This window comes from Ambystoma mexicanum, chromosome 5q, assembly GCF_040938575.1.
Source record: "Ambystoma mexicanum isolate Mex_15411 chromosome 5q, UKY_AmexF1_1, whole genome shotgun sequence".
In the NCBI taxonomy this organism is placed as follows: domain Eukaryota; kingdom Metazoa; phylum Chordata; class Amphibia; order Caudata; family Ambystomatidae; genus Ambystoma; species Ambystoma mexicanum.
The window spans coordinates 1,236,769,819-1,237,058,176 of NC_090933.1; positions in this window are offsets into that span (position 1 = coordinate 1,236,769,819).

Sequence of the window (288,358 nt, forward strand, 5' to 3'; positions counted from 1 at the left end):
CGACCATGCTAACACCCACCCAGCCGTATTCTTGTAAGATAACCCCTTACCCGTGACACATACTACCAATGGATATCTGACCTAGTCATATGTGTGTGTTGCCACTGTATATGCACAGTCCATTTCCATTGCTAACACAACAATGCCAATTGAATGCATTGTGGTCTGTTTTGGTTGAGTTGTGAGTGCAGGTTCACATTGATTGTGCCATGTGACAGCAACTGCACCCATCCCCCGCACCCCACGGATCAGCCCTAAGTTCACTTACCGGGTTCATAGACAATGACACATGCCATGTACAGTTATGATTTCCTGTGCCTAGTTGCATTTTCCCAAGAACACTGTACAGCCAGTGCCAACATGGAATGACCAAATAAATCACAGGTACCCTTTCTCTCAGTCCCATGCAGGTGATGCCGGGTATCCCCTGATGGCAGGCACATGACCCCCATCAGGCAACCATACAACAGGCACAAAGAGGCCTACAACCATGCACATGTAAGCATGTGCGTCACCATCGAGCAGACATATGGCCTGTAGACCTGTGGTACAGGAGTTCTCAGCACAAACTGGCTAATGAGGAGTGTGCCGAACGTACCATGTGTACACATGTCCAGTCTGACCTATAAATCTTATTGCCAAATTTGGTAGGAATCCGTTTAATGGTTCAAATAAGTTGAAAAGAACACCCCTTTTCACTTTCTTAAACATGATAGTGCCTCCACCTACTTTGTTTTAACCAGTCCGACAGGTGCTTCTAGTACATTTAAATCTTTTTTATATACATTTGTGAACTGTGAGGGTGCAGCAGTGAGAAATCGACACAAAGGTGCATCTTTCTAGCTATAAAAATGTACTTCAACAAAATAGGGGTTGGGGAGAGGCCTCACTATCCGTAACGCTAAGAGGGGTTTTCCTGCCTCAACATGAAGCTTAAATGGCACTGTCAAGTCCAACATAAAATGTCCACCGTCGTGCCAAAACCCTAACTCTAACCCTCACACTAACAACTCATTATAAAGTGCAAAGTACTTGTCTTCTCAATGAGCCATCCACAGTTCTCTTCAAGGACATAAAACAAAGTTCCAAATTGGTGCGAAACATTAAAAGTCCCAAAAGGGCCAGGAGAATGTCTCCATTCTCTTGGGTTCTCACCATGTTCTTCAGCACTGATATGATATGATATGGCATTTATAATGCGCCTATACACAAGTGTTTCAAGGGGCGATGAGGCAAGGGAGGGGAATCAGAGGGAAGACAGAAAGCCAGGTGACATTGAGATCGTTCAAGTGCATTTGGGGGGGAAGGGGGAAACTGCAGGGGGAAAGGGGAGGGGGCAGTGCAGTAGATAGGATAACAGTAAAATAAATAAAGACAATAAATATAGGTGCGGGTAGCTGGTGGCAATTGCAGGGGTAAGAGCAGACTTCAGGGGTCAAGTGACAGTAGGGGCTGAAGGTATATAGAAACAGTCCCAAGTGCAAGGGTTGCCAGGGGGCAGTGCAGGTGTGCAACGAGCGGGGAGGGGACCTGGGTCTGAGATCAGAGGGTAGCCAGGTAACCAGTGCCAATTCAGGTTCAGGCAGGAGATCAGCAGGGGAGAGGAAGAGAGAAAGTAGAAGCAAAGAGGAAGGTCTTGAGGTGCTTCCGGAACCAGAGATGGTTCTCTGCAGGTTTCAGAGAGGCAGGGAGGCTGTTCCAGAGGGAGGCCCCAGCAGAAGAAAGAGATCTACCATCAACTTGCTGCTTGGATAAGCGTCTGACTCTGAGGGAGTTGGAGGCGGATGAGCGAAGAGCTCGAGAAGGAAAATATTTAGGAAGAGAGAGTTGAAGGTATTAAGGTCCCAGGCCCCAGAAGGCCTTGTGGACAATGCAGATGGTTTTGAATTTAATCCTCGCCGCCAGTGGGAGCAAAGAGATTTCAGTCCTGGAGAGATACGATCCCTGGGTTTGAGGCCTAGGACAAGTCTCACAGTCCTTTTTTTGGATGAGTTGCAGAGTTGCAGAGTAGAGGCAGGCAGAGTTTGAAAGAGGCTGTTGCAGTAGTCCAGCCTAGAGAGAACCAGAGATCTGGAGATCGTGAGCTTCTGGGGGAAGGAGAGGAAAGAAAGAATCCCTCTGTAGAGGTGCAGCTGGTAGTGTGACTTCTTAGAGACGTCAGAGATGTGAGGAGAGAAGGAAAGTGTGGAGTCGAAGATGACCCCGAGGTTGTTAGCTTCACAGGTGGGAGCAGGAAGAGGACCAAGAGTGGCCGGCCAGAAAGGGACAGAAAAAGAGGGAGTCGGTGTGCCAATGAGGAGAAACTCAGTCTTAATGGCATTAAGGCAGAGATCATTGGTGGCACACCACTCCTGGATAGCAGACAGACTGCAGAGATTAGAGAAGGAGAAGAGCCGGTGGAAGGGAGCCTGAAAATTGGTTAGGTGTCATCCGCATAGCACTGAAAGTCGGGCAGAGAGTGGCAATGCAGTGGGCAAGAAGTGCCAGGTATTGGTTGAACAACCAGGGAGAGAGGTTAGACCCCTGGGGAACACCACAGGTAGAGTAGAGACAGAGGAGAGGAAGGACCCTAGTTGGATCTGGGAGGGTCGATCAGAGAGGAAGGAGGTCAGCCAAGCCAGGGCCTGACCGGTGATACCCAGGTTATCACAGAGACGGTTGAGCAGGATGCCATGGTTGACCGTGTCAAAGGCAGAAGAGAGATCAATTAAGATGAGGGCACAGGGGTGTTAGAATCAAGGTTGGAGAGCAGGTCTTTGTGGATGTTCAGGAGAGCAGTTTCCATGCTTCTGGCAGTTCTGAAGCCAGACTGATGGTCATGGATGCAACCAACAGATTCAGTGTGAAGATTAAGTTGGGAGATGGCCAGCTTTTCCAGGAGTTTGCTTAGGAAAGGAGTGATGGAGATTGGACGTTTGCTAGCCGGGCAGGCAGAGTCAGCAGAGGGTTTCGTAAGAAGAGGGTGTACAAGGGAGTGCTTCAGGAGGGAGGGGAAGACTCCAGTGGCGAAGGAGGGGTTGCAGAAATCAGCCAAAGCAGGAGCCAGAGTGTCAATGTGCCCCTTAATGGTTTTGGACGAATAGGGGTGAACCTGTTTTGATGAGACTTTCATAGGTCGAACTTGTCTAGAAACCTCGTCAGAGGAGAACAGGGGAAAGGCAGAGCAGGAGGGAGGAGAGGTGATTGCAGAAGTGTCATAGGAAGAGCATGCAGTAGAGGGAGGAGAGGGAGAGGAAGAGAGAGAGGACAGGATATCCTGAGTTTTAGAGATGAAATGAGAAGCCAGGGCCGTTCAGAGCGCCTGCTGGGAGGGGACAGGAGAGGTAGAGACTGCAGTAGGATTGGCCACTGGCATTTACCCAGTTTTACTGGGTAAATGCTTCCCTTCATCTGACCTCGCTTTAATTTTCTTACAGTGCCAAGGGAATGTCTCCCTTCTCTTGGCCAGACACAATATTTACAAATCCCAGGGGAATTACTTAATGGCCCTGGTTCCCTTTCAACTTCCTCAAGTGCCAAGAGAATGCCTCCCTTCTCTTAGCTTACCACAATGTTCCAAAGTGCCAAGCTAATGCCTCACTTCTTTTGCTTTACCACAATGTTCCAAAGTGCCAAGAGAATTGCTCCTTTCTCTTGGCTTATCACAATGTTCTAAAGTGCAAGGAAAATGCCTCCCTTCTCTTGGCTTGCTCCGAAGTTCGCAAATGTAGTTTCCACAATGTTCCCAAATCCCAGGGGTTGACTCCCTTCCCTGGGTTTCTCTTTCCTTGCACAGTCTATTGGGTTCAGTTTTCTCCCAGGTACTGTGACTACAAAGATGAATAACGATTTGGCTTTCCTGCATGGGTGTGTGTAGTTTCTATGGTTCTCTTCTTAGGTAGACTGTGTGATCTCTCCTGCCAGGTACCACCTATTAGGTAGGATTGGTTTACTCTCTTGCCAAGCACTACCATATATAATCATGGATGCAAATGTCTCTTCAATATCACTCACAGGGATCCTAGGTTCGGGGTATTTCTCCCCCTTCTCTGCTTTCTATCACTTCTTCTCACTTGGACGGTCCTAGGCCCTAGGTTCTGGGTATTTCTCCCTGTGCTCTGCTTGCTACCACTTCTTCCTACTTTCAAAATCTCTCTACCCCTTTGCATAGCTGTATTCATGGTCTGGAATGGCTTTTGCTTTTGGGACGCTTATGCCATCAGCCGCAGGACTCGTGGTGCTCGGGGAGGCTTTGTTTGTTCAGCGGCAGCTCCACTGCACCAACTGTCCTTCTGGAAGCTATTGTGCTTCCCAAGCCTCAGGACCTCCTGTCGCCTTTGTCTGCCAGACCACCGTCCTTGCCACTGTCTCCGTAACTTCCAGCTTCTTCTTGGCTGTCTCGGCTTTCTCCCCATCTCCTGCATGCACAGTACCTCCCCTCTCGACTCCTCCAGGGAGGACTGACCTTGGTTAGTAGGCCTTCTTCTCTTTTTATTCTATCACCGATTTTTGCTATCTTAGAAGATCTGGTCCGCTCACTTGGTTCTGCGGGGTGATGTTTAGCACTCTGTGCATATTCTTCGTCTCAGTACATCATGATCACTGTCTAATAGATCATGGATGTTCTTCTTGGTCTCAGCATTGTATTGGTAATCACATGGGGAGTCTCCCTTCTTCCTCATTATAGCACTTGTTGGGGGAGGACGATCTACTTGACCCAAGTACATAGAGATGTAAGGAACTACAGGACTCTGAATATGGTGAGAAGATACAGGAGCTGAGACAGAGGTAAGGGTATACCACATCTCTCCTATGATGTCATTCGTCATCCCATGAGGATTCCTGTAGTCCACCACCCCCAGGGGGACTTAAGGACTGTGGCCGCTTCACCCTGGCCACAGGAGAAGGGTTCTCCCCCATGTGAGAAGGGACGGCATCCAAGGATTCATCACAGAGCCCACACATTTTGAACTCTTCCATAGAGATGAACAGCCCTTTCTTTAATTTCAGACCCTCATGAATAACATGGTATAATAAAGATAAATCAAGCAAACTATATATATGGATCCAAATCAGCGATTACTGCTGACCCCAAAACAAATAACAAAGTTGTGAGTCAGCTAGGAAACTGTAAAGTGCCATTCCAAGGGAAAGGCAATATTAATGAGGCGATATGAAGCGAGGCAGCGGGCCGACCCTGTTGATAACTGCCTGCAGTCGAGTTTAATATCACCATTAGCACCTGTGTTGTTTTCGACACGGGTGCTAAAGGTGTTTTTGCTTTCTTTTTAAAAAAGAACGAAACCTACCTTTACTGCGTGGCCCGACACGGCGCTTTGCTGTCATCCAGTCAGTGCATTTTCAATGATGACCGGACTGTGCTGCAAAAGTATGTTTCTTTTTTTATGAATTAAAAAACCAGCACACTCTTAGCACCTATGTAGGAAACGTACCTTTGCAGAACAGCCGACGCCGCGCAGTGCTGTCGTCCAGACAGTCCGTTTTCAATGTTGTTGACTGCCTGGACGACAACAATGCGTGGCACCGGACAACCCTGCAAAGGTAAGTTTCTTTTTTTATGATTAAAATAAAACAGCACACTCTTAGCACCGGTGTAGGAAACTATCCGTGTGTTAAGAGGTGAGGAGCTTGGAGGAGCGGGGAAGGGAAGTGTGTTATGTTAGTGCCACAGCCCCAATGTCTTATTTGCCCTCTGTAGCCAGCTGAAGGCTGCTCAGAACACGGGCTTGTACCCTACAGTTGAGCCTGTGTCCCGAGCATCATGATCGGCAAGCACCCCCACCCAGGGTACTAAATGGGGGTAAATCCTGAAAGCTGAAACTAAAACCTTCAGGGCAAATAAGACATTGGTGCTGTGGCACTAACATAACTGTTGTGGGGGCTGCCCCGGATCACTGGGCAGCCCCCATACTCATGTCGGGGTACCCGACGGGGTCAGTTGGGCGGCGATCACGCCGCGGATCATCACCCCACGGCGCTCCAGGTCACTGGAGCTCACACAGAGCTGGGGTAACCCAGCACACGATGGCCCTGGCGCTGGGGGCACCGAGTCCAGGGTCATCCCCAATCGCCATGGTCACATGGCACTCAGACGGTGGAGGTCGGCGTTGCCCAGCAGGGGCACCGGCCTCGTGGTGGGCCCGGTCCTTGGGCCTGCGCCATGCAGTGTTGCGCCAGGCAGGCGCACAACAAGAACCACACCGGAGTCAATGCATGGTGTGACTGACGAGCCGGAAGCGGCTCACTTCTTTTATTATGTTGGTCACGTGGCTAGGCCACGTGACCCATTACAACATCCTGGGAGCTACCATGCTCCCAGGAGGGGTTACCATGCAACAATAACCATCCCTCTACCTCATAAATCCACCAGTGGTCAGGGTATTAATATGAAACCTCTGCTAGGTCGTCAGGAAGAACAGAACGGATTGCACCTTTTCACCAATGGAAAACTGTCTGCATTTTGTGCTCCAAGGGAATAAACAGTGTGAAAACACCTACAAAGACGCGCTCAATATTGTCTGAATGGATATCATTCGTGCCACCCTATCTATTTTGAGCACCTGTATATGCTCCACAAACCTAACAAAAGTGCAATGAGTGGTGCTCACCACTATTAACTGAGCACGTATATGGTGCCCATGAAATAAAAACACCATTACACTTTCCCAACAGCACATGGTATATGAAATCAGGAGAGTCACTGCAGGACCAGAGGGCATAACACAGAGAGTGGGACCAGTCACACTTAGGAGTGGCTCTTCCAGTTAACTGGAGTAGACATCAAGGAAGCAAATATGGGCAACCAGCCTGAATGGCGCATACATGTATACCGCTATATAAACTTGTAGTTTACTTGAACAACCTAATAAAATGCCAAAGGCAAACCTCACCACATATTGGCTGCAAATTTATTCAGGAAAATTGATAGCCTGTGACACCACTCGTCCACACTCTCCTAATCTGTGCTTCGCCAGGGATATGCTTCATCCATTACTGGAGCATTCTCCCTATTGAAGGGTCATTCTGACTGACAGCCAGCCATCCAGATTTCAGATTGATAACATCTGTGGTTGTATGTTATGGGACTCACCTCCCTCTGCGAAGTCCAAACCTGTTAGATGAACTGTCAACAAGTGTCACTCTGGATTGGTTTCACCACCTAATAGTCGACATAAACCGTTCCTCGTTGAATAATGCTATAGAGAGGAGAATTGCCCCCTACAAGAAAGAGAGAGTGTTGCCATTAGGCTTAAAAATCTTTGATTTCCTCCCATTAATCTGAAGCCCCGGGGTGATCATGTCTGCAAGATATCTAGCAACATTTGCAAATCCTGAGGAATTCTCCTTAGTAACCCGACTCATCGGTCAATGTCTGATGTCTCTAAGAAGTCACATTGCCAGCTGCACTTCTTCAGAGGTATTCTTCCTTTTCTCTCCTTCCGCCAGAAGCTCACTGTCTCCAGAGCCCTGGTTCTCTCTAGGCTGGACTACTGTAACAGCCTCCCTCTTTCTAAATCTGCCTGCCTCTACTCTCCACCCTCTGCGACTAATCCAAAACAGGACTGCAAGACTTGTCCTTGGCCTAAAGCCCAGGGATATTATCTCTCCGGGACTGAAATCTATGCACTGGCTCTCAGTGGCTGCGAGGATTAAGTTCAAAACCCTCTGCATTGTCCACAAGGCCTTCTGGGGCCTCAATACCTTCAACTCTCTCTTCCTAAATATCTTCCTTCTCAAGCTCTTCGCTCATCCTCCTCCAACTCCCTCATGGGTCAGTCGCTTCTCCAAGCAACAAATTGGTGGTAGATCTCTTTCTTCGGCTGGGGCTTCCCTCTGGAACAGCCTCCCTGCCTCTCTGAAACTTGAGGAGAACCATCTCCGGTTCCGGAAGCACATCAAGACCTTTCTCTTTGCTTCTGCTTTCTCTCCACCTCTCCCCTGCTGATCTCCTGGCCGAAACTGCACTGGTTACCTGGCTACTCTCTGATCTTGGGCCCAGGTCCCCTCCCAGCCAGTTTCACTCCTGTACTGTCTCCCCCCAGCAACCCTTGCAATTGGGACTGTTTCTGTATCCCTACAGCCTCCTAACAGCACTTGAAACCCAATGTCTGCACTTTCCCTTGCACTTGCCACCAGCTTGCTGCACTTTTATTCATTGTCTTTATTTATTTTACTCTTATCCTATATACAGCACTGCCCCCTCCCCATTTCCCCCTCCTGCATTTTTCCCTCCCCCGACCCCTGCACGTGCCTGATCGCAATGTCACCTGGCTTATAAGATCGTTGTCTCTGTCGTCCCTCTGTTCCCCCTCCCTTGCCTCATTGCGCCTTGAAACACTTTTGTATATGCGCCTTATAAATGCCATATCATATCATATTATGTTAAAGAGGGAATGTGCCAGGATGCGACATTTGAGATGCATGCCCTTCCTTTTAAATGTTCTTCTAACGAGTTGCTATATACTTTTAAAAAAACAGGGAAGCCATGGTGGAGTCCCCTAGAAGGTTGAAAGGTTGGGATGGATTATAAATGTACCCTCGCTGTTGTCCTAGTATGTGTTCTGCTTAGGATTCCCAAGATAGCTGAGGGGACCTCAAAGTGTGCCAAGGTGGACCAAAGCCTATCCTGATCAACAACATCCACTGCAGATTTGAGGACTATTAATCCTGAATACTGTGTTGATTTCATGACCACCACATGTTTATTAATAACAAGGTGTAAGTTAGGGGCCTGATCCTAACCCATAACTGAAGCCACAATGGTTCTCACACATGATAGAATAGTCCCTGAGCCATTTAAAGAGCTGAACATAAGTCAGTTTACCATATACTAGATGCTGAGTCCAATAGCTTTATGAGCCTTCACTTAATCTGTCACCTTTCTTAAAAATAGGAACGATGACAGACATCTTTAACATATCCACATACGTTTGCATGTGTGTTGTGTGAGCGTGTGTGTGTGTGTGTGAGCACACACACACACATACACACACACACACACACTCTCACATTGGCCTCGTGGGAGTTTTGAAACAACAAAATTAAATGTGCAATTTTAATATATAATTTGTAAATAATAATTTACAAATGTAAAATAAATGTTGGAAAGTTTACTAAGAAATATTTGTACAAATATCCATTGTTTCTTCATACAATTTCAACCAGCAGGTTAACACTCAGTTGTTGCATCCCACTGCAATGAGGTGGCATCTCAATGAAGAGGTAACCCCCTCTATGAATGTGACTGGAGTAAAGTTCTATTCAGAGATGAGTACCCACTATCAACGACAAAGAAGTCTGGAGGCTAACTCCTGGGAGGCCTGTCTAAATCCTGGGAGGCCTGGCTGACTCCTGGGAGGCCTGCCTAACTCCTGGGAGGCCTGGCTGACTCCTGGGAGGCCTGTCTAACTCCTGGGAGGCCTGGCTGACTCCTGGGAGGCCTGGCTAACTCCTGGGCGGCCTGGCTGTCTCTTACTCCTGGGAGGCCTGGCTGACTCCTGGGACGCCTGGCTGACTCCTGGGAGGCCTGGCTGACTCCTGGGAGGCATGGCTGACTCCTGGGAGGCCTAGCTGACTCCTGGGACGCCTAGCTGATTCCTGGGAGGCCTGGCTGATTCTAACTCCTGGGAGGCCTGGCTGACTCCTGGGAGGCATGGCTGACTCCTGGGAGGCGTGGCTGACTAACTCCTGGGAGGCCTGGCTGACTCCTGGGAGGCGTGGCTGACTAACTCCTGGGAGGCCTGACTGACTCCTGGGAGGCCTGGCGAACTCCTGGGAGACCTGGCTGACTCCTGGGAGGCCTGGCTAACTCCTGGGAGGCCTGGCTGACTCCTGGGAGGCGTGGCTGACTCTAACTCCTGGGAGGCCTGGCTGACTCCTGGGAGGCATGGCTGACTCTAACTCCTGTGAGGCCTGACTGACTCCTGGGAGGCCTGGCTAACTCCTGGGAGGCCTGGATGACTCCTGGGAGGACTGGTTGCCTGGAGGTCTGGTTGTAAAGCACTGATAGGGAAAGCTAATGCTGGGGCCGCGTTGACCACTGCCGGCTTCCCTATTCCTTGGGGTGAAATGGATCTGAGATTTGAGTTTAAATCTGTAAATCTGGCAGATTTTATCCTTCATTTCAAAACTGATCTGCTAAATCCTCATTAGGAGATTCTCACGATTATAGTTGGGGGTGCCCTTTGATTGTGCCTAGCTGTGTCCCAATAGCCATGCTTTTAAGGCGATAGATGAATGTGTGTGAGGTGATTCACTTATTATGTAATCTCTTCATTCCAGCAATACATGCTGTGGCTCCTGGGGTAAACACATGTTATTTGTGCATCTTGCATTTAATGGTTCTAAGCAAAAAACCTTGAATGGCCACCATCTAATTCTTTTGAATGAAAACATTGAAATCCTAACTGAAAGAAGTGCTATATATACATTTGTCAATGACTGCAAGTGGAGTTTTGATATTGAATGGTAAAATAAATTCAAAATAATCTGTCATGTAATTGCTTTCAAGCATATATGGTCACTGAACTTCTTGGATGCAGTTTATACCTCAAGCCTTTCTGAACTAAGGGCCTGATTCATAGAAGGGTTTTATAATGACAGTACCCCACAGGGAAACGCTCTGTGAATCAGGCCCTAAATGTTTAAATGAGATGGATGCGGTAGAGGGGGTTAACCACAGTTATGATGTGATAAATGATATTTTATTTATATTGCGCTCATACACAAGTGGATCAGAGCGGGAAAGTTTGTTCTTACCTTCACCTAACCCCTTCCCACTAATATTGTTCTTGACAGTCTTACCACTTAATTCAGCCTATGGCTGATTTTTTAAGATTTTTTCTTTTTAATTCGAGATTTTGATGTTTCTATTTTTTTAATTCGATCAGATTGATTGTTGAAGGTTGCCTCCTGGAACACATGTGACCATAGCTACTTTACTGGTAGTAAAGGATCTATTTCAAGCCATCAGGAATGGGATATAATCTTGCTGCAGGAGATGTGGCTTATGAAACCAATACTTAAGAGGGCTTCATGTTGTTCCAGTCACTGGCAAAGAAGGGTCACAGTGGTCGTCCATTTGGGGGACTGCTAATGGGAATTAAGCAGAACTTCCCAGTGGTGAGTGTAACGGAGATAATGAATACCCCCAATGTACTGGCAATTGGGGTTTGTATGACCAGGGCGAGGGGGCTCGCAGTGTCTAGGAAAATACCTATGGAAATGTTGCTGATTAACATCTATGTGCCCCCGACTATAGTGGCCCTAGACGTTATTCATGAAAGTATGGATTGCACATGTGAAGGGTGGCTAATGTCTGCAGCTCATGAGTTTGTACCTTTGGGTGGAGATTGAATGCTGGCTGTAGACACACTGCCAGTGGGGATGCCTATGGATATGTACACCCCATTAGTACCATGACTAAGAAATGAGGGAACCCTAAGGGGACAAAATGGGTGTCCTTCTTAAAAGAATGGGGCCTAATAATGTGAAATGGCCGAATATATGGCGACACACCTGGACAGTGTACCTGACAGATGAATACAAAATCATCCACTTTGGATTACTTATTTGCCAATAACATCTGTGCAGAAAACGTTAAATCCCTTGAGATACGGAGTACAGATTTTAGCGATCATTCCCTGTTGGTTTTTCAACCTGAGCGAGTACATGGTTGGGGCTCAATGTAAATCCAGCAGGGAACAGACTAGGTTGGACTTTTAGGAATGTTGATAAGATATCTAAAGCGTCCAACAGACTTATAAAGTATGAGTCTCAGTCCTTTGGGGCCGAGGATGTAAATAGTATGAGGGAGAGGCTGCAGGTGCTTGTGTGGGAAGCTGGGGTACTCCCCTCACAAGCATATAGAAGCCAATAGTGCCCAACCTGGTCGGGTGTTCGATATTGAAATCAGAGATGCAAAGAGACAGATGCAATGTAATATCTGAGGATCTAAACTCGTAGGGGGCACGCAGGGAGAGGTGGATGCCAGGCTACAGAGGATCAAAACCACCACAGGAACTGACTCATCAGACGGAGGACCTCTGGAACAATGACACAGTGGCAAAAGAAGTTTACTACCTTATGTAGCAGGGATTCCCAACAAATTTGGCAGTTGCTGGTAACAGTCATGGGGGACTCTAAACAACAATCTATTAACACTATCCCCGCAGATTAATGGATCAAATGTGACCAACAATCTACAGTTCAGTGGGTAATAAAGGGGGAGGTTGTTGTCCCCTGAAAATTAGCTCTGAGGAAATATACACAGCTATTGGTAAACTAAAGGGTTCTAGAGCCCCTGGGCCAAATGCTTTGCCAAACACAGTCCTAAAGGGAAACCCTGCGGCATGGTCTAAGATTCTGGAGATGTTGTGCAGCGGAGTCTGTGGTGTGGTGCCCGATTCATGGCAACAGGCCATTTATCTCCCTGTGTACAATAAAGGTAAGAGAGACCAGAAAATTACACACTCTTCTCTCTCCTCGATTTGACGGGGAAGTTATTTGCTACCTTTGTCCTGACTTCCATGCAAAATTGGGTCATGAGTTGTAACATCTTGCATCCGACACAAACTGGCTTCAGACCAGGGTCCAGTACCACACATAACATCAGGACCATTGATAAACTTATGCAGGAGGCCGCGATGAGGGGAAATCCAGCGCTGTACCTCATTTTTGTAGATTCTAGTGCGGCCTTCGACACAAATAACCGGGCGACCCTGTGTCAAAAACTGATAACCCTGGGATGCGCTAGCTGCATGCTGTCTATCCTTGTTGCATTACACACTAACACAGGAGCGCATGTACGATTGGACGAGGCTGGCTCATTATCTCCTAGGGTAAATATCAACGGGGGGGTCAAGCAGGGTTGTAACCTGGTCTCCCTTTTGTTTAACCTGTTTTTATCGGACCTCCCACATGCAGTAATCTCGGAGAGGGGCTATTCGATCCAGATAGGAGATAACCGTATGGCCAGCATTTTGTACGCAGACGACCTGGTCTTTTTGGACCGTACAATAGTGGGTATTGGGGGAAAATTCAAGGCAATCATTGAATATGTGCAGAAGAACGATCTCGCCATCAATATGAAGAAGACACAAATGATGGTAATCTCTGGGGGAAAATTAGATTGGGTGAGACTAGAGTCAGATTTAGGACCCATTGAATATGTGTCTACACCTATCTGGGTGTGGAGTTGTCAGCTACAGATCGGTACGATAATTTCATTGAACTAAAAAGGTGTAAAGCCCGACAGCTGGCCTACGACATAAAGCAGTTTACCAAACATACTGCAGGGTCATCAATCGAAGGCACCGTTAAACTCTATAAGCAAAGCTTTGTCCCAACAATTGTATATGACCTGGGGGCACTAGCCATGGGTGATTTTGGATGGCTAGATGCCCTGGAAGGGTTTTTACTGGAGGTATATTTTAACCCTACACCCGTCCACCCCCATGGCTTACTTGAAGCTTGAGTTGGGGTTGCTTTCCCTGAGATTCCAGTTAATGACACGTATGGGCCTCCTGTACATAAAATCAAGATCTAAGCCCAAATGCCCCCTATTAGGGAGACTGGGAAATTGTACTGAAAGCACGCCTCTTGTTAAAACAAGAACCAATCAGTTCATGATGAGTGTTTCCTCTTTATTGATTGGAAGCCTGACTTTGAGCGTGGCACCAGTTTTTACACGGTAAAAACCATATTCAAGAAGAAAATGTCCCTACATGACTGGATAGGCAGTTATAACTATCTGGAAAAGTTTTAAAATTACACATACGTGCTGGCGGTTACACATAACTACCTGCAACCCAGCGTTATCTATTAAATTGTCCTAGTCCACGCGTTTGTAGCTTTATACTACGATTGAGAGTAAACCATCTCCCTCTCCTCGCGATACAGGGGGCCTATTTAAAAATCCCAACAGAGATGCAAACCTGCCGTATGTGTAAAGAGCGGGTAAAGTTGGAAACACCCCCACCATATCTTCACACAGTGTGTGAAACTGGGGCCAGACTACATGTGCTCATTGGGACAGTTTGTTAGCCAGTACGATGCTATTAAAACTGACCATTTTTGAACTATTGCCTGAACACAGATTCAGACGTAATACATATAGCGTTGTTTGGGCTATGGTCGCAGATTAATTCTTATTTTTCTACCTAAATACTGGACTGGCTACGGCTACAGACACTATTGGCCCTAAATACTTTCTCGATCCACAAGGCCAGCGATTAATAATCGAAATAACAGAACTACGCATGAATGTATGTGATAATCTTTCTTAAAACTGGGAAACATCTAGGCCACATGACCGACCTACTGAGTATTAGAAAACCCGATTGATTGCTAAAACAAACAGTCAACGCAATGAGTTTGTAAAGCCAGTGAATTGTGAATGGCATTGTAGTTAAATGGAAATTAAATAATTGATTAATCAACCAATCGAAATGAAATGGAATGAAATGATCTGGAATGCCACTAGGCAATTATTATTTTAAAGTGAAATAATAATGATGATTTTATTTTAATTTTATTATTACTACTGTTATCATTTGTGTTATTGTAAAGTATTGTATTATTGTGTTGTAGATGTGTCATTACATGTATTTGTAAAAGTTCATTTATGAGCTAAAAACAAATAAATTAAATTAAATAAATGTTTACTTTTTGTCCATTGTGTGTTTTTCATTCTATATTTTCACTAGTTTACTGTTTTAATATATGGACGGGCTTCACGAGATGTTCTTTCTTAGATGGGCTTAGAAGTGGGACTAACAGCAGTTCCAGTGCGAGTTGCCCCTAGGATGGCAGTTAAAGTGTGCATTTAGAATGCCACACCAATTTAGACGAAGAACGACGTGCAGTGCCTCTAAATGCGCTTTGCACCTTTTGCACCAAACAGCACTTCATGTGTTATGGTAATTGGGCATCCTATTTTATACCTGCCACACAGGAGCCACCATTGCCTGCATGGAGTAAGTGTGGGAAAGGTATGGAAACATGGGAACGCACCATAGATATGTGATCTGAGCAATTGCATTCCGCCACACTCCTCATACCATGGCATTAGCCTGGTCTTTCTGAGGTGGTGCACAAGTGCCACCTATGAGCCACAGCTAAAAATGGTGGAAACGGAGCTGAAGTGCATTCCTGAGAAATCAACGAAAATACCTCAACCACCAGTACTCCAAAACAGCATGTCAATCAGGGCTTAGTCACGTAAGCAAAGACACTTTAATGACACGATCAAACGTCATAGAAAGGCCATTATCCTCTCCACATATACTGGCGGGCACAGGCGCTCTGAGCAGAACGCTGATGAGGAATATGCTTGCAATGACGATTGCCACCTGGATGTGCTCTCCTAGTGGGCATAGTGCCAGTGCTTCATTTACCAGGGCTGAGCCCTGATACCTTTTCCTCAACACCATCGCCACATATACTGGCGGGCACAGGAACTCTGAGCAGAACGCTGATGGGGAATATGCTTGCAATGACGATTGCCGCCTGACGTGCTGTCATGACCCTTGCCCCTGGCCCTCACTGGCCAGTCAGCCTTCCAGTTAGGGCCAGGTCAAAGAACTTAAAACCTCATCCAAGACTCTTTGGCGCCAGGCTCATAACCATCATGAAGACCAACATTAGAATGGGACTATTTACTTGGGATTGTTTAACTTGGGGGGGTTCAGCCAACATGGAGACGCACACATAGCTCAGTTACAAGGAACTGAACTATACGGTCTAGTCTTTTGGGTGTGGCAGGCCTGGGCCTACTTTACCTGGACTACTTTGGGTGTGGCAGGCCTGGGACTATTTTACCTGGACTACTTTACCTGAGACTATTTAAAACGCACCCAAACAGAACATGCTTTGCGTTACTCTGCTGTGGGCAGCATAACGCTCACCGTGTCCAGTACTTTGATGCCAGCTTACCTGAAACCAAGGACCTGCAGAGAGAGAAAGAACACTACGAAACTTACCTGGAACAGTATCCTGTCTTCAATCCATTGCCGACTTCAGTTCCACTCACCTGAAGGTACGAACTCCATCATCCGGCACCGCATGCATCCTGGAATACCATAACCTGGAAAGAGGAGAAAGAAAGACAGCATTAGTAAGCGTTTAATCATGATTCCTCCCAAATGAAGAGAGCCACACAATTCTTACCTGGGTAGTCATCTCCTAGTCAGTATCATTGCTGGAACATTAGGGCGCTCAGCCAGGAACATCGCAACCTGCAAGGAGAGAAAAGAAACAGGTTAGCAATATAAAAGGCGAAACAGTGCTGCGCATCGCGTATTACTCATCGGACAGCATCACGCACACCGCGCTTTTGCCTACCGGCCCATGCTCATCTTCAAACTGCATGACAACACCAAAATAGCTTTCCATACCTAAAAGGAAAGAAGCTAGACATTATTATTCGAACTAAGAGGAACATAAGAACTGCATATAAAGACTGTAAAGCAGCAAACCTACAGAGTCGGAGCAGGCCTGGAAGAAACCAGGCAAGAAACCAACTTTTATTATTTATTTGTTTTGGTTTTAAATGAAAAACCTTTACAAAACCTCAGTAATACAAACAAAACAAGAATAGGCAGATGCAAACATAAATTAAGAAAAAGAAAAAGAAAAGATGCCAAAGAAAACCAGGGGCTACAAAGCTAAGACTGAACGTGACCCTCATTTTGCTCATACAATTGGCAAGTGTCTTTTGAATTTGAAAGTATGGAACATTTTTCCAAAACTTTTACTATTGTAGCTGTGAGCATAAAAAACCAACGCTCTTAGGAGGGATTTGATTGTTACTAAGGATTGTACCGACGAAATAAGTAGACAATTGCTCCAATCACAGGCAGGACAGATCCCATTGCCTGGTAACATGCCGCCAGCACCTTTACCAACTTCTTCCACCAATCCAGTACAAATAACCCTTCCTGGGGCAGTTGCTTTAGCTCCACCTGAACGATTTACAGGGGACCCCAAGAAGTACGCAACGTTCATGAACCAGTATCATCTTCATTTCCTTTGCAGACCTGGGGCTTTTCCTAATGACGAAGCGCAGGTTGGTTTTTGTCTTGTCATATCTGAGAGGCAGTGCTGCGGATTGGTCGGTACCATTGGTAAGTCAGGATAACCCATTGTTACATGTCTTTGGGGGTTTCCAGATGGAAGGAAAAACTCTTTGCTCATCATTCCCAAGGCCAAGCATTATACAACAAACTTTTGTCACTTCGTCAAGGAAGTCAAGACTTGCTTACATATATAGGAACATTTAACTGACTAGTCGTTGAAGCTGGGTGGCTTGAGGAAAAAAGGACCACACTATTTCATCGGGGTCTACGAGGGGAACTAAAGGATGTCCTTGCTCAAGTGGTTAACCCACCTAAAGGCTGTGGCGAATTCATCAACCTTGTGGTGCAATTAGATCACAGATTGCAAGACCGAAAAGTGGACCGGATAAGGTTAGATAGTCGAGCTGTGTATGTCCGGTCAAAGGATAATGTCCACGTACATTGTAAAACACGGTAGAACCCATGCAAAACAGAGGTGTACGGCCCCCTTTAACTAAAACTGAAAGAGGCAAGAGAAGGCAACAGCAATTATGCTTATTTTGCGGAAAATCAGGCCACTTCCTCAAAGAATGTCCAGTGAAACCACCAAGGAGAACTGTTGGAGCCACAGAGAAGGAAGATAATAGCAAAGAGTCCGAAAACTACCAACCCGGGGAAGCATAGAGGTTCACTTGTCGAGCGAGAAGGATGAGCCATAGACCTCACACTTTACATTACCAGTAATTTTGATCAATCACCAACAACCGTCTCAGATGCATGCTGTCGAAGCATACATAGACAGTGGAGCAGTTGGGAATTATGTAAAGCAAGATCTGGCAGTCGACTACTGAAAACGATACTACTGTTGATGGGACAGAAATAGCTTCCGGACCAGTAACCCAATGCACAGCAGCACTAACCCTACTGTGCCAGGATGGACACTAAGAATCTATTGCATTCGATCTCATCAAAGCTCCTCAGTTTTGACTAATCTTAGGGATGCCATGGTTGGTAGCTCACAACCCTCTAATAGATTGGCATGCCAAGAAGTTGGCCTTTTCAGATGATTGTGCTCACATCTGTTATTACCAAGAAAAGGGGAAAACAGACTTATGTACATCTGCTACTCCCAGTATGGCGGTGATTGTACTAGGTGTGACTAGTACTCTACCAAATTAATACCAAGATTTTCAAGACGTGTTCCAGAAAGAACAAGCCAATACTCTACCACCGCACAGACCCTACGATTGTCAGATCGACCTCATACCTGGTGCGCAAATTCCTTTTGGTCGAATCTATGCACTTACTGAACCAGAAAACCTCCATTTGAAATCTTATATTGATCAGTACCTGGCAAATGGATTTATCCGCCCATCTAAATCACCGGCAGCTAGTCCCTTATTCTTCGTACCAAAGAAGGAAGGAGATTTGAGGACTTGCATCGACTATCACGCATTAAACCAGATCACAGTAAAAAACTGTTATCCACTGCCCCTTATTCCTGAATTATTGGATCATAACTGATCATCAAAACCTGCAATACCTAAAAACAGCAAAGGCTCAATCATCCCGTCAACTGCGGTGGGCTCTTTTCTTCGCTGAATATGACTATGTGATCACCTACCGGCCAGGAGTCCGAAACGGAAAGGCTGACGCCTTGTCCCGCATGGGTGTTGATGAAAAGGTATACATAACTCCAGATCCAGTAGCCATCATTCCAAAGGCAAACTCCTGGGTCTTATGACAACATTGACACAGGGTGAACTCCAAAACAAGATCCAACTCTTAATGGATCCCACTTTCTCACAAGAGTGGTGTACTCAAGGAGAACATTACACCATTAAAGACCAGTTACCATATTTTAGGAACTGTCTATACTTGCCAAGTAAAGATTTACAAGAGCAGGTTATTTTGGGTTATCACGACTCCCTGATTGAAGGTCATCCTGGAATTGCAAAAACTCTAGCTAAAGTAAAACAAAACTATTGGTGGCCCACATGGCGTAAAGACATCATACAATACATCCGATCTCTCTGCCAGCCTTTGACCTGGTTGATCACAGCTTACTTGTGTCTAGGCTCGGAGAGGTCGCCAACTGTTCCACGACAGCATCCAGATGGATAGCCTCCTTTTTAGGCCCCAGAATGGTTAGGGTATGTGTAGGTAATAATCACTCCTCCCCATTTCTCAGATTTGTGGAGTTCCACAGGGCTCCTGTTTGTCGCCTCTACTTTTTAATCTATATATCCGCCCCCTTCTCGATCTTTTGAGTAAACTGGGCGTTCAATATACAAATTACACTGACGACACGCATGTTGTGATACAACTGAGTGGTTTATACAGCAAAGACACTGAAATCATTAACAACATATATAAAGCCATTCAGGACTGGATGGCCTGCAACTCATTGGGCCTCATTCCGAGTATGGCGGTAAGGGATAGCGGCCACCGGTAACGAGACCGGTTTCGGTAATCCCTTACCGCCATACTCCGAGTTCCCTTTGCGCCCTTGCCCTTAACGCCTGCTTTGAGCAGGTGTTAAAGTCGAGGGCGCAAAGGGGCATCCAAGCCAATAACAGTGACCGTAATGAACGGTCACCGTTATTTGCATCTTCCCCATTCCCATTGAGCCCTATGGGGGCTCATTTGGGAATGGGGAAGAGCCTTGGTGAATGGGGAATTACCGCCCCACCAACCTTGGAATGGGGCGGTAATTCCGCCATCCACCAAGGCGCTGCCGGTCCGGGTACGGCGTCAACCAAGGCGTTAATAGCGCCATTGGTTAGCGCCGTACTCGGAATGAGGCCCATTGGCTTTAAATGACAAAAAGACCAAGCTCCTGCCTTTGACACGGTCAACCATGGCATCCTGCTCAACCGTCTCTGTGATAACCTGGGTATCACCGGTCAGGCCCTGGCTTGGCTGACCTCCTTCCTCGCTGATCGACCCTCCCAGATCCAACTTAGTGTCTTCCAAAAGCACTCGGACTAAACTTGACTCTAACTACGCCAGTTTTCTTATCGCGGATAACGTTATCACTGTCCAAAAGAAAGTGAAGACCCTAGGAGTTGTTCTGGATGAAGAGCTATCCATGAAATCTCATGTCTCTAGCATAAGGTCCAGCTGTGGACTAATTAACAAGCAAATAGGATATATCCACCCATTTATCACAGAAAAAAACTGTGCCCTTCTATCTTCAGCACTGATAAATTCTCGATTAGATTACTGCAATAGTCTTCTATCTGGTACTACAGCCATGAACGTCCAGTCCTTAAAGGTGACCCAGAACAATGCTGTGCGCACTATATTCAACCAATCTCGCCGCACCCACATCACCACTTCACCGGCTCCCAGTAAAACATCGTATTACACATAAGGTGTTGACCACTACGCACAAATGCCTGAGCCTTAGCAACCCCATATATTTGTCTGATTGCATTAGCATTAAGTCTAATGAGAGGAACCTTCGCTCATCCACAGCCGTTGTTCTCAAACACCTCAGATTTAGGACAGCTAAGTTTGGGGGTACTACCCTGGATGTACAGAGACCCCTTCTCTGGAACGCACTACCAGCTCGGAAACGGCAGATCCAAAGCTACACTGCGTTCAAAACAGGCCATAAAAACTCACTTTTTTAAACCTAGAACCACGCTTCTTTCTACCCTGTCCTTTGTTTGTCTTTGTTCTTTGTGTGCGGCCTGAGGCCCACGGGCATGTGGCACGTTACAAAAATTAAAATAAATAAATAAATAAATAAATAAATATGGGCCGATACGCACTGATATTAACGATGCATATGGTGATACATTCCTGCATGAAATGTATATCACTTTACAGTGATACCATAATCATATTGTTCGTAGTGTACTCAGAAACAATGCTATGTGATGCCACTTCCTGTTTTGTCGAGAGGTGAAAGGTCATGTTCCATCAGTTCCCGTGATGTCACTTCAGTGTGGGGTCAAATGACATCACTTCCTGTGATGTCATCACTGGTCAAGGGCTGTGTGATGTCACTCCCGCTACCCCTGGCATTTTGGTGAAATGAAGTCCCTGTGCACTATAAAAATAAAATGTACAATTTTTCAATTTACTGAAGAATATCCTTTTTGTGTTTTATTAAAGTATGCATTATTTTCTTTAGACAGTCAGACAGTGTGGAATCCAGGCCCTAGCCACAGAAGCAGCCTGCATTCTATGCATCTTATTTTTTTCACAGCTGCCAACAAGTCAGCAAGCTTATAATGGAGGGCCCAGTATTTTCTAGCCACCCGCTGCCTCCAACGCCTATGGTAGATCTCCACAGTGGCAACCTATTTTGGGTTGCAGCGGCAAAGCCCAACCGGCTCATTAGAGATGATGGCTGCGCCACCTGCTGCAGAATCGAGATGGACAAGTACACTAATGAAAATGAACAGATTATCATATCTGCCTTGGAACACTTGTGTACAGGCGTGTTATAAATTACTTATATCATATCATAACATACTATTTGTGTCTTGAAATCAGGCAGCGACTGTTTAACTGCTTCTTTAAGTACATCATTATCATTTTCCTCTGAGTCTGTAGGTGACGGATGGAACATGCTGACCGTCTAGCCACAGAAACTCCAGCAAGCATGCTTTCTTCCTGTAGCAATTCGATGGACACCTACAGACCAAATCCTTTTTGAGCTGATGAACTTGCATGTCAAACATCGCGGTTAAGATCTTCAGATGTAGGTGGACACTCAGCACAGGCACTCCTCCTAGGAAGTCACCTTTTCCCCCTGGTGTTGCCCCTCTGGTGCTGCTGCTGGCTGGTGACTTTCCTGTTGTTGTCCTCTCTGTGGCGGGTGCCCATCTGCCCCGCTTATGGCACTGGCGAATGTGCAGTCGCATGCAAGCATTTGTTGAAGACTCGGTGGTCTGCATTCGCCTATGTTTCAGCGGACTCCATGCTGGCTGCATACGACCAGAGAAAGGGGCAGTGCCCGGCTTAACTAGGCACTGCATGTGCATGCCAAGTGCCCCGGCCTGCAGAGAAACAGCAGAGCCGGAGTAATTTGTGCCACATATATCCCAGACAAGGACACATATGCATATGCATGTCGATCTACCCACAGTACTAGCTGCTAGTTGCCCCTGGTATTGGGGCTGCCTCCCTGCTGCCGCACCACATTCACAAGCCACCCAAACTGCCACCTGTTAGTCCAGTAGCAGGGCTGCACAGGGCAGTATCCAGCATTGCAGGAGTGGGTGAGGGTGCCACGAAAAAAGTCCTGCTACTTTTCCCCCCAAATACAGTGCGTGCGATTCCATACAGTATCATTCCCCCCCTCCCAATCAACATTTTTGGTAACATCGGTGGCAGATGGCGTAACACATACACATAACAAAATAAAAACAACTGCAGGACCATTACAGATGCAGGAAACCCATCTATTAGAGCTCTGTGGGGCAACATATGTGCAGACCTCCTAATTTGCATATGGATGGCACTAACTGAAGTGACTTCACAGAAAAGGACATTGCAAGGAGCCTCATCAGCCTTTGATAACTGGAGGCACCCTGGAAGTGAATTTAGAATAATTTGCCATAAGTAAGCCAAGGGGCAAATAACCTTGTGGTGCAAAATACTTACATTGCACTATTATGAATGGAGCAACTCTGTAGTCATTAGGCTTTTTTATAATAGCATGATATATCAACCTAAGCTATGAAGTGAATCACTTATGGAGCTGCAGGCAAGACAGAGTGCGATTAAATAATTTGCCCAAAATCACACGCTTTGGTTAAACGGTGAAACCGGTGACAATTTATGTATTCATTTATTTATTCACATTTATAGAGCGCTCAGCAGCCCGGAGGAATCGTGGCGCTGTTACAGACAGAACGCTTGGTTACATAGTACAGTGCATATTTACAAATTGAAAATCAAAAGAAAGCGCAGAACAGGGAGGGGGGAAGTGGAAATGTGGAACAGAGGGTAGAAGTGTTTTAGTTGAAGAGTGTGCTTTTTAGCATTTTCCGGAAGCCTGGGAGGGAGGTCTCAACTCTGAGAGCAGTGGGTAGAGTATTCCAGAGTTTAGGGGCTATGTTTGGGAATCCAATCCCACCTGCTTTGGCCCTATTAATGTGGGGGATATGTAGTTGGTTAGAGTAGCAGGTTATTGTGAGGAGGTAGTTCTTGAAATGGTCTCTGATAGGTAGGATGGGGCTGTGAGGGTTAAAAACCTATGCGTGATTGTGAGGATTTTGAAGGTTATACACTCTCTTACGGGAAGCCAGTGTGCTGCCTGCCTAGCGTGTGTGATGTGGTCTCTTTTGGGAATGCTCAGAGCAGCTCTTAGGGCATTATTTTGTGTGATTTGGAGTCTTTTTATATTTTTTGCCGAAGTGCCAGCTAGGAGGGCGTTGCAATAGTCTAGTTTAGCCCCAATGGTGGCTCTAGCTGTTGATAGACAGTTTGGTTTGGACAGGTAGGGTTTTACTGCGTTAAGGGGTTTGGTGTTGTGAGCGGATGCCGGCGCGATGGCACCGACCTGCCTACTCATAGCTAGTGTGGAGTATATGTAGACCCCTAAAGTCTTTACTGAGGAGGATACATGGATGATGGTATTATCTATGCTGAAGTTACAGTATTGGTTGTCGAGTCTGGCTAGCGTAGCTTTAGGTCCGAGAATGATGATCACGGTCTTGTCTCCATTAAGAAAAAGGCCATTAGCCACCATCCAGGCTTGGATAGTGGCGTATATTATGTGCAGGGATTCAGTGTCTTGGTCATAGGAGCCGGAGAGTGGTAGGAGTACTTGTGTATCGTCAGCATAATTTGTGTATGTTATGTCCAATGCATCCAGTTTATCGAAGAGTGGTTTTGTAAACAGGTTGTAGAGCATGGGAGCTGTGCAGGAGCCCTGAGGGACTCCAGAGTGAATGGTTGTGGGCGCTGCAATCGCTTAGTTAGAGAAGACCTTCATAGCTCTGCATATCAGCAACAATGTAATCCAAGAGAAGGCTTCTTTGGAGAAATTAGCTGCATGGGTGAGATGTGATGTGAGGATCTTGTGATCCACACGATCAAAGGCAGCCGAGAGATCCAGGACTAAGGGGAGTGCTGGCTTGCCTTTGTCCATGGTTTGTGTGATTTGATGGTTAAGGTCTACCAAGGCTATTTCTGTGCCATGGCCTTTAAGGAATCCTGATTGCCTTTTCCCTATGATAGCGTTAGATTTAAGAAAGTGTTGAATCTGGTTTTGGGCCCCTTTATCCAAGATTTTTAAGAGAAACGGGAAGGTGGTTATGGGCTGGTAGTTATTGGTCGAGACAGGGTCTAAGAGTAGGTTATTTTACCCAAGATTCTTTGAGGCATGCTGGAACGGTGCCCATTTTGAAAGATGCATTAATGAAGGCTGTTAGGAAAGGGGCAAGGGACACAGCACATTCTTTGATGATATTAGGTGGACAGATGTCACTTTTGCACATGCAGGGTTTGAGGTGTTGGAGGAGATTGATAACTTCTATTTCTGTGACATAACGGAAGGAGAATAGCTAGTCGTTGGAGATCGTGGAGTCGGGGACTGGCTGTGGAGGCAGGTGTTGGTGAGGTAGGGCTTTGTAATGCTCCTTAATTTTATTTTGGAGTAGATCCATTTTGCTGAGCATTGCAGTTTGTAAGCTTGAACACCAAGCTTCATCTTTAATCATCTCATCCGGGCTAGTTGGAGGGGTGATGAGTTCATTAGAAATAGCGAAAATTTCCTTGGTTTGGGAATTGGCTTTAGCGATCCGTGAGTTGAAGGAGTTTGATTTAGCATTTGTAATGGCTTCCTTGTATTGGAAGGAAATCTGTTTGAAGCTTTCCTTGGCCAGGTCACTTGGGTTGGCTTGCCAATTATTTAGTGCCTCTCGTTTGCTCGTACGTAGAGCCTGTAATTGCTCCATGAACCAAGAGTTAGATTACAGAGAATTTTTCTCTTTTTTGCATTCGATTGGGGCTATGGCGTCAATAGCTTTAGTGAGGGTGTCCGTGTAAATGATAGCCAAGGCGTTTGGGTCACTAGAGAAGGGGGACGAAAGTTCAGGGACTTGAAGGAAGGGACAAAGGTTTTCCTTATTATGTTTTTTTTCGGAGCTTCTTACCTGGGCTGGAGGCTTATGTGTGAGGGCTTTGGTGGCTGAGACAGTGGAGATAGTGAATTGAATACAGTTATGGTCAGTCCATGAGTAAGCAACGTTGGATGTGATGGTGGAGGAGCAGTTATGATCGGCAACCCAATCCAGGGTGCAGCCTTTGCCGTGGGTTGGGCTAGAGACTTTCTGTGTGAAACCTATCTCATTAAGTTCTTTGTCTAGGGCAGTGGCAGCTTTATCTTTAGGATCTTTGAGACCTAAATTCAAGTCCCCAAGAAGAATGGTTTTAGTGGAACTTTTGATATTTTCGCTAAGTAGGTGGATGAGGCGTCCTTGGAAGTCTAAAGGTAGGTCCGGTGGCTGATATATGATGTGTATGTTAATGGTGCAGTTGGGGGACACGGATAATTTGGCAGATATGATGTCAGCATTGCCATTGCACAGGTGATTATTCAGTCTCAGGGATAGAGCATCTTTAGTGATTAGAGTTACTCCACCTCCTAGCCGAAGTGGTCTATCCTGTCTGAGGATGGAGTATCCAGGAGGTAGGGCTAGTGCAATGGCTGGGCCAGATGCCTCGTGCAGCCAGGTTTCCGTGATAGCAAGTAGGTCAATGCTAGTAAGGAGATCATTGATTTCAAGGGCGTGAACAGGGAGGGAGCGGACATTTAGCAATGCACATTTGAGGGGGTGTGGTGGTGTACCTTTCTTAGCCAGGGGGCGGGGCTGTGGTAGGAATAGTAGTGCACATTTTGGTGGTAAAGGTGGCTGTGGCGGCAGATAGAAAGGGGGGGTGATTCCAATGAAGAGATGCCAGTGTGATCAGAGGTGTGTGTGGGAGACGAGCGAGTGCCCAGCCTGAGGTTCCTTATAGCTGTGAGTGTGGGAAGGCTGAGGTGTTGTAGAGGTAAGGTGTGGCCTTGATTCTCATAAGTCTAGCGGCTGGGTAGGATGGATGAGACAGGAGGGATGAGACAGTCACTGTTGAGACAGGGAGGTGCCTGAGGGGGGGTCATGTGTGTAAGAGAGGCAAGTATTGAGTAGAAGACGGAGGTGGTGCTACAATGCAGAGACAGAGCCCGGGAGGGGAGGGTGGGTTTATTGATAATTAGCAATGGTAGGGCTATGTGGATGAGGGTGAGGAGAGCGGTCACTGTGGCAGCATGTTCAGTGGTGGTCAGTGTGCAAACAGTTGCAGTTGCAGCATGCAGATGTGATAGCAGTGGCAGGTACAGTAGCAGTGGGCTGGATGCACAGTTGGTGCAGTTACAATAGCAGTAGGCAGATACAGTATAGTAAGCAGTCAGAGTAGCAAAGGGGAACTGCACTAACTGTGCGGTCACTAAATTGGTAGGCAGGTACAGTATTAATGGCAATCACATTAGCAGTGGGGAGGTGCACTCGCAGCGCAGCGCAGTCACAATATTGGTGGGAAAATGCAAAAATAATGGAAATCACAGTAGCAGTGGGGAGGTGCACTCTCAACGCAGTCACAATACTGGTGGGCAAATGCAATAATAATGGCAATCGTAATGACAGTATGCCCATGCATTTGTGGTACGCTTACTCGATAGTATGCAGATGGCCAATGGCAGATTACGATAGAAGTATGCACCGCATTAATCGTGGGTAGTTATAGTCCCAGATGGCAGAGTCTACCCCTATAGTATAGACAAGGGGTATTGGGGCATTAGCAGCATCAGATGTAAGGAGGCCATGCCGGCAAGGTTGTACGCAGAGTCAGAGTGATTGTTAGCGTAAGTCTGTGCTGAGTGCGCGGGGAGTTCGGTATACTGCAGTGTATCCAAACAGGTTGACAAAGCAAGATAGTTACAGTTGAACGCCTCTGCGGCACAGCATTATGTGGTGGCTGACATCCGTGGAGAGCATAAGGGGAGTCATGCTGGTGGGAATGCAGTGCGAGAGAGGGGTTACCAAGTAGGACGTAGATTGTGAGAGTTGCATACCCTTCTAACTTGCAGGCTAGTGCAGCGATCCCTTGAAGGGCATAGTCTGTGGCCCCACGGCCCATGTACGGCATGGACAGGCACGCACAGGTGTTGGCCTTTACATTCGTCCCTTCTCAGTAACAGCAACTTAGCACATCTTCCCAGGTTTAGTTGATATATTTATATATTCATATATATACACCATGCTCAGCACCCTATTGTCCGGCCAGCAGGAGACCTTTCCCACTCAACACTCTCATGTTGGTGCTGAAACGGGAGTGTGTCCTGCTGCTAAATGTCCCGGTCTGGCTCTTAAAGAGCCACTGGGTGGGCAAACTGTCCACCAACCCCCTGCCTCCCTTCTCAGTACGCCACTGGGGCTGCGCCAGTGTCACAGAGACTGGCTGGAGCAGTGTCAGGCATGAGCAGCACGAGCGCCCAATGGCTGTCATTGTTATTCATGACAATTGATAATTAGCACTGCATCCCCAAATGACAATGAAGTGGCCTGGGACAAAGAAGCAGGGCTTTTATTGCTTGTTGTGTGTCTACGACTGACTCCAAGTTTAATTAATAAAGTTGATAAGCACCCACTCATAACGTGAGTCAGAGATAATAAGCGACAGTGCTGAGGAAAAGGGATCAGGGCTCAGCCCTGGTAAATGAAGCACTGGCACTATGCCCACTAGGAGAGCATGTCCAGACGTCAATTATCATTGCACGCATATTCCCCATCAGCGTTCTGTTCAGAGTTCATGTGCCCACCAGTATATGTGATGATGGTGTTGAGGAAAAGGTATCAGGGCTCAGACTTGGTAAATGAAGCACTGGTATTATGCATACTAGGAGAGCACGTCTTACGCTCACCTGGTATCCACGGGCATGCCACCTAGCCCTGGTTGGATGATTTACACTCTCGAACCCTCTCCCGGTCCCTTGGTAAGGTCTCTGGTTAAAGATGGGTCTGCAATATAGGAGAGCTGGATTCAACACAAGATTGTCTTGATGTTTTCCTACCTCCCTTGGCCTCAACTCCTTCCTCCCCCTTGGGCCCTCTCCTCACCTTAATATTGTAAAAGGTGGATTCTCCATACTGCTCCTCATGGGAGGGGCGTGTAGATGTGGGGGGCGGGCAGAGACCAAGTTACTTCACTGGTGCAAGCTCCCCTGCGGGAATCCAGGCCTGCTGCGACTCCGTAGGTTTGCTGCTTTACAGTCTTTATATGCAGTTCTTATGGTCCTCTTAGTTCGAATAATAATGTCTACCGTCTTTCCTTTTAGGTATGGAAAGGTATTTTGGTGTTGTCATGCAGTTTGAAGATGAGCATGGGCCGGTAGGCAAAAGCGCGGTGTGCGCGATGCTGTCCGGTGAGTAATGCGCGATGTGCGGCGCTGTTTGCCTTTTATATTGCTAACCTGTGTCTTTTCTCTCCTTGCAGGTTGCGATGTTCCTCGCCGACCGCCGTAATGTTCCAGCAATGATACTGACCAGGAGATGACTACCCAGGTAAGAATTGTGTGGCTTTCTTCATTTGGGAGAAAACGTGAGTAAACACTTACTAATGCTGTCTTTCTTTCTCCTCTTTCCAGGTTATGGTATTCCAGGATGCATGCGGTGCCGGATGATGGAGTTTGTACCTTCAGGTGAGTGGAACTGAAGTCGGCAATGGATTGAAGACAGGATACTGTTCCAGGTAAGTTTCGTAGTGTTCTTTCTCTCTCTGCAGGTCCTTGGTTTCAGGTAAACTGGCATCAAAGAACTGGACACGGTGAGCATTACGCTGCCCACAGTAGAATAACGCAAAGCATGTTCTGCTGTTTGGGTGCGGTTTAAATAGTCTCAGGTAAAGTAGTCCAGGTAAAATAGTCCCAGGCCTGCCACACCCAAAGTAGTCCAGGTAAAGTAGTCCTAGGTCTGCCACACCCAAAAGACTAGACCGCATAGCTCAGTTCCTTGTCACTGAGCTATGTGGGTGCCTCCATGTTGGCTGAACTCCCCCCAAGTTAAATAATCCCAAGTAAATAGTCCCATTCTAATGTTGGTCTTCATGACGGTTATGAGCCTGGCGCCAAAGGTGCCAGGACTGACTCCAAGAGAGTCTTGGATGAGGTTATAAGGCCTTCGACCTGGCCCTAACTGGAAGGCTAACTTGCCAGTGAGGGCCAGGGGCAAGGGCCATGACAGCACTCCCCCCCCAAAGCCCCTCTCATGGTGGCACTTCTGCCTGCCTGGTCCTGGTGGGGCTGGGTAATTCTGAAGGAACTTTTTAATTAAGTGAGGTGCATGGATGTATTCACTAGGTTGCCATGATCTGTCTTGAGGGCCGTATCCCTTCCAATCAACTAAGTAGTATAGTTTGGATCTGGTGTATTTTGAGTCTAGGATATTCATTATTTCACGTTCTGGTTCTCCGTCAACTAATACTGGTTTTGGTGGTGTTGTAACCCGAGTACCAGGTTTTACCGGTTTCAGGAGTGATATGTGAAACACAGGATGAATCTGCATAGTGGGTGGTAGGGCTAATTTAACTGCCACTGGATTTATTATGGATTCAATAGAATAAGGTCCCAGATATCGGGAATGAGCAGAGCGGCTTGGTTTTTGTCTGCTATACCAGCCAGGGTAGATTTAAGATCAAGCATGGCCGTCTCGGTTCCATGACGAGCTCTATAACCGACTGCCGGGTGCCGAGGATTTTATGTTCCTCGACGTGAGCCTGTAACTGCAAATATGCCAGTTTGTCTAATATCTTAAGGATAAAAGGCACGTTTGTTATGGGCCAATAGTTGTCATTATTGGTGGGATCCAGGTTTTCTTTCTTTAATAATGGTGTTATCCATGCAGATTTCAGCAGGTCCGGTACTAGACCTTCATCAAAGGATAGATTTATCAGTTTGGTAATCCAAGGAACCAAAGTGTCAGTGGACTCCTTAAAGATACTTGTCGGACAGTCATCATCAGGACAAGAGGTGGCCTTGAGGTCTTGTATGACCTTGGAGACTTCTTTTTCAGTGTAGTGAGTGAAGGAAAAAAGAGGGATTGTGCTTTCCACTTTATTAGGGGAGATTTTTCCAGAAGGAGTTGGCTCTGGCACTACTTTGCCGAGGGCTTTCTTGATTTTCTCCTTATGTGAATCGATTTCAGCTAGGAATGCGTTATGGATGTTCTGACACCACTTATCATCTTTGATGATGTTATTAGCTGTCGGAGGATGGTCTTGAAACTCTGCTAGGATTTTAAATAGCTCACCAACATTGGATTGTGCGTTCACGATCCTATTGTTGTAGTGTGTGGCTTTTGCCTCTATAATAAGTTTTTTATAGGTTGCTATGGATTTTCTGTAGTTAGCTAGGGTGTTGTCGTTTGGATCCTTCCTCCAGGCTCTTTCGAGAGCTCTTTTTGTTTGTCTGGCGTTGATAATGTCGTCAGAGAACCAGGTGTTCTTTATGGTTTCAGTCTTAATGGTCTTCATTTTCATCGGGGCGAGGTCGTTTACTGCTTCTTTTATATTAAGTAGTAAGTGGTTGACTAATTCAGATGGGTCATCAAAGCTAGAAATGGGTTGAAGCTTGGATGACAGCTGTGTGGTGAATTTAGAGGCTGTGAGGTTTTTTAAATTGCGGGTCATCTTTTTTATGCGCTGGCGTCTGTTAAGTTTGGGGGGACTGGAAGGCAATGTAATTTTTGCCTGAATGAGAAAGTGGTCAGACCATATGCATGGAGTCACCAGAATGTCAGAGATGTTTGTATTTTGTGATATGAGCCAGTCGAGGGTGTGCCCACTTTTTTGCATGGCCAAAAGAGGTAACAGTGTCCATGAGGCTGGTCCCTACTTTATCACGTTGGTCATTAGCCCAGTGATTGAAGTCGCCCATAATAATGACAGGGCACTTGGTGGCACAGATTTGAGCTAGTAGATCACCGAGCTGCTCTTCAAAGAGAGGCATTTCTCTAGGTGGTCGATAAATTGTGAGTGTGTTGAGAGTTGTGTGTGGGGAAGTTTTTATTTTCACCCATATTGAATCACATCCATCTGGGGAACTATGAGGGATTTCATGGCATTCGAGACTGGACTTGCACATCAGTGCAATCCCACCACCTTTGCGGTCAGCTCTGAAGAGTGTATAATCGTCGGGTGTGGAAAGTGTAGCTTGAGTGGGCAGGTTTGGATTCAGCCAGGTTTTGGTTATTCCAAGGAAATCTGGTTTGTGGTCGTTGACAAGGTCATTGATTTCAACACCATGTTTGTGTAATGATCATGTATTGAGTAACGAGAGGGATAATACTAGCCGTGGTGCAATATTGGCACCTTTCATGTTATTATAGCGTGTTGTTTTGTCTAGGCACATAATGGTGGCCGAGAGAGAGTGCGTATAAAGCGTACTTGTGGAAGAGAAACAAAGTCCTGTCTAGCAGGAGCAAAACCCAGCAAACCGGCGAGCTGCGGCGTGACCGGTGAAGTCCGGCGTGACCCAGAAATTATTACCCAAGGCCAAATCATAATGATGTGTTATAATATAGCACATACCCTTAAGCCCTTCATATAGAACAAATATACATACAATATCACCCAACCTGTATTGGTACTCATTTATCAACCTCAGCAGGCTGAGTTGGCCATGCTGGGAGTCGAACCTCCACATCACACACACATTGCAGCAGCCAGCGCTCAACCCACTGAGCTATCTTACTGGCTAAAGCTATCAGAAAACCAGCCACTCCAGAAACAAAGAGCCACATGCTGCTGGCTACTGCCCACGAGATTCAATCTGAGATTTGTTTCTTCTTTTTTTAAGGGGTAGCAAGGGAGGCCACAGGGGTAGCAAGGAAGACCTCTAAATGACGTGCATGATAGATGCTTTTGATGATTTTAACTAGTACCCATATCTTTGTAAGACATATATTACCAGTATGTGTCATTCATAACTGCAGGTAATTAAAAAAGGCAGCAACGTTCCCTTTATTAACTAGTGCATAATTATGAATGATGCAATGGCTGTTTGCATAGCACGCAGCTTGGAAAAGAAGGCTCTTATCCAGGCAGATAAATCTGGATTTCAGAGGCGTTGCTAGGGGGGGTTGAGGGGACTATAGGCCCGGGTCTTTTGGTTGCAGCCCCGGAAAGAAGCTATGGGGCTACAACCAAAAGGCTAGCTAGCCCCCAGTCCTGACAGTCCCAAAATTAGCGTATCCAGACCTAACAACACCCCTGCTGGATTTAGTCCTGGCCGGCACTGGAAACTCAGGGTGCCTTGTATGCATGCATGTGTTTTTATATAATCAAACAATCAATCAATTACTTTATTGCGGCGTAAACCATGACATTTACACATGCAGCAAATACATTTAATAATTCTAAAAACATGTTCGCACAGTTGATAAAATCAATTAGCCAAATTATTCATGGTATACAATACGTGATACTAACAAAAGTTGAAAACACATCTCCAAATAAAGACAAATTTTGTTAAAGAGATTAGTTAAAATGGTTATATATGATTTTACCCACTGACATTACAGAGTAGTACATGTCATCGTGGTCAAAACACTGAAAAACACGGATTTTACATTTTATTTTTTAGTTGGGGTGCCCCCCTCCTACCCACCCCAACTTCATCCTCACCCATTTGAACCCCTTACCCCACTAACCTTTATATATTTATGTAATGCTCGCCGTGTTTTTCGGTGTTATAGTCCGTGGTGAAATGGACCACTCTGTAATGTTTTAGATGAATTGACTGGGCACCGTTAACATGTAATCAGTTGAAAGAAAAAAATTCCATATGCATTGCTAACTCATAGAGATCAGTTCAAATCAGCAAGAGGGAACGCGTTCCCCATTGTAGTGCTCCTCAGCCAATCCCTATACACATACTTGGCGACGCAGCAAAGCACACCCAGCCTATTGGATCCTTCACAGAAGGCCATTGCTACCTCTGCTTGTCTGATACCAGCATGTTTGTATATAATGTGAGTCTGGCTGGGGGGTGTGGGGGGTAACCGTGCACTGATAACATATTGGGTGTACTTCCAAGGGATGGCGTAGCGGGTGGGGGTGTTGAGAGTGTAGAGTAGGCTAGGGGGCAGTTCTCGCGAGATATGGGCTAGGTCCTTGGCACAGCTAGTGATTTCAAAGGTAAAGGGACCACCAGCCAAGCCCCCGCCTTTAGTGAATAATTCAGTTTTTCAAATCTCTCTCTGGTATCAAAGCTATACGTGTCCTCTCTATTCAGGAAACTATGCATGCAATACATTACTGCCATTTACTTTTTTCATACATGAGTTTGCAAATTTGTATGAAGCCAAGACCAGCAAAATGTATACTACGGCTTCTTAAAAAAAATATACAAATAGTACGAGCACTTCAAATAAGATACTCATAACAGCGATAACAGTAAAAGCAATGGGAATAGTAATTATACGGATAATAGTAATGCTCTGTCTGTGTAGCCCCTTCCAAAATGACTGCTTTCAAGCCACCAGAATTATCCGCCTGGAAGCCTTACCTAGCTGGATACCCAGAGCTGCCGCCAGCATCACCGCCACGTGCGCCTTCATCTTCGAAAGAATGCTGTTGACTGTGGCCACCTCCCCGTGCTCTAGGAGTTTATAAGGCCCCCTGTCTTATTTCCCGTCTATAATTAGCAGGAGGAGCATTTAAAAAGATGCATCCAGGTTAATCAGAAACATAAATCAGGCAGTTTCCGCCACCCAGGTATTTTTTTTATAAAGGATAGGATACGCCCTAACCCAGCGCCGAAACGGCGCCCTCTCTGCGTCAAAGCCAGGACTCCTTTGCGTCAAGGCCAAAAGCAGATGTAGAGTAACAGGTTTGTTGTGACACCACTTTCTGTTTCATAAAGCACAGATTGCAGGTGTAACATTTGCTAGGTGTTTCATTTTGTTCATGCCATGCCAAAGGCAGATTTGGTGCACTCACGCCCAAGTCAACACGCCAGAGACAGCTCCAGCCTCAGTAGAAAAGTGTGGTATACATGCGTTCTCCCAGCCCCATCCTGCCTTCCCAGTCCTGTTGTCATGCGCAGTGGTGCTGGTGACGTGGTTGGACGGAGACTGGAGCAGTGTTTTCCTACACTGCGCATTCCCACCACCGGCCCCTGTCTTGCTTCCTAAAGGCAGATATTGACATGCATGCCCCCATTGAAGCCCGCCAACATATTCCTAGTCCCACTTGACATGGCACACAACAGGGCCCTCCCTATACCTCTGTGGTTGCAGTGTCTTCCAGAAGGAGCTGCCCACAATGAGGTTATAAGCAGAGCACATGATGGTCACTGGCCACCCTGTCTGTGCCACACAGAGGCGTTGCGGGAGGGGGATGAGGGGGCTATAGCCCCTGGTCTTTTGGATGTAGCCCAGATAGAAGCTCAGGTGGTCCAACCAAAATGTTAGCTAGCCCCGAGTCCCAACAGTCCAGACATTAGCTTAGCACCTGATCTTTTCCAGATTTAGCAACACCCCTGGCTGCCACATGTTGTTGTGATGTGGGCAGCAGGAGAAAGAGCTCTGCAGCACATCCATCCAATGAACAGGATCGCTGGTTTCCTTCTCTGTCCATGACATCATGAACAGCAAGAGGGCCTCAAAGTTAACCAATGTTATTGTGGTGTTGTGCCTCTCCAAACACCACGTGATGAGAGGGGGAGCCACGTAGTGTGATAAAGGGGAGGAGGAAAGAATATAAAGGGGCAGTGTGAACCTGACAGTCAATACGATTGTGTGTGCAACTGTCTGAGGATGGTGGCGGGCTGTTAAGCAAAGTTTAAAGCCAGCTATACATAACAGGAACGGTATAAAACCCGGACCAGGCCGAAACGGTACCCTAATATATAAAACGGCAGCAAAACTCACCTGAAAATGATGCAAACATACATGAAGAACATTTTGGAAATGGGGAAGGTTGAACAATGGGCCTCATTACGACCCAGGCGCTAATGGGTTAACGGCGCCGTAAAAGGCTGCGGCGCCGTTAACCTATTAGCGCCTAATTACGAGGTCCCTTTGCGGGACCCGACCTTAACGGCTGGTTTTACCAGCCGTTAAAGTAGGGACCCGCAAAGGGACCTTGGTGCTAAGTACGGTGCCGCAATTTGCGGCACCGTACTTAGCGCCTTCCCCATTCCCATTGAGCCCTATGGGGCAAAAATGGGAATGGGGATGGGCCATGGCGGCATGGGGAATTACCGCCCCGACAACCTTGTAATGGGGTGGTAATTCCCCATTCCGCCATGGCGGACACCGGCATGGATGGTTCTAATAGCACCATGGTCCTACGCCTGGGTCATAATGAGGCCCAATGTGTTGTTATTAACCCATTAATGCCCAAAATCTACATTTTCGTACGAAAGTGACCGGAACGGGCAAGAACGCTGCCCTAATAAATAAAACGGCAGCAAAACTCACCTGAAAATGATGCAAACATACATGAAGAACATTTTGGAAATGGGGAAGGTTGAACAATGTGCTGTCATTAACCCATTACTGCTCAAAATCTACATTTTCACACGAAAAAGTACCCGGAACGGGCTGGAACGCTACCCTAATATATAAAACAGCAGCAAAACTCACTAGAAAATGAGGCAACCCACATGAAGAACATTTTGGAAATGCGGAAGGTTGAACAATGTGCTGTCATTAACTCATTGCTGCCCTAAATCTACATGTTCACACGAAAAAGTACCCAGAACGGGCCAGAATGCTACTCTAATATATAAAACGGCAGCAAAACTCACCTGAAAATGATGCAAACACACAGTGGTTTTGTTTGGTTGAGGTGTGTAGTCGGCAGTTGTTCCGAGGGGTGTGGAGCCGGTCCTCTGTGTGAGTTCCTGCTGTTTCGTCAACAGTGTGAATGGTGACGTATTTTAGATTGTGATGTTTTTCTAGCATTTCATTGGTAGGACGGTTGAGGGGATTTTATTTATTTTAATTTTATTTATTTATTTATTTAAATATGGTGCCGAAGGCCCGCAGGCATTGATTGGGGCTCCAGGTAACATCAACACCAAAAGACATACAGAAAGACGGGACAGAAGTCAGGAAGGTTGGATCATGTCAAAGGGAGCATTCCTTAAAAAGAAAGGTTTGTAGTTGTCGTCGGAATCTTGTATTGTTTTGTTCTTGTCTCAAGTTCAGGGAGAGAGAATTTCAAAGTTTGCCTGAGAGGACTGGGAAGGATTATCCCTGTCTGTTAGCCCACTGGACGCTTGAGATGGTTTGAGTGGCAGGTTTCTGTGTTCTGAGCAAGTTTTATAGTGACTGAATATTGGACCTGTCATGGGTCACTTGGAGATGGTTGTTTTTTGGGATTGTTCTTTTCTCTCTCTGTTCCTTTCCCTTACTCTTGTTGGTTTTACGGTGGGTGATGTGTTATGTCTTACTTTCTCCCCTGTTCCTGTGCTGTGACCCAGGGTGGTGTCGAAAGCTTGTAGAAAGCTTGCCTGTGGAATGTTGAGAGAGTGTTTGTGTGTGTGTGATCTTTGGGGGGCAGTTGGAAGTGGGCTGCTGGATTGAGTGGGTGCCGGTGGATGTCTCCTATGCCTTTCTGTACTTGAAGATCCTTTTGTACTTACCTGCTACCTAATATCCTAGAAACTTGTATGTAAGTAAAGAAGATACCTGCCCCTGCCTGGCCTCCCTGTGTCATCACTGAAGTACCCAATTAACATAATGCAAAAGAGGTGAAACATTTCAACTCTTATATCAAATACTACTGTAACAGTGGTAACAGTGCAGAAGTAGTCTATGTATGTTGTGCCAAAACCCAACCTATCTCCCATGAGGCCAGGGAGATGAGGCCGCTACCCGATAGTCCCCATGTGGGTGTTACTCAGCGGGTGGATTACATGGGGAGGGAAACCCCTCATGGGACCAGTGACGATCCACTTGGGAGAACGCAGTATTTCCCTCCTTCACTTCTGTCCTCTATTTCCCTTCACCCAACTCAGTTCCCACTTTCCTTATTTTCTGTTTAGACCATTCTGGTCCCCCATACCTTTGTATATTACAGTGGAGTGAAATGTATAATTCACACGAATGGGATGAAGGAGACTCACCCTAGCTTAATGCAAAGGATTACTGAGACGAAGGAGGAAAAATCCCATAGTGGAACCAACACACACGGTACAGTTGTCAAGAAGCAATCCCAAGCATAAAAAGGGAAGAAGTACTCAATGGTCTGTTGAATCTGCCCTGGAGGAGCAAGGAACAAGATGCTTGTTCTATGCCAGAGAATACAAAGGCTAAGAGCTGTGATGCAGAGGTGTGTAGCAAGGAGAGAGAGGTCCAAGCAAGGCAGACCTGGCCAGAGGCAGGGAGAAAGGAAGCCAAACCACCAAAAGCAGACCGAGAACGAAGACACAGGCAGCTGGAGACCCAAGTAAGAATCCGGAGCTGTGGAACCGCGGGAAAGAGAATGCCAAACACAGCTGCAGCAGGCAAACTCTGCTCTGCCACCTGATGAGATTGGAGACCACCAGGACGATTACCAAAGGAAGGGAAAGGGCTGGGCTGGTGGTGAGGGCATTAAGGGAGCTATATCAGCTGAAAACCCATGCAGGCATATCCCAAAGAGCAAACAGGGATGCAAGTGGTACTATATTTGATACAAACTTTGTAAATCATGCAAAGATATTCCGAAGAGCACAAGGAGATACCAATGGCATTATACGTGATATAGATTTGAGAAATCATGCAAATACATCCTAGAGAGTACAAAGGATTGAAAGAACTATGAGAATGTGGTAAAGCAAGGATGTCATCCTAAAGATTTCAAAAGGATAAAAGAGAGGATGCTCAGACAAATGCCAACCTCAAGAAAATGCCTATTTGTGATAGTTTCTGGCAGGAGAGTATACCAGGTCTGTCCGAGTGTTTGGTATGGTTTTTGGGTTGTTGGGTTGTTTGGGTTGTTGGGCTCAGCCATATAGGTATTTAAGAGGGGTATTTAACAGTGACCGTCTAATGAAAGGAACAGATTAAAAGGGGATAGGGAGGTGCAGTTTAGCAATGTCAGTCCTTTAACAGTCGGGGTACGAAAGGGTCTGTGGGCGCACAGGAAGGGTTGGCAGAGCAGACAATGGGAAGTGTGGAAAAAATCTGAGTGAATGGGGGATGAGAATGTGGGATAGTGTAGAGAAGGTACTGAGGGGGGGAGTGAAAGGAGGCTAGTGGGATCAGGGATTTTTAAGCCTTTTGCAGTGAGAGACGAAAGAATGAAGAGTGGTTGGGGGGTAAAGGGTAAAAACTGATGGTCCTGAATAGTTTGTGACAGTAAAAAGGGAGAGAAGAGATGAGGTTGGTGTAGCAGTGTGATGTGACAGAGTGCAGGATGTAACAGAGTATGGGGAGTGATTCCTTGTAAGCGACAAGAAGAACTTGGGAAAGGATTTTACAGCAGCGATGGATGTCCATATAGTGTGATGAATCAGTAGTGATTCCCCTCAGAATCTTGATCTGGGACTCTTCTTCTGTGGCCAGGGGAAGGCATATGCTTCCTAATCCCAACCCTGGGGGTGGTGCTCTGCGGGAGGTTCACATGGGGTGGGAACAGGCCAGGAGGAAGGAGAAACTCCCTTGTTTAATTTTCCCTGAAACCCCAATCTTGGAATGGCTTATTGTAAGGTAGAAGAAGTTAGGAAAACTAACTTGGTTGGCAGGGACTTCAAGTCCCATAATTCCTTCAGTACTGGGACGAGGAAGAGGGATGCAGAGGAATATTTCTGTGGGAGCAGTCAGCTAATTAGTGTAAACGACCTACACCTGAGGGAGACTGAGAGGAAGAGGGAGAACATGAACAGCAGGAGTAGCAGGAGAGGAGAAAGCAGTGCGCGCTGCAGAGGAAAGTGAAACTGGCGCGAGAGAAGACGCCGGAACCATTGTGCAACCAAGAGCGGTCTCAAGTCCTGAGAGGGTCTTTGCCTCGAGCTTTTCCTGTTGCAGAGGTTGTGCAGTGGGAAGCTTAAGAACGGGACGCTTGCCCATTGAAGGCTTGTTGTGCAGAGCTTGTGCAGCAGGAAGAGGAAGTAGCGAGGGAAGTGTACCCTCGTTAAAGGCTTTAGGTGGCTGGGTTGCACCTGAGCCTCTGCCGAGCAGAGGAAGCTCCAATTTCGAGTGGCATGAGCAGAGGTGGACCAGAAGAGGCTGTTTGCCTGACCGCGAGGAGCCACAATGACAGAAGACCTGCGCACACCAAGCGGAGCTAGATCGAACAATTTACCTTGTGAGTTCACAGCTTCCTAGTGACTCCGGAGCACTCTGACGCTATCCACGGCAGGCAGTTTCACTCACGTGTGAGTGAGAGAAGCAGTGATTACAATTCTAAATACTGAACTGTATGAAACCAACAAATGTTTGACTTACTAAACCAAAGTGACTGCAAGCAAGCATGTGAGTTGGTGGAAGGGCCAAACCCCAGTGGCAAAGCTTTAGTCCAAACAAAAGCATACAAACAATACCAAGCCAAAAGTATTAAAAAACCCAGCAATACCAATACAACAACCATTGTTCACTAAACCTTGTGAAGTTGTTGTTCTTAGTTGGAAGTTACCACTGAAGCACACTTTGTTCTTTTGTGAAGTATTAGACGGGCAGGCGAGTAAACCTGTGTGGCAAGTTGCTGAAGTAGAAGGCCTGGCATGACTGAAAACCAGGTAGTAGTTGATGAGAGTGCTAAACTGTGGTTCTAATAAAGAACTATTTAAATCTGTTCTTACTCCGGGAGGATTTGGAACACACTATTTCTTTTAAAATCAAAGGTATGCAATGGAATCGAATAGAATAGAATAGATGGAATGGAATAGATTTTGTAAAGCGCAACATTTCCCTGAGGGCGTCTTTGTGCTCCCTACAGAGCAGTGAAAGAAGCCTAGAAAAGAAACAAGAACAGCCGCAGCCACTAAGAAAGCGCGGCCACCAATGCAGCTATACCTGACCAATAGAACAGTCAGCAAGCAAGCGTTAGCTGATCGCAGAGCTCAGCTTGGGATGTAGGGCGAGAAGTTTGCCATGAGGTATTCCACTCCCTGACCAAAGAAAGCTTGGTGGACAAGGCAAAAGGCCTTGAATTGAATACGTTTGGGGGGGCATGGCCAGCGAGCAAACGATGAGGACGTGAATCCTCTGTGCTCACGGGGCCACAAGCTGAATCCTGTCAAAATCCTGTATATTATGAAGATAATTTCCTGAAATAAGCACCTATTAGCAGCGGAACACCACTGCGACAGTACGCTGTGGTGTGGACCCTAACTGGAGTGCAAACAAGGAGATATTCGGTGTGAAACAAGGAGGTACTCGGCGGCGTGTGCTAGCCAAAATGGCCAACAGATGGAAGAAGCGGGCAAGAACGACATGACGGGACCAGGGCCACTTGTGATGCAGATGGGCGAGACTGTGATCCTGCAAGAATAGGAGATAGAACGTATGTGAGTGGAAGTAACATCCCTCGACCTCCGGAGACACATAACCCACGGCAGCGGAAAGAAGCAGAGACACTGCGGTCTCTAGAGGTGCTGCACAACGCTCACTGAAAGCGCTAACAGGGGCTGACCCTGGCACCGACTTTAGCCAGACTGAAACGAGGAGCGGGACCCACACGTCGGCTGGATGGCAGCAAAACTTTGAGCCTGCTCAGAGAGAACCCTGGCAAGAGCAGTGAAGTAGCGGGTAACCTGATGCCCGAGTAAGTGGTCTGCCTGAGTCCAACAGCAACAGCCGAGAACACTGACAGAGCGGCACCACCCGGCGCTGTGCCACAGCACATGGTCTGAAACAACCGGTGGAGCGGAGGATACGCGTAACAGAGGCACTCCAGGAAAGTCAGACCACGCATTGCATTCTTCCCACCGCCCTCTCTCCCCCTCCACCGGGCACCCGATCGATGAGCAGGAGGCACTAACGGGTTGAGCCAACAGGCCAAGAGGACATATCCCAGCGGCGAGCTACCTAGATCGGTTGCTCTTGGTAAACTGGCCCACCGACTACCACAAGAGGTGAAATAGCTTGCAATATCAGAAACTCGCCAGTGACATCTACAGTGGAAAAGGCGGCAAAGACAGAACAAGATCACAGAGACATCGGTCCTGGAGGACAGAAAGTGTTCCAACCATGCTGAACACCCAATAGACTCCAGCACCAGAGACCTACAGGCTTGGTGGAACTACGCGGAAACACAGAAAACATGGCAACCTTAAGAGCAGCATAGCGGCGAGACCTGGAGGTAAGCAGTCAGCATTGACAAAACGCTCAGTGTGGCACCAGGGTGTTGAAACTATGAGCATTAAGATGGCAATGTAAGATCTGTGAGGCTGAGCTGCGATTGGGGACTATATATAACTGACATTGGATACGAACAGCGGTACTCAAATATAACCCTGAGAAAGCGTGATGTACTACAACATAAGCTGATTGCCTGACTGAACGGAATCCAGAACACGCCCGGGTTGTGTCCTGCCTACAACCACGTCTCCCCTGTCCTGATCAGGACAAACAGAAGCCCCCTGACCACTTACACGTGGAACTGTCTACCCACAAGCAAAGTGCGAGTACATCACAAGCAATTCCCCGATTGCTGCACATGAGACGGGGTGCGTGGGCGCACATGAGTCACCCAGGACTGCTTTCTATACAGAACTAGCAGCGAATACAGATAGTCCCCCCTCAACAGATCCAAGGGTAAAACAACTTGGGAGCACAAGCTCAGCGCTCTCAGCGCTTGACACCATGACAATGTGAGAGTATGTGGATACACCCAACGGCCCGGCAGATTCATAGAAGTACCCAATAATGATTAGAAGCAGTAGTTTGAGAGACTGTGTGGTCAACCTGCATATCAGCAAGATCTGACTGTGGCAAAATCCCACGCTGGAATCAAGACTGGTTGCAAAGCCCATATGTATCTCAGTACAACGGTGCCGCACCCACGGTAAACGTAGCAGTACACTGCAAATACCTCACACATACAGTACTGATGCGTGGTGGGCAGACCAGCTCCAGAATCAGAAGATAAAAAAAGGTTAGTGTACAACAAGCGGGACAGACACGCTGCAACCACTGATTAGCCTAGCATGGGTAAAGACACAGTCGAAAAAGTTACCACACAGAGCAAAATGGAGCAATACACAACGCCCACCCCAAACCCTCCACTGGAACACGCTAAATCCAGTGATGCGCAAGGTACAGAAGACAACATTTCCCTCAAAGATGTAATGAACGACATAGCGGCTCACGAACCTCCATGGAGAAAGAAATGGACGGCATAAGTGGAGAGGTTTCCCTACTACGCCATGATCTGCAGAAACGTACCTCCCGTACGGGATAGACTGAAACCTGCATATCGGAAACAGAGGACGGTCTACGAGCTGTGCGTCAACAAATGACCAGAGTACTGGAACGCCTCAAAACACTGGAGGAGCGAGTGGAGGAAGGGGAAGGGAGATTCAGACGTAACAATATCCGGATACTTGGACTGCCCAAAAAGACAGAAGGCCCGAGTATGGAACTATTCCTTGAGCAATGGCTATCGGATCTGTTTGCCCCAAGGCCTTCTCAAAATTATTTTCCATTGAAAGAGCCCATCGAGTGCCAACTGGCAGACAAATTCATGTAGCGCCCCCATGCACAGTGATGGCCAAACTACTGAATTAAAGGGATCAGGACGCTGTGCTTCAGATGGCCAGAACCAAGGGATCCATGACATATAATGGCTCCAGGTTTGCATTCTTTCCGGACTTCACCAGAGAGGTCCAAAAGGAAAGGCAATCTTTTTATCCACTTAAAAAGCTCCTATTCCCTGCACAACTGAAAATATACCATAATGGTATGACTGTACACTTTACGGAACCCAGGGAGGCGTGGAATTGGGCAGAGCGACACCTGGAAGGAGACTGGAGGCCGCAAAGAAGCAATGAGAATGGCAGGGATAGACCACGACCAGATATAGCACCAACTGAGAGACCACCGCAAGAACTGCAAGAGATGCCTCATGTGGACGATAATTAGTGAAAAAATTGTGCATTACTAACTTATCCTGTTTCCGTGAAGGCTGGCTGCCCACTGTAAGACGACCCATATTAATTGAGCTTAATTGAGTTAGCTAACCACAATTGTGAGGGGTGAAAGAAAGAGGATTCCTCAAGAAAAGTGGAGAGTAGTGGACAGACCACGGATTCAAGAAGTTTCTTCAGGAAAGGTAAAAGAGAGATACGACGGAAGTTAGAATGGATCAGTCGATCCAACAAGGGTTTCCTTAACAGTGGGATCACAGTGGCCAGTGTAAGGCAGGCCAGGATCACTCCCACAGAGAGGGATGTATTAACTGCTCTGTCAACAAATGAGCAATGTGAGGAAGGATATCATTAATAAGATGAAGAGGAATAGGATCAAGCGGGGATGATGACCTGAGCTTAGAAGCAGCCGGCGGAGGCTCACATGGCTCAATATCATTTGCTGCTATTTTAAAGTTAGCTGTTAGTACCATTTGCTGCTATTTTAAAGTTAGCTATTAGTACCATTTGCTGCTTTTTGACATTGGCTGCGCCCAGTGACTACCCTGTGCTACCCCCATCCTGCCTTTCCCCATCCTGTCCCCACCCCAACCCTCCTCCGCTACTCTCTCTTTTCTTCCCCCTCCTCCACGACACCTATGGCACTCTTTGTCTCTCCTATTTTTTCTAACAGTTTCTCCATTGACTATACTACCCTTCTCACTAAGTCTGGTAGGAAGAAGTTCAAAAAGGAGGTATACACGCATTTTGCCGACCTATTTTTGGTCGTGGTACTTTTCATTGCCAGATTTTATATCGCCAGAAATCCCGTTTTTATATTTTCTTATTTTGGGGGGTGTTTTGTTGGGGTTTGGGTATTATTATAATAGTAAGGAGGGGTCTGGGGGGGGGGGGGTGAACCCACCCATAATAAAAAAAAACCAAAAACAGGGTTTCTGGCGATGTAAAATCCGGCGATGAAAAGTACCACGACCAAAAATAGGTCGGCAAAATCACGTAGAATCCAAAAAGGATATCTTGGCCTCTAACCCTGGTCTCCCTATAGCTGACACCTACTCCAGCGCTTCCTCCAGACAGACCCTCACCAACATCCTCTTTGTCTTTCCTTCGCCAGACCTTTGGACTCTTTATATGGTCTCTGTACTCTCCTCCTTCTCTTCCTCACCCATTAATAGTGGCACCCGCTGGGAGGCACTCCTGGACTCCTTCCACTCCTCTAAGGTAATCATTAATGTCTACTTTAATGGCACTGTCATGGTCCAAGGCCCTCTGGCCAATCTGCTCCTCTTTGATAGACGCTTCCCACACCTCATCAATTTCCTTTCTTCTCCTGCTGTCCCATCTATCCCTTCATCAGCTTCCTTGCCCCCCCTCTGCATCCTCCTTGGCTACCTTGCCCTCTCCTCCTTTCTCTTCTGCAACCTCAGGCTCCTTCTACACCTCTGCAGTGCGTACCTCTGATTTGTACCCCTCCGCGGAAGTAATTCAAGGATGGCAACCTTCTCCATATTGCCACTCTAAACACTCGCTCAGCTGTCAAACACTCCTCTGACATCTACCGGCTCCTGGAAGAACCTGACCTAGATGTCCACGGTCTCACCGAGACATGGTTCACGACCTGCTCTGTCACAAGCTTTGACACTCTTCCCCACCCCGATGGCTGTAAGATCCTCTCTGCACCCAGATCCAACCGTTCTGGAGGGGGTGTAGCCTTAAACTTCTCGGAGTGGATTCCTGCCTCTGTCATTCCTATGCAGGCTTACTCCTCTTTCAAATGGGTATCCAGGCATTGTTTTGAATATATAGTTTGAAATGCCAAAGTTTCGCAAACAAAATGCATCGAAAAAATGCATTTCTTTTGGTAAAGTTTTTTTTAAACTAACATTTACTAAGGGGTACAAAAACAGGGGGTGAGGGGGATCCCCCCATTAAAAAAAAAGAAATGCATTTTTTTGATGCATTTTTAAAAAAATCATTGCCATTCGAAACTTTGCCATTCGAAACAATCACTAGAACCCTTCAAATGCCTTGTCTGAGGCATTCTCTATCTCCTGGCCACTCTCTTACCATGGGTAATATCTATCAGCCACCTGGTCAAATCACCCTCTTCCTCTCTGAGTGGGTGGACCTCACCTCCTCCCTCCTGGCCTCAACCACTCAACTCCTCCTTCTTGGAGACTTCAACATCCATCTGGATGCTTCCTGTCCCTCCTCTGGACTCTTTCGCAACCTCTGTGACTCTCTCTCTTTCTATTCTCCCCTCTGGCCCAACTCACTCTGCTGGGCACATTCTGGATGCTCTGATCTCTTCAGACTTCCCCCTCTCTATCCCTCTGACCACTCATCTCTCCTGGAGTGATCACTCTCTCCTTTCCTCCCATCTCTCCCTCTCTACCCATCAGGGCAAGCCAACTCCAACACTGCCATGTACCTTCTCGGTCATCCAACCCATGAAGTGTGTGGCAGTTGAGGCTTTCACTTCCACTTTCTCTCCTCCTCCTCCTCCTCTGGCTGACTCACATCCCGACACAGCCCTTTCCATGCTCTACTCTTCTATCTCTGATACTCTTGATGTTCTTGCCCCTGTCATGAACATCCGCTTGAAGCCCAAAACCAAGTGCAACTCTTGGTATGACTCTGACCTAGTTACCCTTAAACGCAAGTGTAGGGTGGCTGAGAGGAAATGGTGGGCTTCTTGTGCATCCTCTGACAAACTGGCCTGCGCCTGCTTCAAAGGCAATACCAGCTCCTTGTCCTCGCTAAGAAGGGAGCCCAGCCAAGTTGTTAGATGCTGCATCATTGCGGCATCTAACAACTTGGCTGTACTCTTTAAAATCTGCAAGGAGCTGGCCAGCCCTGCTGCAGTCTCTACCTATCCTGTCAACTCCCAGGCCATCTGAGTGGCCTTTGCCTTTCATTTCATCTCAAAAACCCAGGACATCCTGTTCAACCTCTTGTCCTATCCTCCTCCTCCCGCTTTTCTCTCTGCTACCTTTGGCCCCCCTGCAGCCACCTCTCCTCCCTCTTTCTAATTTTTTCCTTTGTTCTCCCTTGACGAGATTTCCAGAAAGTCCAATATATGAAAGTATCGTCAAAACAGGTTATTTCCTGTTCATCCAAAACCATCAAGGACCACATCAACAACCTTGCTTCTGCTCTGGCCGACGTCTGCAACCACGCCTTCGCCTCTGGAGCCTTTCCCTCCCCTCTGAAGCACTCTCTTGTGCACTCTCTTCTCAAGAAACCCATAGCTGACCCCTCTTGCCCGGCTAACTATCTCCCGATCTCTATCACTCCTTTCCTGGGCAAACTCCTGGAAAAGCTGGCCATCTCCCAGCTTAATCTTCACTCTGATTCTGTTGGTTGTCTCCATGGCCATCAGTCTGGCTTCAGAGCTTTCAGAAACATGGAAAGTGTTCACCTGAACATCCGTGTAGACCTGCTCTCCAACCTTCATTCTAATATCCCATCTGTCCTCATTCTACTTTCTTCTGCCTTTCACACGGTCAACCATGTCATCCTGCTCAATCGCCTCTGTGATAAGTTTGGTATCACTGATCAGGCCCTGGCCTGGCTGACCCCCTTTCTCCCCAACCGACCCTTCTAGGTCAACTTGGGCCCTTCCTTTCCTCTATCTCACTTCCTACCTGTGGTGTTCCCCAGGGGTCTAATCCCTCTCCTTGGCTTTTCAACCAATACCTGGCACCGCTCGCCCACTGGATTGCTGCTCTCTGCTCAAACTTTCAGTGCTATGCGGAAGACATCCAACGTGTTTTCAGGCTCCACTCTGCCACCTCTACTCCCTCTCTCATCTCTGACTGTGTGTCTGAAGTCCAGGTGTGGTGTGCCACCAACGACCTCTGCCTTAATGCCAGTAAGACAGAGATCCTCCTCATCGACACACCTGCACCTTCCTTTCCTGTCACTCTGTGGCTATCCTTCCTGGGCCCTCTTTCCAGAGCTTTGGTTCTCTCTAGGCTGGACTATTGCAACCGCCTCTTTCTAAATCTGCCTGCAACCACTCTGCGCCCTCTGTAGCTCATCCAGAACAGATCCTTGGCCTCAAGCCCTGCGATCCTATCTCTCCAGCCCTGAAATGTTTTCATTGGCTCCCAGTGTCTGCAAGGATTAAATTCAAGACCCTTTGCATTGTCCACACGGCTTTCTGATGCCTGGTTCCGCAATACCTTGAACTCTCCCTCCGTAAATACATTCCTACTTGAGCTATTCACTCCTTCACCTCCAACTCCCTCAGGGTCAGTCGCTTCTCCAAGCAACGAATCGGGGGTAGATCCCTTTCCTCTCCTGGGGCATCCATCTGCAACAGCCTCCCTGTCTCACTGAAACTTGACGAGAGCCATCTTCGGTTCAGGAAGCGCCTCAAGACCTTCCTTTTTGCTTCTGCCTTTGCTATTCCTCTCCCCTGCTAAACTGTCTGCTTTGGCACCCGGCACCTGGTTACCCTCTGATATCGGGCCCAGATCACTGCCCTCCCAGCCACACAACTGCACTGCCTCCTGACAACCCTTGCACTTGGGTCTGTATCTGCTACCCTACAGTCACCTTCGAGCACTTATAATACACCTGTTGTTTACACCTCATTTTCGCACTTACCACCTGCTGGCCGCACTACCTGTTGTTGTTTTATCTCGTGTTCAGCACTTTCCACTCCTCCACTGCCCCTCACACTTCCCCCTCCCTCTCCCCTGCACTTGAACGTTCTTAATGTCACTTTGCCTAGTAAGATTGTTGTTCTGTCCTCCCTTGTTTCCCCTCCCTTGCCTTGTTGCGCTCTGAAACACTTGTGTATGGGCGCAATACAAATAAAATATCCTATCATATAAATATCAGCCTCAGAATGAAGGTGAGTAACAGCAATATTCGACTGAATAGAAATTATAGACACTTATATATGTTAGGGTAGCGTTCCGGCCGGTTTCCAGGTACTTTTTCGTGATAAAATGTAGATTTTGGACAGTAATGGGTTAATGACAGCATATTGGTGCACCTTTCTCATTTCAAAATGTTCTTCATGTGTGTTTGCATCATTTTCAAGTGAGTTTTGCAGTAATTTTATTTCTGAGGCTTGTGGAATCTGCTTAGATCACATGCTGTGCATAGGCCGACATCTAGTGGAAGCTGCGGAGTATTACAGTTTGTTTTTCGAAACTCGAAAATGGGCGTCGACACAGGCGTGCCAGTAATACTATCCCTAGTGTGACGTCCACTGTACCCAAGATCCCTCACGCGTCTGGGATCCTCAGATTGTTTTTTTCCACCATACTGGTCGGAAGCATCTTGCGGAGTCCCCTGGCCTTAGCCATACTTTTGCTAATTATAAAAGTTTAAAATTATTTACTGACAGCCTTCCCCACCCCAACGTCGACCCTCGACACTCGACGACGGCTGGAGAAGACATCGACCGTCGGCTGCTGCACGACGGATCTGGGCCTCGGAAGGCCGCTGGCCTCGGCCCGGCAAGTAGGGAGAGTGGGGGGTGGTACATACTCTTCACTCTTGGTATATAGGTACACCTTATATATTTCCTACACTTACCAGCCCGCTGCCTCAAGGTGCCTATGGAGGGTACCCCTTTCCAATTCTGCCCCAAGTGCAACCGCAAATACCCTTGGGTCGACAGGCACGCCACGTGCAATCTCTGCTTGCCGAGGGACCACCCCGAAGCGAACTGCAGAGCGTGTAGTAGGTTTAAGCCTAAGACACTTAAGGACCGTTCGACAAAGCGTTGGGCCCACCACGCCAGGCAGGCGGCCATGGCAGCGGAGGGCGCCTTCAGCGATGGCAGCGACGCCGTACTTTCGGACGGCGAGGGCATTACGGTGTCGAAAGACTGCCGAGCGCAGGTCCCCGACCTCGGAAGGTTGTCCGGCAGGGCGGCTATGGGGAAGACCCCCGGCGACGCAAGCGCTACACACCCTACACACACTAAGCACACTAAGTCCAACCGAACCTCGACGACGTCGACTTCTCGGAAAGAGGCACAGATAGAACGGTCCGACTCGGTGTCCTCTGGGCGCTCTCGATCGAGATCGCCTCATGACGCAAGGCAATCATCCACTCTTGCCAAGAGTGCCTCGCTCCCTAGATTAACAGAAGTTCGATCGTCGGAAGACGAAGACGACTTCCACCCCCAGGCCGCGATCCAGGAGACCGAGGCCGCAGTTAACACCAGCGAGGCCCCACGCTCGAAACAAAAAACCTCTCCTGACCCTCGACGCCAGGCGTCGAAAGTCCCTGGGGCCTCCAAGGGGCAGGGAAAACATTTTTCCACGCACGGGGAGGGGGGGAAACAGCGGAAAGCACAGCCTTCCACTCCTGTAAGACCATCCTTCCACCCTAAGCAGACAGACAAACATAAATCTACTGGGACATCAACATCCAGCAAGGGTACCCTTGATAAGTCCTCTAAGTTGCCTACTAAAGTCATACCCTGTTCCAAAGAATGGTCCAGTGAAGACATAGACAGGGTCATGTCAAGGATGTCTTCCTTAGCTGATTTTTATGACAAAAACCCAGAACATTTCCTTTCGTATGACCCTCAAGGGGCCACACCCTCAGGCTCCTCTGATCCTATCCCCCTAAGTAAAAAGGCCCGGTTCGAAAGACCTGAACCCTTCGAGGTGCAGCCTTACTCTACTCCATACTCTACTCCACACCCCAGATACCAAGGACAGCCTTTCCCTGAAGGGGACCAGGAGTTTACAATTATGGAGGAACAAACCGGGACTGAATACTATGCGGATGATGAGGACCTGGAGGAGGTAGAAGATGAGCAGGAAATTTACAGAGTAGATTCCCCTGTAGAGAGCGAAGCCCCAGTTAACGACTCGCCAGTTGATAACCAGCCCCTTCTTAATGAAGTTCTCGCTCGCGCAGCAGAACATTTTCACATCGACACCCACGGTGTACAGGAGGAAAGGGACTTCGCAGAAGAGTTGGTGGGAGAGAGGAGGCCGGTCGCTCAGACCATCCCTATCCTTAAATCCATCCAACGTAGAATAGATCCATCCCTGGTGAATCCTAACCTCACCAGAGCCGTCAACCCCAGAGTCGAAAAACTTTTTCGGGCAGCCCAGTCTGACCCTCTTTATATAAGAGGACATCTTAAACCAGACTCCCTAGTGGTTACCAACACTCGGAAGAGGGCTAGGACACCCTTATCGTCGTCAGAAGCTCCTCCCGACAAGGAAAGCAAAAGACTGTACGGGTTTGGCAGGAAGGTAGCCTCAACGTCCGCCTACCAAGCAAGGATTGCAAACTCCACCACCCTGTTGGCAAGTTACAACTGCCATCAATGGGAAGAGGTCGCGGCGCTCATAGCCTCTGCTCCTGAACCGTTAAAGGGCCAGTTGGCTCGGATCTCGGCAGAAGGGAGAGCCGTGTCTGGTTGCATATTAAAAGCAACTTTCGACGCCGCGGACAACGCAGGAAGATTGATAGCAGAGGGTACTGTTATCAAGAGACATGCGTGGTTACGGCAGTCGGGGTTCAAAACAGAAACCCAGGCTTCATTAATAGACAAGCCGGTGGAACCCGATCTATTGTTTGGGAAAGCGGTCGAAGACGCACTTAAAAATGCCAAGGACGAGTACGAGACTCTCAAATCCCTTGGCCAGCTTACCAACAAACCCCCTAACCAGAGGGGGAACAGTAATTTTCGTCGCCCACGCGGCCAAAATTCACAAAGAGGCAACTATGCCCAAGGACAGGGTACACAATGGAACAGCAACCAGCAGTCTACCCAAAGTTACGGCAGGGGTAACAAGAGAGGTCGTGGAAGAGGCAGAGGCAGCCCCAACAAGGGAGGTGGCACGCCTCCACCAAAGCAGTGACGCTCAGTTCAGGGTCCCTTCTCACGCAACCCCAGTAGGGGGACGCATTTCCAACTTCACCCAGGCTTGGGAAGGGATCACCTCAGACAGATGGGTGCTGTCAACAGTGTCCACAGGATATTGTATAGAATTACTGCAGCGTCCCCGGAACCACCCTCCACGACAAAGAATACACTCCTTAGAACATCAGAAGATCCTTCTCGAGGAGATCGCCATTCTGCTAGAAAAGGACGCGATAGAACTCGTCCCAGGACACCAGGTAAACAAGGGTATCTATTCAACTTACTTCCTTGTGCCAAAGAAAGATTTGACAATGCGCCCAGTATTGGACTTATGGCCTGCCAACAAGTATGTCAAGCCCCAAAAATTCCGTATGACCACGCTACAAGAGGTAATCCCCCTACTAAAAAAGGGGAATTACATGGCAACCTTGGATATGAAAGATGCTTATTTTCATATTTCCATGCTCCCAGCGCACAGAAAATACTTGCGCTTCAAGGTGGACAGTCGCCACTACCAATTCAAGGTACTGCCCTTCGGGATAGCTTCAGCACCAAGGGTATTCACCAAGGTACTGGCGGTGGCAGCTGCACACCTACGCAGGGAGGCAATCCCAGTGTACCCTTATCTGGATGACTGGCTCATAACGGGGGAAACCCCAGGAATTTGCAGGTCAAACATTCAGAGGACTATCGACCTCCTCCACGAATTAGGCTTCTCTATCAATGAGAAGAAGTCAAGTCTGGTGCCAAGCACCTCAAAACAGTTCCTAGGAGCAATCCTAGATACTCAAAAAGGGTTGATCTTCCCTTCGGAAGAGAGAATTCGGAATATACTACTGCAAATTCCACATTATCAGTCAGGTCAACAAATAACGGTACGCAATGCGGTTACTGGGCATGATGGCGTCATGCATTTACCTGGTCCCCCACGCGCGTCTGCGCATGCGTCCCATGCAAGAATGGTTGGCGAAACAGTGGTCTCAGGCAAGTGGTCAGTGGGACGATCTAGTGGTCGTTTCGCCAACACTCGTACAGAGCTTACACTGGTGGACAAGAGAGAATCTCGCAAAGGGAAAACCCTTTTACGATCCCGAAGTACAGGCAGTGGTGACTACAGATGCATGCCTGACTGGGTGGGGAGCTCACCATCTCCACCACACAGCTCAGGGTCTCTGGTCTCACTCAGTTGCCAAGAACCACATCAACCTGCTAGAGCTTCTGGCAGTATTCCGAGCGCTTCGGGCGTTCGAGCCCCATCTGCTAAACTTGTCGGTGCAGATCCGGACGGACAGCACGACAGCCATGTTCTATCTGAACAAACAAGGAGGGACTCGTTCGCCAAATCTGTCCAAGCTTGCCCAGAAAATCTGGATATGGGCACTCAGACGGAACATCATCCTGTCATCACAACATGTTCCAGGGGAGCTCAATTCCCTAGCGGATGCCCTAAGCAGAAACTCCCTCCCAGAAGAACACGAATGGGTCCTTCACAGAGATATCGTAGAAGATCTCTTCTCTCAGTGGGGTTTCCCCACTATAGACCTATTCGCCACAAGCGAAAACAAACAATGCCCAGGATTTGCATCCAGGTTCCCCCAGCCAGACTCCCAAGGGAGCGCCCTGTGGATGAACTGGTCAGGGATGTTTGCGTACGCTTTTCCACCAACTCCTCTCATCAGGAAGGTGGTGTACAAGATGAACAAGGAATCGATGACGCTCATCCTAGTTGCTCCCATGTGGGCAAGACAACCATGGTTTCCACACCTACGCAGGATGGCGGTGTGCGAGCCCATCAAACTCCCAGCCTGGTACAACCTACTGTCCCAGCAACAAGGTCAAACAGTGCACCAGGAACCCAACTCAATGAACCTGGCAGCATGGCTCCTGAGGTCATAGAGTTTGGGCATCTCAATTTACCACAAAGGTGTATGGACATCCTAAAAGAATCCAGGAAACCAAACACAAGGCACTGTTACTTTGACAAGTGGAAGAGATTCGTTATTTGGTGCCAGAATAAACAAATCAACCCAGTTGATTGCACTCCTTCCAACGTTGTAACATACATGCTCCACCTGCTGGACGCAGGTTTGGTTTTTAACTCTCTGAAAGTACACCTGGCAGCCCTCTCGGCTTACACCACATCCCATAACAAAGTATCGTGGTGGAAAGTACCAGTAGTTAAAGCCTTCATGGAAGGAGTAAAGAGACTTCACCCTCCTATTTCGAACCCACCGCCAGGATGGGACCTCAATGTGGTGCTAGCTAAGCTCATGGGCCCCCCTTTCGAACCCATGCATAAAAGTAGTCTCAAACACCTGACTTATAAAACGGCCTTCTTAGTAGCCATTACCTCTATAAGAAGGGTCAGTGAAATTCAGGCTCTGTCAGTGCAGGATCCTTTCTTTACTATCCACAAAGACAAACTGGTTTTACGCACACACCCTAGGTTCTCACCTAAATTTATATCTAAATTCCATGTAAACCAATCCATCGAGCTTCCGGCTTTCTTCCAGAACCCGCAAAGCTCAGCTGAGGTGAAACTACACACCCTTGATGTGCGTAGGGCGGTCCTCTACTATGTAAATAAAACCAGACCGCTAAGGAAAACAGATCAACTGTTTGTCTCCGTAGCTACAGGCAGAGAGGGGGATCGCGTCTCTAAAGGCGCGATCTCGAAGTGGATTATCAACTGTATACAGCTGTGTTACTCTCTTTCTGAAAAAACTCTGCCTTTTACGCCAAGGGCCCATTCTACTAGAGGCATTGGGGCCACTCTGGCTTTCATTGCAAATGTTCCCCTCGACACCATTTGCAAAGCAGCTACTTGGAGCTCTATTCACACTTTTACTCAGCATTACTGCATTGACACTCATTCCAAGACAGATACACAAGTGGGACAAGCGGTTCTAAGACACCTGTTTGCTCATGACCCTTCTCACATCCCACCTCCTTCTTCGGGTACTGCTCGCTAATCTATGCACAGCATGTGATCTAAGCAGATTCCACAAGCCTCAGAAGGGATACATTACTCACCGTAATCGTATTTCTGATGCTTGTATCTGCTTAGATTCACATGCGACCCACCCTTCCTCCCCTCCGAGAGAAGGCGCATGATTGCTTGTAGTCTTACCTTTCTGTCTATCTGCTTGGATTATCTGTACTCACGCTACTCCTCATGCTTCCTCATGTCAGAAAAAATACAATCTGAGGATCCCAGACGCGTGAGGGATCTTGGGTACAGTGGACGTCACACTAGGGATAGTATTACTGGCACGCCTGTGTCGACGCCCATTTTCGAGTTTCGAAAAACAAACTGTAATACTCCGCAGCTTCCACTAGATGTCGGCCTATGCACAGCATGTGAATCTAAGCAGATACAAGCATCAGAAATACGATTACGGTGAGTAATGTATCCCATATTAGGGTAGCCTTTCAGCCCGTTTCGGGTACTTTTCCGTGATAAAATGTAGATTTTGGGCAGTAATGGGTTCATGTCAGCATATTGGTGCACCTTTCTCATTTCAAAATGTTCTTCATGTGTGTTTGCATCCATTTCAGGTGATAAAAGGTTTCTCCGGGCTGCTGAGCGCTCTATAAATGTGAATAAATAAATGAATACATAAATTGTCACCGGTTTCACCGTTTAACCAAAGCGTGTGATTCTGGGCAAATTATTTAATCGCACTCTGTCTTGCCTGCAGCTCCATAAGTGATTCACTTCATAGCTTATGTTGATATATCATGCTATTATAAAAAAGCCTAATGACTACAGAGTTGCTCCATTCATAATAGTGCAATGTAAGTATTTTGCACCACAAGGTTATTTGCCCCTTGGCTTACTTATGGCAAATTATTCTAAATTCACTTCCAGGGTGCCCCCAGTTATCAAAGGCTGATGAGGCTCCTTGCAATGTCCTTTTCTGTGAAGTCACTTCAGTTAGTGCCATCCATATGCAAATTAGGAGGTCTGCACATTTGTTGCCCCACAGAGCTCTAATAGATGGGTTTCCTGCATCTGTAATGGTCCTGCAGTTGTTTTTGTTTTGTTATGTGTATGTGTTACGCCATCTGCCACCGATGTTACCAAAAATGTTGATTGGGAGGGGGGGAATGATGCTGTTTCTCTGCAGGCCGGGGCACTTGGCATGCACATGCAGTGCCTAGTTAAGCCGGGCACTGCCCCTTTCTCTGGTCGTATGCAGCCAGCATGGAGTCCGCTGAAACATAGGCGAATGCAGACCACCGAGTCTTGAACAAATGCTTGCATGCGACTGCACATTCGCCAGTGCCATAAGCGGGGCAGATGGGCACCCGCCACAGAGAGGACAACAACAGGAAAGTCACCAGCCAGCAGCAGCACCAGAGGGGCAACACCAGGGGGAAAAGGTGACTTCCTAGGAGGAGTGCCTGTGCTGAGTGTCCACCTACATATGAAGATCTTAACCGCGATGTTTGACATGCAAGTTCATCAGCTCAAAAAGGATTTGGTCTGTAGGTGTCCATCGAATTGCTACAGGAAGAAAGCATGCTTGCTGGAGTTTCTGTGGCTAGACGGTCAGCATGTTCCATCCGTCACCTACAGACTCAGAGCAAAATGATAATGATGTACTTAAAGAAGCAGTTAAACAGTCGCTGCCTGATTTCAAGACACAAATAGTATGTTATGATATGATATAAGTCATTTATAACACGCCTGTACACAAGTGTTCCAAGGCAGATATGATAATCTGTTCATTTTCATTAGTGTACTTGTCCATCTCGATTCTGCAGCAGGTGGCGCAGCCATCATCTCTAATGAGCCGGTTGGGCTTTGCCGCTGCAACCCAAAATAGGTTGCCACTGTGGAGATCTACCATAGGCGTTGGAGGCAGCGGGTGGCTAGAAAATACTGGGCCCTCCATTATAAGCTTGCTGACTTGTTGGCAGCTGTGAAAAAAATAAGATGCATAGAATGCAGGCTGCTTCTGTGGCTAGGGCCTGGATTCCACACTGTCTGACTGTCTAAAGAAAATAATGCATACTTTAATAAAACACAAAAAGGATATTCTTCAGTAAATTGAAAAATTGTACATTTTATTTTTATAGTGCACAGGGACTTCATTTCACCAAAATGCCAGGGTTGGCGGGAGTGACATCACACAGCCCTTGACCAGTGATGACATCACAGGAAGTGATGTCATTTGACCCCACACTGAAGTGACATCACGGGAACTGATGGAACATGACCTTTCACCTCTCGACAAAACAGGAAGTGGCATCACATAGCATTGTTTCTGAGTACACTACGAACAATATGGTTATGGTATCACTGTAAAGTGATATACATTTCATGCAGGAATGTATCACCATATGCATCGTTAATATCAGTGCGTATCGGCCAATATTTATTTATTTTAATTTTTGTAACGCGCCACATGCCCGTGGGCCTCAGGCCGCACACAAAGAACAAAGACAAACAAAGGACAGGGCAGAAAGAAGCGTGGTTCTAGGTTTAAAAAAGTGAGTTTTTATGGCCTGTTTGAAGGCAGTGTAGCTTTGGATCTGCCGTTTCCGAGCTGGTAGTGCGTTCCAGAGAAGGGGTCTCTGTACATCCAGGGTAGTACCCCCAAACTTAGCTGTCCTAAATCTGGGGTGTTTGAGAACAACGGCTGTGGATGAGCGAAGGTTCCTCTCATTTGACTTAATGCTAATGCAATCAGACAAATATATGGGGTTGCTAAGGCTCAGGCATTTGTGCGTAGTGGTCAACACCTTATGTGTAATACGATGTTTTACTGGGAGCCGGTGAAGTTTCTTCCTAAAGGTGATGATGTGGGTGCGGCGAGATTGGTTGAATATAGTGCGCACAGCATTGTTCTGGGCCACCTTTAAGGACTGGACGTTCATGGCTGTAGTCATCCAGAACAACTCCTAGGGTCTTCACTTTCTTTTGGACAGTGATAAAGTTATCCGTGATAAGAAAACTGGCGTAGTTAGAGTCAAGTTTAGTCCGAGTGCTTTTGGAAGACACTATCAGGAGCTCGGTCTTTTTGTCATTTAAAGCCAATGGGCCTCATTCCGAGTACGGCGCTAACCAATGGCGCTATTAACGCCTTGGTAGACGCCGTACCCGGACCGGCAGCGCCTTGGTGGATATCGGAATTACCGCCCCATTCCAAGGTTGGCGGGGCGGTAATTCCCCATTCACCAAGGCTCTTCCCCATTCCCAAATGAGCCCCCATAGGGCTCAATGGGAATGGGGAAGATGCAAATAACGGTGACCGTTCATTACGGTCACCGTTATTGGCTTGGAGGCCCCTTTGCGCCCTCGACTTTAACACCTGCTCAAAGCAGGCGTTAAGGGCGAGGGCGCAAAGGGAACTCGGAGTATGGCGGTAAGGGATTACCACCACCGGTCTCGTTACCGGTGGCCGCTATCCCTTACCGCCATACTCGGAATGAGGCCCAATGAGTTGCAGGCCATCAAGTCCTGAATGGCTTTATATATGTTGTTAATGATTTCAGTGTCTTTGCTGTATAAACCACTCAGTTGTATCACAACATGCGTGTCGTCAGTGTAATTTGTATATTGAACTCCCAGTTTACTCAAAAGATCGAGAAGGGGGCGGATATATAGATTAAAAAGTAGAGGCGACAAACAGGAGCCCTGTGGAACTCCACAAATCTGAGAAATGGGGAGGAGTGATTATTACCTACACATACCCTAACCATTCTGGGGCCTAAAAAGGAGGCTATCCATCTGGATGCTGTCGTGGAACAGTTGGCGACCTCTCCGAGCCTAGACACAAGTAAGCTGTGATCAATCAGGTCAAAGGCTGCAGAGAGATCAAGTAGCATGAGCAGAGCAGCTTGGTTTTTGTCTGCTATACCAGCCAGGGTAGATTTAAGATCAAGCATGGCCGTCTCGGTTCCATGACGAGCTCTATAACCGACTGCCGGGTGCCGAGGATTTTATGTTCCTCGACGTGAGCCTGTAACTGCAAATATGCCAGTTTGTCTAACATCTTAAGGATAAAAGGCACGTTTGTTATGGGCCAATAGTTGTCATTATTGGTGGGATCCAGGTTTTCTTTCTTTAATAATGGTGTTATCCATGCAGATTTCAGCAGGTCCGGTACTAGACCTTCATCAAAGGATAGATTTATCAGTTTGGTAATCCAAGGAACCAAAGTGTCAGTGGACTCCTTAAAGATACTTGTCAGACAGTCATCATCAGGACAAGAGGTGGTCTTGAGGTCTTGTATGACCTTGGAGACTTCTTTTTCAGTGTAGTGAGTGAAGGAAAAAAGAGGGATTGTGCTTTCCACTTTATTAGGGGAGATTTTTCCAGAAGGAGTTGGCTCCGGCACTACTTTGCCGAGGGCTTTCTTGATTTTCTCCTATGTGAATGGATTTCAGCTAGGAATGCGTTATGGATGTTCTGACACCACTTATCATCTTTGATGATGTTATTAGCTGTCGGAGGATGGTCTTGAAACTTTGCTAGGATTTTAAATAGCTCACCAACATTGGATTGTGCATTCACGATCCTATTGTTGTAGTGTGTGGCTTTTGCCTCTATAATAAGTTTTTTATAGGTTGCTATGGATTTTCTGTAGTTAGCTAGGGTGTTGTCGTTTGGATCCTTCCTCCAGGCTCTTTCGAGAGCTCTTTTTGTTTGTCTGGCGTTGATAATGTCGTCAGAGAACCAGGTGTTCTTTATGGTTTCAGTCTTAATGGTCTTCATTTTCATCGGGGCGAGGTCGTTTACTGCTTCTTTTATATTAAGTAGTAAGTGGTTGACTAATTCAGATGGGTCATCAAAGCTAGAAATGGGTTGAAGCTTGGATGACAGCTGTGTGGTGAATTTAGAGGCTGTGAGGTTTTTTAAATTGCGGGTCATCTTTTTTATGCGCTGGCGTCTGTTAAGTTTGGGGGGACTGGAAGGCAATGTTATTTTTGCCTGAATGAGAAAGTGGTCAGACCATATGCATGGAGTCACCAGAATGTCAGAGATGTTTGTATTTTGTGATATGAGCCAGTCTAGGGTGTGCCCACTTTTTTGCATGGCCAAAAGAGGTAACAGTGTCCATGAGGCTGGTACCTACTTTATCACGTTGGTCATTAGCCCAGTGATTGAAGTCGCCCATAAAAATGACAGGGCACTTGGTGGCACAGATTTGAGCTAGTAGATCACCGAGCTGCTCTTCAAAGAGAGGCATTTCTCTAGGTGGTCGATAAATTGTGAGTGTGTTGAGAGTTGTGTGTGGGGAAGTTTTTATTTTCACCCATATTGAATCACATCCATCTGGGGAACTATGAGGGATTTCATGGCATTCGAGACTGGACTTGCACATCAGTGCAACCCCACCACCTTTGCGGTCAGCTCTGAAGAGTGTATAATCGTCGGGTGTGGAAAGTGTAGCTTTAGTGGGCAGGTTTGGATTCAGCCAGGTTTTGGTTATTCCAAGGAAATCTGGTTTGTGGTCGTTGACAAGGTCATTGATTTCAACACCATGTTTGTGTAATGATCGTGTATTGAGTAACGAGAGGGATAATACTAGCAGTGGTGCAATATTGGCACCTTTCATGTTATTATAGCGTGTTGTTTTGTCTAGGCACATAATGGTGGCCGAGAGAGAGTGTGTATAAAGCGTACTTGTGGAAGAGAAACAAAGTCCTGTCTAGCAGGAGCAAAACCCAGCAAACCGGCGAGCTGCGGCGTGATCGGTGAAGACCGGCGCGACCCAGAAATTATTACCCAAGGCCAAATCATAATGATGTGTTATAATATAGCACATACCCTTTAGCCCTTCATATAGAACAAATATACATACAATATCACCCAACCTGTATTGGTACTCATTTATCAACCTCAGCAGGCTGAGTTGGCCATGCTGGGAGTCGAACCTCCACATCACACACACATTGCAGCAGCCAGCGCTCAACCCACTGAGCTATCTTACTGGCTAAAGCTATCAGAAAACCAGCCACTCCAGAAACAAAGAGCCACATGCTGCTGGCTACAGCCCACGAGATTCTATCTGAGATTTGTTTCTTCTTTTTTTTAAGGGGTAGCAAGGGAGGCCACAGGGGTAGCAAGGAAGACCTCTAGATGACGTGCATGATAGATGCTTTTGATGATTTTAACTAGTACCCATATCTTTGTAAGACATATATTACCAGTATGTGTCATTCATAATTGCAGGTAATTAAAAAAGGCAGCAACGTTCCCTTTATTAACTAGTGCATAATTATGAATGATGCAATGGCTGTTTGCATAGCATGCAGCTTGGAAAAGAAGGCTCTTATCCAGGCAGATAAATCTGGATTTCAGAGGCGTTCGTAGGGGGGGTTGAGGGGACTATAGGCCCGGGTCTTTTGGTTGCAGCCCCGGAAAGAAGCTATGGGGCTACAACCAAAAGGCTAGCTAGCCCCCAGTCATGACAGTCCCAAAATTAGCGTATCCAGACCTAACAACACCCCTGCTGGATTTAGTCCTGGCCTGCACTGGAAACTCAGGGTGCCTTGTATGCATGCATGTGTTTTTATATAATCAAACAATCAATCAATTACGGATAATAGTAATGCTCTGTCTGTGTAGCCCCTTCCAAAATGACTGCTTTCAAGCCACCAGAATTATCCACCTGGAAGCCTTACCTAGCTGGATACCCAGAGCTGCCGCCAGCATCACCGCCACGTGCGCCTTCATCTTCGGAAGAATGCTGTTGACTGTGGCCACCTCCCCGTGCTCTAGGAGTTTATAAGGCCCCCTGTCTTATTTCCCGTCTATAATTAGCAGGAGGAGCATTTAAAAAGATGCATCCAGGTTAATCAGAAACATAAATCAGGCAGTTTCCGCCACCCAGATATTTTTTTTATAAACGATAGGATACGCCCTAACCCAGCGCCGAAATGGCGTCCTCTCTGCGTCAAAGCCAGGACTCCTTTGCGTCAAGGCCAAAAGCAGATGTAGAGTAACAGGTTTGTTGTGACGCCACTTTCTGTTTCATAAAGCACAGATTGCAGGTGTAACATTTGCTAGGTGTTTCATTTTGTTCATGCCATGCCAAAGGCAGATTTGGTGCACTCACGCCCAAGTCAACACGCCAGAGACAGCTCCAGCCTCAGTAGAAAAGTGTGGTATACATGCGTTCTCCCAGCCCCATCCTGCCTTCCCAGTCCTGTTGTCATGCGCAGTGGTGCTGGTGACGTGGTTGGACGGAGACTGGAGCAGTGCTTTCCTACACTGCGCATTCCCGGCACCGGCCCCTGTCTTGCTTCCTAAAGGCAGATATTGACATGCATGCCCCCATTGAAGCCCGCCAACATATTCCTAGTCCCACTTGACACGGCACACAACAGGGCCCTCCCTATACCTCTGTGGTTGCAGTGTCTTCCAGAAAGAGCTGCCTACAATGAGGTTATAAGCAGAGCACATGATGGCCACTGGCCACCCAGTCTGTGCCACACAGAGGCGTTGCGGGAGGGGGATGAGGGGGCTATAGCCCCTGGTCTTTTGGATGTAGCCCAGATAGAAGCTCAGGTGGTCCAACCAAAATGTTAGCTAGCCCCGAGTCCCAACAGTCCAGACATTAGCTTAGCACGTGATCTTTTCCAGATTTAGCAACACCCCTGGCTGCCACATGTTGTTGTGATGTGGGCAGCAGGAGAAAGCACTCTGCAGCGCATCCATCCAATGAACAGGATCGCTGGTTTCCTTCTCTGACCATGACATCATGAACAGCAAGAGGGCCTCAAAGTTAACCAATGTTATTGTGGTGTGTGATGAGAGGGGGAGCCACGTAGTGTGATAAAGGGGAGGAGGAAAGAATATAAAGGGGCAGTGTGAACCTGACAGTCAATACGATTGTGTGTGCAACTGTCTGAGGATGGTGGCGGGCTGTTAAGCAAAGTTTAAAGCCAGCTATACATAACAGGAACGGTATAAAACCCGGAACAGGCCGGAACGGTACCCTAATATATAAAACGGCAGCAAAACTCACCTGAAAATGATGCAAACATACATGAAGAACATTTTGGAAATGGGGAAGGTTGAACAATGGGCCTCATTACGACCCAGGCGCTAATGGGTTAACGGCGCCGTAAAAGGCTGCGGCGCCGTTAACCTGTTAGCGCCTAATTACGAGGTCCCTTTGCGGGACCCGACCTTAACGGCTGGTTTTACCAGCTGTTAAAGTAGGGACCCGCAAAGGGACCTTGGTGCTAAGTACGGTGCCGCAATTTGCGGCACCGTACTTAGCGCCTTCCCCATTCCCATTGAGCCCTATGGGGCAAAAATGGGAATGGGGATGGGCCATGGCGGCATGGGGAATTACCGCCCCGACAACCTTGTAATGGGGTGGTAATTCCCCATTCCGCCATGGCGGACACCGGCATGGATGGTTCTAATAGCACCATGGTCCTACGCCTGGGTCATAATGAGGCCCAATGTGTTGTTATTAACCCATTAATGCCCAAAATCTACATTTTCGTACGAAAAAGTGACCGGAACGGGCAAGAACGCTGCCCTAATAAATAAAACTGCAGCACAACTCACCTGAAAATGATGCAAACATACATGAAGAACATTTTGGAAATGGGGAAGGTTGAACAATGTGCTGTCATTAACCCATTACTGCTCAAAATCTACATTTTCACACGAAAAAGTACCCGGAACGGGCAGACACGCTACCCTAATATATAAAACGGCAGCAAAACTCACCTGAAAATGAGGCAACCCACATGAAGAACATTTTGGAAATGCGGAAGGTTGAACAATGTGCTGTCATTAACTCATTGCTGCCCAAAATCTACATGTTCACACGAAAAAGTACCCAGAACGGGCCAGAATGCTACTCTAATATATAAAACGGCAACAAAACTCACCTGAAAATGATGCAAACACACAGTGGTTTTGTTTGGTTGAGGTGTGTAGTCGGCAGTTGTTCCGAGGGGTGTGGAGCCGGTCCTCTGTGTGAGTTCCTGCTGTTTCGTCAACAGTGTGAAAGTTGACGTATTTTAGATTGTGATGTTTTTCTAGCATTTCATTGGTAGGACGGTTGAGGGGATTTTATTTATTTTAATTTTATTTATTTATTTATTTAAATATGGTGCCGAAGGCCCGCAGGCATTGATTGGGGCTCCAGTTAACATCAACACCAAAAGACATACAGAAAGACGGGACAGAAGTCAGGAAGGTTGGATCATGTCAAAGGGAGCATTCCTTAAAAAGAAAGGTTTGTAGTTGTCGTCGGAATCTTGTATTGTTTTGTTCTTGTCTCAAGTTCAGGGAGAGAGAATTTCAAAGTTTGCCTGAGAGGACTGGGAAGGATTATCCCTGTCTGTTAGCCCGCTGGACGCTTGAGATGGTTTGAGTGGCAGGTTTCTGTGTTCTGAGCAAGTTTTATAGTGACTGAATATTGGACCTGTCATGGGTCACTTGGAGATGGTTGTTTTTTGGGATTGTTCTTTTCTCTCTCTGTTCCTTTCCCTTACTCTTGTTGGTTTTACGGTGGGTGATGTGTTATGTCTTACTTTCTCCCCTGTTCCTGTGCTGTGACCCAGGGTGGTGTGGAAAGCTTGTAGAAAGCTTGCCTGTGGAATGTTGAGAGAGTGTTTGTGTGTGTGTGATCTTTGGGGGGCAGTTGGAAGTGGGCTGCTGGATTGAGTGGGTGCCGGTGGATGTCTCCTATGCCTTTCTGTACTTGAAGATCCTTTTGTACTTACCTGCTACCTAATATCCTAGAAACTTGTATGTAAGTAAAGAAGATACCTGCCCCTGCCTGGCCTCCCTGTGTCATCACTGAAGTACCCAATTAACATAATGCAAAAGAGGTGAAACATTTCAACTCTTATATCAAATACTACTGTAAAGGTGGTAACAGTGCAGAAGTAGTCTATGTATGTTGTGCCAAAACCCAACCTATCTCCCATGAGGCCAGGGAGATGAGGCCGCTACCCGATAGTCCCCATGTGGGTGTTACTCAGCGGGTGGATTACATGGGGAGGGAAACCCCTCATGGGACCAGTGACGATCCACTTGGGAGAACGCAGTATTTCCCGCCTTCACTTCTGTCCTCTACTTCCCTTCACTCAACTCAGTCCCCACTTTCCTTATTTTCTGTTTAGACCATTCTGGTCCCGCATACCTTTGTATATTACAGTGGAGTGAAATGTATAATTCACACGAATGGGATGAAGGAGACTCACCCTAGCTTAATGCAAAGGATTACTGAGACGAAGGAGGCAAAATCCCATAGTGGAACCAACACACACGGTACAGTTGTCAAGAAGCAATCCCAAGCATAAAAAGGGAAGAAGTACTCAATGGTCGGTTGAATCTGCCCTGGAGGAGCAAGGAACAAGATGCTTGTTCTATGCCAGAGAATACAAAGGCTAAGAGCTGTGATGCAGAGGTGTGTAGCAAGGAGAGAGAGGTCCAAGCAAGGCAGACCTGGCCAGAGGCAGGGAGAAAGGAAGCCAAACCACCAAAAGCAGACCGAGAAGAAGACACAGGCAGCTGGAGACCCAAGTAAGAATCCGGAGCTGTGGAACCGCGGGAAAGAGAATGCCAAACACAGCTGCAGCAGACAAACTCTGCTCTGCCACCTGATGAGATTGGAGACCACCAGGACGATTCCCAAAGGAAGGGAAAGAGTTGGGCTGGTGGTGAGGGCATTAATGGGGGTTATATCAGCTGAAAACCAATGCAGGCATATCCCAAAGAGCAAACAGGGATGCAAGTGGTACTATATTTGATACAAACTTTGTAAATCATGCAAAGATATTCCGAAGAGCACAAGGGGATACCAATGGCATTATATGTGATATAGATTTGAGAAATCATGCAAATACATCCTAGAGAGTACAAAGGATTGAAAGAACTATGAGAATGTGGTAAAGCAAGGATGTCATCCTAAAGATTTCAAAAGGATAAAAGAGAGGATGCTCAGACAAATGCCAACCTCAAGAAAATGCCTATTTGTGATAGTACCTGGCAGGAGAGTATACCAGGTCTGTCCGAGTGTTTGGTATGGTTTTTGGGTTGTTGGGCTCAGCCATATAGGTATTTAAGAGGGGTATGGCAGTGACCGTCTAATGAAAGGAACAGATTAAAAGGGGATAGGGAGGTGCAGTTTAGCAATGTCAGTCCTTTAACAGTCGGGGTACGAAAGGGTCTGTGGGCGCACAGGAAGGGTTGGCAGAGCAGACAATGGGAAGTGTGGAAAAAATCTGAGTGAATGGGGGATGAGAATGTGAGAAAGTGTAGAGAAGGTACTGAGGGGGGGGAGTGAAAGGAGGCTAGTGGGATCAGGGATTTTTAAGCCTTTTGCAGTGAGAGACGAAAGAATGAAGAGTGGTTGGGGGGTAAAGGGTAAAAACTGATGGTCCTGAATAGTTTGTGACAGTAAAAAGGGAGAGAAGAGATGAGGTTGGTGTAGCAGTGTGATGTGACAGAGTGCAGGATGTAACAGAGTATGGGGAGTGATTCCTTGTAAGCGACAAGAAGAACTTGGGAAAGGATTTTACAGCAGCGATGGATGTCCATATAGTGTAATGAATCAGTAGTGATTCCCCTCAGAATCTTGACCTGGGACTCTTCTTCTGTGGCCAGGGGAAGGCATATGCTTCCTAATCCCAACCCTGGGCGTGGTGCTCTGCGGGAGGTTCACATGGGGTGGGAACAGGCCAGGAGGAAGGAGAAACTCCCTTGTTTAATTTTCCCTGAAACCCCAATCTTGGAATGGCTTATTGTAAGGTAGAAGAAGTTAGGAAAACTAACTTGGTTGGCAGTGACTTCAAGTCCCATAATTCCTTCAGTACTGGGACGAGGAAGAGGGATGCAGAGGAATATTTCTGTGGGAGCAGTCAGCTAATTAGTGTAAACGACCTACACCTGAGGGAGACTGAGAGGAAGAGGGAGAACATGAACAGCAGGAGTAGCAGGAGAGGAGAAAGCAGTGCGGGCTGCAGAGGAAAGTGAAACTGGCACGAGAGAAGACGCCGGAACCATTGTGCAACCAAGAGCGGTCTCAAGTCCTGAGAGGGTCTTTGCCTCGAGCTTTTCCTGTTGCAGAGGTTGTACAGTGGGAAGCGTAAGAACGGGATGCTTGCCCATTGAAGGCTTGTTGTGCAGAGGTTGTGCAGCAGGAAGAGGAAGTAGCGAGGGAAGTGTACCCTCGTTAAAGGCTTTAGGTGGCTGGGTTGCACCTGAGCCTCTGCCGAGCAGAGGAAGCTCCAATTTCGAGTGGCATGAGCAGAGGTGGACCAGAAGAGGCTGTTTGCCTGACCCCGAGGAGCCACAATGACAGAAGACCTGCGCACACCAAGCGGAGCTAGATCGAACAATTTACCTTGTGAGTTCACAGCTTGCTAGTGACTCCGGAGCACTCTGCCGCTATCCACGGCAGGCAATTTCACTCACGTGTGAGTGAGAGAAGCAGTGATTACAATTCTAAATACTGAACTGTATGAAACCAACAAATGTTTGACTTACTAAACCAAAGTGACTGCAAGCAAGCATGTGAGTTGGTGGAAGGGCCAAACCCCAGTGGCAAAGCTTTAGTCCAAACAAAAGCATACAAACAATACCAAGCCAAAAGTATTAAAAAACCCTGCCATCCCAATACAACAACCATTGCTCACTAAACCTTGTGAAGTTGTTGTTCTTAGTTGGAAGTTACCACTGAAGCACACTTTGTTCTTTTGTGAAGTATTAGACGGGCAGGCGAGTAAACCTGTGTGGCAAGTTGCTGAAGTAGAAGGCCTGGCATGACTGAAAACCAGGTAGTAGTTGATGAGAGTGCTAAACTGTGGTTCTAATAAAGAACTATTTAAATCTGTTCTTACTCCGGGAGGATTTGGAAAACACTATTTCTTTTAAAATCAAAGGTATGGAATGGAATCGAATAGAATAGAATAGATGGAATGGAATAGATTTTGTAAAGCGCAACATTTCCCTGAGGGCGTCTTTGTGCTTCCTACAGAGCAGTGAAAGAGATAGCCTAGAAAAGAAACATTTTCAGAGCTTTGCGAAAAGCCAGAGGAATCAGGGTAGCTCTGAGAAAAAGAGGTAGAGAATTCCAGAGAACAGCCGCAGCCACTAAGAAAGCGCGGCCACCAATGCAGCTATACCTGACCAATAGAACAGTCAGCAAGCAAGCGTTAGCTGATCGCAGAGCTCAGCTTGGGATGTAGGGCGAGAAGTTTGCCATGAGGTATTCCACTCCCTGACCAAAGAAAGCTTGGTGGACAAGGCAAAAGGCCTTGAATTGAATACGTTTGGGGGGCGTGGCCAGCGAGCAAACGATGAGGACGTGAATCCTCTGTGCTCACGGGGCCACCAGCTGAATCCTGTCAAAATCCTGTATATTATGAAGATAATTTCCTGAAATAAGGACCTATTAGCAGCGGAACACCACTGCGACAGTACGCTGTGGTGTGGACCCTAACTGGAGTGCAAACAAGGAGATATTCGGTGTGAAACAAGGAGGTACTCGGCGGCGTGTGCTAGCCAGAATGGCCAACAGATGGAAGAAGCGGGCAAGAACGACATGACGGGACCAGGGCCACTTGGCGGCTGTCACCCTGTGATGCAGATGGGCGAGACTGTGATCCTGCAAGAATAGGAGATAGAACGTGTGTGAGTGGAAGTAACATCCCTCGACCTCCGGAGACACATAACCCACGGCAGCGGAAAGAAGCAGAGACGCTGCGGTCTCTAGAGGTGCTGCACAACGCTCACTGAAAGAGCTAACAGGGGCTGACCCTGGCACCGACTTTAGCCAGACTGAAACTAGAAGCGGGACCCACATGTCGGCTGGATGGCAGCAAAACTTTGAGCCTGCCCAGAGAGAACCCTGGCAAGAGCAGTGAAGTAGCGGGTAACCTGACGCCCGAGTAAGTGGTCTGCCTGAGTCCAACAGCAACAGCGGAGAACACTGACAGAGCGGCACCACCCAGCGCTGTGCCACAGCACATGGTCTGAAACAACCGGTGGAGCGGAGGATACGCGTAACGGAGGCACTCCAGGAAAGTCAGACCACGCATTGCATTCTTCCCACCGCCCTCTCTCCCCCTCCACCGGGCACCCGATCGATGAGCAGGAGGCACTGACGGGTTGAGACAACAGGCCAAGAGGACATATCCCAGCGGCGAGCTACCTAGATCGGTTGCTCTTGGTAAACTGGCCACCGACTACCACAAGAGGTGAAATAGCTTGCAATATCAGAAACTCGCCAGTGACATCTACAGTGGAAAAGGCGGCAAAAACAGAACAAGATCACAGAGACATCGGTCCTGGAGGACAGAAAGTGTTCCAACCATGCTGAACACCCAATAGACTCCAGCACCAGAGACCTACAGGCTTGGTGGAACTACGCGGAAACACTGAAAACATGGCAACCTTAAGAGCAGCATACGGGGAGACCTGGAGGTAAGCAGTCAGCATTGACAAAACGCTCAGTGTGGCACCAGGGTGTTGAAACTATGAGCATTAAGATGGCAATGTAAGATCTGTGAGGCTGAGCTGCGATTGGGGACTATATATAACTGACATTGGATACGACCAGCGGTACTCAAATATAACCCTGAGAAAGCGTGATGTACTACAACATAAGCTGATTGCCTGACTGAACGGAATCCAGAACACGCCCGGGTTGTGTCCTGCCTACAACCACGTCTCCCCTGTCCTGATCAGGACAAACAGAAGCCCCCTGACCACTTACACGTGGAACTGTCTACCCACAAGCAAAGTGCGAGTACATCACAAGCAATTCCCCGATTGCTGCACATGAGACGGGGTGCGTGGGCGCACATGAGTCACCCAGGACTGCTTTCTATACAGAACTAGCAGCGAATACAGATAGTCCCCCCTCGACAGATCCAAGGGTAAAACAACTTGGGACCACAAGCTCAGCGCTTGACACCATGACAAGGGAAGCCCAATGTGAGAGTGTGTGGATACACCCAACGGCCCGGCAGATTCATAGAAGTACTCAATAATGATTAGAAGCAGTAGTTTGAGAGACTGTGTGGTCAACCTGCATATCAGCAAGATCTGACTGTGGCAAAATCCCACGCTGGAATCAAGACTGGTTGCAAAGCCCATATGTATCTCAGTACAACGGTGCCGCACCCACGGTAAACGTAGCAGTACACTGCAAATACCTCGCACATACAGTACTGATGCGTGGTGGGCAGACCAGCTCCAGAATCAGAAGATAAAAAAAGGTTAGTGTACAACAAAGCGGGACAGACACGCTGCAACCACTGATTAGCCTAGCATGGGTAAAGACACAGTCGAAAAAGTTACCACACAGAGCAAAATGGAGCAATACACAACGCCCACCCCAAACCCTCCACTGGAACACGCTAAGTCCAGTGATGCGCAAGGTACAGAAGACAACATTTCCCTCAAAGATGTAATGAACGACATAGCGGCTCACGAACCTCCATGGAGAAAGAAATGGACGGCATAAGTGCAGAGGTTTCCCTACTACGCCATGATCTGCAGAAACTTACCTCCCGCACGGGATAGACTGAAACCTGCATATCGGAAACAGAGGACGGTCTACGAGCTGTGCGTCAACAAATGACCAGAGTACTGGAACGCCTCAAAACACTGGAGGAGCGAGTGGAGGAAGGGGAAGGGAGATTCAGACGTAACAATATCCGGATACTTGGACTGCCCAAAAAGACAGAAGGCCCGAGTATGGAACTATTCCTTGAGCAATGGCTATCGGATCTGTTTGCCCCCAAGGCCTTCTCAAAATTATTTTCCATTGAAAGAGCCCATCGAGTGCCAACTGGCAGACAAATTCCTGTAGCGCCCCCATGCACAGTGATGGCCAAACTACTGAATTAAAGGGATCAGGACGCTGTGCTTCAGATGGCCAGGACCAAGGGATCCATGACATATAATGGCTCCAGGTTTGCATTCTTTCCGGACTTCACCAGAGAGGTCCAAAAGGAAAGGCAATCTTTTGATCCACTTAAAAAGCTCCTATTCCCTGCACAACTGAAAATATACCATAATGGTATGACTGTACACTTTACGGAACCCAGGGAGGCGTGGAATTGGGCAGAGCGACACCTGGAAGGAGACTGGAGGCCGCAAAGAAGGAATGAGAATGGCAGGGATAGACCACGACCAGATATAGCCCCAACTGAGAGACCACCGCAAGAACTGCAAGAGATGCCTCATGTGGACGATAATTAGTGAAAAAATTGTGCATTACTAACTTATCCTGTTTCCGTGAAGGCTGGCTGCCCACTGTAAGATGACCCATATTAATTGAGCTTAATTGAGTTAATTACCCCAATTGTGAGGGGTGAAAGAAAGAGGATTCCTCAAGAAAAGTGGAGAGTAGTGGACAGACCACGGATTCAAGAAGTTTCTTCAGGAAAGGTAAAAGAGAGATAGGACGGAAGTTAGAATGGATCAGTCGATCCAACAAGGGTTTCCTTAACAGTGGGATCACCATGGCCAGTGTAAGGCAGGCCAGGATCACTCCCACAGAGAGGGATGTATTAACTGCTCTGTCAACAAATGAGCAATGTGAGGAAGGATATCATTAATAAGATGAAGAGGAATAGGATCAAGAGGGGATGATGACCTGAGCTTAGAAGCAGCCGGCGGAGGCTCACATGGCTCAATATCATTTGCTGCTATTTTAAAGTTATGCTGTTAGTACCATTTGCTGCTATTTTAAAGTTAGCTATTAGTACCATTTGCTGCTTTTTGACATTGGCTGCGCCCAGTGACTACCCTGTGCTACCCCCATCCTGCCTTTCCCCATCCTGTCCCCACCCCAACCCTCCTCCGCTACTCTCTCTTTTCTTCCCCCTCCTCCACGACACCTATGGCACTCTTTGTCTCTCCTATTTTTTCTAACAGTTTCTCCATTGACTATACTACCCTTCTCACTAAGTCTGGTAGGAAGAAGTTCAAAAAGGAGGTATACACGCATTTTGCCGACCTATTTTTGGTCGTGGTACTTTTCATTGCCAGATTTTATATCGCCAGAAATCCCGTTTTTATATTTTCTTATTTTGGGGGGTGTTTTGTTGGGGTTTGGGTATTATTATAATAGTAAGGAGGGGTCTGGGGGGGGTGAACCCCCCCATAATAAAAAAAAAACAAAAACAGGGTTTCTGGCGATGTAAAATCCGGCGATGAAAAGTACCACGACCAAAAATAGGTCGGCAAAATCAAGTAGAACCCAAAAAGGATATCTTGGCCTCTAACCCTGGTCTCCCTATAGCTGACACCTACTCCAGCGCTTCCTCCAGACAGACCCTCACCAACATCCTCTTTGTCGTTCCTTCGCCAGACCTTTGGACTCTTTATATGGTCTCTGTACTCTCCTCCTTCTCTTCCTCACCAATTAATAGTGGCACCCGCTGGGAGGCACTCCTGGACTCCTTCCACTCCTCTAAGGTAATCATAATGGCACTGTCATGGTCCAAGGCCCTCAGGCCAATCTGCTCCTCTTTGATAGACGCTTCCCACACCTCATCAATTTCCTTTCTTCTCCTGCTGTCCCATCTATCCCTTCACCAGCTTCCTTGCCCCGCCCTGCATCCTCCTTGGCTACCTTGCCCTCTCCTCCTTTCTCTTCTGCACCCTCAGGCTCCTTCTACACCTCTGCAGTGCGTACCTCTGATTTGTACCCCTCCGCGGAAGTAATTCAAGGATGGCAACCTTCTCCATATTGCCACTCTAAACTCTTGCTCAGCTGTCAAACACTCCTCTGACATCTACCGGCTCCTGGAAGAACCTGACCTAGATGTCCACGGTCTCACCGAGACATGGTTCACGACCTGCTCTGTCACAAGCTTTGACACTCTTCCCCACCCCGATGGCTGTAAGATCCTCTCTGCACCCAGATCCAACCGTTCTGGAGGGGGTGTAGCCTTAAACTTCTCGGAGTGGATTCCTGCCTCTGTCATTCCTATGCAGGCTTACTCCTCTTTCAAATGGGTATCCAGGCATTGTTTTGAATATATAGTTTGAAATGCCAAAGTTTCGCAAAAAAATGCATCGGAAAAATGCATTTCTTTTGGTAAAGTTTTTTTTAAACTAACATTTACTAAGGGGTACAAAAACAGGGGTTGAGGGGGATCCCCCCATTAAAAAAAAAGAAATGCATTTTTTTGATGCATTTTTAAAAAAAACATTGCCATTCGAAACTTTGCCATTCGAAACAATCACTAGAAACCTTCAAATGCCTTGTCTGAGGCATTCCACCTGGTCAAATCACCTCCTTCCTCTCTGAGTGGGTGGACCTCACCTCCTCCCTCCTGGCCTAAACCACTCAACTCCTCCTTCTTGGAGACTTCAACATCCATCTGGATGCTTCCTGTCCCTCCTCTGGACTCTTTCGCAACCTCTGTGACTCTCTCTCTCTTTCTATTCTCCCCTCTGGCCCAACTCACTCTGCTGGGCACATTCTGGATGCTCTGATCTCTTCAGACTTCCCCCTCTCTATCCCTCTGACCACTCATCTCTCCTGGAGTGATCACTCTCTCCTTTCCTCCCATCTCTCCCTCTCTACCCATCAGGGCAAGCCAACTCCAACACTGCCATGTACCTTCTCGGTCATCCAACCCATGAAGTGTGTGGCAGTTGAGGGTTTCACTTCCACTTTCTCTCCTCCTCCTCTGGCTGACTCACATCCCGACACAGCCCTTTCCATGCTCTACTCTTCTATCTCTGATACTCTTGATGTTCTTGCCCCTGTCATGAACATCCGCTTGAAGCCCAAAACCAAGTGCAACTCTTGGTATGACTCTGACCTAGTTACCCTTAAACGCAAGTGTAGGGTGGCTGAGAGGAAATGGTGGGCTTCTTGTGCATCCTCTGACAAACTGGCCTGCTCCTGCTTCAAAGGCAATACCAGCTGCTTGTCCTCACTAAGAAGGGAGCCCAGCCAAGTTGTTAGATGCTGCATCTTTGCGGCATCTAACAACTTGGCTGTACTCTTTAAAATCTGCAAGGAGCTGGCCAGCCCTGCTACAGTCTCTACCTCTCCTGTCAACTCCCAGGCCATCTGAGTGGCCTTTGCCTTTCATTTCATCTCAAAAACCCAGGACATCCTGTTCAACCTCTTGTCCTATCCTCCTCCTCCCGCTTTTCTCTCTGCTACCTTTGGCCCCCCTGCAGCCACCTCTCCTCCCTCTTTCAAATTATTTCCTTTGTTCTCCCTTGACGAGATTTCCAGAAAGTCCAATATATGAAAGTATCGTCAAAACAGGTTATTTCCTGTTCATCCGAAACCATCAAGGACCACATCAACAACCTTGCTTCTGCTCTGGCCGACGTCTGCAACCACGCCTTCGTCTCTGGAGCCTTTCCCTCTCCTCTGAAGCACTCTCTTGTGCACCCTCTTCTCAAGAAACCCATAGCTGACCCTCTTGCCCGGCTAACTATCTCCCGATCTCTATCACTCTTTTCCTGGGCAAACTCCTGGAAAAGCTGGCCATCTCCCAGCTTAATCTTCACTCTGATTCTGTTGGTTGTCTCCATGGCCATCAGTCTGGCTTCAGAGCTTTCAGAAGCATGGAAAGTGTTCACCTGAACATCCGTGTAGACCTGCTCTCCAACCTTCATTCTAATATCCCATCTGTCCTCATTCTACTTTCTTCTGCCTTTCACACGGTCAACCATGTCATCCTGCTCAATCGCCTCTGTGATAAGTTTGGTATCACTGATCAGGCCCTGGCCTGGCTGACCCCCTTTCTCTCCAACCGACCCTTCTAGGTCCAACTTGGGTCCTTCCTTTCCTCTATCTCACTTCCTACCTGTGGTGTTCCCCAGGGGTCTAATCCATCTCCTTGGCTTTTCAACCAATACCTGGCACCGCTCGCCCACTGGATTGCTGCTCTCTGCTCAAACTTTCAGTGCTATGCGGAAGACATCCAACGTGTTTTCAGGCTCCACTCTGCCACCTCTACTCCCTCTCTCATCTCTGACTGTGTGTCTGAAGTCCAGGTGTGGTGTGCCACCAACGACCTCTGCCTTAATGCCAGTAAGACAGAGATCCTCCTCATCGACACACCTGCACCTTCCTTTCCTGTCACTCTCTGGCTATCCTTCCTGGGCCCTCTTTCCAGAGCTTTGGTTCTCTCTAGGCTGGACTATTGCAACCGCCTCTTTCTAAATCTGCCTGCAACCACTCTGCGCCCTCTGTAGCTCATCCAGAACAGATCCTTGGCCTCAAGCCCTGCGATCCTATCTCTCCAGCCCTGAAATGTTTTCATTGGCTCCCAGTGTCTGCAAGGATTCAATTCAAGACCCTTTGCATTGTCCACACGGCTTTCTGATGCCTGGTTCCGCAATACCTTGAACTCTCCCTCCGTAAATACATTCCTACTTGAGCTATTCACTCCTTCACCTCCAACTCCCTCAGGGTCAGTCGCTTCTCCAAGCAACGAATCGGGGGTAGATCCCTTTCCTCTCCTGGGGCATCCATCTGCAACAGCCTCCCTGTCTCACTGAAACTTGACGAGAGCCATCTTCGGTTCAGGAAGCGCCTCAAGACCTTCCTTTTTGCTTCTGCCTTTGCTATTCCTCTCCCCTGCTAAACTGTCTGCTTTGGCACCCGGCACCTGGTTACCCTCTGATATCGGGCCCAGATCCCTGCCCTCCCAGCCACACAACTGCACTGCCTCCTGACAACCCTTGCACTTGGGTCTGTATCTGCTACCCTACAGTCACCTTCGAGCACTTATAATACACCTGTTGTTTACACCTTATTTTCGCACTTACCACCTGCTGGCCGCACTACCTGTTGTTGTTTTATCTCGTGTTCAGCACTTTCCACTCCTCCACTGCCCCTCACACTTCCCCCTCCCCCTCCCCTGCACTTGAACGTTCTTAATGTCACTTTGCCTAGTAAGATTGTTGTTCTGTCCTCCCTTGTTTCCCCTCCCTTGCCTTGTTGCGCTCTGAAACACTTGTGTATGGGCGCAATACAAATAAAATATCCTATCATATAAATATCAGCCTCAGAATGAAGGTGAGTAACAGCAATATTCGACTGAATAGAAATTATAGACATTTATATATGTTAGGGTAGCGTTCCGGCCGCTTTCCAGGTACTTTTTCTTGATAAAATGTAGATTTTGGACAGTAATGGGTTAATGACAGCATATTGGTGCGCCTTTCTCATTTCAAAATGTTCTTCATGTGTGTTTGCATCATTTTCAGGTGAGTTTTGCAGTAATTTTATATATTAGGGTAGCCTTTCAGCCCATTTCGGGTACTTTTTCGTGATAAAATGTAGATTTTGGGCAGTAATGGGTTCATGTCAGCATATTGGTGCACCTTTCTCATTTCAAAATGTTCTTCATGTGTGTTTGCATCCTTTTCAGGTGAGAAAAGGTTTCTCCGGGCTGCTGAGCGCTCTATAAATGTGAATAAATAAATGAATACATAAATTGTCACCGGTTTCACCGTTTAACCAAAGCGTGTGATTTTGGGCAAATTATTTAATCGCACTCTGTCTTGCCTGCAGCTCCATAAGTGATTCACTTCATAGCTTAGGTTGATATATCATGCTATTATAAAAAAGCCTAAGGACTACAGAGTTGCTCCATTCATAATAGTGCAATGTAAGTATTTTGCACCACAAGGTTATTTGCCCCTTGGCTTACTTATGGCAAATTATTCTAAATTCAATTCCAGGGTGCCTCCAGTTATCAAAGGCTGATGAGGCTCCTTGCAATGTCCTTTTCTGTGAAGTCACTTCAGTTAGTGCCATCCATATGCAAATTAGGAGGTCTGCACATATGTTGCCCCACAGAGCTCTAATAGATGGGTTTCCTGCATCTGTAATGGTCCTGCAGTTGTTTTTGTTTTGTTATGTGTATGTGTTACGCCATCTGCCACCGATGTTACCAAAAATGTTGATTGGGAGGGGGGGAATGATACTGTACGGAATCGCACCCACTGTATTTGGGGGGAAAAGTAGCAGGACTTTTTTCGTGGCACCCTCACCCACTCCTGCAATGCTGGATACTGCCCTGTGCAGCCCTGCTACTGGACTAACAGGTGGCAGTTTGGGTGGCTTGTGAATGTGGTGCGGCAGCAGGGAGGCAGCCCCAATACCAGGGGCAACTAGCAGCTAGTACTGTGGGTAGATCGACATGCATATGCATATGTGTCCTTGTCTGGGATATATGTGGCACAAATTACTCCGGCTCTGCTGTTTCTCTGCAGGCCGGGGCACTTGGCATGCACATGCAGTGCCTAGTTAAGCCGGGCACTGCCCCTTTCTCTGGTCGTATGCAGCCAGCATGGAGTCCGCTGAAACATAGGCGAATGCAGACCACCGAGTCTTCAACAAATGCTTGCATGCGACTGCACATTCGCCAGTGCCATAAGCGGGGCAGATGGGCACCCGCCACAGAGAGGACAACAACAGGAAAGTCACCAGCCAGCAGCAGCACCAGAGGGGCAACACCAGGGGGAAAAGGTGACTTCCTAGGAGGAGTGCCTGTGCTGAGTGTCCACCTACATCTGAAGATCTTAACCGCGATGTTTGACATGCAAGTTCATCAGCTCAAAAAGGATTTGGTCTGTAGGTGTCCATCGAATTGCTACAGGAAGAAAGCATGCTTGCTGGAGTTTCTGTGGCTAGACGGTCAGCATGTTCCATCCGTCACCTACAGACTCAGAGGAAAATGATAATGATGTACTTAAAGAAGCAGTTAAACAGTCGCTGCCTGATTTCAAGACACAAATAGTATGTTATGATATGATATAAGTCATTTATAACACGCCTGTACACAAGTGTTCCAAGGCAGATATGATAATCTGTTCATTTTCATTAGTGTACTTGTCCATCTCGATTCTGCAGCAGGTGGCGCAGCCATCATCTCTAATGAGCCGGTTGGGCTTTGCCGCTGCAACCCAAAATAGGTTGCCACTGTGGAGATCTACCATAGGCGTTGGAGGCAGCGGGTGGCTAGAAAATACTGGGCCCTCCATTATAAGCTTGCTGACTTGTTGGCAGCTGTGAAAAAAATAAGATGCATACAATGCAGGCTGCTTCTGTGGCTAGGGCCTGGATTCCACACTGTCTGACTGTCTAAAGAAAATAATGCATACTTAAATAAAACACAAAAAGGATATTCTTCAGTAAATTGAAAAATTGTACATTTTATTTTTATAGTGCACAGGGACTTCATTTCACCAAAATGCCAGGGGTAGTGGGAGTGACATCACACAGCCCTTGACCAGTGATGACATCACAGGAAGTGATGTCATTTGACCCCACACTGAAGTGACATCACGGGAACTGATGGAACATGACCTTTCACCTCTCGACAAAACAGGAAGTGGCATCACATAGCATTGTTTCTGAGTACACTACGAACAATATGGTTATGGTATCACTGTAAAGTGTGATACGTTTCATGCAGGAATGTATCACCATATGCATCGTTAATATCAGTGCGTATCGGCCCATATTTATTTATTTATTTATTTATTTATTTTCATTTTTATAACGCGCCACATGCCCGTGGGCCTCAGGCCGCACACAAAGAACAAAGACAAACAAAGGACAGGGCAGAAAGAATCGTGGTTCTAGGTTTAAAAAAGTGAGTTTTTATGGCCTGTTTGAACGCAGTGTAGCTTTGGATCTGCCGTTTCCGAGCTGGTAGTGCGTTCCAGAGAAGGGGTCTCTGTACATCCAGGGTAGTACCCCCAAACTTAGCTGTCCTAAATCTGGGGTGTTTGAGAACAACGGCTGTGGATGAGCGAAGGTTCCTCTCATTAGACTTAATGCTAATGCGATCAGACAAATATATGGGGTTGCTAAGGCTCAGGCATTTGTGCGTAGTGGTCAACACCTTATGTGTAATACAATGTTTTACTGGGAGCCGGTGAAGTTTCTTCCTAAAGGTGGTGATGTGGGTGCGGCGAGATTGGTTGAATATAGTGCGCACAGCATTGTTCTGGGCCACCTTTAAGGACTGGACGTTCATGGCTGTAGTACCAGATAGAAGACTATTGCAGTAATCTAATCGAGAATTTATCAGTGCTGAAGATAGAAGGGCACAGTTTTTTTCTGTGATAAATGGGTGGATATATCCTATTTGCTTGTTAATTACACCACAGCTGGACCTTATGCTAGAGACATGAGATTTCATGGATAGCTCTTCATCCAGAACAACTCCTAGGGTCTTCACTTTCTTTTGGACAGTGATAAAGTTATCCGCGATAAGAAAACTGGCGTAGTTAGAGTCAAGTTTAGTCCGAGTGCTTTTATCAGGAGCTCGGTCTTTTTGTCATTTAAAGCCAATGGGCCTCATTCCGAGTACGGCGCTAACCAATGGCGCTATTAACGCCTTGGTTGACGCCGTACCCGGACCGGCAGCGCCTTGGTGGATGGCGGAATTACCGCCCCATTCCAAGGTTGGCGGGGCGGTAATTCCCCATTCACCAAGGCTCTTCCCCATTCCCAAATGAGCCCCCCTAGGGCGCAATGGAAATGGGGAAGATGCAAATAACGGTGACCGTTCATTACGGTCACCGTTATTGACTTGGAGGCCCCTTTGCGCCCTCGACTTTAACACCTGCTCAAAGCAGGCGTTAAGGGCGAGGGCGCAAAGGGAACTCGGAGTATGGCGGTAAGGGATTACCGCCACCGGTCTCGTTACCGGTGGCCGCTATCCCTTACCGCCATACTCGGAATGAGGCCCAATGAGTTGCAGGCCATCCAGTCCTGAATGGCTTTATATATGTTGTTAATGATTTCAGTGTCTTTGCTGTATAAACCACTCAGTGTATCACAACATGCGTGTCGTCAGTGTAATTTGTATATTGAACTCCCAGTTTACTCAAAAGATCGAGAAGGGGGCGGATATATAGATTAAAAAGTAGAGGCGACAAACAGGAGCCCTGTGGAACTCCACAAATCTGAGAAATGGGGAGGAGTGATTATTACCTACACACACCCTAACCATTCTGGGGCCTAAAAAGGAGGCTATCCATCTGGATGCTGTCGTGGAACAGTTGGCGACCTCTCCGAGCCTAGACACAAGTAAGCTGTGATCAACCAGGTCAAAAGCTGCAGAGAGATCAAGTAGCATGAGCAGAGCGGCTTGGTTTTTGTCTGCTATACCATATTTAAGATCAAGCATGGCCGTCTCGGTTCCATGACGAGCTCTATAACCGAATGCCGGGTGCCGAGGATTTTATGTTCCTCGACGTGAGCCTGTAACTGCAAATATGCCAGTTTGTCTAATATCTTAAGGATAAAAGGCACGTTTGTTATGGGCCAATAGTTGTCATTATTGGTTGGATCCAGGTTTTCTTTCTTTAATAATGGTGTTATCCATGCAGATTTCAGCAGGTCCGGTACTAGACCTTCATCAAAGGATAGATTTATCAGTTTGGTAATCCAAGGAACCAAAGTGTCAGTGGACTCCTTAAAGATACTTGTCGGACAGTCATCATCAGGACAAGAGGTGGCCTTGAGGTCTTGTATGACCTTGGAGACTTCTTTTTCAGTGTAGTGAGTGAAGGAAAAAAGAGGGATTGTGCTTTCCACTTTATTAGGGGAGATTTTTCCAGAAGGAGTTGGCTCCGGCACTACTTTGCCGAGGGCTTTCTTGATTTTCTCCTTATGTGAATCGATTTCAGCTAGGAATGCGTTATGGATGTTCTGACACCACTTATCATCTTTGATGATGTTATTAGCTGTCGGAGGATGGTCTTGAAACTCTGCTAGGATTTTAAATAGCTCACCAACGTTGGATTGTGCGTTCACGATCCTATTGTTGTAGTGTGTGGCTTTTGCCTCTATAATAAGTTTTTTATAGGTTGCTATGGATTTTCTGTAGTTAGCTAGGGTGTTGTCGTTTGGATCCTTCCTCCAGGCTCTTTCGAGAGCTCTTTTTGTTTGTCTGGCGTTGATAATGTCGTCAGAGAACCAGGTGTTCTTTATGGTTTCAGTCTTAATGGTCTTCATTTTCATCGGGGCGAGGTCGTATACTGCTTCTTTTATATTAAGTAGTAAGTGGTTGACTAATTCAGATGGGTCATCAAAGCTAGAAATGGGTTGAAGCTTGGATGACAGCTGTGTGGTGAATTTAGAGGCTGTGAGGTTTTTTAAATTGCGGGTCATCTTTTTTATGCGCTGGCGTCTGTTAAGTTTGGGGGGACTGGAAGGCAATGTAATTTTTGCCTGAATGAGAAAGTGGTCAGACCGTATGCATGGAGTCACCAGAATGTCAGAGATGTTTGTATTTTGTGATATGAGCCAGTCGAGGGTGTGCCCACTTTTTTGCATGGCCAAAAGAGGTAACAGGGTCCATGAGGCTGGTACCTACTTTATCACGTTGGTCATTAGCCCAGTGATTGAAGTCGCCCATAATAATGACAGGGCACTTGGTGGCACAGATTTGAGCTAGTAGATCACCGAGCTGCTCTTCAAAGAGAGGCATTTCTCTAGGTGGTCGATAAATTGTGAGTGTGTTGAGAGTTGTGTGTGGGGAAGTTTTTATTTTCACCCATATTGAATCACATCCATCTGGGGAACTATGAGGGATTTCATGGCATTCGAGACTGGACTTGCACATCAGTGCAACCCCACCACCTTTGCGGTCAGCTCTGAAGAGTGTATAATCGTCGGGTGTGGAAAGTGTAGCTTGAGTGGGCAGGTTTGGATTCAGCCAGGTTTTGGTTATTCCAAGGAAATCTGGTTTGTGGTCGTTGACAAGGTCATTGATTTCAACACCATGTTTGTGTAATGATCGTGTATTGAGTAACGAGAGGGATAATACTAGCAGTGGTGCAATATTGGCACCTTTCATGTTATTATAGCGTGTTGTTTTGTCTAGGCACATAATGGTGGCCGGGAGAGAGTGCGTATAAAGCGTACTTGTGGAAGAGAAACAAAGTCCTGTCTAGCAGGAGCAAAACCCAGCAAACCGGCGAGCTGCGGCGTGACCGGTGAAGACCGGCGTGACCCAGAAATTATTACCCAAGGCCAAATCATAATGATGTGTTATAATATAGCATATACCCTTAAGCCCTTCATATAGAACAAATATACATACAATATCACCCAACCTGTATTGGTACTCATTTATCAAGCTCAGCAGGCTGAGTTGGCCATGCTGGGAGTCGAACCTCCACATCACACACACATTGCAGCAGCCAGCGCTCAACCCACTGAGCTATCTTACTGGCTAAAGCTATCAGAAAACCAGCCACTCCAGAAACAAAGAGCCACATGCTGCTGGCTACAGCCCACGAGATTCAATCTGAGATTTGTTTCTTCTTTTTTTTAAGGGGTAGCAAGGGAGGCCACAGGGGTAGCAAGGAAGACCTCTTAATGACGTGCATGATAGATGCTTTTGATGATTTTAACTAGTACCCATATCTTTGTAAGACATATATTACCAGTATGTGTCATTCATAACTGCAGGTAATTAAAAAAGGCAGCAACGTTCCCTTTATTAACTAGTGCATAATTATGAATGATGCAATGGCTGTTTGCATAGCACGCAGCTTGGAAAAGAAGGCTCTTATCCAGGCAGATAAATCTGGATTTCAGAGGCGTTGCTAGGGGGGCTTGAGGGGACTATAGGCCCGGGTCTTTTGGTTGCAGCCCCGGAAAGAAGCTATGGGGCTACAACCAAAAGGCTAGCTAGCCCCCAGTCCTGACAGTCCCAAAATGAGCGTATCCAGACCTAACAACACCCCTGCTGGATTTAGTCCTGGCCGGCACTGGAAACTCAGGGTGCCTTGTATGCATGCATGTGTTTTTATATAATTAAACAATCAATCAATTACTTTATTGCGGCGTAAACCATGACATTTACACATGCAGCAAATACATTTAATAATTCTAAAAACATGTTCGCACAGTTGATAAAATCAATTAGCCAAATTATTCATGGTATACAATACGTGATACTAACAAAAGTTGAAAACACATCTCCAAATAAAGACATATTTTGTTAAAGAGATTAGTTAAAATGGTTATATATGATTTTACCCACTGACATTACAGAGTAGTACATGTCATCGTGGTCAAAACACTGAAAAACACGGATTTTACATTTTATTTTTTATTTGGGGTGCCCCCCCTCCTACCCACCCCAACTTCATCCTCACCCATTTGAACCCCTTACCCCACTAACCTTTATATATTTATGTAATGCTTGCCGTGTTTTTCGGTGTTATAGTCCGTGGTGAAATGGACCACTCTGTAATGTTTTAGATGAATTGACTGGGCACCGTTAACATGTTATCAGTTGAAAGAAAAAAATGCCACATGCATTGCCAACTCATAGAGATCAGTTCAAATCAGCAAGAGGGAACGCGTTCCCCATTGTAGTGCTCCTCAGCCAATCCCTATACACATACTTGGCGACGCAGCAAAGCACACCCAGCCTATTGGATCCTTCACAGAAGGCCATTGCTACCTCTGCTTGTCTGATACCAGCATGTTTGTATATAATGTGAGTCTGGCTGGGGGGTGTGGGGGGTAACCGTGCACTGATAACATATTGGGTGTACTTCCAAGGGATGGCGTAGCGGGTGGGGGTGTTGAGAGTGTAGAGTAGGCTAGGGGGCAGTTCTCGCGAGATATGGGCTAGGTCCTTGGCACAGCTAGTGATTTCAAAGGTAAAGGGACCACCAGCCAAGCCCCCGCCTTTAGTGAATAATTCAGTTTTTCAAACCTCTCTCTGGTATCAAAGCTATACGTGTCCTCTCTATTCAGGAAACTATGCATGCAATACATTACTGCCATTTACTTTTTTCATACATGAGTTTGCAAATTTGTATGAAGCCAAGACCAGCAAAATGTATACTACGGCTTCTTAAAAAAATCTGCAAATAGTACGAGCACTTCAAATAATATACTCATAACAGCGATAACAGTAAAAGCAATGGGAATAGTAATTATACGGATAATAGTAATGCTCTGTCTGTGTAGCCCCTTCCAAAATGACTGCTTTCAAGCCACCAGAATTATCCGCCTGGAAGCCTTACCTAGCTGGATACCCAGAGCTGCCGCCAGCATCACCGCCACGTGCGCCTTCATCTTCGGAAGAATGCTGTTGACTGTGGCCACCTCCCCGTGCTCTAGGAGTTTATAAGGCCCCCTGTCTTATTTCCCGCCTAAATTAGCAGGAGGAGCATTTAAAAAGATGCATCCAGGTTAATCAGAAACATAAATCAGGCAGTTTCCGCCACCCAGGTATTTTTTTTATAAAGGATAGGATACGCCCTAACCCAGCGCCGAAACGGCGTCCTCTCTGCGTCAAAGCCAGGACTCCTTTGCGTCAAGGCCAAAAGCAGATGTAGAGTAACAGGTTTGTTGTGACGCCACTTTCTGTTTCATAAAGCACAGATTGCAGGTGTAACATTTGCTAGGTGTTTCATTTTGTTCATGCCATGCCAAAGGCAGATTTGGTGCACTCACGCCCAAGTCAACACGCCAGAGACAGCTCCAGCCTCAGTAGAAAAGTGTGGTATACATGCGTTCTCCCAGCCCCATCCTGCCTTCCCAGTCCTGTTGTCATGCACAGTGGTGCTGGGGACGTGGTTGGACGGAGACTGGAGCAGTGCTTTCCTACACTGCGCATTCCCGCCACCGGCCCCTGTCTTGCTTCCTAAAGGCAGATATTGACATGCATGCCCCATTGAAGCCCGCCAACATATTCCTAGTCCCACTTGACATGGCACACAACAGGGCCCTCCCTATACCTCTGTGGTTGCAGTGTCTTCCAGAAGGAGCTGCCCACAATGAGGTTATAAGCAGAGCACATGATGGCCACTGGCCACCCAGTCTGTGCCACACAGAGGCGTTGCGGGAGGGGGATGAGGGGCCTATAGCCCCTGGTCTTTTGGATGTAGCCCCAGATAGAAGCTCAGGTGGTCCAACCAAAATGTTAGCTAGCCCCGAGTCCCAACAGTCCAGACATTAGCTTAGCACCTGATCTTTTCCAGATTTAGCAACACCCCTGGCTGCCACATGTTGTTGTGATGTGGGCAGCAGGAGAAAGCACTCTGCAGCACATCCATCCAATGAACAGGATCGCTGGTTTCCTTCTCTGTCCATGACATCATGAACAGCAAGAGGGCCTCAAAGTTAACCAATGTTATTGTGGTGTTGTGCCTCTCCAAACACCACGTGATGAGAGGGGGAGCCACGTAGTGTGATAAAGGGGAGGAGGAAAGAATATAAAGGGGCAGTGTGAACCTGACAGTCAATACGATTGTGTGTGCAACTGTCTGAGGATGGTGGCGGGCTGTTAAGCAAAGTTTAAAGCCAGCTACACATAACAGGAACGGTACAAAACCCGGAACAGGCCGGAACGGTACCCTAATATATAAAACGGCAGCAAAACTCACCTGAAAATGATGCAAACATACATGAAGAACATTTTGGAAATGGGGAAGGTTGAACAATGGGCCTCATTACGACCCAGGCGCTAATGGGTTAACGGCGCCGTAAAAGGCTGCAGCGCCGTTAACCTATTAGCGCCTAATTACGAGGTCCCTTTGCGGGACCCGACCTTAACGGCTGGTTTTACCAGCCGTTAAAGTAGGGACCCGCAAAGGGACCTTGGTGCTAAGTACGGTGCCACAATTTGCGGCACCGTACTTAGCGCCTTCCCCATTCCCATTGAGCCCTATGGGGCAAAAATGGGAATGGGGATGGGCCATGGCGGCATGGGGAATTACCGCCCCGACAACCTTGTAATGGGGTGGTAATTCCCCATTCCGCCATGGCGGACACCGGCATGGATGGTTCTAATAGCACCATGGTCCTACGCCTGGGTCATAATGAGGCCCAATGTGTTGTTATTAACCCATTAATGCCCAAAATCTACATTTTCGTACGAAAAAGTGACCGGAACGGGCAAGAACGCTGCCCTAATAAATAAAACAGCAGCAAAACTCACCTGAAAATGATGCAAACATACATGAAGAACATTTTGGAAATGGGGAAGGTTGAACAATGTGCTGTCATTAACCCATGACTGCTCAAAATCTACATTTTCACACGAAAAAGTACCCTGAACGGGCTGGAACGCTACCCTAATATATAAAACGGCAGCAAAACTCACCTGAAAATGAGGCAACCCACATGAAGAACATTTTGGAAATGCGGAAGGTTGAACAATGTGCTGTCATTAACTCATTGCTGCCCAAAATCTACATGTTCACACGAAAAAGTACCCAGAACGGGCCGGAATGCTACTCTAATATATAAAACGGCAGCAAAACTCACCTGAAAATGATGCAAACACACAGTGGTTTTGTTTGGTTGAGGTGTGTAGTCGGCAGTTGTTCCGAGGGGTGTGGAGCCGGTCCTCTGTGTGAGTTCCTGCTGTTTCGTCAACAGTGTGAATGGTGACGTATTTTAGATTGTGATGTTTTTCTAGCATTTCATTGGTAGGACGGTTGAGGGGATTTTATTTATTTTAATTTTATTTATTTATTTATTTAAATATGGTGCCGAAGGCCCGCAGGCATTGATTGGGGCTCCAGGTAACATCAACACCAAAAGACATACAGAAAGACGGGACAGAAGTCAGGAAGGTTGGATCATGTCAAAGGGAGCATTCCTTAAAAAGAAAGGTTTGTAGTTGTCGTCGGAATCTTGTATTGTTTTGTTCTTGTCTCAAGTTCAGGGAGAGAGAATTTCAAAGTTTGCCTGAGAGGACTGGGAAGGATTATCCCTGTCTGTTAGCCCGCTGGACGCTTGAGATGGTTTGAGTGGCAGGTTTCTGTGTTCTGAGCAAGTTTTATAGTGACTGAATATTGGACCTGTCATGGGTCACTTGGAGATGGTTGTTTTTTGGGATTGTTCTTTTCTCTCTCTGTTCCTTTCCCTTACTCTTGTTGGTTTTACGGTGGGTGATGTGTTATGTCTTACTTTCTCCCCTGTTCCTGTGCTGTGACCCAGGGTGGTGTGGAAAGCTTGTAGAAAGCTTGCCTGTGGAATGTTGAGAGAGTGTTTGTGTGTGTGTGATCTTTGGGGGGCAGTTGGAAGTGGGCTGCTGGATTGAGTGGGTGCCGGTGGATGTCTCCTATGCCTTTCTGTACTTGAAGATCCTTTTGTACTTACCTGCTACCTAATATCCTAGAAACTTGTATGTAAGTAAAGAAGATACCTGCCCCTGCCTGGCCTACCTGTGTCATCACTGAAGTACCCAATTAACATAATGCAAAAGAGGTGAAACATTTCAACTCTTATATCAAATACTACTGTAACAGTGGTAACAGTGCAGAAGTAGTCTATGTATGTTGTGCCAAAACCCAACCTATCCCCCATGAGGCCAGGGAGATGAGGCCGCTACCCGATAGTCCCCATGTGGGTGTTACTCAGCGGGTGGATTACATGGGGAGGGAAACCCCTCATGGGACCAGTGACGATCCACTTGGGAGAACGCAGTATTTCCCTCCTTCACTTCTGTCCTCTACTTCCCTTCACCCAACTCAGTCCCCACTTTCCTTATTTTCTGTTTAGACCATTCTGGTCCCCCATACCTTTGTATATTAGAGTGGAGTGAAATGTATAATTCACACGAATGGGATGAAGGAGACTCACCCTAGCTTAATGCAAAGGATTACTGAGACGAAGGAGGCAAAATCCCATAGTGGAACCAACACACACGGTACAGTTGTCAAGAAGCAATCCCAAGCATAAAAAGGGAAGAAGTACTCAATGGTCTGTTGAATCTGCCCTGGAGGAGCAAGGAACAAGATGCTTGTTCTATGCCAGAGAATACAAAGGCTAAGAGCTGTGATGCAGAGGTGTGTAGCAAGGAGAGAGAGGTCCAAGCAAGGCAGACCTGGCCAGAGGCAGGGAGAAAGGAAGCCAAACCACCAAAAGCAGACCGAGAATGAAGACACAGGCAGCTGGAGACCCAAGTAAGAATCCGGAGCTGTGGAACCGCGGGAAAGAGAATGCCAAACACAGCTGCAGCAGACAAACTCTGCTCTGCCACCTGATGAGATTGGAGACCACCAGGACGATTCCCAAAGGAAGGGAAACGGTTGGGCTGGTGGTGAGGGCATTAAGGGAGCTATATCAGCTGAAAACCCATGCAGGCATATCCCAAAAAGCAAACAGGGATGCAAGTGGTACTATATTTGATACAAACTTTGTAAATCATGCAAAGATATTCCGAAGAGAACAAGGGGATACCAATGGCATTATACGTGATATAGATATGAGAAATCATGCAAATACATCCTAGAGAGTACAAAGGATTGAAAGAACTATGAGAATGTGGTAAAGCAAGGATGTCATCCTAAAGATTTCAAAAGGATAAAAGAGAGGATTCTCAGACAAATGCCAACCTCAAGAAAATGCCTATTTGTGATAGTACCTGGCAGGAGAGTATACCAGGTCTGTCCGAGTGTTTGGTATGGTTTTTGGGTTGTTGGGCTCAGCCATATAGGTATTTAAGAGGGGTATGACAGTGACCGTCAAATGAAAGGAACAGATTAAAAGGGGATAGGGAGGTGCAGTTTAGCAATGTCAGTCCTTTAACAGTCGGGGTACAAAAGGGTCTGTGGGCGCACAGGAAGGGTTGGCAGAGCAGACAATGGGAAGTGTGGAAAAAATCTGAGTGAATGGGGGATGAGAATGTGGGATAGTGTAGAGAAGGTACTGAGGGGGGGGGAGTGAAAGGAGGCTAGTGGGATCAGGGATTTTTAATCCTTTTGCAGTGAGAGACGAAAGAATGAAGAGTGGTTGGGGGGTAAAGGGTAAAAACTGATGGTCCTGAATAGTTTGTGTCAGTAAAAAGGGAGAGAAGAGATGAGGTTGGTGTAGCAGTGTGATGTGACAGAGTGCAGGATGTAACAGAGTATGGGGAGTGATTCCTTGTAAGCGACAAGAAGAACTTGGGAAAGGATTTTACAGCAGCGATGGATGTCCATATAGTGTGATGAATCAGTAGTGATTCCCCTCAGAATCTTGACCTGGGACTCTTCTTCTGTGGCCAGGGGAAGGCATATGCTTCCTAATCCCAACCCTGGGGGTGGTGCTCTGCGGGAGGTTCACATGGGGTGGGAACAGGCCAGGAGGAAGGAGAAACTCCCTTGTTTAATTTTCCCTGAAACCCCAATCTTGGAATGGCTTATTGTAAGGTAGAAGAAGTTAGGAAAACTAACTTGGTTGGCAGGGACTTCAAGTCCCATAATTCCTTCAGTACTGGGACGAGGAAGAGGGATGCAGAGGAATATTTCTGTGGGAGCAGTCAGCTAATTAGTGTAAACGACCTACACCTGAGGGAGACTGAGAGGAAGAGGGAGAACATGAACAGCAGGAGTAGCAGGAGAGGAGAAAGCAGTGCGGGCTGCAGAGGAAAGTGAAACTGGCGCGAGAGAAGACGCCGGAACCATTGTGCAACCAAGAGCGGTCTCAAGTCCTGAGAGGGTCTTTGCCTCGAGCTTTTCCTGTTGCAGAAGTTGTGCAGTGGGAAGCGTAAGAACGGGACGCTTGCCCATTGAAGGCTTGTTGTGCAGAGGTTGTGCAGCAGGAAGAGGAAGTAGCGAGGGAAGTGTACCCTCGTTAAAGGCTTTAGGTGGCTGGGTTGCACCTGAGCCTCTGCCGAGCAGAGGAAGCTCCAATTTCGAGTGGCATGAGCAGAGGTGGACCAGAAGAGGCTGTTTGCCTGACCGCGAGGAGCCACAATGACAGAAGACCTGCGCACACCAAGCGGAGCTAGATCGAACAATTTACCTTGTGAGTTCACAGCTTCCTAGTGACTCCGGAGCACTCTGACGCTATCCACGGCAGGCAGTTTCACTCACGTGTGAGTGAGAGAAGCAGTGATTACAATTCTAAATACTGAACTGTATGAAACCAACAAATGTTTGACTTACTAAACCAAAGTGACTGCAAGCAAGCATGTGAGTTGGTGGAAGGGCCAAACCCCAGTGGCAAAGCTTTAGTCCAAACAATGGCATACAAACAATACCAAGCCAAAAGTATTAAAAAAAACCAGCAATACCAATACAACAACCATTGCTCACTAAACCTTGTGAAGTTGTTGTTCTTAGTTGGAAGTTACCACTGAAGCACACTTTGTTCTTTTGTGAAGTATTAGACGGGCAGGCGAGTAAACCTGTGTGGCAAGTTGCTGAAGTAGAAGGCCTGGCATGACTGAAAACCAGGTAGTAGTTGATGAGAGTGCTAAACTGTGGTTCTAATAAAGAACTATTTAAATCTGTTCTTACTCCGGGAGGATTTGGAACACACTATTTCTTTTAAAATCAAAGGTATGCAATGGAATCGAATAGAATAGAATAGATGGAATGGAATAGATTTTGTAAAGCGCAACATTTCTCTGAGGGCGTCTTTGGGCTCCCTACAGAGCAGTGAAAGAGAGAGCCTAGAAAAGAAACATTTTCAGCAGGGTAGCTCTGAGAAAAATAGGTAGAGAATTCCAGAGAACAGCCGCAGCCACTAAGAAAGCGCGGCCACCAATGCAGCTATACCTGACCAATAGAACAGTCAGCAAGCAAGCGTTAGCTGATCGCAGAGCTCAGCTTGGGATGTAGGGCGAGAAGTTTGCCATGAGGAATTCCACTCCCTGACCAAAGAAAGCTTGGTGGACAAGGCAAAAGGCCTGAATTGAATACGTTTGGGGGGGCGTGGCCAGCGAGCAAACGATGAGGACGTGAATCCTCTGTGCTCACGGGGCAGCCAGCTGAATCCTGTCAAAATCCTGTATATTATGAAGATAATTTCCTGAAATAAGCACCTATTAGCAGCGGAACACCACTGCGACAGTACGCTGTGGTGTGGACCCTAACTGGAGTGCAAACAAGGAGCTATTCGGTGTGAAACAAGGAGGTACTCGGCGGCGTGTGCTAGCCAAAATGGCCAACAGATGGAAGAAGTGGGCAAGAACGACATGACGGGACCAGGGCCACTTGGCGGCTGTCACCCTGTGATGCAGATGGGCGAGACTGTGATCCTGCAAGAATAGGAGATAGAACGTGTGTGAGTGGAAGTAACATCCCTCGACCTCCGGAGACACATAACCCACGGCAGCGGAAAGAAGCAGAGACACTGCGGTCTCTAGAGGTGCTGCACAACGCTCACTGAAAGCGCTAACAGGGGCTGACCCTGGCACCGACTTTAGCCAGACTGAAACGAGGAGCGGGACCCACACGTCGGCTGGATGGCAGCAAAACTTTGAGCCTGCCCAGAGAGAACCCTGGCAAGAGCAGTGAAGTAGCGGGTTACCTGACGCCCGAGTAAGTGGTCTGCCTGAGTCCAACAGCAACAGCGGAGAACACTGACAGAGCGGCACCACCCGGCGCTGTGCCTCAGCACATGGTCTGAAACAACAGGTGGAGCGGAGGATACGCGTAACGGAGGCACTCTAGGAAAGTCAGACCACGCATTGCATTCTTCCCACCGCCATCTCTCCCCCTCCACCGGGCACCCGATCGATGAGCAGGAGGCACTGACGGGTTGAGACAACAGGCTATGAGGACATATCCCAGCGGCGAGCTACCTAGATCGGTTGCTCTTGGTAAACTGGCCCACCGACTACCACAAGAGGTGAAATAGCTTGCAATATCAGAAACTCGCCAGTGACATCTACAGTGGAAAAGGCGGCAAAAACAGAACAAGAACACAGAGACATCGGTCCTGGAGGACAGAAAGTGTTCCAACCATGCTGAACACCCAATAGACTCCAGCACCAGAGACCTACAGGCTTGGTGGAACTACGCGGAAACACTGAAAACATGGCAACCTTAAGAGCAGCATAGCGGCGAGACCTGGAGGTAAGCAGTCAGCATTGACAAAACGCTCAGTGTGGCACCAGGGTGTTGAAACTATGAGCATTAAGATGGCAATGTAAGATCTGTGAGGCTGAGCTGCGATTGGGGACTATATATAACTGACATTGGATACGACCAGCGGTACTCAAATATAACCCTGAGAAAGTGTGATGTACCACAACATAAGCTGATTGCCTGACTGAACGGAATCCAGAACACGCCCGGGTTGTGTCCTGCCTACAACCACGTCTCCCCTGTCCTGATCAGGACAAACAGAAGCCCCCTGACCACTTACACGTGGAACTGTCTACCCACAAGCAAAGTGCGAGTACATCACAAGCAATTCCCCGATTGCTGCACATGAGACGGGGTGCGTGGGCGCACATGAGTCACCCAGGACTGCTTTCTATACAGAACTAGCAGCGAATACAGATAGTCCCCCCTCGACAGATCCAAGGGTAAAACAACTTGGGAGTACAAGCACAGCGCTTGACACCATGACAAGGGAAGCCCAATGTGAGAGTGTGTGGATACACCCAACGGCCCGGCAGATTCATAGAAGTACTCAATAATGATTAGAAGCAGTAGTTTGAGAGACTGTGTGGTCAACCTGCATATCAGCAAGATCTGACTGTGGCAAAATCCCACGCTGGAATCAAGACTGGTTGCAAAGCCCATATGTATCTCAGTACAACGGTGCCGCACCCACGGTAAACGTAGCAGTACACTGCAAATACCTCGCACATACAGTACTGATGCGTGGTGGGCAGACCAGCTCCAGAATCAGAAGATAAAAAAAGGTTAGTGTACAACAAGCGGGACAGACACACTGCATGGGTAAAGACACAGTCGAAAAAGTTACCACAAAGAGCAAAATGGAGCAATACACAACACCCACCCCAAACCCTCCACTGGAACACGCTAAGTCCAGTGATGCGCAAGGTACAGAAGACAACATTTCCCTCAAAGATGTAATGAACGACATAGCGGCTCACAAACCTCCATGGAAAATGGACGGTATAAGTGCAGAGGTTTCCCTACTACGCCATGATCTGCAGAAACTTACCTCCCGCACGTGATAGACTGAAACCTGCATATCGGAAACAGAGGACGGTCTACGAGCTGTGCGTCAAAAAATGACCAGAGTACTGGAACGCCTCAAAACACTGGAGGAGCGAGTGGAGGAAGTGGAAGGGAGATTCAGACGTAACAATATCCGGATACTTGGACTGCCCAAAAAGACAGAAGGCCCGAGTATGGAACTATTCCTTGAGCAATGGCTATCGGATCTGTTTGCCCCCAAGGCTTTCTCAAAATTATTTTCCATTGAAAGAGCCCATCGAGTGCCAACTGGCAGACACATTTCTGTAGCGCCCCCATGCACAGTGATGGCCAAACTACTGAATTAAAGGGATCAGGACGCTGTGCTTCAGATGGCCAGAACCAAGGGATCCATGACATATAATGGGTCCAGGTTTGCATTCTTTCCGGACTTCACCAGAGAGGTCCAAAAGGAAAGGCAATCTTTTGATCCACTTAAAAAGCTCCTATTCCCTGCACAACTGAAAATATATCATAATGGTATGAATGTACACTTTACGGAACCCAGGGAGGCGTGGAATTGGGCAGAGCGACACCTGGAAGGAGACTGGAGGCCGCAAAGAAGGAATGAGAACGGCAGTGATAGACTACGACCAGATATAGCACCAACTGAGAGACCACCGCAAGAACTGCAAGAGATGCCTCATGTGGACGATAATTAGTGAAAAAATTGTGCATTACTAACTTATCCTGTTTCAGTGAAGGCTGGCTGCCCACTGTAAGACGACCCATATTAATTGAGCTTAATTGAGTTAATTAACCCCAATTGTGAGGGGTGAAAGAAAGAGGATTCCTCAAGAAAAGTGGAGAGTAGTGGACAGACCACGGATTCAAGAAGTTTCTTCAGGAAAGGTAAAAGAGAGATAGGACGGAAGTTAGAATGGATCAGTCGATCCAACAAGGGTTTCCTTAACAGTGGGATCACAGTGGCCAGTGTAAGGCAGGCCAGGATCACTCCCACAGAGAGGGATGTATTAACTGCTCTGTCAACAAATGAGCAATGTGAGGAAGGATATCATTAATAAGATGAAGAGGAATAGGATCAAGAGGGGATGATGACCTGAGCTTAGAAGCAGCCGGCGGAGGCTCACATGGCTCAATATCATTTGCTGCTATTTTAAAGTTAGCTGTTAGTACCATTTGCTGCTATTTTAAAGTTAGCTATTAGTACCATTTGCTGCTTTTTGACATTGGCTGCGCCCAGTGACTACCCTGTGCTACCCCCATCCTGCCTTTCCCCATCCTGTCCCCACCCCAACCCTCCTCTGCTACTCTCTCTTTTCTTCCCCCTCCTCCACGACACCTATGGCACTCTTTGTCTCTCCTATTTTTTCTAACAGTTTCTCCATTGACTATACTACCCTTCTCACTAAGTCTGGTAGGAAGAAGTTCAAAAAGGAGGTATACACGCATTTTGCCGACCTATTTTTGGTCGTGGTACTTTTCATTGCCAGATTTTATATCGCCAGAAATCCCGTTTTTATATTTTCTTATTTTGGGGGGTGTTTTGTTGGGGTTTGGGTATTATTATAATAGTAAGGAGGGGTCTGGGGGGGAGGGTTGAACCCCCCCATAATAAAAAAAAACCGAAAACAGGTTTCTGGCGATGTAAAATCCGGCGATGAAAAGTACCACGATCAAAAATAGGTCGGCAAAATCACGTAGAACCCAAAAAGGATATCTTGGCCTCTAACCCTGGTCTCCCTATAGCTGACACCTACTCCAGCGCTTCCTCCAGACAGACCCTCACCAACATCCTCTTTGTCGTTCCTTCGCCAGACCTTTGGACTCTTTATATGGTCTCTGTACTCTCCTCCTTCTCTTCCTCACCCATTAATAGTGGCACCCGCTGGGAGGCACTCCTGGACTCCTTCCACTCTTCTAAGGTAATCATTAATGTCTACTTTAATGGCACTGTCATGGTCCAAGGCCCTCAGGCCAATCTGCTCCTCTTTGATAGAAGCTTCCCACACCTCATCAATTTCCTTTCTTCTCCTGCTGTCCCATCTATCCCTTCATCAGCTTCCTTGCCCCCCCCTGCATCCTCCTTGGCTACCTTGCCCTCTCCTCCTTTCTCTTCTGCACCCTCAGGCTCCTTCTACACCTCTGCAGTGCGTACCTCTGATTTGTACCCCTCCGCGGAAGTAATTCAAGGATGGCAACCTTCTCCATTTTGCCACTCTAAACTCTCGCTCAGCTGTCAAACACTCCTCTGACATCTACCGGCTCCTGGAAGAACCTGACCTAGATGTCCACGGTCTTACCGAGACATGGTTCACGACCTGCTCTGTCACAAGCTTTGACACTCTTCCCCACCCCGATGGCTGTAAAATCCTCTCTGCACCCAGATCCAACCGTTCTGGAGGGGGTGTAGCCTTAAACTTCTCGGAGTGGATTCCTGCCTCTGTCATTCCTATGCAGGCTTACTCCTCTTTCAAATGGGTATCCAGGCATTGTTTTGAATATATAGTTTGAAATGCCAAAGTTTCGCAAAAAAATGCATCGAAAAAATGCATTTCTTTTGGTAAAGTTTTTTTTAAACTAACATTTACTAAGGGGTACAAAAACAGGGGTTGAGGGGGATCCCCCCATTAAAAAAAAGAAATGCATTTTTTTGATGCATTTTTAAAAAAACATTGCCATTCGAAACTTTGCCATTCGAAACAATCACTAGAAACCTTCAAATGCCTTGTCTGAGGCATTCTCTATCTCCTGGCCACGCTCTTACCATGGCTAATATCTATCAGCCACCTGGTCAAATCACCTCCTTCCTCTCTGAGTGGGTGGACCTAACCTCCTCCCTCCTGGCCTCAACCACTCAACTCCTCCTTCTTGGAGACTTCAACATCCATCTGGATGCTTCCTGTCCCTCCTCTGGACTCTTTCGCAACCTCTGTGACTCTCTCTCTCTTTCTATTCTCCCCTCTGGCCCAACTCACTCTGCTGGGCACATTCTGGATGCTCTGATCTCTTCAGACTTCCCCCTCTCTATCCCTCTGACCACTCATCTCTCCTGGAGTGATCACTCTCTCCTTTCCTCCCATTTCTCCCTCTCTACCCATCAGGGAAAGCCAACTCCAACACTGCCATGTACCTTCTCGGTCATCCAACCCATGAAGTGTGTGGCAGTTGAGGCTTTCACTTCCACTTTCTCTCCTCCTCCTCCTCCTCTGGCTGACTCACATCCCGACACAGCCCTTTCCATGCTCTACTCTTCTATCTCTGATACTCTTGATGTTCTTGCCCCTGTCATGAACATCCGCTTGAAGCCCAAAACCAAGTGCAACTCTTGGTATGACTCTGACCTAGTTACCCTTAAACGCAAGTGTAGGGTGGCTGAGAGGAAATGGTGGGCTTCTTGTGCACCCTCTGACAAACTGGCCTGCGCCTGCTTCAAAGGCAATACCAGCTCCTTGTCCTCACTAAGAAGGGAGCCCAGACAAGTTGTCAGATGCTGCATCTTTGCTGCATCTAACAACTTGGCTGTACTCTTTAAAATCTGCAAGGAGCTGGCCAGCCCTGCTGCAGTCTCTACCTCTCCTGTCAACTCCCAGGCCATCTGAGTGGCCTTTGCCTTTCATTTCATCTAAAAAACCCAGGACATCCTGTTCAACCTCTTGTCCTATCCTCCTCCTCCCGTTTTTCTCTTCTACCTTTGGCCCCCCTGCAGCCACCTCTCCTCCCTCTTTCTAATTTTTTCCTTTGTTCTCCCTTGACGAGATTTCCAGAAAGTCCAATATATGAAAGTATCGTCAAAACAGGTTATTTCCTGTTCATCCGAAACCATCAAGGACCTCATCAACAACCTTGCTTCTGCTCTGGCCGACGTCTGCAACCACGCCTTCGCCTCTGGAGCCTTTCCCTCACCTCTGAAGCCATCTCTTGTGCACCCTCTTCTCAAGAAACCCATAGCTGACCCCTCTTGCCCGGCTAACTATCTCCCGATCTCTATCACTCCTTTCCTGGGCAAACTCCTGGAAAAGCTGGCCATCTCCCAGCTTAATCTTCACTCTGATTCTGTTGGTTGTCTCCATGGCCATCAGTCTGGCTTCAGAGCTTTCAGAAGCATGGAAGGTGTTCACCTGAACATCCGTGTAGACCTGCTCTCCAACCTTCATTCTAATATCCCATCTGTCCTCATTCTACTTTCTTCTGCCTTTCACACGGTTAACCATGTCATCCTGCTCAATCGGCTCTGTGATAAGTTTGGTATCACTGATCAGGCCCTGGCCTGGCTGACCCCCTTTCTCTCCAACCGACCCTTCCAGGTCCAACTTGGGTCCTTCCTTTCCTCTATCTCACTTCCTACCTGTAGTGTTCCCCAGGGGTCTAATCCCTCTCCTTGGCTTTTCAACCAATACCTGGCACCGCTCGCCCACTGGATTGCTGCTCTCTGCTCAAACTTTCAGTGCTATGCGGAAGACATCCAACGTTGTTGTCAGGCTCCACTCTGCCACCTCTACTCCCTCTCTCATCTCTGACTGTGTGTCTGAAGTCCAGGTGTGGTGTGCCACCAACGACCTCTGCCTTAATGCCAGTAAGACAGAGATCCTCCTCATCGACCCACCTGCACCTTCCTTTCCTGTCACTCTCTGGCTATCCTTCCTGGGCCCTCTTTCCAGAGCTTTGGTTCTCTCTAGGCTGGACTATTGCAACCGCCTCTTTCTAAATCTGCCTGAAACCACTCTGCGCCCTCTGTAGCTCATCCAGAACAGATCCTTGGCCTCAAGCCCTGCGATCCTATCTCTCCAGCCCTGAAATGTTTTCATTGGCTCCCAGTGTCTGCAAGGATTAAATTCAAGACCCTTTGCATTGTCCACACAGCTTTCTGATGCCTGGTTCCGCAATACCTTGAACTCTCCCTCCATAAATACATTCCTACTTGAGCTATTCACTCCTCCACCTCCAACTCCCTCAGGGTCAGTCGCTTCTCCAAGCAATGAATCGGAAGTAGATCCCTTTCCTCTCCTGGGGCATCCATCTGCAACAGCCTCCCTGTCTCACTGAAACTTGACGAGAGCCATCTTCGGTTCAGGAAGCGCCTCAAGACCTTCCTTTTTGCTTCTGCCTTTGCTATTCCTCTCCCCTGCTAAACTGTCTGCTTTTGCACCCGGCACCTGGTTACCCTCTGATATCGGGCCCAGATCCCTGCCCTCCCAGCCACACAACTGCACTGCCTCCTGACAACCATTGCACTTGGGTCTGTATCTGCTACCCTACAGTCACCTTCGAGCACTTATAATACACCTTATTTTCGCACTTACCACCTGCTGGCCGCACTACCTGTTGTTGTTTTATCTCGTGTTCAGCACTTTCCACTCCTCCACTGCCCCTCACACTTCCCCCTCCCTCTCCCCTGCACTTGAACGTTCTTAATGTCACTTTGCCTAGTAAGATTGTTGTTCTGTCGTCCCTTGTTTCCCCTCCCTTGCCTTGTTGCGCTCTGAAACACTTGTGTATGGGCGCAATACAAATAAAATATCCTATCATATAAATATCAGCTTCAGAATGAAGGTGAGTAACAGCAATATTCGACTGAATAGAAATTATAGACATTTATATATGTTAGGGTAGCGTTCCGGCCGGTTTCCAGGTACTTTTTCGTGATAAAATGTAGATTTTGGACAGTAATGGGTTAATGACAGCATATTGGTGCACCTTTCTCATTTCAAAATGTTCTTCATGTGTGTTTGCATCATTTTCAGGTGAGTTTTGCAGTAATTTTATATATTAGGGTAGCCTTTCAGCCCGTTTCGGGTACTTTTTCGTGATAAAATGTAGATTTTGGGCAGTAATGGGTTCATGTCAGCATATTGATGCACCTTTCTCATTTCAAAATGTTCTTCATGTGTGTTTGCATCCTTTTCAGGTGAGTTTCGCTGCCATTTTGTATATTAGGGTAGTGTTCCGGCCCGTTCCGGGTACTTTTTCGTGATAAAATGTAGATTTTGGGCAGTAATGGGTTCATCACAGCATATTGGTGCACCTTTTTCATTTCAAAATTTTCTTCATGGGTGTTTGCATCATTTTCAGTTGAGTTTCGCTGCCGTTTTATATGTTAGGGGAGCGTTCTGGCCCGTTCTGGGTACTTTTTCGTGATAAAATGTAAATTTTGGGCAGTAATGGGTTAATGACAGCATATTGGTGCGCCTTTCTCATTTCAAAATGTTCTTCTTGTGTGTTTGTATCATTTCCAGGTGAGTTTTGCTGCCATTTTTTATGTTAGACTACTGTTCCGGCCCGTTCCGGCGCATTCCAGGTTTTACACACACCCTACATAACATCACAATGGCGATGAGGTGGGCATGTCGCCATGCTACAGTATGAGTTCAGTAATATGGCCCACCGCACCTCATATATTTACAGACAACAGTGAGTAAGATCTGCTCATGCTGGCACTCCTAGCAACACCTGCCCAATTTGCTGAGTCCCCGCAGGAATAAGGATCAGCAGCGGGTGATAGCTCTGCCCAAATGCCAGTAGGAGCTCATGGAAAAAAGAAAAGATATGTTTGAAGCGGGAGATTGATACTGGTAAGCGAGTACAAGGAAACACCCTCAACATTGGGCACGCGTGGTGCTGGGCTGCTGGAATTGACGAGTGTGAGGGCACAGAGAGAGAGAGACAGAAAGGCACATTGAGCAAGAGCAGACCCACATGTCCAGGATTTTGGTTGCAAGACCATAGCTGAAATGTTTGAGGGGGAAAAGACCGAAAGATATTTTTCCAAAAATAACTTTCGGTCTTCTCTCCCCTGAAAATTTCAGACATTGCCTTTGCCCCCACACCCCTACTTACCTGTGGGTGGTACACCTCCTTGTGTACCACTGTCTCCAACATCCCTCTGCAACGCTGGTTCCCTTCACTTACTTGCTTGGGAACAGGCGCTGCAGGGTCGTTTCCTTTTTTTTGTAATTTATTATTATTATTTTTTTTGCATAGGAGGCGTCCCCTATGCGGGGGTCACCCCGCAACCCTTGAATCTGATAATGCCAAACTTAGGGTGCGGGGGACACCCCTGCAACCCTTGCTTCTCATGTTTGGTATTTTCCCATTCGTACGAATGGTACGCACCTTTTTCGGTCTTTTGTACCATTCGTACAAATGGATACAGTCTTTTTGGACGTGTCCAACATCCACTGGGTTTGAGCAGTGTCACGGATTTAAAGACACGGCACGCTCTAGACCATGACTCTTTCCACTGGCCAGGGATGTGGTGCAAAATGCTTTCAAGTTTATTAATTTCAGATTCTGCTTTGAGAAGGCAGCTAACCCGTCTCACACCCCCTTTGACAAACAGCCTGTGTCGCAATGGACCATGAACCAGGCTGGTGTGTAATAATGAATTATTTATTTTTAAAATTCAAATGAAAATCAAACAGATTCAATATAGGGCAGCAATCACCAGTGTGGTGATAATTACACAGCAAAACGATAAGATACACTTAATTGAACTTTCTACATCAGATACATCAATGCAAAATCAATGAAAGCAAGATTACATTTTGGTAATAGTTTTAGATGGCACAACTGTTTTCATTCCCCCTGTAACACTCTCCCAAACCCCTGTTAACCAAGTTTTGTGTGGGTGGAGAGGAGTAGCAAGTAGTCAGATGTAAGAGGCACAAATCAGATTGGAAATCCGACCTACCACCCCTGAATGGGAGGCCAAAATCAGATTGAAAATGAGCAAAATGGCACTCAGAATTCACTGGACAGTTATTTTATATGTGCAGTAGAATGGATAAGACAGGAATTTGTGTGGCTGTACTAGAGAGGCATGAAAACTCACAAGCTACAAGGAAAGGTTCTAAACAACATACATACATGTGAGAAAATTGACTTTGGGAAGGGAAACAGTGCAGCAAAAATCACATGTGGCAGAATTGCAATTTCTTAGTTTTCACGGGTTTAAAACAAGCAAGCAGCTAAGAAAATGAGCTAAACAGTCAAAATCGGAAATCGGTTTTACTGATGAGGTACAAAGGCACATAACAGGTATGAGAGTGAAGTGAAAGGGTGACTCTTTATGGTTGACAGAATGGGATTCTTCATAGGGAAGGAAAATCAGATTTTAAAGGGGAAACACTTTCACGGGCAAACTTGTTCTTTTTAGCACAATGATTTGTTTTTCTGCAACTATATTTTAATGGCTAGTTTATTAAAGAAAGACACGGTACGCAATGAGGTTAATTTGCAAGGTTAACCTATTCACGCCACGTTCATCCCTATGGGAAATTAATTAATTTATTCAAAATAGTACTAAGGCCCTACACAAAGGACTGAAATGTTTTTGAAAGAATTACGCTAACACATGGAGACTAACACAGGGTGCATCAGCTGGGTAAAGACAGGTCTGGTCACTGGATTCTCCCAAAGGGGTCCGCAGCCTTTCCTCCTTTCTCCCTGAATTATTGGGATTTTTTAGGGTTTAGTTCTAGATAGTGGTTCTGCCTAGATAGGAGATTCTGCCTGAATCTGGATCAGTTACCTCTGGCCTGACTCTGGAGTCTGGAATCTTTCAGGGTGCAGTTTGAATGTTGAATGTCTGGATCTGGATATTGAATGTCTGAATCTTGAATGTCCTGACTCTCTCTATGCGTCCTCCTTTTATAGGCAGGATGACATCAGAGGATTTTTACTATGTGGGTAGAAATAACCTGGACATACCTCTAAAATGGGATAGGTCAGGCTGTGGATGTTGCTGCCTCCTTGCAAGCGGATTGGATCCAGGGAAGTGACATCAGTTTTAGGGTGGGTGTTTTATGATGTGCTTTGTTTCACCACAGTTACTTTTGCCAAAATCAGTTATCAAACAAAATGCTTATATTTACAATTGTAATCCTCATGAAAATCAGGTAGGCAGATCCCATATTTTGCAAGCAATATGCCATTTCAAACCCCAAGTCTGTGCGATGTTGCTTTGCCCTTCTGACACTCTTTCGCAATGTCTATGTAAAACATTTCACCTAAAATTCTACAAATGGGTACGCATAAACCGAACAGTGTCAGGCATATTTCCATCAAATTTTACATCTGTGTCATGTACGCTTTCCCCAGAAATGCCCTTTTAATGCTGTGCACGTCCCCCACATGCTAGGAAGGCCCACATTGTCTCATCTTGCTGATTCAAAAATTACATTAAAAACAATCATAATTTCACATTACTGCTTATTCAGATTACTGAAATAAATGTCTTAAGGCAAAAAGTCTTTTAAATCAAATGGGCTGGCTTTGTTCCCAAAGGTGGGCAGTATTTCCAAACCCCCTGCCAAATGTCTTTCCCTGGTCAGCTTGCACCGGGGTTGTCATGACTCCTACTTTGAAGTCCTCTCGTTTGAATGGAAGGGAACACACACTTCTTTGTGTAGTGCTAATTCCCCTTGGTCCATTGTGCCTTGCTGGGGAACTGCAGACAGTCTGACGAGGTCACGAATTTCCACACCTTGGCCCTTTCACATTTGTAAACGGGCTTCCTTTCCCATGGGGGCTGTATGCCTTTGAGTTGCCTGCCTTGCAAAACTGTTTCTGGAGTCTTCAAACATTTTTTTCTTTTTCTCTCTTTCTTCCCCAGAACTTTTTTTGTAAATAAATATAATATACATTTAAACCACCCCAGCCCCACACATCTAATACTGTTTCTGGGTGAATATTGGGATGATTTAACATTTAGCTTTCAAAAGAGCAGATTTCTTGCTTTTGCAAAAGCAGATTTCACACGTGTGTTTATTTCAGTTCATTTTGGGATTCCCAATGCGGTTTCTGTAGCACACATTTTCTTTGGCATTAACTTTCTGAAAGCTTTTCATAGTTCTGGTCAGTTTCTGTGCACAGGGGTATGCTTGGCAAATGGGTTCTTTGAAACGGACACATAGCAAGTGAGAGAGAGAGCTTCTTTTGAAGTACTGTGCAAGAGTTAACTTGTTTCCAAACGTAAATTCAAGCCGTGTTTCAGTAGAAATCCGAATTCTTGGCCTTTCAAGTGGTTTCCCATCTGCTGCTCTGGGAATGTTTTTGCCTCACCTCTTGCTACTCAGCAGAAATGAAACATGCCAGGAGGGGTTTCCTTGAAGGGCACAATCTTTGTGGAAAATGAATCAAGAGCCAATTTCAAAGCCGTCTTGGGAGTCATGTGCGCAGTTTTAGTATTCAACATGACAGAACAGACAAAGGTGATGCCTTTCTGAACAGAAGTCATTTTCTGCTGGATTTAGATGAAAGAAGCAAATGCAGACATTCTTTGTAGTGGCAGTGTTGAAAGCTTGCCACCCCTGTGCCAGGGAAAGAAAGCACAACCACTTTTGGGGTGAAATGTGGTTTTTGTTGTAGGGGGTTTCTGTTGGGGCTTGCCAATGTACCCCCACAATGGGTCAGATCTGACCGAGATGACTCTGCTACTGGCAAAGGCTTCTTGCAGACATATGCAAACAGCTGCACTTTTTTGTTCTGGAGTTGAGGTAGGGGTTTCAGTTCTCTACATTTTTCCCATGGCATTACATCTATTGTCGCTCCGGTGTCCATCACTACCTTCATGGGGATACCGTCCGGTAGAATCAGACATGTTGGTTGAGTAGTCTTCCTCTTGTTTCAAGTTCCCGTGCTTAGCAGTTATGGCGTCTTGCTGGGTGTTTGTAGCTGTTCTTGTTTTTCACTCAGGCAGGGGATTCCTATTTGGGCTGCTCTTTCAGCAGTGAGCAGTGTTCTGCTCACTGCTGAATCAAAAAGACTTCTTACATTAAAACATTTATTTCAGTAATCTAAAGAAGCAGTATTGTGAAATTATGAGCGTTTTAATGTAATTTTTGCACAAGTAAATTAAGACCATGTGGGTCTTCCTGACATTCCTGACATGTGGTGGACGTGAATGGCAGGAAAAAGGCATTTCTGGGGACAGCATAAATGGCACAGATATGAAACTTGATGGAAATATGCCCAACACTGTTAGCCTTATGTGTAGCTATTTTAAGAATTTTTGATAACATTTCTCATGTTTAACATGAGAAATTGGAAAAGAGTGCCAAAAGGGTGAAGCAGCATCGTACAGACTGGGTGTTTGAACCAGCACATTTCTTGTGAAATATGGGATTTGCCTATTTGATTTTTATAATGATGACATTTGTAAACATAATGGTTTTGTTCCATAACTTATTTCAGTGAAAGTAACTGTGATGAAACAAAGCCAGTCATAAAACCCCCACACTTAAACTGATGTCACTTCCATGGAACCAATCCACCCGCAGGGAGGAGGGGACACCCCTTGCCTGACCTATCCCCTCCAAGGGGTATGTTCAGATTACTTCCTCCCCCCTTGTGAAAATCCTTTGATGTTATCATGCCTATATAAGAAGGAGGCATAGGGAGATTCAGGACACACATTCAAAATCAACACTCAAGAATCCAGACATTCAGAATTCACCCTTCAAGACTCCAAGACTCAAGAACAGTTCCAGAGGCAGCTGATCCAGATCCAGGCAGAACCACTGATCCAGAACCACCTATTCTGATCTAGATCCAGGCAGAACCACCCATCTAAGTCCAGGTAGAACCATTAATCCAAGGAGAAAAGAGGAAAGGCCCCGATCCCCTTTGGGAGAATCTAGAGACCAGACCCCTTTTGCCCAGCTGTTCCCATAAAGGAGCACCCAGCCGCTGCCCTGTGACCAGCCCTCTGGCCTTGCTGTCCAGAGACCCGGCTAAGCTGTCCCAATAACCCAACTCCAGTGCATTTTGTAAGCATCACCATCCCAAGTGTCAAAAAGCTGCATACACAGCTTTGTTGTCTTGCATTCTGTCCAATCCTATAAAAATCATATAAGAAACGCTAGTAATTTCTCAAATTGTCAGCATCCTCTATTTATCCCATCCTTAGAAGAATCTGTGTTAGTCTCCATATGTTAGTGTAACTCTTTTCAAATCATTGCAGCAATCTGTGTAATTCCTTAGTACCATTTTTTGATAAAGTAATTAATTTCCATATAAAGAGGAACGCGGCGCAAATTGGTTAACATTGCAAATTAACCACCTTGCTTGCAGTGTCTTTCTTTAATGATCTAGTCACTAAAATACAGCCTCAGTAGACAAATCATTTCTGCTAATAAAACCGAATTTGCCTGTGAAATTGTTATTATAAAATCAGATTTACGTTTCCTATAAAGAATCCCATACTGTCATCCCATAAAAAGTCATCCTTTCACTTTAGTATCTCACCTGTTATGTGCCTTGGTGCCCCATCAGGAAAACTAATTTTCGATTCAACTGTTTAGCTCATTTCCTTAGCTGTTTGCTTGTTTAAATCTGTGAAAAAAGAAGAAATTGCAATTTTGTCATGTGTGAATTTTGCTGCATTGCTGTCCTTCTCAAAATTGGTTTTCTTACCTGTATTCATGTTGTTGTAGTTCCCTGCCTAGTAGTTTGTAAGATTTCTTGCCTTTAGCACAGCCACACAAATTCCTGTCCTATCCATTCTACCGCACATGTAAACTGACCTCTGATTATCCAGTGATTTCCGAGTGCCATTTTGCTAATTTTTCAAGGGTTTTTCATTTCGTTTTTGGCCTCCCCTTTTGGGGTGGTAGGTCGAATTTCCAATCTGATTTTCCCCTCTCATTTGTGACTCCTTGCCACTCCTTTCCACCCACACAAAACATAGCAAGCAGGTGTTTGCGGGATTGTTGCGGGGGAGTGCCTAACAGTTGTATCATCTATAAGTATGTCCAAAAAGTGACTGTGCTTCCCCATCCATTTAAACATATGTGTAAAATGTCAGAGAGTTATATTAAGTGTATCCTAACATTGTGCTATATATTATCACCCCACAGGTGATTGCTGCCCTACCTTTGATTTGTTTGATTTTGAATTTGAATTTAAAAATAAATAAATATTGTATTATTACACACCGGCCTGGTTCATTATCCATTGCGACACAGGGTGTTTGTCAAGGGCAGTGTGAGATGGGTTGGGTGCCTTCTCAAAGCAGAATCCGAAATCAATAAAATAAAAGCATTTTTATTGTGCGCCACATCCCTCACCAGTGGACAGAGTCCTGGTCTGGAGTGTGCTGTGTCTTTAAATCTGTTACACCATAACCAAACCACCTGTAGGACCCGCATATATGTAGTCGATGTGGGAATGGAAACCCTAATGAGCTACAAGACAGGTGAAAGAATCAAACTGATACATTTTGTATGCAGCATCAACCTGCCAGAAATTGAAAAAAACATGCTTAATTATTCCCAAGAATTGGGTGCCTAAAGGGGCGAACAGTCAAACTTGACCCGATCTTCGTGTGGGGTGGATTTGATGGCCCTAAACAGAAATCTCTTTTATTTGAAAAACCACTTTGAAACTCTGCACCAAAAACGGGTGTGCTTTGCTTTCCCCGCCACATGAGTGCCAAGCAATTGAAACCCTGCAATCCAAAAATGGCCCTGCATTACTTTTGGTTCACTTGAATGACATGAAGTCATGCACTACATCAAACGGCCTTATTGTACTTTTCATTCACATGAGGGGCAAGAATTGCAATCCTATAACTAGACCCAGCTTTTACTTTTCATTTCCCTTGAACATCTGCCCTTTAAAACATTTCAAATGAAAAATGGCTTGGCTTTTTCTTTTATTTATTGTCAAATCAAAGAACCATGTGGAAGGGGACTTACCCCTAATTGTAAAAGGACCAACAGCAAATGCCAACTCACTCAAAAAGGACAAATTAAAGAATCCTGTGAAATACAAGATAGGAGTTCAAACATCAGGTGCAGAAACGGCTTGCACACGTGTAAAAAAAGTAAGAAATTACTTTAAAAAGCTACTGTGAAAGAATAGCTTTGCTCGCACAGAAATGTCAGTGAATAATGCTGTGGCAAGGAGGTTTACTAAACAATGTACATCATGTTCCACCCACAAGACTTCAATCACCTTGGTAGAGACTCACAATACACTAAAAAACAGTTTTTGGTTTCAGGCAAGAATCTTCTTAACTGAAAGTCCTGCTCGCCACTGGAGAGATGAATGGTAAACTGTCCTATCCGAGGGGTAGAGGTAATTATAGAGTACTCCCCTAGATTGTAAAGTGAGTGATGTCATTTGGGCTATATAAGGGGGACTGTACTAAGTGAGGGACACACAGAAAAATCTGGGGAGACAGGAGAAGGAGGATGGAGAGGAGGCAGCTGGACCATACCAAGGAGAGTGCAGTGACCAGACCCCTTGCCTATCTGTCCAGAGTGTCCTGAGATCCAGATGACTTTCCAGAACCCCAAACCAAGGCCTACATTGTAAGTAGCAAATAACCCCATCCCTAAATTGCATAAGCTCTTCCTTTTTGTAGCATTGCACCCATTAAAAATCCATAGGAAACCCCCATTGAAAATCCCATTGAAATCCCAGTGAAAACCCTACTGAAACCACCAATTGAAACCCACGGTGACAACCTCACATTGCTACTGTAGTTCAGTCACCTTCTCATATTTAGCCCGTGTATGTTAGCATATTCCCTTTGGTAAACCCCTCAGTCTCTGTGTAAATCCTTAGCATATTCTTATTCCCCCATTAAAATTCATGGTACAAGTAGGTCAAAATTCAAAATTAATCCCCTTGTCCCTAGTGTCTTTCTTCAATAATCATAGTCTTTAAAGTGTTGCCTCAAAAGAATTAGTCTCCTCGTAACTGAAAACCAAATTTGCCCGTGCATTGTGTGCATTACCCCACAAATTCCTATTTGTATCTGCCGCATTGAAAACCCCAAACCGTAGTCCCATTGAGAACAGCCCCTTTTGCCTACAAGTCTACCTGTCATGTGTCTCTGTCCGTGTCAATGAAACCGATTTGCCTATTCTGAACTATACCCCTTCCCTGAGCTGCCTGTCATTGTAAATCCTGTGTAAAACGAATTGCATTTGCCGTTTCTATTTTTCCTTTTACATTTCCTTTCCCTCCCAAATTGATTTTTCTACTTTATCTCCACATTGCCCTGCTGTGCTAATTAGTGTCTCTAATCTTCCCTATCTCCTCAAGTGTAGCAACACGAATTTCCTTTCATTCTGTCCCATAGACGTGTCAGTAATAAATAATCAAAATCCAATTCTGCCCTTTTGCTCCAAAACGAGTTTTCACTTTTTTTGCAGGCCCCCCATTCTGGGGTGGTGGGCTTTACTCAAAATCCGATTTTCTCTCTCTATCCCTACTCCTTGCCACTGCTTCCATTCAAAGGAATCAAGTTAGCTAATGTTTGGGGGTGAGTGTTGCGGGGGGGAGTGCTAAACCATTGGGGTTATCTCTTTCTAAAAATTGCTCTTTTTCTGTGTTGCCATTAAAAATTGTGAGAATTGTAACTGTATATCTTCACTAAATTGTTTTGTAGAGACTAGAGCAATTGGGTACCACAACAGTAGTAGCTGTAAAATTTTTTGATTTTCCTTTTCCATTAAAAAATAAATGAATACATTTCTTATTGATACACACCGTCCTGATTCCTGGTCCATTGTGACATAGGGTGTTTGAGGAGGTTGGGTGCAAGACGGGTTGGAGGCCTACTCAAATAAAAGAACCTGTGGTTTATTAAAAGTAAAAAGTGCTTTATTGTACGTTAGCTTCATTGTCTGGGAAGGAGTCCCTGGCTGGAGTGCGCCGTGTAATGAAACCGTGACAAAGTGGGGGCTCGTCCGGGATTTAGATACGAGTTTTCACCCGTGACAGTGCAACACAGCAGGCTAACCCATTGAAGGTATTGTTACCTTTAGTGGCTAGAAAATGGTCTTACACTGTAAAGGCGCCATCCAAAAATGTGTACCGTAGGTATCAGGCCTATGTCTCAAAACAAATATCGTAACCATAAACTAGGCAGGAGCAGGGTTGAAATTTTGTCCTTGCATAGATAACCCACCAGCAGTAGAACACTCTTCATAATGAGCACCATAGAAATTAACATGGCTAAGCAGCACCTTCTGTACAAATTATGCATTACAGGGAAATGGAATGAGGACAGTTGCCTGTTACATCAAGCCCTGACTAACTTCTATATGACACAGAACGTCAAAGATGAACACATTAAAATGGTCCAACTCACTGCATACATGTACTTCCACATGATAGTCATGGGAGAAAAGTACCAAGAAAGTGTAACATCTGTGCAGAATCAGTCTGAGCTTTTAAATAAAGCACTGAGTGAGTTAAGGCAGGTAGAGAAGAAAATGCGAGAGAGCCAACATTCCGAGTTAGAATTAGGAAACCTCATTCAGCGGCTCAAGGAGGAGTTGGCAGTTCAGCAACAAACTAATTCGGAACAGGAGGCCCAATTGTATGCACTGAAAAAGGAGTGCCAGGAAAGGGTTGACTCTCTAAAAGAGAGTCAAATAAAATTAAACCAACAAGTGATATACAATAGAACCTGCTTAGAGGATATGATTGCATATCAAAAGCAGATTAAGCAATAGAAAGAGGAGAATAGTAAGTTAATCATTAAGGAGGTCCATTCCCAAGCAGATTTTGAACAAGCGTGCCAGAAGTCAAGCGTTATGAAACAACAGAGAGATAACTTTAGTGAACTGAATAGCACACTGTATCAGGAAAAAGAGGCCCTATGCCAGGAAGTGTGAAAATTAAAGGCAGACCTGGAGAAAGGAAAGTCATGTTTTCAGGAACTGACTAACATAAAATTAGAGAATGAAAAGTTAATAGGGCTTATAAGACAAACAGAAGGTGATCTAGAGCAGATGATACAGACCAAAAATGTGCAGAGTGAGTAGATACATCTCCTGCAACAGAAATGGTCTGAGTTTTCCCAGGCAATACAAGAAGCACAGAAACAAAATGAGGCCCTTTGTGATGATAACAGGGGACTCCAGGGCCAGGTAGTAGCACAAGGGAAGTTCATATAAGCCAGTTCTGCCCTTATAGCAGAGTACAAAGCTTAGGCCTTTGCATACTATCAAGAAACAGGGTCTGAGAAAGAAATTTGAGAGGGTAGAACAAGAGTTTGCTAGTTTTAAGAAGGACTTGAGGAACCTCAAACAGTTAGAGAGTGGCTGGGCAACCCCTGATCACAGGGTTATGCCCTCTGTACCAATGACCTCAAGCCAACTTACCACCCTTTATGCGCAAGGCACTGCTGACTTCATGTCCACAGGTTCACAAGAACCGGAACCATGAGGCAGCTGGATTCAATTAGGCCCAGCATGATTGAGCCGGCAGGCCAGCGTCCGTCAGAGATTGATGGGCATGCATCCCTGTTTAGGTTCAAAAATATTGTGCCCAATGTATCTGACAAGGAAGACTCCTATGAAGAGAAAATGAGGGCGGTAGACTGGCAGAAACATCAGCAACAAAGGAACCATCTGGTCCACTTTGCAGATAAAAAGGAGTCTGAGTTTAGGCCCCAAAAGAGCATCTTGGAAACCTCCACCCAATTAGGGAAGTGGGAGGAGTTCTCCACCAACCCCGGAAGAAGGGAGGAATCAGATGAGTACTGCTGTGTGCCAAAGAGGGAGTCCAAGGGAAGTGACCTAGAGAGCCCACAATATCACATTGGAGAAGAATCTAGGCCCATCATTCTGGGCAGATTCCCGTGGTCAAAGAATCAGCGAGTGCCTAGAGGATAGGGATGGGACCCCAAATAGCAGAAGCTCTGAATCTGAGGGCGAATGCAGCGAAAAAAGAAGGCTGCCAAACAAAAAAGAACTTTGGTAAATAACCCCATTAGACAAATAAAAGCCATTAGAAACTTCATGACCTTGTACCATAACAATGCCAAGTACTTAGTCTGGAGCATCTGGAGTTGTATGACCAGATGATGACGTCATTTGGCATCAAAAATGGCCGGAATTCTAAGGAGTTTGCCAAATGGACATTCTCCCCAGAATACTCCAGCTCCTTTGCTGGACTAGAGGATCAGAGCCATTCAAGGTGATCTACTAACAAGGCAGAAATCTTGAAGCACGTCTCCATGCACCAAAACCTCCAGGATGCTCGCAAGGCGGCCTACAACCTGCAGTGCTGAGAGGATCAGGCCCTGAGGGAATATGTCCAAGAATTAAAGCGGGCATCTGCACAAACCACTAGGCGGGTGGGCACGAACAGTAGGGAGTTCATCAATACCTATTTCCATGCACTTTCTAAATACATTATGATGCAGCTGGTTATGGACCTTCACAAAGAAAGGACCCTGGACTGGGTAATAGAGCAAGCTACCCAGAACTATGACGTATAAAAGTCAGTTGAAATCAAGAATTCCCCCAAAAACCTCAAACCAACCAAACCCCCATTGCTGCCAAGGTAGCAGAGGTGAAGATTACCCCCATTTTGGACCTAGAGATGGGGGGCCTAAAAATACACCTCCCATTAACCAACCAAACCAGATGCAAAGAATACCCCCTGACCAGTCCGAAGCAGGGGGTAGCCAGGCAGGGTACCCCACATATTCATCACCTGACTCTGCAACCTATATCAGCCCAAGGTACAAGGGGAAAACACCCATCTTGGGGTACATATGAACTCCCCCGGCTCAGGGGGGTGGATCCAACCAGGTAAGTACGGCCCCAGGAAATCTTCCTCCCAACTTCCCTCCAAATTGTTCTCCAAACTTCCCTCAGGAGGGCAGTAATCTTCCACCCTCTAGTTTACGTTTCTTCCCCAGGTAACCCCAACATTCAGAACAACCTTTCTTTTTCTCCCCGCTTTCAGAAGTCTAGACCCGCAAATCAGGGAGAAGGGAGACCAAGGATGGAGGGCTAACAGGAAATCCTTCCATATCAAAGTTACTCAGGGAGAAGGGACAGTTACCCTTCACGAGAGCAACAAAGATTTGACCCAAGACCCCCATATCAGCCAGAGAGGGTGTCACAACTGGAGCGCCAGGTCCAGAGCTTGACCCAACAACTGAGTCGCATGTTGAGCAATCAGCAGAACCCTCCGATAAACATGGCTGCTCAGAAAAGCTGAAACTAAGGGTCTGGCACCCTGGAACAATGACGGGGGAGAGAACCGTGACAACCAGAAGGTTCCAGAGGAGGAGGCTCGGAAGGAAGGGGGATGCAAAGCACTAGAGGAAGCTTCCTTCCTCACCTGTGAAAAGGCCATAGAAACATATGTACCAGATCACAAATCACCTACCCCCGAAAAGCTGCAACCTAGGGAACAGACGGTAAGTAGGAGAAACCAAGGGACAAAGAAGTCCCATTTTGTGGAGGAAGTCGGCGTCGTCCAGTTTGAAGGGGAAGAATCCTTGGAGAATTCTGGGAAGAAAGTCTTCTCTTTCAAGGATGGGGGGATTCCTCCCAAAGAAAAATGGGTCCCAAAAGACCATAACTCAGACTGGGTAGGTATGAGGACTGACCTAGAAACGCCTATCACTTAATCCCAGAAATGTCATCCTGAGAAATCAGAAATAGATACTCCCCCAAACTGGTTCAAGTGACTGTCTCCGGGAGAAGGGGGACAGCACAGAATCATGGGAAAAAGAGGATTCACAAACTCCCCAAATATCAGGATGGCACATTTTATTTACAGTTCCTACAGTGTTGGAGTCCAAAATAAAGAAATGAACTGCCCAGCTGGCCCAAAATGCCAATTTCCTTTGCCCACTGGAGGAGAAAGAAGATAGGTTGTATGCCCTCGTCCAGGTGCAAGGGCAGTGTGCATTTCCAGGTCTGGTGGATACCTGTTCACAAGCCACCCTCCTGTCTAAAAAGGCATTTGAGCAAATCAATTCAGGAAGGGGAGGGAGTCACCAAATTCCCCTCACACCCCTTCCTCGACAACCCCAGAACTTTGACGGGAATGACATTCCCATTCAGGAGACCGCAGATCTGGAGATCAAAATTGGGTGACACAAGGTGAAACACCCGGTCATAGTCGTTATGTCAGGGATGGCACTCTGTCAAGAGTGGCACCGGGCACCCAGGTAGGTTTTGGGTGGCTGTGCTGATGGAAGGTGACAGATAAGCACACACAGCAGGAAGCTGAACAAGAAAGAAGAATAGGTAACAGTAGCTGTGAATAAAAAGGGGCAGGGAATACTAAGGTACAAACAAACTGGATTCCCTCTTGGGGTGTACGCAGAAATGGGAAAGAGTGTTCCACGCACCTTTGGAAACTCCAGCCTTCTGCACAGATTGCTTTTACAGGAGTCCACTCTGTATGCTCATGGCTGGGAACAACAGCTGTGGCTGTCTGTACAGAAACAGTATAACTGAAATGGATAACCTAAGGGAGGACAAAGACTCAAGGAAGAGAAGGACAGGGATCAAGAACAGGGGGTTGCAAACAAGGAAGAGAGTAAGGGAGCAGTAGCCAGGAAACAGGGGGGGGCTGCAAACAAGGAAGCAAGGCTGGAGTAACGGATGGCACAAGGTGCAGGCAAACTGTTGAGGACTGCAGAGGACTGTGGTAGGCTGCAAGGCAGTGAGTCCAGAGGGGCAGGACAGAGAGCTGTAGTAGGCTGCGGACAGAGACCCCAGAGGAGCAGGGCAGCAAGGAGCGAGCCCAGAGGAGCAGGGCAGCAAGGGAGGGAGCCCAGAGGACTAGGGCTGTAGGCAGAGGAGTGTAGCAGGCTGCAAGGCAGGGAGCCCAGAGGACTAGGGCTGCGAGGCACTGGATCAGAAGCAGGATAATACAGCAAAAGGAACAGCATACAAATCGTGGCTCAAGGCAAACAAGGTGCTGGGAGAACTCTTAATGCAAGAGACTGTGCTCCTGCAGGCAGCTGCTTAAATACAGCCCTGCCCTGTACTGAGGCAGGCTAATTGGCAGCACCTGGAGCAACACACCTGAAGGTAATCTGCCTCCTCCCTCTCTGGTCCTGAGAAAGTGGAAGCAGTACTGATCGCTAGGGTTTCTGGGGATTGTGGTTCCAATACTGATGAATGAGAATAGCCAGGAAATGATAACTGTAACAAGGTGCATTATGGTACATGTAGTTAGCTGAATTAAATAAGAAAGTACCAAAGTCTTGCAAATGGAATTTAAGGACCAAAGTGTGAATAGGGGTTGTTCAAAGAGTATTATGAAGATAAATCAGTTCCAAATAATCCATGATGGTTGCCAATGTGTACGCCAGTGGCACAGGCATGACAGTATGCCCCTCCTCATGCCCCTCTCCAGGCCCCCTGAAAACTGACCAACAAGGAGAGCAAGTCCAAGGCCTGTCACACCGTGAGAGAGTCTTATACTAAAAAGGCACATCATGAAGATCCAAAAACTGTTTAAGACTGCAAGGTGAGAGTTATTAAAGGAGGAAACTTTACCAATGTTCAGAACCTTTGAGATCGAATCCAGAAAAGACAAAGTCTTAGGGGCACAAAACACAACAGTGCGTTCATGAACTGAGGGACTATGAAGATCTGCTGCAGGCTCGATGGCATATATTGCTTTGAAAGTAGTGGTCTTCCTTAGGGCTGGCAATGGTACAGTGCTGAAATGTGGAACCAGAGATACAGCTGAATTGGTTGCTCTAGGAAGGTCTTCCAAATCTTCAGAAGGATTGGTAGTCGGCGTGATCTTTATATTTGAAGACAAATCAGGCAAGACAGGAATTTCATTGCAATGTGTAAACAGGGGTGTCTCTTTGTTCACAAATGAATCTTCAACGGTATTCAAATACCTGGACTGGTTCTTGAAAGGAACGGTATCCTCTAAGCACTCGGTTGTCTCATTAGATATGATAGGAACTATCACCACTACAGGATAGTTTGAGGGATGTAGATCAGGAAGAGAAGGTGCTGTGGGATCAGGTTGTGTAGCAGAAGCAGAGGATTCAGCCGCAGCGAGCATAGCTGTGGAGGAAGCATAATTTGGGGCATCAAGAACATCAGAAGTAGCAGTAACTTCAGGAAAGACAGCGGCAGGTTCTTCAGAAGCAGCAATGGCAACTTTAAGATTTGTAGCAGGGACTTCAGGAGTCACAAATGTTGCAGGGACACCATGAGTTGCAGGGAGTTCAGAAGCCACAGGAGCAGGGAGATTGGGAATCGCAGTAGGAAGTTCAGGTGCTGTAGCCGCTGGGAGTATAGGTGCCACAGGAGTACCAGCAGGCAGGGACGCAACTGAGGCTGATGGAGTAGAGTCTGGTAGTTTAGGTGCTGCAGAGGCACCAGTAGGAACAACCGGAGCGGTAGCCTTAATAGGAGCACTTTTAACTGGCTTAGCAACAGGTACTGTCCTTGCAGGCAGAGAGGAAGGGTGTGCTTCTCCTGCAGCAAAAGTGATTGGAGATACTGCATCAGTAGCAGATTCAGGAGTACTAGCAGGAGGAGCAGCAGAGATTGGGCTTGCAGATTCTGTAACAGGTAGCATGGCTGATGTAGGATCAGGAAAGGGTAAGCTTTCTGATGGCTGGCCTTCAAAGTCGTGTGTGCTCAGGTTGATAGATGGGTCTGGGGTATTGACTGTTGGCAAAGCTGGATTCCAGACAGGTACTGGGTATAGTTTAGGATCTGACTCATGGTCTGGTACACAAAAGTCCATAGAAGTAGAGTACATCTCTGACTTGGTCACTTCAGTAGAGGCTGTACGTGTGAGTAAAGGACTGCAATCAAGGGTAAGAACGGAACAATCCTTTGACTCAGCATGATCTCCAGTCAGGTGATTACACTTGATTTGTGGTGTAATGGCAGTGTGTGCGATTCGGCCCTCCGGAGGAGTTAATTCTTCACTATCTGAACAACAGCCTGAGTTACTGTGGCTAGTAAGTGAATGAGCTGTGTCAAGCTTTAGAAGGTATGCATATGTCAAGTTCAGATCTTCCAACTGCTCTGTATAAGTCTGTATCTTTTTCTGTGTTACCATTCCAGGCCTTATGTCAATCTCTAAAGACAGAATGTCGGGTGTTGGGCATAATGTCAGATGGTCTGGTAAATTGTGTCCCTTTGCTAGATTCTTATAATGCAAATAGACCAATTCATCATAGAGGTCTTCGTTTTGTCTTTTAAGGCGCAAGAGTTGTTCTTGTAACTGGTATGTTCCATTTGCCAGTTCTACAACTTCAGGATCTGGTGTAGCAGAAAGGCTAGGTGTTGCAATATGAAGACTGACCTTAGTGTTATCGTGGTTAGTAGTTACTGGGGAAGCATTAAGGCAACCAATGGTCAGTTTTGGTCTTTTGTACCCAGGATCAGCTGCACTAACCTCAGGATGCTGAATGCCTTGTCCTGTTAAATGAGTGTTATCAGCAGTCTGGGGAAGTTGTGTAGCTTGCCAAGCTGACCTTGAGCATATCACTTTTGCAACAGCGTACTCTGGTTGAGAGTCTGCCACAATGAGTGCAATATCTTTGGCTGTAGCAGTGTTAAGACATTGGTCCTGAGACAGGGCAGCCTGGAATAAAGGAATACAAGGTTTGTGTACAGGCTGAATGTAGAATGTATTGTCAGAAGAAATGTCAGAAAGCGCATGAGTATTTTCCACTGTTTGGGCTAACAAAATCTGCAAAAATTCATTATCTTGCTGTAGTTCTTCTACAGATAGGGACTCTGGATCATAGTTACAAATGTCATAGTAGTTCAACATAGAAGGGTCAGAGAGCCAGTGAGTGTAGTACTGTACTTGCAAATCTTTGTTTACTAGGGCTAGTCTGTCTTTTAAATTAGGGTTTTTGTTTGCTGTCCTTAGGAAAACTTTGGAATTTTGCAGAGGTTTCTTGAACCGAAAGGAAAGCATCTTTGGTCTGTGTGTGCCTTTCCTGCCTATTGGACAAGAATGTATTTGCTCTTGCATTCTGTCAGGGATGGCACTCTGTCAAGAGTGGCACCGGGCACCCAGGTAGGTTTTGGGTGGCTGTGTTGATGGAAGGTGACAGATAAGCACACACAGCAGGAAGCTCAACAAGAAAGAAGAATAGGTAACAGTAGCTGTGAATAAAAAGGGACAGGGAATACAAAGGTACAAACAAATTGGATTCCCTCTTGGGGTGTATGCAGAAATGGGAAAGAGTGTTCCACGGACCTTTGGAAACTCCAGCCTTCTGCACAGATTGCTATTACAGGAGCCCACTCGGTATGCTCATGGCTGGGAACAACAGCTGTGGGTGTCTGTACAGAAACAGTATAACTGAAATGGATAACCTAAGGGAGGACAAAGACTCAAGGAAGAGAAGGGCAGGGATCAAGAACAGTGGGTTGCAAACAAGGAAGAGAGTAAGGGAGCAGTAGCCAGGAAACAGGGGGGGGGTGCAAACAAGGAAGCAAGGCTGGAGTAACGGATGGCACAAGGTGCAGGCAAACTGTTGAGGACTGCAGAGGACTGTAGTAGGCTGCAAGGCACGGAGTACAGAGGGGCAGGACAGAGAGCTGTAGTAGGCTGCTGACAGAAAGCCCGGAGGAGCAGGGCTGCAAGGAGCGAGCCCAGAGGAGCAGGGCAGCGAGGCAGGGAGCCCAGAGGACTAGGGCTGAAGGCAGAGGAGTGTAGCAGGCTGCAAGGCAGGGAGCCCAGAGGAGCAGGCAGCGAGGCAGGGAGCCCAGAGGATTAGGGCTGAAGGCAGCAGAGTGTAGCAGGCTGCAAGGCAGGGAGCCCAGAGGACTAGGGCTGTGAGGCAGGGAGCCCAGAGGAGCAGGGCAGCGAGGCACTGGATCAGAAGCGGGATAATACAGCAACAGGAACAGCATACAAATCGTGGCTCAAGGCAAAAAGGTGCTGGGAGAACTCTTAATGCAAGAGACTGTGCTCCTGCAGGCAGATGCTTAAATACAGCCCTGCCCTGTACTGAGGCAGGCTAATTGGCAGCACCTGGAGCAACACACCTGAAGGTAATCTGCCTCCTACCTCTCTGGTCCTGAGAAGGTGGAAGCAGCACTGATTGCTAGGGTTTCTGGGGATTGTGGTTCCAATACTGATGAATGAGAATAGCCAGGAAATGATAACTGTAGCAAGGTGCATTATGGTACATGTAGTTAGCTGAATTAAATAAGAAAGTACCAAAGTCTTGCAAATGGAATTTAAGGACCAAAGTCTGAATAGGGGTTGTTCAAAGAGTATTATGAAGATAAATGAGTTCCAAATAGTCCATGATGGTTGCCAATGTGTGTGCCAGTGGCACAGGCATGACACGTTATTCCAGAGGGAACCCCATGTCTCTTAGGGAATTACCTTCTGCGGAGGGTGTCGCCTCTTATAGACTGTGTGAACAATGTCCTCTGGACCCAGACTAATCAGCCAGTACAATTTAAATGGAGAACTAACTATGTAAGCCTAAATGGCACATGCCACATGGTTGAGCAGCGGTCTAACAAAATTGAGTTTCATTTTAGGAACAATCAAGTCCACAACATCACTGTAAATACCGTAGGACAACAAACTGGTGATGGGAACCCTTCTCCATTCCTGAAAATCAACCTTCCTTCCAGTTGCAAGTGGCATTCCACACTGGAAGGAAATACCCAGAAATGTTATACTGATCCACCCAAATCCCATCATAAAAAGTGATGAAAAACCTGCTCAAAACCTGGCCGATATTCAGAGAAAGGGTGAACAGCTGTTCCTCCCCATTCAGATAAATGAGGGGGTGCCTGTTCTCGCCAGAGTATGCCTGAATAATGGAAAAAACTTCATCAGCAAAGCATTATTCAGGAAACTCCCAAAAGATCAGACCATTCATACATTTAAATTGATTGATAAGTGGGAAATGGGCTTGGAAACTCCAAATTCCAAACATCTCCTGCCTAGCTGGTGCATGGTAAAAATGTCCATTGGTGATAAAAGTACAGAGCATAATTGTTGGGTCCTGCGAGATGTTCCCTCTGCATCCTACTTGGGCAATGACATTCTCAATCGGTCCACAATTAATTTTGGACCTTACTAATTAAAAGCCTGGTCCTGACTGGGGGTAGCCCCATGGGCTTTGACAATCCTGAAAAGGCATTTCATTCAGCTCAATTGCTACCGTATGCAGTTGAAATTCAAATTGGGGAGGAGGTCACCATCCCAGTATGGACCAGACAATTCCCAATCTCTGTAAACATTAAGAGAGGACAGAAATTCCAAATCCCGGATGTTTAGGTACATTTAAATCACCATCTCCAACAGCAGGGATTGGGTTTGCACCCAACACCATTAATTGACTTAGTACACAACACCATTCCAATATCAGTGGATAACAGTGATCCTAGGAGTATCACTCTCGGCACAGACACCTTTATTGGAATGGCGGTTGATGACTGACATTTCTACATTGACATAGGGAATGAAATCATGGGACCGATCCCCGATGACTGCTATGACAGTGATGATGACATACCACCAGAAATTATCTTTACCTGGCAAGGGGGGTATTTCTTGGTTTACTCTGCCTGCCCTTACGGAGGGGGAGGTGACCTGTGAAATCAGGAATGATGTGATATTCCAGGGCCACAGCGACTGCCTCACCTACCTGAAACCTCCTGCCATGTCAACACCATCACCAGAGATCACTCCGCGCAGCTGGAGGATACCACATGGATTGCAAAACCCAAGGGCTTTCCAGGCTTCAGACAGATGCATGAGGAATGGGTCAACCTCGCTGATGCCTGTGAGACCGAGGAGCAAAAGCAAAAGCTGAAGCAGGTGTTTATAGATTTTCAAAAAATCTTTACTGTGGACTGGTACGACTGTTGTCGCACTGAGATACTTGCTACATCCATCCCCACGAGCCTGGGTTGACTCCTGTATTCGTGAAGCAATATCGGTTGCCTCTCGCATCTATGGAGTCAGAAATCAAAAATTACCTAGAGTCCCCTGGGATAATTCATCCAGTCGACAGTACCTTTAACAATCCGCTACTGGGGATACTAAAACCTAATGACCAATGGAGACTACGCGCAGACCTTAGGGAGTTGAACAAACAGGTCCACATGTACTGATGGCCTCTTCCCAACATTGACCTGACCAATGGCTACTGGACAGTACCCGTAAGTAGGGAAGACCAGTACAAGCTGGCCTTCACCTTCGGGGCGCAGCAGTTCACATGAACCTGAACTCCCTTCAGATATATAAACTCTGGCAATGAATTTACCATCTTTCTGCACAAGGCCATGCCCGACTTGGCTGAAAGGGGTAATCTGGCCTATGTGGATGATGTCCTAATTAAAAGCTCAACTGTGGACGAACACATTGAGGAAATCTGCTATGTTTTGACCCAGTTAAAGAAAGGGGGAGTGAAACTTTCCTTCCAGAAGGCGCAGTGGTGTAGGACCTGTGTGAACTTTTTAGGGCATGAAATCACCACTGAGGGCTTCTGTCCCCAGGTGAAAAAGCTGGAAGCACTACTAAAACTGAAAGACCCCACAACTCTGCATGAACTAAGAAGCCTACTTGGACTGACTAATTACAGTAGATAGTTCATTGAGGATTATGCAGAGGTCACAAGACCCCTGGTCCATTTATTAAAGGCCAGGGTCAAGTGGGAGTGGGGTCCAAAGTAAGCAGAGGCAGTGAAGCAACTAAAGAGAAGCCTAACAAAAGCGCTGTGTCTAGCTTACCCCGTCAAAAACAAGGAGTTCTTCTTGGAGACAGGGTTCTTAAATACATGCTTAACAGCAGTATTATACCAGAAGAATGACAAGGCCGATATAGAAATCTCCTATGTGAGTAAGACTTTATTCTCTGTGGAGAAAAAATTCAACGATTGTGAGAAGGCACTCCTGGCAACAGTGTGAGCATTAAAAAAGGATCACTCATTCAATCAGGGGGAGCACATCACCATCGAGACTCCTCAGCAGCCTTTGCAATACTTCCAAAGTGACAGAATCTGGGCAGGGAATGTTAGTAATTCCAGAATTTCCTGGATTCTATCCATGCAAAACTTTCCAGTGGAGGTCCGATATGGCCAAAACAAGAAGAGTCCCCTCGCGCAATGTTTGGCTGACCTGCATGATTGTACTTGAGAAAACTATGTTGAGGACGAAAGTCTCAAAACCCAAGACAACATAGAGGTGTACCTGAATTCCTTGCACAAAGTCTATGAAGAAGGCACGTGCAAGGGGATGCCCACAGTTTATGTGGATGGGTGTTCCTACCATGTTGATAACAACGGGGAAAAGGAACTGGTGGCCGGTGTTGGGAATGCTTGTGTGAATGATGGACAGACCCCTCTGCCGGGTACAAAATCAGTCCCCGAAGTAGTTTGGTGGCAGAGTTGATGGCGGTTCATCAGGCCATCCTCACTGCCATGCAACACTGACTCCATGAACTGGTCATAATCACAGAATCAGATGATGCCCAGAACGGGTTCGTGGATCACTTAATAAGTTGGAAAACCAGAGGCATGCTGTGTGCAAACAATAAACCACTCAAGCATGGCAAACTAATAAAATCCATTGATGATCTGGTCACCTCTAATGAGATGACCATCTACTAAAAGAAGATCAAGGGTAATTCCAGAATGGATGGACCAGACAAAACCGGAAATGACCTGGCTGACCAGTTGGCCAAAACCGGAGCCATCCATGGGGAGCTCCTTGAGATTGAGTCCCTGTTGGGCCAAATCCAGGTCGCTGATGTCACCAGGTCCCAAACACTTGCCCAAATTGAACTCTCAACTGCCCAGTGGAGTAAGAAGACCCCAGATGCTGATTTGATCATGGCACAAAAAGAGGATCCCATAATTGGGAAATGTTATCAACACATTGAAGACCCTGTCAATTTTACTCTGACTGAAACCGATTACATCGGGAAAGAGGATCTCCGGGTGTTGATGAAGTTTCCCAAAATGTTCCGAATCCAAAACGGTTTGTTGGTATGGAGATCCATCTCTGGATGTGATCAGTGGGTGGTACCTAATTCATTTCGGAGCCTGATGATAAGTCATGCCCATGACACAGCCACAGCCGGTCATTGGGGGTTTTCATACTACTTTGGAAATCATGTGAGAGGTTGCATACTGGCCACACATAGGTCAGGACCTCGACCAATATTTGAAGGTGTGCCTTGTGTGTGTGACAATTCAGCCAAATGTACTCACACACTGATGTCCCCTCCAGAAAAGGGGGATGACACTGCCTTGTTCAGATTTACAAGTAGATTTTGTTGGGCCGGTGATCACTCCTCTAGAGGAAAGAAGTACATGTTAACCGTAACATCTTGTTTACCAAATGGGTGGAATGTCTCCCGGCCCCAAATTGCAATGCAGAAACAGCAGCTGCCCTGATGATCAACCACATCTTCTCACATTTCGGCCTTCCCCAAAGGATTGAGTAGGACCGAGGAAGTCACTTCACTAGCGAGGTGATGACAAAGATGTGGGAGATACTTGGGGTAAAGCAAAAACTGCATATTGCCTACTGCCGAGCCTCTAGTGGGGGAGTTGAGAGGTACAATAAAACAATTGTGAGCATTCTTAAGAAGTTTGTGGCGGACTCTAGGTCTAGTTGGGACATCCGACTACCACTTGTCCTGATGGACATCTGCTCTACACCATCTTTTGTGACCAAAATATCTCCATTTCAGCTAATGACTGGATGAAAAATGGGTGCATCCACAGCATCTGCTCTACAGAACACAAGAGCAGACACTGATTAACGCGTCCACGACACATGAATACATTGAAAATCTGAGAAAACACCTGCAACATGCTTTTGCGTACGCTCAGCGGAATCTGGAAAAATCGGCAGAGGGAATGAAAACCCACTACAATTTAAAAACTACTAAAAAGGAATATCAAGTAGGAGACAGGGTCAACTTGCACAATTTTCAAAGGAACCAGACCAAAGAGCAGAAATTCCTTCCTTCCTAGCGTGGCCCCTTTGAAATTATAGACAAAATCTCACCTGTCGCCAATAAGAGCTGCATCCCCAAAGGAGAACAGACAGAAGAAAAATGGGTCCACATGAATCAGTTGAAAAGCGGTCATCCCAGACATGCTTTGCGACTGATTGATGAGCCAGATGAAAAGCGAGCAGAGGAACCATCCGAGGAAAAAAAAAGGAGGACCAATCAGACGGAAGTATAAAGCCACAAAGAAAGGAAGGAAAGGGGGTGTCGTGTCACACTCTCCAACCCAGAGATTGAAGGAGATACTGGAGTGCCCACTCCCTGAGGAAGGAAAATTACGCCGAAGGAAAGCCCACTTTGCCCTACTCTTCCACAACAAAAAGTCATAGAAGAGCAGGGGGATCTGTGGGGTGCATTGAAACTCTTCACCATAAACAGCTGTGCTTTGCTTTCCCTGTCACATGAGTGGCAAGCAGTTGAACCCTGCAATCCAAAAATGGCCCTGCATTGCTTTTGTTTAACTTGAATGACATGAAGTCATGCACTGAATCAAAAATGGCCTTATTGTACTTTTCATTCACATGAGGGGCAAGAATTGCAATCCTACAACCAGACGCGGCTTTTGCTTTTCATTTCCATTGAACATCTGCACTTTAAAACATTACAAATGAAAAACAGCATGGCTTATTCTTTTATTCAGTATCAAATTAAAGAACTCTATGGAAGAGGTCCTACCCCTCATTTTCAATGGACCAACAGCAAATGCCAACTCACTGAAAAAGGACAAATTAAAGAATCCTGTAACATACAAGTTAGGAGTTCAAACATCAGGTGCACAAATGTCTTGCACACGTGTAAAAAATAAATAAATAAATAAATTACTTTAAAAAGCTATAGTGAAAGGACAGCTTTGCTCGCACAGAAATGTCAGTAATAAATGCTGTGGGGAGGGGCTTGACTAAACTATGTACATTATGTTCTACCCTCAAGACTTCAATCACCTTGGAAGAGGCTCACAATGCCCAAAAAACCTATTTTTAGGCTCAGGCAGGAAACTTCTTAATTGAAAGCCCTGCTCTCCACTGAAAGTCGCACCTACTAGTGAATCAGCCTGCAATGACGTGATGAACTGAGGGCGTTATAATTTCCTGCTCTGCCAGACTTTAAGTCAGGGGCTCCGGGACTTCAAGGAAAGCCAGTGTGGATAAAAACTTGGCTGGGAGGTGTGAGTTCCTCCTGCCCCCACTACCAAGCACGAACTGACAACTTCAAAAGGGGGTAATAAAATCTCTGGTCACTGGCTCTATGGGATAAAGCGCTCCTCCCACAGAGGGTGACAGATCTTTCAATTGACATTAAAGGACTGAGTCAATTTTTAGGCATTTTTGTAACAATTAGAATGAGAAATAATGCTATGTTTTCATGTACTTTCCAGGTGGTTTTTAAGAGCTATAGGGCATTTTCCTAGGACTTTGGGGACTGAAATGGCCAGTAAAGACTAGTTTCTGGCTGCTCAGAAGATATAAGTATGAAATTTGATGGAAAGATGGAAGGTGAAATTAGGAATATGCTTGATCATTTGCAGACTCATAACTATTATATATTTTAAGAAAACAACAAAAATATGACAAAAGGCCATGCTACCTCGTACGGAGTTGGCGATAGGCTTACCTAATTCCCTATAACCCCCTCAAACCGCATATCTAATGCATATGTCAGAGGCTAGTAGAAATATGAAGTTATGAGACATAACTGGGTTTTTGTCAAAAAGTGGCCAAGAAAACAATACCAAAGAATGGTAATAAAATGCCAGTAGACAGATGGTGCTCTCTTACCTTGGACCAGTCATGCCAGGCGGCGGATAGATGAATGGTAAACTGTCCTATCCAAGGGGTAGAGGTAATTATACAGTACTCCCCCTAGATTGTAAAGTGAGTGATGTCATTTGGGCTATGCAAGGGGGACAGTACTAAGTCAGGGGGACACACAAACATCCAGGGAGACAGGACAAGGAGTACGGAGAGGAGGCAGCTGAACCATACCAAGGCGAGTTCAGTGACCAGACCCCTTGCCTAGCTATCCAGAGGGTCCTGAGATCCAGCTGACTTTCCAGAATCCCAAACCAAGGCTTACTTTGTAAGTAGCAAATAACCACAGCCCTAAATTGCATAAGCCCTACCTTTTTGTAGCATTTCTCCCATTGAAAACTCATAGAAACCCCTATTGAAACCCCATTGAAAACCCATTGAAAACCCAGTGAAACCCCCATTGAAACCCCTAACTGAAAACCCCATTGACAACCTCACATTGCTAGTGTAGTTCAGTCACCTTCCCACAGAAGAATCTGCGTTAAGCCCATGTATGTTAGCACATTCCCTTTGGTAAACCTCTCAGTGTCTGTGTAAATCCATAGCATATTCTTAAGTAAATCAATTAAACCCCCATTGAAATTCACGGTACAATTTGGTTAAAATTCGGAAATTAACCCCATTGTCCCTAGTTTGTTTCTTCAATAATCATAGTAATTAAAGTATTGCCTCAAAAGAATTAGTCTCCTCGTAACTGAAAACCGAATTTGCCCGTGCATTGTGTGCATTACCACATGAATACCTATTTGCATTTGTCCCATTGAAAACCCCAAACCGTAGTCCCATTGAGAGCAATCCCTTTTGCATACAAGTCTACCTGTCATGTGTCTCTGTCTGTGTCAATGAAAACCGAGTTGTCTATTCTGAGCTATACCCCTTCCCTGAGCTGCCTGTCATTGTAAATCCTGTGTAAAACGAACTTCCATTTGCCGTTTGTATTTTTCTTTTGCATTTGCTTTCTCCCCAAAATCTAATTTTACTACTTTATTTCCACTTTGCCCTGGTGTGCTGATTAGTAGTCTCTAAGCTTCCCTAGCTCCTCAAGTGTAGCAACACAAATTTCCTTTCATTCTGTCCCATAGTCGTGTGAGTAATAATCAAAATCCAATTGAGCCGTTTTGGTCCAAAAACGGGTTTTCACTTTCTTTGCAGGCCTCCCATCCTGGGGTGGTTGGCTTTACTCAAAATCCGATTTTCTCTCTCTATCCCTACTCCTTGCCACTGCCTTCAATTCAAAGCAATCAAGTTAGCTAATGTTTGAAGGTGAGTGTTGCAGGGGGAGTGCTAAACCATTGGGGTTATCTCTTTCTAGAAATTGTTATTTTTCTATGTTGCCATTAAAGAATGTGAGAAGTGTAACCGTATATCTTCACTGAATTGTTTTGTAGAGATTAGTGCAATTGCGTACCACAACAGTGTGCATTGTGACACAGGGTGTTTGTGGAGTTTGGCTGCGAGACGGGTTGAAGGCCTACTCAAATAAAAGAACCCATGGTTTATTAAAAATAAAAAGTGCTTTATTGTATACCACCTTCATTGTTGGGGAAGGAGTCCCTGGCTGGAGTGTGCCGTTTAATGAAACCGTGACAGTCGAACCCAGAGCGGTAAAGCACCGCCGTGTGCCATTCCATCCGTGAGAAGTGGTGGAAGCTGAATTAGAGAAGCTAGAGAAAATGGGAATAATTGAGAAAACATCGTGCCCCACCCCCTAGATATCCCCCATGCTAGTGGCCCAAAAACCCAAACAACCGAATGCTGTCCGCATTTGTATAGATATATGACTGCCTAATGTGGTGATAGGATGCAAACACCACATAACACCGACCATTGACGAGTTCACGTGGATCTGACGAGAGCAACAGTGTTCATAAAGCTGGACTTATGTTCTGGGTTCCACCAGATGTGCCTGCCGCGTGAATCAAGATACATCAGGATGTTCTCGTCACATTGCGGCACCAGAGGTATCGCAGACTGAACTTTGGAATATCCTTGGCCACAAAGGTATGCCAGAATGAAATCCGGAGAGTGCGGCATGACCTGGCAGGCATGACTAATGTCAGCAATTACATCCTGCTTTATGGAAGAATGCCACAGGAACACAATGCCCAGCTAGGAGCTGTATTACAATGACTAGAAGAAGCAGGCCTGACACTACACGCTGTGAAATGTGAGTTTGAAAAAGGGGAACTTGAATTCTTCGGATATGTATTGAATGCTGAAGTAGTGTCACCAGACACGGTCAAAGTGGCAGGCATCAAGGGAGCAAAAGCTCCTGTGTCAGCATCGGAGGTCAGAAGCTCCAGGGGAATGGCCACGTACTGTGCCCGATTCATTCGCGACTTAGCTATGATTGCAGCCACATTGAGAGAGCTAACCAGAAAGGAAAAGCCATGGGAGTGAAGCAAAGAACAAGAAAAGGCATTTCAGCAGTTCAAAGACTCCCTAACTGGGAAAGCGAAAATGTCATTCTTCAACACTGAACGGAGTACTGAATAATGAGTAGATGCCAGCCCTGTGGACCTATGGGCCATCTTAGCTCAAGTAGACTGTGAAGGCATTGGATACCATTGCATTCACCAGCAGGGCACTCACCAAAAAAAAAAAGCAAAACTATGCACATATGGAGAAGGAGGCCCTAGCAATCATATGGGGATGCTGACATTTTAAGTGTACCTTCTCAGTAAACCAGCCAAAATATTCACTGACCACAAAGGGGTCAGTACTGCACCCACGTTCCTCTTAGAGAAGTGGATGCTACAACTGCAGCCCTTCGACAGAGGTCATCTACCGTGCAGGAGCAGACAACCCTGCCGACTACTTGGCCTGACATCCGATGGCCTATGACCAAACAGGAGCGAGAATACGTGCAAGGGACTGGAGAACATGTCTAGTGGCGTGCGCTCGCCCCAAAGCAATGACCCTATCAGAAATAATTGAAGAATCAGAGCAAGATGCATGCCTACAATGGGTAAGACAAACAATACAGTCAGGAGACTGGAAGAACTTCCTGTCAAGCATAACACACCGCACAGCAGCAGCGCAGGAAAAGCCGTTTGGGATTCGACATTGAGCTGACCCTATCGGTCAAAGGGATCATCTTAATAAGCCAATGCATCATACTACCCAAAGTGCTGGAGGAATGGGCACCCAGGCTGACATATGAGGGACATCAAGGGGTAGTAAAGACCCAGACGTACCTCAAATCTTGAATATGGATGCCCAGAATCCAACATAGAGTAGTGGGCCTCATTGAAGCATGCAAAGCATGTCAATCCCTACAACGGTAGATGGCCCCGGAAACCATAGCCAGCACCCACCCCCAGAACCCAGAGGAGAGGGGAGTCAGTCAGTGTAATATTCTGCACAGTGGTCATTGAATGCTACTTACTGGTAGCTGTAGACAAAGTCATCCGATACCCAGAAGTGGGGGTTGTGAAGTCCACGGATGCATCGTTAGTCATAACAGCCATGGAGAAAATCTTTTCTGTTCATGTCTTATCGAGCAAACTAAAGAGCGACCATGGACCCTCATTCACCAGCTGGGAGAATCTCAACATATGTCACCACAAGATTGCCCCATGCTACCCACAAGCCAACAGGGATGCAGAAAGGTGGATGGGGTCACTGAACAAAGAAATACAAATCGCTAAAGACCAACAGCAGCTGTGGCTACCAGCAGTATACTGCTTTCTACAGTAATACTGGAAAACGCTGCATACTGCCACTCGAATAAGCCGCACGGTGCTGATGTTTGGGAAGCCAATTCAAGCAGAGCTTCCTATCCACCCGAAGTGGGTGGTGCCAGAAATGGACCTAGAGAGCAAGTAGAGGCAACAAGGAGGCAGCTCAATGAAAAGTAGAGCCAGGCCCGAAAGGCACATCATCAAGAACTCCAGACAGGAGACACCGTGTTGGTGAAGAATCGATCTCTGCCCAGGAAAATGATGATGTCATATGAATGAAACCCCTGGACCATTGTAGAAACTGACCAAAGCATGGCGACAGCAGTCCAAGGGCGAGATGTGGTCGTCACCCAGAACAAAACGCACTTCTGCAAAGTACCGGAAACCATATGGAAGAGGAGGGGATTGGTGAAACCTTAGAGAACAATGAACCACCCGCTCCTTGATAGGAAGCATCCAGAGCAGAAGAGATGGGCCAGCTGGAGACTACCATGACAGTCACCAGCTCCTCCAGCCTGGGGGTACCACAAGCTGAAGACAAAGACCCCCGGGAGAGAGGAGAGGGATCTCGTTATGCACCAAGAGAGCGGCCACAAACCTTGTAAGAGCTGCGAGGGTGTGTACTCAATGGAGTATACCACCGGGAGAAGATGCCATTGTAATGGACATGCCCGAGACACCGGGCCACAAACCACCACACTGTAAAGCAATTACACTAATGTTTTTCGAATGCAAGTTTTAGTGGAATGCTATATGATATGATATGTCAGTTATAACGCGCCTGTACACAGGTGAATGTGGTGTTGTACCTCTCCAAACACCACGTGATGGAGGGGGAGCCCGCCGCACGTCGTATGAGGAAGGGCAGGAGGCAAGAAAATAAAGGGCCATGCATGCCGTAAACAGGCCAGCATGAGCCTGACAGTGAATACGGGTGTGTGTGCATTTTGGCTGAGGCTGATGGCGAGCTGTTAAGCAAAGTATAAGGCCAGCTATACATAACATCACAGTTAGGGCAGATTCCCTGGTCAGATAGCGCAGTGAGCTAATTGCTTGCCTCTGATATTTGTGTGCAGCCTGCTGTGGCAGGTTCGAAAAACTGGCAGGGTCAAATCAGCCTTCCACCCTTCCGTGGTCGCTAAATTGAGTACCACTCTGTGGGATAATAATATCTTCTGTTATTTCAGCTCTCTTAGACCTATCGGTGTGTAGTGCTATATAAGAAGTACATTATTATTACTGGTTTAGTTTATGTGCTGCAGAGATGGATTGCTGTGGTATACATCAGGCATGCCAAGGCCCACTGCATGCCACATTCGATATCACTCTGTAGAATTACTCTGCCTCCCTTTGAATGCAGCTTAAGGGGGTAATTCATAGATTACAGCGCAGAAGCAGTGCACGCGGGCAGCGCAGAGAGGGAGCGTGCGCCAGCCGTGTGCGCTAAACGGCATTCTGTTGCACAGCGTATTCATGGATTTCCCAAGCCATTTGGAGCTGTGGCGCAGCGAACATCCCGCAGCGCCAGTTACGCCCCCAAGAAGGCCCCTTGCGCAAGGAAAAGCCATCGAAATCCCCAATACGGCGCAAAGGGCTGCGCTAACCCTGGACCAGCTCACAGGGCCGCTACACTGTAATTGCTTGAAAAAGTAAGCGTACCCCTCCAGCGGCAGACAAAACGTGTGAAAATGTACTTGGGCACCCCCTTGAATAAGCGTACCCCGCTCGTGGCAGCTAAAACGTGTGGAAGTCATCTCACACACCCCCTTTAATACGCGTACTCCACCTGTGCCAGGCAAATTGCGTGGAAAATGTCCCCACTGTGGTGTGGGTTGCCTGTGGGTCATGGTCAAGGATGATGGGCTGCCTGCGGGCCATGGTCTGGGGTGATGGGCTGCCTATGGGTCATGGTCTGGGGTGATGGGCTGCCTGCGGGGCATGGTCAGGGGTCATGGGCTGTCTGCGAGTCCTGGTCTGGGGTGATGGGCTGCCTGCGGGGCATGGCCAGAGGTCAGGGGCTGCCTGCGGGTCATGGTCTGGGGTGATGGCCTGCCTGCGGGTCGTGGTCTGGGGTGATGGACTGTCTGCGGGGCTTGCCCAGGGGTGATGGGCTGCCTGCGGGGCATGGTCTAGGGTGATGGATGCCTGCGGAGCATGGGGAGGGTTGATGGGCTGCTTGCGCATATTCTGGGGGTGCGCTGGGAGTTCAACACTCGATTGGCCTGGCGCGAGCGGGGTATGCATATTCCTGGGGAGCGCAGGGAGTCTTACACGCGATTGGCCTGGTGTGTGCAGGGTACGCATATTCCGGGGTGCGCAGCGAGTTTTACATGCGATCAGCCTGGCGTGAGCAGGGTACGCGTATTCCGGGGGTGCGCAGGGAATTTTACATGCGATCGGCATGGCACGATCGGGGTATCCATGTATCTGGGGTGCGCAGGGATTTACACATGCGATCGGCCTGGCGCGATCGGCCTGGTGCGAGCGGGGTACGCATATTCTGGGGTGCATGGGGAGTTTTGCACGCAATCGGCCTGGTGAGAGCAGGGTACGCGTATTCCGGGGGTGTACAGAGTTTTACATGTGATCGGCAGGGCGCGAGCAGGGTATGTGTATTCCGTGGGTGCGCGGGGAGTTTTACACGTGAATGGCCAGGCGTGAGCGGGGTACGCATATTCTGGGGGTGCGCGTGGAGTTCTACTCACGATCGGCCTGGCGCGAGCGGGGTACGTGTATTCCATGGGTGCGTGGGGAGTTTTACACGTGATCGGCCTGGTGCAAGCGGGTTATGCGTTTTCGGGGGTGCACAGGAAGTTTTACACGTGATCAGCATGGCGCGAGCGGGGTACGTGCATTCCGAGGGTGTGCAGGGAGTTTTACACGGGAACGGCCTGGCGCGAGCGGGGTACGTGTATTCCGGGGTGCGTGGGGAGTTTTACACATGATTGACCTGGCGCGAGCAGTGTATGTGTATTCCGGGGTGTGCAGGGAGTTTTACACACGATCGGCCTGGCACAAGCGGGGTACGGATATTCCAGGGGTGCGCGGGGAGATGTACACGCGATCAGCCTGGCGTGAGCAGGGCACGCGTATTCTGGGGGTGCGCAGGTAATTTGACACACGATTTGGCAGTGTGGGCCCTTCCGAGTGTGCCCCTCCCCATGCCCCGCAGGCAGCCCACACCACAGGGGACACACCTACAACTCCTCCCCATGCCCTGCAGGTAGCCCATCACCCCAGACCAGGCACCGCAGGCAGCCCATCCACCCTCACCATGTCCCGCAGGCAGGCCACATGGCACCATGCACTTGGGAGCCCCAACACATGACCCCCCCGCCCCACCCCCAGTGATGGCAACCTGCCAGCAGGCCCTGACATATGTCCCCACCACCCCACCGCAATTAACAGGCACCTGCCAGCAGGCTCTGAATCATGTCCCCCACCCCACCTCCAGTGATGGCAACCTGCCAGCAGGCCCAAACTCATGAGCCCCCCCACCCCACCGCCAGTGAGGGCAACCTGCCAGCAGGCGCCGACACATTTCCCTCCCTCCCCACCCCAATGAACAGGCACCTGACAGCAGGCCCTGACTCATGTCCCCCCCCACCCCCAGTGAGGGCAACCTGCCAGCAGGCCCCGACCCATGTCCCCTCCCACACCCAGTGATGGCAACCTGCCAGCAGGCCCTGACACATGCACATGTACCCCCACCCAACCCCAATTAACAGGCACCTGCCAGCAGGCCCTGACTCATGTCCCCCCAAACACAACGTCATAACTATACAGATCCATGGCCCTAATGCCAACCCGTATTCTACACCTTCCCACCCCCCAGTGCAAACACCCAACAATCCAGTGGACCCACTCCCTAATAATTTACCCAATCCGTGATAGTCTGAAAAGAACCAGAATGCCCATCAACAAATGTCCTACAGAGCCACACTGTGGCAACACATGACTGAGCCAATGCTCATGGAGATATGCGCAAAATAAATCATATGACACCACACCAATAATGTAGAATAATGAAATGTATTAAAAATAAAACAAAATGACAAAATGAAAACCACACATGCAAATGAAGAAATAATTAATGCAATCTGAAAAAGGAAGTAAAATCCAAGGAAAAATGAAAATCCAAGACATGAAAAATGAAAAGTGGTCCATTGTCAAAGTCCATAGAAATAAATCCAAAACTGAAAAGCATAAAAAACCATTACTCCATGGGATGACAAAAAAAAGAAAGTATTTACAATGAAAGTCTGAAGGGTCCATGATCCAAAACAAAAGGAAACCTACCTAAAACCCTATCTAAAATACAACTATATACAAAAAGTGGAGCACAGTCGTGGACTCTAAATCATAATAAAAACCAAATGAAACCTAAACCCAAATAACTATATACAAAGGCGGCGGGCTAGTCCGACGGCTCACTCATTGATGTCCCGGACCCGGGCATCATCAAACTCCACTTCAATGTCCCGAAGGCGGGCCTCTTCCCTAGCCTCAAGGTCTTGCAGGGATGCAGCCATGGCCTCCTCCAACTCCCTGTGAGTTGCCTTGAGGCACTCAGCCTGCCTCAACACCCGGTGCATGGAGTTCTCCGCCCTGACCATTGTGAGCCGTACCCTCTCCGCCCGCCGCCGCTCCGCATCTATTTGCTGGCCCAACCGCTGCCACACGGAAGACACTCTCAATCCTGGGTCCTCCTGCCCGCCGGCCGATGCCTGCCCCTGGGATGTTGATGGCCCTGAGCCATGATCGTTCCTACCCTGAGCCTGCTGCTGCCGTGCATGTGCCCTGCCTGTTGATGCCTGCACGTCCTCCTTTTGCTTGGGTCCAGTTGGTGGGTTGGCCACCCCTGCTGGACCTCCGACTCCCGACTGTGGCAGGGATGTGTCCTCTACCAGCCTGGCCGCTGGCTCAGGGGCAGCTCCACAGGGGGCCCAGGTAATACTTTGGTGGGAAGATGGCACAGAGGACGACTTGTGCATAGGGGGTTCAGTTGAGGAGGGGGTCGCAAGAAGATCGAGCACACGGATGAACCCAGTGCCGACGACCTGTCCTAGTTGGTCGACACGTCCTAAGAGGTATTCGAAATGACGTACATTGTCCAGACAAGAACCCTGCATGTCATCCCGAATACCACGTTGGTGCAACGCCACCCCAGCTAGGACAGGCTCAATCCGGTACAGATTGCAACGTCCCCAGGGAGAGGAAGGCCAGTTGTTGTTTGCACATCCCCTCCCTGAAAACAGGTCTGGACGGAGGCATCCCTGCTGGTGCTGGATGATGAAGTCACAGGATCGGGGACAGGATTACACACAGGCACCTCGCGGTGGCCTCTGCTGCCTCCTGGCCCTGCCCCCGGACTGCACCACTAGCACCAGTGGATTCCCCCATTCCAGGCCCCGTGCATGGGGCTTCCACAGCCTCCTCCTCAACCAAACCCCCCACCAACCTGGATGACTCCATGCCATCTTCCTCCGTAGGCCCCTTTGGGGGCTCAGCTGCCCCTACTGCTGCCGTGGAGTCTACCTCCAAACTCCGCCTCTTGGACCTTCCCTCGGCAGCAGCGACCATGGACGTGGCACCAGACTCCTCACTCCCGGAACAGATCACTACCTGAGGGGGAGCTGGGCCTTGCATCTCCGGCTGGCGGTGGGATCCCTGCCGCTGTGCTCCACAGCACCGTCTCCGCCCTCTTCATCAGTCGATGCTGCAGACAGGGAGAGACAGAACACAGGCATCAGGGCACTGTACGATGGTCTGATACACACATGACAGTTGCACATGAGTGGCAGTGTCAAACTTCACAGATGGCATCACACTCCCCAACACTCATATCATTTGAACCCACACACATGCACAATTTACAGGAATCATACAGCAGGCAGCAGCATCCATACACACACAACAGCATGAACATCCAAAAGTTGGCATGACGTCACAAGCAACATGGGGAGTGCCGAACACATGCACACACACCACCAGACAGACATGCATCTGTACATCTCCACCACCTGTCACAGTGCAATCATCGGCAACTATGTCACATCTGCCAATCGTGTTCCTACATGTCTGTGTCACATGCATCCATGGCGTATCACAGTCACACACATGTCAAACACACACACACGCACATGTACACTGTGCACGAACATGGGGTGGAACCAGCATCCATGTGTCACACCCCAACCATGACATAGTACATAAACAGAAATGCTAACATGTGTGCGTCTCCACATGCAGTTGTGTATCATGCTTTGGAATACATACACCATTGATATGCATCACACTTGACAGGACTCACATGCAGCACGGTCATGTCCCTGCACATACACATCCATACATGGGCCTTTCCAGACATATGTCCAAGCTAGACACTCCTGGCACACCTCAACATGCACTGCGTCCAATGAGTACACATGGACACATACTGCTTGACTCGGATGGGTCTGCCTCTCGAGGACCTGGAGGTGAAGCGCAGGGCGAATGTGTTCGAGGACCCCCATCTGGTCGGTGGTAAGGTGGACCCGGCACCCCACTGCATCCGCTACATCCAAGAGGTGCTGGGTCTTCCTGAGGGTCCTGGACCTGAAGTCCTCCCAGTGCTTATGGACCTGTGGTAGGTCAGGGGTTGCCACCCACTCTGCGTTGATGGCAACCACGATGTCCATATAGATCCTCTTCCGCCCATCCTGTTGGCGCGTGTTCGTCCGAAGAGGGCATCATAATGCACCAGGACTTGCTCCACCAGGATGCCAACTTCTCCTGCAGTGAAGTTGGCAGCCCTCTGCTTCTCTGCCGGGGGGTTGCCACTGGTCCCAGATGGATTTTGGCCCGACATGGCAACCTCCAAGGCAGGTGTGGGTGGGAAACTGGGTCCTGGTGCTGGGCTGTGGAGTGATGGAACTGCAGTCGGGAGTCTTTTGTTCCAGCAGGGGTGGTCGCAGCAACTGGACCCCTGCAGATGACGACGTGCAGGCACCAAATAGCAGGGCACATGGCCAGCAGGCAGGCAGGCAGCAGCAGATGGCTTGTGGGAGGCGGCTAGGGGCACTGGGGGCAGGAAAATGGCCTTCTGGGCAGGAACGTGGTCTTCCGTGTGTTGTCGTGTGGCCAGCTTGATGCAGAGTGATTTGGCATGTGAAAAAACAGCATGTTAGCGTGTAATTCGAGGAAAGGCCCTTAGCGCATAAGCGTGTAAGTGACGTGACGCACACAGGCGTTTCCCTCGGCACGGGTGCATAGTGATTCCGCACGTGCAAAAACAGCAAGTCTGTGTGTCAATGAGTGTAATTCGAGGAAAGGGCCTAAGCGCGTATGTGACATGATGCACGCGGGCGTTTCCCTCAGCACGGGTTAAAGGTGAGCGGAGCCCAGCAGTTCGCTGTACGTGCTTTTCGTGGAGTCTGACGTGTGTGTTGCTACCTCTTGTTGTTTCACGCGCCATCACTACCTCACAGCGGATCGAGGACGTATCTCTTCTTTTGGCGGGGGTCTTGCCTATGCGTGTTTTTCATTACCACGCTAGTCAGACGGTGAGTCGCGCATGCTATTTTCCCCACTGCAGGTCCCCCTGTGTATCGCTTACCCATTTTGGAGGTCATAGTAGCCTGTGTGGCCCACGCGTACATGTTTTTCGTGTCCCTGGGTGCCACTGTGTACTTCGGGAGGTTAATTCCACACACTTGGGCTACCGGGGGTTGCGTACACGGTTTTACTGCAGGTTTGGGTTGCCTGAGCATTGCGTGACCCATCATTTTCTCACCGGGGTCACATACAGCCTTGCAGGCGCACAGGGGTGCTGTTTACATCTAGTACCCAAACCCCTTCACCCCAATTGTGCAGGACAATTGTTGTGTACACCTCCCATTGGCACTACTACATCTGTGCCATGGTTGGGAGGCCACGAAAGGTGAGGGGCACCTCAGCTGGGCGTCCTCCATGTGGTGGGTGTGGTTAGGGATGTGGCCAGGGTGACCAGGGAGTAGGGGGAGTCCAGGGTGCCCAGGGTGGCTGCAGAGAGGGAAGAGGCAGGGGTGTGCCACTTCAGCAGGATGTTCTGCCATGTGTTGTGCAGTCATGCCACCACTCTCTGCGGCTCCGAGAGATGCAGCTCTTGCATCTGACACTAGCGTCCATGTGACCCGGCAGTCAGTTTCATCTACTGTCACGGGCCCAAGGGTAGTGGTAGCTGTAGGTGCAGCTGTGGTGACCACCACCCAGGCTCAGGGTCAGCTAGTGCAAGATGCCTTGGCACCTGGCGATTCCCAGGCAGAATTTCAGGTGGTCAGGAGGCACAAGGTAAGTTCACGCAGGGCTGCTCTGACCGAGGCACATGTCCCTGGGGCAGTGTTGTCATCTGCTGCCCCGAGCAGCCGGGTGTTGGCAACTGCATGGGCAGATGCAGCCGACACCACCTGTGAGTCTGCCAGCCAGGACAGTCTCGATCAATGACCTTGGCACAGCGGTGGTTGCTGCACTGTGTCCAGTCAAGAGCACCCAGCAGTCACTGACGCAAGTCTGGGCTTCTGTCCTAGTTCAACCTGCCACTCCCTTGGTCCAGTCCACCAGCGCCACTGCCCCTACTGATCAGGGCAGACTTTGCCAGTCAGGGTCCAGACCACTGTCCGAGAGGAGGAAGGTTACTCCTGCACAAGAGGCTGGGACCCCAGACACAGCTCCGGCCTCCGGCCTCCGGCACGTCAAGGAAGAAGCCTTTCGGCAAGCAGGAACTAGACTTCCTTGTGGGGTACGTGTCGGGACACGAACATGAGATGCTAATTGTCTCACTACGCCTGCCCAGCATTTGTACCACTGGAAGCATGTTGCGGATGGTGTTAGTGCATTCGGACATGAGGTGCACACAGCTCAGGAATGCAGAAAGCATTGGGATGACCTCCAACGCTGTGCTAAGATAAAGCGTGCCTCCAATTATGCCATGACTCGGGTGACTGGCAGTGGGCCACCACCTGAGGAGGAATAACTCACTCCACACGAGTTGATCGCTGCAGAGTTCATCCCAGCAGAATTGGTCGAAGGAGTGGGAGAGATGCTGGATTTTGATGCCCCCTCTAGTGAGTGTTGTTGCGTGTTTGTCCAGCCCATGTGTGGTTTGCCTGTGTGATGTGTTGTGCTTGACTGCCACTACATGCTATGGCCCTCATTAGGACCCTGGCGGTAAGGGGTTTGCGCCAGCGTTAGCTGCGCCGACCCCTTACCGCCAACTACGAGTTCCCATAGCGCCATGGTCATTTTTCCGCCCGCTTTTTGCGGGCGTAAAAATCCATGGCGCTATGGGACCTTGGTGTTAATTACGCCACCGTAATTTACGGTGGCGTAATTAACTCCTTCCCCACTCCCATTGAGCCCTATGGGGCCGAAATGGGAATGGGGAAGGGTAAATGGGTCAATGGGGACTTACCGCCCCGCCGACCTCGGAATGGGGCGGTAAGTCCGCCATCCGCCATGGCGTAAAGGGACTTTGCGCCATGGCGGAAAAGTCCGCCGACGGCGGAATAAATCCGCCAGGGTCCTAATGAGGGCCTATGTGTACATGGTTCTCATGTGCGAGTCATGCAATGCTTAACTAATGCGTGCCTGCTGTGCAGCATGCTGGACATGTAGAGCAGACGGGGACTGTCCTCATCACCACACCTGCACCCTACTCACATGCTAGTCACCCGGCTGCCCCTCCGGTCCATATTCCAGCTCATTGGCACTTCTGCATGTAAGCTGGGGTGTCCTCAGCACTCGGACTATGTCATCGCATGACTGATGTGCATGTGTGTTCTGCCTGCATGCAGGTACTCTACGTAGGCATGCTCCCTTGCCACTCCACCACCCTGCACCAAAATTACACCATGGCACTGGTGGGTAACATGTTGGACTACTGCAATGGCCTGTTCAACGCTCCTGTGTACATGCACACTTCCCCCTGCCAACCTGCCAGACACATACTGTGGAGTACATCCTTTGTCCTTGATGCCGGGAGTCTCACTCGGACTGTGCAGATAGCAGATGCTCCACAGGGACATGAGTGCCCATTCATGCTCCATGTGCATTCCATGCATGCATGCCTCTATGTGTTCTTGGCAGGATGATCATTGTAGTACGTTTCCAGGATGACATACATTTAATGGCATTTCATCATCCATCCATACTCACTCTGGCTCAGTCCTGCATCAAGCACATGTTTAGGGTGTCATAGTCTGTGTGGGGAGCAGGTCTCCCCCTGTTCCAGGCCCCCTGACTCTGTTCAACTGGTGTAGTGCCTTCTGTCCCATTCTCATCTGCTGTGTTGTCAGTTGACTCAGATGATGCAATTGACGCTACTCAACACTGTCTGCCAATATACAGGGCTCTGGTCACCCTTTCGCTGCCATGCAATGCCTCCCTGCATTTTCACCTGGGGGGGTTTTGCCTGTAGCCATGCAACCCATTGCATGCACATTGCACATGATGCCAGAACTCGCCCTTACACTGCCTTCGTTTTTATTGATTGACATCATAATGTACTTATTGATGTAGATAGTCGGTAACGTACAAAGGCTGTGTACTGCACCAACCCACTTTTGAGCCATGTTACACCCTTCTACATTTCTACTCACTGCTGCAGTGTCAGAGTGACCTGGCATGTATGGTAAGATTGTCATCCCTTCACTGTCATGAAAGGCACGGGCACAGGTGCATCCTGTGACACATGTACTCAGTATTGGAACACCCTAGCGGGTGTTTAGCAAAGTTGATTGGTCAATCTGCAGCCTATACTAACTGGTATAGGCTGCAGATTGATTATAGGCTGCCAATCGGGTTGTAATGACTGTGGTGCTGCCTTCACGTGTGTATGTGTACACTTTCACATATATCAAACCAAGCAGCATAGTAGCTGCTTGCTTTGCTGTATAGGATGCTGTTCATAATCACCATACGGGTGTATATGAACACGGGTGTTCTTGAACACTTCCACATGTACATATGCAAGCAGTTTCAACGTTGTGTAGTGCAACATTGCAGCTACTCATTTATGTGTGTGTGTGAAAGTGTTTATTTACACATGTGTTCTCTGCAGCTTTTTTGTTCAATTACTAATATGTAGTTGATTAACGTTAATGCTGCCGCGATTTCAGCTTTGCGCCCGTTATGTTCAACTGGCACAATCCTGAAGGTGCACTGTCGTGCAGTATGTGTGCGCCTAGGCCCACTTAGCTAATCTGGTGGGGCCTGGCTGTGATGATTTCACACACTGAATAATGTTTTAAGGCACAATCAATGCTCAATGTGCTGTATCAGGCCCTGAGGGTTGTTATGGAGGCTTCATGGACCGGCAGCTCGGACCATACTGGCAGTTATGGTCCCTCTGCCTGGTTGCAGGCCTTCGCTTTGCGTGGGACATTCTCTATGTCTACATGGCCCATGACGCCCGGTACGGGCCAAGCTGCACATGGATGAAGCTATATTGGTGATGATGATTTAGTGATGCATGTGTACATGCATATTACGTGTGTCATGGTGTGTTTGGGTTCACTTGCAGCTGTAGCCATTTGGCTGTTCAGACATGCTTGTGGTATGTGCCATTTCTTTCTTGCCATCTGTCATTTCTGCCTGTGATATGTGCCTGTTAGAGGTGGTGTGTGGTGGAGGTGATATACTACATTCAGTACATGTGTAGGCTTTGCTATTTACACACATCTATTTCTGCTTTTGGGATACGTTTGCATATCAATGCCACTGGATGCATGGCAGAATTTCAGTTGTGTATGACATGTCTGCTTCATGTGTTTGCTGTCCATGTGATGTCTGTGTGTGTGTGGGGTATGTGCCTCTGACATGTGTACTCATGTTTCTTTTTTCCACATTACAGATGATGAGGCAATGGAGCCAGAGGATGGTGATGTCATTCCAGACATGGGTTGCTATTACATCAGCAACCTGGCACAAGTGGGGGTCATGGGGTGGTAGACCACGAGAACCAACTTGTCCTCCAGACCATCGTGTCCAGGGCTGGCAATCAGTCTAGCTCTGATGATCACTCTGACAACAATGTTGAGTTGGATGTACGTCATGTCCATTTGTCGACGATGAGTGATCCTGATGGGGACGATTTTCTGTCTGCGACACCTGCACTGAGGGGCCAGACAGTGTTGGAACTTCCGCCTGTGGTGGATCGGGACGTACGGTCACCCTCCACAGCAGTTGCGATGTGCCTGGGGCATCATGTCAACGGAGGGATGTAGTCCTGCAGCCACAGGTGTTGCCAATCCAGCGAGGACCATGGCTCCTTAGGCCCTGGGGGTGTCAAGTCCAGCAAGGTGGTGGCCGTGCGCCACCGGGGTATACTGAGTGGGAGCAATCCATGTATGCCAATTCAGAACAACAGGGGGCAGCTATTGATAAGATCGCTCAGAGCATGGAACGTGTGATCCAATCTATGCTCCCCCTGCTAGGCAGGTGTAGCTCCAGCAGCCGGCAGCACAGTCGACGGCCCGCTCTCTCAGGCTGGGCATGGCGGCTTCAGACAGGGCACACCGGGCCGAAATGGTGTCTTTGCGTCAAGGTGCACATGGAGGCCCTGAGGGTTGACTGTGATTCCTTCAGATATACTCTGTGTGTGCTCAACATGTCCCAGAGGAAGCGGTCAGAGGAGAGGTTGGAGCAGCTTGAGAACACCATTTCGGCTGAGCTACGTGTAAGCCGGGAGGTGCTCCGGATGTCATGCTGTTGGGTGTCCTGACCCACGTGTGAGCTATCATGCTGCAACATTTGGTGCTGTGGGCTTAGAAAATCCAAGATGGCCAAAAAGCCCACATGTGCGCCAGAATCCAGGAGAACCACGCAGTTTGTGGGCACACCAAAAAAGTTACCTAACTTGCCACCCACCAGTGTAAAGAAAGATCTTTGTGAACAAAATCCACTGTTACTGATGTCAAAAAGTTGCTGGAATCGTGGCTCATCGGACCACTTTAAAGATTCAACCCTTTTGTGGGGTTCCACATAACCATTTTACTGTAAGGAGCCCCATCAAAACAATGTTAAGCAAGGATTATTTACTACCATGTAAGAACCATTCCTGTTTGGAATGCATTAATCCAAGAAAGATCCCAAAAATGGATGCAGTACCAACAAAATCCTCAAGGCGGCGCTAGCGGTCTAAACTCTGACAGGAGAACTGAGTGCAGTTGCTGACAAAGGAATTTGACTCAGCTGACTTCAAAGGCTGCATTTTAATCAACACTTAGCCACCTGCTGTTCCCAGAGGCCAGAAGTCTGGGAAAACCTCTCACCTCCAGAGATTCACACCAGGAATTAGAATCTCACATGACCTCTTGATTGATAGAAGGCAGACTGGCTGGGAGCCTCCTGGAGACCACACAATAGGCTCTGGCACTTGAATAGAATATGTTGATTTTGACTGTTTCCTGTCAACAAAGGCCTGCCTGCCAGCAGAGGCATGGTCACTGACCCACCCAAGTCTTGGAGGCAGACTCCAACACTCTGAGAACTGAATTGAAAGCAAAATATATATTTTACAGAAACACTGATAACTCTTTGTAATCAAATGACAGGAATGTATAACTTTGAGAGCCTTCATTTAAAAAATGTACCTTCGATTCAAGCCCAAACTCCAATTTGTGTGAGGTTCTGGGGCAAAACCCTGCTATTTATGTATACTACAGACTCTGTGTTTAAGCTAGAGACATGGGAGTTTACTGGAGTATGTATGGACAGGCCGTGTACATGTGTATAAATCTGGAGAAAAATCTGATGTTGCAAAACCCACTAAAAAGCACCAAATGTTGCCATTTCTGAATGCAAGCCCCCAGGAAGAGCAGAGTTTGAACAGGGTATCCCTCATGTGATATGTGATGGGTGCATGTAATTTCAAACCACTGTGTATCTATGAAATATGTCTTTAGGTCAAATATAGATTGTGTGTAATTTGACAGGGGAGTGTCCTTTCTGCAAGCCATTAAATGACATCGCTCTGACACTCCACTTCTTTTCCCCAATCAAGAGAGAAAGGAAAGCTTGACCAATGGGCAGTTGAGAGAGGGGCTGGCTAGTGATGCTGCACACACAGCCACTTTCAAAAGACATAAAAAGAGCCACTGGAAGCTAGAGAGGACATTGAAATCCAGTTGCCGCAACGCGCTCTGCTGGACCATACAACATCCAGAAGATCCCAGATTCAACACTTAGACTTTAAAACTCCAAAGAACTTGATTCAGAACTCAAAGCAAGGGCCTAAACCCACAAACTGAGAACTCTTCTCAGTAGGCCTCAGCATCCAGCAGACCTAACAGCAGTAGCAGCATCCAGGAGCCGTGCAGATCAGCGCTGGGTCCAGAGAAAGCTGTGCAGAAAGATTCAGAAGCAGTGCTGTACCCAGAGAAAGCAGAGCAGTATCCAGAACCAGAGGCCAGAGATCCAGAGTGACCCAGACCGCTGTTAGCAGAACCAGAGAGCTGACCCAGATCACTGTGAAGTGCCGAGACCAGAACCGGAGTCCAGTCCAAAACCTGACCAGATCCGTGGGGAGGCCCATTCCTTTTAAAATTTTATTGTGAGTACCTAGCATAACTGTGCAGAACCTATCCCTTAGTTAAAATAATCTAATGCAAGCTATTTTAACTTAAGTAGAACTGTCTCCTAGAGATCCTGTTACCTGTCATTCTTAAGCTGCAAGCTGTCATCTGTAATTCCAAAGTTGCACGCAGTCACTTGTCATTTTGAGTTGTTTTAAATCTGAAAATCTACCTTTACTAAATCGTTCATAACTCCGGAACCGTGTGGGCTAGGAACGAAATGTAACTTTCATTTTGAAGCTGAGATTCGAAGCTTTCCAAAAAACCCAGTGCCACTCCTTATAGATGTTCTGTAATCGCGAGACACGCACTCGGAAATATTTACCGCGATTTTACCTGATTTCAGTCACGTGTAAAAATCTGCAGCTGCTTGCCTTCTGTTAAAAAATTTGTTTGCAATCTGCTAATCATCCATAGAGCATTGCTAACCCGAGCCTGAACAATATAAAGCAGCCATCACCTACCCTGAACCTCTAGAGGGAATTAAAGGCATTTTTGGCGCATTTCACTTCCTTGCCACCACATTCCAAAGCCTTTTGGGCCTGTGTTTAAAACTCCGACCTGTTTTCCTCTAAGCTTGCTGGGGGGGAACTGAATTTCGTATTGTATTGATTGCATTCCTAAGAACTGAGTCCCATTCTATTCATCTCCTTACATTGCATTAAGGGGGGGTGAATTGTCCAAGAAAGTGATTACATTGTCTTTTGCTGAAATCCTATCAAGTTATTTTCTGTACTGCATTGTCATTCCACCTTACATCTATTTGAAACCATAAAAGTATTGTCGCTATCTTATCCATCCTATAACCACTCATCATTGATTATAAAGAAGTGTGCTAGTGCCGGACTATCCATTATTGATTACTGCTCAGATTAAGTGTGATATTCAATTATTCATTTATTATAAAGTGTGATATATATATATATATTGTTTAAATTCTCAAAGAAACCTTTTAAACTTGCAAAACAGAACGACCTATTAGCTCAGTGGGGTCAGGGGGATTCCAAGAGAGGGGTGTTATATAGGGGTAGTCATCCAGAACTCATGAACTGGACATAAAGATATATCAATAAGGGTTTCTTATCAGTATCCCAGACTAGGCATTGACTTAGCTGTAGTGTTGAATTGAATCCCCTTACAAATTGGGGGCTCGTCCAGGACGTTTGGGTTAGATCTATCACTTGTGTAGATTAATACAGTGTGCTAACTGACAGGAGACATACATCCGGTCGGATCACCACGCTGTGTTACGCTGTAAAGCACTCCTCAAAGGAACGCTCTAAGGAAAAGGTCTGTTTTGCAAAAATAAAATACAAACTTCTGTAAGTCAGGAAGGAACTCAAATTCCAGAATGACGACCTTGGTAGATATGAAAATAGCCAGAGAGTACTTCTTACATAAGCTATTTGTGAGAGGTGAGTGGACTCATCAGGACCAGATGGTCTGGTTGCAGGCAATCGCACCCCAGATCACTGAAACAGGGTCAGATCTATGGAGAGACCAGGGTCCCTTACATGTGGCCCTGAGTGAACTATATATGGCCCCTAAGGCAAAGGATGAGCACAACAAGATTGCCAGGGTAGCGGCATATTTATATTTACATGTGGGAGCCATGCAGGACAAATGTGCTGAAGGCCAAGATCTGGCGAGTAGGCAGCTGCTGGCATTACAGAAGGCCCAATCTGATCTGGATTCTTCTGAGCAGAGGCTGCAGAGGAGCCAGGAGTCAGAAAATGATAGTAGGCAGTATATCATTAAAATAAAAGAGGACATGGATATACTGCAACAGGAAAAGACAGACCAGGATACCAGAATTCTGGCTTTGCAGAAAGAGCACCAAGACAGTTTGGACTCCTTGCTGCAGAGCAGGAAAAAGCTGGAGCAACAGATCAATTTCAACAGGGCATGCACAGAGCAGGTAGCCACCCTGCAAATCCAACTAGACAGAGAGAAAGAGGAAAGCAACAAATTGATTTTGAAAGACCTGGATACCCAGGCAGAGTTTGATGAAGAACGCCAGAAAGCTGGTGCCTTTCAAAGGCAGAGGGACGACCTGGCGTCACAAATGCAGGCTCTTGGTCAGGAAAGGGATACCTTAGGCCAGGAAGTCTGCCACTTAAAACGGAAAATGGAAGAAAATCACCTGGCCCTCCAGGGACTGGGTGACCTCCAAAAAGAACACCAGAACTTGTTAGAGCACACCAGGAGGGTGGAGGAGGCTCTGGCAAGAAAGGAGCAGGCCAGTAGGGAAGGGACTCAGGAGGTATCCCTCCTGCAGCAAAGACTGGCCCAGTGCTCCAGGACCAATCAGGAAACGCAGAGAGAGAATGAGGCTCTCTGTCAGCACAATGATAGGCTCCAACAACAGGTAGCGATGCAGGAGAGACTGATAGAGTCTAGTAAGGCTTTAACTGAGGAACTGAAGGCGCAGGCTCTTGCATTGCAACAGGGAGCAGGGGCGGATAGAGACCAGGTTCGCTGGGAAAGGGAAACTCCTGAGCATAACCTCAGGAGCCCTAGTACCAGAGGCCTTTATCTCTCTCAGTCCCTGGACTCTGCCACCCCCAGGTCCCCTGGCGCACATGAGCACCGGGCCACAGGGATGGCAGATTACTATCCAGCCAGAAGCAGGGGGCTCATAGGCCAGTACCTCCCAGGAATGGATGGGCGGGCATCCGGGTATGGGCACCCAAGCACAGTGCAATTTAGTGGGGAACCCCAGGAGAATAGGCCCATTAAGGGCATCCTGAAAACATTTGCCCAGTTAGGTCAGTGGGGGGGGTACCCATCAAATCCTGGCAGCAAGGAGGAATCTGAAGACTCCTCTGAATGGCGCAGGACACAGGAGACCAGGTCCCCACATTCTGCCAGCCATTCCCAGGCTCGCAGAATCTGGGAAAACCTGGAAGATCAGACAGGAACCTCTGGGAGCAGTGCCTCTGAGTCAGAGGATGAATGGACCAGGGTTACCCGAACCAAAAAGGCCAATAAGGCAAAAAGGGCCTTGCTTAAGGACCCATTGAAACAGATTAAGGCAATCAGGAGTGTCATCACGCCCTATCATAAGAACGCCAAGTATTCCGTTTGGGAACACTTGGAGCTCTATGAGCAAATGATGGAGACTTTCCATTTGAAGGACAGCAGTAGCTGCATCCAGTACGTCAAATGGACATTCTTCCCAGAATACTCCAGTTTCTTTGCGGGGCTGGAGGACCAAAATCATTTAAGATGGTCCACCTATAAGGCGGCCATCTTGAAACATTTTTCTGTTCACAGAAATCCTCAAGAGGCTCGCAAGGCAGCCTACAATTTGCAATGTGGGGAGGATCAGGCCCCACAAGAGTTTGTGCAAGAATTAAAGCGTGCTTTTGCGCAGACCACCAGAAGGGTGCGCACAGACAGCAAAGAGTTTGTCAATACATTTTTCCATGCTCTCCCTAAATATATAATGACCCAGCTCGTGAGAGATTTTCATGAGAAAAGATCTTTAGACTGGGTCATTGAACAGGCTACCCGGATCTATGAGGTGCAGAAGCCTATCGAAAATAAAAATAACGCGCCGAAAACCCCCAAAACCAACAGCACCCCTGCTGCTGCCAAGGTGGCAGAGGTAAAGGTTGCCCCCGTTTCAGATTTGGAGATGGGGGGGCCTAAAAACCTGCCTGCACCAAATAACTCAGAGCCCAGAAGGCCCTCGGGCCAGTCACAGACAGGGAGTCCAGGAGGTAGTCCCACAAATGGGGTCCCCCGCTCCCCTGACTATGTAAGTCCCCGCTACAAGGGAAACCGACCAATCCTGGGTTATGTGTGGACTCCTCCAGCCCAAGGGGGGGATCCAGCCCAGCACCTGACCCGGGGAACTTCCCTGCTAACTTACCCCAGGAGGGCAGAAATTCTCCAAATCCTGGGCAGAACTTTTTCCCCAGGTATCCACCCAATTTCCCGCCCCAAAATCATCCATCCTTCTTTCCCCAATTCCCTGAGCCCAGACAACCTAATCTGGGAGAGGGGAGGCCAAGGGTGGAGGGGTACCAAAATCTTCCCAACCAGGGGTACTACCAGAGAAGGGATAGCTACCCTTCCCGGGATCAGCCCAGGGGAGAAAATAGAGCCCCGTATCAGCCTGAGCGGGTTTCCCAGTTAGAGCGCCAGGTCCAAAATATGGCACGGGATCTGGGTCACATACTGAGGGCTCAACCGAACCCTCAGATGAGCATGCCACCGCAGAATGCCCCAAACTCTGGACCTGGTGCTCCAGAACAATGACGGGGCAGCACCCCGATAACCCACCGGTTCCCAGGGAGGAGGCACAAGGGGAAGGGGGGTGTAAAGCCTTGGAGGAAGCCTCCTTCCCAACTTGTAAACAGCCCCTGGAAAACCAGGAACCGGAAACAAAATCTCCTACCCCTGAAAGCCTGCCTCCCAAGGAGCAGAGGGGGGGTAGGAGAAATAAAGGACCCAAACAGACCCACTTTGTGGAGGAGGTACAGATCTTCCAATTTGAGGGAGAGGGATCCTCAGAAGATCCTGGGAAAAGGATCTTCTCCTTCAGAGATGGGGGAACTCCTCCCAAAGAAAAATGGTTCCCAAGGGATTCCAATCCAGACTGGGGAGATATGGAGACTGAGCTACCGCCGCCCATCATCTCATCCCAGAACCCACAATACCAAAATCCCCTGGTTCAAACCCATCCTGGTGACTGCCTCCAAGAAGGCGGAGGCGGCCCAGAACCGGAACCAGGGGAACCCACAATGGCTCTGATCTCCAGTTGCCAACTTTTTCTTTCAGATTCCCAATGCTCTCCACAGAATTCTGCCCAAATCTCTTCGCTAGCAATGTCCAAAACCAGAAAATTAGCCCACCAGTTGTCCAAAAATGTGCATTATCTGTGCCCCCTTGAGGAGAAGGAGGGAAGATACTATGCCCCGGTACAAGTACAGGGGCAGGGTACAATTTTGGCACTGCTGGACACTGGATCCCAAGCTACCCTTCTGTCCAAAAGGGCCTTTGAGGAACTAAATGCCGGAAGGGGGGAGAATTACCGTATTCCTCTCACCTCTCTTCCTGGACAACTGCAGAACTTTGACGGGAAGGAAATTCCCGTTGAGGGGACTGCAGACTTGGACATTAAAATTGGGCGACACAAGTTGAAACACCCAGTCATAGTAGTGACTCCAGAGGGCACCCCTTGTTTACTAGGGAATGACCTCCTGAGAAGGTTGTCACCTCTAATAGATTGTGTAAACAAGGTCCTCTGGACCCAGACTAGCCAACCAATAAAATTAAAATAGAGTGTCAACCATGTTAGTTTAAACGGCACCTGCCACATGGTTGAACAAAAATCTGACCAAGTAGAATTTCACTTCCAGAACAACCAGATTCCAGACGTGACAGTAATAGCAGTAGGACAACAGACTGGTGATGGGGGGTCCTCTCTATTTCTGAAAATCAACCTTCCTTCCAGTTTAAGGTGGTATTCCGCACTGGAAGGAAACACCCTGAAATTCTTTACTAATCCACAATCAGAAACTCCCACTCCTATAGTCCAGAAAGATGTGAAATCAGCTCAGAGCCTGGCTGATATTCAGCAAATTGGAGAGTAGTTGTTCATCCCTGTTCAGTTAAATGATGGGAAGGACTCTGTTCTCGCTCGAGTGTGTGTGAACAACGGTAAGAGCTTCATCAGCGAAGCCATGTTCCGCCAACACCCAAAAGATCCAGCCATTCCCACATTCAAACTGATAGACAAATGGGAAATGGACCTGGAAGCACCTAATTCCAAACATCTTCTGCCAAGCAGGTGTATGCTCAAAATCTCCATTGCCAACAAGAGCATAGTCCATAATTGTTGGGTCGTGCGAGACGTCACTGCTGCCTTTTACTTAGGCAGTGACATTCTCAATCGCTTTGCCATTAGTTTGGACCTAATAAACTTCAAAGCTTGGTCCCGATTAGCGGATAATCCCATGGGCTTTGATGATCCAGAAAAAGCATTTAGGTCAGCTCAATTGCTACCTTATGCAGTTGAAATTCAGATCAAAGAGGAAGTCACCATCCCAGAAAGGACCCGACAATTCTCCCTGGAAGTGAAAGTTAAAAGAGGACAACATTTGAAAAACCCTGATGCTTACATACATCTAAACGCTTCTCTCCAACAGCAAGGGTTGGGGGTAAACCCAACACCATTAGTCAACATAGAACATGACACCATTCCAATAGAGCTGGATAACAGCGACTTAAAGAGTATTACTCTAGCCGCAGACACCATTATTGGAATGGCGGTTGATGACCGACATTTTTCCATTGATCTAGGAAATGAAGGACCAATACCCAAGGACTGTTTTGAAGTGACAGTGAGGACAATACAACACCAGACAGGATTTTTACCCGGCATGGGGGGAACTTCCTCATGTACACTTCCTGTTGACAACAACGGGAGAAAGAACTGGTGGCCGGCGTAGGGAATGCATGGGTGAATGTGTCCCCAGAACCCTCCGCTGGATACAAAATTGGTCCCCGAAGTAGTCAGGTGGCAGAATTGATGGCTGTGCATCAAGCCATCCTCACTGCTGTCCAACATCAACTCCACAAACTGGTCATAATCACAGATTCTGATTATGTACGGAACGGGTTCGTGGAGCACCTGGTTAATTGGAAAACCAGAGGCATGTTATGTGCTAACAACAAACCCTTGAAACATGGGAAGTTGATCCAAAACATTGATGATCTGGTCACCTCGAATGAGATGACCATCTATTGGAAAAAGATCAAGGGTCATTCCAAAGTAGAGGGACCAGACAAAACTGGAAATTACTTAGCTGATCAGCTGGCCAAAACCGGGGCCATCCAAGGGGATCTAATTGAGATTGAGTCCCTGTTGGGGGAAATCCAGATCACTGCTATCACTAGGTCCCAGACAAATGCTCACAATGATCTTTCAACTGCCCAATGGAGTAAGGAGACCCCTGATGCTGATTTAATTACAGCTCAGAAGGGGGATCCAATTATTGGTAAGTTTTACCAACACCTTGAGGACCCTGAGAACTTTCCCCAGATGGATACCAATTACATTGGGAAAGAGGACCTAAGAGTGTTGATGAAATGTCCAAAAATGTTCCGGATCCAAGACGGTTTGTTGGTAAGGAAATCCAAAGCTGGCCACGATCAGTGGGTGGTTCCTACCTCATTCCGAAGCCTGATGTTAAGTCACGCCCATGATGCGGCTACAGCCGGTCATAGGAGGTTTCATACAACACTTGAGATCTTAAGAGAGGTTGCCTATTGGCCACACATGGGCCAGGACCTCAACCAATATTTGAAGGGTTGTCTTGTGTGTACACAATTTCAGCCAATATCCCTCACACACCGGGCGCTTCTCCAAAAGAGGGGAATGACACTCCCATGGTCAGATTCACAAATCGACTTTGTAGGCCCCGTGATTCGCTCCGCTAGGGGGAATAAGTACATGTTGACTGTGACATGCTTGTTTACCAGGTGGGTGGAATGTCTCCCAGCGCCAAATTGCAAGGCAGAAACAGCAGCTGCCCTGATGATTAACCACATCTTTTCCCGTTTTGGTCTACCTCAAAGGATTGAGTCAGACAGGGGTAGCCACTTCACCAGTGAAGTAATGACAAAGATGTGGGAGATACTGGGGGTCAAAAGAAAGCTACATATTGCTTACAGGCCAGCTTCTTCTGGGGCAGTAGAGAGATATAACCGAACCATTGTGAGCATATTAAAGAAGTTTGTGGCAGATTCTGGGCCAAGTTGGGATATCCGATTACCTCTGGTCCTAATGGCCATCAGATCTACCCCTTCATCTGCAACCAAAATGTCACCATTCGAGTTGATGACTGGGCGCAAGATGGTGCTTCCTCAGCATTTGCTCTACAGAACCCAAGAGCAGACACTGATAAATGCCTCCACAACTCATGAGTATGTGGAGAATTTAAGGAAACACCTCCAACATGCGTTTGCTTATGCTCAGCGGAATCTAGAAAGATCAGCTGATAGCATGAAAACCCACTATGACCTGAAAACTTCCCGGAAGGAATATAAGGTGGGTGATCGGGCCTATCTATACAATTTCCAAAGGAACCAGGCCAAACAGCGAAAATTCTTGCCTACATGGAAGGGACCCTTTGAGATTATAGACAAGATCTCCCCTGTGGCCTACAAGATCCGCATCCCCAAAGGCGGTTTGGCAGAGGGGGAAGACAAGTGGGTCCACATAAACCAGTTGAAGTGTTGCCATCACAGGCACACTTTGCAGCAACTGGAGGAGTCATCTGCAATCCCAGAGGGTACCGCTCCAGAGTAATTCAATTCCAACCCTAAAATATCCTACATATAGCCTATCAAATTCTGTGTTTCTCAAGTTTATGTGTTCCTGTCGTTTAATTTAAAAAAATGTGCATGTTCATATCTGTTGAGTTCTAAAATATATATGCCACCCCACTATATCAATGGTGGGGGAGAAATGTCCATGAATAGGTATTGCCGCTTTTCCTTTGTCGTCCTAGGAGAAAGAAAACCTGGAGACTGACCAAGGAGGACGATCCGGAGACCGGGAGCAGAGACGCAAGGAGCCCGGGGTACCGCCCAATATTCCCATGAGGACCGGCGAGGAGAACCGATCGATCAATACCGGATGGAGGAAAAGATGCTGAACTGTGCCATTTGCAGAATTGGAAGAATATTAGGCGGACATACCAGTGCGTGGGTCATCACCTTTTGTGCACCCGACTCCCCATCGACTCAAATTTAAAGTGCAGTCGGGTGGGGGGGCCTTGTTGGGTGTCCTGACCCACGTGTGAGCTATCATGCTGCAACATTTGGTGCTGTGGGCTTAGAAAATCCAAGATGGCCAAAAAGCCCACGTGTGCGCCAGAATCCAGGAGAACCACGCAGTTTGTGCGCACACCAAAATGGTTACCTAACTTGCCACCCACCAGTGTAAAGAAAGATCTTTGTGAACAAAATCCACTGTTACTGATGTCAAAAAGTTGCTGAAATCGTGGCTCATCGGACCACTTTAAAGATTCAACCCTTTTGTGGGGTTCCACATAACCATTTTACTGTAAGGAGCCCCATCAAAACAATGTTAAGCAAGGATTATTTACTACCATGTAAGAACCATTCCTGTTTGGAATGCATTAATCCAAGAAAGATCCCAAAAATGGATGCAGTACCAACAAAATCCTCAAGGCGGCGCTAGCGGTCTAAACTCTGACAGGAGAACTGAGTGCAGTTGCTGACAAAGGAATTTGACTCAGCTGACTTCAAAGGCTGCATTTTAATCAACAATTAGCCACCTGCTGTTCCCAGAGGCCAGAAGTCTGGGAAAACCTCTCACCTCCAGAGATTCACACCAGGAGTTAGAATCTCACATGACCTCTTGATTGATAGAAGGCAGACTGGCTGGGAGCCTCCTGGAGACCACACAATAGGCTCTGCACTTGAATAGAATATGTTGATTTTGACTGTTTCCTGTCAACAAAGGCCTGCCTGCCAGCAGAGGCATGGTCACTGACCCACCCAAGTCTTGGAGGCAGACTCCAACACTCTGAGAACTGAATTGAAAGCAAAATATATATTTTACAGAAACACTGATAACTCTTTGTAATCAAATGACAGGAATGTATAACTTTGAGAGCCTTCATTTAAAAAATGTACCTTCGATTCAAGCCCAAACTCCAATTTGTGTGAGGTTCTGGGGCAAAACCCTGCTATTTATGTATACTACAGACTCTGTGTTTAAGCTAGAGACATGGGAGTTTACTGGAGTATGTATGGACAGGCCGTGTACATGTGTATAAATCTGGATAAAAATCTGATGTTGCAAAACCCACTAAAAAGCACCAAATGTTGCCATTTCTGAATGCAAGCCCCCAGGAAGAGCAGAGTTTGAACATGGTATCCCTCATGTGATATGTGATGGGTGCATGTAATTTCAAACCACTGTGTATCTATGAAATATGTCTTTAGGTCAAATATAGATTGTGTGTAATTTGACAGGGGAGTGTCCTTTCTGCAAGCCATTAAATGACATCGCTCTGACACTCCACTTCTTTTCCCCAATCAAGAGAGAAAGGAAAGCTTGACCAATGGGCAGTTGAGAGAGGGGCTGGCTAGTGATGCTGCACACACACCCACTTTCAAAAGACATAAAAAGAGCCACTGGAAGCTGGAGACGACATTCAAATCCAGTTGCCGCAACGCGCTCTGCCGGACCATACAACATCCAGAAGATCCCAGATTCAACACTTATACTTTAAAACTCCAGCGAACTTGATTCAGAACTCAAAGCAAGGGCCTAAACCCACAAACTGAGAACTCTTCTCAGTAGGCCTCAGCATCCAGCAGACCTAACAGCGGTAGCAGCATCCGGGAGCCGTGCAGATCGGCGCTGGGTCCAGAGAAAGCTGTGCAGAAAGATCCAGAAGCAGTGCTGTACCCAGAGAAAGCAGAGCAGTATCCAGAACCACAGGCCAGAGATCCAGAGTGACCCAGACCGCTGTTAGCAGAACCAGAGAGCTGACCCAGATCACTGTGAAGTGCCGAGACCAGAACATTGCTAACCCAAGCCTGAACAATATAAAGCAGCCATCACCTACCCTGAACCTCTAGACGGAATTTAAAGGCATTTTTGGCGCATTTCACTTCCTTGCCAACACATTCCAAAGCCTTTTGGGCCTGTGTTTAAAACTCCGACCTGTTTTCCTCTAAGCTTGCTGGGGGGGAACTGAATTTCGTATTGTATTGATTGCATTCCTAAGAACTGAGTCCCATTCTATTCATCTCCTTACATTGCATTAAGGGGGGGGTGAATTGTCCAAGAAAGTGATTACATTGTCTTTTGCTGAAATCCTATCAAGTTATTTTCTGTACTGCATTGTCATTCCACCTTACATCTATTTGAAACCATAAAAGTATTGTCGCTATCTTATCCATCCTATAACCACTCATCATTGATTATAAAGAAGTGTGCTAGTGCCGGACTATCCATTATTGATTACTGCTCAGATTAAGTGTGATATTCAATTATTAATTTATTATAAAGTGTGATATATATATATATATATATATTGTTTAAATTCTCAAATAAATCTTTTAAACTTGCAAAACAGAACGACCTATTGGCTCAGTGGGGTCAGGGGGATTCCAAGAGAGGGGTGTTATATAGGGGTAGTCATCCAGAACTCATGAACTGGACATAAAGATATATCAATAAGGGTTTATATTCAGTATCCCAGACTAGGCATTGACTTAGCTGTAGTGTTGAATTGAATCCCCTTACAAATTGGGGGCTCGTCCAGGACGTTTGGGTTAGATCTATCACTTGTGCAGATTAATACAGTGTGCTAACTGACAGGAGACATACATCCGGTCGGATCACCACGCTGTGTTACGCTGTAAAGCACTCCTCAAAGGAACGCTCTAAGGAAAAGGTCTGTTTTGCAAAAATAAAATACAAACTTCTGTAAGTCAGGAAGGAACTCAAATTCCAGAATGACGACCTTGGTAGATATGAAAATAGCCAGAGAGTACTTCTTACATAAGCTATTTGTGAGAGGTGAGTGGACTCATCAGGACCAGACGTTCTGGTTGCAGGCAATCGCACCCCAGATCACTGAAACAGGGTCAGATCTATGGAGAGACCAAGGTCCCTTACATGTGGCCCTGAGTGAACTATATATGGCCCCTAAGGCCAAGGATGAGCACAACAAGATTGCCAGGGTAGCGGCATATTTATATTTACATATGCGAGCCATGCAGGACAAATGTGCTGAAGGCCAAGATCTGGCGAGTAGTCAACTGCTGGCATTACAGAAGGCCCAATCTGATCTGGATTCTTCTGAGCAGAGGCTGCAGAGGAGCCAGGAGCCAGAAAATGATAGTAGGCAGTATATCATTAAAATAAAAGAGGACATGGATATACTGCAACAGGAAAAGACAGACCAGGATACCAGAATTCTGGCTTTGCAGAAGGAGCACCAAGACAGTTTGGACTCCTTGCTGCAGAGCAGGAAAAAGCTGGAGCAACAGATCAATTTCAACAGGGCATGCACAGAGCAGGTAGCCACCCTGCAAATCCAACTAGACAGAGAGAAATAGGAAAGCAACAAATTGATTTTGAAAGACCTGGATACCCAGGCAGAGTTTGATGAAGAACGCCAGAAAGCTGGTGCCTTTCAAAGGCAGAGGGACGACCTGGCGTCACAAATGCAGGCTCTTGGTCAGGAAAGGGATACCTTAGGCCAGGAAGTCTGCCACTTAAAAAGGAAAATGGAAGAAAATCACCTGGCCCTCCAACGACTGGGTGACCTCCAAAAAGAACACCAGAACTTGTTAGAGCACACCAGGAGGGTGGAGGAGGCTCTGGCAAGAAAGGAGCAGGCCAGTAGGGAAGGGACTCAGGAGGTAACCCTCCTGCAGCAAAGACTGGCCCAGTGCTCCAGGACCAATCAGGAAACGCAGAGAGAGAATGAGGCTCTCTGCCAGCACAATGATAGGCTCCAACAACAGGTAGCGATGCAGGAGAGACTGATAGAGTCTAGTAAGGCCTTAACTGAGGAACTGAAGGCGCAGGCTCTTGCATTGCAACAGGGAGCAGGGGCGGATAGAGACCAGGTTCGCTGGGAAAGGGAAACTCCTGAGCATAACCTCAGGAGCCCTAGTACCAGAGGCCTTTATCTCTCTCAGTCCCTGGACTCTGCCACCCCCATGTCCCCTGGCGCACATGAGCACCGGGCCACAGGGATGGCAGATTACTATCCAGCCAGAAGCAGGGGGCTCATAGGCCAGTACCTCCCAGGAATGGATGGGCGGGCATCCGGGTATGGGCACCCAAGCACAGTGCAATTTAGTGGGGAACCCCAGGAGAATAGGCCCATTAAGGGCATCCTGAAAACATTTGCCCAGTTAGGTCAGTGGGGGGGGGGGGTACCCATCAAATCCTGGCAGCAAGGAGGAATCTGGAGACTCCTCTGAACGGCGCAGGACACAGGAGACCAGGTCCCCACATTCTGCCAGCCATTCCCAGGCTCGCAGAATCCGGGAAAACCTGGAATATCAGACAGGAACCTCTGGGAGCAGTGCCTCTGAGTCAGAGGATGAATGGACCAGGGTTACCCGAACCAAAAAGGCCAATAAGGCAAAAAGGGCCTTGCTTAAGGACCCATTGAAACAGATTAAGGCAATCAGGAGTGTCATCACGCCCTATCATAAGAACGCCAAGTATTCCGTTTGGGAACACTTGGAGCTCTATGAGCAAATGATGGAGACTTTCCATTTGAAGGACAGCAGTATCTGCATCCAGTACGTCAAATGGACATTCTTCCCAGAATACTCCAGTTTCTTTGCGGGGCTGGAGGACCAAAATCATTTAAGATGGTCCACCTATAAGGCGGCCATCTTGAAACATTTTTCTGTTCACAGAAATCCTCAAGAGGCTCGCAAGGCAGCCTACAATTTGCAATGTGGGGAGGATCAGGCCCCACAAGAGTTTGTGCAAGAATTAAAGCGTGCTTTTGCGCAGACCACCAGAAGGGTGCGCACAGACAGCAAAGAGTTTGTCAATACATTTTTCCATGCTCTCCCTAAATATATAATGACCCAGCTCGTGAGAGATTTTCATGAGAAAAGATCTTTAGACTGGGTCATTGAACAGGCTACCCGGATCTATGAGGTGCAGAAGCCTATCGAAAATAAAAATAACGCGCCGAAAAACCCCAAAACCAACAGCACCCCTGCTGCTGCCAAGGTGGCAGAGGTAAAGGTTGCCCCCGTTTCAGATTTGGAGATGGGGGGCCTAAAAACCTGCCTGCACCAAATAACTCACAGCCCAGAAGGCCCTCGGGCCAGTCACAGACAGGGAGTCGAGGAGGTAGTCCCACAAATGGGGTCCCCCACTCCCCTGACTATGTAAGTCCCCGCTACAAGGGAAACCGACCAATCCTGGGTTATGTGTGGACTCCTCCAGCCCAAGGGGGGGATCCAGCCCAGCACCTGACCCGGGGAACTTCCCTCCTAACTTCCCCCAGGAGGGCAGAAATTCTCCAAATCCTGGGCAGAACTTTTTCCCCAGGTATCCACCCAATTTCCCGCCCCAAAATCATCCATCCTTCTTTCCCCAATTCCCTGAGCCCAGACAACCTAATCCGGGAGAGGGGAGGCCAAGGGTGGAGGGGTACCAAAATCTTCCCAACCAGGGGTACTACCAGAGAAGGGATAGCTACCCTTCCCGGGATCAGCCCAGGGGAGAAAATAGAGCCCCGTATCAGCCTGAGCGGGTTTCCCAGTTAGAGCGCCAGGTCCAAAATATGGCACGGGATCTGGGTCACATACTGAGGGCTCAACCGAACCCTCAGATGAGCATGCCACCGCAGAATGCCCCAAACTCTGGACCTGGTGCTCCAGAACAATGACGGGGCAGCACCCCGATAACCCACCGGTTCCCAGGGAGGAGGCACAAGGGGAAGGGGGGTGTAAAGCCTTGGAGGAAGCTTCCTTCCCAACTTGTAAACAGCCCCTGGAAAACCAGGAACCGGAAACAAAATCTCCTACCCCTGAAAGCCTGCCTCCCAAGGAGCAGAGGGGGGGTAGGAGAAATAAAGGACCCAAACAGACCCACTTTGTGGAGGAGGTACAGATCTTCCAATTTGAGGGAGAGGGATACTCAGAAGATCCTGGGAAAAGGATCTTCTCCTTCAGAGATGGGGGAACTCCTCCCAAAGAAAAATGGGTCTCAAGGGATTCCAATCCAGACTGGGGAGATATGGAGACTGAGCTACCGCCGCCCATCATCTCATCCCAGAACCCACAATACCAAAATCCCCTGGTTCAAACCCATCCTGGTGACTGCCTCCAAGAAGGCGGAGGCGGCCCAGAACCAGAACCAGGGGAACCCACAATGGCTCTGATCTCCAGTTGCCAACTTTTTCTTTCAGATTCCCAATGCTCTCCACAGAATTCTGCCCAAATCTCTTCGCTAGCAATGTCCAAAACCAGAAAGTTAGCCCACCAGTTGTCCAAAAATGTGCATTATCTGTGCCCCCTTGAGGAGAAGGAGGGAAGATACTATGCCCCGGTACAAGTACAGGGGCAGGGTACAATTTTGGCACTGGTGGACACTGGATCCCAAGCTACCCTTCTGTCGAAAAGGGCCTTTGAGGAACTAAATGCCGGAAGGGGGGAGAATTACCGTATTCCTCTCACCTCTCTTCCTGGACAACTTCAGAACTTTGACGGGAAGGAAATTCCCGTTGAGGGGACTGCAGACTTGGACATTAAAATTGGGCGACACAAGTTGAAACACCCAGTCATAGTAGTGACTCCAGAGGGCACCCCTTGTTTACTAGGGAATGACCTCCTGAGAAGGTTGTCACCTCTAATAGATTGTGTAAACAAGGTCCTCTGGACCCAGACTAGCCAACCAATAAAATTAAAATAGAGTGTCAACCATGTTAGTTTAAACAGCACCTGCCACATGGTTGAACAAAAATCTGACCAAGTAGAATTTCACTTCCAGAACAACCAGATTCCAGACGTGACAGTAATAGCAGTAGGACAACAGACTGGTGATGGGGGGTCCTCTCTATTTCTCAAAATCAACCTTCCTTCCAGTTTAAGGTGGTATTCCGCACTGGAAGGAAACACCCTGAAATTCTTTACTAATCCACAATCAGAAACTCCCACTCCTATAGTCCAGAAAGATGTGAAATCAGCTCAGAGCCTGGCTGATATTCAGTAAATTGGAGAGTAGTTGTTCATCCCTGTTCAGTTAAATGATGGGAAGGACTCTGTTCTCGCTCGAGTGTGTGTGAACAACGGTAAGAGCTTCATCAGCGAAGCCATGTTCCGCCAACGCCCAAAAGATCCAGCCATTCCCACATTCAAACTGATAGACAAATGGGAAATGGACCTGGAAGCACCTAATTCCAAACATCTTCTGCCAAGCAGGTGTATGCTCAAAATCTCCATTGCCAACAAGAGCATAGTCCATAATTGTTGGGTCGTGCGAGACGTCACTGCTGCCTTTTACTTAGGCAGTGACATTCTCAATCGCTTTGCCATTAGTTTGGACCTAATAAACTTCAAAACTTGGTCCCGATTAGCGTATAATCCCATGGGCTTTGATGATCCAGAAAAAGCATTTAGGTCAGCTCAATTGCTACCTTATGCAGTTGAAATTCAGATCAAAGAGGAAGTCACCATCCCAGAAAGGACCCGACAATTCTCCCTGGAAGTGAAAGTTAAAAGAGGACAACATTTGAAAAACCCTGATGCTTACATACATCTAAACGCTTCTCTCCAACAGCAAGGGTTGGGGGTAAACCCAACACCATTAGTCAACATAGAACATGACACCATTCCAATAGAGCTGGATAACAGCGACTTAAAGAGTATTACTCTAGCCGCAGACACCATTATTGGAATGGCGGTTGATGACCGACATTTTTCCATTGATCTAGGAAATGAAGGACCAATACCCAAGGACTGTTTTGAAGTGACAGTGAGGACAATACAACACCAGACAGGATTTTTACCCGGCATGGGGGGAACTTCCTCATGTACACTTCCTGTTGACAACAACGGGAGAAAGAACTGGTGGCCGGCGTAGGGAATGCATGGGTGAATGAGTCCCCAGAACCCTCCGCTGGATACAAAATTGGTCCCCGAAGTAGTCAGGTGGCAGAATTGATGGCTGTGCATCAAGCCATCCTCACTGCTGTCCAACATCAACTCCACAAACTGGTCATAATCACAGATTCTGATTATGTACGGAACGGGTTCGTGGAGCACCTGGTTAATTGGAAAACCAGAGGCATGTTATGTGCTAACAACAAACCCTTGAAACATGGGAAGTTGATCCAAAACATTGATGATCTGGTCACCTCGAATGAGATGACCATCTATTGGAAAAAGATCAAGGGTCATTCCAAAGTAGAGGGACCAGACAAAACTGGAAATTACTTAGCTGATCAGCTGGCCAAAACCGGGGCCATCCAAGGGGATCTAATTGAGATCGAGTCCCTGTTGGGGGAAATCCAGGTCACTGCTATCACGAGGTCCCAGACAAATGCTCACAATGATCTTTCAACTGCCCAATGGAGTAAGGAGACCCCTGATGCTGATTTAATTACAGCTCAGAAGGGGGATCCAATTATTGGTAAGTTTTACCAACACCTTGAGGACCCTGAGAATTTTCCCCGGATGGATAAAGATTACATTGGGAAAGAGGACCTAAGAGTGTTGATGAAATGTCCAAAAATGTTCCGGATCCAAGACGGTTTGTTGGTAAGGAAATCCAAAGCTGGCCACGATCAGTGGGTGGTTCCTACCTCATTCCGAAGCCTGATGTTAAGTCACGCCCATGATGCGGCTACCGCCGGTCATAGGGGGTTTCATACAACACTTGAGATCTTAAGAGAGGTTGCCTATTGGCCACACATGGGCCAGGACCTCAACCAATATTTGAAGGGTTGTCTTGTGTGTGCACAATTTCAGCCAACATCCCTCACACACCGGGCGCCTCTCCAAAAGAGGGGAATGACACTCCCATGGTCAGATTTACAAATCGACTTTGTAGGCCCCGTGATTCGCTCCGCTAGGGGGAATAAGTACATGTTGACTGTGACATGCTTGTTTACCAAGTGGGTGGAATGTCTCCCAGCGCCAAATTGCAAGGCAGAAACAGCAGCTGCCCTGATGATTAACCACATCTTTTCCCGTTTTGGTCTACCTCAAAGGATTGAGTCAGACAGGGGTAGCCACTTCACCAGTGAAGTAATGACAAAGATGTGGGAGATACTGGGGGTCAAAAGAAAGCTACATATTGCTTACAGGCCAGCTTCTTCTGGGGCAGTAGAGAGATATAACCGAACCATTGTGAGCATATTAAAGAAGTTTGTGGCAGATTCTGGGCCAAGTTGGGATATCCGATTACCTCTGGTCCTAATGGCCATCAGATCTACCCCTTCATCTGCAACCAAAATGTCACCATTCGAGTTGATGACTGGGCGCAAGATGGTGCTTCCTCAGCATTTGCTCTACAGAACCCAAGAGCAGACACTGATAAATGCCTCCACAACTCATGAGTATGTGGAGAATTTAAGGAAACACCTCCAACATGCGTTTGCTTATGCTCAGCGGAATCTAGAAAGATCAGCTGATAGCATGAAAACCCACTATTACCTGAAAACTTCCCGGAAGGAATATAAGGTGGGTGATCGGGCCTATCTATACAATTTCCAAAGGAACCAGGCCAAACAGCGAAAATTCTTGCCTACATGGAAGGGACCCTTTGAGATTATAGACAAGATCTCCCCTGTGGCCTACAAGATCCGCATCCCCAAAGGCGGTTTGGCAGAGGGGGAAGACAAGTGGGTCCACATAAACCAGTTGAAGTGTTGCCATCCCAGGCACACTTTGCAGCAACTGGAGGAGTCCTCTGCAATCCCAGAGGGTACCGCTCCAGAGTAATTCAATTCCAACCCGAAAATATCCTACATATAGCCTATCAAATTCTGTGTTTCTCAAGTTTATGTGTTCCTGTCGCTTAATTTAAAAAAATGTGCATGTTCATATCTGTTGAGTTCTAAAATATATATGCCACCCCACTATATCAATGGTGGGGGAGAAATGTCCATGAATAGGTATTGCCGCTTTCATTTGTCGTCCTAGGAGAAAGAAAACCTGGAGACTGGCCAAGGAGTACGATCCGGAGACCGGGAGCAGAGACGCAAGGGGCCCGGGGTACCGCCCAATATTCCCATGAGGACCGGCGAGGAGAACCGATCGATCAATACCGGATGGAGGAAAAGATGCTGAACTGTGCCATTTGCAGAATTGGAAGAATATTATGCGGACATACCAGTGCGTGGGTCATCACCTTTTGTGCACCCGACTCCCCATTGACTGAAATTTAAAGTGCAGTCGGGTGGGGGGGCCTTGTTGGGTGTCCTGACCCACGTGTGAGCTATCATGCTGCAACATTTGGTGCTGTGGGCTTAGAAAATCCAAGATGGCCAAAAAGCCCACGTGTGCGCCAGAATCCAGGAGAACCACGCAGTTTGTGCGCACACCAAAATGGTTACCTAACTTGCCACCCACCAGTGTAAAGAAAGATCTTTGTGAACAAAATCCACTGTTACTGATGTCAAAAAGTTGCTGAAATCGTGGCTCATCGGACCACTTTAAAGATTCAACCCTTTTGTGGGGTTCCACATAACCATTTTACTGTAAGGAGCCCCATCAAAACAATGTTAAGCAAGGATTATTTACTACCATGTAAGAACCATTCCTGTTTGGAATGCATTAATCCAAGAAAGATCCCAAAAATGGATGCAGTACCAACAAAATCCTCAAGGCGGCGCTAGCGGTCTAAACTCTGACAGGAGAACTGAGTGCAGTTGCTGACAAAGGAATTTGACTCAGCTGACTTCAAAGGCTGCATTTTAATCAACACTTAGCCACCTGCTGTTCCCAGAGGCCAGAAGTCTGGGAAAACCTCTCACCTCCAGAGATTCACACCAGGAGTTAGAATCTCACATGACCTCTTGATTGATAGAAGGCAGACTGGCTGGGAGCCTCCTGGAGACCACACAATAGGCTCTGGCACTTGAATAGAATATGTTGATTTTGACTGTTTCCTGTCAACAAAGGCCTGCCTGCCAGCAGAGGCATGGTCACTGACCCACCCAAGTCTTGGAGGCAGACTCCAACACTCTGAGAACTGAATTGAAAGCAAAATATATATTTTACAGAAACACTGATAACTCTTTGTAATCAAATGACAGGAATGTATAACTTTGAGAGCCTTCATTTAAAAAATGTACCTTCGATTCAAGCCCAAACTCCAATTTGTGTGAGGTTCTGGGGCAAAACCCTGCTATTTATGTATACTACAGACTCTGGGCCTCATTACGACCGTGGCGGTCCGGAAATAACGGTGGCGGTAAACCCGCCGCCACCGTTGTTTCCGGACCGCCTGATCCCGACCCCTGCAGGCGGGAGGTGATGTTCCCGCCAGGTCTGACCTGGCGGGTTTAACACCGCCCGCCTGCAGGCGGACGAGGAAACACCGGCAGCATTACAAGATGCTGCCGGTGTTTCCATGATCCCGATTCCCATTGAGTCCCATAGGACTCAATGGGAATGGGGATTTACACCATTCCGCCTCCGTGATTCCCGGAAAACCGGGGTTGTGATGCCCCGGTAATTCCGGGAATCACGGAGGCGGAATGGTAATACGAGTCCGGCGTTAACCAGGCGGTTTTACCGCCTCGGTTAACGCCGGACTCGTAATGAGGCCCTCTGTGTTTAAGCTAGAGACATGGGAGTTTACTGGAGTATGTATGGACAGGCCGTGTACATGTGTATAAATCTGGAGAAAAATCTGATGTTGCAAAACCCACTAAAAAGCACCAAATGTTGCCATTTCTGAATGCAAGCCCCCAGGAAGAGCAGAGTTTGAACAGGGTATCCCTCATGTGATATGTGATGGGTGCATGTAATTTCAAACCACTGTGTATCTATGAAATATGTCTTTAGGTCAAATATAGATTGTGTGTAATTTGACAGGGGAGTGTCCTTTCTGCAAGCCATTAAATGACATCGCTCTGACACTCCACTTCCTTTCCCCAATCAAGAGAGAAAGGAAAGCTTGACCAATGGGCAGTTGAGAGAGGGGCTGGCTAGTGATGCTGCACACACACCCACTTTCAAAAGACATAAAAAGAGCCACTGGAAGCTGGAGAGGACATTCAAATCCAGTTGCCGCAACGCGCTCTGCCGGACCATACAACATCCAGAAGATCCCAGATTCAACACTTAGACTTTAAAACTCCAAAGAACTTGATTCAGAACTCAAAGCAAGGGCCTAAACCCACAAACTGAGAACTCTTCGCAGTAGGCCTCAGCATCCAGCAGACCTAACAGCGGTAGCAGCATCCAGGAGCCGTGCAGATCAGCGCTGGGTCCAGAGAAAGCTGTGCAGAAAGATCCAGAAGCAGTGCTGTACCCAGAGAAAGCAGAGCAGTATCCAGAACCAGAGGCCAGAGATCCAGAGTGACCCAGACCGCTGTTAGCAGAACCAGAGAGCTGACCCAGATCACTGTGAAGTGCCGAGACCAGAACCGGAGTCCAGTCCAAAACCTGACCAGATCCGTGGGGAGGCCCATTCCTTTTAAAATTATATTGTGAGTACCTAGCAGAACTGTGCAGAACCTATCCCTTAGTTAAAATAATCTAATGCAAGCTATTTTAACTTAAGTAGAACTGTCTCCTAGAGATCCTGTTACCTGTCATTCTTAAGATGCGAGCTGTCATCTGTAATTCCAAAGTTGCATGCTGTCACTTGTCATTTTGAGTTGTTTTAAATCTGAAAATCTACCTTTACTAAATCGTTCATAACTCCGGAACCGTGTGAGCTAGGAACGAAATTTAACTTTCATATTGAAGCTGAGATTCTACGCTTTCCAATAATAACCATAGAGCATTGCTAACCCAAGCCTGAACAATATAAAGCAGCCATCACCTACCCTGAACCTCTAGAGGGAATTAAAGGCATTTTTGGCGCATTTCACTTCCTTGCACACCACATTCCAAAGCCTTTTGGGCCTGTGTTTAAAACTCCGACCTGTTTTTCTCTAAGCTTGCTGGGGGGGAACTGAATTTCGTATTGTATTGATTGCATTCCTAAGAACTGAGTCCCATTCTATTCTCCTTACATTGCATTAAGGGGGGGGTGAATTGTCCAAGAAAGTGATTACATTGTCTTTTGCTGAAATCCTATCAAGTTATTTTCTGTACTGCATTGTCATTCCAACTTACATCTATTTGAAACCATAAAAGTATTGTCGCTATCTTATCCATCCTATAACCACTCATCATTGATTATAAAGAAGTGTGCTAGTGCCGGACTATCCATTATTGATTACTGCTCAGATTAAGTGGGATATTCAATTATTAATTTATTATAAAGTGTGATATATATATATATATATTGTTTAAATTCTCAAATAAACCTTTTAAACTTGCAATACAGAACGACCTATTGGCTCAGTGGGGTCAGGGGGATTCCAAGAGAGGGGTATTATATAGGGGTAGTCATCCAGAACTCATGAACTGGACATAAAGATATATCAATAAGGGTTTATATTCAGTATCCCAGACTAGGCATTGACTTAGCTGTAGTGTTGAATTGAATCCCCTTACAAATTGGGGGCTCGTCCAGGACGTTTGGGTTAGATCTATCACTTGTGCAGATTAATACAGTGTGCTAACTGACAGGAGACATACATCTGGTCGGATCACCACGCTGTGTTACTCTGTAAAGCACTCCTCAAAGGAACGCTCTAAGGAAAAGGTCTGTTTTGCAAAAATAAAATACAAACTTCTGTAAGTCAGGAAGGAACTCAAATTCCAGAATGACGACCTTGGTAGATATGAAAATAGCCAGAGAGTACTTCTTACATAAGCTATTTGTGAGAGGTGATTGGACTCATCAGGACCAGATGGTCTGGTTGCAGGCAATCGCACCCCAGATCACTGAAACAGGGTAAGATCTATGGAGAGACCAGGGTCCCTTACATGTGGCCCTGAGTGAACTATATATGACCCCTAAGGCCAAGGATGAGCACAACAAGATTGCCAGGGTAGCGGCATATTTATATTTACATATGGGAGCCATGCAGGACAAATGTGCTGAAGGCCAAGATCTGGCGAGTAGGCAACTGCTGGCATTACAGAAGGCCCAATCTGATCTGGATTCTTCTGAGCAGAGGCTGCAGAGGAGCCAGGAGTCAGAAAATGATAGTAGGCAGTATATCATTAAAATAAAAGAGGACATGGATATACTGCAACAGGAAAAGACAGACCAGGATACCAGAATTCTGGCTTTGCAGAAGGAGCACCAAGACAGTTTGGACTCCTTGCTGCAGAGCAGGAAAAAGCTGGAGCAACAGATCAATTTCAACAGGGCATGCACAGAGCAGGTAGCCACCCTGCAAATCCAACTAGACAGAGAGAAAGAGGAAAGCAACAAATTGATTTTGAAAGACCTGGATACCCAGGCAGAGTTTGATGAAGAACGCCAGAAAGCTGGTGCCTTTCAAAGGCAGAGGGACGACCTGGCGTCACAAATGCAGGCTCTTGGTCAGGAAAGGGATACCTTAGGCCAGGAAGTCTGCCACTTAAAAAGGAAAATGGAAGAAAATCACCTGGCCCTCCAGGGACTGGGTGACCTCCAAAAAGAACACCAGAACTTGTTAGAGCACACCCGGAGGGTGGAGGAGGCTCTGGCAAGAAAGGAGCAGGCCAGTAGGGAAGGGACTCAGGAGGTAACCCTCCTGCAGCAAAGACTGGCCCAGTGCTCCAGGACCAATCAGGAAACGCAGAAAGAGAATGAGGCTCTCTGCCAGCACAATGATAGGCTCCAACAACAGGTAGCGATGCAGGAGAGACTGATAGAGTCTAGTAAGGCCTTAACTGAGGAACTGAAGGCGCAGGCTCTTGCATTGCAACCGGGAGCAGGGGCGGATAGAGACCAGGTTCGGTGGGAAAGGGAAACTCCTGAGCATAACCTCAGGAGCCCTAGTACCAGAGGCCTTTATCTCTCTCAGTCCCTGGACTCTGCCACCCCCATGTCCCCTGGCGCACATGAGCACCGGGCCACAGGGATGGCAGATTACTATCCAGCCAGAAGCAGGGGGCTCATAGGCCAGTACCTCCCAGGAATGGATGGGCGGGCATCCGGGTATGGGCACCCAAGCACAGTGCAATTTAGTGGGGAACCCCAGGAGAATAGGCCCATTAAGGGCATCCTGAAAACCTCTGCCCAGTTAGGTCAGTGGGGGGGGGTACCCATTAAATCCTGGCAGCAAGGAGGAATCTGAAGACTCCTCTGAACGGCGCAGGACACAGGAGACCAGGTCCCCACATTCTGCCAGCCATTCCCAGGCTCGCAGAATCCGGGAAAACCTGGAAGATCAGACAGGAACCTCTGGGAGCAATGCCTCTGAGTCAGAGGATGAATGGACCAGGGTTACCCGAACCAAAAAGGCCAATAAGGCAAAAAGGGCCTTGCTTAAGGACCCATTGAAACAGATTAAGGCAATCAGGAGTGTCATCACGCCCTATCATAAGAACGACAAGTATTCCGTTTGGGAACACTTGGAGCTCTATGAGCAAATGATGGAGACTTTCCATTTGAAGGACAGCAGTAGCTGCATCCAGTACGTCAAATGGACATTCTTCCCAGAATACTCCAGTTTCTTTGCGGGGCTGGAGGACCAAAATCATTTAAGATGGTCCACCTATAAGGCGGCCATCTTGAAACATTTTTCTGTTCACAGAAATCCTCAAGAGGCTCGCAAGGCAGCCTACAATTTTCAATGTGGGGAGGATCAGGCCCCACAAGAGTTTGTGCAAGAATTAAAGCGTGCTTTTGCGCAGACCACCAGAAGGGTGCGCACAGACAGCAAAGAGTTTGTCAATACATTTTTCCATGCTCTCCCTAAATATATAATGACCCAGCTCGTGAGAGATTTTCATGAGAAAAGATCTTTAGACTGGGTCATTGAACAGGCTACCCGGATCTATGAGGTGCAGAAGCCTATCGAAAATAAAAATAACGCGCCGAAAAACCCCAAAACCAACAGCACCCCTGCTGCTGCCAAGGTGGCAGAGGTAAAGGTTGCCCCCGTTTCAGATTTGGAGATGGGGGGGCCTAAAAACCTGCCTGCACCAAATAACTCACAGCCCAGAAGGCCCTCGGGCCAGTCACAGACAGGGAGTCGAGGAGGTAGTCCCACAAATGGGGTCCCCCGCTCCCCTGACTATGTAAGTCCCCGCTACAAGGGAAACCGACCAATCCTGGGTTATGTGTGGACTCCTCCAGCCCAAGGGGGGGATCCAGCCCAGCACCTGACCCGGGGAACTTCCCTCCTAACTTCCCCCAGGAGGGCAGAAATTCTCCAAATCCTGGGCAGAACTTTTTCCCCAGGTATCCACCCAATTTCCCGCCCCAAAATCATCCATCCTTCTTTCCCCAATTCCCTGAGCCCAGACAACCTAATCCGGGAGAGGGGAGGCCAAGGGTGGAGGGGTACCAAAATCTTCCCAACCAGGGGTACTACCAGAGAAGGGATAGCTACCCTTCCCGGGATCAGCCCAGGGGAGAAAATAGAGCCCCGTATCAGCCTGAGCGGGTTTCCCAGTTAGAGCGCCAGGTCCAAAATATGGCACGGGATCTGGGTCACATACTGAGGGCTCAACCGAACCCTCAGATGAGCATGCCACCGCAGAATGCCCCAAACTCTGGACCTGGTGCTCCAGAACAATGACGGGGCAGCATCCCGATAACCCACCGGTTCCCAGGGAGGAGGCACAAGGGGAAGGGGGGTGTAAAGCCTTGGAGGAAGCTTACTTCCCAACTTGTAAACAGCCCCTGGAAAACCAGGAACCGGAAACAAAATCTCCTACCCCTGAAAGCCTGCCTCCCAAGGAGCAGAGGGGGGGGGGTAGGAGAAATAAAGGACCCAAACAGACCCACTTTGTGGAGGAGGTACAGATCTTCCAATTTGAGGGAGAGGGATCCTCAGAAGATCCTGGGAAAAGGATCTTCTCCTTCAGAGATGGGGGAACTCCTCCCAAAAAAAAAAATGGGTCCCAAGGGATTCCAATCCAGACTGGGGAGATATGGAGACTGAGCTACCGCCGCCCATCATCTCATCCCAGAACCCACAATACCAAAATCCCCTGGTTCAAACCCATCCTGGTGACTGCCTCCAAGAAGGCGGAGGCGGCCCAGAACCGGAACCAGGGGAACCCACAATGGCTCTGATCTCCAGTTGCCAACTTTTTCTTTCAGATTCCCAATGCTCTCCACAGAATTCTGCCCAAATCTCTTCGCTAGCAATGTCCAAAACCAGAAAGTTAGCCCACCAGTTGTCCAAAAATGTGCATTATCTGTGCCCCCTTGAGGAGAAGGAGGGAAGATACTATGCCCCGGTACAAGTACAGGGGCAGGGTACAATTTTGGCACTGGTGGACACTGGATCCCAAGCTACCCTTCTGTCGAAAAGGGCCTTTGAGGAACTAAATGCCGGAACGGGGGAGAATTACCGTATTCCTCTCACCTCTCTTCCTGGACAACTGCAGAACTTTGACGGGAAGGAAATTCCCGTTGAGGGGACTGCAGACTTGGACATTAAAATTGGGCGACACAAGTTGAAACACCCAGTCATAGTAGTGACTCCAGAGGGCACCCCTTGTTTACTAGGGAATGACCTCCTGAGAAGGTTGTCACCACTAATAGATTGTGTAAACAAGGTCCTCTGGACCCAGACTAGCCAACCAATAAAATTAAAACAGAGTGTCAACCATGTTAGTTTAAACGGCACCTGCCACATGGTTGAACAAAAATCTGACCAAGTAGAATTTCACTTCCAGAACAACCAGATTCCAGACGTGACAGTAATAGCAGTAGGACAACAGACTGGTGATGGGGGGGTCCTCTCTATTTCTGAAAATCAACCTTCCTTCCAGTTTAAGGTGGTATTCCGCACTGGAAGGAAACACCCTGAAATTCTTTACTAATCCACAATCAGAAACTCCCACTCCTATAGTCCAGAAAGATGTGAAATCAGCTCAGAGCCTGGCTGATATTCAGCAAATTGGAGAGCAGTTGTTCATCCCTGTTCAGTTAAATGATGGGAAGGACTCTGTTCTCGCTCGAGTGTGTGTGAACAACGGTAAGAGCTTCATCAGCGAAGCCATGTTCCGCCAACGCCCAAAAGATCCAGCCATTCTCACATTCAAACTGATAGACAAATGGGAAATGGACCTGGAAGCACCTAATTCCAAACATCTCCTGCCAAGCAGGTGTATGCTCAAAATCTCCATTGCCAACAAGAGCATAGTCCATAATTGTTGGGTCGTGCGAGACGTCACTGCTGCCTTTTACTTAGGCAGTGACATTCTCAATCGCTTTGCCATTAGTTTGGACCTAATAAAGTTCAAAGCTTGGTCCCGATTAGCGGATAATCCCATGGGCTTTGATGATCCAGAAAAAGCATTTAGGTCAGCTCAATTGCTACCTTATGCAGTTGAAATTCAGATTAAAGAGGAAGTCACCATCCCAGAAAGGACCCGACAATTCTCCCTGGAAGTGAAAGTTAAAAGAGGACAACATTTGAAAAACCCTGATGCTTACATACATCTAAACGCTTCTCTCCAACAGCAAGGGTTGGGGGTAAACCCAACACCATTAGTCAACATAGAACATGACACCATTCCAATAGAGGTGGATAACAGCGACTTAAGGAGTATTACTCTAGCCGCAGACACCATTATTGGAATGGTGGTTGATGACCGACATTTTTCCATTGATCTAGGAAATGAACTGTTAGGACCAATACCCAAGGACTGTTTTGACAGTGACAGTGAGGACAATACAACACCAGACAGGATTTTTACCCGGCATGGGGGGAACTTCCTCATGTACACTTCCTGTTGACAACAACGGGAGAAAGAACTGGTGGCCGGCATAGGGAATGCATGGGTGAATGAGTCCCCAGAACCCTCCGCTGGATACAAAATTGGTTCCCGAAGTAGTCAGGTGGCAGAATTGATGGCTGTGCATCAAGCCATCCTCACTGCTGTCCAACATCAACTCCACAAACTGGTCATAATCACAGATTCTGATTATGTACGGAACGGGTTTGTGGAGCACCTGGTTAATTGGAAAACCAGAGGCATGTTATGTGCTAACAACAAACCCTTGAAACATGGGAAGTTGATCCAAAACATTGATGATCTGGTCACCTCGAATGAGATGACCATCTATTGGAAAAAGATCAAGGGTCATTCCAAAGTAGAGGGACCAGACAAAACTGGAAATTACTTAGCTGATCAGCTGGCCAAAACCGGGGCCATCCAAGGGGATCTAATTGAGATTGAGTCCCTGTTGGGGGAAATCCAGATCACTGCTATCACTAGGTCCCAGACAAATGCTCACAATGATCTTTCAACTGCCCAATGGAGTAAGGAGACCCCTGATGCTGATTTAATTACAGCTCAGAAGGGGGATCCAATTATTGGTAAGTTTTACCAACACCTTGAGGACCCTGAGAACTTTCCCCGGATGGATACCGATTACATTGGGAAAGAGGACCTAAGAGTGTTGATGAAATGTCCAAAAATGTTCCGGATCCAAGACGGTTTGTTGGTAAGGAAATCCAAAGCTGGCCACGATCAGTGGGTGGTTCCTACCTCATTCCGAAGCCTGATGTTAAATCACGCCCATGATGTGGCTACAGCCGGTCATAGGGGGTTTCATACAACACTTGAGATCTTAAGAGAGGTTGCCTATTGGCCACACATGGGCCAGGACCTCAACCACTATTTGAAGGGTTGTCTTGTGTGTGCACAATTTCAGCCAACATCCCTCACACATCGGGCGCCTCTCCAAAAGAGGGGAATGACACTCCCATGGTCAGATTTACAAATCGACTTTGTAGGCCCCGTGATTCGCTCCGCTAGGGGGAATAAGTACATGTTGACTGTGACATGCTTGTTTACCAAGTGGGTGGAATGTCTCCCAGCGCCAAATTGCAAGGCAGAAACAGCAGCTGCCCTGATGATTAACCACATCTTTTCCCGTTTTGGTCTACCTCAAAGGATTGAGTCAGACAGGGGTAGCCACTTCACCAGTGAAGTAATGACAAAGATGTGGGAGATACTGGGGGTCAAAATAAAGCTACATATTGCTTACAGGCCAGCTTCTTCTGGGGCAGTAGAGAGATATAACCGAACCATTGTGAGCATATTAAAGAAGTTTGTGGCAGATTCTGGGCCAAGTTGGGATATTCGATTACCTCTGGTCCTAATGGCCATCAGATCTACCCCTTCATCTGCAACCAAAATGTCACCATTCGAGTTGATGACTGGGCGCAAGATGGTGCTTCCTCAGCATTTGCTCTACAGAACCCAAGAGCAGACACTGATAAATGCCTCCACAACTCATGAGTATGTGGAGAATTTAAGGAAACACCTCCAACATGCGTTTGCTTATGCTCAGCGGAATCTAGAAAGATCAGCAGATAGCATGAAAACCCACTATGACCTGAAACCTTCCCGGAAGGAATATAAGGTGGGTGATCGGGCCTATCTATACAATTTCCAAAGGAACCAGGCCAAACAGCGAAAATTCTTGCCTACATGGAAGGGACCCTTTGAGATTATAGACAAGATCTCCCCTGTGGCCTACAAGATCCGCATCCCCGAAGGCGGTTTGGCAGAGGGGGAAGACAAGTGGGTCCACATAAACCAGTTGAAGTGTTGCCATCACAGGCACACTTTGCAGCAACTGGAGGAGTCCTCTGCAATCCCAGAGGGTACCGCTCCAGAGTAATTCAATTCCAACCCTAAAATATCCTACATATAGCCTATCAAATTCTGTGTTTCTCAAATTTATGTGTTCCTGTCGCTTAATTTAAAAAAATGTGCATGTTCATATCTGTTGAGTTCTAAAATATATATGCCACCCCACTATATCAATGGTGGGGGAGAAATGTCCATGAATAGGTATTGCCGCTTTTCCTTTGTCGTCCTAGGAGAAAGAAAACCTGGAGACTGGCCAAGGAGGACGATCCGGAGACCGGGAGCAGAGACGCAAGGGGCCCGGGGTACCGCCCAATATTCCCATGAGGACCGGCGAGGAGAACCGATCGATCAATACCGGATGGAGGAAAAGATGCTGAACTGTGCCATTTGCAGAATTGGAAGAATATTAGGCGGACATACCAGTGCGTGGGTCATCACCTTTTGTGCACCCGACTCCCCATCAACTCAAATTTAAAGTGCAGTCGGGTGGGGGGGCCTTGTTGGGTGTCCTGACCCACGTGTGAGCTATCATGCTGCAACATTTGGTGCTGTGGGCTTAGAAAATCCAAGATGGCCAAAAAGCCCACGTGTGCGCCAGAATCCAGGAGAACCACGCAGTTTGTCCGCACACCAAAATGGTTACCTAACTTGCCACACACCAGTGTAAAGAAAGATCTTTGTGAACAAAATCCACTGTTACTGATGTCAAAAAGTTGCTGAAATCGTGGCTCATCGGACCACTTTAAAGATTCAACCCTTTTGTGGGGTTCCACATAACCATTTTACTGTAAGGAGCCCCATCAAAACAATGTTAAGCAAGGATTATTTACTACCATGTAAGAACCATTCCTGTTTGGAATGCATTAATCCAAGAAAGATCCCAAAAATGGATGCAGTACCAACAAAATCCTCAAGGCGGCGCTAGCGGTCTAAACTCTGACAGGAGAACTGAGTGCAGTTGCTGACAAAGGAATTTGACTCAGCTGACTTCAAAGGCTGCATTTTAATCAACAATTAGCCACCTGCTGTTCCCAGAGGCCAGAAGTCTGGGAAAACCTCTCACCTCCAGAGATTCACACCAGGAGTTAGAATCTCACATGACCTCTTGATTGATAGAAGGCAGACTGGCTGGGAGCCTCCTGGAGACCACACAATAGGCTCTGGCACTTGAATAGAATATGTTGATTTTGACTGTTTCCTGTCAACAAAGGCCTGCCTGCCAGCAGAGGCATGGTCACTGACCCACCCAAGTCTTGGAGGCAGACTCCAACACTCTGAGAACTGAATTGAAAGCAAAATATATATTTTACAGAAACACTGATAACTCTTTGTAATCAAATGACAGGAATGTATAACTTTGAGAGCCTTCATTTAAAAAATGTACCTTCGATTCAAGCCCAAACTCCAATTTGTGTGAGGTTCTGGGGCAAAACCCTGCTATTTATGTATACTACAGACTCTGTGTTTAAGCTAGAGACATGGGAGTTTACTGGAGTATGTATGGACAGGCCGTGTACATGTGTATAAATCTGGAGAAAAATCTGATGTTGCAAAACCTACTAAAAAGCACCAAATGTTGCCATTTCTGAATGCAAGCCCCCAGGAAGAGCAGAGTTTGAACATGGTATCCCTCATGTGATATGTGATGGGTGCATGTAATTTCAAACCACTGTGTATCTATGAAATATGTCTTTAGGTCAAATATAGATTGTGTGTAATTTGACAGGGGAGTGTCCTTTCTGCAAGCCATTAAATGACATCGCTCTGACACTCCACTTCTTTTCCCCAATCAAGAGAGAAAGGAAAGCTTGACCAATGGGCAGTTGAGAGAGGGGCTGGCTAGTGATGCTGCACACACACTCACTTTCAAAAGACATAAAAAGAGCCACTGCAAGCTGGAGAGGACATTCAAATCCAGTTGCCGCAACGCGCTCTGCCGGACCATACAACATCCAGAAGATCCCAGATTCAACACTTATACTTTAAAACTCCAAAGAACTTGATTCAGAACTCAAAGCAAGGGCCTAAACCCACAAACTGAGAACTCTTCTCAGTAGGCCTCAGCATCCAGCAGACCTAACAGCGGTAGCAGCATCCGGGAGCCGTGCAGATCGGCGCTGGGTCCAGAGAAAGCTGTGCAGAAAGATCCAGAAGCAGTGCTGTACCCAGAGAAAGCAGAGCAGTATCCAGAACCACAGGCCAGAGATCCAGAGTGACCCAGACCGCTGTTAGCAGAACCAGAGAGCTGACCCAGATCACTGTGAAGTGCCGAGACCAGAACATTGCTAACCCAAGCCTGAACAATATAAAGCAGCCATCACCTACCCTGAACCTCTAGAGGGAATTAAAGGCATTTTTGGCGCATTTCACTTCCTTGCCACCACATTCCAAAGCCTTTTGGGCCTGTGTTTAAAACTCCGACCTGTTTTCCTCTAAGCTTGCTGGGGGGGAACTGAATTTCGTATTGTATTGATTGCATTCCTAAGAACTGAGTCCCATTTTATTCATCTCCTTACATTGCATTAAGGGGGGGGTGAATTGTCCAAGAAAGTGATTACATTGTCTTTTGCTGAAATCCTATCAATTTATTTTCTGTACTGCATTGTCATTCCAACTTACATCTATTTGAAACCATAAAAGTATTGTCGCTATCTTATCCATCCTATAACCACTCATCATTGATTATAAAGAAGTGTGCTAGTGCCGGACTATCCATTATTGATTACTGCTCAGATTAAGTGTGATATTCAATTATTAATTTATTATAAAGTGTGATATATATATATATATATTGTTTAAATTCTCAAATAAACCTTTTAAACTTGCAAAACAGAACGACCTATTGGCTCAGTGGGGTCAGGGGGATTCCAAGAGAGGGGTGTTATATAGGGGTAGTCATCCAGAACTCATGAACTGGACATAAAGATATATCAATAAGGGTTTATATTCAGTATCCCAGACTAGGCATTGACTTAGCTGTAGTGTTGAATTGAATCCCCTTACAAATTGGGGGCTCGTCCAGGACGTTTGGGTTAGATCTATCACTTGTACAGATTAATACAGTGTGCTAACTGACAGGAGACATACATCCGGTCGGATCACCACGCTGTGTTACGCTGTAAAGCACTCCTCAAAGGAACGCTCTAAGGAAAAGGTCTGTTTTGCAAAAATAAAATACAAACTTCTGTAAGTCAGGAAGGAACTCAAATTCCAGAATGACGACCTTGGTAGATATGAAAATAGCCAGAGAGTACTTCTTACATAAGCTATTTGTGAGAGGTGAGTGGACTCATCAGGACCAGACGGTCTGGTTGCAGGCAATCGCACCCCAGATCACTGAAACAGGGTCAGATCTATGGAGAGACCAGGGTCCCTTACATGTGGCCCTGAGTGAACTATATATGGCCCCTAAGGCCAAGGATGAGCACAACAAGATTGCCAGGGTAGCGGCATATTTATATTTACATATGGGAGCCATGCAGGACAAATGTGCTGAAGGCCAAGATCTGGCGAGTAGGCAACTGCTGGCATTACAGAAGGCCCAATCTGATCTGGATTCTTCTGAGCAGAGGCTGCAGAGGAGCAAGGAGTCAGAAAATGATAGTAGGCAGTATATCATTAAAATAAAAGAGGACATGGATATACTGCAACAGGAAAAGACAGACCAGGATACCAGAATTCTGGCTTTGCAGAAGGAGCACCAAGACAGTTTGGACTCCTTGCTGCAGAGCAGGAAAAAGCTGGAGCAACAGATCAATTTCAACAGGGCATGCACAGAGCAGGTAGCCACCCTGCAAATCCAACTAGACAGAGAGAAAGAGGAAAGCAACAAATTGATTTTGAAAGACCTGGATATCCAGGCAGAGTTTGATGAAGAACGCCAGAAAGCTGGTGCCTTTCAAAGGCAGAGGGACGACCTGGCGTCACAAATGCAGGCTCTTGGTCAGGAAAGGGATACCTTAGGCCAGGAAGTCTGCCACTTAAAAAGGAAAATGGAAGAAAATCACCTGGCCCTTCAGGGACTGGGTGACCTCCAAAAAGAACACCAGAACTTGTTAGAGCACACCAGGAGGGTGGAGGAGGCTCTGGCAAGAAAGGAGCAGGCCAGTAGGGAAGGGACTCAGGAGGTAACCCTCCTGCAGCAAAGACTGGCCCAGTGCTCCAGGACCAATCAGGAAACGCAGAGAGAGAATGAGGCTCTCTGCCAGCACAATGATAGGCTCCAACAACAGGTAGCGATGCAGGAGAGACTGATAGAGTCTAGTAAGGCCTTAACTGAGGAACTGAAGGCGCAGGCTCTTGCATTGCAACCGGGAGCAGGGGCGGATAGAGACCAGGTTCGCTGGGAAAGGGAAACTCCTGAGCATAACCTCAGGAGCCCTAGTACCAGAGGCCTTTATCTCTCTCAGTCCCTGGACTCTGCCACCCCCATGTCCCCTGGCGCACATGAGCACCGGGCCACAGGGATGGCAGATTACTATCCAGCCAGAAGCAGGGGGCTCATAGGCTAGTACCTCCCAGGAATGGATGGGCGGGCATCCGGGTATGGGCACCCAAGCACAGTGCAATTTAGTGGGGAACCCCAGGAGAATAGGCCCATTAAGGGCATCCTGAAAACTTCTGCCCAGTTAGGTCAGTGGGGGGGGGTACCCATCAAATCCTGGCAGCAAGGAGGAATCTGAAGACTCCTCTGAACGGCGCAGGACACAGGAGACCAGGTCCCCACATTCTGCCAGCCATTCCCAGGCTCGCAGAATCCGGGAAAACCTGGAAGATCAGACAGGAACCTCTGGGAGCAGTGCCTCTGAGTCAGAGGATGAATGGACCAGGGTTACCCGAACCAAAAAGGCCAATAAGGCAAAAAGGGCCTTGCTTAAGGACCCATTGAAACAGATTAAGGCAATCAGGAGTGTCATCACGCCCTATCATAAGAACGCCAAGTATTCCGTTTGGGAACACTTGGAGCTCTATGAGCAAATGATGGAGACTTTCCATTTGAAGGACAGCAGTATCTGCATCCAGTACGTCAAATGGACATTCTTCCCAGAATACTCCAGTTTCTTTGCGGGGCTGGAGGACCAAAATCATTTAAGATGGTCCACCTATAAGGCGGCCATCTTGAAACATTTTTCTGTTCACAGAAATCCTCAAGAGGCTCGCAAGGCAGCCTACAATTTGCAATGTGGGGAGGATCAGGCCCCACAAGAGTTTGTGCAAGAATTAAAGCGTGCTTTTGCGCAGACCACCAGAAGGGTGCACACAGACAGCAAAGAGTTTGTCAATACATTTTTCCATGCTCTCCCTAAATATATAATGACCCAGCTCGTGAGAGATTTTCATGAGAAAAGATCTTTAGACTGGGTCATTGAACAGGCTACCCGGATCTATGAGGTGCAGAAGCCTATCGAAAATAAAAATAACGTGCCGAAAAACCCCAAAACCAACAGCACCCCTGCTGCTGCCAAGGTGGCAGAGGTAAAGGTTGCCCCCGTTTCAGATTTGGAGATGGGGGGGGCCTAAAAACCTGCCTGCACCAAATAACTCACAGCCCAGAAGGCCCTCGGGCCAGTCACAGACAGGGAGTCGAGGAGGTAGTCCCACAAATGGGGTCCCCCGCTCCCCTGACTATGTAAGTCCCCGCTACAAGGGAAACCGACCAATCCTGGGTTATGTGTGGACTCCTCCAGCCCAAGGGGGGGATCCAGCCCAGCACCTGACCCGGGGAACTTCCCTCCTCACTTCCCCCAGGAGGGCAGAAATTCTCCAAATCCTGGGCAGAACTTTTTCCCCAGGTATCCACCCAATTTCCCGCCCCAAAATCATCCATCCTTCTTTCCCCAATTCCCTGAGCCCAGACAACCTAATCCGGGAGAGGGGAGGCCAAGGGTGGAGGGGTACCAAAATCTTCCCAACCAGGGGTACTACCAGAGAAGGGATAGCTACCCTTCCCGGGATCAGCCCAGGGGAGAAAATAGAGCCCCGTATCAGCCTGAGCGGGTTTCCCAGTTAGAGCGCCAGGTCCAAAATATGGCACGGGATCTGGGTCACATACTGAGGGCTCAACCGAACCCTCAGATGAGCATGCCACCGCAGAATGCCCCAAACTCTGGACCTGGTGCTCCAGAACAATGACGGGGCAGCACCCCGATAACCCACCGGTTCCCAGGGAGGAGGCACAAGGGGAAGGGGGGTGTAAAGCCTTGGAGGAAGCTTCCTTCCCAACTTGTAAACAGCCCCTGGAAAACCAGGAACCGGAAACAAAATCTCCTACCCCTGAAAGCCTGCCTCCCAAGGAGCAGAGGGGGGGTAGGAGAAATAAAGGACCCAAACAGACCCACTTTGTGGAGGAGGTACAGATCTACCAATTTGAGGGAGAGGGATCCTCAGAAGATCCTGGGAAAAGGATCTTCTCCTTCAGAGATGGGGGAACTCCTCCCAAAGAAAAATGGGTCCCAAGGGATTCCAATCCAGACTGGGGAGATATGGAGACTGAGCTACCGCCGCCCATCATCTCATCCCAGAACCCACAATACCAAAATCCCCTGGTTCAAACCCATCCTGGTGACTGCCTCCAAGAAGGCGGAGGCGGCCCAGAACCGGAACCAGGGGAACCCACAATGGCTCTGATCTCCAGTTGCCAACTTTTTCTTTCAGATTCCCAATGCTCTCCACAGAATTCTGCCCAAACCTCTTCGCTAGCAATGTCCAAAACCAGAAAGTTAGCCCACCAGTTGTCCAAAAATGTGCATTATCTGTGCCCCCTTGAGGAGAAGGAGGGAAGATACTATGCCCCGGTACAAGTACAGGGGCAGGGTACAATTTTGGCACTGGTGGACACTGGATCCCAAGCTACCCTTCTGTCCAAAAGGGCCTTTGAGGAACTAAATGCCGGAAGGGGGGAGAATTACCGTATTCCTCTCACCTCTCTTCCTGGACAACTGCAGAACTTTGACTGGAAGGAAATTCCCGTTGAGGGGACTGCAGACTTGGACATTAAAATTGGGCGACACAAGTTGAAACACCCAGTCATAGTAGTGACTCCAGAGGGCACCCCTTGTTTACTAGGGAATGACCTCCTGAGAAGGTTGTCACCTCTAATAGATTGTGTAAACAAGGTCCTCTGGACCCAGACTAGCCAACCAATAAAATTAAAACAGAGTGTCAACCATGTTAGTTTAAACGGCACCTGCCACATGGTTGAACAAAAATCTGACCAAGTAGAATTTCACTTCCAGAACAACCAGATTCCAGACGTGACAGTAATAGCAGTAGGACAACAGACTGGTGATGGGGGGGTCCTCTCTATTTCTGAAAATCAACCTTCCTTCCAGTTTAAGGTGGTATTCCGCACTGGAAGGAAACACCCTGAAATTCTTTACTAATCCACAATCAGAAACTCCCACTCCTATAGTCCAGAAAGATGTGAAATCAGCTCAGAGCCTGGCTGATATTCAGCAAATTGGAGAGCAGTTGTTCATCCCTGTTCAGTTAAATGATGGGAAGGACTCTGTTCTCGCTCGAGTGTGTGTGAACAACGGTAAGAGCTTCATCAGCGAAGCCATGTTCCGCCAACGCCCAAAAGATCCAGCCATTCCCACATTCAAACTGATAGACAAATGGGAAATGGACCTGGAAGCACCTAATTCCAAACATCTCCTGCCAAGCAGGTGTATGCTCAAAATCTCCATTGCCAACAAGAGCATAGTCCATAATTGTTGGGTCGTGCGAGACGTCACTGCTGCCTTTTACTTAGGCAGTGACATTCTCAATCGCTTTGCCATTAGTTTGGACCTAATAAACTTCAAAGCTTGGTCCCGATTAGCGGATAATCCCATGGGCTTTGATGATCCAGAAAAAGCATTTAGGTCAGCTCAATTGATACCTTATGCAGTTGAAATTCAGATTAAAGAGGAAGTCACCATCCCAGAAAGGACCCGACAATTCTCCCTGGAAGTGAAAGTTAAAAGAGGACAACATTTGAAAAACCCTGATGCTTACATACATCTAAACGCTTCTCTCCAACAGCAAGGGTTGGGGGTAAACCCAACACCATTAGTCAACATAGAACATGACACCATTCCAATAGAGGTGGATAACAGCGACTTAAGGAGTATTACTCTAGCCGCAGACACCATTATTGGAATGGCGGTTGATGACCGACATTTTTCCATTGATCTAGGAAATGAACTGTTAGGACCAATACCCAAGGACTGTTTTGACAGTGACAGTGAGGACAATACAACACCAGACAGGATTTTTACCCGGCATGGGGGGAACTTCCTCATGTACACTTCCTGTTGACAACAACGGGAGAAAGAACTGGTGGCCGGCATAGGGAATGCATGGGTGAATGAGTCCCCAGAACCCTCCGCTGGATACAAAATTGGTCCCCGAAGTAGTCAAGTGGCAGAATTGATGGCTGTGCATCAAGCCATCCTCACTGCTGTCCAACATCAACTCCACAAACTGGTCATAATCACAGATTCTGATTATGTACGGAACGGGTTCGTGGAGCACCTGGTTAATTGGAAAACCAGAGGCATGTTATGTGCTAACAACAAACCCTTGAAACATGGGAAGTTGATCCAAAACATTGATGATCTGGTCACCTCGAATGAGATGACCATCTATTGGAAAAAGATCAAGGGTCATTCCAAAGTAGAGGGACCAGACAAAACTGGAAATTACTTAGCTGATCAGCTGGCCAAAACCGGGGCCATCCATGGGGATCTAATTGAGATTGAGTCCCTGTTGGGGGAAATCCAGGTCACTGCTATCGCTAGGTCCCAGACAAATGCTCACAATGATCTTTCAACTGCCCAATGGAGTAAGGAGACCCCTGATGCTGATTTAATTACAGCTCAGAAGGGGGATCCAATTATTGTTAAGTTTTACCAACACCTTGAGGACCCTGAGAACTTTCCCCGGATGGATACCGATTACATTGGGAAAGAGGACCTAAGAGTGTTGATGAAATGTCCAAAAATGTTCCGGATCTAAGACGGTTTGTTGGTAAGGAAATCCAAAGCTGGCCACGATCAGTGGGTGGTTCCTACCTCATTCCGAAGCCTGATGTTAAGTCACGCCCATGATGCGGCTACCGCCAGTCATAGGGGGTTTCATACAACACTTGAGATCTTAAGAGAGGTTGCCTATTGGCCACACATGGTCCAGGACCTCAACCAATATTTGAAGGGTTGTCTTGTGTCTGCACAATTTCAGCCAACATCCCTCACACACCGGGCGCCTCTCCAAAAGAGGGGAATGACACTCCCATGGTCAGATTTACAAATCGACTTTGTAGGCCCCGTGATTCGCTCCGCTAGGGGGAATAAGTACATGTTGACTGTGACATGCTTGTTTACCAAGTGGGTGGAATGTCTCCCAGCGCCAAATTGCAAGGCAGAAACAGCAGCTGCCCTGATGATTAACCACATCTTTTCCCGTTTTGGTCTACCTCAAAGGATTGAGTCAGACAGGGGTAGCCACTTCACCAGTGAAGTAATGACAAAGATGTGGGAGATACTGGGGGTCAAAATAAAGCTACATATTGCTTACAGGCCAGCTTCTTCTGGGGCAGTAGAGAGATATAACCGAACCATTGTGAGCATATTAAAGAAGTTTGTGGCAGATTCTGGGCCAAGTTGGGATATTCGATTACCTCTGGTCCTAATGGCCATCAGATCTACCCCTTCATCTGCAACCAAAATGTCACCATTCGAGTTGATGACTGGGCGCAAGATGGTGCTTCCTCAGCATTTGCTCTACAGAACCCAAGAGCAGACACTGATAAATGCCTCCACAACTCATGAGTATGTGGAGAATTTAAGGAAACACCTCCAACATGCGTTTGCTTATGCTCAGCGGAATCTATAAAGATCAGCAGATAGCATGAAAACCAACTATGACCTGAAACCTTCCCGGAAGGAATATAAGGTGGGTGATCGGGCCTATCTATACAATTTCCAAAGGAACCAGGCCAAACAGCGAAAATTCTTGCCTACATGGAAGGGACCCTTTGAGATTATAGACAAGATCTCCCCTGTGGCCTACAAGATCCGCATCCCCAAAGGCGGTTTGGCAGAGGGGGAAGACAAGTGGGTCCACATAAACCAGTTGAAGTGTTGCCATCCCAGGCACACTTTGCAGCAACTGGAGGAGTCCTCTGCAATCCCAGAGGGTACCGCTCCAGAGTAATTCAATTCCAACCCTAAAATATCCTACATATAGCCTATCAAATTCTGTGTTTCTCAAGTTTATGTGTTCCTGTCGCTTAATTTAAAAAAATGTGCATGTTCATATCTGTTGAGTTCTAAAATATATATGCCACCCCACTATATCAATGGTGGGGGAGAAATGTCGATGAATAGATATTGCCGCTTTTCCTTTATCGTCCTAGGAGAAAGAAAACCTGGAGACTGGCCAAGGAGGACGATCCGGAGACCGGGAGCAGAGACGCAAGGGGCCCGGGGTACCGCCCAATATTCCCATGAGGACCGGCGAGGAGAACCGATCGATCAATACCGGATGGAGGAAAAGATGCTGAACTGTGCCATTTGCAGAATTGGAAGAATATTAGGCGGACATACCAGTGCGTGGGTCATCACCTTTTGTGCACCCGACTCCCCATCGACTCAAATTTAAAGTGCAGTCGGGTGGGGGGGCCTTGTTGGGTGTCCTGACCCACGTGTGAGCTATCATGCTGCAACATTTGGTGCTGTGGGCTTAGAAAATCCAAGATGGCCAAAAAGCCCACGTGTGCGCCAGAATCCAGTAGAACCACGCAGTTTGTGCACACACCAAAATGGTTACCTAACTTGCCACCCACCAGTGTAAAGAAAGAACTTTGTGAACAAAATCCACTGTTACTGATGTCAAAAAGTTGCTGAAATCGTGCCTCATCGGACCACTTTAAAGATTCAACCCTTTTGTGGGGTTCCACATAACCATTTTACTGTAAGGAGCCCCATCAAAACAATGTTAAGCAAGGATTATTTACTACCATGTAAGAACCATTCCTGTTTGGAATGCATTAATCCAAGAAAGATCCCAAAAATGGATGCAGTACCAACAAAATCCTCAAGGCGGCGCAAGCGGTCTAAACTCTGACAGGAGAACTGAGTGCAGTTGCTGACAAAGGAATTTGACTCAGCTGACTTCAAAGGCTGCATTTTAATCAACAATTAGCCACCTGCTGTTCCCAGAGGCCAGAAGTCTGGGAAACCTCTCACCTCCAGAGATTCACACCAGGAGTTAGAATCTCACATGACCTCTTGACTGATAGAAGGCAGACTGGCTGGGAGCCTCCTGGAGACCACACAATAGGCTCTGGCACTTGAATAGAATATGTTGATTTTGACTGTTTCCTGTCAACAAAGGCCTGCCTGCCAGCAGAGGCATGGTCACTGACCCACCCAAGTCTTGGAGGCAGACTCCAACACTATCAGAATTGAATTGAAAGCAAAATATATATTTTACAGAAACACTGATAACTCTTTGTAATCAAATGACAGGAATGTATAACTTTGAGAGCCTTCATTTAAAAAATGTACCTTCGATTCAAGCCCAAACTACAATTTGTGTGAGGTTCTGGGGCAAAACCCTGCTATTTATGTATACTACAGACTGTGTGTTTAAGCTAGAGACATGGGAGTTTACTGGAGTATGTATGGACAGGCCGTGTACATGTGTATAAATCTGGAGAAAAATCTGATGTTGCAAAACCCACTAAAAAGCACCAAATGTTGCCATTTCTGAATGCAAGCCCCCAGGAAGAGCAGAGTTTGAACATGGTATCCCTCATGTGATATGTGATGGGTGCATGTAATTTCAAACCACTGTGTATCTATGAAATATGTCTTTAGGTCAAATATAGATTGTGTGTAATTTGACAGGGGAGTGTCCTTTCTGCAAGCCATTAAATGACATCGCTCTGACACTCCACTTCTTTTCCCCAATCAAGAGAGAAAGGAAAGCTTGACCAATGGGCAGTTGAGAGAGGGGCTGGCTAGTGATGCTGCACACACACCCACTTTCAAAAGACATAAAAAGAGCCACACGAAGCTGGAGAGGACATTCAAATCCAGTTGCCGCAACGCGCTCTGCCGGACCATACAACATCCAGAAGATCCCAGATTCAACACTTAGACTTTAAAACTCCAAAGAACTTGATTCAGAACTCAAAGCAAGGGCCTAAACCCACAAACTGAGAACTCTTCTCAGTAGGCCTCAGCATCCAGCAGACCTAACAGCGGTAGCAGCATCCAGGAGCCGTGCAGATCAGCGCTGGGTCCAGAGAAAGCTGTGCAGAAAGATCCAGAAGCAGTGCTGTACCCAGAGAAAGCAGAGCAGTATCCAGAACCAGAGGCCAGAGATCCAGAGTGACCCAGACCGCTGTTAGCAGAACCAGAGAGCTGACCCAGATCACTGTGAAGTGCCGAGACCAGAACCGGAGTCCAGTCCAAAACCTGACCAGATCCGTGGGGAGGCCCATTCCTTTTGAAATTATATTGTGAGTACCTAGCAGAACTGTGCAGAAACTATCCCTTAGTTAAAATAATCTAATGCAAGCTATTTTAACTTAAGTAGAACTGTCTCCTAGAGATCCTGTTACCTGTCATTCTTAAGCTGCGAGCTGTCATCTGTAATTCCAAAGTTGCACGCTGTCACTTGTCATTTTGAGTTGTTTTAAATCTGAAAATCTACCTTTACTAAATCGTTCATAACTCCGGAACCGTTTGGGCGAGGAACAAAATTTAACTTTCATTTTGAAGCTGAGATTCTAAGCTTTCCAAACACCATAGTGTTACTCCTTATAGATGTTCTGTAATCGTGAGACACGCACTCGGAAATATTTACCGCGATTCGGGATTTTACCTGATTTCAGTCACATGTAAAAATCTGCAGCTGCTTGCCTTCTGTTAAAAAAATTTGTTTGCAATCTGCTAATCATCCATAGAGCATTGCTAACCCGAGCCTGAACAATATAAAGTAGCCATCACCTACCCTGAACCTCTAGAGGGAATTAAAGGCATTTTTGGCACATTTCACTTCCTTGCCACCACATTCCAAAGCCTTTTGGGCCTGTGTTTAAAACTCCGACCTGTTTTCCTCTAAGCTTGCTGGGGGGGGGGGACTGAATTTCGTATTGTATTGATTGCATTCCTAAGAACTGAGTCCCATTCTATTCATCTCCTTACATTGCATTAAGGGGGGGTGAATTGTCCAAGAAAGTGATTACATTGTCTTTTGCTGAAATCCTATCAAGTTATTTTCTGTACTGCATTGTCATTCCACCTTACATCTATTTGAAACCATAAAAGTATTGTCGCTATCTTATCCATCCTATAACCACTCATCATTGATTATAAAGAAGTGTGCTAGTGCCGGACTATCCATTATTGATTACTGCTCAGATTAAGTGTGATATTCAATTATTAATTTATTATAAAGTGTGATATATATATATATATATTGTTTAAATTCTCAAATAAACCTTTTAAACTTGCAAAACAGAACGACTTATTGGCTCAGTGGGGTCAGGGGGATTCCAAGAGAGGGGTGTTATATAGGGGTAGTCATCCAGAACTCATGAACTGGACATAAAGATATATCAATAAGGGTTTCTATTCAGTATCCCAGACTAGGCATTGACTTAGCTGTAGTGTTGAATTGAATCCCGTTTCAATGCGAGGCCATGCAGGCAGAACTCTGTGTTACACCAGACTTGCATGCTTGCTGCCATTGAGCAAGCATGTGGATGGAGCAAGCATGTGTGGTCAGGCAACTGTGCCACGTCCACCTTCTGTTTTCCATCCAGAGGGTGAGCAGGACGACGACTTATCTCCCACACAGGTCGGGCCGTACAGGCGTTGAGCCCATGGAGGTTATTTTTTTATCTCAACATCATCGCATGTGGGTGTTGAGGTGCACCCTGTACCTCACCCCCTCCTGGGTGCCTTCCCGCCTGGGTCGTACGTGGCCATTTTTTATTTTATTAGTTTAAAATTGTTTGTCTATTGTGCATTCATGTGACGGTGTGGTGCTTTGTGGCTTTTGAAAGCATCCACTGTCTGTTCCAGCTGGGCCCATTCAAGCTTGTCTTGTGTATGTGTTTGTGGCTTTGGGTCCTGACACATATGCCACTCCTGCTTCCCCTTTGCATGGGCTTGCAAGGATGGTTCGGTGTGGCAACAATTTACACAAGGGCATCGGACTTTCGTCATATCTGTGGCCTGTCTGCTGCTGTACTACTTGTGTTTACACCCCTAGTGGGGATTATGGATGTTTTCTCCACGGCAGGTCTGCAATCAATTTTGGTGAGTACATTTTTGAACTGTCCATTTATTGAAGTTGATTGTGATGTATTTTCATTTCTTGCCTGCATACGTGCTTGAGGCACTTCATGCTGTAGACGGTAGCCTGCACCCTTTAGCTGTCAAAGTCACACTGTTGGTGGGAGGGAGCTGAATGGTGACAATGTCAAGTTGGTATGTGTTGAGTTCAGCCCCTGGGGATTGTGGCAAAGGAGGATGCATTAGGAATGTGACCCAGAGGCAAAACTCACAGTCCAGTCCTCACCTGAGATGTCCGCCTATACTACTACTCCGCTCCGTTCCATTTGGACAGCACAATGCATCTATCTTCCCTCTTGGACTTCGCTGCTGCCTGACGGTGCAGTTTTCCTACTGGACTACAGCTCTTTTACTTGTTTTTCACACTCTGGTCCCTTTAGTCCCTGTTTTTCTTCCTGCTACTGTCCTTGTTGCAGATCTGTCCGCCTGTCTCTTGGGCAGTTATTTCCACATACTCTTACACTGCCTCGGTTTGCCTCAGTACACTTGTGTTCCACAGCATCTTTCTCTCGCTCCTCCTGCCTTTCATCTATTACATCCATACCTTTATGTTGACTTTGGCCTTTCACCAATGCTAGTCAACTGTTGTGGCTCTTAACTTGCATTCAGCTGTTTCCGGCTATCTCACATTCACTGTGCCTTTCCAGACTTGTGCTGTTTCTGCCTTTCTTCATTCACGCTATCAAGGATTGATTGGGTTTCAGCTCAACCATCCAGTTGTGCCAGCCTCCTTGGTTATTTTCTACTCAAGTTCCAGCTCTACCCATCAGTTGTGGCATCCTCATTGATTATTGTGTACTCAAATTGCTACCCATCCTGTTGAACCATTGTTCAATGGTGCTACCTCGGTAGTTATTCTATCATTCAGCCTGGACATGTGCTTGGCCATATTCTGCAACTTCAAGTCATCTACTGGAGACTCTTCCAGGGTTTTCTGGTGCCTAGAGGCTTTTTCCATGGTTTGGTGGTTTGGCTCCTTGGAGTTCTCTGTGATTTGGTATTTTTACTAGTCAAGGTGGCCTCTGAGGGGGCTGGACCCTATTTACACGAAAGGAAGAACAAGGAAACCATGGGGAAGAGGGATCCTCAAGCCAGGTAGACTAGAAGGAAGAAGCCGACAGACCCCAGACACAGTTCTTCTGAAGGCCATGGTGATGAATAAATGAGGGAGGGGCTTTTGTTGTCGAACAGTACGCTTGGGCTACAGTGATTGGGCACTCTCTGACATTGTCATTGTGGGGTACTATGTACATGATGTGTTCTGCTGGTCAATGGCTGTTCCTGCGTTGGGTTTACTTTTCAAGTGTCAGGGGATTGGTGTGAGTTGACATACTGGGGTGTCCACATGTGCAATGTTCACATGTGATGTGTACAGGACACTGAGGGTCACTTCATTCCACATGCATGTATTGAGTGCATGTCCCTACTGACACACACACTTACACAATGCACCACCACACATACAACCACCCTTCCATGCCCACACGTGCACACAGATTGCCTTCTCTGCATGCTATGTCCCTGCAGCGCATGATCACTTACCATTTGGGGATTGTGTACATGCGTCACTGGGTTATTTTTGTTGCTTGTCATTTTTATATGATGCTCAAATTGTATCCCCAACACAATGGCTGCTCATTATGCTGTGTGCTGAGCAGCGTGTTGCAGGAGACACACACAGCACACGGTTTTGGGATTTGCCTATTTGGCATTCTGTGTTTTGTTGATGGTACCGCTCGTGGCATGCATTTGTGTATGACTGTGTATGCGTGGGAGGTTGTTGGTCGGTCATTTTATCTGATTCCATGTCAGGTGTGATTGTCTCAGGCCTCTTTCCATTTATCACGTGTCAATTCGCCTCTAATTGGTCATGTGTTGTGGTTTTGGTTTGCTCTTTTGCTGTTGCATGCCATGTCATGGTGTGGCCGACGAGGGTGATGGGAGGGTTTGGGTGACATACCAGGAATTTTCATGGCCTGTTTTGCAGGGGGGTGGTGTGATATGCACATTGCATGTGTTCCTTTTGGTCACACAGAATTGGTTATGTTTAAGCAGCTTGGGATGCACACAATATAGCATTTCCGTGGCAACATTCTCAGGGTGGTAAGGTTGTGACAGTTGACTGTCTCTTTGTCATCATTGATTGTCACCTGGTATGTGCCAGGCCTGTGTGAACTCCGCAGGGGTGGGAGTTTAGGTGAAAAATGTGGCCACAAGCTGGGTCCGGGCTGCCTCGCCACATGCCCTTTCCCCTCCCATGAGCAGTACCTATGCCTGTGGGGGCACCACCATGTCCACCGGTGCGCCCCGCCGTGTTGCAACACTGTGCAGGACACATGCTGCCACAATGATCTTGCACACTACTGGGGGTGCATATAGTAGCTGCCAGCCAGAGTGGTCAAGGGAGGGGAAGTGTGACTTAAGCACTCCGAATGTGCGCTCCACTATGCCCCTGGTTGCAATATGGGCTGCGTTGTATCTTACCTGGGGTGGTGTGGTGGGGTTCCGTATTGGCGTCATCATGTGGTTGCTCAGAGGGTAGGCACTGTCCCCTAGGGTGGTGAGGATGGTTGTCACTAGTTGGGTTTGTGTATTTGTCTGTGTGTGACATGCATGCATGTGCACAGACATTTGTACTCACCAATGAGCCAAGTGTCACCATGGTTCCCAGCTTCCAGGTCCCCGCTCAGGGCAGACATTCTGAATATGAAACTGTCATGGGTAGACCCAGGATAGTTTGCATAGACAGAGGTGATGATTCCATGGGCATTGCAGGCAATCTGTACATTGATGGGATGCCAGTGCTTGCAGTTGCGGTAGATGTTCTCAGTGGCCCTATGTGGACATAGGGCCTCATAGGTGCAATCTATGGCTCCAAGCACTTTGGGGAAGTGTGCCACCCTGTAAAGGTCCTGGAGCACGGCCTGCCTTTCTGCGGGTGTTCTGGGCTTGTATATGTGCCTGCGGACTGAAGGGCACGCAGTCATGATTTCCAACACCTGGTGTAGGCAGCGTGACTACGTGGGATGTGAGACACCCCCAACTATGGCAGTTGTCTGCTGAAAATACCCAGTGGCCAAAAAATGCAGGACATTGAGAACCTTTTCCGAGGGGATCAGTGCTTGGGAGCACAAGATGGGTAATGTGAGGTCATCCTCCCACTCAGTGACCAGGTCTAGGATGATACGAGGTGGAAACCTATACCTGCCATAGACCTGCTCATCAGGCATTCCAAAAAGGCTGGTCCTGGACAAAGAAATGCGGGACCTGGCTATTCTTCTCCTCCTGCGATCAGTGCTGCGAGAAATGGGACATTCATCGTAGCTGTATATACGTGTTTGTTGTTTGCGTGCACTTTTATACTGCGCGGGGACGCTTCTGCATGCCTTCATGTGGCAGACGTGTTTACGCCTGTGCGTGTCTTTTGACGTGCGCGGGTTTCCCCTATTCGATTCCATGAATACGTATAGTTCGCAAAAGTGTGTTGGCATTCTGTGTATTTCCCAGCAGTACTTACCCAGTTACGCCCTCATTTTCACGCATTGTTCCCCATTCCACATGTTCCGCCCCCTTTTTGTGCGCTACACATTGTGCGCTTTCGCTGTGGGTGTCGCGCACAGCGTTCGGCTGTCGCAGTGACGTGTGCGCCACATGTGGATTTGGCGCACATCCTGGGAAAAACACGCGCAGGGCCTTCCATGAATTCCATTAATAGCTTTTTCACGCTTGCGCCAGCTTGCGCCACAAATTTCGGAACACATTTATTCCATAAATTACCCCCTAATTATCATCGACTAGCCAACAAGTAAAACTGGGTTATCCTAATAGATTACATATAGAAAAAATATCATCAGTAGTGGAAATGGAAACAAATTAAAGGGGGATCCCACAAGGACCGTGGTGGGCATAGTTGGGTGGAGTTTGGAGGATGGGGCAGTGATCCAGTGAGGCAGAGTTCAGAGTGGGCAAAGAGATGGCAGCTGAACCCCACTCAAAGGAAATGTTCAAAATAGTTTGAAAATCATGCAATTTCTTTTATGCTGCTTCTTTCCAGTCTCCGCTGTGTACATCAACTCTCCTTTAAATCACTGATTTGACCTGCGAGATGAGATTTTCAAATAACTACATTGGCAAAGTATAAAAGGTGCTCACCTTTTAGACCCAGCAATCTATAGTGCAATTGTTCCCACGAAAACAAAATCTAAATATGAGACATGTGCTTTCATGACAATTGTATTTGGTCTTGTGGGTAAGCGTCAACACTGGGAACGTGACAACCTGAGTGACATCCTGGTAGCCATGCAAAAGCTTGCCGACCTCAAGAACACCCAACGGTTGTTGCACCTTACCTCTGAAAAAAAGAAACACTGTGTACTCACATGTATCTTTTCCTTGTGCCCTGAAAAGCAGCAGATGGTCACAATCAGGGAGAAATAACCGCTCCAGTCTCCAGAATTGCAAAATGTCTTGCCACATCCTGGGCAACTACTCATGACTCACTTGCACTCTCATCATGTTCCCCTCCTCATTCCCCTGTAAGGCTTTTAACAATACTCTGCTTTATAAAGATGGCTTGAAAAGTACTGAAGTGGGAAAATGGGAGAACACACTTTCCGCATTCTCATCCCGACCATGGCCTAGAGAATCATGGCCCAAGCACCCCCCGCGAGAGGCGTTTGACCCGCTCACCTCCTTACCAGACGTCAAGGTTCCATGTGTTCGTGGCCCACATGCGTGAGGAGCAGGGGAGTTGCTAGGTCTGGAAAAGACCAGGGGCTACACTGATGTCAGAACTGTTGGGACTGGGGGCTAGCTAGTCTTTTGGCTGTAGCTCCTGAGATTCTATCCGGGGCTACAATGAAAAGATCAGGGGCTATAGCCCCCTTATTCCCCCCTAGCAACGCCCCTGGCGAGGAGCATGTCCACTACCAGGCCCTGACCAAGTCGACGCCTGCGATATGGACCAGATCAACTAAAACAACAAACACAAGTATCCACATCGTTAGAGATGCCATGATGACATAGCCTACAGACAAGAAAACACGTGCCACCATGCACACTGGTCACTCACACAACAACCCACACGAAGAACATGCTCAGTGCCATGACGTAGCGGACTGACACACTCACGGACATGCATCGTTGTTATTTTTCACATAGGCCTCCTACAGCACCGCAGAAATGCAAGATGCCTGAAGAGCTTGTGTACACGCTTGCAGCCGCTTCATGCGACCCTACCCCATAGAGATGCCAGCATATATATAGGCCGCAAGCAAGAGTCCACAGGCCGGAGCCTCTAAGACGAAAACCTTCTTGAGACGAAAAGCAATGCGCTGACCATGCAGAGCGAGTCCCAGCGAGAGCCCACCGCCAAGGCCACAATGTTGCAACCAACATGCCGAGCTCTCAGTGCCAAGGCTACACCTGCCGCAGCCAGCACCCCTCTGGGCCGAACAAACAAATTAAATGCTCCTAATTATGCTCCAGCTACGGTCTCTACACACGTGACCGAGCCAAGCTGACAAGATACCAAGCTTACGAGACAGAAAGTCACCGGGGACGGAGGTTGCAACAACGAAGCGACAAGTTGGACACCTATACTGATGGGAAAGGCGTGATTATCAGCCAGTAGCAAAGACCTGTCCATTGTCCGCCACTAACACATAGTTGCACAATGTTGCCAACACCAGGTACCTCGCGGGCTGGGAACAGCGATGGTCCCAGGCTTGGGGGCTCACGAGGGAACCAATCAGAGTACGAGGGGCTCCTCCCTGACGCCATTTCGGGTAGCCAATCACCAAGGGTCCCTGTGTAACCAATTTATTGTAGCAAGTGTTAGGGACAACCCAAGTGTGCCACCTGACCTGTCCTTATCCACTAACATTTCCCCATATATGTATCTATACTAACCCTACCACTCGGGGAGCCAACCCGAAGTGGCGATAGGTTTTGTGATGGTTTTTCCCAGGTGACGCGAACAGTGCGTCATACTGCGGTAAAAAGAGCCTGCGAGCCCCATTAAGGAGGAGAGCGTCTCCCCGGATGCATACGGGCGAAGAACGATCCCTGCCATTACTATAATAAACAGCAGTAATTACTTTGCTCTTGTGTGTGCCTCATACTCCTTTTGGGACGCGGGAGGAGTTGGGGCCTCCCCAGCCCCGGAGGTCCGCGGACGGCTCTGCCGGCCCCCGGGAGATCACCCGGACAGTACACAAACCATAGAAAGGTACTCCCATAAATATATAAATCCTTATAGAAATGTGTCAGGCAAAACATGTACAATTGTGACATTATTCCCCATCCCCCATTTTGACTGGGGGACTACAAATACCAGAATCCAATTCAGCAAAAGACAAAAAAATGGCCTTTTGGGTATGAAAATGTATTTTCAAGACTTATAACAATATGTAATGTGTGAAAAGGTTACCTGTTTATGTTTCAGAGTTTGACACTGGCAGGATTCATATATACTACATTATACCAAAAAGAAACAATTATTGGTGTGTTAAATATGAACATCTGAAAACAATGTTGTTAGTTTTAAAACTGTTTAGGGTGAAATAATTGAATTGGCCTGGAGGAGGCCATAGATTTAGCAGCTAACTGGTGCTTTGTGTGATTCCGGAATTAAAATATCTGTTTGCATTTGTTAACAGGGAAAGTGTTGTGATTAAAAGAGTGATACCAATTTTGCTTGTATGCTTGACGGTGAGTGAGAGAGTAATTTAGGATTCTTTAGAAAGAAGATAAGAAAGGGAAAGGGGGAGTTGAGAGTGGTCGGGAGAAAGAATGAGAGGAAGAAATAAGATCACGAACTGGGAGTCAGGGGTGGACTGGCCTATAGGGATCTCTGGAGATTTCCTGGTAGGCCTCTGCATCCTGGGCCTCTTTTGTGTGGTATTTCCAAATTTTCCAGTAGGAAAAACTATGAGATTGCTGAAATTTAATATGGGGGCCACTTTGAAAATTATTTCCAGGCCCCCTTTTGGTTCCCAGTCCAGCCCTGGTGGGAGATCAGCTAGGAGGATTAAGAGTTAAACCAGGAGAAGGAGGATAGAAAGGCAAAGGCAGAGAGAGAGAAAAGGTGATATATTGGAAGAGGGGGCAAATTGAAACACTGCAATCAGTAACTGGATAGGAGAGGGCAACCAGACTATCCCCGACTAGGTGACATAGAAAGTCTCTAAGGGAGACATATGGATTACGCTACAGCCGTTAGCCCGCCTATAGTAGGGTCAGCTTAGATAGTACATGTGCCAGAGCCTCAGTCAAGCAGTAAATCAAGACCTTTTCAGAGTTTAGAAGTCTGGGCTAGGGAGGTGGGAGCTCCTTTCATTGTTGAGGAAAGGCATACAGACCTGTCATAACAAATGGAACTGAAAACTATTTCTGTAAAGCCAACATTGATGAAAAACTCTGCTGCTTTTTTCATTGTGTTGGATGTGACTCAAATATATGAAAAATGTTACGTTAGAGACGTTGAGGTACCGCACAAACTTCTTGAGGTTTGCCCAGACTCACCAGGAATATTTAAGCAAGCAAGCCCGGAAGGGACGGGTTTGTAATCTACTTTTATTGCAACAACAGAAGATTCAGAAAGCCCCTTACATCCAAAACACCTTCACAGCCTGACTAAGTATGGAGATGACTGGTTTGTGTAATAGACATTTATGCAAAACAGTGAGCAAGATATTCTATTAGAAGAAAAAACATTGTCATGTTTTCAAAAGGTGTACCATTCTAAATAATTCACCATGGTATCAAGGGTTCCACTGTGTCAAAGACATCTCCATGTAAATCATGAATTTATTTAATTGCTGCCAATCTATTGTATAAAAGTATAATGTGACATTTAACTGATTCAAATTAATATGTTACCTATGCACATGATTGAAAGCCATATTATGTGTGGTTTGAAAAAGCAGACATTTATTTCTGTCCCATAGTATGCTGATTTTAAGCTGACCAGAGTTTCACCCCAGGGAGGCCCCAAACTCCTTCAAGAGGAGAATGTGAGAAAAGGCATCTGAAATGCTGCAGCATTGAAGCAGCATCATGGCTCACTTCGAGATTATTATCTGTTGGTCTGAACTGGTCTGCTTTATGGGGAACTTAAAAGCAGATTCATCTGTTAGAAATAACCCTATTGACCATAGCATGGCAATCAACCCAACCATATGCTGGGCTCCGTGTACAGAGAACAAAAGATTTCTGTTGTTTCACTCCATCTATCACGGTCAGAATCCACCCATGAGGACTTGTGCAAATGTGCACTCTGGGCTCCAAATGAAAATAACAGAGCAGGTCACTTGATTTTACATGTAATAACACAAATAATACCCAGACAAGTGGGACCAAGTGTATTGTGAAGATCATACATTCCTCTTTAATTTGACACCAAATATCAATTTGCAGTTATGCAAATGAATACAAAATTATGAAAATTGATAACTCCATACATATCCCATCAGGTTGTGTTGCATACCAGAGTCTGCAACGTGGGTAGGAGATTATAGAAATCTGTATTTCAGTATTGTGCCACATGTATGCATTGCATCAGAAAAGAAAAACAGAGTTAGTATCTAGAAAAATTATTAAAAGTACATCGGCCCCCACCATTTTGTAGGTCATAAGTATAGAAATCCTAACCATCCACTAGAGATTGAAGGGTGCATTCAACAAGAGGGTTTGATTACTAAACCAGCCAATGGAAAGACTGGTCACAGGAGTATGTGATGTTGCATACGAATTTAGCCGATTATTTAATGCTAAGTAAAGAGGAAAAGCGGTCACAATCTCTCTGACAGCCAGACAAATTGGATTTGGAACAAAAAGCTGTTTGTCCCATGAAGTGGTGCTAAGCAAGGAACATCTTAGAAAGACGAGCCTTGCCCAGGAGGGAGACTGATGAAGATGAGAGCACATTTCACCGCAGGGACCGCATTAAGTGCACTAGAGCCCTAACTGGAGCCTGTTGTATGAGTTAAAAGAAAAATGTGAAAGTAAGCAGAATCCCCCTAAATAACTAGATTTCTTCTTTAGCTATTCTATGCTAAGTCACAATAGTGGGTGGTTTAGAGGTGCCACTAGGGGACACTTGTTTCCCATAGAAATCAGTAGCATTGTAATATGAATTGCAAGTTTGCTTCTTACTATCTTTAAGTGCCAAGTGCAGAACAGATTCCATTTCTGTGGTGTGTGCACTGTACCACTGACTGCATTTCTGTGCAAATCAAGTGCAGTTTCTGTAATTAAGTCCTATCAAAATGATACCTACCTGGCAATCCAGACTATGAACCAATCTGGAAACATCATAGCCAGGCAAAGAACTTTGGCCTGTGGTAGCCATGGATGTGTTAATATGATATGATATTGGAAATGCAATGAGAGATTAGTGGGTCTCTACCCTGCCCATAGAAAATTATGCTCATGTGCATCCCTTGTATTTGTGAAGCAAAGTGGAGGAGTATGCATCCCTATTTTATCAAATCAAATTCTGCCATCCATTCTTCTGTGTAGGGTGGGTGAGCTAATATTCTGGGAAATAAATCTTGATAGTGCAGTTCTCCTAATTCAAAGCTACACAAGTATGATCAAGTTCATTTTAGCCGACATTTAAATTGAATGCACAACCTCACACTCATACAAGTAAATAAGTGTATATAAATTTAATTTGTCTATATAACATTTCACTGGTACCAATACTTGTTTCTGATAATGAAGGAAATAAAATGTGCTGGATTTGCAATTTTCTGACTGAAATTGGCTTTGGTAAATGTTAATTGAAGAGTTATAACGCTCTGGATGATAAGCAGCATTGTAGTCATAGAATTGAATGCTGTTTGGAGAGGACCTTGTGTAATTTAGGATTAGCATTATGAGAAATATCATTAATAGTGCTGTTGTGTGACAAAATGCATATATTATGTGTAGCACAATCATTGCAATAAGACATAGTTTAATTGTGTATTTGATGTATTGTGGTGACCTCTCATACAGAAAGTCTGGGGACTGCCTTTGCATTCAATTATTTTAATAGATATTTTGATTCATGACCTAGACAGTTTCTTGGCCCCAGAATTGCAGAGATGGGATTGTATAGCAGAGTCTAAGAGATTGGGGTGCCTGTCTAGTGAATATAGCACTACATCAATTCAAATCACCACACACCCTTGGATTTGAAGCCCCAATTGCCTTTATTGCTTGTATTATTTATTTTGTAATAAAAACTGGAATCTTTTTTACTTGCAACTTGACTTATTGTGGTCTTCTAACACATGGTGATGAGTGATCATTGAATCATACACAAGTGATGAAATTCGACGTGTTTCTGATTAGTAAATAATGAAGCTTCAGGGGGACCAGTACCATTTCATATCAGAAGGCATCTCACGTCCAAACTTACAGCTGCATTTTGATGGCTTTGCTGCTAATGACTTGTTCAATGAGGCTGAGGTAACTACCTTCTACTCTCTGCCCTCTGCACCTAATCCAGAACAAGACTGCAAGACTTATCTTTGACCTCATGCCCAGGGACCGTATCTCTCAAGCCCTGAAATGTCTCCACTGGCTCCCGGCGGTTGCACGGATCGAGTTGAAGACCCCCTGAAACACCCACAAGGCTTTCTGGGGCCAGGTGTAACGCTCACCTTGTATCCACAGGGACACCTCTGGACTGGTCCGGGACACCTCTGGGCTCTCTGCAACTCCCCCGGACGTTCTACCAGGGATCAGTTCTAGAAAAAGGGAGAGGGGTTTAACGACTTCTCCTTGTCTCCCGCGGCCCACCTCCCAGTCTTCCCTTGCGATTTCCCCTTGGGACTCCGCTCACCTTGATTTTCGTTATGCTGCACTCTCCGTCCTGCCGTGCTTGGCAGGGGTGCGTCGTTGTTGGCGTGGTCCACCGAGTTACTTCACTGGCGTTCGCCTGGAGTCCAGAACGGCTGCGACTCTTCCTTTCAGGTAAGTCTTTTAATGTTTCTTTTGAAAAAAGTCAATGTTGATGAATGTCCCAATAACCTTCTTCTTTTGTCTTGTAGAGGCTGATGGAGAATGCCGAGGCAGACTGCAGAGTTTGAGAGGTAAGGATGTGCTAGATGCGGCGCTGAAAGCGTCTTTGCAAATGAGCTGACTTGTGCCTTGTTTCTTTTCAGGTCGCAGAGAATTCTTGGAAGCGAGGATGGATTGGGGGACTGAGCGCCAAAGGTGAGGTTCGTAATGGCATAGGCCTTCCAGATGAGAGGGTAAGTAGTTTCTTGTTCTTGCCTCTCGTCATCCTGACTATGTAACCCAGTACCGATGGATATACTCTCGAAGACTCCTACTGGATGAAGAGCTGGAGCCGAGAAGGTAAGAAAAGCAATGTTCTTTCAGGTTATTCGCCCGAGCGGGCCAGGATACAGAGCAGGGCCCGGTGAACATCACACTACAAAGCAGAAGAACGCGAAGCACGTGCCTCGGGTTGGGCGTGGTTTAAATACCCGGCAGGTATCCCAGGTGCCTTAGGGGTGTACCCCACCCAGAAGCTAGCCTGCTTGTTGCAGTTCCCCGATAATCCTTGTGGAGGCATCCATATTCATCCATTGTCCATTGGAAACCATACTTGCCAAGTGCGCCTGGTGCAAACGGCGCCAGGATTGTGTCCAAGGCACCCGCAACGGGCTAATGTGGGCCTTTCTGGCCTCGGAACAGTACTGAGGTGGAGGCCATGGTGCCCAAGACCCACAGCCAGGGCTCGGGGTCGTGACACCAGGTCCACAATACATCCAAAACTCACTTCCTAAATAGCTTTCTTCTCAAGCCCTTTGCTCTGCTGCCTCCAACTCTCTGAGAGCCAGGCGCTTCTCCAGGCAGAGAGTAGGGGCTAGATCACTTTCCTCTGCAGGTGCCTTCCTCTGGAATGGCCTCCCTTCCCCTCTCATACTTGAGCCAGACCACCTGGAGTTCCGGAAGCAGCTCAAGACCTTCCTTTTCTCCTCTTCTTTCTCTCTCTCCCTCCCCAGCTAACCTAACTGTCTGCTCCACCAACTGGTTGCTTGGTGACCCTCTGAGTCTCACTGGGTACCGGGCTCCTCTTTGACAAGTCTCCCCTGCACTGCCTCCGGGCCTGCCACGCAGTAGGGGCTGTCACTGTAACCTCTACAGTCCCCCCTCCTCCCACTTACCCAGAGCTGCACTACCCTGGCTGCACTTGCTCAGAGCAATGCTGCCCTGATTGCATTTTCTCCTTCCCTCCCTCTTGCACTTCCCCATTCCCTTCCCCTGCACTTTGCGTTACTGCACTTGTATGATCTGAATGACACAGGCCTAGTAAGATTGTTTGTCTTGTCCTCCCACCATACCCTCCTTCCCTTGTCTTGTCGTACCTAGAATCACATGTGTACAGGCGCCTAGTAAATTACTTATATCATACCATTGGCATCGCCCAACCTTGACAACGCTAGTGCTACTGCTGCCAGGACCCTATGTTTCAATTACAAACAAAAAATATGTTAATGCCGTCTGTCATTACTGTGGAGCGATTCTGACGATCCAAGGAAATGTTCACATCAACGTAGATATCTAGGTTGTTCACTTCGGTGGATTTGATGGGACAGGGACCCAATGAATCAGCTGTATCTTAATATTAGATTTGGAGTTTACAACCACCAACATCTTTGTTTTTGAAGAATTGATTTTAGGAAACATGCTACTAATCCAGCTTTTCAGCTAGAAGGAAATCTGAGAATACATTCTGTTGGGATGTAAATTAGAAACACATTATGCATTATCATCTGGGTATCATGGGCCTCATTACAAAAGAATAAACCAAATGAGTGGATAAAGAATGTAAGAAGATATTGTATAGAAGAGGGGACATAGAAGAGCCCCAAAGCAGAGTGCTTACCGGCACTACGAGTCAAAGGACACGAAAGGTTAATCGAGAGGTATTATGGTGCCTGATGAAGATTAATTAAGTTAGCTTGATCAAAGTAAGTTCATCCACAACTACTTTTCTGAGCCTGTCATCTAGGCTAATATGGTTGATTTTGTCAAATTCTTCTGACAGGTCTAGTGAAATCAGAGAGCCTTGACCCTTCTTATTCATGTGGCACATTCTGACTGCATACCACTGCTTTTTCTATTACCTGTCGGAAAGCCACTTTTCTGTAAGGAACATTGGACCTAAAGGACAAGTGCCTTATGTGAACTGACAACAGAATAGCCTGTTTATACTGGGAGAGAGGCATTGCCCAAAAGAGTTTGTTTTGTGTAGGATATTTCCCCCATTTGCTTGCTGCCATGATGAAAAGGGCGCCCCCGTAAATGCGAGGTGTAAATAAATACGCATGCCCAAGAGCATTTTTCAAAAGCGAAATAATGAATTTCAAAACCTGCTGCTATTTCTAAGGTCTTTAAATTGAATCTAGAAACTGGCTGGTTGATGCACATGCCGAGAACTGTGATTGTTCATGCAGAAATCATTTACATATCAAAGTTCAACAAGGCCTGACTTCATGTTTTAAAGGCAATTTATGAACGTCTTCGCCTAGTGCCTGATCGGTATGTAAGCACATGAAGAAAAACACACAAGGAAGTCGGAACTGTGCCCCATGAAAAAGGTTGTGTTTTGTCACCAAAAGAAAGGAGCAGGGTGCAGAACTTCGATGGAGAACATAGCACAAATGTAAAAGTCTGGGTTTTCATCACTATGATGTCCTGGGACCCAAGCACAAAGAAAGAAAATGCACTTGTATATCATAAGAAATTGATTTGTTTTCAATAACTGTATGTGATATCTATGTTCTTTCAATAAAATATTGTGAATTGTAATGTACAAAAATGACACATCATTTAAGTTCCAATTTTATTCTGCCATGAATGCAACTTTAGTGTGAATAACACTATGTAGTTGGTAACTCAAAATGAATGTTGCCTGAACATATTGCTGGATGTCGACATAAGATTCATGCTGACTTAAGATTCACAGCACAAGTAAAATGCCTCATCCTTTGAAATGCATGTCACATAAGGAGGCTGTCAGGCTCAAACTTGTATTTCATATTAACAACTCATACAATCACTCCCAGATGGCTGGCTTGCATGAAAAACAAAGGGACATGTCACTTATGTCAAACTCCAAGTCCCTCATAAAATCCATTAGTGAAGTACATGAGAACTGCTTATTAGATCTCCATGCAGCCAAGCAAACCTTGCCTTCACATTTATTATTATTAGGATGGTGATTATGCAGGGATGTATCAGCAGTGAACTCTGTGGGCCAAAGTCAGTATTTCCTCACTTTCAAAACTGAATAGAACATTAATGGATGGTATTTTAAATAAAACATATAAATAAAAAACATATCTCGGTGATGGAAGCTCCTATCAATGGGGAAATGGCAGGTTGGAGGTATTCCAATTCATAAACAAATTGCCTACTGCATAATAGAACTATCTGGAGATAAATACAATAATAATATTCTCTGAAAATCTGTATTACGTAGGGACCAGCGGCACATGTGTGTATATGTACTGTTCTATGGAATATGATGATGTTGATTTTTATTAATCATGTACATTCACATTCAAAGTTATGTGGGATTAAAGAAATGCCTTTTCATTTGTTTCGGAGTTCACTTCCCTCCTAATATCTGTGTCATGGGACTGGTGGAAGTCACACCTCACTCACAAAATCTAGCAAGGAGATGAAGAATATACAATAGCATTCGTCTAGCGGTGAAAAATGAATTAAGAAAATATAAAGCATTAGTATTGGGAGATGAACATTGAAGAATATTTCTAGACACAACTGTGAGGAGGTGGCTGATGTAGCAGAGCTGACACCATCTGCAGGATTGAGTTCCTTTCTGGCTGGGGAAAGGAGACATTTTCAGAGAGATGAGCAGGCCAGAGGGAGACTGATTGTCAGGCTGATGGAAATAACCTTGCTGAATTCGCAAGCAGCTCTAGAGTGAGGGTCAATGCTGATTTTCTCAAAATGAGAAGCCGTATTTAAAAATGTAAGTATAGAAACCCCAATATAACTCCAAATTGTCCCTGTAGACTGTCCATCATAAATTCAGGGAATACATGTCAGGGCATCAGGGGGAATGCTAATATGACAAAAATCTAGCTGCCATGTGTCTCCCATTTAACTTGCGTACCAAGTGTGATGTAATTTCCTTAAAAGCCAATGTGTTTGTGCGTTGAGAGTGCAACCTAAAGCTGACAGCATTTTGTGCACTTCAAGGCATATTACTTTTGTAAACTTAAGCATAATCAAATAGAATCATTTACTCAGGTTGACATAGAAATATGCAATCCATCATGTAGTTACGAAACACTATTTTCTAGTGTGAAATCATGCAAATTGTGTTGCCAGTTTGAGTCTAGTCACAAATTATATGTTTGCGCTACTAAAATCAGCACAGAGTATTTCTATTCATAGACATGTATTCATAGAAAATCGAGCAAAGTGTTCAACCTCTACCATCCCGTATCTTGAAAGAGCAGACCAACCTGTGTCTAATGTGAAAAGACGGGGTGCTTTAACATGGTACCTGTTACTGGAGACTAGTACATGTAGATTGAAAGCTATGCACACAAATATAGATTTTTTTTTTATTTCAAAAGAGTTACAGTTAAACCAACTATTGTGTGAAGTCTACAAATAATAGAAATACTAATATTAAGGTAACACTATACAAATATATGAATACATGTATACAAATATGATATCAGCATCAAATATCATGGTAACCTTAACCCTCTTTTTGTTTTGTAATATTTAGCTTGGGTTGTAATATTCTTTACAGAGAAGGCAATCTAATTTTTTAAATAAATATTTGTTTGGGCGTTATACAAATGTGAAACTTTTGTATTGATTTGGGTTTTAGTTGTGTATTATATTTGGGCACTATTTACATTTTGTATTATTTTGTAATACTTGTTTTGTTGAAATTGGATGTTTGGATTTGTGTTTAAGTACGACTATTATAATCTATTATAATTTAAATGTTAGTGTGTACATTGTATACGTGGTGTATATATGGATGCAATTTGTTGAAATAAATGTAACTTGTTGTGTGTACTGTATGTTGTATTTCATGCTGTTTATTGTTAGTGAATTCGATTTTTATAATGTTAAAATGTAATTTGTTTATTCTTTATAATGCAAATGATCAAATTGAAATGTTTATGTATATAGTGTTTTTATTTAGATGTTAGTTACTTTTTATTTAAAATATATGTGCTGAGTATTTTTTTAATAAAAGTGTTACATATGAATTATGTGTATAACATGTTTTTAATGATGGAGTATTTTTGTATTATAAAATATGTTATGGTTTATTTTATGACCCAGAGGTGCTCATACAATATGGGCACCTGACCGGTGGAAGTGGCAGCACAGGCCTAGACCTGAGCGCACATCACAGGTGAAGAAGTGCTGGGATGACCTCAAGCAGGTTACTGGCATCAAAGCACAGATGTTGCTGGAGGAGGGCCCAGGGGATCCACACATCAGGACCCTGGTGCTCAAGTGCTATGCCAAATTTCCCTGCAGGACTACCACTTGGCCCTGCAGATTAACTGGCACCATCATATGCCTGGTAGTGTTTTCCTTCTCATCCATCACTATGGCCTGTTGATGAATATCATGACATGCCTATCATTCTCCGGGTGTATGTGCCACTGGCATGCACACTCAACATACAAGGCAGAGTAGCATTGACTTGGTTTCCACATGTGCAAATGTGTCTCGTGTCTGCTGCCAGTGTAGACGTAATGTGTGTGCCACCTGTTGGTGCTGTACGTCCCTTGGTGTGCGCATTGTCACATCCATCCCTGTCTCCTCTCTTGTAGCCTCCATTGCCAGTGACCCCATGGCCCAGGACGACATCCAAGTGTCAGAGCTGCGAACCACCCACACGACACACACAAGGCGGAGAATGGCAGAGTTGGAGTCATGAAAGGTGTAGGCACAGGTGAGGCACGAGGCACAGGAGCAGCAACAGGCATGGTATGCAGGGTCATGTTATTATACGTAATAAAAGAGAACACGTAATAAGGAACCAGACCGTTTTATGATTTTGAACACATTTCTTTTATAAAAAGATATATTGAATATGTGAAGGAAACATTTTTATGGACAAACAGTTCAATGAAGAGAGGAAAAAAGTTATAAGTGTTAAAGCAATTTATTGCAAAAGGAAAAAATAAACATGTAGATTCAAATCACGCTATATAAATGCCAAATTATTAAATACTCAACGCTGAGACACTAAGCTAGGACGGATGAATCACCTGTGTGGCATAGATGATTTAGAGGTCGAGAGAGGTCAGGGGAGCATTTCAAAGGTTTTGGGTGGGTAAGATATGAATACACAAAATATTCGATAGCCATAGGGTTTTGTCAGTTCCATTGTTCTTTTATTAAACACAGCACTGGGTGTCTTTTTTAGAGTGACAGTACTAATTTCCCACCATTTTTTTATCGCGCACTATACCCAGATGTGTAACGATGATAGACTGGGGGGTGCTACACGCGGCTTCCTGTACAAAGGATTACACCAACTCTTTCAAACTATCAAAATTCATTGTGGTTATGCTATTAACATTTAACATTATAGATTTTACTTTCATGCTGACGGTACCTAGAAACATGCGATAGGTGTATGTTTTGGGGCCAGCGGATCAAACTCCACAATGTATTCTTCAGGCGCTTGCTTCGAAGTTAGGTCTCCTACATAATCGCCGGTGGGCGGGTTGAAATCCCAGGGAAGTTGACAAAAATAACGATATCAGTATTTTGGTACAGAACCAGTTCTTGTAATTGTTCCATCGCAGCAAACTGTTTTAAGCGAGTGTGAGCCGTTGTGAATACGGTTATAAATATGTTCATTTGAAGTTGTTGGATATTCTGTGGCGTTGTGCCAGCAAAGACAAGCCTTTTCATCGTCTATGAACACGCAGATGCTCATGTCGTATGAATTATCAAATGGATAGGCGTGGAACACATCAGGGTCTGTGATGATGGTTGTGTTGGGCAAATTAACTCTTTGAATATACTCACCACACAAATTAATGCATAGTTTTGACAACAGCCGCCAAGTGGGTTGTCCTCGATGTGTTCCATATGAAAGCGCATGACCTGATGTTTATACTAATCATCAATGTAAGACCACTCCTTGAACCACTGCATAGCCGTTCAACCAATAATGTCTGCAACGTTTTTCACCACTCCCAGTTAGGCCATGCTGTACAGAGATGTTCTCTGTTTCTGAGACTGAATAGACGACATCGAATAACATTTTTGACATGTGTGATATGAATCATGGGGCAGCAGTGCAATCGTTTTAGGATACTTCACCCTTTATAGGTGTTTCAGGACAAGTAATTTGAATGATCCCATCCCTGAACAAATTACAAGCTTGTCTAAAAATGTTGACATCTTCTTGGCAGTAGGCCTTTAACTCCGGGTGAAATTCAAACACGCTGTGTTCATTCACCTTGTACCACTAGGCATCATGTTATGAGCGCTGTATTGGTCCAGGGGTGGAACCAGGCCTATGCAATTCTGGTTAACCAGCGTGTTGAAAAGATGGAGAAAAAAACCATTGAACTAAAAGCTCTTGGGAGCTTGCTGAGTTTCACGTGTAAAAGGTTTAATGAGTCAATAAAACGTATCTGTAGAGGTACCACAAAGACAGACATGAGCTTAGCACCCTGGGTGATAGGCTTTACTCTAATATTTTTCCCGAACCATTTGACGAAACACAAAGTATCCATCATAGGATTGGAATTATGTGCTAGAAAGGTGCAGCCCATGAATTTGCTTGTTATAAAAGTGCTGACAAAAGCCGACACACACAAGTCTACTGTACATTTTGTTAATAGCTCCTCCCTGTTAGATATCTGGCATAGATATAGTTTGGTTGGTGGGTTACATTCTTGTGACGGGCCTCCATATCATACACTACAGAGTCCTCAATTTTATCTTTAGGTCTACAGGTCCACATGTAACACAGGTGTTCATCCGTGTTGACAACAGAAACTTTATGCACTTTACAGATTATTCCGGTACGGTTATGACTCTCTGGAAGACATTTTTCGCACATGGTGCAGTCAATGCGCACCTTGCACACGGCCAACCCTAATACCGCTTTTTGAATCAGTGTTGTCTAGACAGACCTAAGAGCTCGCAAATGCGTGACAGTGATGGCATTTTTCAGGTTTTTCCTTAAGCGTTTGACATTCCCCTCTTAAACACAAATGACAGTAATATTGACAACTGTGTCTATGTTTGTTTTATGATATGATATGGCATTTGTAACGCGCCTATACACAAGTGTTTCAAGTGTTTTGGAAATGTGATGGCATTGCTGACTGTTAAGACTGATTTCCTCTACTCTGGCCTGGTGGACAGAGGTATAGAAAGCCAACCTATATTGTGACGGGGCAACTCTGGGAAGCTGTAGCCAAACCAGTTTAAGGTAGCAGTGACAGGCGGTCTAGGCTAAGATCTTCAGAGGGGTGAGATTGTAAAGGGTCCACAATGAGGACGCACAATGGGAGTCACAAATTACCCTTAGACAGGATGTATAAAAATACAGTTATTTAATTATGGCCAAATACACTATAAGAAAAATGAACACAAGCAAGTAGACTTATCAACCAATACCATCAAACTAAAATACATATGTACAGTCACAGGTTCAAGTGCATAATACAACTCAAGATACTCCTGCAAGAGAATGAACAGGTGAGTATTACACACAAAAAGGTCCACAGAGAATTTACCCCCAACTAATATTGTCCAACCCTAAGTTTCCTGGGGCCTTGTGCCCTATTGTTCAGGATACAAAGATACAGCACTCAGGAGGCAGGAGAAAATGTAGGTAGGGTCTCTGGGGTCCAGTCATGGATTCTTAGAGCCAGGGTTCAAGATAGACAGTGTCCAAAATTCCAACAGTTAGAAGTCTTGCCAAGGCAAGAATTGGCAAAGCCAATAGGTTTTAGATAAAGAATAAGTCCATTGACTCACAATGGGAGTTTAGGGGTATGTTAAAAGCTCAATAACTTACCCCCCTCACTCCAAATCTTCCCAAGACTTTCCAGAACAAAGTAAGGGTGTCCTGGCTTGCTTTTCCTGCCGGATTCCGCGGTCCTCAATTTTCACAGGTTGCAGGTTCGAGTGATTCTCTGGATAGGATCGTTTGCTGGTGCAAGGACTCTTGATGAAGAAATGCAGAAACAAACAATGCAACACCCTTCTCGGGACTGGAGGCGGGTCAGAAAAGCAGGTTTGCCAAGCGTGCACGCCGCGCACAGCGATGCAGCAGGACTCGTAGCCGCGGTCGGACTTTCCAGTCTTTCTCGGGTCCCCTTGGTGCTAGGACGCCGAGGGGTGTTGCTGCAGTGGCAGCTGAGTGTGTGACAAGTTTCAGGTGGAAACTCGGAACGGCAACAAAGATAACCCGGTAGCCCAAAAACAAAGCTGGTCTGCCACAGGACGATTCCCGGGCACTTCTGTGGGCGGTTTTTGCGATGGGCACCGAGTAGGCTTCGAGAATGAATGGTCCCTCCAATCCAGGGGTCATAGCACCTTCGCAGGCCTACTGGAGATCAAGAGACAGACTGGTCTCCACCAGGACTGCAGAAGAAGTCAGTTGCCAGGCCTCCTTCAGACAGGTTACAGGTTTCTTTGTGGGTCTTCTAAACTGGATGGATTCTTGGCTCCTTCAGGTTCTTCCAGGATCTCTGAGAATTGCATGCAGGGGCCCTCTTCTTATCCTAAAAGCCAGGTAGGAGTCGAAACTCCCACTAGCCAATGGCAGAACTAGCCCACACACACACCCCACAGTGGTCCAATCAGGATCACTGGCAGGAACACTCATGCATACCACTCAGACAAACAGAAAACCAGGATGTGTATTGGGGTCAGACCCAGCCCACATCATGCCTGCAAACACACAAAGCCCTCCAGTAGCCCGCCAAAAGCCTCTGCTTTCCTGGCACTGGAAGTCCTTATAAGGATCTTTCTGGCCTCTGAAGCCAGGAAGAAGGCTAAACAACAAGATGCATAAAGAATGGACGAAAAGCCTTGTGGCACGGCCATGTATGGCCAGTAGCCACAGTAAGTAGCAAAACGCGGTAAACGCGGTTAAGCTAAAATGAAATTCCCCAAAAAGTGGGGAATAGTCACTGCTGCCACCAGCCCATCTTTTAAGCACCTTAGAATAACCAAAAAATCCTTTGAGTGTTAGTCTAGGGCAAATCAAAAATGAACCCCATTGCACTGCAGTGTAAGTTACCACATGTGATACAAATGTAATCACAAGTAGCAACAGAGTCACAAGACTAAGGGAAACACGGTTTCCCAGTACTAATAGCCTTAAGGACATATCAGTTTCCCCATAACATGTGAGCAAAGGCCAGTACAGTGAAGCTTAATGCTTCACTGTACTGCAAAAAGTACAGGCCAGATTGAAATATCAAAACAAAAGGTTTGGGGGTTCCATAAAGATGGAAGGAAAGGTGCAGTAAAGAGAATCTTTCCTAACACTGACAAGGATGTTTAGCCCCAGGAAACCTTTTAAATTGATTATACCATAGAAATGGCTGTTTTGGTGTGAAACATACAAAGAGTTTCTGGCTGTTTTTAGCCATTGGCAGAAAATACTGCCACGCCCCTTTGCTAAAGTAAAGTATCTTAATATGTCTATCAAAATATTCTGCAAAGAGAGACAGCTGTCCAAACCCTGCCGGTGTGTCCCTCAGGACCCCCAGCTCTTTGTGTACTTACAGAGCTTTCACATGTATATCAGCGTCTGTTATGGTCCGTGGATCGATTAAACCTATCAGACTAGATGCCAGGCAGAGATTTGGGGCCTGTGATCAACATTTTGTGATCAAAATTTAAAAACCATCTGCCTTTGGATTTTATGATGCGGCTGTGCTGAATTTTCCTTAAAGGTTTATAAACACCACTGAAACGAGGTCTGACAACTAACGCCACCATTTTTTGCAATGCAAAAGACAAAATCCTGATCTTACTCTGCAGAACTCTCTGTAATTCCTTCAGAAATTGTAAGACGCAACTGGTACAAGCTCTCAAATCTAAATTCCTTGTAATACTCCATGGCCGAGAATGTTTTATAACTTCTTTGATAGGTCCACGCCCTCTTTTTCTCCTTTTGGGGCCAGCGGATCAAACTCCACAATGTATTCTTCAGGCGCTTGCTTCGAAGTTAGGTCTCCTACATAATCGCCGGTGGGCGGGTTGAAATCCCAGGGAAGTTGACAAAAATAACGATATCAGTATTTTGGTACAGAACCAGTTCTTGTAATTGTTCCATCGCAGCAAACTGTTTTAAGCGAGTGTGAGCCGTTGTGAATACGGTTATAAATATGTTCATTTGAAGTTGTTGGATATTCTGTGGCGTTGTGCCAGCAAAGACAAGCCTTTTCATCGTCTATGAACACGCAGATGCTCATGTCGTATGAATTATCAAATGGATAGGCGTGGAACACATCAGGGTCTGTGATGATGGTTGTGTTGGGCAAATTAACTCTTTGAATATACTCACCACACAAATTAATGCATAGTTTTGACAACAGCCGCCAAGTGGGTTGTCCTCGATGTGTTCCATATGAAAGCGCATGACCTGATGTTTATACTAATCATCAATGTAAAACCACTCCTTGAACCACTGCATAGCCGTTCAACCAATAATGTCTGCAACGTTTTTCACCACTCCCAGTTAGGCCATGCTGTACAGAGATGTTCTCTGTTTCTGAGACTGAATAGACGACATCGAATAACATTTTTGACATGTGTGATATGAATCATGGGGCAGCAGTGCAATCGTTTTAGGATACTTCACCCTTTATAGGTGTTTCAGGACAAGTAATTTGAATGATCCCATCCCTGAACAAATTACAAGCTTGTCTAAAAATGTTGACATCTTCTTGGCAGTAGGCCTTTAACTCCGGGTGAAATTCAAACACGCTGTGTTCATTCACCTTGTACCACTAGGCATCATGTTATGAGCGCTGTATTGGTCCAGGGGTGGAACCAGGCCTATGCAATTCTGGTTAACCAGCGTGTTGAAAAGATGGAGAAAAAAACCATTGAACTAAAAGCTCTTGGGAGCTTGCTGAGTTTCACGTGTAAAAGGTTTAATGAGTCAATAAAACGTATCTGTAGAGGTACCACAAAGACAGACATGAGCTTCGCACCCTGGGTGATAGGCTTTACTCTAATATTTTTCCCGAACCATTTGACGAAACACAAAGTATCTATCATAGGATTGGAATTATGTGCTAGAAAGGTGCAGCCCATGAATTTGCTTGTTATAAAAGTGCTGACAAAAGCCGACACACACAAGTCTACTGTACATTTTGTTAATAGCTCCTCCCTGTTAGATATCTGGCATAGATATAGTTTGGTTGGTGGGTTACATTCTTGTGACGGGCCTCCATATCATACACTACAGAGTCCTCAATTTTATCTTTAGGTCTACAGGTCCACATGTAACACAGGTGTTCATCCGTGTTGACAACAGAAACTTTATGCACTTTACAGATTATTCCGGTACGGTTATGACTCTCTGGAAGACATTTTTCGCACATGGTGCAGTCAATGCGCACCTTGCACACGGCCAACCCTAATACCGCTTTTTGAATCAGTGTTGTCTAGACAGACCTAAGAGCTCGCAAATGCGTGACAGTGATGGCATTTTTCAGGTTTTTCCTTAAGCGTTTGACATTCCCCTCTTAAACACAAATGACAGTAATATTGACAACTGTGTCTATGTTTGTTTTATGATATGATATGGCATTTGTAACGCGCCTATACACAAGTGTTTCAAGTGTTTTGGAAATGTGATGGCATTGCTGACTGTTAAGACTGATTTCCTCTACTCTGGCCTGGTGGACAGAGGTATAGAAAGCCAACCTATATTGTGACGGGGCAACTCTGGGAAGCTGTAGCCAAACCAGTTTAAGGTAGCAGTGACAGGCGGTCTAGGCTAAGATCTTCAGAGGGGTGAGATTGTAAAGGGTCCACAATGAGGACGCACAATGGGAGTCACAAATTACCCTTAGACAGGATGTATAAAAATACAGTTATTTAATTATGGCCAAATACACTATAAGAAAAATGAACACAAGCAAGTAGACTTATCAACCAATACCATCAAACTAAAATACATATGTACAGTCACAGGTTCAAGTGCATAATACAACTCAAGATACTCCTGCAAGGGAATGAACAGGTGAGTATTACACACAAAAAGGTCCACAGAGAATTTACCCCCAACTAATATTGTCCAACCCTAAGTTTCCTGGGGCCTTGTGCCCTATTGTTCAGGATACAAAGATACAGCACTCAGGAGGCAGGAGAAAATGTAGGTAGGGTCTCTGGGGTCCAGTCATGGATTCTTAGAGCCAGGGTTCAAGATAGACAGTGTCCAAAATTCCAACAGTTAGAAGTCTTGCCAAGGCAAGAATTGGCAAAGCCAATAGGTTTTAGATAAAGAATAAGTCCATTGACTCACAATGGGAGTTTAGGGGTATGTTAAAAGCTCAATAACTTACCCCCCTCACTCCAAATCTTCCCAAGACTTTCCAGAACAAAGTAAGGGTGTCCTGGCTTGCTTTTCCTGCCGGATTCCGCGGTCCTCAATTTTCACAGGTTGCAGGTTCGAGTGATTCTCTGGATAGGATCGTTTGCTGGTGCAAGGACTCTTGATGAAGAAATGCAGAAACAAACAATGCAACACCCTTCTCGGGACTGGAGGCGGGTCAGAAAAGCAGGTTTGCCAAGCGTGCACGCCGCGCACAGCGATGCAGCAGGACTCGTAGCCGCGGTCTGACTTTCCAGTCTTTCTCGGGTCCCCTTGGTGCTAGGACGCCGAGGGGTGTTGCTGCAGTGGCAGCTGAGTGTGTGACAAGTTTCAGGTGGAAACTCGGAACGGCAACAAAGATAACCCGGTAGCCCAAAAACAAAGCTGGTCTGCCACAGGACGATTCCCGGGCACTTCTGTGGGCGGTTTTTGCGATGGGCACCGAGTAGGCTTCGAGAATGAATGGTCCCTCCAATCCAGGGGTCATAGCACCTTCGCAGGCCTACTGGAGATCAAGAGACAGACTGGTCTCCACCAGGACTGCAGAAGAAGTCAGTTGCCAGGCCTCCTTCAGACAGGTTACAGGTTTCTTTGTGGGTCTTCTAAACTGGATGGATTCTTGGCTCCTTCAGGTTCTTCCAGGATCTCTGAGAATTGCATGCAGGGGCCCTCTTCTTATCCTAAAAGCCAGGTAGGAGTCGAAACTCCCACTAGCCAATGGCAGAACTAGCCCACACACACACCCCACAGTGGTCCAATCAGGATCACTGGCAGGAACACTCATGCATACCACTCAGACAAACAGAAAACCAGGATGTGTATTGGGGTCAGACCCAGCCCACATCATGCCTGCAAACACACAAAGCCCTCCAGTAGCCCGCCAAAAGCCTCTGCTTTCCTGGCACTGGAAGTCCTTATAAGGATCTTTCTGGCCTCTGAAGCCAGGAAGAAGGCTAAACAACAAGATGCATAAAGAATGGACGAAAAGCCTTGTGGCACGGCCATGTATGGCCAGTAGCCACAGTAAGTAGCAAAACGCGGTAAACGCGGTTAAGCTAAAATGAAATTCCCCAAAAAGTGGGGAATAGTCACTGCTGCCACCAGCCCATCTTTTAAGCACCTTAGAATAACCAAAAAATCCTTTGAGTGTTAGTCTAGGGCAAATCAAAAATGAACCCCATTGCACTGCAGTGTAAGTTACCACATGTGATACAAATGTAATCACAAGTAGCAACAGAGTCACAAGACTAAGGGAAACACGGTTTCCCAGTACTAATAGCCTTAAGGACATATCAGTTTCCCCATAACATGTGAGCAAAGGCCAGTACAGTGAAGCTTAATGCTTCACTGTACTGCAAAAAGTACAGGCCAGATTGAAATATCAAAACAAAAGGTTTGGGGGTTCCATAAAGATGGAAGGAAAGGTGCAGTAAAGAGAATCTTTCCTAACACTGACAAGGATGTTTAGCCCCAGGAAACCTTTTAAATTGATTATACCATAGAAATGGCTGTTTTGGTGTGAAACATACAAAGAGTTTCTGGCTGTTTTTAGCCATTGGCAGAAAATACTGCCACGCCCCTTTGCTAAAGTAAAGTATCTTAATATGTCTATCAAAATATTCTGCAAAGAGAGACAGTTGTCCAAACCCTGCCGGTGTGTCCCTCAGGACCCCCAGCTCTTTGTGTACTTACAGAGCTTTCACATGTATATCAGCGTCTGTTATGGTCCGTGGATCGATTAAACCTATCAGACTAGATGCCAGGCAGAGATTTGGGGCCTGTGATCAACATTTTGTGATCAAAATTTAAAAACCATCTGCCTTTGGATTTTATGATGCGGCTGTGCTGAATTTTCCTTAAAGGTTTATAAACACCACTGAAACGAGGTCTGACAACTAACGCCACCATTTTTTGCAATGCAAAAGACAAAATCCTGATCTTACTCTGCAGAACTCTCTGTAATTCCTTCAGAAATTGTAAGACGCAACTGGTACAAGCTCTCAAATCTAAATTCCTTGTAATACTCCATGGCCGAGAATGTTTTATAACTTCTTTGATAGGTCCACGCCCTCTTTTTCTCCTTTTGGGGCCAGCGGATCAAACTCCACAATGTATTCTTCAGGCGCTTGCTTCGAAGTTAGGTCTCCTACATAATCGCCGGTGGGCGGGTTGAAATCCCAGGGAAGTTGACAAAAATAACGATATCAGTATTTTGGTACAGAACCAGTTCTTGTAATTGTTCCATCGCAGCAAACTGTTTTAAGCGAGTGTGAGCCGTTGTGAATACGGTTATAAATATGTTCATTTGAAGTTGTTGGATATTCTGTGGCGTTGTGCCAGCAAAGACAAGCCTTTTCATCGTCTATGAACACGCAGATGCTCATGTCGTATGAATTATCAAATGGATAGGCGTGGAACACATCAGGGTCTGTGATGATGGTTGTGTTGGGCAAATTAACTCTTTGAATATACTCACCACACAAATTAATGCATAGTTTTGACAACAGCCGCCAAGTGGGTTGTCCTCGATGTGTTCCATATGAAAGCGCATGACCTGATGTTTATACTAATCATCAATGTAAGACCACTCCTTGAACCACTGCATAGCCGTTCAACCAATAATGTCTGCAATGTTTTTCACCACTCCCAGTTAGGCCATGCTGTACAGAGATGTTCTCTGTTTCTGAGACTGAATAGACGACATCGAATAACATTTTTGACATGTGTGATATGAATCATGGGGCAGCAGTGCAATCGTTTTAGGATACTTCACCCTTTATAGGTGTTTCAGGACAAGTAATTTGAATGATCCCATCCCTGAACAAATTACAAGCTTGTCTAAAAATGTTGACATCTTCTTGGCAGTAGGCCTTTAACTCCGGGTGAAATTCAAACACGCTGTGTTCATTCACCTTGTACCACTAGGCATCATGTTATGAGCGCTGTATTGGTCCAGGGGTGGAACCAGGCCTATGCAATTCTGGTTAACCAGCGTGTTGAAAAGATGGAGAAAAAAACCATTGAACTAAAAGCTCTTGGGAGCTTGCTGAGTTTCACGTGTAAAAGGTTTAATGAGTCAATAAAACGTATCTGTAGAGGTACCACAAAGACAGACATGAGCTTAGCACCCTGGGTGATAGGCTTTACTCTAATATTTTTCCCGAACCATTTGACGAAACACAAAGTATCCATCATAGGATTGGAATTATGTGCTAGAAAGGTGCAGCCCATGAATTTGCTTGTTATAAAAGTGCTGACAAAAGCCGACACACACAAGTCTACTGTACATTTTGTTAATAGCTCCTCCCTGTTAGATATCTGGCATAGATATAGTTTGGTTGGTGGGTTACATTCTTGTGACGGGCCTCCATATCATACACTACAGAGTCCTCAATTTTATCTTTAGGTCTACAGGTCCACATGTAACACAGGTGTTCATCCGTGTTGACAACAGAAACTTTATGCACTTTACAGATTATTCCGGTACGGTTATGACTCTCTGGAAGACATTTTTCGCACATGGTGCAGTCAATGCGCACCTTGCACACGGCCAACCCTAATACCGCTTTTTGAATCAGTGTTGTCTAGACAGACCTAAGAGCTCGCAAATGCGTGACAGTGATGGCATTTTTCAGGTTTTTCCTTAAGCGTTTGACATTCCCCTCTTAAACACAAATGACAGTAATATTGACAACTGTGTCTATGTTTGTTTTATGATATGATATGGCATTTGTAACGCGCCTATACACAAGTGTTTCAAGTGTTTTGGAAATGTGATGGCATTGCTGACTGTTAAGACTGATTTCCTCTACTCTGGCCTGGTGGACAGAGGTATAGAAAGCCAACCTATATTGTGACGGGGCAACTCTGGGAAGCTGTAGCCAAACCAGTTTAAGGTAGCAGTGACAGGCGGTCTAGGCTAAGATCTTCAGAGGGGTGAGATTGTAAAGGGTCCACAATGAGGACGCACAATGGGAGTCACAAATTACCCTTAGACAGGATGTATAAAAATACAGTTATTTAATTATGGCCAAATACACTATAAGAAAAATGAACACAAGCAAGTAGACTTATCAACCAATACCATCAAACTAAAATACATATGTACAGTCACAGGTTCAAGTGCATAATACAACTCAAGATACTCCTGCAAGGGAATGAACAGGTGAGTATTACACACAAAAAGGTCCACAGAGAATTTACCCCCAACTAATATTGTCCAACCCTAAGTTTCCTGGGGCCTTGTGCCCTATTGTTCAGGATACAAAGATACAGCACTCAGGAGGCAGGAGAAAATGTAGGTAGGGTCTCTGGGGTCCAGTCATGGATTCTTAGAGCCAGGGTTCAAGATAGACAGTGTCCAAAATTCCAACAGTTAGAAGTCTTGCCAAGGCAAGAATTGGCAAAGCCAATAGGTTTTAGATAAAGAATAAGTCCATTGACTCACAATGGGAGTTTAGGGGTATGTTAAAAGCTCAATAACTTACCCCCCTCACTCCAAATCTTCCCAAGACTTTCCAGAACAAAGTAAGGGTGTCCTGGCTTGCTTTTCCTGCCGGATTCCGCGGTCCTCAATTTTCACAGGTTGCAGGTTCGAGTGATTCTCTGGATAGGATCGTTTGCTGGTGCAAGGACTCTTGATGAAGAAATGCAGAAACAAACAATGCAACACCCTTCTCGGGACTGGAGGCGGGTCAGAAAAGCAGGTTTGCCGAGCGTGCACGCCGCGCACAGCGATGCAGCAGGACTCGTAGCCGCGGTCGGACTTTCCAGTCTTTCTCGGGTCCCCTTGGTGCTAGGACGCCGAGGGGTGTTGCTGCAGTGGCAGCTGAGTGTGTGACAAGTTTCAGGTGGAAACTCGGAATGGCAACAAAGATAACCCGGTAGCCCAAAAACAAAGCTGGTCTGCCACAGGACGATTCCCGGGCACTTCTGTGGGCGGTTTTTGCGATGGGCACCGAGTAGGCTTCGAGAATGAATGGTCCCTCCAATCCAGGGGTCATAGCACCTTCGCAGGCCTACTGGAGATCAAGAGACAGACTGGTCTCCACCAGGACTGCAGAAGAAGTCAGTTGCCAGGCCTCCTTCAGACAGGTTACAGGTTTCTTTGTGGGTCTTCTAAACTGGATGGATTCTTGGCTCCTTCAGGTTCTTCCAGGATCTCTGAGAATTGCATGCAGGGGCCCTCTTCTTATCCTAAAAGCCAGGTAGGAGTCGAAACTCCCACTAGCCAATGGCAGAACTAGCCCACACACACACCCCACAGTGGTCCAATCAGGATCACTGGCAGGAACACTCATGCATACCACTCAGACAAACAGAAAACCAGGATGTGTATTGGGGTCAGACCCAGCCCACATCATGCCTGCAAACACACAAAGCCCTCCAGTAGCCCGCCAAAAGCCTCTGCTTTCCTGGCACTGGAAGTCCTTATAAGGATCTTTCTGGCCTCTGAAGCCAGGAAGAAGGCTAAACAACAAGATGCATAAAGAATGGACGAAAAGCCTTGTGGCACGGCCATGTATGGCCAGTAGCCACAGTAAGTAGCAAAACGCGGTAAACGCGGTTAAGCTAAAATGAAATTCCCCAAAAAGTGGGGAATAGTCACTGCTGCCACCAGCCCATCTTTTAAGCACCTTAGAATAACCAAAAAATCCTTTGAGTGTTAGTCTAGGGCAAATCAAAAATGAACCCCATTGCACTGCAGTGTAAGTTACCACATGTGATACAAATGTAATCACAAGTAGCAACAGAGTCACAAGACTAAGGGAAACACGGTTTCCCAGTACTAATAGCCTTAAGGACATATCAGTTTCCCCATAACATGTGAGCAAAGGCCAGTACAGTGAAGCTTAATGCTTCACTGTACTGCAAAAAGTACAGGCCAGATTGAAATATCAAAACAAAAGGTTTGGGGGTTCCATAAAGATGGAAGGAAAGGTGCAGTAAAGAGAATCTTTCCTAACACTGACAAGGATGTTTAGCCCCAGGAAACCTTTTAAATTGATTATACCATAGAAATGGCTGTTTTGGTGTGAAACATACAAAGAGTTTCTGGCTGTTTTTAGCCATTGGCAGAAAATACTGCCACGCCCCTTTGCTAAAGTAAAGTATCTTAATATGTCTATCAAAATATTCTGCAAAGAGAGACAGTTGTCCAAACCCTGCCGGTGTGTCCCTCAGGACCCCCAGCTCTTTGTGTACTTACAGAGCTTTCACATGTATATCACCGTCTGTTATGGTCCGTGGATCGATTAAACCTATCAGACTAGATGCCAGGCAGAGATTTGGGGCCTGTGATCAACATTTTGTGATCAAAATTTAAAAACCATCTGCCTTTGGATTTTATGATGCGGCTGTGCTGAATTTTCCTTAAAGGTTTATAAACACCACTGAAACGAGGTCTGACAACTAACGCCACCATTTTTTGCAATGCAAAAGACAAAATCCTGATCTTACTCTGCAGAACTCTCTGTAATTTCTTCAGAAATTGTAAGACGCAACTGGTACAAGCTCTCAAATCTAAATTCCTTGTAATACTCCATGGCCGAGAATGTTTTATAACTTCTTTGATAGGTCCACGCCCTCTCCAAATAAACAGTAGATTTTGCTGTCTGCGGTGTAGATGCCTGCTGTGGTGTGCTAGCTCAATCATGTCTGGATGTAACCAAATTGGCCATTTTCATGATTTTAAATAGGTGACGCCTCTGAGCTCGATTATCTACTTCAGCCACTACCACGTGAAGGTACTAGTCGATAATCAGTGGAAAATAGGGAATTTTAAAGCATTCACCAAAGATTCCAAAATGTTCAGACTTTATGTCTAAAGTGTGTTTGTCTTTACTTTTCATGTGTTGCAGTATAGACATCAAAGGAAATTTAAAAATCTGAGGGCTTATATTTTCTGGCTGTAAAAAATGTCCCAGCTCCACATGCTAAAGAGAACACACTGTTCACAACATACTTCAACAATCTCTTGTGGAAATTGATCATAGAAAGTGTTACATTATGTATCCTGCATACCTTGCATGGTGAGCTTACAATAAAAAAGAAAGTAATACACTATCCTTTTGATGCTTCTTGACCCATTGTCCAGAGTCTGTGAGAGCTCAAATCTTTACACATGAGCGTCAGACAGGTCAGTTAAGTAGCTTTAACCATTCATCAACAGATGGGCAATTCTATTGTGTAAAGGATGATCCCATTAGTCAGTCAATGCAAACATATGTTTTGCCATCTTTGGATCTAATTTTCATCTCTATGGAAGAACCAAATCACAGGCTGTGAAATAGGAGGCCGAGGAAGGGCAGTGGGGATTAAGTGATCTATTGTCACATAGTGCAGCATGTATAGATTGCTGAGAATTCACGCTTAAAGAAAAAAAGGGTTCAGGTGAGGGAACTCAGGCTCATTTGGAAAGTTGAATGGAGTAGATTCAAAACTACCTCCTGTGGGCCACACCACTGATTTGTGAAAATTAAAAGCATAATAATGCATAGTGGTGGCCATTAACTTTTTAAGCAGTGGATAGATATAATATCGCAACATAATTGAAAGCACGGCAGCGCAGTGCGCCAGTCAGAAAGGACTATTACGGGATGTTTGCAGGAATAATTAGCATTTTGACTTTGCTTAAAAGAAAAAAAACTTTGATGTTAGGTTCACTGGTTATTTCTATGATTTTGTTTCAATGGGTACATTTTCACTTATCACTGCATTGTCTAGCTTGTTTTAATATACCATTGCATTGTGTACTCTGTGTGGGGAGCCTGAAGAAGGGGGTTGAGGAGGCTGGCCCACCCCAATTGTCTTGTGTTTGGCACACCTGATTTGTGAGAAGAAAACTTTGAATGATGAGGCTTGAATGATGCTACTTTTGGCATGGAGGCGCTAAACATTCAAAGACAATATTGATTATGTCACTTGCATGTGTTTTGTTACTAGCGTTCATGAAAATAGTAATCTTTAGGGTAGCAGATGTTGTTGCATCTAATGTGGGTGTGCTCAAAGTTTATTTTCAATGCACTTTATTATATCTTTACTAAGACATGTACTTAACAACAGACAAATAACATGCAAAAAGTGGAACATATCTATTTAGGGGTAATTTTTCTATAAATGCTATATGTTGCATAACTAAATAACATCATGAATTTAACACTGGCTTTACATTTGAGTTTGCTAACAAACCATGTAGGTATCCAGTCAAAATATCTGAAACATAACAGAGTGGTAAATTTATGAGTGGACCAAAACACTGGAAAATATAAAATAAATGAAGGGTAGTGGGGTAAAGGGATTACAATGGTCCTGAATGGGGTTGAGGTGGCGTTTTAATTATTAAAAAGGGGCGTCTGGGGAGACACCCAAAAATAAAAACAAAACAAAACAAATGTGGTATTTTTCCCACTATGAAATGTAGCAGTCTGTAATTGTGGTAGGTATGATCACATATAACCACCAGGTACAGAGTAAGTGTAAGCTTCTCAGGTGAGATTAAATCACAGCGGGTGGTTAGTCTTTCAAACTTCTAGAAGTTGATAAAACAAACACTGCTGTATCTGGGCGTGTATATCTGGCACTTAAGTGCCACGTAAAAACCTACAAATGGTATGCATGGTCTTCTCTGGCATACCTAGAAGCGTGGAATAACAATATGATACAATACACCCGTTAAAATGCTATCCAACATATAGCGCCCCATCGGAGCACCCCTGTAAAAAACAATGGATATCCGTTTGTGGGACACTGCATAAGACCTGTTCTTGAGGCCCATTGATATATCAAAACAACAACTCCGCTCGTCGGGACCAGCCAGGCATTCCTCGGGCTCTTGGATGAATCAAAGTAAAAATGTAAAAGAACAACTCTGCTTGTTGGGACCCCCAAGGAATTCCTCTGGCCCTTTGTTGAATCAAAAACAAAAAAAAGAAGAACAACTCCATGCATGGGACCCCCGGGCAATCCAGTGTCCCTTACGATCAACAACAAAGATTGCCCATCCTCAGGCCCTCAAAACAATGCTTCACCTTCTGTAGTGCTGGAGATCAGAACCACTATCTGTAGCATCCTGTGATTGATATCTTGGTAGCAGCAGCTCCTCTGGTGTATAACCCCCAGACGATGATGAAGAAATGGGCACCATTACCCCCTCTATACCTTGTGCTTTCAGATAGTGAAGAGGTCCAAAAACCCTGCTTTTTCTTGAGACATTTCCAGAACGCTTGTTTCTGGGGCTCCTTAAACTAACCCAAAAAGCACACACCACAAATCCTTGCTATGAATATCCAGCATCGACCATTGCATGTACTAATCAGACACATCCATAGGTATTCCTAGATCCATGACATCGGTGAATGTTGGTTGTGAGAGGCCACATGTCCCATACAGTGTGGGAACAGCACAGAGACCATGATGGTTTATCAGGCCCCCAAACACCATTCTAAGGACCTCAAAACATCCAGAAATCGTTGAATTATGTGTAGAAATGTTCATAAATCCTATGGCTGTTGGTTGCTGAGCTTCGCAGGCTGTTTTTTCAGGGGCGACTTGCTGTAACATCCAGTTGTTGGAAAACATTTCTATAAAAAACTGAAAAATATAGAATCAGGATAGGTCATCTTTTACAGAGCGAGCATCAGCACATTTCAATATTCACCGGCAATGTTACAACTGTAGCAAAACACAGCCTGTTGCAATGTCAGCATCAACATATTAAATCCAATTTAACAACCAAGTTTATATAAATGAAGCACGGCTACACCACTTCATCAAAGGTGTAATCTTTGGCAAAAAATCAAATCTACCACATCTTGGGGCATCTCAAGATTGTATAAAACATTGCAGAAGTTAGAATTGTATTTTTAATTGCTAGCATACTCTTAACAGAGCGATGCTTTAAAAGATGTAACGATGCGGGCCAAATCTCTGTGCTACCCTTGTAGATAGAGAATGGACATATTTGTTTTACTTTGTGCAACTCTGCCTGCATAATAAAATAAATTGTAGCACTTACTTGAAAGTGCAAAACGAATCCAGCACAATCTATAACATGCACTGATACAGAAGCCAACTTTTACACCTCCCAAAACATCTCGAGCCCGGTCTAACACCCTGAACACTTGCAACCCTTTAAAAAAACAGCATTGCAGCATTCTTATTAAACACATGTGTGATCTTTGGCGCATGCTGATCCCTCTGTGCTGAATATTTCACGCACTACAAATATTCGATAGGCACTATGAAGATGAGACAAGGCATTGTGCGCATGCAAATATGTCACATCACAAAACAAAAAGTGCCCCAAAAGTGCAATTGTGTTTAACACACACACACATACATCTCAAGTAAGATGAAGCACCATGCCACTCGCAACCCTTGAAAATCTGTCATGCCAACAGTTTGTACAAAATAAATCATCACTATTGCTTTTGCACAACACTCTGTGCTCAATATTTTACACACTAAAAATACTTCATCAACTTTATCGGTGCTGTGAAGCTAAGATATGCTGATTGTGCACATGCAAATATACTGCATCACAAAAAGACAAGTGCACCAAAAGTTCTGTCATGGTTTATTTAATGTTTAATTTAATGTTTAGAATGGTCATGAGGGCTGCGTGTTCCAAGCTTTAACACTGAAGTGTCTGAATGATTGTTCGAGTGTCTGTTTGGTTGTGTAGAGGTGCCATAAAGAATAAACACTAACAAAACCCTCTACACACAGGTTCAACTTCTTCCAAAGCCTTGTGGTCAAAATCTCCAAAACTGTTCTAGAAATAGAAACCAGCGCAACCAATATCTATGCGCAATCCTAGGCAACATGCAAAACCACATAGCATCCTAAGCAAACTATACATTTTCAAACACGTCAGGATGGTCTGCCTTATGGCATGACTCAAAAAGGGGCTGCTTATCAATAAATACAGTGAAAAAAAAGCCTTATGAAACTTTAATAAAACCGCACAAATTGTATAAACCACAAAAACAATACATTAAAGTATTGAATAACAGTTTTAGAACATAAGTTCCATGCATAGAAAAATAATTTTGCGTGACCAACATCTATGCGCTATCCTGACAGAGATGCAAAACCACAGAGTATTCTAAGTAAACTATACATTTTCAAACACGTCATTAAAAGCACATAGCTGTTTAGTTTAAAAATACACATCCTGTCTCAAAAAGGTCCTGCCTCATGGCTTGCCTCATGGCTTGTCTCAAAAAGGCCTGCTTATCGATAAATACAGTAAACAAAAAGCCTTATCAAGCTTGAAATAAACTGAATAAAATGTACAAACCACAAAAACAATACATTAAAGTATTGAAATACCACACAAACTCACCTTTTGCTGTTGTTGAGATAAAACTATGAATAAATAGCAGGCCCAGATGCCAATCAGCAGGCTTTGCAGGCGTTCTCCCTCTGTTTCCAGCCCCATGATCAAATTTCGCTGAGAAGCACGGTACTCCACAGAGTTGCAATCAAGTGTCCCAAGTCAATTAGCCGGGGTCCGCAAGGGTGCATCAATCAAGGGCTCTGACACTGTGGTTGACAGTACCCCATGCTGGAGTCAGAGAAGCCCCAAGAGGTGAAAGCACATACCTTTTCCTGTCTGGGGTTTGTAACAAATCTGATTTTATTTTAATCAACACACACAGATTTACTGAACATATGTATGGGTTTTGTAACAAATCTAATTTTAGGTGATTCATGTGTCCAGGCTGTTTCCTGGGAGCCAGTGCAATTTTTTCTATCAACAGAAGCAGAGTATAGTATTTACTGCATACTCTGAAAAATAAACTCAGCTTGCAGCTGCTTCCTGTGTCGACCTTCAGTCATATGTTAAACATAGCCTTGAAACGACCATTAGTTTTAGTTGGTAAACATTGTTCATGTGTATTTACATGGAAAGTTTGGTTATACAGCTGGCACAAACACCCTGTATTCTGGCGAGCTAAATATAAAGCCCATCTGTGCTTTCTGATGATGTGAATAGAATGCTGCTCTGTGTTAGCACATTTCTAGGATTCCCCAAGCATTGCCAGAGATATAAAACCCCTGCAGTGTTGATTCACAGATCTTTGGTGGGTCACAGAGGGACACATGTATGCCACGCATGAGATGCTTTAGACCCCTTAGAAACAATAGTTTGACTTTTGTACGGGCTCTGAGAAACACACTTTACTGATTTTCATTACTGGTACTCTCTCTCAAGGCCAGTTCATATTTTTATTTCTTTATTTCTTTTTACATTTGTACAACACACACAAACCCTCAAGCATCAGGGCACCTGAGCAAAACCAGCTACATGTAGCACGAAAGCGCATTAGGTACATGGTTGAATACACACGTTACATCGGTTAAAAAAGGAGATAGTGTTAAGGCAGTGACATAGTTGTTATTTTTTATTTTTTAACCATGAACAGCCAAGTGTTGGGGGCTCTGCGGAAGGCCCAATAAGATTCTTCAGCTCTCAATGTAGGTGGGGGTGTGTTCCATTGCTTGGCAGCAATGACGGGAAAGCTAGACCCTCCAGCTCTGTCATGGTTACATTTGGGTTGCACCAATCTGTGTGTTTAGGGGGTTCTGCTAGGTCTAGTCGTCAGATACATGATTGGTGTACATTGTTATATAAAAATGTATATAAAAAAAGTTGATATCAAAATTTATGGGGATATTTACATACAAAGTTTAAATTAATATTTTATATCAAACAAATAATGTTTATATTAATTTCGCACATCGGAAGTGGGCTTGCAAGTGGCTGTTGGGCTGTAGCTGCCCGTTACTTTGAGCCTCTGTCATGGATTTGTGCCTCGCCGTCTGCGAGTGGAAGCACCATCATAGCCGCAAAACGACTCCTCTGGGACCCCTTCAGGAACTTTAACCAAGTAATTGGTTTTGTGACTTTGCGCCAAATTGACTTTCTTTGTCCATACAGTGAGCCGCGGCTCCAACGCGGCTCACGGTTGTATTTACATACGCTCCCCTTGCCAGCTTTATTGAGCATTATTTGTTTCTTCTTTTTTTGCAGTTCATCCCGCCCCCTGGCTATGCCTCCCACCTCCCGCCTACCGCCCCCTTGTCACCGCATCACTTCCTATTTCAAGCCCGATGCACGCACATCACGCGCGCGCGCATCGGAAGTGGGCTTGCAAGTGGCTGTTGGGCTGTTCGGCTGGCGGGGGTTAGGGGGACCACTTATAGGCGATTTACATTTTTTCTGTTATTGTAACTATATCCTTGTGGTGTGACGGTGCTTTATTTCAAGTATGAGAAAAAACAAACTACCTTTAATCCGTAAAGAAGCAGGTGCTGACTTTTTCACGGCTGTAAGCACGCGACGAGCTAGTCTTGCGCACGCTGCAGCTCTGCCTCTTCCGGAGTCTAATGACGAGGAGGAGGCACTCCTGCAATGCACGCAGGACTGTTCCCTGATGGACAAACCCAGGGAAGAGCCAATCGACCCCTCACAATCGCTGTTTGGGGAAAATGAAATACTGAATGTTCCTCTTACTTAAAGGAGGGTCTTGGGCGCATGCAATGATTTAGTTGGTGATTAATAATCTGCGAGCGAAAACTGCATCCCTAGTGGTTTGAAGTAAGATAATCTGTTGAACTTTACTAATAACCTTCCAACAAACGGTAACAATCCTGTTGGGAATTCTCTGACTTGTCAGCCTGACTCGATTGCTACCGATTTCTCTGTAATGATGGGTCTTTTCAACAGGCTGTTGCTTGCGGAATTACGAAAGCAAACGGATGCTATTACGGGTCTTGCTGCAGAAATTACTTTATTACCATCTAGACTCACTGAATCACTAAGCAAAATACTGTCTAACCAGGTTAGGCTATCCCATAAGGTTGGTTTGGACAATCCTGAGAACTTGAGACAAACCCCCGCTCTGTCACCAGACGAGATTATTGTCATTCCTACAACGCAGGAAGAACTATCTGAGTTAGCTTTTGGAGGAATGAAAAAAGTATCTGAAGAATTACTAAGACCTGGTCAGGTGGCTTGCGAAACCCAGAAACAAAATGAAACTGGAATTCAAGAACCAAAAATGTCCAAGAGACAGGGGAAAAAATTAGCTAAAATGAGAAAAAAAATAATAAGAACAATAACAGGGCTCGCAAAAAAAACTTCAAGATAGTTCTTGAGGGACTGTGATCCGATTGAGGACTATGATGAAGTTACAGTAGTTTCTGAACAGAAAAAAGTACAATATAAAGAGTGTTTAATAATTGAGGATTCCCTCTCGAACCTGAATAGGTGTAAAGACCAATCAACACAGAATGTTTATATTGAGGGGGACCTCGCGCTCTGTGACATTATGAAAAAATCAAAATCAAAGTGAAGACATGTTTGAAATTTTCAGCAATAAATTCTCACATGTTAGTATTTTATACTCTCATAAATCTCTGTATATGGATGACCCAAATAAGCAAATAAGTCACAGGGTAGTCATGACAGAGAGAATGTCTAGCTCCACAGGTGACATGGGGACCACTCCAGACTTTGTGAGGAAACATGTTGGTATTACGGTCAACACTGGTCTAGGTAATACTGATTGGAAGGTCCCACTAGGAAAGACACGGAGTGACACACATATTGGTATTAAAGGGATGGTCTAGTAAAAATGTTTATTTAAAAAATAGATAGGCCACATAAAAAAAAATATACTAGCATCCTCCGTTTTAAAACTTCCTATGTAAAATTTTGAGCTATTCAAGCTCAAAATTCGAAAAAGCAAGCCCAGGGGCGCAGCCATTTTGTGAAATGGAGGCCCTCCTGTGCTGGCTTTTGCTTTTGCGGCACTAATGAAGGAAAAGCCAGCCAGCTGTAGTAAACAAAGTCTACCGCTGGGTGGCTTTCCCTTCATTAGTGCCGGGACTCGGAAGACGCGGACCGGAGACCAGAGCAGGAAAGCTGCAGCTGAATCTCGGTAAGTGCTATTTATTTTTTTTACAAAAAATAAGCACTAGCTGCGGGTTTTTTTCTAAGTTTTCCGGGCTGGAGGAGCCCGGAAAACTTAGAAATAAAACCGCAGCTTTAAAAACATTGTATTTATGTTTGCGGTCGCTTTTGAAGCGACCGCAAACATAAATACAATGTTATTGTGTTGGAAAACGCTGCGGTTTTTCTTTCCAAGTTTCTCAGGCTCCTCCGGCTCGGAGGAGACTGAGAAACTTGCTTCTATCACCCGGGGTGGAAACCCTCTGTGATGTCATCACTGAATCACTCTGCGAAACCCTAGATTCACAGTCCCTGTCTACAGAGCTCACTTCGCTCTCGGCGCTCGGTCGAGCAACATCAGCGAGTGCCACTCCCATCGATATATAGATTTTATATAAAATGAATATTCACTTTATATCAAAACTGATAGAAATTAGAAAACACTTTATAGTCAATGTACATTTGATATAAAATCGATATCAAATATTGTTGAGGGATGTGTCAAGGTATACATTGGAAGTAGAATGAGATATATCGATGGACACAGGATCTAGAAACCTGTTGAATTTGATTTTGGAGGAAGCAAAGTAAGATTTGTGGCTTCCATGTGATACTATCGCCTTGAAAGAGCATTAAAGTTCTTTCCCCAAATATTATAGTTGGGGTATAATTATATATTATTACCTCCAATCCTAAAATAGTTGGGAAAAGTGTTTGTCTGGAGGGTGCATTTTTAGGGAAATGTCACCACCTGGCGGCCATTTTCACGGCAACATTATCCCTGGATATCGATTTGTGTAGGTTGTACAATACTGCAAAATGTTTAAGCGGCTCAAAGGGAGATGGTGCGTCTGTTTGCACGCTATGTTTTACATGGAATACCTATATGCCAGATTTGTTGCATGAAACAAAACCTATAGAAAAACGTGCTTTATTACACAAGGCTCTAGATTATGCTGCATGTTTAAATTAGTGACCTATTTTTAAAGGTGTTTTGGGGAAACATGTACTAGGCTGACATAGTAAATAGATATTACTTGCAATAACAAAATACCTCATGGAAAACTAGAGTACAGAATGTGTCCGTGAGACCCCTACTTAGGACGGAAAGGATCAAACTCACCCATGGACTTCGCATGCTTCAATGGCTCCACTTCAAGAAAATAATACATTTCAAATCTCAAGGTAAGACCTTCTGTGCCCACCATGGAGAGGGCCCGGCTTGCTTCATAATGGAATTCTAGAAATAAAGACTAAAGCATGAAGATCTAATACAGCCGGTCAAGTCCTAGGTCCTAACTTCAACGGAAAAGACTTGGAAGCTATTTTGATGAATATGCATAAATTACCCAGTGGGGACCACTTATTTGCACTTACAAGCAAACAGGTCTCCTCCAGAACATTGTCATCATTTGCACTGCAGAGTGTAAAAGGGAGATGTAAAATGGTGGCACAATAATGGCCTGGAGCATGAACAAAGGTGTTAAGACAAGCATAACACTTTTACACCTTGGTTTTGTACATTCCTTTGTGTTCCGGGAACTAGGAAAATATGCCCTAAAAAAGATCCTTGCTGTCTCTAGTGGCTACACAACTATGTAACTCCCTAAATAGTCATCCGTGCATGGAAGTGAACCACCTGACATTCAGGAAACAGCGACAAATCAAGACTAACATAACAGGAAATACTTGGCTATGAACTCACCAAACAAACAAACAAAGCCCCCCAAAAGTGTGTTTGGCCTGCTCTCCCATCCACCCAAACAATTGTGTATAGGCGCATTATAAATGCCATATCATATCATATCAAGGAAAATGTCCTAACACAGGGTGACTGACAAGTAATATTAGTAATGGACATAGTAAATGTTATTTCTAATGTTATTTTTATGAAAGCACTAATTTACAAGCATTTCTAATTATTGGCTAAGTACAGCCCAAGCATTCTTGCTCATACATGTAAAATGCATTAAACAACTACAAATGCCAAAACTATTGGCTTCTCCAGTGGTTTTTTATCAAGTCACATCAATTAGTTGAGAACTCTGAGGCATTTATGGTTGCATAATTCATTAATTCGCTACTGGGCTTTAATACATTGAGAGCAGAAATCTCTTTGGAGAATAACACTTATTAGTACCCAGCGAGGAGGATGTGGCGGCCTCCCAGCAAATGGGGAGACTCAGAACGTGGGCGTTATCAGGCGCTAATCCCGCCACCCTGAGCCCCCTCAGGGCTGGTGGTCCCCATCACCCCTTGCCGGGGATTGAGGTAAATTCCCCCACACCCACTCCCCCCACATTTCCCTTCACTCCCTCTCCCCCTAACTGCTTTTCAGGAGCATACGTGCTGAAAACACTTCTCTCTCCAGCGCGTCCCCTCCCAATCTGCAACAGGCCACCATGGAAAGGAAACAGGGACTATGTGTAGTCCCTTCTCTCCTTTCCAAGGCAGCCATTTTTTTTGTTTACTTTTTCCTTTATTTTTGAATGGCCGCCATGGAAAGGGAGAATGGATCAGTGTATTCCTTTCTCCCTTTCCATGTCGGCCATTTTGTTTGTTTACTTTTTTGTTTCGTTTTCAGTGGCCACCATGGAAAGGGAAAACAGCCTTTTGTTTTCCCTTCCCCGGTGGGCATTTTTGTAACTTTTTTTTTGTTCTGTTGCGAAACTCCTGCACATTTTGCAACAGAAAGAAACAGGCTTTTAGTAGCCTGGTCTTATGGACTTGGGTACTAATATCAATAAGCCCCACGCAGGAGGAGCATTACCACTTCAGGTACTGCCCCAGAGCCCACAGTGAACCAAGGCCCCGGGCATTACCTGTAGTGGTAATGCCCCACCAACCCTTGTCCGCTCGGGGCTTATTGCTTAATTCTAAACGGCAAAGTAGCTTTTTAGAAGAACTGTTTGTTAAACAGGAATAATGGCATGGCAATGTATTTCAAGGAATGTAATACCCCATGTGGTGCATTTCAAGGATTTTGCAGGTCATCATAGAGGTTTATGATGTTATAAAGGCCTAGTTGCCCTCTGTGGTCACATAATTCCTGAGTTCTCTGCAATATTGCAACATAGAGTAGAGGTATGTTTTCCCATAATACTATCTAGCATCCTACTCGCCTGCAATAAGACGATTATATCAGTGACAAAATGTAATCACTTGTTGGGTTGAGCTGTGACTGCACAATGCCTTCTGCTTCAGCAAGTTACAGTAGGGTTTCAGCTGCCAGTGGAGTATTCAATTAAAGTCTTTGCCAACTTTACTAATTCCTTTCTTCTAAAATAGCTTTCCATGACAATTTACGGCCATTCTTCAATATAGAACTGTTCATGACAGTATGCTTACATTTTGTGCAATGCTGGACTTCAGGAAAGGAACAACCTATTGTCATGCCATCATTTTTTTAAGCCACAAAACGGCTGTATAATGCCTTTTATTAAACTGTATATATATATATATTGCAACGCGGTATTTATTTGTCTAATTATTTATTTATTAATAAACTGCATACTAGTCTTTGTTGACAACCAAACACATTTATATTGATGATTCTTATACTAGAAGGTCCCCTGCATCAGAGTAAGCAAGAGACAAAATATTAAAGGGGCTGGTGTCAGGCCACATATTATATGGCATACCATATCCGCTACCATATGTAGAAAATATACTGAAAGTGCATTCCTTGATTTTATCACAGAACTCCTCAGTGACTTGCATTATCTTTTTAAGGTATGTATGGTAAGGGATTCCATGTGTTATTGCTATGCTTTTATTTATTGCATATTGGCTAAAAACAAAGTTTTAACCTTAACAAAATACATAGATATATAAAAAAAAGTACACAATTTAACTATTCAATTAGAGCAATGACAATTTGACAGGATATAAAAAATCCCATTTTACGATATATTACTATCTAAAATGACAGCTGCCTAACACAGCACATATTACTTTAGATCCAGCCTCAAACATTTATAAAATCCCAAGACAACTAAAACAAGACAAAAAGAGCCACCACCCAAAAAAGTCCTTTGGAGGGTGGCCGAGTCAAGCGTTGCCGATTTGTTAACAAAGGATCCCTAATAGCGGGCACGAATATCACAGAAGTGGGGACATAAAATAACAATCTGCTTTAATGTTTCCAGTTCATTCATGTTTTTACAATACCTACATCCAGCATCCTAAGTTACAATTTTCTTATGCTTCAAAAGAATCTCATTAGTCTGGACTAGGTTCCATCCACATCTGGCAAAGAGCAATCTGGCATTCGGGGAGGGAAAGCGCCAAAAATCAGGTGCTAGTACTCCCAAGCGCTTATGCTCGTGAGCCAGTTGGGACATTGACAGGGATTCGTGGAATTTATCACATCAATCCCATTTGTACAAAGCACACTTTACCTATCTGGGGTATTCAGTAAATCAATTGGACTAATGGATATATCGAACATTGTTACAACAATCAACAAGTATTACTACTTTACTAAAAAAAAAGGCCAAATTCTTCCACGTAGCAATAACTTTCAGCGAGGAGCAGCCTAGCTCAAACCGAATAGCCGAGGAAGGCATAGCATTCGAAATGCCCAGCACTCTCCTCCAGATTAAACTCTCAAATTGGTTCAGTGTGTCCTAAACCCAAATGTGCAATAGTTCCATTCTGTAGATTAGTTTTGGCACTACCTTCCCCAAATAACATTTTATCGACGCGATGCATGAAAATGAATGAAAATGTGCAGTACTTATTTTTTATGAATTTCAACTGGCTGGACAACAACATCATTGCTTTGTGTCCTAAATAAGCCCTTATGTACATTTCCCCAGGTCTGCCAGTGATTGGGAAGCCAAAGTACAAGAGTCTGTCCACAATTTCCAGTTTAATCCCATCTAACATCCAGTGAAAATCAGGTCTTCTTCTTATCAGGGAAGGTGTCATAATCTTGCTTTTTTTCTGCATTCTCTATCAAGGAGTTAGTGGAGGCGTAATTCACAAAGGAATTTAATATTCTCTGCAAACCTACCTGTGTCCGATCTAAAAAGCCTGATTCATGGAAGTGTTTTATAATGGTGAAATCCCATAGGAAAACGTTCCATGAATCAGGCCCTCAAAGTCGTCAGCATAATCCAACCAAATTGAACGCCAAATGCCCAACCATGGAGGGACACAGGAAGATTGTTCAATAAAGTAACTGACATCTGAAAAATAAAGATTAAAGAGACAGGCGGCAAGAATGCACACCTGGCTCAAACCATTATGTGTGTGGATCTTTCGGGCGAAATCAACCTGTTGGTTTGAACATTAGAATTGGCATGAATGGTAATGATAATTCTAAGTAAGGCATCAGGTAAACCCAACGAATGGAGTTTTTGCCACAGTGGATTGCTTGAAACGAGGCCAAAAGCGGAAGATTGTAATTTGTTATTTATAACACGCTTAATGCCCAGAGGTTTCTAAGTGCGGACCCGGAAATCGAACACGTGTCTTCTTGCTTCCAAGACGAGCGCAGTGCCCATGAGCTATCCTCCCAAGACTTCATAAATCCATTGCCGCTACAAATATGGTTTCAGCGTTCTTTGACCCCGCTTGCTCTTGGCCACACCCCAGGACAAAACTGTTAATGTTCGTTCCTTCATGATTTCACAATCCCGTTTGAGAGGGTTTCAGTCGGCCAACTTCTAGCGCCCATTTCTCCAAGTGAGCTCAAATTGGGGATGCAAATATTTTACTAGCTGTATTAAGTGTAGTTATAGGTCGGTAGTTCTTTGGGTATGATCTAAGTCCCCTGTTGAAAATCGGGATAATGTCGGCTGTGTTCCAGGGTGGTGGAAAACGACCCTCCCAAATGCCTCTAAACAACAAGAACAATAATATTGCCCAGGTGGGAGAATCTAATTTGAAAAGTTTGTTCGACAAATAATTTGGCGCAGGAGACTTGTAACAATCGGTCATTATAATGGCCCCCAGCATGCCCTCAAAAATACATGCTATGGTCCAAGTGCCATTAAAGGATGTGTCCCAAATAAAAATAACCTTGCCGACCTCCCCTGGGCAGTATAACACCTCTATATGTTAAACCCAATCTTCTTCCCTTACCAGAAACGTGCAGGCAATCGTGGCTAGAATACATGGATTTATTGCAATTGATAAGGTGATCAGACTTTGCCCAGACTGCTCTAGAAGCGAAAATCCCACACCTTAGCCAAAAATCCACCAACACTTATAAACCAAAAAGGTAATTCGGTGACCCTAGCTGTTGGCTAGATAGGCTAAAACTTGAGTCGTCTGTAAATTTCGACACAGAAATCATTATATGAATTAACCAGTAGATGGAGTTCTATTCTCAGTAATATCTTCATAATGTTAATGTTTGGTGTGTGTTTTTTAATTGCTGCTAAATCAGAAAAAAGAGGTTCATATGATATTGGAAAACGGATAAAAGAGGTTAACATTCTTTCCTTAAAAGGACTGAAAAGCCCAGTGCATTGTGGGATGCATTATGACCCAGTGAACAGATGGCACATTACAGCCAGTGCTTTAAGTGGGGTGAGACATTGAGGGGGGAGGGGGCTTCGTTTAGGGGCGTGGCCTAAAAGTGCACAACTCATAGTAAGGTGCAGGCACAAACATATACATGTATGTGAGCATGTCTATGTTTGTATGCCTACTACTATGGTTTGTGTACTTTTCAAGCCATCGTTTATAAACATAGCAATGTTACATATTTCTATGTTTATAAAAGGTGGCTTGAAAAGTGCACAAACCATAGTAAGTTACACACACGTGTGCTTACCTTACTATGATTTGTGTACTTTTCAAGCCACCTTTTATAAACATAGACATTTGTAACATAATTCTATGTTTCTAAAAGATGGCTTGACACGTAAACAATTCAAGGCATCTTTTATAAAGAGTTGATGACGACAAAACCCAAGGTGGCTTTGTCCGTCGACAAAGCTTTATAAAAGATGCCTTGAATTGTGCACGTTTCAAGCGGTCTTTTAAAAACATAGAAATATTTCTACGTTTATAAAAGATGGCTTGAAACGTACACAATTCAAGGCATCTTTTATAAAGCTTTGCCAGCGGAGATGGAAGCCTCGGGCTCTGTGATCTATCTGCTCTGAGCAGAGATCACTAAGCCCGAGGCGCCTTTCACCCTCTGGAACCCGCAGGCTCTGTGATCTAATCCGCATATTAGATCACAGAGCCACGGGGGTCAGTAACCCGGGGAGGGCAAACAAAGGGACAGTAACTTCCTCTGATGACCCTGATAAGGGGTCATCAGAGGAAGTTAAACTGACTGATAGAAGTGCCAGTCAGCCTCAGCATTGATGTGGCTGACTGGCACTTATGTCAGCTTGCGGGCGATCTCCCGTTGCGGCTGCGGCCGCGGCAGGATAATGCGTCCCGCCAATGTTGTATGGGACTAGGGGGCCCCGGAAAGGGCCCCGGCTCAGCCCCACTTTCTGGAGACTGCCGGGGCAAGAGGAGCGAGAGGAATCGTAGACTCAGGGAATAAGAGAACCTTGCTTTTATAGGGGTTAAGATGTCAGAAATGAGAAGCTATCTAAGAAATCACGTGTGCAAAGGTTAGGCAATGATGCTCCCATGATCCATCAACCAAACCAGTGCAGTGAAGATATGTGTTCCTCACCTTTGAGAAACAGAAAATCTTGGTGGGTGAAGTTGTGCATTGGGCAGAGGTCAAAGTGAGTGGGAGCTATTGAGAGCCGGTACCGCTAATGCTCTTTTTGACTGTTAACAGGTCCACTGCTTTTTACAGCCACTTTCACCATTCTGTAACTGTTCTTTTTGAAGTTAAAGCATACCTCTTCCTTTTTACCACCCTATCGCAGTTAACTGTCAGAAGATGGAGGAGATCCTGTTAACACGGTATCTGCAGAAATGATCGAATACAAAAATACCTAATGAGAAATGACTGAACTTTTTTGGTCGAGTTGTAGTAGGAATCTTAGTGACTAGTCGCTTGGACTATTTTATTGCACTCATACGGGATACTTTAGGACCACAGTCTGTTCGTCCCAAGGGCTCTGTCAGACCAGAGGTGATATGGCTTTCAGTCTTGAGATACAGGCTGTGTAATAAATCACCAGATTCTCTTCATGACAAGACATATCTATCTAGTGGCAGGCTCCTGTTGAAGCAGCTGCTGTTTAGGTAGGAGCTAAGTATGGGTTCCAGCAGAGTTAAGACCAACGAGCAGGGGTGATTGATTTCACAAGGCCCATATATAAATGTTCCAACTGGTAGAAAATAATGAAAAACAATACAGAGGACCTCATAGTGTCTATTCCACCCACTCGGCTGTCACCTGGCCCATCTGCAACCCCTTGAAACACATGCTGCATCTTGCTCCCTTCCTCGGGGGTACCCCGTCCCCTGCCAGAGTCACAGATCCACTAGATTCGTTGGCACACTTCTACCACTGGGATTGAGTAGTTGGTAAATAGTATTAAAGAGGACGGCCATTATTCTCTAAACCCACACTGGTGGTCTTAACTTAAGTACGTATTAAATGTAACCTCTAGTCTGGACTGTTGTATCATTGGACCATGGCCTTGAGAAAGCCAGTGGTAAGGTGGCAGATAAAGGCTTTCCAACCCATTTGAGACACCCTCCTACCTACGCAATATAGGTGTTTTTTTAGATGTATTTATTTTAGGGTGTCAAATTGCATCGCAACTGTATTGGGGCGTAGGAAGAAGGAACAATTTCACACCATGCCACAATTTAAAAAGCACAATCCTGGAAGGGAGGCTATCACAGTACAACACACTCCTAGAAAACTGGTGTACAGCCAGTTTATAAATGACTCATCATGTAATATCATAACAATACAGGAAGGGAGGCTGAGGGGGGAGCAACAGGCTATAGACAGCAGCCACGATTTGAGTGTGTGGTGGAGCCAGTTCAGCCTTTTCCACCTGAAGGTTGCTCCAGTATTTGGAGTGAAGGCAGCAAGGGAGTTGTCGCCATAATGTTGAAGAAATGTCCCCTCAATTTCCTCCTGGGCAGGACAAAGACTGATATGCAGGGACATTTCTTCTCTGTGAAAGGGACAGTGAGCTAAAGACTTGGTAGAGTCTTTCCCAGGGGTTATTCACCCAAGAGCAAGTCATTGGGCTGCGTTCGTGTTGGTAGAGAGATTCCCAGACCCCCCTTTGTTTTACATAAATTAACTTAGGGTCTCACCCAAGGTTACCAGGGCGATCCAGACGTGGACCCTTTGCTCACTGTTCTTAGAGAGATGCAGCTTCACCTCACTGATGATGCCCAACAAGGCTGAAACACGTGTATGGGGTTGCTTTTGGTACTCTTGTTCAGGGGAGAATTGCCTAGTATTTCGGTGCTGGACTGCACCTGGGCAGGACAAAGACTGATATGCGGGGACATTTCTTCTCTGTGAAAGGGACAGTGAGCTAAAGACTTGGTAGAGTCTCCCCCAGGGGTTATTCACCCAAGAACAGGTCATTGGGCTGTGTTCGTGCTGGTAGAGCACTTCCCAGAACCCCCTTTGTTTTGTAATATATGAACACACAAGGTTTGTTCAATAAACTAGATCATACAAAACCTGAAGTCCACTGGAAAGGTGTTCCTGCAGACAGAGCAGATCAAATTCCACCAAAGAGATGCACTCATTGCTTTTAGGGTATGAGAAGGTATTAGTCTATTTGACCTAAAATATTTGACCTTTTGACCAAATTGACCTTTTCTGAGGGGCTCCAAATTAACCTTTTTTTGCATCCGGTCCAAATTGACCTTTTGGTTTTAGGTCAAACAGGTTAATACCTACTTACCTGAACATGAGGTGCAGAGGTTGTGGGGGTGTTCCCCGCTCCTCATATTCATGTAAGTAGGTCAATAGGGGGTTGTGGTGGTGTCCCCTGCATCCTTAACAATGGAGGTCAATTTGGTCAAAAGGTCAAATGTTTTTAGGTCAAATTGCCGAGGACAATTTGCACAAGGTCAAACATACCCAAACCTATGAGAATGGGATGTGCCCTATATTGCAGGGTATTAGCTGCATCATAGTTGAATTTGCCTTGTATTGTGGTTGCTTGAGGCCGTAGATTGTGTGTAGGTGGGAAACTGTCATTGGTCGTTTCTAATTTTCTAATACCGTGGGATGGTCTCCTGACCTGTGAAGATATTGGCCCTGCAGTCGTGGGATGCAGCGTGTGGCAGGTGAGGGGAACATGTGTTACATGAGATTTCCTGAATCACCCGAATCTAAACTATATGTAAAGAGTGAGAGAGAAAAGTCAACACATTGAGTTCAAACGATGTGCGGTCCGCACCTGGACAGAGAGTCTGGCTGCCGCCACCTCACGAAAGTTGGTACAACCATGACATGCGCAGATATTGAACTGAGGTTGTGAATGGTCTAATATTGGACCAGTTTAGCCTGCATGGACTCCAGACCCGGCGCAGCATTTGGGAAAATGTTGAAGAGTGAATCATTAGGTACCTTGTGAAGTGTGCATGGTGGTGGCATATGAAATCGGCAGTGTGTCCTAAGGGGTGCAGAAGGGAACATTTAGAGGTGGGTTGTTAGTACATTATTAGTTACGGGAAATTGCAAAGCATGACCTGTGTGGCAGCTCTCAAGTCAAGAGACCTTTGCTTCTATGGTCACACTGCCTGCTTGGTCTACATTGTTAGTGATACAATGACAGGACTTAATACTGTGGGTCGTGTGGCGGGTCAGAAGAAGGGTGCAGACTCTTAGATTACATTTCAATAAGAGTAAGGCCTATCTTTCCCTATCGCCATCGAACTTCCCTCCCTAGCAAACTAAGCTGCTCGTCAGTCATCTGTGAATATCCAAAAGGAATCTGCCCACAGAAAACTTCTTCTTCTCAGTTCTTCTTAATAGGTGATTTTAAATTAGTCATTAGTGACTTCTTTGATCAGCTTGTGTAATTCTATTAGGATTGTATTATACTTTTGTTTCTTGTCAAAACTAGGTCTTGTTGACCTTGTACTTGTATCATGTTCTGTAATAAGGATTCCCGTTGGCTGGCTGTTCCCTTCTCTCCTTTTACTGTGTTCAGGGAAGTTTTCCTCCTCCCAGGGTAGTGATATTCATTGTTTACACCCATCTCTTTCTTGAGATTCACTTCCGTCTTATAATATTCTCTCCCTCTATAGTATCTGTCTTCGGACATATAGGCCACTCCACCTTTCTCCCCAGGCGTGTATCCTGTAGTTTTACTTTAATCTTACAGTTTCCATTATTTTCATAAATCCATTCTCTTGCTTTCCAGATTACATTTTCATTATCTTGACTGGGACAAGTATAAGTAGTCCCATAATGATTTGCATGACCGGGGTCTCCCGTTTTCCCCGTTAGCTGGTATTCCCAGGGATAAAGTCACTGCGGCATCTCTTCGCTCTGGGTTTGTTTGGGTCTTTGCCTGCATGGCTTCTCATTCCTTTCAGCATCTCATATCCTGTATTCTCCTTTGTGATGAAAGTCGGGTTCTTCAGATACCGGGACGTTATGCGATTTCGAACACATTGTCATTTTGGTGTAGTTTCGACGACCGCCGGTCCAACATGATATTTCTGTGGTCACGCCACGACGCTCTGTTCTTCGCACTCTCTTGCTTACAGGACGCTGCACGTCCAGCTCTATGCTTTCGATACAGGCACAGTTTTGTAACTTGCAGGCTTTCTCTCTCTCTCAGTCTCCTGCCCTCTTAGGTACTATGTTGCCATGGGGCTTCCCCGAGTGTCTCTTGCTCTGCTCATTGTGGAGTCCTTCTTTGCTCCATCCTCCTAGTCACAGTTACATGGAGCTTCTCATTTAAAGTGACATGCACTGTTTTTGGTTCACAGTTACATATGGTTGTTTATTTATTTATTTTGCATTTGTAAGGTGCTAATACATCAGTACATTGTGTTTCAAAGCACCCACAGGGCAACAGGGTGGGGACATGGGAATTAATACCAAATACAACAATGAAAGATAGAGGCGGACCTACTAGGCCTTGTGAGCAATCAGAACTTGCAAATGCAGAGAGAGAGAAAGGCTGAGTGAGTGGGGGGATATGTGCTAGGTGTAGCAAAGGAAGTGCTTGGGAGTGAGCAGCTATGAGTGCCTGGATAGAATGGTCAGCCACCAATAAATAGTTATGTGCATGCCTGTGGTGGCATAGGCTAGTGGATGCCAAGGCAAAATGCTGGGATTGGTGGATGCTGTTGGCGATTGGTTGTGGGAGGTTAGGGCCCAGGAGGACACATAAAGAGCCATGGTCACCAATCCCAGCAACTGTTAGATTTACTAAAGGAAGGAAGGAGGGAAGAAGGAAGGGAAAAGGAAAGTCTTGAGGAGTTTGCAGAATTTAAGGAGATCTGCCTCAAGATTAAGAGGAAGAGGTAGAGTGTTCCATTGGAGCAATCCTGCTGAGGAAAACATCAGCCATGAACTTGGTGTTTAGTTAATCACTTAACACACAGAGGCCCTCATTACAACTGAGGTGCTAAGTGCACCAACTTTACCACCATGGTGTAAACTACGTTTACACCATGGTGGATGGCGGATTTACCGCCCCATTACAAGGTGAGTGGGGCGGTAAATCCCCATTTCCCATTTTCCCTTCCCCATTCCCATTTTTGCCCCATAGGGCATAATGGGAGTGGGGAAGGCGCTAATTACGGCACCGTAAATTACGGTGCCGTAATTAGCACCAAGGTGCCTTAGCACCATGGAACTTAACGTCTGCAGTATGTGGGAATCAGGCGTTAAGGGTTAACGGTGGCGTTAACCCTTAACGCCTGAGTTGTAATGAGGGCCAGAGAGTCGGTGCCGGAGCAACGTAGGGATCTGGAGCGAGAATATTTAGTGAGAGCAAGTTGGAGATAGTGTGGTCCCCGGCTCCAGACAGCCTTGTGGATGATCCAGAGGGATTTCAATTTGATCCTTGCAGCAACCGGCAGCCAGTGGAGAGTTTCTAGGGCTGGAGAGAAGCTGTCCCTGGGCTTGAGGCCAAGGATGAGTTTTGCAACCCTATTCCGGATTTGCTGGAGGGGTCATAGAGAAGAAGAGAGTAGGTTAAGGAAAAGGCTATTGCAGTAGTCTAGCCTACAAAGGACCAGGGCTCTAGAGACATTGAGCTTTTGAAGGAAAGCGAGGAAAGAAAGAATTCCTTTGAGGAGGTAGAGTTGAAAGTGGGACATCTTGGCAAGCTTCTGAATGAGAGGGACAAAGGAAAGAGTGGAGTCAAAGATGACTCCAAGGTTTCTGGCTTCAAATGAAACAGACGGGGGTGAAACCACAGAGGATGGCCAGAGTGAGGTGAAGAAAGAGGGAGCAGGAGTCCCAATAGGAGGGATCTCAGTCTTGCTGGCATTGAGATTGTTGGAAGTACCCCATGACTGGATTGCAGAAATGCAGTCAGGAATGATGGAGGAAGTAAGCAAGGGATCAGAGGGACATTTGAAGAAAAGATGTGTGTCATCTGCATAACACTGGAAGTTTGGGGAACAGGTAGAAATGAGGTGTGCAAGCGCAGCAAAATAGCTGTTAAAGAGCCAAGGAGAGAGGGAGAGAGTTTGGCGCCCTGGGGGACACTGCAGGTGGAGATAGAGATTGGGGAGGAGAAAGAGCCCAGAATAACCTAGGGCAGACGGTCGCTGAGGAAGGAGTTCAGCCAGTCCAGTCCCTTGTCCAAGTTCCCTACGGTACCGTGGAGAAAGTTCTATGAGGATTGAGTGGTTGACCGTATCAAAGAAGAGGAGGGATCAAGTATAATGAGAACTGATTGTGAGTTGGACTCAAGAAATGCGAGCATTTCCTCACGGGTGTTCAGAAGAGCAGTTTCTGTGGACCAGGATTAACTCCGGCTGTACCAAAGACAAGATTTGTTACCTGTCTTCATTACACCTGCCTCCAGTGACGGTTCGACATCAAGAACTAAAGATTGTATCTCTCCTCTGGCCCCTTACCAGCCCCTCTGTATGCTGGGACAACATCAGGGCATTTGGTATACCAAAAGCCGTGCCAGACTTTTTCATCTGGTGATTCCCTATCCAGACGACAGTAGGATATACTGCCATCCACACATAGATAATTCTACAAATGTTATCATACCTCCCAGTGACTCAAAGGGCTCCAGAATAGGATTGGAACTCTTCCCACTGCGGTGAAGTCCGGTGAACACACCCACAGAGATCTCCAAACCTGAGGCCCAGATGAAGGCGCTTTACTCTCTAGCCGAAACGCCCTAAGGCCAAGCACATTATGTGTACCCTTGACCTGTACAATCTAATAGGGGGCCCCTCCCCCTGGCGTAGACCGATGGTTTTGGTCCTCTGATGACTTTGTTAATTTACATGGACATTTATTGGAATTTTTGTCAAAGAATAATGTGATTATCATTTTTCTGCAACCATCAAAAAGACATAAATTGTATTGTGGTTTATTGTTCCATATGCATTTGTTGTTTATTTTTTTCTTTCCATTTCTCCACTAGATGACACTAATTCCATCTACTGTGCAAACAATTAACAGTGTTGTATCTATATTTTACCTTTTTTTGTTTAGGAATGAAACTAATTTGGAATATATATCTATTATTATTGTCTCTATTGTTGGTAAAATCATAAAATCAATAAATGGTACTTAAATATTACCAAGCAGAAGTTATTTGTTAACCTCTCTCTCTGTTTTTTTTTTTTTTTTTTTTTTTTTTTTTTGTTCTTCTTTTTTTGCTTTGCTTTGTTGATTTAACAAATAATGTTTAAAGGGAATTGAGCTTACATTTTGAAGCTTCGAATCTAAGTTGCTTAAAAATAATATTACCTAAAACACTCCGACATTAGGAGAGTGTGATGATAAAAAAATCTGTGGGTGGAGCTTTCTCTTTGTTCCATATTGCGTTCTAGCCCTTCTTTCCTCCCACAGTAGGGGCTATCCCTTTAGTTATAAAAAAACTGAATACTCGGAATCCACATTGATGGCCATGGAGGCAACCAACGAGTTTGGTGTGATGGGTCAATTGGGGAAGACCAGCTTCTCCAGGAGTTTCCCAAGTAATGAGTTGATAGATATGGGACAGTAGGTGGCTGGACAAGATGGGTCTGCAAAGGGGGTTTTCAGGAGGGGGCACACAAGGGAGTGCTTGAGGGAGGAGGGGAAAGATCCAGTAGCAAAAGAGGGGTTTCAGAAATCAGTGAGTGCGGGGGCAAGGGAGCCAATGTTGTCCTTAATGGTTCTGGAGGAGCACCTGTTTGGTGGAGACCTTCATGGAGCGGACAACTCTGGTGACCTCATCAGGTGTGATAGAAGAGAAGGAGCAGAGAAAGGCAGAGGGAGTATGGGGGGCCAAAGGAGGCACAGGAAGTTTTCGAAGTTGGGGAAATATAATAGTGGAGCTATGGATTTGTAGAAAAATTGGTGTTGTTTCCAGTGAAGGCTGGTGAATTTTATAAATGGGCAGGACTGTGAATACATATTTGCCATAAATATGTGGTAGGGACCGAGCGTAGCGAGTGAGCCTTAAATAAATGAAGAGGGTTTAGGGGGGGCTTTACCCATGAGAATTTCTTTTTAAAAAATGGATTAAATGCATTTTACAGCACATTTTCTGAGAAAATAGGGTAAAAAATACAAAGTTTACAAACATATTGTAAGTCATGAAAAATAGGTTTGATGTCAAGTCACCAACAGTGCACAGGAACATTTCCCAACACATTTTCATGATGCCTTTTCCCACTACAATGCAATTTGCTGCCATTGTAAACAAAGTAATGTAATGCTGACTGTGCTCATACATGCCCATGCTGGCTAAACCAATATATGCTAGGATTTACACGTAAGAACGTACTAGTGTTTGCTTTCACCATATTACCAGTAAAGGGACTGTAGGAAAACATGTCCTTGCTGGCACTTGCAAAATGTCCTGACTGGCTGAACCGTTTTGGCTGGTGAGGCCACATAGGAAACACTCATCATGTTGGCTTTGCCCTTAACGTCAGCTTAAGATGACATGCCACAGTAATAAAACATGTCCGTGCTGGGAGCACAAATTACAAATGCCCACACCACCCCTATTATGAATACACTTCATGATGGCTTTGCCCTCTTAACATAGTTCAAAATGCCATGCCATAGTAAGAAACCCTTTCCAGATTGTCCACGTAAGAACACTTATATTGGCTTTACGCTTAACCTCAGTATAAAATGCAATCCATAATAAGAAATAATGTTTCATCTTGATGCGTAAATGCTACTGCATGTAAGAATGTTAATCTTATTTGCTTTGCCTTATGCCCTTCATGCCTTTGTAAAATGCCATGCCACCTGAGAAAACATTTCAGTGCACCAATACCCCCTCAATCCCCAGCCTTCCACGCACACACATTCATCCACAATCACACCAGCAGGTATGCACCCATACAGGTTCTCCCAATCATTCACGCATGCACAGAATATTCACACTACATTTGTATTCACATGTACACCCATACCCACCAGTCACACTGCACTGCACTCTTACATACCAATTTACACAGACAACCCCTTGCCAAAATACTTCTATTCACACCCGACATCCACAGATGAATACACAAATGCAAAAATGCCTTTTTACCCATTACTTGTTTTCATGCAGTTCTGAACTCGACAAGTCTCCGCCTCCAGGATTCCATACAGATAGGAACCAGAAAGCAGGGTGAGCCTCATGGGTCCTGGTATGTGTGATAGCTACCTACAACTCACAGCCACATAGACTGAAATGCGCAGTGAGGCGCAGGGGCACCCTCGAGGCATATTTGAACCTTCAGTTTGCCAGCCTGCATCCCGAACACGCCATACAAGACTAGGGAATCAAAATACACTGGCCTGGCTTTGCTTATTGAGGTGTAAGCACATCATTCATTATACTAAAGCCATGTTCACAATCAACAGTAGATGTGGAAAACGTTTCCACAATTCTTGCTAAAGGTTTCAATTGCATAGGTATCATGCAATGTTTGTTTTGTTTCTAATCCCTGAAAGCGTTGATTTACTGACGGGCATCAAAGACATGTAACTTATCACAATATGCCTGCAAATCAGCATCGCCATATTAAATGTCCACAGGAACTGGACAATAATGTGTATTCAGAAGCTTCATTGCATCTATCAGCTGTTTGTTATCAATTTCTCCCTCTCTGGTGCATGTGGTTTTTGAAAGAGTTGATGCTTTGCCTGTTGTCACTGTTTGGTGAATATTATTTGTCAAACTCCTAAAGAGCGGAGCTCCTGATATGCTAATACAACCTTTGGTGTTACTCTGCTGCAGGTGTATACCATTAAATTTGTTCGCCAGCAGTAGCTGTAGCTGTAGCATGAGGCCCAGGTGGCAATGCCATTGATTCAAAGACACAAATACGTGATTTGTATTATTCGGTCTGCCTCATATATGTCACCCAATTCTGTTAGAGCATCGAACATTATCCCCAGGTTCTCCACAAATACTGATGATGTTAGCATTCTGTTTAGGCCAGGGTATTTGTTACGCTCAATTTCACTCCTCGCTGTGTCACAAGAAGATTCACCAAAATGCTTATCTAGAGCTTTATAGTTATTCCACACAGCCTTTACTGACCTTTCGCTGGAGGCCACCCAACGTACATGTAAAATCTTTCCTATTTTGAGAAGCCTCGCTTCTAACTGTGCTGCACATTCCCAAAGCTTGCGCTTCTTTTTTTGGAATGGCATGGTAAATTGCACATAGCTTGGTCAGCTGTGGATACTTAATCTTAAGTAGTGTTCCTACACCAGACTTCCTTCCTTTCATGTTAGAAGCCCCATCAGTCACCAGCTGAATCAAATGCATTCTCAGACAACCATCTGTAAAACCATAACTCTGCCAATAACATATCCAAAATAATTTCTGCTGAAGTGCCAGGCAGCTCAACAAGGTCCAAGAAAAAGGTCAAAGGTGCATCCTCCTTATCAATGCAGGCTCGTATACAAATAATTAAAGTACTTAGTTTACTGAAGGTGGATTTGTCTAATAATACAGATATTGTTTATTCATTTAGCAAGATATGGTGAACCAGTTTTGCCCTCATCGTGGTTGCAATGTGCTCAATAATTTCAGCACAGCTGTGGTCAGAATGCAGCACTCTTCCCAAATCTACACCATTCATTCTTGAAACATCTACATCCAGTGGTAGATCAGTGAAAGGGCGTTCATGTTTTGTAGGCACTTCTAAATACACAGCATGTTTCTTCATATAATTTAACATACATTTGGCAATTTAATTGAGGAATGGTTTCACGAGTCCTTAAATCTAAAATTGCCACTGCTTTCAAATGGCAAGCGCTGCTCTTTGTTTCTCTTTAGTGGGGCCATACGAGCTGACTGAAGAATTGACCCATTCCAGAGAGAAATGCATACCTTGGGCCTCATTCTAAGTTTGCCGGTCCGGAAACATTGGTGCTGGTAAGCTTACCGACAGTGTTGTTTCCGGACCGGCAAACTACAGGTTTGCCTGTAGGAGCCGCTGTGCCCGACAGGGCTGTCGCCATTCCCATAGAGTCCTATGGAACTCTAGGGGAGCTACATAATAGAACATCTGCATATCCCGCGGGAAGACTAAATGCAGCGAGCACTGTAAAACACACATTTTAAGCCCCAGAACGAAAATAGAGAAATTAATATATTGCTGGGGGCCCACTAGAATTTTGAGGTCCCTTTGACTTGATAAGGTTGAAAGGCACAAACGCTGTCCCTGTCCTAGATCAATTAATTTCATTTAGGAACTCCACCATGCTACCAAAAATATTTTGCTCCATTTAACTTTGTTTTTTTAAATTTTGTGGGGTTGGGTAGGAAGGTAGTGAAATACCCACACATCACTGCTTCCAAAGCTCCTCAACTTGAAAAGAAGTACGTTTTCAGGTAACAAAATAATATTGCTTTTTTATAGACTGTTCAAACCTAGGGTGTTTCCAGATCCTGCAGTAATGGATGACATTATTATTATTAGTGTATTCAGACGTCCGCATTTTGTTAACTTAAGAATGATACAAGTGTGTACTGTCATATTGGGAGGCTAGCCTTTGATTACATAACATTCGACCTATTTATCAAGATTGCAACCAACCATATGCAGGGTCCATTCCTCAGTGCATCTCTGAATTACTACATCATTGTTGTGCACCAGGGAGAGCTGCTCGAAAGTGTGAAGACAGAGAGCTGGTCAGGGAAGGCTTTTATCAGGTCAGGGCCTGAAGCAAAGGCGTTACTTTTGGCATCCCGCAGAGGGTTTTCCGCAGTTTGCAGCTCTGCACAGCCCGTTGTCAGTTTTGCAGCAGTATGTGCATGTTTTGCCCTGTCCACAGGTGGACCCAGGGAGGAAACAAAATACATCCTGTTTTTTGTGGTGGATCCACATTGCCTGGGAGAGGTTATGCTAGGCTCTGCAATTAGGAGAATGATGATTCAAGATGAAGGGCCCAAAGTTGCACTTTCCTGGCTGACCATCTTATCCACACCAAAGCAAAGTTTCAATAGTAGTGAAGTAGATGGGTGCGATTGCCATTGCAATGTTAAGCAGCTAAGCCTGAGTGTACATGGAAGATGGTGAGTGGGGTCACCCTGAAGTGCCTACCAGGGGGCAGACATTACCATATGGTATGCAAAGTAAAGATGCATCGAAGTAAATCACAATGGACTATTGTACAGAATAAGGAATGATGAGTACAAAAATCCTTTTTTTGCATATTACAGGACATTTGGTGCTGCTATCTGCACAATACTAGGTTAAGCAGTGTTGTCCTTTCCTCCCCACCCCTACCCAGGGATCTTTAATGCACTGATATCCATACAAGATGGCATCCCCCCTCCATTCCATTCTCTCCCCAAGAATCAACCGCACAAACTTTCCCTCCTCCCAGCAATCCACTCTGGAGCAACACAATGCATGTAGTGCATTACAAGAAAACAAATAAATAAATGAAATAAGCATCAGCTGAAATCCCATCTAAATTATACACGTGAATTACTTTTGACTGTGCACGTCCCCGATAAAGTATCAAGAAGTTCCAGATAAAATAGCTTCCAGTTGGGGTTAGCTCTTAAGTAATGGGCTGCCCGGCTGCAATCAGGACAATGCAGTGGTGTATTCCGCTTGCACGTTTATGAGACTTACATCAGCACATTACGACATGCATTCCTTTTCAATTATGTGTTCTTTTATTATTTAGGGCGAGTACTCAGTTTTGTAGGCTGCTGTCCTTTTAAAACAGGTTGCGTGAGAGTGCTACAGGGGTGCAACTAGACTAACATTTTGGGGCAGGCTAACCCTTCATATTTTAGGTGAGTGGCTAACTTCAGAGACTGTGGAGGATGGATGGGCACATCTGCATGTGCAAGGGCATCCAACGTCTTCACACATTCCAATGAGATTCTTCAGGTGCAGCTTTAATGTTACAAGCAGTTGACTCTCTTCTTCCCATTTGAAAACAACACACTTGAGAATTTCTATGAGAATGTGTCTCCTGTCCCCCTACCCTCCCAATCGCTCCCCTGGCAGGCAAATACTAACGTTCTATCACAATTAAAATTACCTAAAAATGTATGCACGAAAATGCAGTTGCGAAAAATGAAACACTTTACATTAGTATTCCCGGACCGTGTGAAATGTGCAGTCACAGATAAGGTTTATTTTCTGTGTCCTGCTGCCATGACTAGGTAGTTGCATCACTGGCTACATATAACATAGTGCCCGTATACACGGTGGCTAAGGCACCTGGAACATGCAAAATGGAGGGCTCAATGCATTTGGGGTCTGCACGCATAAACACAGCAGCAGAGCTATCTAGCCGTTTTCCCCATGCTAACCAAACCTTACCATCACTTTTATGAGCCGCCCGAGCCCCTGGCAAAAGCAGTGCACAGTGTAAATTCCAGTGAAGTTGGGGGCTTGGTGATCTGCTATTATATTTGCCTTTCACTCCTATGTTCCCTCCTAGTTGCCCTGTGGGTGCTTGGAAAGCGCAATTATTTTGATGTATAAGCGCCTTGCAAATGTAATTGCTTGTTCCTCATGTAAAGCGCTTTGGCTTAAAGTGCTATATAAATCTAAATAAATACAAATACAAATGCACAATAAATAAATAAATCTGTTAGGTGCTATTTGTTCAGCCTGTTTTCTTTCTTCTGGCCTGAAAGGGATACTAGGGGAATCAATGGACCATGACTATTACTGGGGTGGGGGCCATCAGTGTTAAAATCAGGCTTTCTACATGGCTGACACGCTATTGTTTTCCAAATGAGCATCTAACACTTCCATAGCGAAAAGTAATTTCCAAACTCAAAAATGCTGCTTAAACCTGCATTCACTAGTTTTCTTTGAAATGCGTTTCTTTTTTTGTCAGATTAACACACAAATATCCCATCATTTCTGTGCGCCTTCCTTTGAGTTGTATCACAGCAGGTTGTATTTATAAAGATGTTATATATGTTTGTCAAACTGCTTAATCACAAATAAATGCTTCTCTTGTGCTGAGAGCAGTTATTAGGAAATTAAACTGTGGGATTCATGGGTGCAAACTTTTGATTTTCACTACTGGGGCAGAAATACCCCCCACCTCGGCCCTGAGTATAAGCAAGCAGCCAGCCCAACACATCCCCTGGCCAAACACATTTTATAGCACTTTTTTTTAATAAGGAATTGCAAAACGTCATATGATGAACAACCAGTTTGTAATACATCCTCAGCAATGCTCTGCAGATCGATGAAAAGCAGGCTGATAGTAGTATTGTTCTTATGACTTTGTATTCAGTGGGGAACTGCTGTCCACTTGACAGCGCGGTGTCCCAGCTGAATGCAAAGTCAAAAGAACAACTGTTCGAACACGTATTGACTATTTGGTGCCAATAACGAGACGAGTGCCTGAAGAGGTGATGGTCAGGGTCGCCTGATCTCCCGCCTGCATTATTCCTCGCAGTACAAATACGCTGGGGTCGGGAGAGAGCGACGTTTCACTGGGCTTCACTGAACAGTTCCTCTCTCCCGACCCACTAGTACACTGCCCCCCCCTTCCTCCACCATTACCTACCTGCTGGCTGCTGAAAACTCAGAAGTAAAAATAAAGTCAGGCTCAGCTGGCAGCTCTGTGGCTGCAACAAGAGTGTTTAGGATGGGTCACTGCCGCTTGGCGCACGCTTGCGCATACTGAGGGCACGTGCAGAAATTAAAGAACGGCACTGCTCAATGCGCAGGCATGGGCCAAGGCTGTGCGATCCATTCTGCTGCAGCCTGCATCAGAGAATGTGCTGCGATTGCCTTCTCGTCCTCTGTACCTATATTTTACTGCAAAATGAAGCGCACCGGAGCGGTTTCTTATTATAATAAAAGTATAAGAATGGTAATAGAGAAAATAAAAAGTAGAGGAACACTGTTCCCAGCTGCTCCCCTTCACTTCGATCACAGGGGTAGGCGAAGTGGTGGGGGAGAGAAGAGGGTTCTCTCTTCATACAAGTCTTTGGATGGTATTCATAAGTAGGTTCCTTAGGGATATCCTTTCTGGAGTTCCTCACTTTCTGATGCAAGCTGCAGCAGACATGATCGCACAGCCTTGGCCCACGCCTGTGCATTGAGGGGTGGGGGAACGGAGAGGGTTCTCTCTTCATACAAGTCTTTGGATGGTATTCCTAAGTAGGTTCTTTGTGGATATCCTTTATGGAGAACCAAACAGGAATGGGAGTCCTTGTGCCAATAGCAGGAGTCTCTCCCAGTGAGGTCCCACTTGCCTCGACCCATAGGGAGGGTATTGTGAAGCGGGATCACCTCCCTAGCCTTACAGATAGGGGGCTCCCCCTTGGGGAGAAGGAACAAATTCCCGCAATACATCAAAGATGATTATCCTTTCCATTGAGGACAAGAAACTGGCTAAACGGAAATGCGTTCTTGATAAAAGGCTGTATGTATTCATAATGCATTTTGATTATACACTGGTGTTTTTATTGTTTGTGTGCTGGGTTTTAAGCTTCAACTTTCCTTGAAAAATGGTGATGTGGAAATACATTATCCTGCACCCTTTATTTCAAAATGTTCTGCCTGGACACCTGACCCCTTCCCCACTCCACCCCTGTTATCATCACACTGAAAACCAGACTGAGAAATATCCCCAAATCTTTTTAGGAAAAGTACCCTATGGCAAAGAGGAAGGAAGGTGTGTTCGGAAAGTTGACTCTGATACAAATCAGTACAAAACTGCAGTTATCCATAGATAAGTTCACACCCACCAAACATGAATAATACAATTCGTGCGTGAAAACGCCACACAATCCCTTCCAAAGAAGCCAACCCTACTTAAAGGGTGTGTATTCTAGACAAGAGGCAATGTATATGTTGGAATTCATACATTTTATTCATCAATCAAATATCATCATAGAAAAACTTTTACAGAAAATCACATGAAACACATTGACATCACATCTATTAAAAACCAATTTTAGATACACACATATCACACCAAACAATGATCTCATCTCACACATCATTTCTCACATACTCTTTCATCCACATTCATACAAACAACCTTTCATACTTGTGCAAAGACCGCACATTTAATGATTCTGTTCTGTGATCAGAACCGCCATCTAATTGGATTCATTCCTTGTCTACTAAAAATGCGTAGTTGACAGTATTTTGAAAATCAAAACTAGGGTAAATGTCCCAAACTGATTATTTTTGAACATATGTCAAATACCACATTATTTTATATAAACCCAAGTTAGAGCCAGCTCTGGAAGGAGTGGGCTCTATGGTAATGTTACTCGAGTTTTGGGCTACCAGACAGACCAATACAATTTCCATCTAGAGCACCTCATCAGGACATATACATTGTTGAAAAACAAAACAGTTCTTTTTGCAGTAATTCAAGTTGGTGTAAATTAAATATTGTCCAAAGTTCAATGTGTAATCTCTTGCAATTTACAGAGTCCCATGCTTCTGTAGGTCAATTGTGCTACTGAGGAAGCCACATAAAATCACTTATTGATCTCAGTCCAGCACAGCAGTCAGATATAATCAGCCCTGCACTGAAGATAGGTTTTCCAATGCCATCTCTCCTTTCCTATCAACTGTTGGTAAGTTGGTGAGATAGCTCAGGCTATTGTAGACTTCTGTGACCTGAGCTTCTCGGAAAAGTGGATACAAATCAGGGCAACGAATGAAGGAATTGTTTATAGTTTGGAGTGGTTGCTTTGATTTCTCACAGTAACCAGGTAGCATTAAAAGGAACAACAATGTGATTCTAATTTAGAAGCACTGCCAATGTTTAGTGGTCAATGACAGCTGTGATAAGCAGCGTTGGTGTCATTGGGTGCTACATCCCCAATTGGTGTGAAAGATAGCATGGAATGGTAACGATGTAAAGAGCCATGGAAAAGTCACATGGTTTGTGATCTTCTAGAGCGCAGACCTGTAAAGATAGAGGTCCTGCATGAAAGACACATAAGGCAATAAGAAGTTGTTGGATTGTTGAGATCTTCAAGAGGAATACTTGTTTCTCAAGTGTTACATATCATGGGTGACAACTGGAATTGCTCCCAGGTTGCTCTTAGGCTACTGAACAGACTTAGAGATGGGTCAGGGATATTTCCAGCTGTTTACAGATCACTGGAAATTCAAGAGAGTTCCCCGATCAATGACTAACCTACCTCCTCTGACTCCCACCGAATGTCCCTGGAACAGCATATCGCTGTAATCAATTTCACTAAGAGAGCACTCATAGCAGTATCAGGTTCCGATGCTAAAGATTATTATCACCTGGGACATCATCAGCCAATACCTTGTGAGGGATGAGCAGGGAGCAAGGTGCAATACACTGGATTTCATCAATAATGACACAGACATTTGGTAAATTCTCAAGTGCTGCCAGGGGCTCAGACCTTTAGGGGCCCATTTATTTCTGGCTTACAGTCCAACTAATCCTCCTTGATATTCCAGTTCAAGTTTTCTAAATATGGTTTACAGAATTAGATGACCCAAGCTGATCTGGAACATTGTTGTTTTCATTTGGCTCAATCATCTTGGAATTCATTTTTTGGAAAACAATTGAATACTGGATATACTGGACAGCTGTGTAATCACACATTAATGTTTTTGTTTTTAATTGATTGGCCACATTTTAGCTTTAGGATATCTTTACAGACTGATCTAGTGCAATAGTGTCATAGGAACCTTTTTGGATTAAATGATCTGAGCATCAAAATTCCCAGGGTAATACATACCGCTCTTAAATTCCCATATTAACAGAAAGGTCTTAATGTGCAGCATTGGACTTCACTGTTCTGATTGACCAATCTGATGTGCTGATAAAGGTGGGAAGGCCAACATTTCAAATCATGAGATGCAATGATGTTGCACTAGCCAATCAGAATCTAACTTGCCATCTTGTTTTTATTTTTAAAATGTTTAAAATAACACTCAAGACATGAATACTACTGGAAGAGCAAAACCAAAAAAATACAGAGTTCTCAGAATAGGTCCAGAAAAGGGACAATCAATGGAGCATCAACCTTCTGGGCCTGCGCTTAAGAAGGTTCAACCCTAGACTCCAGCATTAGGTGATGCTCATGTGGCACAGTGTATCATATTGTCCAGCAATGATACACCAGCCCAACCTAACAGGGTATGTGGGTCTTTATTTATTTATTATTACTACTATTATTGTTATTATTATTAGATTGCTATAACACTATATGCCAAAGCACTTTAACAAAGAAGAAATGGTACAAATATATGTGAAATCAAATCAAATTAATAAACAGGTATGAAGAAAGTAAATGAGTGTTGAGGTGTGTGTAGAAAAGAGAAAAGGAGGAAGAAGAACGAATATCCAAAGGGAGTTTGTTCCAGAATTTAGGGGCTAAGAGTGAGAAAGAGCGAAAGCGAGATTGAACACAAGGGGGGGGGGGGCAGACAGATAAAATGAATTTGGACTGAGAACATAAGGAGCGGGAGGTGAATAGAAAGAAATGAGATGAGAGAAAGAAAGGAGACATTCTGTGAAGACTTTTAAAAATGATACAGATTAAGTGAAACAATAACTGGGATTCAAACAATAGTCCTTGAAGAGCCAGAGTGATAGGGTCCCGAGGGGGGAATTGAAAGTGAAGACAAATTCAGGCCGATTCATGGAATTAATGTGCGCTGAAAATTCCTGCGCAAGCGTGCGAAACCGTGCGAATCGCAGTGCAAGTGCGAAAATCGCAGCAAAACCTGCGCACATCGATTCATGGAAGTCCGTGCGCGAGTAAAATCTGAGATGTGCGCTGAAAATCTGCGTGGCGCACGCCGGCGCACAGGTCATCTAACGGCGTGCGCTACGGCCACAGTGAAAGTGCACATAGCGCAGCGCTCATAACAAAAGTAAGCGTAACACGAGGCGTGACACGCGGAATGGGGAACAACGCGTGAAAATGTGGGCGTCACGGGGGAAGTACAGGAGGCAAGTGCGCCGAACGCCCACACGCTCGCCTACAACACGTATTCATGGAATCGAATAGGGCAAACCAGCGCACGGGCGAAGACGTGCACAGGCCTAAACACGTCCTCCACACGAAAGCAGGCGGTAGCGTCCCTGCGCATGAAAAAAAATGTGCGCCAAAATGTGCGCTAACAAAAAGCACGTATATACAGCTCTGATGATTGCCCCATACTGTGGCCCTCTAGAACAAATGACGTGCAAAGGGGTACGCGACAAACACGAACACCCGCTGTGTCAAAAATAGCGTGTGTGTGTATTTCCGGGGTGCGCGGGAAGTTTCACACGCGATTGGCCTTTGGCGAGCGGGGTGCGTGTAAATCTGGGGTTCGTGGGAAGTTTCACACGCGATAGGCCCTGTGCGAGTGGGGTGCGTGTATTCCTGGGGTTCGCGTGAAGTTTCACACACGATTGGCCTGGGTACGTGTAAATCTGGGGTGCGTGGGAAGTTTCACACGCGATTGGCCTTGGGCGAGCGGGGTACGTGTATTTCGGGGCTGCGCGGGAAGTTTCACACGCGACAGGCCATGTGCGAGTGGGGTACGTGTATATCTGGGGTGCAAGGGAGTCCTACACGTGAATTGGAAGTGTGGGTCCTCCCAGGTGTTCCCTCTACACCCTCCACGGCCCCTACAGGCCATGTCCCATCCACCATGGGCATGCCCTCCAGCCAAGCCACATGTCAGCTTGCACTACTGATCACCAACGCATGACCCCTCCACCCCCACCCCCACCCCCCCAGCAGTGCAGGGCACCTGCCAGCAGGCCCCCACTTATGTCCCCTTGCACCCCCACCCCCCAGCAGTGCAGGGCACCTGCCAGCAGGCACCCACTCATGTCCCCTTGAACCCCCACCCCCCAGCAGTGCAGGGCACCTGCCAGCAGGCCCCCACTCATGTCCCACTCATGTCCCCTTGCACCCCCACCCCCAGAAGTGCAGGGCACCTGCCAGCAGACCCCCACTCATGTCCCACTCGTGTCCCCTTGCACCCACACCCTCCAGCAGTGCAGGGCACCTGCCAGCAGGCCCCCACTCATGTCCCCTTGCACACACACACCCCAGCAGTGCAGGGCACCTGCCAGCAGGCCCTCACTCATGTCCCACTCATGTCCCCTTGCACCCCCACCCCCCCAGCAGTGCAGGGCACCTGCCAGCAGGCCCCCACTCATGTCCCACTCATGTCCCCTTGCACCCCCACCCCCCAGCAGTGCAGGGCACCTGCCAGCAGGCCCCCACTCATGTCCCCTTGCACCCCCACCTCCCAGCAGAGCAGGGCATCTGCCAGCAGGCCCCCACTCATGTCCCCTTTCACACCCACCCCCCAGCAGTGAAATGGCGATCTCATGACACAAACCAAAAGTCAACTATGTACAGCAACACATGTCCGCCACAAGAAGGCAGTCGGTAGCGTCCCTGCGCATTAAAAAATGTGCGCTAACAAAACTCCCGTATATACAGCTCTGATGAATGTCCCATACTGTGGCCCTTTAGGACAAATGACGTGCAAAGGGGTACGCGACAAACACGGACACCCGCTGTGTCAAAAATAGCGTGTACTTCAGGGGCTCGCGGGAAGTTTGACACGCAATTGTACCTGAGTGAGCGGGGTACATGTACTTCAGGCGCTGGCGGGAAGTTTTACACGCGATTGTGCCTGGGCGAGCGGGGTACGTGTACTTCAGGGGCTCGCGGGAAGTTTTACACGCGATTGGGCCTGGGTGAGCGGGGTACGTGTATTACTGGGGTGGGCGGGGAAGTACAGGAGGCAAATGCGTGGAACGCCCACACTCATGCGCCAAAAAAGATACGCTAATCCGGAAACACATACGCCAGCAGGAAGCTGGCGTACGTGGACCTGCGAGGCATAAAAGTGCGCGCAAACAACAAGCAGGCTCAGACGCCAGGATGAACATACCGTTCCTAGCAACAGTGGTCGTGGGATACCGCAGGAGGAGGATAGTCAGGCCCAGAATTTTCACACCCAGAACCAGCATTTTTGGCATGCCTGATGACCAGGTGTATGGGAGGTACAGGTTTCCACCTCACATAATACTCGACCTGGTCAGTGAGTGGGAGGATGACATCACATCACCCACCCTCTGCTCCCAAGCACTCAGCCCCCTGGAGAAGGTCCTCAATGTACTGCACTTTTTGGCCACCGGATCATTTCAGCGGACAAGTGCCATAGTGGGGGGGCGGGGTGTCACAGGCCACGCATTCACGCTGCCTACACCAGGTCTTGGCCATCATGACTGCACGCCCATCAGTCCGCAGGCACATATACCTGCCCAGAACACCTGCAGAAAGGCAGGCTGCCGTCCAGGATTTCTACGGGGTGGCACAATTCCCCAAAGTCCTAGGTGCCATTGATTGCACCCATGTGGCTCTACGTCCCCCCAGGGCATCAGAGCACATCTATAGAAACCGCAAGCACTGGCATTCCATCAACATCCAGGTAGTATGTGATGCCAAGGGAATCATCACCTCAGTATATGCCAACTATCCAGGGTCCACCCACGACAGTTTCATTTACAGAATGTCAACCCTAAACCGGGACCTAGAAGCTGGGCGGCATGGCGATACATGGCTGCTCGGTGAGTATAAATGCCACAGCACATGCATGCAAGCCAGATACTGAGTAATGTCACAACCCTACTAATGATACCCATCAGCACCTCCCCAGGGAACAGTGCCTACCCTCTGAGCACCCACATGATGACGCCAATTCGGAACCCCACCACGCCACCCGAGGTAAATTACAACACAGCTCATATTGCAACCCGGGGCATAGTGGAGCGCACATTCGGAGTGCTCAAGTCACGCTTTCGCTCCCTTGACCGTCCTGGCGGGCAGCTGTTATACGCTCCCCCAGTAGTGTGCAGGATCATAGTGGCAGCATGTGTCCTGCACAACGATGCAACACGTCGGGGCCTGCCGGTGGACATGGTGGTGCCCCCACATCCCCAACCACATGCACGCCCGCTGCGCATGGGAGGGGAAAGGGCACGGGGTGAGGCCGCCCGAACGCAGCTGGTGGCTAATTACTTCACTTAGAATCACACCCCTGTGGAGTGCACACAGCCCTGCCACATACCAGCTGACAATCGATGATGACACAAGGGACAGTGAACTGTCACAACCATACCAACCTGAGATTGGTCACCTGGAAGTGTCACAATGTGTGCATCCCTACCTACAGAAACACCACCAATGCTGTGTCATCAAAAGACACATATGCTGCTAAATGCATTAGCCCCTTGCAAAATACAACATGAGAAAAGTGCCATGTCACCCAACCCCTCCCCAGCACCACCACCCAACACACCATGGCATGTCATGCTATGTGAGAGCAAACAAAGAATCCCGAAAACCTGACACAAGTGTCACAAAGTACAGTGTCCCTAATGGAAACTGGCCACACACAATATGCTCCCAGTAATGTTGAACTAACAACACACATGACCAAATACTTACCAACAATACAATGCAGCTACACAAGCTCAAACATAACTAAAACATGACAGTACTAAGCTAAAGTAGTCGTAGTCTTAAAACCTGAATATGCCACCACATCGCCCCCTTCCAACTGTAGTCTTGCAGGCTTCAAAACTTGTCTGTGTTCTGCATACAACATGAACTCCATCTCCAAAGTAGACGGCCTTGTGAAGACATGAGGAATGAACCTGCAAATTCAGAGGGAGAAATGGAAGCAGAAGCATACATAATTCCAACATGCAGTGTACAATACAACAACAATATACACAAGGAATGTCTACACAGTATTGACTACAGACAGCCCACACAGCTCATGGGAGCCCAACATCACTGTGTACATCACTGTCACTTGGTCACAACCTTTGCAAGCCCATGGAAACGGGAAGCAGGAGGGGGTGTGTGTCTCATGAACCTAAGCATCGAACCCAAACTCAGGACAAGCCTGCATGTGCCCAGCCGGAATACAGTGGATGCCCACGGGAGCCACACAAAGCAACACACTGTTAAAAAATAATCAAAAATCAAAAAAGCAAAAATAAAAAATGCCCATGTCGGGGCTGGGGGGGGGGGGGGGGTTGAGGCCACCAGGAGGGTGCGCACCAAGAGCCGCCTGTGTGGATGTTGGGAAAAAAAAACACCTCCATGGGCTCATGGCCTGCACGGCTATGCCAATGTGGGAGAACTGCTGCTGTCGCTCTCATTAACCTCTGCTGCTGCCACAGGAGGTGGTGGTGCTATGGGAGGCAGCCGACGCAAAGCCCTGGTATGGTCCTCCATGGCAGCAAGCATGCGGGTGTGGAAGGTCTCGTTCTGGAGGATTATAGTGAGAGATCCCCATGCAGCACCTGACGTGATGCCCGGATCTCCTCCCGAGTTGCCTGCATCTCAGCTGAGAGCGAACGTGTGAGCCGCTCCAGCTGCTGTTCTGTCCTCAAGTTAGTGGAAGTCTCAAGGTCAACAAGAGTCTCCCTGAGGTGATGGAGTTCTACCCTCAGGGTTTCCCTGTGGCCCTGGGACTCTATTGATATCGATTGGCGTAGAGTCTCCAGTGCCGCCCGTCTGTCCCTGTTGGACGTCAACGTGTCCTCCCTGTGTGATTGGCAAATGGAGTCTGTTGCCTGCTGTAGTAGCTCCATCTGCCTTTCAGGGGGGGACAATGGAAATGGCCACCCTCTCCATTACTTGAGCCATCATCTCAACTGATGCTGCCTGTTGGGTTGCCATACCGTAAATGGATTGTTCCCATGCGGTATTGCCTGGTGGCGTACGGCCACCGTGTCGGCGGGCACCACACCTGTTTGGGGCAAGGCGATCTGTGCCTTGCTGTCCCAGCACTGCCTGAGGCTGCAGGACTGCATACCCCCTCTGATCTGCTGGCTCAGGAACAGGATCAAATGTTGTGGAGTGTGACCCTGCACCCGTAACCGCCAAAGGCTGACTAACCAACACTGACATCCCCATAGAGGGTTCTACCCCTGGTGCAGGTGGGTTGGACAGAACAGAACCCCTTCCAGAAACACTTACCTGCGACGCCACATAGGTCTCATCATCCGAATCAACACCTGAATAGAGGTCTGGGGAGGTGCACCCAGAGACACCCCTGGACAGAATCGTCTGCAGCAAGAGTGGGTTCTCACCCACCACCACACCACGTCCCCCACTGGTGGCCGGTTGTGCCTCAGGTTCCTCCTGGGTCTGCACCATCTCCTCAACCTCAACAGCATCAAGTAAGTCATCCCCTGCAAAAACATGAAAGACAAAAAATGGAAACAGGCATTAGCACCATAGCACACAAATAGGCCTGACAAGCTACAGAACCAGTACATGATTTACACATGTCCCACATGACTATAACCCTCCCAGGCATGCACTGTCACAGAGTTGGAAGGGGAGGCAAAAGTCTGACACTGATGACACCAAGATGGAAGAGCAACACATTTGCTGCATGCTGAGTAGCACTGCCATCACACATTGGCCTGTGAGTGGCATGTTCTATACACATAAATGACACATGCCATCACACAGATGGCATGTACCATAGCCATGGTACATTCCACAAGTACATCCATATGTCAGTGAATGAGTACTGTCACCCATCCATGTGAGATGGACATGAAGAGATGAAAAATGCCACATAGTGTGAAAAGATACGCCATGTGCCACACACTGCAACACATCCAGTGTACAAAAATACAGTGATTGCAGGGCCATGTACACATCAATGGTTGTGCACTTCAACATGACAGGAAACAACTAGCATGTTCCACATTCAAACAGGCCCAGAAACATCATGTGATCAGGACAATACTCATTCAGCCTGAATGGTCAAATCATTCAACTACCAAGGTGACACATGTGGGCCAATGTGGGGTTCTTCAATGACAGAAGCATGTCACATATGTCACAATAGGGCTGAGGAAGGTGTTGCAAAAGTGGGAGAATTGAAACAATCAGCCTGAAAGAACAATGAAAAATACAAACAATGTTGTTGCATGATGCCACCTGAAGGGCAACTGCCGTAATGTTGCGCTAAATTACTACTGTGGGCAGAAGGGATAGTGTCACACCCAAATTCAAGGCCGCAGAATGTTTTGGATGAAGCACATGGGTGACCCATACTACTCAGTCACACACACCCTCACCTGGCACTCAATCAGAACCCGTCACCCAAACAACATACACATGCATTACACACACACGCATGGGCACTCACCGGACAATGTGTCATAATCGGGTAGTTCTACCACACCTCGGATCTGTTCCTCTGTGACGAAGGTCCCAGCAACAGACTCATGTTCAGTGAGTTCATTGTCCTCTTGTGGAGACCCACCGCCAGTCACCAGAGTAGCGGCATGACTTGAGGCCAGCTTGTACTTTGCTCTTCGTTTCAGGTCGTTCCACCGCTTGTAACAATCATCAGCTGAGCGCCTCACAAATCCAAGGGCACTTATGTGGTTGGCGATGGTCTTCCAGTGTGCCTTACGTTGACCAGGTGTGGTCTTGGACCCTGTAGTCACCACCATTTCGTGGCTATGTTGCAACACATAGCTCACAAGTGCATTAAGTTCCGAATCATTGAAGCAAGGCTTCCTTGAGGTACCGGAGTGTGTAGCCGTGCCTGGGGTCTCAGCCTGTCGTGCCAGAGCACCCTTCTTCCTCTTTTTAGAAGGTGGAGCAGAGCCAGAGTGGCTAACGCCGCTCTGGTCAGTAGGGGCAAAATCACTGGTGGACTGGGTTGTTGGAGTGTGCGAATGCACATTGACCATAGGACTTGGTGCAGGCATTGTCTGAAGTGTGATGTTGGCAGGGGGAACATCAGTATGATGGACCAGGACCGACACTGTCCTGGCTGGGAGAGTCAGAGCTGGGGCGGATGGAGCTGCAGCTGCCCCTGCAGCCTCACCACCCTGCATACTTGGGGCAGCAGACGACATAGCTGCCCCAGATCCACGTGCCTTGGTGACAACTTGCACCGCCACACTTGGCTTAGACTTGCTGACCTGGAAGTCAGCCAGGGAGTCATCCTGTGCCAGGTCAGGTGCCACAATGAGCTGGTCCAACAGGGGCTGAGCTGGGATGGTCTCAGCCACGTTTCCCTCAACCATGCGGGGGGGGCATGGGTGTCCCTGATTGGTCCTCCACACATGGGGGTATAGGAGCACCCTGCAAATCCTGGCCATGTCCCCTACCGTGCCCACCATGTCCACCTTTTGAAGGTCGGCCACCATTGCCTCCCTTACCGCTTGGTCGCCTCCCAACCATGGCACTGATGTCGTTGTGCGTATGGGAGGAGCAGTAAACTATTGTCCTGGGCAATTGGGGGTCAAATGGGTAGGGTACTAGATGGAATTCGTACCCTAGTGCTCTAACAAGGCTGTCTGTGACCCCTGGGGGAAGATGACGGGTCACGCAATGCACAGACAGCCCGAAAACAAAAATAAACGTACACGCAACCCCTCGTAGACCACGTGCGTGGAAAAATGAACCAGCACTATGCTGTGGCACCCAGAAACACAAAAATAAGCGTACGCGTGATACACGCAGCCTACAATGACCTCTGAAGGGGTATGCGACACACGGGGCAAGCACAGTTGCTAAGTACGTGCGGAATTCACCGTCTGCCTGGAACAAGAATGTGAAAAATACGCGCGTGTGCGCGTTGGCAACTCCCCCGCCAAAAGAAGAATTGTACGCTGTCTGAGGAGACAGGACAAAAGGAGAAGTGAACACTGTTTGAGGAAACAGGCCCAAAAAAGTAGAAAAATGAAAGCTGTCAGAGGTAACAGGGAGTACGAACTTGAAACGCTGTGAAGTAATCGCGTGTGAACCGACAAGAAGTACAGAGTCCACCCACTCGCTCTCCACAAAAAGCACATATAAGGAAATGGCGTCCTACACGTACCTTTTAAACCGGCCCACACGTACACGTCACTTACGCGTGTACGCGCCCTTTCCTCCAATTACACGCGCTGACACTCGGACGTGCAGCTTTTCCACATGTGCTCTGTCATCACGTGCTATGAGGGAAACACCTGCACGTGTCACGTCACAGACGCGCTTACACGCTAAGGGCCTTTGGTCCAATGAAATCGCGTACGTGCGCTGACGCGCTTATGTGCTAAGGGCCTTTCCTCGAATTACACGCTGACGTGCAAGATTTTCATGTGCCAAATCACTCTGTATCAAGCTGGCCACGCGTTCACACACGGAAGAACACGCTCCTGCCCAGAAGGCCGAATTACTGACCCCCACAGCCCCGAGCACGCTCCCACCTGCTGCTGCCTGATTGCCTGCTGCCCACGTGCCCTGCCATTTGCTGCCTGCACGTCAGCCAGGGGTGCTGTTGCTGTGACCACCCCTGCTGGAACCGAAGACTCCCGACTGGGATTCCATCGCTCCACAGCCCAGCCCCAGGACCCAGTTGCCCATCCACTCCTGCCTCTGGGGTTGCCATGTCCAGCACTACACCATCTAGTGACACTGGCAACCCCCAGCCAGAGAGGCAGAGGGCCACCAGCTTCACTGCCACCGAGGTTGGTTTCCTGGTGGAGCAGTTCCTGGGGCAGTATGATGCCCTCTTCGGAAAGTCACGCGCCCACAAGGAAGGACGGACCAGGATCTGAACGGACATCGTGACTGCCATCAACGCGTAGGGGGTGGCAGTCCATGAATTCCATCATGTCAAGAAGCGCTGGGAGGACTTCAGGTCCAGGACCCTCAATAAGGCCCGGCGCCTCTTGAAAGCAGCGGATGCTAAGGGGCGCCGGGGCCACCTGTCGGAAGAACAAATGAGGGTCCTGGAATGCATATGCCCAGCGCTCTACGTCCAGGTCCTTGAGAGGCACACCCGTCTGGAGTCGATCGGTAAGTGTACATGCATACTGATTGGAAGCTGTGCGTGTGGTGGTGTGCCAGTAATGGGCAGGTTGCACATGTGGTTTTGTAGGGCCATGTATGGATGTGTATGTACAGGAACGTGAGGCTGACACATGCGAGTCCTTTCTTGTGTGAGACACATGGATGGTGTATTTGTGGGTAAGCATGCAGGGCAAATACAGATGTGTGAGCACACATGTTTGAATGACTGTGTATGTCAGTTGTCAAGGTTGTGGTGTCATACATGGATGTTGGTTCCAGCTGCATGTATCTGCACTGTGTACATGTGCATGTATGTGTATCTGACAAGTGTGTAACTGTCATGCAACATGGATGCATGTGAGACTGATATGTAGAAGACTGATTGCCAGATGTGACATGGATGCCGATCTCATCACTGCGACACTTGGTGGAGGTGTACACATGCATGTAAGTGTGGTGGCGTGTGTGCATGTCTAGTGCACTCCCTGTGTCTCATGTGATGTCTGGCTCACCTTTGCCTGCTCATGCTGTTGTATGTGTATGGATGGTGCTGGCTGTTGCGATATGGCTGTGGAATAGCTCATGTGTGTGATTTGAAATGACATGTCTGTTGGGGATTGTGATGCCATGTCTGAAGTTTGACAATGACACTCGTGTGCAACTGTCATGTGTGTATGAGTCCATTGTACAGTGCCCTGATGCCTGTGTCCTATCTCTCCCTGTCTGCAGCGTCGACTGATGAAGATGGTGGAGAGGGTGCTGTGGAGCACAGCGGCAAAGATCGCACCGCCAGCCGGAGACGCAAGGCCCGGCTCCCCTCCCAGGTTGTCATCTCGTCGGGGAGTGAGGAGTCCGGTGCCGCGTCCCAGATCGCAGCTGCCGAGGGGAGGTCCAAGAGGCGGAGGTCGGAGTTGGACTCCTCGGCAGCCGAAGGGACAGCTGAGACCCCACAGGGTCCGACGGAGGAAGATGGCACGGAGTCATCCAGGTTGGTGGGGGGTTTGGTGGAGGAGGAGGCCGTGCAAGGGACAGAGACGGGGTCTGGAGGTGGGGATTCCACTGGTGCTAGTGGTGCAGTGCAGGGGCAGGGACAGGAGGCAGCACAGGCCGCCGCGGAGGTGCCTGTGTGTAATCCTGTCCCCGATCCTGTGACTGCATCATCTTGCACCAGCAGGGATACCTACGTCCAGACCCGTTTTCAAGCAGGGGATGAGCTTACGACAATTGGCCTTCCTCTGCCTGCGGATGTGGCTATCCGGGACTGGGTTGACCCTGTCCCGGGTGGTGTGGCGTTGCGTCACGGACCATGAGTGGCAAAATGCAGTCTTTTCATGGGGAGACTGCATGTCGTCTCAAATGGCTTGTTGACCACGTCGACCTACTGGGACAGGTCACCAGGGCCGGATTCCTCTGTTTTCTGGGCCTTGTTCCGACCCCCTCCTCAACTGAACCCACTATGCGCCAGTCGTACTCAGTGCCAGCTTCCCACCCATGTGTCACCTGGGTGCCCTGTGGAGCTGCCTCTGACCCTGCGGCCTGGCTGTTGGAGGACACATCCCTGCCACAGTCAGGAGTCGGACGTCCAGCACGGGTGGCCGCCTCAACAACTGCACCCCAGCCGGGGGAGGATGTGCAGGCAGCAAGAGTCAGGGCACGGGCAGAGGCACAGCAGCAGCAGCAACAAGGTGGGAGCCATGATGGCTCGGGGCCTTCGTCATCGGAGGGGCAGGCATCGGCCAGAGGGCAGGAGGACCCAGGACGGGAAGTGTCTTCCGTGTGGCAGCGGTTAGGCCATGCCATAGATACAGAGCGGCAGCGGGCAGAAGAGGCACGGCTCACGATGGTCAGGGCGGAGAACTCCATGCGGAGGGCCCTGAGGCGGGCCGAGTGCCTTGAGGCAATTCGCAGGGAGTTGGAGGAGAACATGTCGTCCCTGCGAACCCTCCGGGCCATGGAAGAGGACTGCCTCCGGGACATTGAGCAGGACTTCGATGATGCCCTGGCCCAGGACATCCAAAAGTGAGCCATCGGACTAGCCCGCTGCCCTTGTAAATAGTTAGATATTGTTAGGTTTCCTTTGTTTTTTTCTTTTTTTGGTTGTGCTTGGACAATGCACCACGTTTCTGTACATAGTTTTTCATTAGGTAGTATTTTTGATAGGTTTCATTTCTTCAGTTGGGATCATGGACCCTGGATTGTTCATCTGTATATAGTTCACTATTGGATTCATCTCTTTTTTTTGGATTTCCCCATGGAGCAATGGTTTTCCCTTGGATTTGCTTTGTTGGACTGTGACTTTGGACACCTTTGCTTTGGATTATGATTTCTTGTTTTTCATTATTTTACGGACATGCAGCTTTTCTTTTTTTATTCCCATTGTTGTTTGTTTGATTTAAATTCCATTCATGTTGCTTTTAATACATTTTTCTCTTCATACTTCAATGTGTGGTATTATCTCATTGGTTTCATGCATGTCATGATATGGGTTTTCACATTCACTTGCAACCATTGTGTGTGTGTGATGGACATGTGTTCATTTACATACTTGCCATTGGGGTTGTATCATGGAATTGCCTTTTCTATGTGGGTGTATGCAATACTTGGTTGGGTCTTTGGGCTGGAGAGGCTGCCCTTCCCCCCTACCCCCAGGTCATGACGATTGAGGATCGTCATGACCTGGGGGTAGGGGGACATGAGTGGGGGCCTGCTGGCAGGTGCCCTGCACTGCTGGGGGGTGGGTGTGCAAGGGGACATGAGTGGGGGCCTGCTGGCTGGTGCCCTGCACTGCTGGGGGTTGGGGGTGCAAGGGGACATGAGTGGGACATGAGTGGGGGCCTGCTGGCAGGTGCCCTGCACTGCTGGGGGGTGGGGGTGCAAGGGGACATGAGTGGGGGCCTGCTGGCAGGTGCCCTGCACTGCTGAGGGGTGGGTGTGCAAGGGGACATGAGTGGGACATGAGTGGGGGCCTGCTGGCAGGTGCCCTGCACTGCTGGGGGGTGGGGGCGCAAGGGGACATGAGTGGGGGCCTGCTGGCAGGTGCCCTGCACTGCTGGGGGTGGGGGTGCAAGGGGACATGAGTGGGACATGAGTGGGGGCCTGCTGGCAGGGGCCCTGCACTGCTGAGGGGTGGGGGTGCAAGGGGACATGAGTGGGGGCCTGCTGGCAGGTGCCCTGCACTGCTGGGGGGTGGGGGTGCAAGGGGACATAAGTGGGACATGAGTGGGGGCCTGCTGGCAGGTGCCCTGCACTGCTGGGGGTGCAAGGGGACATGAGTGGGACATGAGTGGGGGCCTGCTGGCAGGTGCCCTGCACTGCTGAGAGGTGGGGTGCAAGGGGACATGAGTGAGACATGAGTGGGGGCCTGCTGGCAGGTGCCCTGCACTGCTGGAGGGTGGGGGTGCAAGGGGACATGAGTGGGGGCCTGTTGGCAGGTGCCCTGCACTGCGGGGGGGTGGGGGTGCAGGGGGACATGGGTGGGGGCCTGCTGGCAGGTGCCCTGCACTGCTGGGGGGTGGGGGTGCAAGGGAACATGAGTGGGACATGAGTGGGGGCCTGCTGGCAGGTGCCCTGCACTGCTGGGGTGGGGGTGCAAGGGGACATAAGTGGGACATGAGTGGGGGCCTGCTGGCAGGTGCCCTGCACTGCTGGAGGGTGGGGGTGCAAGGGGACATGAGTGGGACATGAGTGGGGGCCTGCTGGCAGGTTCCCTGCACTGCTGGGGGGTGGGGGTGCAAGGGGACATGAGTGGGGGCCTGCTGGCATGTGCCCTGCACTGCTGGGGGGTGGGGGTGCAAGGGGACATGAGTGGGGGCCTGCTGGCAGGTGCCCTGCACTGCTTGGGGGTGGGGGTGCAAGGGGACATGAGTGGGACATGAGTGGGGGCCTGCTGGCAGGTGCCCTGCACTGCTTGGGGGTGGGGGTGCAAGGGGACATGGGTGGGGGCCTGCTGGCAGGTGCCCTGCACTGCTGGGGGGTGGGTGTGCAAGGGGACATGAGTGGGACATGAGTGGGGGCCTGCTGGCCGGTGCCCTGCACTGCTGGGGGGTGGGTGTGCAAGGGGACATGAGTGGGACATGAGTGGGGGCCTGCTGGCAGGTGCCCTGCACTGCTGGGGGGTGGGGGTCCAAGGGGACATGAGTGGGACATGAGTGGGGCCTGCTGGCAGGTGCCCTGCACTGCTGGGGGAGTGGGGGTGCAAGGGGACATGAGTGGGGGCCTGCTGGCAGGTGCCTGCACTGTTGGGATGTGGGGGTGCAGTGGGACATGTGTGGGGGCCTGCTGGCAGGTGCCCTGCACTGCTGGGGGGTGGGGGTGCTGGGAGACATGAGTTGGTGATCATATTGCAACGTGACATGTGGCTTGGCTGGGGGGCATGCCCATGGTGGATGTGCTGCCTGCGGGACATGACCAGGGGTGCGGGGTAGTCCCCTTTTGTGTGGGCTGCCTGCAGGGGCCATGGAGGGGGTAGAGGGGACACCTGGGAGGACCCACACTGCCAATTCACTTGTAGGACTCCCCACGCACCCCAGAAATACGCGTTCCCCGCTCTGACAGCAAAATCGTGTGTGAAACTTCATGCGCAGCCCGGTAATACACGTACCCTACTCCAATCGCGTGTGAAACTTCCAGCGCACCCCTGAAATACACGTACCCAGGCCAAACGCGTGTGAAACTTCCCGCGCACACCTGAAATACACGTACCCAGCCCAATCGTGTGTGAAACTTCCCGCGCACCCCTGAAATACACGTACCAAGCCCAATCGTGTGTGAAACTTCCCGCGCACCCCTGAAATACATGTACCCAGGCCAATCGCGTGTGAAACTTCCCGCGCACCCCTGAAATACACGTACCCAGGCCAATCGCGTGTGAAAATTCCCGCGCACCCATGAAATACACGTACCCAGCCCAATCGCGTGTGAAACTTCCTGCGCACCCATGAAATACACGTACCAAGCCCAATCGTGTGTGAAACTTCCTGCGCACCCCTGAAATACACGTACCAAGCCCAATCGTGTGTGAAACTTCCCGCGCACCCCTGAAATACACATACCCAGGCCCAATCGCGTGTGAAACTTCCAGCGCACCCCTGAAATACACGTACACAGGCCAATCGCATGTGAAACTTCCCACGCACCCCTGAAATACACGTTCCCAGGCCAATCGCGTGTGAAACTTCCCGCGCACCCCTGAAATACACGTACCCAGGCCAATCGCGTGTGAAACTTCCTGCGCTCCCCTGAAATACACGCACCAAGCCCAATCGCATGTGAAACTTCCTGCGCACCCCTGAAATACACGTACGAAGCCCAATCGTGTGTGAAACTTCCCGCGCACCCCTGAAATACACATACCAAGCCCAATCGCGTGTGAAACTTCACGCTCACCCCTGAAATACACGTACCCAGGCCCAATTGCGTGTGAAACTTCCCGCGCACCCCCGTAATACACGTACCCCACTCGCACAGGCCCTTTCACGTGTGAAAGTTCCTGCGAACCCCGTAATACACGTACCCTGCTGAAATCGCGTGTGAAAATTCCCGCGAACCCCAGTAATACACGTACCCCACTTGCACAGGCCCTTTCGCGTGTGAAACTTCACGCGCACCCCAGTAATACACGTTCCCCGCTTGGCGTTTGCTGTTTGGCAGGCCTGTAAACTGGTCCAGGGTTAGCGCAGTCCTTTGCGCTGAATTGGGAATTTTGATGGCTTTCCTTGCGCGAGGGCGTTCTTGGGGGCGTAACTGGTGCTGCTGCAGGGTCGCTGCGCCACTCTGCGCCACGGCTGGTTTTGGAGGCTAAAATCCATGAATATGCTGTGCGTGGAAATCGATTTTAGTGCACGCGGCTGGCGCTGACATTTGCACGCGCATACTGTGCACCAGCCGTGTGCGCCACTTTTGTGCGAAATTCTATGAATTACCCTGATTGATTAATTATAGATAGATGAGAGGAGCTAGCTGACAAGCAGGAAGACCAAGCAAAAGTGATGAACATTAGAAAAACCGAGAAGAAATGAGTGAGGAAACAAACCTTTTTAACGCGGTAGAAGCAAAGGAAGAGATGAACACATCTGACATTTGTGAGAAACCTGAGGGTATTATCAATCCTACTCCCCTTGGATCCTCTGTGCAGGTGGCCAGGGAAAGGCCATCACTCTTGGATCCTGACCCTGGAGGGTGGAGAAGAGAGGAAGGATCGCCTAGGTGGAGGGTCCTTGAGGATTGGCAGTGGGGACCCTTGGGTGAGACATGTTACTCACCCTTTTCCTTTTGATGACAAATGAACTGGGGGTCCTGTTCCCATCCCATCAAGCATCTGGCATCTATGAACACTCCTCAGAGACAGAAACAGAAGAAAATCAGTCACCCAGGAGTTTTTCTCATCAGTCTTTATTAGTTGTAGTTACAAGACGCTCTCTGGAAAAACACTCAAAGACATTCTGCTTTCAACCTGCTTATATAGGCCATTTGGATGATGCAACATCCTTATACAAATGACTACTTTGGTCATAGTATGCTTCTGATAGGTGCTCTTAGTCAGAGAATAAAACCTCATATGATTGGGTGGGTTATCAGGTGTACACCAAGCCCACATTAGCATAGTTGGCATCCATAATTTTCTCGGACGCACAAAACTGATAAGCTTATTTTAGACTTGGCTGGACACATTTATAACAATTCGCAAGTCCTGCCAAAACACCTTACTTACATCAATATCTATTCCTTATCTAATTTTCGAGGTCCTGCAAGTTAGTTAGTGCCTTATACTGTGGAGAAAATAGATAAACTATAATATGGTGCCAAATAATACAGCTGGTCTCTCATAATGGTCTGCATGAAGTACACTGTCCTGTCCTCATTATAACATAAATAAATATATCCATATTCCCCTTGCTTTATCTAGCTTCATCATTAATCTTGTTTCCTTTAACTGACAAGTTCCATTTTTGGCTAACAAAACAAATTATCTCACCGCTAGATGCTGCTAAAGACTCTCTAATGTATCAGCCTCTGTTGTTTGTCTGCATGAGTCAGGGTTTTTAACACCTGGCTTAAAACTGGACACCATTTTGTACTTGAGCCATCCATTTTGAAATATATTAATTCTTCAGGGTGCTATTATTTATTTATTTAAGCATTTCTCACTTTGTATCCCTTATTCATAACATATCTTTATACAATCATGGTATGTGTGTGATATTTAATTCACCCTTCATTTCCTGGGTCATCCTAACCCAAATGCATTGTGCTCTGTGCACTTTTGACCTTAAATAAAGGAACTATAATCCTGATTTCTGCAATTAATAGAACCATTTGATCTGCCTATCATGTTATCTATACTCAGTTGAGGGTGGAGGGGTTGGCACCTCCTATACATTTCCCCCCTCTGGCCGATATCTGACAAGTGTTCGATATTCAACCACCACACCCATTGTCCACCCTCCCCCATATGCAGTGTACCTATGCATCCCTATCCCAGTCACCCCCCTCAATGTAGTGCTCTATTTCAACATGGGAGGTTTCATAAAAGACACTTCTAAAGAATCAACAGCCTCTTCAACCATATTGTATTCTCCTAATCTAAGATATAGATGCATCTCTTTTCTGTCAAAAGAACATTGCATATGTTTTACCCTCTTTTAATCTTTGAATATATGTATCCCCAAACAATAACTTTGCTTTGCTCCTAATAAATAACATGCACAACAAGTGATTTCAGCCACCATGAGAATCGGGGGAGATTTGTTAAAACATGTTGCTCATTCCTTGAGGGAAACCACCAGCCCATTTTCTACTGTTCCTTCCACATGCAACATTGTATTATTCATATACATTTTCTTCTTCCTCCCACCCCATGAAACTTCCTTGGCCCCGGCCCTCTCCCCATGCACATTCAGTTTTGTCTTCATTTTATTCATCTTCCATCTGCACATCTTCCACCTGATTCTTTATTCTCCGTATTCCAAGTCCAAGGGCTTTCTCAATTCAATCCATACTTTATTTTATTTGTCTTTTGTGCTGCTTTGCAGCAAGTCCAAGGGCCCCTTCATTCATAGGCCTTTCTGATTCACTGTTTTGTGACCATTGAGGACTCGAACCCTCAATCTTCTGATTCGCATATGATAGTCAGTTGGGGGCCATTAGATTGTTTCTGGGGAACACAAGGATGGCGGGGTTTCAAAAAGTCTTCAATTTTAGTTGCAACTGGGCATCTGGCTCGGTCACTCAAAACCCTTTTCACGACAATATGGGGTTTTCTCCCTGCTCGAAGGATTGTTGCCGTCAATCACCTGGGGAGCTGGTGCCTCCTGTCCATCTGTAATATAAAAACTGGATACGTTTCTTGAAGAATAGGTACATTTTTTTATCAGTACTGCCTCTTCAAACCTAAACTTTAGATTAACCATGTCCTTCTACTTTAAACACTCCTACCTCCTAAAAACAATTGCTACTGAATTTTCCTTTTTTCTAATGTAATAGAATGGCTGCTTCTTTCTCCTTTTCCTGCATATCTTAGAGTCACCTATGCTTCATGTATACTGGCTGATACCTGGGTGTTTATGCAAAAAAGGCTCCTGCCTAGGCCCTGATTTACACAGGTGGGTGTATATTTATAAAATCTCACAATAATCGGGGTGAGAGAATACACACACTTTGGTAGCTAGATATCTACACAGTTAATAAAAACCTTTAGTTTTTAGTTTTCTCAGAGGGTAAATATTTGTAATGCACATTCATTTGTCATAGTAGAAAATATATAATCAGAGACACTTCTCAGTTTTCAATTTTGTACATAATATACATAGATACAGTCCAGTCAAATTGACTGTATTTATTGAACATAGAACATGTTTTTCCATTTTTTTGTATAACAACAGGACTTAGTTTACGAAATAACATGTAAACACAACAGAATTACAGTGAACAAATGTCAGTGTTGATGGTAGACACTGAGATGGTAGAAAAGTCATCAACACTATGGTGTTTCGGCCAAAAGAATAAAGCTGATTATTGGAGCGTGTAATGTGGTGGCCTTCATCTGGACGGTGAGATGGGTAGTGTAGACGAGTGTCCTAATTGTCTCTGTCAGAGAAATGACAAATAGGTAGGGTGGATTCAAAGCATGTGTAAACTCGTAATATAAATACTCAGTACGATAAAGCTATGAATGCTATGCTTGAGATTGGATAGTGATAGTGTTATAGTAACATATCACTGGTCTTACAGTGTGCAGGGCTCTGCTACGGTGAAGGGCTTGTGAGCCATACCCCTGTTTTGATTGCAGCAGAAGTGAGAAACACCAGTTTCTTGGCGGTTGTGGGCGAATCCAACTGCCTTGAAAAAAGACAAGAATGGAAATGCCTAAAATGAGGGCTGGGTACGTGAGGCCAAATCTCTAAAGTAGAACCAAAAACATCTGAGCCACTGAGGTAAAGAAAAACCAAACCTCTTACCTCTTGGTTCCCCTTTTTTCGTTATAGGGGAAGTTTCTTGGTAACTGCAGGCATATTCAAATGCCTCTAGATTGGTAGGGTGGTGCATGTTTGTTCTTCGTGCATATTCAATGGATAGGTGCTGTCGGGTCTGGATGCGTAATGGGGCTTGTTCCCCGTGGCGCTGGAGAAAAGAGAGGGGGAGGCATCTGTGAGCGCAGCCTCCTCTGTAGTGCGGCTATCAGCTTTGAAAGATTTGAGTGCCAGAATTTAAAAACACAAGACAGGGTATGACGGGATACAGGGTGTGGATGGAATCCTCAGGTACCGTCTGTGCCTGAAAACCCTGTAACAGGCTTATTTTCTAAATGACAAAGGAAACATTTCCTCTGTGGTTGTGTCATTCTTCACACCAATAAAGTTCTGTGGTCTCCTTCATGATAAAAATAATAAAAGACAAAAACAACAGAAATTCAAAAACATTTTTTTTAAAAGGACGTGGTCTTTTTTCAGTAATTCTCCTACTTTCTTCTTGGCATATCTGAGCTGGCATGGTTTCTTGCTCCCTGTAGAAACCAAAAAAAGAGGCAAAGTCATGGTAAGCTGGCAAAGCGATCAGTTACTTACTTAAAATAGGTCTTTGTTTTTCCTTTAACTTGATGTTGCTGAGGTCATCTCTTGGTATCCTCAGCCCAATAAAATGCAGGGTTATGTTCCTGAAAAATAAAATGGTGCACTTTTAGTCTTTTTTTTTAAATTGTCATACGTGTAGTGACATGCCTGTTTTTCAATCTTTTCTGCTATGCTGAAAATGTTCTCTATACTTTTGAAGTCCTCCTCCTGATGGCGTGGGATTTGGAAACACGCACTGATCCTATTCAGTGCATGCAAGCGTGGCATATAGGAATACACTGTTTTGCCTAACCTTAAAGTTTGCCAAATGTTCATATTGAACATTCCTTATCATCAGGATTACAAAAGGTTACTCCACCTTTTATCCAAACATCTTCTTCATTCTCTTCATTAGATATGGCCAAACTTGCATATATATACTATTCTGCGCTCACACCTGTTTACACCTTTCTTGGGAAAATGCTACCTATTTAAAAAGATTGTATGCCTTACTACCTTTTTTCTGTACGCACCTGGGTCTTCTTACTCCTAATAATGATCAATAAGGTTATTCACACACTGTGTTCACTGATACTTATTTTTTCTGTCTCCACTTGTCCACTAGTACTTACTTGTGTCATAATGTTCCTTCCCATTATTGCTAAACTCCACTAAGGCCATATTGACATTTCTCCCGTGCTTCAAAAATGACAATTTTTTTTATCTGTAATACATAAATCAACATCTTCATATAAACATAAACAATGCTCCTGTTGCTTACTCTCATATGTTCTTTTGTGCAATTCTACTAAAAGTGCTAAAAGTTCTCTCATGCTGTTCGATCAATCTTGGCCATCCATATCTTCTTGGCCTTTCATTAATCTCATTTTAATGAAATATACTACACTGATCAATTGAAACAAGCACCATCCACTTTGCTCATTGTTTGAAATTCTGAATAGTTTATCCACACCTTCCTCCATCGCCCTTGTCTCACAATGTTATTTTTGTTCCTTTATTTACACCTATCAATTTGTGTTTATTGCTTTAATATCCATTAATTCATCATTTTTTATTTACTTATTTATTTATTTCACCCCCTGGATTGATGTCAATCTTTTGGTTAGGAACTTATTACTTCAGTGTTTTTGGTTTTAACTCTTCATTATTATTTTATATTAATTAGTCTAAACACAACACACTCAATTATACTTTGCATATTATAATCCCTTACATGTGCCTTCTCTTTTTGTTATCCCTTCTGGGAATTTGATGTGCCCTCTCCAACCTGGCCTTGCCAGTAGGAATCCTTACCACTCTTACATGAAGTTTTATAGTGTGTACCGTTCCTGTCTCTTATTGAGCCTGTCAATTCAAGGTATCTCTATCGCTCTTCTATTTAAAATCCAACTACTCTTATATTGCGTTTCAGTAAGACAATGTCCCTAACGGGTATTCCCAATATAAATCAAAAGCAACCTACAAGTGTGTGTGTTCTCATTGCAGTATTGAATTCCTTCTCTGACAACCTAAATGTGTTTTTATGCAAATTGAGCCTGTGATCCATTGATTGCTTGTATGCCCACAAGAGTGTGTGTGTGTGTGTGTGTGTGTGTGTGTGTGTGTGTGTGTGTGTGTGTGTGTGTGTGTGTGTGTGTGTGTGTGTGTGTGTGTGTGTGTGTGTGTGTGTGTGTGTGTGTGTGTGTGTGTGTGTGTGTGTGTGTGTGTGTGTGTGTGTGTGTGTGTGTGTGTGTGTGTGTGTGTGTGTGTGTGTGTGTGTGTGTGTGTGTGTGTGTGTGTGTGTGTGTGTGTGTGTGTGTGTGTGTGTGTGTGTGTGTGTGTGTGTGTGTGTGTGTGTGTGTGTGTTACTATCTTTTTGGGGACTTGAGTATAAAAACACATACACGCTGATGGGACACACAGTAATGCCTTCCAAATTACTTAAAACATCTTGAAGTAAATATGGGCCAATTTGTATAACTTTTGAAAAAATTGCCTTGTGCGGACCTGTGTTTATTTTGGTGTGTTGATTATTTTCTCAGCTCTTCCCCTGTACGCTGGGTGTGGTAATGCAGTCATCAACACACAGGAATTAAACACTTCATTAATCTGATGCCCTACATGCTTAAGCAGCAGACAGCAGATTCATGGAACCATTTATACACAAATTCAATTGTGTTTTAATGGTCTGAACCCTTTCTTCTTTGCGTTTAAATGTATAATAAATGAAATGAAGTTGTTTTTTTTGCATTTTGCATATTTACAGAATTTTATATAATCAATACTCAACGGAAGTGATCCCTAATTGCACAACACACTTCCAGATTCCGTTTAAGCATTGACTACGCTTGTAACAAACCAATCAAAATGTGACTTACCTTACTTGCTTATGATTCTGTGATTTTATGGAAGTCCACACATTGACGGTGTGATTATATTGAATTCCACACTGTGAAGACAACATATTGTGTGCACTGATGTCATCTTGTCTATAGTCTGATATGTGAATTCATTGAATGTTGGCTTCAAATTTTGTTTGATTATACAAAAATGTTCACAGGGTTGATGTTTAATTGATACTGGTCTCATTACAAGTTCTGCGATAAGGGGAAAAAGTGTCAGTAACAAAATTGCCACCACTTTGACCAATCTGCTGACTTAGGGGTTATTGAAAATGGACGCTAAATCCTCTGGTAGACATACTCTTGGAGAAATTAGCACCAGAGGAATAAGCAATGAAAACCAATGATAAATCCCCTTAGCAATGTTAATTCCATCGTATCGTCAGGTTAAAATACTGGATGAAACACTGCCAAAAAAAGTAGCCAATTTAACCAAAAATATAGTGCAGTTGCCTCCACCCATAAGGTGAAGGAAAATGCATTCAGTTGATGCAAATGTAAGCAACAGGTGCACCCAACTGGCACTGAAAGTGTATGTGAGGCCCACAAATTCCCCCAAAACACCTTCCAACACTATGAAGCCACTATATGCAGTCAGCAACAGTAGCAAACAGGTCCTGCTGTACATTGAGCTGAAGAGGCATGCACAGCTGCATCAGAGAGTACAACCAACACAAACTCAGAGGGAGATACCTTGCAAGGAGAGCATCTATTCCCCAGGTCAGGCAATCTCCCTGGGCCCTACCTGATCTGCAGCTGATAACAATCTAGCGCCCTGACAGAGACATTAGCTGAGCTACTCTCCTTGATACAGGCAAATCTTCAAAGAATGATCAACACAAGAAAAGCCATCCCACTATTTCTGAAGCTCCTGTTGGTGCCAACGTTTACACCAAAGGCACCTTGCAACAAATTATGGACATGCAGCATGGCATGTCGCAGCCCATGTTTTCAATTGTGCTTGCCCAGTTACTGGACTCTCTCATGCAGCGTGCAACCCAGCACGTCTCCCTGCCCACCACCCCTGCACAGGCAAATGAAACAAAGGCAGAGTTGTAATTGTAAATTGTAATTGTTTATTTGCAAAGCGCTTATACACAAGTGAAGTGCTTCAAAGCGCTTCAAGGTGGGAAGGAAACAAGGAAATACAGTTGTCATTCTTGGGCCTTGAAGAAACCAAATGATCTAACAACAATAACTAGCATACTAGGCCAGAGGCATATCTACTAGTGTACGTGTGTGACAAAGAGTGGGGGTGGAAGGATGGAGAGGGAAAAGGACATACAGAAAAATAAAACAACCATACTAGGACATGCAAGTGCACAGACAGGAAGTGCGAGGGAGGGGGAGGGGAACAAGTGCACCCAGTCCAGCAGGGGCCTGGGTTAAGTGCAGAGTGGTTGCATGTGACGTCCCACATGCCCATCATCAGTGCAGCACTCGTCACATTGGTGGTGGCCTGGCATTGGAAGAGGTGTACGGTATGTAAGGTGTTTCTCCCTTGTGTAACTGTTTTACCTATCTGTATGGGTGAGCTGCAATCTGTAGGAGACCTGAGTAGGGAGTCTTAACACCTCACTGCACACATGTGCATCGTAGTATTACCCAAGGAGAAAAAATAGATGGCCCCAGTAAAGACCGAAGGATGGTCCCTCGCAGGGGAGAAAGCTTAAATAAACAGACAAAGTCTGGCGTTTGTAAATAAGTGGGATCCGCTTTCCTTTATATGATTATATGCTTTAAATCAAACATTAATACACATGTGCCATATGCCTTGTTGAACCCTTAAATGAGTCTTTCTCGTTTAACAAAGAATGGGAAAAGTGTTTAACAAGTTCATTTCATCCAGTATACAACATCATTAGTCTCACATGTTCTGTCTTAGAGTGGCTTTAGCATGTCCATCAGAGCCAACCTGGACTCAATTCATTCACATTTATTAACTACTTCTTCATATGAGTGAGTGTTGGCAAATGAGAACATGTGCCTACAACTTTGTTAATTTTGTCTTCATATACCTCCAAGCAATCCCCAGAGGATGTGCGCATTTGCATTGATAAAATATCTGTTCAACTCTAATCCTGTAGATTACATGAAACGGGCGCATTCACCTTGGTTAAATATTTGTTCACCATATCATGTAGATTAGATGAGCAAGTGCGCATTCACCTGAGGTACTCAAATATTTAATTTGGAGCGGCCCATAAATGCCCCTTACACCAATAGTACTCAGACTACCCTACGGGGGTATCTCCCTCTCATCTAGCTACCTCCATCTACCCAATTATGAGGCCGGGCCGAAATCCGCCCCCTATGCACACCATGGAGCGGGCCACCTCAGACAAAATATCCCTGTGTGCATTTATAAAGCACTGCCCCTCCAAGAATGAGTGAAGAGTTAGATAAGGGTCCCACTACACCTGCCTTGGCCTGAACGGGCCACAGTAAGATTTGTGAGAAACACTTAATGTGCCACACGGTCTCACCCCCGCCAGGCACTTCTGCACTTTCTTACAAATGCCTCTAAAAGTAGGCCCAGCCAGAGGGCTGGTTAACTTACAATTTTCTCTCTCAGTACCGTGGTATGGAGACGAAGAAAGCATATAGTCGTCCGGGCACTCTTCGCCCACGGCTAATCTGGCAGCCCGCACACCCAGGGCCCGGGATACTGTTCTCCGTGTTTCACTTTCCTACCTGCTCCTTATACTATACTCGCTCACAGCCTCTCTCTCGCTCAGTAACGGACACCAGCCAGCAGAAACACCCGGCAAGGGTGCCCTCCGGCACTCTCTCTCGACCCCGGTTGGGGGAGAGAGTCGGGTTTCTGTCAGACGGACTGCCTGGCACCCGGAGGAATCTTCTCTGGGAACAGAGGGCCTGGGTTGCCCTCAGCGGCAGCCTGAGGTCCTTTCCCCGTTTGTCTCAGACCTCTTCTCTCTCTCTCATCAATCCCCTCCAGCCCTTATCCTATGCGGGGACACCATCTCAAATGCCAGCTCCCGCTCCTGAGGTAAACATCACCTCAGATACAACCATGCTCCCCCTGCTGGTGGAACCTATCATTATGGTTCTACACCTCTCTCAGCGTGCCAAAACAACAACAGAAGCTCTCATAGGAAACGCGCAGTGAAATGAAAGTGTACAAAATTTACAGCCATAACAAAGTAACACATATTACATGCTAAAAAAAAAACAGGACATGAGGGTTTACATGAAACAGGAACATTGCCTTAACATACAGGTGACCTCCTGTGATGCAGACCTCATTGTGGCCCATTGCTCTGCCCCCTTCCCCAGGTTCCACCCATGATGCCAGTACACTACTGGAATATATGGAGACCCAACAAGGGCAACAGACCTGGATACTGGGTAAAAACAATCAACATCAAACACACAAGGTTCACAAGTGCAAAGGGTAGGACCGATGAGGGAGTGGGGTTTCACCTATGTGATTGTAATGGAATGCATGCCCTCTCACAGCCCTGTGCTAGAAAGCCCTGCCCTCTGACCCAACACATAAGAAGCACTGCCCCACTGGACAAAGCCCTGCACAACAACATCTGGGCATGAAAGGAATGCAAAAATTCCAAATTAACAAAGACTGAACTACAGGTCTCCCAATGTATTGGAACCCCATACCAGACATCAGACAGCACAGTTCTCTGGTGTAAGATGACAGTGCAACACTAACAAGCAGAGATGGCACAAAAGCTGCACCATATGAATACCATTTCCCAAGAGCAGGATCACTATCACAAAGTGCACAAGATTATCAGAAAGCATATCAAGGCACATGCATAAATGCACAGTATTGAAGATCCAAAGATAACAAGTCCGTTCACAATCCAGTTACTGCATATGTCTGTTACCTCTGGTGGAAATGGGCAGGGTCGGACTGGGACAAGAAATAGGCCCGGTCATCCAAAACAAAGTGGCCCACCCCTCGCCTTACGACCCTTGACATCTGATGACATCACCGGAAGTGATGTCATTTGACCCCAGCCCAAAGTGACATCCCGGGAAGCGATGAAACACGACCTTTCACCGCTTGACAAAACAGAAAGTGTCATCAAATAGCATTGTTCCTAAGTACACTAAATTACTGTGAATCCAACCAGATGTCCAAGGCCAAATGATAGTATGTTATTGTATAGCATTTACACTTAAGCATTTTTTATAGAACAAATATGCATAAAATATCACCCACCCTGTGTTGGTACTCATTTATCGACCTAAGAAGGTTTTTTTATGAAAAAAAAAGAAAAAAAATGTTTTATTTCTTCCAAACCAGCCCAGATATGCCAGAAACCGGCCCCCATTCCTCAGGGATGATTTCGGCCCGGCCCCGGGCCGAAAGGCCAAGGGGTCAATCCGACCCTGGAAATGGGGTAATCCCCAAGTGACATTAAAAATGTCCCCCCACATTCCATGAGGCATTGCATGATTCGAGAGAGAGATGATGTAACAATTGTGCCATTCGTACATTACATGACATATTGACCATCATGCCATGTCTACTTGTCCAAAACCAAACAAAAAGCCTGCATCCTCACTTCTGAGTTACCCTCTTAACCTACCTCTCATCTGCCTACTAGCTAACATTATTCCCTCACCTCTAACCTGCCTCTATCCCTCACTTCCTCTGCCTCCACTCTAGCACTTCACCCATCATGGTCACATCCCGAGCACAGCTTGTCGTACTGCCTACCTACACCTCTAGTGTTGGTTGTCCTTAATCTATTTATTTCCACGTATGTATTGTCCCCGGTGACTATTCCATTTACTCTCCTCCAGAGCCTGGTCAGAATGTCCCTCAAACTCACCCCACTGTAAGGAGCTCACTGCTTACTGTCAAATCTGATTCCTTATCGATTGTACATACTTTTGTGATCAAAAGAGCATTTTTTGCCTCCTGTATATAAATGGGCCAGGAGGATAGCTCACAGGCAACGTGTTTAGCAACATAATTTCGAATCCCGGTCTCGTGCTTAGAAAATGATCTCAGGTATTAAGCTTGTTATAAAAGAATAAGTATAATACATAGATCAATTATAGTAGATAAATAAATACATAAATACTTGTTATACCTATCCCCTTTGCTTTGCAAGTGATTTCGGCAATCCCCCTCTCCTGCCTGTGTCCTGATGCTTGTAGCATAGGTCAGGGTGGGGAAGAGAGGCCTGCATAGTGGTTGGCAGTGTCAACCCATGGGTGGCTGGTGTGGTATCTAAGAGGTTATTGATCTCCACAGGGCCTGCATGCTAGTGGTACTGGCATCAGTGTTGGTTGGGTTGACAGCAGGTGGTGGCAGGGCATTAGTAGCAGTGGTGGTGGAGTCAGGAGCCACAACTGCTCTGGTGGAGCCAGTATGGCAAGTGGATGCAGCTGGTATGCTGGTACTGACTGCAGATGCTTTTTTGTCAGGGCTCGTCCAATGGGTGCCATGAATGCAGGGTTGGTGACCGAGGGTTGGCGGTTGGTCTCAGCACCTTGATATGATATGATATGGCATTTATAATGTGCCTATACGCAAGTGTTTCAATGCGCGACGAGCAAAGGGAGGGGGAGATCTTAGTATGCCATGTGAAAGTGAGATTGCGCAAGTGTAGGGGAAGGGGGAAGGGAAAAGTGCAGGGGGAAAAGGGAAGGGGGCAGTGCAGTACATAAAATAACAGTAAACAAATAAAGACAATAAATAAAAAGTGTGTACAGCTGGTGGCAAGTGCTGGTAGGGGCTTTAGGGATAAAGAGCCAATCCTAAAGTGCAAGGGTTTCCAGGGGGGGCAGGACAGGTGTGCAACTGACGGGAAGGGGCCCTGAGCCAGAGATCAGTGGGTAGCCAGGTAACCAGTGCAGTTTCAGTTTCAGCCAGGAGATCAGCAGGGGAGCAGAGGAGAGAAAACAGAAGCAAAGAGGAAGATCTTGAGGTGCTTCCGGAACCGGAGATAGTTCTCCACAAGTTTCAGAGAGGGGGGGTGGCTGTCCAGAGGGAGGCACCAGCAGAAGAAAGAGATCTACCACCAACTCGTTGCTTGGAGAAGCCACTGACCCTGAGGGAGTTGGAGGAGGATGAGCGAAGAGCTAGAGAATGAAGATATTTAGGAGCAGAGAGTTGAAGGTATTGAGGCCCCAGGCCCCTTGGTGCTCTCAGTCTCATGTCTTAATGACACTGATGTACTGGGCCTTGCTTCCTCTCCTCAGTGGCCTGTGAATCTGTTGGGTGATAAATGATCTGCAGTCACTGATCATCCAGACTGGTATATGGCAAAGGTAGACACTCATTCATTTAGGAGGATCCTGACCAAAGGCTAATGGGTGGAGGGTGCGCTCACATGCAGAAGGATGACTAATCAACCATTGGAACATACGCCTCTGAAGTGTACACTCCTTTCAGGATGTGAGGGTTTGTTTTGTCAGGGCCCACACAGAACACTGGTGAGGTTGGAACTACGATAAGGAGACACACGGACTTGGCCCTCATTGGCAGATGCATTGCACATATGCCATGCACATGGGTCAAGCAAGTTGTTGGCACTGGTTTTCAATGTGGATCAAATTGAATATTGGTGTTTTCGGGGTGCATTTGGGCAGAAGTGATTTTATTTGACTGAATGCCATGGGCTGCCATGATCGGTTGTTAAGATAGATTTCATAATTGTATGTAATTTTCCCTCCATGTGTTAACCCCCAAACGTTTTGCTGCTGTTTAGACACCATTGACTGACGTTGCCAGAGAAGCACAGCCTTCAGCTGCACTCCTCTGGGCTTTCGCTCACTTTTTATGGGGAAACTGACATGCCCTTAAGACAGTCAGTACTGGGAGACTTTGTTTCCCTTAGTCCTTTCCTCATGTTGCAGCTTTTGTGCAACATGTATCAAGTGTGCAATGTATCTTACCATACATCACACTTTGGTCTCTAGTCATTTCCAAAGGCCCTAGAAACTCTTGCTGGACCTTTTACGAACTGTGCAGATGTGTCAGGGACAGGACTGGTGGCAGCTTTTCTTTTCACATTATTTTTAACCCTTTCCTGACATGTTAACCGCGTTAACCGCATTTGGCACGAATAGGTGGCCTGGCTCCAATATGGCCATCCCACGAGGTTCTTTGTGCTGTCCTTTGGCCATCTTGCCCCTTCACCTTCCCCAGGTTGCGTCGACCCAGGCCAGTCCTTATTTGGTCATACACTTTCCCGCAAATCCCAATGCTTTTGCGGGCTTCTGCATGCCTTGTGTGTGTGCCTACAGGATGTGGGCTGGGATGTCTGATCCCAATACACATCCTGGGTGCCAGAGAGTCTGGAGTGCCCTGAATGCCTGGGAACACCGTGGTCCGTGATTGGTCCACGTATGTAGTGTGTGTTTGTGAGCAGATCTCCCATTGGGTCCTCTCCGTTTTGGCACAAAAGGAACTTTGGATAAGAGGAGGCTGAAAACACCACTACCATGTTGATCTCCTGAGTTCACACCGAACAAAGGATAGGATCCAAGTATCCTGCAACACGAAGCTGAGTCAAGGAACCGCTGGTGAACTGCTGGAAGATATGGCACCCTGAGCCCTCTGCATCTGGTCGTCCTAGAAGGTCTGCGAAGATGCTTCGACCAATTGGAATAGTGGGACCAACTATTCTCGGCACCTTCATCAAACCCTGAAAGTAAGCTTTCTCGGAACTGTCCCTGGGTCAACCAGGGGACTGACCAGCTTACCCAGTTGCTTTGCTCTGTCACCGGCGCCATTTTGACGAAGCCCTCAAAACTTGGTATACTGCTATCTCTGTGTCCAAAGCACCCTCGTACACTTTGCTTTCCCAGGTATGAAGTGAGACGAGTGCGCCAGGACTGGAGTAAGTGCGGTTACCGTGTTGCCCTGCCGCGGCAATGACCTGTGCCAGTTTGCTGCATTGGTGACCCTCTTGCCCCTGAAGCCTGTTGCCATGAAACTGAGCCGATTCCTTCTCCAGGAGCAGAGAAATTGCCACTGTCCCCACTGTCCCGTTTGGGAATCATCGCTGTATCTCAGGAACTGAAAGGTGCCGAGACGTCCTTTTTGCCGCATTCGAACCTGCCAGCGACCTGAACTGGCAAAGTTTGGGTCTGCCTACGTCGGGGACCGGTGAGTACTGCTTACACCAACCGGTGGCCCCTAGCGCAGGAGCCCATTTTTACGCACGAGTGGCCCCTCTGGGCCCCTTTCCTTTCCACAGCTATTGCGAAATAGCGACTCCATCCCGCACTCTCAAACTGCCTCTGCCTTCAAGTGGAGGTCCTTCTTGAATAGTGGGAACTTATTCTGCATCACCTCATCCACCTTCCTGAGCTGCTAAAGACCCTCAAAGAGACCCTATTCCGCCCATCGGCACAAGCGTGTGCATGTACTATTGAGCACAAGGCTCCTCTCTTCGTAGGGCTTGGACTGCCTCTTAGTTAGGTGTATTATTGGTGTTGAACGGGATCTAGAGATTAACTGCACTGCCTGGTTCCTTCCCATCTTGGTTGTCGACATATTTCGTGCAGTCACCCCTTTAGACCCCCATGGTCTTGTATATATATTGTATTGCGTGTGATGTGTTGGTTTACTTAGTGCTACTGGGATTCTTTGCTATGGTCTATGTTACAAACGCCTTGTAATAAATGTGTCTATATTTTTAATATAACACCTGTCTGGCCTAATTTGTAAGTGTCCTTGCTTTGTATGCTCATTGAGGTCTTTGAGTCACCCTCACCCCTCCTGAGACTTAGTCTTGACCGCCTGCAATAGCTACCCTGATTGGTCTGGCTTGTCCAGAGGTTACCCTGTTCCAAGGAACTAGGCTGGCCTTCTGAACCTCTGCTCCTTCAGGACAGAGTTCAGAAATCCTTCTTAATATCGGTGCATCTCCAGATTGCATGAGGTCACACGTCCATAGATTCAATGGTAATATTTTGTCTTCAAAGTCGTCTGGACATGATGTCCCTCAATGGATGGGACATTCATGTTGTTGCCATAGCATTGGTCCCATAGACCTTCGAACATGGCCTTGGCCTTGCTATTGTGGCCATATGAGTCCACAGCCTGGTACATGGCTACGTTAGAGAGTTAAGTTGTGCATTGACATTACAGAGGTGGCATTCCTACTTACCAGGCTTCGGTTGACTGGCTGTTCCAACCTCTGCTCTTCCAATTCACTTGACACTGCTGGCCTTTTCCTACCAGGGCGTAAGGGTGAGCGGCTTGACTGTGCCATCTCATGTGGCAGCTGTCTCCTGCTGGTGGATAGAGATTAGTGTCCATACCCTTGTCTTCAAGCCATTCGACTTTTTTTGCGACTGTCTTCATTGTCCCACGATATAGTGCCAACCACTACTACATTCTCACATATCTCCAGATTGTATCTTTCCTATGGACAGAGGATTTTTGGTCTTGTGCCCCAAGTAGCATGTTGGTATGTCTGACTAATTTGTCCAAAAAGACCTGGAGCTCTGCCTCAATGAATTCAGGTTTTAAACCTTCACTTTGCCTTTATCAACGTGCATGCTTGGCACTGTTTCTAGGGTCTGATGGCAAAGGGAAATGTGTAATTCGGAAAGGTTGAGTTTTGAAAGAAGGCCATCCATGTATGCAGGATGATGCTATTTCCACTTGGCTTTAATTCAGTAATTGCTCCAATTTCCTGGTGATAGTGATAATTCCACCAGGCATTGGCGGATTTACTGAAAGATGTATTCTGGAGCTAATTCAGACCACCATTACCATGGAGCGTTGGGGCTTGCACACATGGATTCATAATTTGGTGCTCATTCTGCTGGGCTCAATCACAGTGATCGTAATTCTATACAGCGTAATTAGCACCAGCTTTACTGTTGATTACTGTTATGAGGCTCATTGTCTCTATAACCCCCTAAAGATGTTGTGCGTTATCAAAGTTTCCACAGTGAGGGTGATAATACAGATGGCCCAACAGTAATGCTATGATGATTTTGAAGTTCCATGGGACAATACATGATGATATTGAGATCTTCTTGCAATAGTGTGTTATATTGGAACCCCTGCATCTAAAGAGTGTACTAAAATGTATATAGCAAACATCACCATAAAACCATATCTAGGCACTGGAAATGTGGGGGACGATATTAAAGTCTCCCCTCCCCCCCAAGAATTGGTATTTGGTGATTCCAACATCCCCACAAACATACTGTTTGATAATGGTTCACATGCATTGTGTCTGAAAATACTGCATTTCCTACCTGATGGTTTGTGATTATACTGAAATCCAGATAAGTACTTTGTGGGATGATTTTAAGGTTAACAATGAGGTCATGTTCATAAACATACCACAAGGATAATTCATAATGTTGCAATTATGAACCGAGTTGTGCAATAATATTAAAGTTCACAGAGGCGTGCTCTTTGATTACCTTGAAGTCGTACACCCACTGCTGCTGAGAATGAGTGTGTCACTTTCTTGGAACTACCTTCCCAGTGCTGAAGAACAGGACCAACAGGTTTATAATATGTTTACAACAAATATTCTATTTGTATTTCTAGATGCCAATAGTACTTAATAATGCAGGGAAATGCAAGCAGAGGTTTAGAGGATAACAGGGGTGCTTTTTTACATTTTTTTGAAGTTAGTAGATGTATGTGTGAAATGATATAAAGTATCACAGGGATGGTGACAGATAATATTAAAAAGTACACTGATTATGCAAATGTTCTCTGTCTGTCGCTCTAAATAATGTTGGTTTTAAAAGAAATCACGTACAGGTGGTTTGAGATGATATTGAAGTGCCCACAGAGATTTCTTTCAAATTTTATTTACTTTTAGTTAGAGCAAACCTAGCTTGAGAGCAGTAGCGAGCTTTACAGTAGGAGCGTGCCACCATTGGGTTGTGATATTTTATGGTTCCTAGTGATAGTTTCGACAGGCAAAGTTTCGAATGCCAAAGGTTCCGACACAAAAGTGCTGAAAAAAAGTTTAGGGGGGTCCCCTGCCCCAAACCGCTGTTTTTTTAAAACACCTTTTTTACAAAATGAAATTAAAATAAACCCTTTAATATAAAAAATATACATTCAAAACTTTTTTTACGACACTTTTGTGTCAGAACTTTTCACATTCAAAACTATTGTTTCGAAACTTTGACTGGACACCATATTTTATACAGTAGCTCAGTACTGTTGGTAGAGTGAGGGCAGGATTTGTATTAATCTGGCAGATACTGTTGAAAGAACCCTGTTTTTGGTGTTTGCAAAGAGCTGAAGGATGGCAGGGGCATTTTGAGCCTCTGCCCAGATTGAGCTCCAGATGGTCGGGCATAGCAAAAGATGCTGTGCTTTGGTATTACATTCTCCACAGGGATGGCATTTGATATTGAGGTCCCACGTGGATGGTGTGCCATTGTATAGAAATACCAACAGGAATAGTCTGTAATGATGCTGAATTCCTCATAGAGCCGATATATGATGGTACTGTGGCCCCTAAAGGTATGGTTTATGTATGTTGTTTGATGATATAGAGGTCTTCACAGGGATGGTGTGTCATGGTATAAAGTCCCCACAAGAATAGTATGCAATTATGCTCAACTCCCCATAGAGATGGAATTCAATGATATTGGAGCCTCCAAATTGATGATGTGTGATGACGTTGAGGTCCCCACAGGAATATGTGATGATATTGAAGTCCTCACATGGATAGTGTGTGAAGATGTTGAAGTCTCCTTAGCCCCTTAAGTGCCAAGGATGAGGTATTTCATCCTTGGGATTACCTCCCTGTTGCCAAGGACGAGATACCTTGTCCTTTTAGGCACTCTGTTTTGTGCGATCCCTGCAAAGCCCCTACATGAGATGCCCCACCCCTCCATTTGGGGTGGGGTTGGAGAGGTGCACCCCCTTTACATTACAAAATTCCCCGGCGGTTTAGGGTCATCCTCAGCCCCCCCCCTCTAAAGTGCAGCCTACCATTTTCAATTTTTTACTTTCTTTACCAACATTTGTGTGCCAATCTGCCCCCCAGGATGCCCAAACCTTACTGCCCCACCCACTGGGGGGGCTGTATGATATTTTGCAGTGGCCCTCTCTCCCCTGACCCCAAATGGATGGGGGGGAACCTCATGCAGCCGTTCGTAGGAGCCCCAGGGAGGCCTGCATGAGGTGCCCCCCATCCATTTGGGGTGGAGGGGAGAGGGCTACCACAAAATATCAGACAGGTCCCCCCAATGGATGGGGCAGTAGGATTTGGGCACCCTGGGGGCAAAATGGCACACTATTGTGCCCATCTGCACCAAGGGGAGTTGGGTAAACAAAGCAAAAATGTTAAAATGGTTGATAGAATTTGAGGGGCGGCTCTGTGGCACCCCACACCGCCGAAGAATTTTGTAATGGGAAGGGTGGTGACCCTCTCCACCCACCCAAAATGGAGTGGGGCCATGTCATGCAGCCCTCCATGGAGGCAGATATCTGCTCCTAGGAAGGGACACCTGACCCCAGGGAGGACTGCATGACAGGCCCCCCTTTTCTGCCCCTAGGGAGGGCTACATGAGATGGCCCACCCTCCATTTGGGGTGGGGGTGGAGAGGTGCATGACCTTGTACATTAGAAAAATCCACGGCAGTTTAGGGTGTCCTTCAGCCCCCCCCTCCCCCCGCCAAGTGCAGCCTACCATTTTGAATTTTTTTCGTTGTTTACCAAACTTCCCTTGGCGCAGATGGGCAAATTGGTGTGCCAATCTGCCCCCAGGGTGCCCAAACCTTACTGCCCCACCCACTGGGGAGCCTGTCCCATGTTTTCTGGTGGCCCTCTCCCCCCAACCCAAATGGAGGGGGGGCACCTCATGCAGCCATTCGTAGGAGCCCCAGGGAGGCTTGCATGAGGTGCCCTCCCATCCATTTGGTGTGGGGGGAGAAGCCAAAATGTCAGACAGGCCCCCCCCAAATGGGTGGGGCAGTAGGTTTTGGGCACCCTGGGGGCAGAATGGCACACTATTGTGCCCATCTGCACCAAGGGAAGTTGGGTAAACAAAGCAAAAAAGTGGAAATGGTAGACAGCATTTTAGGGGGGGAGGCTGTGGGGCACCCCAAACCGCCGGGGAATTTTGTAGTAGGAAAGGATGGTGACCCTCTCCCCCCACCCACAATGAAGTGGGGGCCATATCATGTAGCCTTCCCTTGGGGCAGATATCTGCTCATAGGAAGAGACACCTGACCCCAGGGAGGAGTGCATGACAGGCACCCCCTTTTCTAAACCCAGGGAGGGCTACATGAGATGGCCCGCCCCTCCATTTGGACTGCGGTGGAGAGGTGCACCCCCCTTTACTCTAATAACTTCCCTGGCGGTTTAGGGTGCTCCTCAGCCACCCCTAACGTGCAGCCTTTTTTTAAAATTGTTTACCAAACTTGCCTTGGCGCAGATGGGCAAATTGGTGTGGCAATCTTCCCCCAGGGTGCCCAAACCTTAATGCCCCACCCACTGGGGGGCCTGTCCCACATTTTTTGGTGGCCCTCTACCCCCACACCCGAAATGGCCAGCAGAATATTGGTGTTTCCCTGGGAGCGGATGTCTCCCATGTGGGTTGACCGTCTGCAAGCCCAGGCTGCACCTCTGACTGAGCTACGTTACAGATGTCACCTCCGACATAGGAATAGGTATCCTGCCGGGACCTGCGGCTGTGCTTAGGGGACAGTACACCCACATGGTAAATGGATGTCCAATCGTCCTGGAGTTATGGCTGGGCTGCATTACAGATTTTCCCTTCAGGGAGGTATTGGCACACTGCCAGGACTCCCTGGCAGAGAGAATCTGTAACGAAGACCAGCAAGAGCTCCAGCAAACTCGGCGGTAATATCCTTGGCCTTGGGCACCCTTCTCCCATGTGGGTCTTTGGCGGGCTTGTGGGTAATTCTGGGGAGATTTCCGCAAGTCAGACATCTTTGGATTCCCACGGGTGTCTTCTTTTCAGAAATGCATGGGGTTCCCTGTTTTCCTTGCTGGCTTCGACACCCTAGGCCCAAATCTGTAGGTTGTCTCCCCAAACCATGTGGGGGTTACAAGTGGGTTAGCCTTTTTCTTTTGCGCCCAGCTGGGTGCACCCACACATGCGAGGTACCGTTTTTGTTGGGACACCTGTGGGAACGCGGGAAGGTGTGACATCTGTTGTTGGCGACGTGTTTCAGTGAGTGGACAGAGGGAAATGTCTCTGAAATTTGATGGAAATACACAATTCTCAGACATTTTGCTCTGGCAACCCACTGAAACACGCCATCAACACCACATAGCTTACTGTCCCGCGTTCCCAGAGGTGTCTCGACGAAAATGGTACCTCACATGTGTGGGTGCACCTACCTGGCCACAAAGGGGAAAGCCTAAAACACAGCTAACCCCAAGTCTTTTTGGACAGAAGAACTTCAGGAATTTTGCTCAAGAGCACACCATACAGATATGGGACTAGGGTGTCCAAGACACTAAGGAAAGCTGGAAACCCTATGCATTTCTGAAAAGAGGTCGCCCGTGGGAATCCACAGAGGTCTGACTTGCGCAAATCGGCCCAGAATGTATTACCAGAACCCCCGGCAAAGTCAAAATTTGGGAAAAACACCACAATTTCCGCACATTTCACTCTGCTCACCCACCAAAACATGCCGCCAACAACACATGGCCTACTGTCCCGCGTTCCCAAATGTGTCCCGGCAAAAACTGTATCTCACATGTGTGGGTGCACCTACCTGGTCGCAAAGGGGAAAGCTTAACACATGGCTCACCCCAAGTCTTTTCAGACAGCAGAATTTCAAGCACACACCATACTAATATGGGACTAGGATGTCCAAGCCACCAAGGAAAACTGGGAGCTGGTGTGCTCTTGAGCAAAATTCCTCAAATTCTGCTATCCGAAAAGAATTGGGGTTAGCTGCGTTTTAGGCTTTCCTTTTTGGGCCCAGGTCGGTGCACCCACACATGTGAGGTACCGTTTGTCGGGACACCTGTGGGAACGTGGGACGGTAGGCCATGTGTTGTTGGCGACGTGTTTTGGTGGGTGACTGTTAGGAAGAATTCTCACACAAGTGCTAAATTCCCTCTACCTTAGAGCCCTCCAGCTCTTGCTATATTGTGAGGCTTTGAACTGTTCCTTTTCAATGTGTTTTACTTTTGTGTTCTTTGGTCATGGAGTTTTAAAACAACTCCAGTGGCATCAGCTATTTCTGTGTGTCACACAGCACCTTCAGTGCAGTGGCTCAGGGGTGTCTTTTCAGACTGCCCAAAGGTTTAACTACCTTCTCTGGGACTGACTACCGTCTCCCAGAGCATGTAAAGTTAAATTGGCTTTACTAGTCTTTTTAAATTTACTGGCCCAGTACACACTATCTTCCAATAGAGTGCTGGAGGGGTTGCTTAGCTTCCCCTGAGTCAAAACACTCATGTAACAGTAAAATGCTACCTTTTCCTATTTTAAATGGCTCATGGCAGTGGTTTTGATCAATTACCATGATTTTTCGAGACCGATAACAACGGTAGCTAAAAATCGGGTCAGCCATGTTTTTCAATATGGCGCCCCAGACCTATTTGTAAAAACAG